Genomic DNA, 288,358 nt, shown 5'->3' on the forward strand with positions numbered 1-288,358 from the left:
GTCAGTACAAATATAACAAAGTTCATCAAGAGGACTATTGGTCAGAGATAAGAGAGTGGCCTTGAATTCTGCCCAGAATGTAGTGACCATGTCCACTTTTGGTCCTACATGTTAATACCCAAGTTGAACAGCCACAGCAGATCCGAGGCCTCCTAATAGGTTTCAGTGTAGCTAAACCATCAGTGAATCAGGCCCAAGCATTTAGGGGAAATCCTGAATTGAGAGCCCCATTGAGTCAGCAGCTTTGCTTCATACAGAAAAGTCAGAGGGAGGAGAAGGCAAATGATAAGGTTTCTCCCAGGGAGATAGCTTCCGCTTTTCATATAAAGCCAGGATGCCACTGGGCCAGAACATCATTTTTGAATATATCATTTCCATTTGATGACCAAGGCTTATTTAGCCCTTCCACCGTGGTAGTCATTCAGTCCAAATTGACCCACCCCCCCAAATGGCAGTATTAGGCTGAGTCACGAGGCCCTTATCAGTCAGGCATTCAGTTTCAACTAAGAGCTCAATAGCAAGCTAATAAATAGCTTTTTTGTGTGTTTTTTTAAATGGAGTACTTGGGAAATAGGTTTTCTTTTTTTTTCATTTCTTTTTTATTGATGAAAGGGAGAGAGAGAGACATCCATTTGTTGCTCCACTAATTTATGCATTCATTGGTTGATTCTTGTATGTGCTGACCAGAGATCGAATCCTCAATCTTAGTGTATGCAGATGATGTTCTAACCAACTGAGCTACCCAGCCAGGACAACTAATAGCTGCTTTTCAAATGGGGTGTATGTGGTAGCTGTGTTAGGGAGGCTATGAGTTCAAAACCCCAAGGGGCACCTCGGGATGGAGGCTGCCTCCTCTCATCAAAGACTCCAGTTGGCAAAATTATCAGTTCTACAGACTTGTAGCTCAAACTATAGAGCCTCAGAATCACTAGCACTTCTCTGCTTGCAACTCTTTTCAATCAAGAGAACCTCCTCTGGCACTTAGGGAATGAGGAAACACAGGTACACATCAATTTCTACTACACATTCAGACATAAAAGTAATGAAGATGGAATTGGCCTGGAGGACCGCACCCAGAAGGTCACTTTAGCATTCCTTTTCCAGGTGAATCCTTCCTGAGCCCCATTTGCTGCATTCCCGGTGCCAGTTCCCCCATGAGGCTGGGAGAATGGTGATGGGCTCCTGTATCCAGCAGAGCCATACAAGTTTGAGTTCCTCTCCACCCCAAAGTTCCCCCGAATACTTGCCAGACGGACCTTTGGTTCCCCTTGGTGACAGGGAAAGCTTGACCTCTCTCCTAATCATCTTTCCCTTAAAGCAGCTGAAGCTGGGGTAGAGGAGAAGAGAGGGATCAAGAGGCAGGAAGGAGTGTATGTGCCAGAAGCAAGGTGCAATGACTTTGTTTTAAGCAGTGCAGTGGCTGCCCACAGCTTCGTCAAACTTCCAATGTTTCCAGTCTACCCAAAGCTCTATATTAGGCAGAAAAGACATCATCCGCTCACACTATTTCTGCCTTTGTAACTGTGGCAGCCACAGCCACATTTTCCAGTTGTGGCTGGAGTCTGTCCTTTGGCTGATGACCTTTGAGGAGTCCACCATAATCTGGGTTTTACTGCCCCCTTATCAAAATAATCGCTCTTAAATTCAACATAAGTGCTAGGGGGAGTTTTCCATGATGGCAGGGCTGATTTCCAGAAGTTATCTAGATTCCTTTGGGTCTGTTTTTCATTCTTCAGTGGGTTACCTCATTAGCACTGTAAACCCAACCTGGGGCAATAAGAGTCTTAATACTAATCTAAATACCTCATTTATGGTTTCTGCAGAAATTAGTCTGTCTAAGGAAAATCTATAAAGGGCCAAAGTTCCTTGTAGCAGTTTTCACTGTAAAAAGCAAAAAAACTCTTGAGACCTTTTACTGTCATCTCTGGATGAATGTAAGATTAGCATGACAGACTGAGGGAAGAGCTGAGCTGAAGGACAGCCTAGCTGTTGCCATTCTTAATGCTTATATGCTCACTCCTTCATATCCCAAGCCAACCAGCAACAGTCTACAAATCTGCCTGGTTTCTGCCCATAGCAGTTGGGAATTTCCCTTTCATGTTTAATGTAATGCCTGTTTCTGTCACTGTTGTTACACTGGCATGAACCTGAGGCTGATCTAAATATCAGCCTCTACTTGCCCTACTTGCAAGCTAAGTTGCCACAATTTTGTGGATGTGGATAGAGAAGACACAAGTCTCCTAGTCAAGGACAAAGGACTCTGTTACTTACATCAATAAAAGATTATCAGCATTGTCATGCACCATTTCCCCAAGGTCCAGTTCCCAAAGAGCAATGCAAAGAGGAAAAGTGTCATCTGTACATGTAGTAGATTCTAAGAGAGGAGTTCTGAGCTTAGAGAGCCTCAATCTTTTATAATAGGCACTACACCTATTATATCAACCATCTTGTATGTCCCATAGGTTTAGCATGCAGAAAGTGCTAAGTAAATATTCACTGAACATAAATAATCCAATTAATTGGTTATGCTATAGGCAAAAATAAAATGTTCACATTGTTTCTGAAACTTAAAACATCAAACGTATTAATGGAAGAGTAAATTAATTTTATTGACTGATGAAAAACTAAAGTGATAAGAAGTACGGATAGTAAACAATAATCATTGTGTTCTGCTGGAATTCTGTTTTTCTTCTTTTCACTTTAAGCCAAAAGGACAAAAAAGTATAGACTGTAGTAAGCTAATTGTTTTAAGTATTTCTTCAACAAAAACTGCATAGCTTAGCAGTTGTACAGCATTAAATATATACATTTTTGCAAAACCCTGAAAGTTTTAATTTTTGTGTTGACCTCAAAGGCTAATGGAATCACCTACACTGGTCGAATTCAGAGTTTCTTTTCCCTTTTCTGCCACCCTGTAAAGAAAAATAGGGCAAATTATTTAGGAAACACCATTTTGGGGACACTGTCATTTTAAGAATATATGAAACCAAAGGCATTTTTGTGTATGAGAAGGAAGCAATTTCTTTTTTGAGTTTGTTGCATATTTGAATATGCATATACTAAATTATTTTTACAGGGTTATTTTTACAAATCGTTAAAGTAGTTGTAGAAAACAGTTACATCTATTTGAACTAGTCTAGACTTAGTAAGATCACCAATATGTTATCTTTTTAGAGCTCTTTTAGACTGTCCCAGATTGTTTTTAAAATAAAAACTTTGATCAATACTAACACAATTTATCCCATATAATCCCTTTTGGGTAATTCAATTTCTAATGCAAGTTCTGTCTAGTCTTCCTCTTATCAGACAGCATTAGAAGTCTGATTTTGTTCATCACTGGTTTGAAAAGTAGATTATACTTTTCTTATTGCTCAATGACATATATACATCTGTATTTAATCTGTCCAACTGAAACTCCATCTATGGTACTTGACTTGGGCCAAGAAAAGAGAGAAGCAACTTGACAAGTATTTTGCATTAATTTAAACATAACATTTTCTGCATTATAATTTTAAAAGTAAATATTAATTGTAGAAATATGGAAAGTACAAGGTACAAAGAAGAAAATTAAAATCATCCATAACTACCTCCATTTTAATCATAAATAATGATTTGATGTGTTTGTCTTACAACAATAGTATAGTTTTTCTCTCTGTTTTTATAAACTAAGGCAATGGTACTCAAATTCAGTTGATCATTACAACCACCTGAGTAATATTTTTCAAATTTGGATGTCTAGACTTTGTCCTAGACCTATTTATTCACAATTACCAGGAGTGGGACAAACTATAATTCAAAAAGCTCTAAAGTGATTCTGATGATCAGCCAAGTCTGGGAACTACCTGTCTGTGAAAAGCGCATTTCTAAAAATGGTGGTTATATCAGGGGCACGTGAAACCCAGGCCCACTTAATAATAGTGGCTAGCTTCTCTTTGTTTTGTTTTTTTTTCCCATCTTTTTTCTGCCTATAACTTTCCTCTTGGTAATCAAAAACATTTCTATGTCAACCTTCATTTTTAAAAAGTCAAGTATAAGAACCCTGTTATTCATTCCTGACCAAATAAAAGTTCTGCAAGGATTCATTCAGAGAAAATAAGTATAAAGAGATTATGTGGGACCTGAGATGTATAATGAAATGCATTAAAAAATAATTTCCTGATAGAAATATAAAAATAAATTTATCAAAAATTTTTCTATAAGGTAGATCCCAACTACACATAAGTATCAATCTTATATAGCTTAAAATTCTTACCTTGCTTCTCAACAAGATTTTTTTTAAAACACAAAAAATTCAAGAATCATTTTCAAAGCCTCCCAGACAAATTCTCATTCCCGGATTGATGAGATGTCAAAGCTGGGGCTAAACAACTTTTACGTTCTCTAGGCCACCAGTGGCTTTCAAACTATTTTGACAGTGACCCCACATTAATATGTTTTTATATCATGACTTAGACACACATACATACATACATACAAATACATGTGTGTATTTATATATACTTATAGATACACATATACTGAAACAGCACTGATATTTTTAACTGCTTCGTCCAGAATAAAATGCTGAATGTCAATTTGTGAGTGCGGAAGAAATGACACAATTAGAAAAATCACTATTTTGCAACCACCAAAAGTAACTGCTACAAATATCAATGGATGCTAAAACACTGGGTAAATAGAAAAGGATAGTCACACAATCTCAAAGTATCACTCAACATATCATTTATTAATTTCCAAACTGGAAAATATACCTTTACAATGAAGACATCCAAAAGATATTGCTGTACCCAAGTGATTAAACGTATTATATAATGGGACAAATGTCATTATGTACCTTCCCTTGATATGAGTCAATGGCATGTATGCGACATCATATGTAGTACCAAGAATTTTTCTGAAATACTTTAGAGATATCCAATATCTAGATGCATATACCAATATCTAGAATAACCTTAACATTTTCTAAAATGTAAATTATATAACAAAATCATTAATATTTCTGGTGAATAAATTTTGGCCTAAGAACAAAATAATGTAGTTATTCTCACATAATATCTATTTCAAATGTATTATTTGTGATGAAAACATTTCCAAAATTATAAAAGCATACCTGATATTTGGCTAATTCTGCTTGTAATACTTTCACTTTAGATCTTTCTTGTTCTAACGCAGCATGAAGTGAAGACACCTATAACCAAATATTCAATTTTTAAAGACTTTTTTTGAAATACTCTTTTTTTTTAGTTCTGTGTAAACATATATATATTTTTTTACATTCAATATTATTTTGTATTAATTTCAGGTGTGTACAACATAGTGGTTAGACAACCATATACTTTACAAAGTGTTCCCCTCAATATTTCCAGTACCTGCTACCTGGCACCATACATACAATAACCTTAATTCTTAACACTTATTCATAATGATGATTTTTGACTACTGGATAAATGAGCATCAGAGGAGAACCCCTCCTCACCACCCCAATTTCAATTAGGCACTTTACTTAGCTATATATTAGAGTAGACAGGACAAGCTCACTGATCTAAGACCACAGAATAATGATGGGAAGTGCAGAAAATCAAGTCCAAGAGTAGGGTAAGTTCTAGCTGCCCTTTCTATTTCTATCTCTATAGTCATAGTCCACATCAACTAAAATACAACCTTATCTTCCCCTATTCTTCAGAACATACCTATCTCCCTTACACAGTAAATAGTATCTTCATTTGTTTGCTATTACATATAGTAATAATTAAATATAATTTATATCACTTTCTTTTTTATTGAATTTATTGGGGTAACATTGGTTAATAAAATTATATGTTTCAGGTGTACAGTTCTATAATACATCATCTGTATATTTGTATTGTGTGTTCATCAATTCATATCATTTTCTTGCAGTGTTGATGGACTATATTTTTGTTTAGTCAAGTTTCATAATTCAAGACTAAAGAATGGCCTAAGCATACCAGTCTTATACAGTTTTTCTTACCTGTATAGTCAGTTCATTCTTGATACTTTGTGATTCATCAACTTGCAGAAGTATTTCTGCTTTATCTTTCACTGACAAAAAAGGAGAAAGAATAGGATAATATTTTCAATCACTCAAATACTTTAACAGTACTTTAGTGAACCAAGATAGCAATGCAGTCAGGCAACAATTAATTGTCCTCCTACTTAATGAATATATTTCTTGACCCTATATAGCTCTTATTTTTCATTAGGAAATTCTAATCATTTATTATCATATTAATGGAAATTTTACATTTTCTGTAGCATTAAAATATTAATTGTACAGCTATGATGAAAGAGTAAGTTTTTCCATCTACAGTAAAAAGGACAAGGACACAAGAAAATACATTTCACACAGGGAGAAAACTTTAAATACTTGACTAATTTTTAAGATTAAAAGATGTAGAGGGCTTCTGTTTGTTTTGTTTTAAAAACTGACAGGGTGACCATATAGACCTAGAGAAATTATTTATATCTATATGTTTCATACCAATAAAGCACTATCAAATAAACCTAGCTCGTAACTGGTCATATAACCTCTGTGATCTCTCAGAGCTATTTGTCTAGAGGTTTTTTCTCTCTTTGGGGAAGAAAGAGATCTGTATTTTGGCCCCCTAAGTTTCCTAAGCATTAAAAATCTCCATATGGCTGACAAATTCCATGGTAATGGCTACTGAATGAAAAACTAACTCCTGAACTTTAAAAACAAGCTAAGAAGAAAAAGAAAACTAAGATTGAAGAAGTAAAACTATAATAAAATTAGTAAAGGGAGAAATGTTTTAAGTATTTTTGAGTACTGGTGTCACCATAGCTCTACCAATATGACACTGTAAATCAAATTTAGTTTTCACAGTTTAATATAATATGCAATAAGGTATAACAACGTATCTAGAAACAAATAAGTCTCTCAAGAATCAACCTGGGAACTTTTATGAATTATACTTTCTATTCCTCCATCTCCAGAACTAAACACACATACTAAGAACTAGTGATTTTTAATAATTATATAGTATTTTAATTAGTCACTTCTCCTATGTTTGTTTCAATGACACTGATATATTAGGAACAATTTAAACACAATAGGAATTTTGCATTTGCTTAAGCTCAATTTTATGAACACAGCAATCTGCACCCAGACACGCTATTCAAATATCTACCACCTATCTCAGTTCACTGTGTTAAGAACCAGACCAATTGTCAAGTTTTCCATATCTAACCAGTAACGCACAAGTTATAACCCTCTGAAGCCTACTTCTACAAGCAAACTAGGTTGTGTTTAACCATTTTAAACATGTATAAAACTGTTATACTGTTTTTATTAGATTCCCATATTTTTTTAATGTGTCACTGATGAAGTTTTTTGAGTGTTGTATGCTTCAAACCCCATTTCCCCCATAGACGTTATGGTTTTAACTGTGATTCTGCAAAGATTGGTGATTTTTAGGAGCACATGTTGCATTATAACAGAACTGACTGTATTTACATTTATTATATTATAAATGCCAGAGTATATATACTCTAATATACTGTATTTTTCATGTAATGGTCCTATATCAAATTCTTCTAGTTGGATTATTTATAGTATGGACACTGATTTTTATTTACTAGTAGCCAATTTTAATCCATTATTGAGAGTAAGCTTTTATCAGTTAATTTTCTCACTTTTTACAATGTTTCCTTAACTAAGGTATATTTCGTTTACATATTTAAAAATCATACATCCAATTATACCCTTAATTTATTCTATGAGAAACATACCTTGTAAACAATTATTTTCATAATTTTATTCATTAAATGATCCACATGAGCTCAGTAACGTGAACAGATCTAAATGAATCTCAGGATGTTGGTTTCTAATTGTCCAAATAATGCCTTTCCCCATTATACTTTAACTTCTATTTCATCATAGTTAAGCTGTATAATAAATTATAGTTATATCATAAAAAATAGAAAAGTTAAAAAATAAGCCTGAATCTACTTCAAGACTATATATTCTGTTCAACTGGACAAGATTTCTGGTTTTTACTCATATTGTTTTGATAACTGTTATTTAATAATATAGTTTAAATTTTGGTTGGACAATTCTCCCAGTATCTTCATATTTGAAACAAATTTTTTGGTCTTATTTATTCTTCAAGGTGAGTTTCACAGTTTCTTAAGTGCTATACAGTACTCACAGGAGCTTTATTTGGTATTTCATTAATATTAGCAGGGAAAATTGTTTATTAGACTTAATTTTGTCCAGAAGATTCTCATTTATTCATGTCTTTCTCTATGTCTCTTTTATGGTTAATAATTTTCTTGGCATAGACTTTATATTAAAAATTAATATACATTTTCTTTTCTGTCATGAATGGAAAATTTTCATAGAATTTTCAAGGGAAATGTCATCAGGTAAACAATCAAGAAAGCAACTAATTTGTGAGGATTTTCATAAAACACCAACTTTCCTAGTCTTATTTTAATCTCTAATCAGTTTTTTGTTTTTAATATATCTTTGTTGATTTCAGAGAGAGGGAGGAAGAAGGAGAGAGAGAAACATCAATGATGCGAGAGTCACTGATCGGCTTCCTCCTGCATGCCCCCTACTGGGGATCAAGCCCGAAACCCAGCATGTGTCCTGACCAGGAATCGAACCTCGATCTCCTGGATCCTAGGTGGATGCTCAACCGCTGAGTCATACCCAGCCAGGCTCTCTAATCAGTTGTGTGTGTTTTTGTTTGTTGTTTTGGTGAATAAACAATGTCTTTTTTTTTTTTTTTAAATATTACAAATGTCCCTTTTTCTCCCCAATGACCCATTCCACCCCGTCGCATCCCCCTCCCCGGTCCCTCTCCCCACCATTTTCCGTGTCCTTGGGTTGTGTATATATGCATATAAATTCTTTGGTTACTCTCTCTAATCAGTTTTGATTGATTTCCTTGGCTTCCTGCTTCTGACCTATTGCTGAGAGTTTAGAGTGGCAGCAAGAATATGAAGAGTGGGGGGTTATGGAGAAGGAAAATCTAAAATGATGATAGGTCTTCTCATCTAATAACTAAAAAGCAGACTCTTAAACAAATGTTATTCTTGTTTTCCTGATAAATGTAGTCTAACAATTTATAAAAATTGAAATTTCAAGATTTCTCTTACATGAATAATTTTAATACCTAAGGTACTGTAAGAGTGACTTGTAGTAACAAAATTATCAGCAACAATCCAGTTTGTATCACTTTGGGAAACCTTTTTATTTTGTTGAGTTAATAAATCACGTATCTTGAAAAATTATCTTCAAATATTTTTAAGATGTTTAATTCTAAAACCACAAAAATCACTTACTTTCACCTTCCTGAAGCATTTTCAATAACTGTGCATTTCTTGCCTTTACTTCTTTATACTTTGCCTAATAGTCAAAGAAAAAAAGATTTCATTTTTTAAAGTAAATGATAAAATTAATGATTTACTATTGATTTATAGAGCTGTGAGTTCTCAACTTGCTCAAAGACATAGTTACTTTTGAAAGAAACAGGATGAAGGAAAATGTATTTAGAACTGTCTACTACTTATATTAAATCCCTGGTGATTGAAAAATAAAAGAGAGGGATAAAAGTGGAGAAAACTCAGGATAACATTAAAAGACCCTGAAGTCTTTCTCTTTTCTTCCTCAAATGAAACCCTTAACATTTCAAAATAATTAGAAAAAAAATTATTCATAGCTCTGTACCAGGAGTATCCGGTACTATACTACAACTTTCTGTATCTGTTCTTTATCTGCCACTGTCCAATACGTGACTATTAACTACTGGAAATGCACCTAGTGTGACTGAGAAAATACATTTTTAACTTTATTTAACTTAAACTTAGGTTATACTCATGTAATGGTTACTGAACTCTACAGCACAGTTGTGTCTTCTCAGTTAAGACTAAATTTACTAATCTCTTGTTATTTTACTAACTAAATGTTAAAGTAATTTTTGTCTGATACAAATTAGTAATTTACTGAAATATCTTTTGATTCTTTTTCAATTTTTTTTCTCAAATGGCTTAGCTGCTTTTCATACTACATAAATGATACGATTATACATTTATGAAAAGAGGAACTGTGTTTCCATGTTAACCTCCATATTCTGGAGAATTTTCTCCCTACACCACCTTTACTCAACATATAACACACTCGGAATTACTTATAAATACTCAATACATTAGAAAAAACAATACATTTAATACATTATAAAAAAACAAGAAATCAGAAACAGATCAGTATAAGAAACTTGTCATTTCTTCTCTCATCATGTACACAGATAGGTACAGAAGTTACCAGATTCAAAAGTCTTTCTCATAAAACAAATTTAATATATTTTAAATCAAGTCCAATAAATACAGATTTACTAAATTTTCTGCCCAGTAAATTGCTGATGATAAATCTGAGTAATACTGCAGGTAATACAATGAACAGAAGTAAGCAACACAGTAAATATAAAGGGAGTAGGAATTCTGAGCAGCTTAGAAATGAACAAGGGAGATAGGTCAGATGGAAAAATAAAAATATGAAGGAAAAAAACTTATTCAGTCAACTACAGCTCTATTCACTATGAAATTCTGACACATGCTAAAACTTGGATGAACCTTGAAACATGCTAAGTGAAATAAGCCAGACACAATAGAACAAATATTGTATGATTCCACTTATATGAAGTACTCAGGAGAAGCAAAATCATAAAGACTAGAGATTACCACAGGTTGCAAGGGAAGAGGAAATAGGGAACTGTTTAATGGGTGCAGAGTTTGTTTGGAATAATGAAAAAGTTTTGGAAACAGTGGTGATGACTATACAACATTACGAAGGTACTTAATGCTACTGAATTGTACGCTTAAAAATAGTTAAAATGGCTAATTGTTATATATATCTTACAATAAAAAGAAACTATATTATCATTTCACTTTTATAACATTAATGAGTTTAAAAACCAAAACAGCAGAAACATTATTTCAATCAAACAATAAACATACTTATATATAATAAAAACAGAAAATGTGCAGATTACTAGTTTTACAACAGTAAATAAACACAAACCTCCCACTGAGTGATCACATTTTTTAGCTTCTGGATTTCAGCATCTTTCCTTTCAAGTTCCAATTTGAGTCTTTCAATTCTTCCATCTTTCAGAACTACTTCCTGAAAAGAGAAAAACAGTTTTAGAACTAAGACAGCCTGCTAATTCTGGTTTACAGTATTTCATTGTGAAAAATTTAAGAGAAAAAAAATCCTAATTTTCTCTATTTTTTTGTTTTCTTCAATGACCTTCAACTGTTGACTGTATTTCCACTGCTACTCAATGATATAATTCTAATTATGTAAAATGCAAGCAAATAAGATATTTATGATTAATCTCAAACTACAAACATACCCTAGAATATCAAGACTTTGAAATGATGTCTATGAATAAACATATTAAACGTGCTCTGTGACAAGTTATTAGTCTATCTTTAGCACCCAAAAGAATTGAAAGCTTATGAGAAAAAATAAGTAAATAATAAAAACAAAAATAAATAGCTTTTCTCTGTATCAGCAATTAACAGTAAAAGATATAAGTAGAAAAACCAGTTTCTCCCAAAAGCAATAAAAATATCTCCCAGAATAAAATTCAGAAATGTTCAGGATCCATAAAGAAAATTACAAAATACTGAAAAGGACATAGAACAAAGTATGTCTGTAGATAGGAAGACTAAATATTACTAAATATACTACTTTGTAAATTCAATACAATTTCTATTAAAATTCCAGTAGCATTTTGTACTTTGGAACTTTAGCAAGACAGTCAAAACCACTTCATCTGGGAGAATACAGATTGGAATCAAATATAGTTAATGCAACGAATGGAATTTTGTCTAACAAATAAGTGTATACAGTACAGCAAAAATAAAATTACATGGTCATGGCACCTAGGTTAACAGAGCAATGTAACAGAAAATAAAGTCCATAAAGAGACTTACAACATAAGAATTTATTGTAATATAAATATAGTTAGTATTTTAAAGTGAGAAAAGGCTGAATTACAGAAGAATAGTAGGTTATGGGACAAATGGCTAACTGGGAAAATAAATCCCTTCATCTTGCACCATATAACAAAAGAAACTCAAATGCAAAAAATATCAACCCAAAGTCGTACTTTTGATAACAGTATAAATTGATTCTACTTATCTAATGAATATGTGGAAATATTAACTTATTCTAAAAATACTCACTGATTACCTAACTGCTGCTGGGTGCTGGGTATACAATAGTGAACAAAACTGAAAAGATTGCCCTGGTGGGACTTGTCTGGTGGAGGCGGCAGACATAACATAAAGAAATGCTACAAGCCCTGGCAGGGTGGCTTGGTTGGCTGTAGCATCATCCCATACACCAAAAGGTTGCAGGTTTGATTCCCCCTCAGGGCACTTTCCTAGGCTGCAGGTGATGCCCAGTAGGGGCAAGTATAGAAGCCAACCGACTGATGTTTCTCTTTCACGTCAATGTTTCTTTCTCTCTCCCCACCCCCGCCCCCACCTCTAAAATCAATAAACATATCCTCAGGTGGGAATGGATGGAAAAATAAAATAAAATGAAGTGAAGTGAAATAATAAAATAAAATAATAAGTGAAAATATGAAATGAAATGAAATGAAATGAAATGAAATGAAATGAAATGAAATGAAATGAAATGAAATGAAATGAAATGAAATGAAATGAAATGAAATGAAATGAAATGAAATGAAATGGAGGAGGTAAGAGATTTCCAGGTAGAACAATATGTTTTAAAGCCCTGAGGTAGAAAAGAGCCTACAGAATTTGAAGGAAAAAGAGGCCAGTGTGGTTAGAGCTTAGTGAGAGAAGATAGTACAGGATGATTTTGGAAAAGCAGGTAGAGGCCTGATCTTGGAGGGCCTTGTAGGCAATAAGGATGGTCTGCACATTATTCTGAGTAAAAGAGAAAGCAGTGAAGGGTTTTAAGCAGCACTATAAGATTTATGCTAGATTTATGGTTTTAAAGGATGACTGCAGAAAATGGATTAGAGTGGGATAAGACAGGTGGAAAGACCCTTTAACTGCTACTGCAAGTCCAGGTCAGAGAAGATTATGACTTTGATTAGGGTGGAAGCAGTTTAAATGGAAAGAAGTGTACCATGTAAGAAATTATTTAAAAGTGTAATCAAGAGCATTTAACGAGAGGTTGAATATGGCAGGTGAAAAAGATGTACACTTCAAGTTTCCAGTTTAAGGGATAAGGTGGGTGGACCAAAATTAACAATATACATACTATTAGCCCCAGGAATCTCACTTCTAGGAATTTATCTTAAAGGTGAGGGGAAAAGTGTCTATCAGTGTTCACTATGATTATTACAAGAAATTGGACATCAATTTAAATGCCCAACTATAGGATATAAGCTAAATATATGGTAACTTTATAAAACTATAAACTCTTCAAATCACTAAAAATTATAATATAAACTATAAAATACATTAACATGATCCCAAAATTGTAAAGCTACATGCCAAGGAAAAATGCAGGGAGGACATAAAACAAAATTTTAATAATTCTCTTAGGACATGATGTTATGAAAGATTTTCACTTCATTTAAAAACTCTTTTATCGCCCAGCCGGGCATGGCTCAGTGGTTGAGCAGTGACCTAGGATCCAGAAGACTGAGGTTCGATTCCTGGTCAGGGTACATGCCCAGGTTGCAGGCTCGATCCCCAGCAGGGGTTGTGCAGGAGGCAGACCAGCAATGACTCTCATCATTGATGTTTCTCTCTCTCTCCCTTTCCCTTCCTCTCTCTGAAATCAATAAAGATATACTTAAAAAAACTCTTTTATCAAAATTGCTTTATGCTGAGTATATAATCATTTAATAATATAAAATACTATTTTTATTTTGAAAAATGAGACCACGTAAGTATTAAAATAGTATTTAGATGAATATGAATACCTATTGTTTTTAAGTAGGAAAGCCCTTCTGAACATGATACAAAGGGAGAAAACTAAAAGGGAAAGATTGATAGATTTAACTTGATGAAAAATCTCTAAAAATACTATAACAAAATTAAAAGATAAATGAATATCTGGAAATAATAAGTCACAATCCATGACAGGCATATGAGCAAAAATCATGAAAAATTGTACAATCTCAATAGTGAGCAAAAATTATTATATCAAACTGGTATATATTAAAATTTTTTCTCAGTGTAGGTAAGTGAAAACAATTTAGTTATCAAAATTGAATTATTTAATGTTCAATTGAATTATTTAATGTTCACTATTACTTAGTGACCTGAAATGCTCACCATCTGCATTTAACTAGAAACTGGTCCATATTAGTTTCTACATTACTGGGGGGCAAAAGAACATATCCATAGAAAATTAGGACCACAACAAAATATACACAGAAACAAATTTCATGAAATATGAATAAATACTCTTGACATTTTTTGTTTTGCAAATGCTGGTAGCAATCTACTAAACTGATTTCGAAACCTGTTAAATGAATTGAGACTCTCAGCTTGAAAAGCACAGCATGAGGACCTTAAACGGCAGGTCAAGGACGCTGTAAGTCCTCACTTAAGGTAACGAACAGGTTCTGGAACTTTGAGTGAAATGATGTATAACAAAACCAATTAAGTTCCTATAGCATCATGTCAATGTTAAAATGAAATAACACTGAATTAAACCACGTTATTGAAAGACTTGCTGCTGTACTTGATTCAACAGATTTTGAAGTTTAAGGACATGGAAAAGAAGGTAGATTTGAAAAATATTTCAAAGATTAAAAATTCCCAAACCTTGAAAAACAAGAAAGTGAAAAAGGAGGCTTAGAGTCTGGATAGCTAGATAAAATGATAAAATCAAAACCAGAAATGACGGAAGTCAAGCCAAACACTTGGTTTGGAGAGTAGATGATAAGACAAGTTTGCACGCAGTGAGTATAAGGTATCCACAGAATAAAAGGGTGAAATATGCCATAAGGGCAATTACTAAAACAGAGACCTGAAGGCCATAAAGTGAATGGGATCAGGAGTGGATGATCTACTCAGTACCAGTGAAGCTGTGGAGAAAACATCCTGCCGATAGAAGACAATGTTGATACACATCAAGAGCAACACAGATGTTTATATCTTTTGACTCATTTACTATTTTTAAGAATATATTCCTGCCCGGCCGGGCGTGGCTCAGCGGTTGAGTGTCGACCTAGGATCCAGGCGATTGGGGTTCGATTCCCAGTCAGAGCACATGCCCAGGTTGCAGGCCCGATCCCCAGTCAGGGGTGTGCAGGAGGCAGCCTATCATTGACTCTCTCATCATTGATGTTTCTATCTCTCTATCCCTCTCCTTTCCTCTCTCTGAAATCAATAAGGATATATTTAAAATAAATTTAAAAAAGAATTTATTCCAAGGAAATAACTCATCAAAGAATTAAATACATAAAGATATTCAATGAATATCAGGTAACCAACTCTAAACAACCTTAGTGTTCAGTAAGAGGATATTGACCAAGCAAATTACAGCATGTTGATTTGACAGAATATAATGCATGCTTTACAAAAGGGCTATGAAACTATAGTACTTACTGTTACAATTATTTTTAAATACCTATATATGTGGCATTGTTCTAGAAAAGGAGTATTCAAAAGTGAAACCAAATGTTAAGAATGGCCAAATTAGGATTGAATTATTTTTTTCACCTTTAAAAATTCCTGGCATGTTAATTACTGTATAGTAAAAAAGGATTTTAACCTTGGCAAAAAGAGCTTTCTTTCACTGAGAAAGGAGTACAATGGGGAGAGGAAGGAGATGAGATTAAAAAAAAAAAAAAAGAGTATTTTTTTAAATGGCCTCAATCATTTTTCCCATTACACTCAATGATATAATATGAGAAAATCAATTTTTTAAATTATGAAATATTTCATATATGCAAAAGAAATATATATGAATGATACAAGTAAGGTAAAAAAAATATATAATACAATATACAGATCAGGAATCTGAACACTGAAAACAGTATGGACGGTCCTCAAAAAATTAAGAATAGAGTTACCATATGACCCAGGAACCTCTCTTCAAGGTAACTACCCAAAAAATATGAAAATATTTATTTGCAAAGATATATGCACCCCTATGTTCACTGCAGCATTATTCCCAGTGGCCAAGACATGGAAACAACTAAAGTGTCCTTCGACAGATGATTGGATAAAGAAGATGTGGTACCTACATACAATGGAACACCTCAGCCATAAGAAATAAAATACTGCCATTTACAGCAACGTGGATGGGTCTTGAGAATATCATGCTAAGTGAAATAAGTCAGACAGAAAAAGCCAAGAACCATATAATTTCACTGTATGTGGGATGTAAAACTGAAAGCAACAAATGAACATACAAGAAAAACAAAATCTCATAGGCGCAGACAACAGTATAGTGGTTACCAGAGGTAGGGGAGGTAGTAAAGGGTAAAAGGGGTCAAATATATGGTAACAGAAGATTTGACTTTGTGTGATGGGCACAGATAATGCAATATACAGATCATGTATCACAGAAATGTGCACTTAAAACCTATATAATTTTATTAACAAATTATCACAACAAATTTAATGATATTATTCTCCTGTATGATCCTTCTATTTTAATTAAACTGGTTTATACTTCACTGTCTCAATACTATTACTCACGGCATCCCAGTTTCTTCTCCCTCCCCCTCTGCATGTTCAAATTCTACTGCCTAATTCAAAAGCTATTTTCTTCTAAGAAAGCCATCTCCAATCTCCATTCATGTGAATTACTATCATATTTTATCAGTATATCCTTTCTTTGGACTTACCACTTTCTACCTTGTACAAAAATAATTATCTATTGAATGTGTACTGTGTACAACATACTCTGCTAAACCTTTAAAATCATAATTGCTAATTTTCCTAACAGTACATGAAAGACAGATAATTTCATCCAATGTAGCAGCTGCAGAAGCTATATCCTGTTATTAGATTTAATTTCAAAGACTTCCCTTTCTACCATCCTGCACTGTCCTATGGTTTTATTAGACCATTAATATTATTTAATCATTTAACTAAGCATATATACCCAGGTTTGTTCTACAAAGAGTTTAAGATGCCTATTTGTTTAAATATATTAATGTCATTCTTTCTATCCAAAAATTATCTGAAATGGCTTAAAAAATAAAAAGATATGGACCAAAAAGGGGAAAACCATAGTCAATAAAAAAGAAGAAAGCAAATGTGCTAACCATAAATGTTAGCATGGTTGCTTGGACTGTACATAAACTTTGACAGCCAAGGCAAGACAGGAAAACATTAAATCAGTGCCAGGAAAGAAGAAACTCACAAATACCTCAGGGCAGGCAAGGATTACCCACTAATGAGTTGAAAATAGATTTTTAGCCTGGCCGAGCATGGCTCAGCAGTTGAGCACTGACCTAGGATCCAGGAGATCAAGGTTCGATTCCCAGTCAGGGCACATGCCCGGGTTGCGGGCTCGATCCCCAATCAGGGGTATGCAGGAGGCAGCCGGTCAATGACTCTCTCATCATTGATGTTTCTCTCTCTCTCTCTCCCTTCCTCTCTCTCAAATCAATAAAGATTTTTTTTTTTAAATAGATTTTCATGTGGAATTATGTTAGTGTTATTTATTAATTAATCTTATTGCTGCATTGGAGTAAACAGTTCTTAAGGGTCTGACTTCTTGGGTCCTATAAAACAATATAATAGGTGTTTAATTTGTTGAACAATTCAATTTATCAGTCTTAGGAAACAAAGAGATAACATCCATTGAAGAGAATGACAAGGTGGGAAGCAGGCTTTTGGAATTTGGAATAGTCACTGTAGGAATTCGTGAATGACAAGCAAAACAGAGACTCATAGAGAGAGAGCAGGCTGACAGCTGTGGGGGATGGTTAGGGGACTGGGTGGGGGGTGGAAGGATTGAGCAGAAAAGAAAAAATTCATAGACACAACAGTGTAGTGACTGCCAGGAGAGGAGGGTTGAGGGGAGGTGGAGGAGGGTATGGGGGGATAAATGGTGATGGACAGAGACTTCATTTGGGGTGGTGAATGCACAATACAATGTAGATGTTTTGTGAAATTGTGCACCTGAAACTTGTATAATTTTGTTAAAAAGTGTAACCCCAATAAATTCAATAAAAAGGAAAAAAATTAAAATGTGAATACCATTCTTAGCTTGTGGGCCTTATAAAAACAGACTGCTAACCAGACTTGACTTGTGGGCCATAGTCTGCAATCCCTGGTCTACAGGATAAAATTCTAACTTATTTTCACATAAAAATACCTTTATAATCTAAATGCAATCTCTTTCTCTAGCCTTACTGTCCCACACTCACTTAATTCTACTTCTTAGATGCAGAATTTTTCAGTTTCCTGAATATTCAGTCTATGGCCTTTCGTAATTCTGGGATTTTGTTCTTACAATTCCCTTAGGCTTTCTCCAGTTCTCAGCTTATACAGTTACTTATTCATCATTCAAAGTCCATCCCAAATGTCACTTCTTTATGTACCTTTCACAATTTACCTGAGTGATGTTATCTTTTCTATTCAAAACCTCTTTATTGTTCATCTCTCTCTTAAAGCCTTCACCGTGCTGAATATTCTTTTTACAGGTCTACCTCCTCCAATCCCCACTACCCTGAGTGTCTAAGGAAAGGACAGTCTTACCCATCTTGGTATTCTTACTCCCCTCCACTGGAGCCTAATAATACCTAGCATCTAGCACATGCTCAAAAAATATTCATCAATGAAGTATTTCACACTTTTTAATATAAACATCTGCAACTAAAGACAAATCCTAAAGCTATGCCTTAATAGAATCATAATCGATTCCACTGCTTATGTTTTTTTAAAAGGAAAAATTATATTTTAGTTTTACTGTGATTTTAAGAGAATTTTCTATTTTACATGCCTGGTTGTGTTCATGAGCTGCGCAATTATCTGTTCCATTATATTCTGTAAGCTGTTCTCTTCTTTTTTCTCTAATAAGAATTTTATGAACATCATCTTCCAGTCTATTGAAGAATCCTCCATCATGTGATAAAGTTTGAGAAGAACTCAATTCCTGTTAAAAATGAATTGTGATTTACTATCATTCAACACAAAAGTGTATGCATTTAATAAGCCTAGTCAGCCACTAGAAGGAGAATGAAAGAAAAAGGTTAACTAAGAGACAATCAACCATCTAATTCTCCTCCCTCTCCAGAAGATAAACAGTAGAGACACATTTTGAAATGTTTTCTTCTTCATATTGAGTTGGGATTGCTTGACTAAAAAAAAAATTTTTTAGCCATATACCATACAATTCACCCATTTAATATGCACAATTCAATGGTTTTAAATATGCTCACAGAGTTGTGCAGCCATACCCACAATTAATTTTATAAGTTTCATCACCACAAAAAGAAACCCTGAATCTCTTAGCAGTCGTTCCCCATTTTCTCCTAATACCTCCCCCTCAGTATACTACTTTCTGTCTGTATAGATTTGTCTATTCTAGACATCTGATATAAGTAAAATCATATAATATGTGGTCTTTTGTGATTGGCTTCTTTCACTTAGCAAAATGTTTTCAAGGTTCATCTATTATTATAGCATGTATCACTATTTCATTCCTATTGCCAAACAATATTCCATTGATGGATACACCACATTTTATTTCTCCATTCACTGGCTGATGAAAATTTGGGTTGTTTTCGTTTTTTGCTATTATGAATAATGCTGTTAATATTCAAGCACAAGTTTTTGTACGGACATGTTTTCAATTCTCTTAGGTATATGCCTTAAAGTAGAATTGCTGAGACATATGGTAACTCTATGTTTAATCTTTTTAGGATTTGCCACATAGTTTTTCAAAGCAGCCAGACTATTTTACAATCCCACACACAGTGTATGAGAATTCTAATTTCTACATAGTCTCACCAACACTTGTTATCTGTCTTTTTTTCAATCCTCACCTGAGGATATGGATTTTTATTAATTTTTAGAGAGAAAGGGAGGGGGAGAGAGAGAAACATGGATGTGAGAGAGAAGCATCAATTAGTTGCCTCCTGTACATGGTCTGACCAGGGATCAAACCGTCAACCTAGGAATGTGCCCTGACAGGGGAATTGAGCCCGTAACCTTTGGTATACAGGACAATACTCCAACCAAATGAACCACCCGGTTTGGGCTAATTTTTCTTTTTCTTGATTTTAGAGAGGAAGGGAGAGAAACATCAATTTGTTGTTCCACTTATTTATGCATTCATTGGTTGATTCTTGTATGTGCTCTGACCAGGGATCACATCTGCAACCTTGGCATATTAGGATGATGCTCTAATCAACTGAATTACTTGGCCACTAGAGTAGGTGTGGAGAGGTATTTCATTGTGATTTTGAGTTGCATTTCTCTGATGTATCATTTCATGTGCTTATTGGATATTTGCATATCTTTTTGGAAATATGTCTACTCAGATCCTTTGCCCACTTTTTAATTGGGTTACTTTTATTTTTGCGTTATAAGAGTTCTTTATATATTCTAGATACAAGTCTGTTATCAAATATATGGTTACCAAATATTTTCTCCCATTCTGTGGGTTCTCTTTTCACATTCTTGAAGGTGTCCTTTGTATCACAAAGTTTTAAATTTTGACAAAGTCCGATTTATACAAGAAACCACTGTACAACTGAAGGTCACAAAGATTTACTCTTATATTTTCTTCTAGAGTTTTAGTTTTAGCTTTTACATTTAGATCTGTAATCCGTTTTCAGTTCTTTTTTGTGCATGGTGTGAAGAAGGTGTCCAAATTCATTCTTTTTTTTTTCTCTTTTATCAAATTTACTGGGTAACAGTGATTAATAAAATTATACAGCTTTCAGGTGCACAATTCTACAGCACTGTATTGTGTGTTCACTACCCCAACAAATTCATTCTTTTTCATGTGGATATCTAGCATCACTGGTTCAGAAGATTATTTTTTCTCCACTGAATTCTTTTGGCACCCTTATTCAAAATCAACTGAACATAAATGTTAGGGTTTCTCTTCTGGGGTCTTAATTCTGTCAACTTTTATGGCTACCATTACTCCATTCAACACTGGCTTGATTACTTTAGCTTCGTAATGTTCAATCTTTTACAATACATTTAAAAATAATGTTACATAAATTATATACATCAGTGATAAAGAGATAAAATTTTATCACAATCTACTCAATTACTTAAAATTACAAAATTTACATATTCTCCAAGAAAAGTATCATTGCCTCTCCACCTTCCTGTTTTAGAGTCAAGAGACTAAAGAAAATGTTCCTCTCACTCTCAATGGTTCCACCTATGTCCTAGATTCTTGACCTTTAATACTCCTAATTTTATCCATCTTAATTGAATTTGTGAGCAGATAACCCAACAGTTCAATGACTGTTCATCCTTTTCCCTTCACATTATATTAGAAAGTGTTTCAGAGGGAAAAAAATTATGTATCAGTGCTTAATATACAAATAACATTAAAAATTTTGTACAGCACTTTATATTTTGCAAAGAACTTACACAAACATCACTTTATTTGAATCTCATCAACATTATAAGAGGTTGAAAGAACAAGAATTATTTTCCCACAGTAATCATGGCTCAGGAAAGTTAAATAAATGAATCATTTATTTAATGATTCCCCATGAATCATTCTATTGCTAAGTGGTATAGATATAACTGTAGGTCTACTGTTTCAAAAAATAATTCCGGTACACTCCAACAAGATTTCATTTTAAGGCAGCATGCTTAGGAGATTCCAAGATGGTAGTGGATTGAGTGGAAGCTACACTGACACTCTCCCAGGACGAAGCTGGAATTACAACTAAAATATAGAAAAACCATCCTGAATAATCAACCGCAACTGAAGACTAGCTGGAGAGCACCCTTATAAGCCAGGAGGAAAAGTGGAGACTGCACAGAGACTAGTAGGAAGTACGGAGGTATGAGAGGGCTGGTTGGGCTCCCACAGGCAGCAGCTAAAGGTCTGGAGGGATATCTCAGCTGTGGAGGTTCCCACTGAGAACTCTGGGGCCTAAACCCCAAGTTGGGCTTCCCCACCTAGAGCACCAGACTTGAGAAAGGTGCCCACGTAACATATGGCTGTGAAAAGCAGCAGAATTTCTGTCTGCCAGGGAGAGATGGCTGGAAATGCAGGCACCCTTTCCTCTTAAAGAGTCAACTCACAAAGTTTCGTGTGCAGCCACCTACCTTGGGCTCCAGTAGAGAGAGGGCAGAGTAGACTAAAGCTGTGTGAAGAGAATCCAGGGTGCTGGCAGGGGTAATAGAGCTCAGAGGGGAGCCATCTGGATCCCTGTGCTGAGTCATTCCCCCAAACTGCAGAGGACATCTTTCTCAGGCAGACATTTACCTTCCAAGCAGCTTTTGCCTGCGGGGAAGCAAGTGCCTCACCCTTTGGAGTTTCTGCAGCCTTGAGGCTCCTTAAGAGACTGTTAACAATCAGCAGCCCCTCCCTGTGGAGTTTCCACAGTCTGAGGCTCATTAAGAGACTGAATAACAGCCTTTGGGTGCTTTGAGTCTTTGCCTGATTTGCTTCTGGACGCAGGGCTTGGAAAAGCAGACCTTGGTAAGCATCTTGTCCTGTCTAAACACACCCAGACCCAGCAGAGGGGAACACATGCTGTGGGGTACACAAAACTTCAAACAGGGTAATCAAGGCCATCACAAACAGCATCTGACGTTGGCCTGCACCAGAGACCATCCAAAAGACTGGTGGGAGTCCTAGCAGATCTACCTAATACATACAAACAAATCCAAACAGGCAGACAAAATGGGGAGACAAAAAAACAAACCCCAAATAAAAGAACAAAAGAATTCTCCAGAAGAAGAGATAAATGGAATGAAGATAAGCAACCTATCAGATACAGAGTTCAGAATGCTGATCATAAGGGATGCTCAACAGCATGAGAAAAGAAATTAAGAATGACATAGAAATAAAAAAAAATTGGAAGGAATAAACAGCAAATTAGAGGAAGCTGAGGATCAGATCAGTGAATGAGAAGACAGGGTAGGAAAAAATCACTCAATCAGAGAACCAAAAAGAAAAAACAACTGAAAAACAAGAAGACAGTTTAAGGGAGCTGTGGGACAACATGAAATGTAACAATATTCGCATCATAGGAGTAGCCAGAAGAGGTCGAAAGTAAGCAAGGGTTAGAGAACCTGTTAAAGAAATAATGGCAGAAAACTTCCCTAATCTGGTGAAGGAAAAAGTCAAACAAGTTCAGGAGGCACAGAGAGTCCCAAGCAAGAAGAACCCAAAGAGGCCCACACCCGGATATATCATAATTAAAATGCCAGAAATTCAAGACAAAGAAAGAGTCTTACAGACACCTAGAGAAAAGCAATCCGTTACCTACAAAGGAGCTCCCATAAGGCTGTCAGATGATTTCTCAGCAGAAACTCTACAGGCCAGAAGGGAATGGCGTTAAGTATTCAAAGTAATGCCAAATAAGGATCTGAAACCAAGAATACTCTATCCAGCAAGGCTATCATTCAAAACAGATGGTGAAATAAAGAGCTACCCAGACAAAAAAAAGGCTAAGGGAATTTATCACCACCAAACCAGCATTGCAAGAAATATTAAAGGGACTGCTGCAATAAGAGGTTGAAACAGAACGAGAAACAAAGGCATAAATAAAAAAATACCATACGATCTCACTTATATTTGGAATCTAATGAACAAAATAAACTGATGAACAAAATAGGTCCAGAGATATGGATGCGTGGAACAGACTGACAGATCTCAGAGGTAAGGGGCGTGGGGGTGGGAGGTGTCGGGAAGAGATTAATCAGAGAAATTATATGCATATATACATAACCCATGGACACAGACAATAGTGCCGGTGAAGGCCTGGGGTTGAATGGGGGCTGGGTGGAGGGAGGCAAAGGCAGGGGAAATGGGGGACATCTGTAATATTGTCAACAAAATAATTTTTTTTAAATGGGCAGAGGACCTGAACAGACACCTCTCCCAACAAGACATACAATCAACAGATATATGAAAAGATGTTCAACTTCAATAGCTATTAGGAAAATGCAAATCAAAACTACAATGAGATACCACCTCACACCTGTTAGAATGAGTATTATCAACAAGACAAGTAATAGCGAGTGTTTGGGAGGCTGTGGAGAAAAGAGAACCCTTATTCACTTCTGGTAGGAATGTAGACTGACTGGTACAGCCACTATAGAAAACAGTCTGGTGGTTCCTCAAAAAATTAAGAATAGAGTTACCATATGACCCAGCAATCCCTCTTCTGGGTATCTACCTGAAAAACTTGAAAAAAAATTTTCATAAAGATATATACACTCCTATGTTCATTGTAGCATTATTCATGGTGGCCAAGACATGGAGAGAACCAAAATATCCTTCAACAGAGGATTGGATAAAGAAGATGTGGTACATACATATAATAAAACACTACTCAGCCATAAGAAAAGATGAAATATTGCCATTTGCGACAACATGGATGGACCTTGAGAATTTTATGGTAAGTGAAATAAGTCAGTTAGAAAAAGCTAAAGACCATATGATTTCACTCATATGTGAGATAGAAAACTGAAACTCATGAACAGTATGGTGGTTACCAGAGAGAAGGAGATGGCGGTAGGGGGATTAAGGGGGACCAATATATGGTGACAGAAGGTGGTTTGAATTTGGGTGGTGGGTACACAATGAAATATACAGATCACATATCATAGAAATGTACACTTGAAACCTATATGAAACTATTAACCAATGTCACCTCAATAAATTTAATTTTTAAAAAAGAGGAGAAAAGCAAAAGGAAGAACTGCTCAACGTGAAGGTGCTAGGACTTGCTGAGTTTAAAATAAAACTTTTTGCCTGGCCAGGGATGGCTCAGCGGTTGAGAGTCAACCTAGGATCCAGGCGATCGTGGTTCAATTCCTGGTCAGGGTACATGCCCGGGGTTGTGGGCTCGATCCCCAGTCAGGGGTATGCAGGAGGCAGCCAATCAATGACTCTCTCATCATTAATGTTTCTATCTCTCTCTCTCCCTCTCCTTTCCTCTCTCTGAAACCAATAAAGACATACTTTTTAAAAAAATAAAAGTTTTTCTCATTCTCAAAAATATAAGAAAATAAAATTATAATTAAAGACAAAATATATGCTATGTCACAAACCTGTGCTTATAAATACAACTCAGATTAAGTACATATATTAAACAGATGAGATCCTGGTCAATCTGCCTTTTTTTTTTTTCTTTCAAATCAGGAAAGAAGAAAAAGCAAGCATGGAACAGTTTATAAATAAATTATTTTTCCCTCCACTAACAGTTGGGGGCAGTTTCTTAAGAATAAGGTGTACCATTTGTATCTGATTGCTCATTCACATAAAGCTAACAATCATTTAAATCAATGGATTAAAAACTGGAATCAATCCAAAAGTATATGTTTTCACTTTCAAACATAAAATTAAAGTCTATATTTGTGGTCATTTAATTTTATTTAAGAAATGGTGACAGTGGTTTGTAAATAACTTCAAAAGAATTTCCAGAATCTGTCTTACCAATAAATCAATTCTGTGTTTGTTGTGAATTAAGACTGTATTATTAATATAGTCACAGAATTATTTAGATGTTATTTTCATATACATGAATTTAATTTCCCTGACTTGTCAAGCAAATGCATGAAACCACAAAAAAATATCAAAAACCATATAAATATTCTGAAGTGAAACTAAGGGATATGTATCTGGCCATTTGAAAAAAATCAATTAATGTAATTATTGACAAGATACATACATAATATACGAAAAAAACTTTCAAATTATTACCTAAAGAAGTCAAAAGAACTCAACAATTTTAGTACCACCCTCAATATTAAAACATACTTTATAGTAGTCTTATTTCCCAATTCTAAAGGGTTTGTAGAGGCTTTATGGAGTCTTAAAAAAAAAAAAAGTATAGCTACACTACCCTCTAATGGTGAATGGTAAGAAAAGTATATGATCAGGTTAAGCTTATTTATGGATATAAACTATATAATTACAGTTTACACCTCACAATTTCTTTAATTCCAAAATATCTAGAGACATGGTGTTTCAGGATGTTTTTAATAAAGATTAAAATACAGACTGTTTCTCTAAAATTTTAACTTACATGTAATCTTTTGGCTCACAGGCACACACAAATTAGGATGCTAAAGCCAAATGATATATTTCATACAAATAATCACATATTTACTCTACCACAATAATTTTATATCCTTATAATTGCCAGAAACATAATTAAGTTTACATCATGAAAAACCTATGGGTTGTTTCTTAAATGGCTACGACTCAAAAAAGACTTACTGCTAAACACTGAAGTATTATTCTTAAAATCATCAAGCATTTTCTAAAATAAAGATGGTTAAAACACTTACCTCTGTCTTTTTACTAATGTGATCTGTAAAAAAAAAAAAAGTGACATTTCATTGAAGGAAATTAACATATAAAAATATTTTAATATGTAAGAAAATATTTAAACAAAGTAACTGAAAAGAATTTCAAAACGATGAGTTTCGGAAGTCGTTTGGGAGTTGCCTACGATTCATCAGATTTACTTTTCTAAGGATAAGATGTTAAAATTCAGTATATAACTATTAATTTGTTCAGCTTAGGGACTAGGTCTTATATCTCAGTAAATGCTACCCATAACAAGGATATTATTAAACTTTAAACATTTGAATTCCACATCATTTAAGTTTTTCATTTCACATAGTACTTTTGAAAGGAGAGAACTTGAAGGGGTACAAATATGTCTAAAATCAAATCACAGGATACTGTGACTGCAAAAACTATACAGATTACTGCCTTTGTGGAATAAGATAAAAAGTTGAATAGTAATTTGTGTCCTTTAAAACTATTAGCTATTTTTTTTATTTTAAGAAACACATCAGAGTGATATACTGTAAAAATTCTAAAAATTAATGTATATGTATAGAATGAATACAAAAAAGGCAAAACAAATATATCTATATTAAACAAATGGACTTAATAACAACATAGCATTTGTGAAAAAGGATTACAGAATGAGGAAAAGGCAGACATAAGGGAATCCACACAGACAGAAGGCTGAAACTAAAGTACAAATAGGGAAAAAGTGTTCTTATTTACATTGAAAATAATCAGAATATCTAACTTAATAAGGTTTCTTGTGGACAGCAGAAATTCTCCATTCTCAAGGACTAATATAACTGAATAGAATAGCTTTCCTATAACTGAGAATGTAAAAGCTGAACCAGTTCTCTAAAGCATTAGTTAATCAAATAGAGCCCATAAAAATAGTAAATGTCAAAATCACAAGTTTCAGATCTAACTACCAAATTCTGGTAGGTTACACATTCTACTAGCATGTTCTACTTAGCACACAATGTGATGCCAGAACCTGAGGAAGAGTGTGTTAATTGTGTCTTATAATAGTTGTAAAGTTTCCCCTTTAACAGTATCATACTGATGTCTTTCTCAATCCATCTAATAAAATTATATAACACTTAATAAATCAAACATATGGAAAATAAATTAAGGAGTTTTAAAAAACATTCTTTCCATGTTTCTGCTTAGTTTTTAAGGAACTATTTTTTATACAAAATCTTTCTTACTAAAACTGGAAATTTTATTTTAACATACAGGTTCTTTTAACCCCAAAACAAAGGAACTTTCCTGTTCCTTAAAGGAAAGCAATATAATCCTCTAAATTTATTTCTACTTTCACAGATAGGCTTATTTCTGAAAATAGCACAGTAGCGTGGTATATTTTGGTTTGGGTTTTTTATTACTGCTATGGTATTGCTAATCCTCACGGAACAAATAACCAATGTATTAAAGCTAAATTCTAATGAATCAAATATGCTGCTCAATGAACAAACAGCTGTCCACTTGGTTAGCAACTATTCTGTTTGGTATAAGCACAGTGCTGTTCAAAAAACTTTCTGACTGCTGTCTGATATGGAAGCTACTAGTCACATGGGCTACTGAGAATTTGAAATGTGGCTAATGCAACTAAGGAATTTTTTATTTTAGTTCATTTTAACTAATTTATATTTAAGTTGCCACACATGAATAGTGGCTACTATGTAATACAGTACAGATCGAAGATTCACCATTTCCAACATCAAAATAAAGTGCTTTGTGGTCTGTCTTCAAAAATTTAGTGGAAAGCCCAGCCGGCATAGCTCAGCAGTTGAGCATCGACCTATGATCCAGAAGATCAAGGTTCAACTCCCAGTCAGAGCACATGCCCGGGTTGTGGGCTCAGTCCCCAGTAGGGGATGTGCAGGAGGAGGCAGCTGATCAACTACTCTCTCATCATTGATATTTCTCTCTCTCTCTCTCCCCCCCGCTTCCTCTCTCTGAAATCAATAAAGACTTTTTTTTTTTAAATTTAGTGGATGGTATAATTTTCTTCTGTTTTCACTTTTTGATAAAAAAAATTACAAAATGATATTATAAAGAGTTTTCCGGTAATAAGTCTCATTCTAAAACTTTGTATTTTAATTTTATAAGATGTAGTTCCAGATAATTTGAGGAGGTTGACCAATAATGTATGAAACTTGAAGATACTATTCCTGATCTAGTTTAAGCCAAATCACTTTATATATAAGGACAATAATATGTTTCATGATGATTTAAAAACTACGAATGTCAATTTTTATTTTCAGTAAGTTTTAGAAAAGGGACAAGTTCAGAAATACAAAATAATAAATTCTAGTTTTATGGCATTTTAGTGATTGATTTTAAATTATTTTAACCCCTAAATGGTTTATTTCCAAAGAGGTTTACATTCTACATTCTAAGTAACAGATTAACAAAACAACTTTTACTTATTTTAAAAATTAGAAAGGTACTTACAACTCAAGGATACAAAGATTTAGAACAGTTACTCTACATATAGATTTTATATATATATTACCTTCAGAATGAAAATCTTTTAGTGATACTGTGAGAGGTTTGTCTTTTCCCTGATGATTCTTTCTTTTATCTTTTTTATTCATAACCTTTGACTGAGTTGAAGCATTTTCGTTATTTTCAAACTCCTGAAAAGAATTATTGGCAACCATTAAGCTTAGTTTACACTAGTAAAATTAACTCATCAACAGGTAATATGTTTATTAAAGTTTTCTTTTTAAAGATAAAAGACAAATAAAACATAAAAACTTAGGCTAGCCAACTTGTATAAAAAGATACCTGTTGATTTATATACTCAATCTTTTGCATCTTAAGCATTGAAATAAAAACAAAAAGCTACACCTTGGTCTATTAACCCCTCCTACTTGCCACCCTCTTCTTCACTTCTGGACCAAACTTAAAACAATAATCCACCGTCAGTTTGCTTTCTCACTTCTCCCACCACCCAACCCTTGAAATTTCGCTTTTGCTGTTCTTTGACACTAAAATTAAGGTCAACTTCCTTTTAAATACCAAACCCAAAGGACATTATTTTTCAAGCATTTCTTGGTTTTCTCAGTACATTTCTGACTACTCTTGAGTCTCCTTTCACTGGCTTCTCTTTTCCAAACTCTGCTCTTAAAAATGTAGCTGCTATTCACTATTATTCCATTCTAACCCATTCTTATGCTTTATACGCACTGTTCTTCAAACTCAAAGTTATGATAATTTCTGTATGTATAGACAACTCAACTGGGATGTTCATTAAGCATCTCCAATTCTCTAGTAAGGACTGATCCTCTAAGTACTCTGTTTAATGACACCATCATCTACACAACTGTCTAGGCAAGAAACCTCAGAGTCATCCTTGCCTACTCTTTCTACACACTTTATATCCAAATTAGTAAGTACATCTTGTTGAGTTTATCTCCTAAACCTCTCTTAAATCTCTTTTCTTCATACCCTGTAATATTTCCCCATCTTCTTCTGCTTGACACTGTAACACCCTCTAATTTTATCCCTTCAATCCATCTTCTACACTGCTACAGTATGATTTTCTAAAATAAAAACCCCAGAATCAATCTAAAAGTTTAAAATATTCAATAGCTCTCTGCACATGCATAAAACCTAATCTCCTTAGTCTGGTACCAAGGTTCTTTATACCTTATTCTTCTGACAGTATCTCTAGCAACTCCAGGTCCCAAAATTAGTTTTTCAAATATTCTACACTCTTTCATACGTACATATCTTATATGCTTGCCACTCCTCCCCTGAGAATGCTGACCTTCCTCTTAACCTACCTGTGAATTTCTAATACATATAGTAAGACCCTCTTTTAAGAATCCTTTCCTAAAGTCCATCCCCATCAAAGGCACAGAAAATTCTTGTAGCTTTCTGAATTCCCACTGTACTGAGAACATACATTTCCCAATACTATACACCATAAATATATGTATGTCTTCCTCCACTAAACCCAAAGGATAAGACTATGTCTTCATCTTTGTATTATGTGCCTAGCACATTTTGGCTATTCAAAAAAATGTTTGGTAAGTGATAGAACAGAATAAAAAATGCCACCCCAAACCTTAGTTATTATAAAAATCCTTAAGCTATCGTTTTTAAATTGAAATAACCTGACTTAAAACTCAACAGCTGCCCAGCCGGGTGTGGCTCAGTGGTTGAGCATCAACCTAGGATCCTGGAGATCGAGGTTCAATTCCCGGTCAGGGCACATGCCTGGGTTGCAGGCTCGATCCTCAGTTGGGGGTGTGCAGTAGGCAGCCGATCAATGATGACTCTCTCATCATTGATGTTTCTATCTCTCTCTCTCCCCGCCCTCCTCTCTCTGAAATCAATATATATTTAAAAAACAACAACAAACAAACCTCAATGACTACATCAATGTAATCACATCAAATTAGCCATCATGCACAAAAGGAATTCCTCCATTCTCTGAGAGTCATTATTGTCTGATAAAACCAAAGCTCTCGGGTACTAGCCTATGTGCCAAGAAAACTGACTGGAAACAAGATATTTTATCAATATCATCTACTCTACTCCTCTAAAGATACAGCTAATCATTTTAGCTTTAGAATCTGGACATATATCTAACACATTACTTTATAATAATTTCAATTTGATAAATTTTCTCTTCAAATTGAACAAGTCAGGAGGACTTTTCCAGTGTAACCTGAAAGTCCATTAAATGACTTAAGTCATAGTGAAGCTATCTCTATCCATTTTTGTAATTGCCAGGTTTATGTCTAAATGGACAAGTAACAACAGGATTACAGTTACTCTTGATTTTTCAGGATAACAATAGAGAGATATGGAAAAAGAAACTAACACATATAGGGTCCCAAAGTCCACTTCATTGGCTTTCTTCCTCTTCCCTTTAGCTATGAATACACTGCAAAATCATCTACTGTGAATTTTAATTATTCTCATCCCTTCATCTTGAATGAAGAAGCTAGCATACAATGACATAGTCTAAAGGCCCTTAAGCATGACCAAAGGTCATTGATGATCAACTACTGAGTAATCACAAGTTGAATAAATGTTATAGATCAAAAAAATCCCAATACATGTGAAGAACTAAAGTTAAATAACATGAAGATAATAAAAATGCTCAATTTAAATAGAAACCAGAAACCATCACTACTTTTTTACTTAAATGTTCCTACAGTTGTAAGCTGTAGAACGCATTTCAGTACTCGACCCAACATCACAGCTTAGTGACAAATGCTGAGTTCACAAGGCCAAATTAACAGAAATGGCCTCCTATTTACTTTAGTTAATTGCAGTGTATCTTCAGCAGAGGGTCTCTTAATGGATGCCCCTGTACTCATACTTACCTTACATTTTTTAATCTAATTTTCTATGTTCATTTAAATAAGTTAAAATAAATCATTTGCTGTTCATTTAATTTCCTCTCTTCCCTTCATGTTGGAACTTTTTAAAATGAACATTCCAAATCATCAAAGTTTAGTCCACATGTTTCTGTGGTCTCTCAAAACCTGAGAAAGAATCTCATTATAAAAACTGCGTGTAACCCGGCCAGTGTGGCTCAGTTGGTTGGAGCGTAGTCCTGTCCATCAAAAGGTGGTGGTTTTGATTCCCAGTCAGGGCACATACCCAGGATGGGGATTCGATCCCCGGCTGGGTGTGTAAGAGAGGCAACCGATCAATGTTTCTTCCATCGATGCCTCTCTCTCTCTCCCTTCCCCTTTCTAAAATCAATTTTTTTTAAAAAAGGTTTTATGTCATTTATTTTTTAAAAATTAAAAAATTAAAACTGAATGATAATATTTTGTTACAACAAACTTTAAAGAGAACTTTAATACAAAATTCAGGAAGATTGGTCCTAACTTTGAACCACTTAAACCTAATATAGCTAAATGAATAAATGTGTAAATACCTTTTTGTGTTCTTCATATTCTAATTTACTTAGCAACAATGCCTTCTCAAGATCTGCTTCAAACATTTCAGATGTCAGCTAAAAAAAAATGTTTCACAAGAAATAAATGATAGCATTATACCACACTAGCAAAATAATCATAACAATATATACAGGAAAAGAAAAATATACATTAAAAAACAATCTGGGTTCTCCAAAGTTATCTATCCATGCCAAAGTAAGGCATTTTATAGAAGATACCAAAGCAAAAACTTCCAATTTTGAGATTTCCATTTCCCCTTTCATTGTCAACAATTCATTGTATATCACATAATTCTTTCACTTTAATAAAAACAAAAATCTTACACTGTGGCTGAGTGGCTCAGTTGGTTAAAGCCTTGTCCCATACACCAACAAAAAAGTTGCAGGTTCGATTCCCAGTCAGGGCACGTACCTAGGTTGTAGGTTGTGGGTTCGATCCCTGGCCAACGCAAATACAAGAGGCAACCAATCGATGTTCTTCTCTCATATCGATGATCTTTCTCTCTCTCTCTTCCTCTCTCTCTAAAATCAATTAACATATCCTCAGGATAAAAAAACACACAATCTTATGAAGAATTTGACACTGTCATGGATGTCAAAGGCAATATTCAGTTTAGGACACCAAAAATATAATAGTGATTATTATTCAAAATTATAAGAATACTAAAAAATAATGAGCATTATAAAACATACCATTTCCTTAACACAAACTAATCCCTCAGGTACAGAACCTTTAAACAAGGTGACCAAATGCCCTGTCACATGCCTGAGGTTATGGAGTGATTATAGTGCATCCTTTTACTGCTACCTTTTATTCCTTTTATATGATTGCCCTACCTTTAAAGTCACCTAATGCTGTAACTAAAATAATTTTCTGTAATCTATATCTTTTGGTTCCACTTTCCCACCACAAAATCTCACCTTAACATCTTACAATCTAGCTTCCACCACCCTCTAACCAAATAACTCTCCAAGAATTAACTTTCCGAATTGCCAAACAGAATTGCTACAGTAGCTGGATGGGACTTTGGGTAGTCTAGCACTGAGGATAAGGTATATCTGCAGCTGAATATAGTATAGTTGCAATATGATAAAAGTAAACATCCTGAATTTGTGTGCATGTAATTATCAACCTATGCATCCTGGATAATAAAAGCATAAATATAATGAACCTCTTGTTTTTTTCTATCCAGAATCCCTTCCTTTATTCCTCTGAGTAACTATACTTCATTTCAATGTCATGATTTTAGCAGAACAGCCAATCTCATAAATCTGTATACCACCCACCACCATATCCACACAGACATCCAAACTACCATTATCAACAACAGGGTGGGAGCAAGGGATCCAACTCTTTTTTGGTCTCCTAGGAATTAAATTTTGAGAACACAAAGCAAGTAGGATTCATTCATTTGATAACAGCCCTCTAAAAGTGAGTGTACTAGTTCTATTAGTTCATGTGCCTATGCACCCCAGAATTGCTTAGTTTCCATCTTTCTTAACGCCTAGTTGTTTAGTTCTTAATTCAAATCTGTGAGTCACTCAGAATCCATTTGACAAATTATTTTTGCCAAAGTTAACCAGAATTGTTTCTGTTGCTAAATAATAATAAAAAACTAAGCTAAAATAGAAACCAACTCCTAAAAAGAGTATGATCTGTTTCACACTGATACCTTGATAACTGGAAAAATGTTAACCAATATTTCCTTTGAAAGCATCTCATCTAATTCTATACTAAGACAACAAAAAGAGGAAAAATGATTAGGTTTATCACAAAAAAATTAACTCACAGAAAATACAATTAGAATTAAGGGTAAATAGCACAAGAAAATCCGGCTAAGCCCAGAGTAAATTTCATATACTTTTTTCTACGGAGTAACTGAAAAGAATCAAGTAATTCATCAATCCAAATTAGTAATAATCAGGAAAAAGTAATATATTCACCTTTTAGATAATTATATAAATAGATATTCAAAAACAATATAGTTATACGCAAAAAACTGGATTCATGTGTTACACACAAAAAAGTTGGTATTTCTCTACCTAAACTGAAAGCAAACTTAATAAAAATATTTCACTATAATTAAAGCACAGTTATCATCCCAATGTAGGAAAAGTAGCAAAACTACTTAAATTTATTCTGAACAAAACTAGTTTAATTTACCACTAAGCTTTTAATCCATATTAAAGACATTTTACACTTATGGAAAGGGCATTTAAGATTATTTCCAATATGTCACATATTACGACTGATAATCCAAAAATAAGTTAGTGAACAGGGGAATAGCTTAGAAAGCAGGGAGACTTGCAAGATGTCATTATTCTTTTTCGTATTAACTCACAGAACTTAGCTGTTGTGAGAGCTAATTCAAATAGCATGACAAAAAGTGAATGGAATTTTTATATTATTATTATTATTATTATTATTATTATTATTATCCTCGCCTGAGGATATTTTTTCTACTGATTTTTAGAGAGTGCAAGGGAGGGGGAGAGAGGGAGAGAGAAAGAGAAACGTAGATATGAGTGAGACACATCGATTGGTTGCACATACCCCAGATTCAGGAATCAAACCTGCAACCCTTTGGTGCACAAGTGACGCTCTAACCACGGAGCCACACCAGCCAGGGCTAAATGGAACTATTAAAGTGAAAAAATATGGCTCTTTCTAGTATCTGATTCCAAATGTAGCAGGTAGAAAAGGAATAAAGGAATTTTTGGAGGAAATAGCCATGTGAACAAAGGTATAATACTAAAGACAGAGATACAGGGTGGGGCAAAAGAAGGTTTATAGCAGTTTGTATGGAAAATAATATAATAATTAATAAATAATAAAACGGGAATAAACTCTTCTGCGTACTCACAACTGTAAACCTACTTTTGCCACACCCTTTACTATGGGATACCAAGGAAAAAGATACCTGACAAAAGGTGAATTCTATACAAGAAAGGTGGAAAAAACACAGACTTTGGGAGATCACACAGGTGGATAATTTGTTCTATAAATTGTGAATCTCAGTTCCATCATACATATATATAGTATCAACCTTGCAAGGTAGTTTTAAAGGTTTACAGCTATAATATATGTACAGTACCTAGGACAGTACCTGCATGGCACTAGTTACACATATTAGATTAAAATTCCCCTCCTCTATGTTGGAGAACAGTAGAAAATAGCTTAGATAGGGTTGAATTAGGTTCCAGGATCTCCCTAAAAATTAGGGATTTGAGGCAGATGAAAGAGAAATGCTAATAGAAGTAATTTTAAAGAAATAAACTGAATATTAGAAGAATGAGAATTTTGAATCAATGCGCCTGGCCAAACCACTGTAATCTCAGCATATAGGAAACTGGACCAGAACACAGCGGTGCAGAAAATAAAAATGGCTGTATCTTAGAAAAAAATAACCAAGTTTTGGAACTGATTAATATTAAGTATGAAAAAAGAATGAATCAAACATAATCTTTCTGATCCTAGTTAACAGGCAGAATGGTAACACAAGATTAAATCATTAGGAAAGAAAAAAAAAAACATGATTCCAAATTCCCTAAACATATCTTAATTAAATAATTACCGTAAGACTGTTGTAAATATAGGTGTTAATCTAATTAACCAGTACATGTCTAGGTAGAACTGGAGGGGGGGAGGGGGAAAGGGCTGGGAGGCACCAGGCAAGAAAATGCAAATAAAACCAAGAGTTTTAAAAAGTGTCTTATATTTAAGTTTGCAAATTGAGAATTCCTACTCATTATGTTTAAACTTAAGGGAGGAGCAGGAAAAGAAGAAAAAGGGAATAGTAGGTACTAAAATGCCCACAGGATTGAAAAGAATGCATGTGCCCAAGATGCCCCTTCCTCTTGGCTTCCTTCATTGCCTCCTACTCCCCATCTAGTAGTAAAACATTTTTTCTTTCTATTGAAAGAAATCTATAGTTCAAGGGTTTATGATCAGTTAAAAAGTATGAAGGACCAATGAAAAATAGGAAGGACAATAAACATTTTGGAACTAGATTTTAAAAAATTAATTTGTAAGCCTAAGTAACATAACAATCTCACCCATTTTAAATCCAAGCAAAACAATTTCCAAATGAAGAGTTACTCTTCATTTCTCATAGACATCATGGGACAGGGTTATTGTAAACCAACACAAAACATCATTCTGAAGACATCTAACACCTGCAGCCAACTGTTTAACCACAATAGCTATATTGCCTTGTGGTACTCTAACTCAATGATTTTCAAAGTGTGGACCATATATCTTTCACTAATTTGGAAAACAGAAGTATTTCCCCCGAAATCTCATAGTCTTATTGAACATTATGATTTTAAAGGTTGTCAATGTTCTACAAAAACTGTTATCTGTGTGTTCGCACTAGTTATAAGGTTCAGTTCATCTCAGCTAATGAATCTTCACGTCTTTGAGTGCTGTTTGCATTTATTAAGTCTGCATTATTGTTGTATGCTTGATTATATCTCCAAGTAATAAACACTTCAATGATTCACTGAAGGACTAAACATAGTAATGAAAAGATGCAACTTATAAAAACAACATAAATAAGGACTAATACAGTGAATACTGAATGTAAACCTGTATGTGTCATAACAGCGATATCTTATAAGCAGCTGAAAAGAAAATTATAAATAAAAAATTAAGATAGAGGATATCTGGAATTTTGATTTACTGAATTATCAATCCATTTTTTCCTAGCTATGAAACATGGGCAAGACTGTGGCCTGAAGACATAGTTTTTGTTTCACTTTCAAAGCACAATGACCTGCAGGAGTCTCTCCAGAACAAGCTTCAAATAGTTGCTTTCCAGAACAAAAGTAATGAATATTGTTGCTAAAGAAAGAGCCAAAAATCACAGATTTATTTGAATTTGCACTTCCTATAGGGAAACCAAGGGCAGGTCAAACTATTGCCAAGAGATTCATTATACCAAAAGACTTAATATTAATGAAAAATATCACACTCACAAACATAAAACAGAACAAGCTATTGGCAAAACACTAGTATCAGATGGATTGGAAAACAATGTGAAAGAACAATTAGTATTGTGCACAAGCTAGCAGATGCTTCACTTTAGAGCTAGACAAAACCAGTGATGTGTGGAGTTTGAATCAATACAATAAGAGGAGGAAATATAAAATAAAATTTGATCTAAACTATTTATCACTGAAAACCCATGAGAAGAGATTTTTCTATTAAGTTAATTATTTGTGAGCTATGATGGAGACTTAAAAAAAGAACACTGGACTCAGTAATATCAATGTATTATGAATAAAAGAGGTTATGCCTGAGCAACATCTATACAGAGACTTATTCCTAGGGAATAGGTGTTAGTGAACAATATGTTATCTTGACCTTGATTCAATATTAAAAGAAACAGTAAAAATTATGAATGCCATCAAATCAAAGCCATGGCCTATTCATCTTTTTTTAAACACTAAGCTTTACTGAGATATAATTCACATATTTTATATATTTCTTATCACATAAAATTCACCCATTTCAAGTGTGAAATATATACCTACTTTTGATGTATACATCTCGGCAAAGAGGGAATATAAAACTATCTTTCAAAAAACAACAACTATCTTTCCACACTGAAGTATGCTGGATAGATACAAGTTTATGAAATGGAAAATGAGATTAAAAAAAATATATTTCTTTAAGGGACAAATAATGCAGTAAAGATCATCTTTATAATTTCTAGCAGCTTTGGTAGCATACCTCAACAAAATATACGGTATCCTGAATAGCCTGAACAAATACTTTTAGGGGCAATATATCACAATTTTTAATGTTATGGAAAATATTAGAATTAAGATCAAACTGTGGTTCAGACAGTTTGTCCCAATTGGTTTTTGTCTTTTCATGAGAAATTCCAATTATTTATATTTATTTATAAAACACAGTGTTTGCCTATTACCCTTTTATATATCCTTTTTTAGCCTTATTTCGAAGGCTTCCTTGCAATTTCCTTTGCTTTATAAGTTTTGCTATGTGGGCCATGTATTTTTTTTCTTCAAATGATTTAAAACTCAGAATGGGCCCTAGCCTGTTTGGCTAAGTGGTTAGAGCGTCAGCCTGCCTACTGAAGGGTCTAGGGATTCTTACTGAAAGCAGCAAACATGTGAATTAATCCAATACAAAAAGCTCCTCAGAACAGTGGTGTCACAGACTCAGATGAACTGCCATCTTTAAAATGAATACATTCATTGAAAGTCAAAGCAATATCATTTCATTTACTTATCTGTACCTGCTCATCTCTTTGTCTCCACTCTTGCCAATTTTCTTCTCGTGAATCCTTCTGTACTGGGTTTGGTAAAGAAAGCTCATGTTGAGTGTTACAAGTGGCATGGGAGGATTTCTGGGGAATTTTCTTAAAAGCAAGATTCCTGAGCTATGAAACAAACAAAGAATATATTAAATTCAGTTTACCAATCCTGAGATACTAATGATTTTTTGGAAGTTAAGAAATCAACAGTAATTTTACACTTCTAAACACCATTCCAAACGCTATTTCCATTTTTTATAATCTTCGTAGAATACTAATTTTGCAAGCATTTGAGAGAATGCTTGGTGGATTTCTAGATAAAATGATTAATAGGTAAAAATGGATTGTATTCTATTATACCATCATTTTAAAAATTCTGCTTTACTAAGGGAAGAAGTTTATAGGAGTAGAACATTAGATTACGTGTGCTTTTAAAATACAAAACAATAAGATTCAAAAAAGATTAAAGTTTAATAGCTTACAAATTTAAAAGTTTAAATAGTGAGAAAAGATAGCTTATGCAATTCAAGCAACTACTTTGCTAGTCCTAAAAAATACAAGGGCTAGTCCTCAAAGTAACATAATGAATTAAAACTCTACTGGCCAAGCCACTTCCCAGCAACAAGAATAATCAGAGACACAGAAAATGAAACAAGAGAGAAAAATATTGAGAGGGTGTTATGGATTGAATTATATATCTCCCCAAAAAATATGGTGTAGCCCTAACCCTCGGTGTCTATGAAAGTGACTTTATTTGTAAATAGGTCTTTGCAGCTGTAATCAAGTTAAGATGAGTCATACTGAATTAGGGTAGACCCAGATCCAATATGACTGGTATCCTTATAAGAAGAGGTGAAGACAAACATACACAAAGAGAATGCCAAGCAAGTAACAAGAGGCAAAAATTGGGAGTGATGCAGCTGGAAGCCAAGGATTGATGGCCACCACAAGATTGGAAGAGGAAAGACAGGATTCTACTTTGAGTCTGAGAGAGAACACAGCCCTTGTTGACACCTTGGTTTGGACTTCCAACCTGTAGAACCATTGGAGAATAAATTTCTGTTGTTTTAAGCCACCTAGTTTGTAGTACTTTGTTATGACAGCCTTAGGGAAACTAATAAAAAGGCTTTAAATTGAGAATCAACAATTTTAACTAATACTCAATATATGGTTCTGCAAAAGGCAGTGATGAGATACAAACATCTCTTTCGCCGTTTTTTCCTGTGGAAAAGACATAGAGGAGGAGATGCTACTGGAGATGAAGCACTAGCGAGTAGACTGTTGCTTTACTTTACAGAAAGTAAAGACTGATAGAACCACAGCCAAGGAATTGGAAAGAAAGGATCCTCAGGCTCATTCTCAGTTACACGTTTTCTTATTCTCTAATGTAAACTACATTATTACCCTATTTTCTGTTCCCCCACATCATCAATTCCAAAATGAAAGTGGTAGGCAATCAAAAGTTCTGAAAGACTGGACTTCTGAAAGGATATATGGTAGGGAAAATATATTTTCTTTTGAAGTTATTCTCTGTGTGGCAGCATTTTAAAGAGATACATAGAAAGCAATAGTGATAAAAATGTAATAGAAACAAACTGAAAAGACTTGTTTCCTAAGTCTTGGGACATTATAAAATAAATATTGGGGAGGACACTTTTACTACTTCTCTCATTAAATGATATTGAAAAAGGTCCTTATATAACTGACTGCTCCTTCTATTAAAAGATAAACACACAATAAACTGATGAATAAATTAGAACCACGGGCATGGAAAAATGGAAGAGACTGACAAAGCTCAGAGGGAAGAGGGGAGGGGTTGTACGGAAGAGATTAACCAAAGAACTTATATGCATATATGCACTGCCCATGAACACAGACAATAGGATGATGAAGGCCTGAGGCTGGACGGAAACCAGGTGGTGGCGGACAAGAGGGAGAAAAAAGGGGGGGCCATCTATAATACTCTCAACAATAAAAATATTTTTTTGTAAAGACCAACATGGAGTTGTTTTTCAGCATTTCTTTTAAAAACAAATGGGCACATTAAATGTTGGTCATGTAACTCAGGATGGAAATGTCTAGGGGAGAGGGGCCTGCCTTGTAAAAGAAAGATGATCATCAAATGCATAAAAATGTATGTTCAGGCTAGTCTTAGGATTACTGCTATAATAGTAAGAAAAAAAATGGGAAACAACCTAAATGTCTATCACAAGGGTTCAATTAAATAAAGTATGATATAGCCATATAATTAAATAATGTGGAGTCATTTAAAATAATATAGAACTTTATTTATTCATATGGAAAACTGCTCATGGCTAATTAGAATAAATAGCCAGGATAAAAGTCTTATATAACCCCATTTTTGTTTAAGTAAAATATGAATATAGATATATGTGTATTTACGTATCTGTTGGTTATAGCTCTAGTTATATTTACAAATGGCCTTTGTTTCCTCTTAAGACTTCCTTACCTTTTGGAAAGAGCACGTAAGCTTCCATAAAGGCATTTAAAATTTTTTCATTACATTAAACTGAACAAACAAGCAAAGTAGAGACAGACTTATACAGAGCAGGCTGACAACTCTGGGGGATGAGGAAAGGCAGGGGAGGTGAAGGGATTGAGCAAAAAAGAAAAAAAAAGAAAGAACTCAAACTCATGGACATGGATAATAGTGTGGTGATTGCATGGCAGGGGTGGAGGTGGAAGAGGGTATGGGGGGATAAATGGTGATGGGAAAAATTAAATTAAAAAACAAAAAATGTTCATTATACTGACTTTAAATACATACAAATTTATATACATTCATTCAAGTCATATTTACCAAGTACCTATGAACCAAGTACTATGGATACATGGGTCAGTAAGATAGTACCTGTCCTCATAATGCTTACTTACAGTCTACTGGGAAAGCAAACACAGATAATTGTAACTGTTACCTCATTTGCTTCACTCTGTTGCTGTTCCTTCTTTTTTCTTCTTTTCTCTCTCTTTTTCTCATTTGTAGTTGATTTGCTTGTTTGAGACTTTCCAGTATTCCGACCTTTGCCTTTTCCAGGTTCAGAATCAGAGCCACTGCCGCTATCCACTTGCAAAAGGGCAAAACGAGACGCAGTAGTGGGAACAGAACTAAGAACTGCTGAGGCCATTGTAAATATTTTTCTTTAAAAATACTTCTGTCAAGAATAATTCCTGTGGAGGGAGAAAAGGAGGCAGGTGAGTAAAGATACGCTGTAAAATTTGTTCAAGGTTCCAGAGTAATAATAATAAATTATTATATATACATACACTTCTCCGGACAGACAGTATATTTGGATTCATATCCACAATCCTATGGGCAATAACATACTTTTTAACTTAAAAACAACATAAAATTGTATAATAGAAAATAGAATAATGATATATTGAGATTTCACAGACTACTGCAAGACTATCACCAATACAATGGATTCATTTTTCCATATACAGTTTTCAAAAATTCATGGTTTTCCTTTCTTTTAAATATACTGCTAAAATATATACATATTTATGGAGAACATCCTAAATCAATATGGTTTACATCAGAAAAGTATGTTTATCCCCAACTTCCAAAACAGGAAAAATAAGGAGTAGGAAAGGAAGAACAGTGTTATATACAAAATGCTGCCTTAAGTTTGAACCTAGAGACTGTTACACTAAGTCACAGAATTGAGAACAAAATAGAGAACTTAAATTCCCTCAAATGTTTCAAAATCTCCCTCCACATTATCTTTTAGTTCACTAGCCTCAGTGCATCCTACCATTCCAGCGTGGGCAGGAGTGGTTTCGTTTAGTGTATTTTCAGTTTTTTAAGAACATAGACAGGATATTGAAAGTCCTCTAGTAATTTCTAACCCAAACATTTTAGCTTTACAGATGAGGCAACTGGTGCTTAGACTGGTTAAGTGACTTGCCTAAGGCCATTACACAAGTTAATGGGAAAGTCAGGACCTGAACCTAGAAATGCTGAACCCTACTCTGCAAATTCAAAGAAAGAAGCTTTGTAACTACTTAGAAGTCTAAATACTCTTTCAATTTAAAAGGAAAACAGATTTTCTTAAGAAATTATAAGATGTAGAAATTTGTTTGTTTTTATTCTGAAGTATCAGGTACACAACTGAATAAAATATTAAGTTTTAAAAAAATAACTGCACTCCAAGTACCCAGCACTTTTAAGATTAACAGAACATTAACCCACCCTGTGCCTCTCCCCAGCAGCATGTCACCACTCCCCGTCCAGAGATAATTATTAACCTGATTTTTTAATTATTCTTTTGTTTTTCTTTAGTTTTATCATGTATGTCTCAAGTTACAGTGCTGATATCTGAAAAAGCTACTGTCATTTCTACAATATTCCACTGTTTACACGGGTCCACCCTCTTCAGTGTGGGAGGGAACTATGCAAAAGTGTGAATACTAAGAGGAGGGAATAATTAAGGTCCATTTTGAAAGTTAAAAGCACACTACAGTTTGTATGTTTTCAGGAGGGAACAAAAATGAGAAGCATGTGTTCAATCTTCCATCTTAACCAAAGAATCCAGAATATTATTTGAAATCTTTCAATTTTTTTGTTGAACAATGAAAGTCAAACAAGAGCTGAAACTTGAAGATGCCGCCTAGCAGTTATTAAATCAAAGTATTTTTATTTTAATACCATCTTAAGACCTATTGCTCCTATGCTCAGAAATATGCAAATCAAGATAAAATACCACAACATACAGAGATGGTGTCACACTGATAAATTATGACATATTTTTAGGCTTAAATCTTTCCTGCAAGCATGGGAAATGAGGTGTAAGCTATTAAAGGGGAAAATATTACAAAATGAAACAAGTTCCAGACTCAAAAATATTATAAAAAACATTAATTCTGCTTCAACTTCAACATGCCATGCTAAAATCCTACAAGTTTTAGTTGCTTTGAACACTTTAGATACAATAATCCAACAAAGTTGTTCAACTATTATTATATTTAATTTTAACTGTGGGGACTATAAATTGCATGTGGCAGCAGTTCACAAATATTCACTGTCCCTCCCTAAAGGAGAATTATTTATCATTCTCCTACTGAATGCAGGCATGACCATGTGAATGACTTTGGCTAGTGAAATATAAGCTTTAAAAAGCTTTAAAAGCCAGAACATGGTCCACCACGTTCTCTTTTCCCTGCTTCTGTGACTGTGGAAACATATGCTGAGACAGTGTCTCCATCAATCAGCCAGGTCTGATGGAGCATGAAACCACAATGAACAAAGTCTCCTTACTAACCTGTGATGGATACAGGGTGGGGTAAAAGTAGGTTTACAACTGTGTGTGAACAGAGTTTACTCTATTATTATTTATTAATTATTGTATTATTTTCCATACGAACTGTAAACCTACTTTTGCCTCACCTTGTATGTAGCTTGAGCAAGAAAGCAACTTTATTTCTTTAAACATCTGAGATCTTCAGGTTGCTCTTGCAATATACCTAGCCTTATCATGACTGGTATCTTGCACAAATAAATATCTTTTCCATTCTAAGACTTATATAAAAAAACTGTGATTTCATATTTGGATTGCTCTGAATTAGTTAAATGTTCACAGATGTCTGTTCTAAAACATCTCTCCAAAGCTCATAGGCATTTTCTTTCTGTGGCATAGAGCAGAGCTTCCTTACCAGTGTACCCTCAGATAGTTACCCTTTGTCCTTGGGGCCACCAAAAAAACCCTGGAGAATGCAGACACTCTAGGCCAGTGACCACCAGATGCAAGCAGCCCTATTTGATTCTCCCCAGAGGACAACTGGTGCACGTGCTGCTCTGTACTTATTTCTCAACTGTGTCAAGGGAAGTGCTCAAGCCCCTGGAAATTACATCAGACAGCTGCCGAATGCACTGCTGCCCATTACGGTAGACAGGTTAATGGAACTATTGTAAGACTTTGTATTCTAGATGCCCAAAACACAAGGCATACAGTATAGGGAGCAGCAACTGACATCAGGAGTACGGAAGCACAAAGTCTCTTAATGAGCAAGGTTCCAAGCAATAGCCTGAAATCTCTACATTCACAAATAGCAGACATTTCCCTCCACTTGCCAGTAACATGCCTTTTTAATGAAACAAACGTGCAACTGAACTTAAACTTTCACTGTATCACAAGAAATTTTATATTATTAAATTTTGATAAGAAAAGATCTTAGATTCTTTAAAAATAATTTCAATTGTTATAAACTACTGAATGATCATACTACAAAAATGATTTGTTTTTGTTACCTACTCATTCAAACAAAATTTCAATGGAAACTCAATTTGAAGAAAACATCACTTAAAAGTCTGGACCAGGGCTCCAGCCAGGTGGCTCAGTTGGTTGGAGCATTGTTCCGTACACCAAGAAGGTTGTAGGTTAGATTTCCAGTCAGGGCACATACCTAGGTTGTGGGTTTGATTCTCAGTCAGGGCCCATACGGGAGGCAACTGATTGATGTTTCTCTCTCTCACATTGGTGTTTCTCTCTCTTTCTTTCTCTCTCTCTCTCCCCCCCTCCCTACCTCCTTTTAAAATCAAGGAACATATCCTAACTAAGTATAATTTCCTCATTGAAAACTCCGATATGATCCTGAAGTTTTTAATAAATTCAACATTTACTTTCCTAATATATTTTGTTTTTACCTATCCTAATCATATACTATAAAAAAAGGTAACACATTTTCCCTCGCCCTGTTCTATATAGACACTGTAGATCTCCTCTCAGTCTGGGGACAATGGGACACCTGCGCTGAAGTCAAACAGCAGAAACCTAGGCAAACCCAACTTGCTGCTTACTGTAAGCCCCTAAACCACCTACTTGATCTGTGTGTCCTCATCTGTGAAAGTAGGACAAAAGTGCCCAGTTCATGGAGTTTTTAAGATTAAATAAGTTAATGTACTTTATGTACATTAATAGAACAGAAGCCAGTACAGCAGAAGCACTCAAATATAAACATCTACTGGTATTCTTACTATAATTATTAACTGAAATATGTCTTGAGGTGCTATGAGGTACAGGAGAATTGGCACAACCTATTTAAAAATTTGGCTAACCATGTCTGACTCCATTGCAAAAATGTTTTGAAACTTAAATCAACATCTGGCCATTCTAAAAGCTAAGGCTTTAATCTTTGAAATAAGAAAAAAGTTGTTAGGCATTAAGAAGTGAGTGTTGAGCAATGAGCCACTGAAAAGAGTCAAAGACCTAAAGATTATACCTAATATACTGCAGAAGGAAAACATCAATCTACCTGAAACCCAAGAATCACAGAAAGGACTAAGTCTTAAATAGTGGGCATACAGTAGACAGACAATAAATGTTTCCTGAATGAATGAAAATAATAAAAGACAGAAAGACAAAGTGAAAAGAAAACATTAGAATACTGTTAAACTGAGAAAAGAATAATAAACATTCCAAAGACAAGACAAAATAATTATTTTTCTGAGGAGGCAGCTCCCTAAGCTATACTACCTCAGCAACCCATATGTTATAATAAAAGATCAACCAAAAAACGTATATGCATATGTGCACAGCCCAGGGACACAGACAAGTGTGGTGAAGGCCTGGGGTGGGGAGCGGAAACGGAGTGGAGGGTGTCAATGGGGGGAAAAGGGAGACATCTGTCATACTTTCAACAATAAAGATAAATTAAACAAATAAAATACTTTTAACTTACGAAAGAATAGAATGAAAGGAAAATACTCACCTATAATGATCCCTTGTTTGGTCAGCAGGAGTGCAAAAAAGGAGAACAGGGTAGTGGCAGCCACTTGCACTATACTTTACATAATGGTAAATATTAAAGAATAGCTCTAGTAGCAGCTGAGGGAATAGGAGATAGGACAACTGGAAGGCTCAATCATCTGTGCTCCATGCTGCACATCATAAATAGCCAACACATTATCTACCTCAATAGCCATTAGAGAAATCTACGTACCAGGTCAAAAGGTACACTAACCAGTCTTCAGAAGTGGGAGAGGGGGAAATGAAAATTTTAAATAAAAAAGGGAATAAAAATATAAAAATAATCTCTAATCTGTAAATGCGTCTTATATACATACCAAAAAGAAGGAAATACATGGTACTACTCATTATGCTTGTTTTCCTTTTGTATAGTTTTCACTATTTCCCCAAATATTCTATAATGACAATATTTCTTCTATAAGAAAAATATCTCATCTTGAAAAGGAAAAATGGTCATCTATACCCAAATTTAAAAAGCTAAACATGATGTAATCAATGCAATATTGATTTTTCTGCCATGGCAAACTTAGAAAGGGCAACTGCAGGTCAGAACTGACAAGGAGATGCCTTTAGTCCTTTACGTTAGTAATGCAGAAGACAACTGTCAAATGTCAATGACAGACAGCAACTGTCAAAAACTAATTATGTTGCATGTTTTTACGAGAACATTACCTTCATTAACAAATATTTCAGAATTTGCAAAAAATACTCATGTTGTACAATCCAGGAATTCATTTTTTTTTTAAAACCCTGAAGAGAAAAAGGAATAAAGAGGCAGACTATGACAACATCAGGATTTTTTTTAAAGATACTTTATGGCATGGCTAGCGTTAATAATCCTTCAATCCTGTGTGCTAAAACTACTGCACTTCCATCTACAGTCATATTTAAGAGACATTAGGATAAATAGATTTAAACAGAGCTCTTCTCTCTCTCCCTACTATTTTCCCTTTCTCTCTCACACAGTCTTTAATACCTCTGATGTTTATATACATTTAAATGATGTGAACTTAAGGTATACTATGAAAAAATTAAGTAGCCCAGCTGGGCTCAGCGGTTGAGCATCGACCTAGGGTCCAGGCAATCCGGGTTCGATTCCCAGTCAGGGCACATGCCTGGGTTGCGGGCTGCAGCCGATCAATGACTCTCATCATTGATGTTTCTGTCTCTCTCTCTCCCTCTCCTTTCCTCTCTCTCTGAAATCAATAAAGATATATTAAAAAAAAAAGAAAAAAGAAAAAATTAAGTATAGTGGACATCCCCTAAGCTACCTACATTGGTTATGTCTCTGAATGTGGCGGCTAGTGCTATATATTAAACATACACTTACACAATACTAAAATACTATACAAATTAGGTTTTAGTCCAGAAATCTAATGATTATTTCTTGTGTTTCCCCTATTTCCCTTTGAGTCTCCTTTTAAAAATAATTTAAAGGCTAACTTAATTAAGTAGTTGAAGGAAGACAAAATTCACAAAATAATTTAAAAATAAATGGTTCAGGTCCAAATGCACAAGAAACAAGTAAGTTCACAAATATAAATATGCAGGTAGCTCATCACATATAAGTGTAATATTTAATAATTTCTTAATTACTATTATTAGTAAAAACTATTAATTACTCTATACTTGACATCGCAGCAATGTCAAATTATAGGGAAGTCTCCATTTTATAGATACTCAATACACCAATTACTTGACTTAGTAATTATAGCATATGTTAGAGCATTTTATAACAACTATCCTTCCTCAGATTTTGCTCCAGCAAAACTACCTAAAATTTCCTAAACACACATTTAGTTTTACTTGTTCATATTTTTATGCTATTTCCTTTGCCTAAAATGCTCTCCATTCTCTTCCACTTAAAACTTGTATTCATTCTTCAAAATCTGCTCAGGTGCTAGCATTCCTATGAAGCTTTCTTTAACCTGCCCCTCAAATTAATCATCCCATTCTCTCTAATATTTCTCTACTTTATGTTTACTTTTATTATTGAATTAATTCATTTAAAATTATGTTTACTGTTGTGCCTAACCCCCTACAACTCTGACTTCAACATCCTAACAAATACCACAGCACCTGGCATACAATAGATCAATTTATTAAATTTGGATTTTTTTTAAATACTTAAATTCCCCGAGTACCAAGCTATATGTGCACTGAAAGCTGTGTTCTAAAGTAGGATGGAGAGCAAAAGAAAATGCAAAGTGCTCTACAGATAATCCCCAATTCCCATAATGCAAATATGAATTAAAGATTATTAGTTCAAAGTTGTTTCAATTTAGTGCCATTCCACCAACTATCACAACTAATTTTGTTTAGGAAATGTATTTGTTTAGGAAAACATGATTGGTTTTAAAGTGTTGATTAAGAAGAATTAGACTATATCAGGTGCTTAAAATAAATTATTTCTAAAAATGAACAGTCTAAACTGTAAGCAGCAGGATTTCAAAATGGTTGGTGCTCTTGGTTCCTGCCGAAGTTCTGAGGACCACTGCCACTGTGACTTCATCCCTCTAGACTATGACCTCTCTAGGGACAAGACAGATAACAGCTGTGGTCATACCTCAGTCCTGGGAACCACAATTAGGGCACTTAAAAACTGATGTATGTATAAAACCCTCAATAAAGGAAATCATGTTTATTCCTTTTTATAAAATAAATGGCAATCGTCTTCCACTAACACTATCAACCAGTTAGTCCGACTGGTGTGGCCTCACTGAATTATAACTTAAATTTTTATAAAACAGCATAAAGTGAAATGGCATTGAGCATCAGTAATTTAATGCCCAGTGAAATTAAAAATGTGTATTATTTTATGTTCTGTTCCTCAAATAACATAACTAAACACTATCTTTCACTTTAGCTTCTTATAAATTAAGGTTCACAACCAAGTGCCAAATGTATACCAAAACTTTGCTCCCAACACAATTACTGCAAACCAACCATGTAAATTTAATGGGTATGCCTTAAATTCTGTATTTTCTTCATAAATATTGCCTCCCCTTTCCAATCTGCAGCACCTAATTTCCCTGGGCTGAAAAAATCTAAGCAAAAATTACAAACAGGAACTGAGTGAGGACCTAAGGGATTCTCCCACCAATAAAACACATGTATTTTCATTTGCCCCCATGTTCTTTTGGTCAACTTGTAGGTTCTTGCTTTTAGTCCACAGAGTGAAGCCACTAACTGGTATCTTATAGATAAGTCTGTTGCAGCCATTTATGACAATTAAGAGTATCTTCCATTGATTAGGATTTGACTAATACCAACCACAGTGTTATACACATATTAAGGAAAAAACCCTGTATTTCCAAAGATTAAAGATTTTTAATACCTTAATTTGCCATAAAGTTTCTATAATATTCTCACAGCTTCAAGTCAAATTTACTAAACTGACGATTCAGGTTACAATCACAAGTATAGTTCCCACATAGACAATAGTGAATGGTGGGGAAAAAATTTTCACTGGCTTTTCAGTAAAAGAAAGATGGTCTTTCATTAGTGCTTCTAATGGGAGCCACAGCACCCACCTAATTGTAAAATCTGGCTAGGAATAAAAAATCTAAAAGAAGTTGGAAAGAAAAGACAATTTAGTAGGCCTATTTTGTCACTACTGTGCAGTATCTACTAAAGCACCCCAAATTACAGAGATGTCACAAAACTCTGACAGACGGCTTGTTCCAGACTGTAACAGCAAAAAAATAAATAAATTCTAAAAAATGAAACAGCCTCCTCCTTTACTTTCCAAGAGCTAGCGGCGAGGAGGAGGAGCACTTTCCTCAAGAAGTAATTCACTATATACCTCGTTCATGAATGAAAGCCAAATTTCACCCACAGGCTGTTAACCGATGCTCCAAAACTTATTCGCACAAAGTACGTAGGAAAGAAACAGGGCTGGGCGAGACCTAAAGTCGAGCAAAGAAGCGGCTTCAAAACCTGAAAGGGAGAAAAGAGAGAGTTAGGTCGTCGCTCCAGAAATTTCCGAGCGCCAGGCGCCCCGGGAGGGAGCGCGAAGCCCGCGGCGGGCAGGGGGCGGCGGCACCTGTCACTCGGCGGCTCGCCGGCCGCGGGAGCCCCCGGCCTCGGCGGGACCTCGGCAGGCGTGGCCCCGGCCCCGGTCCCGGCTCTCTCCGCCGCCCCCGAACCTGTGCGGAGCGTCGCGGCCGCGGCCCTTCCAGAGGAGCGGCCCTCCCGCGCCCTCTGCCCTGCGGGTGGCTCCGGCCAGCGGGGCCCGTTACCTCAGGCCGAGTCCGGCGCGCACCGAGTAGCGGCCGAGCCGCCACTACCACCTCAGGGGCGCCGGAGGGGACCCCCCAAGAGACGGGCCCGCCCTCGGCGTACTCACCGGGCCTCCCTGGCCGCGGGCTCGGCCCTCCTCTCCCTCCTCCCTCGCCGCCGCGACTCCCGCGGCTCTCTGGGCGGCCGCCCGGGGCGTTGGGACTGGGCTGGGTCACGGGGCCGGCGGCGGCTCGCGTCGGGCCGGGGTCGCGCGGCCGCCCCGCGAGCGGCCGCCTGGCACTAACGGGCCCTGGGGCGCCGGGCGGGCGGGCGGCGGGCTGGGCGGACCGCGGCGGGGAGCGCGGCTGCAGGCTGCGGGGAGGGGCGGGCAGAGCGCGGCTGCGAGCCGAGAGCGGGAGGGAAGTCCCGACGGCGGGGCGGCGTGAGAGCCGCGGGGCGGGGCGGGGGCGGGGCCTGGCGCCGCCGCCGCGCGCGGGGGTTTGTTTATTTTCTCGGTTGGCTGCGGCGCTGGCGCGTGGGTAGAGGTTCGCTGGTGACGCGAGCACCCCGAATCGGGGGAGAGGACCAGAACCACCTGCTGGAGAAGGGGAGCTACGGGGGCCGGGCAGGGTCCAAACGTCTCTGGGCCGCGGCGCCGCGGTCTCGGGGGTGACCGGGGGGAGAAGGGCTTTCCCGGGCCGGGGGCAGGGAGGGAGGCCTCCCGAGGGACTGGGACTTGAGGCCGGCCCCCCGCGCCCGGCCGCCTCCCCTGCGTCGCCGGGAGCCCTCGGAGGGCCTCGGAGCGGACCGGGCTGCGGGACCTGGGCGCGCGGGTTCCCCGCCGCTCGGGTCTTGGTCTCCGGTTAGTGGTGGGAATGTCCTGCAGATCACGCTGTGAATAGCGAGGCTGCCTCGGGTCTCTGCGAGGGGAATAGCGGACCTTGCTCGTTTCTCTGCGGAGTTCACAAAGCGCTTTCACGTTATCCCCCTTGGTGCTCTGTCAGACCGTAATATTCTCATTTTACGAGCCAAATTAAGTGACTTACCCAAAGCCTCACACTAATGCACGGCAGAGCAGGAATCCAACCGTGCTTGCTTCACATTCTGTGCTGCTCAACGCTGCACCACATTATCTCCCTGAATCACTCTGATTCAGCCTACAGGAGACACACACCCTTCTAGGTAAGGTGCTGCAGGGGGACGGCGGGAAGTTGAAGATGTCATCCTTTCTTTCAGAGAGTAAGGCATAAAACAAAGATAAAGCACATAATAAAAGACAAACCGTGTTAGGTGCCATGTGAAAAAAAATGCAAAGAGCACTGCAGAAGATCAAAGAACTGCTCCTATCTGTCTACAGGGGATTAGGAAAGAAAGGCCTTTGGGGCCGACGAGGAGGAGAGGAGGAAAGCTTTACAGCGAGAAGGGACAGCTTGAGAACATGCGAAGGTGACAGAATGAACGTGTTCAGAAAAAAGCAAATGGTGAGACTCCGGGGCATGTTGAGAAGTGGCAGAGACGAAGGAGAATGGGGCCTGGGATGACAAGTAGAAGAATTTGTATTTAATTCAGTATTTTTAGTTTTTGTGGTTTAAAAGTTTTGGGGAAGAAAGGTTCAGCTTTTCTTTGATCTGTGAAATGAGAGGTGGGAAAACTGCCAGCTAGACCTGCGGTAGGCCGGGGGAAAGTAATGATGAGTCTAAACTAAAGGCAGGGCAGGAGGAATTTAAAAGGGCATGATTTAAAGATGATGTGGAAGCAGAAGCTACAGGATTTGGCAATTGGATTAAGTGGATTTACACCAAGAGGGGGTGGCATGAGACCATATATGAAGGAGGGAGAGAAAAATCAAAGAGAGTAAAGAGGTTTTGACTTTGTAGATAATTATAGAAAAGACAAAGATAGGAGAAGCTGCTTTATAAGAGATCTCTTTAGATTTGGCCATTTTAAAGATCTGAAAGGTTGTCAAGCCAGCCAGATAGAGGTGGAACACTAAGAAGTTAGATATAAAGGTTTTGAAATATGAGAAAGAGGATTGAACTAAAAAATAAATTGGGAAGTTATCAGCCTAGCAGTGATATTGCTGTGAAAGAAAGAAAAAACAAGAAAAAAACAAAGGGCAGAATCTTGGAGAACATCCTCTTTAGAACCTTGCTACTCAAAAGCGTAGTCAATAGCCCAGAGGCATCGCCCGGGAGTTTGTTAGAAAGGTGGAACCTCAGCCTTCCCCGCCCCTGCTGAATCAGCATCTTCAGTTTAACAAGAACCCCAAGTGATCTGTATCACATTAAAGCTTGAGCTCTGACCTAGATGAGAGGAGTCAGTGTCAACAATAATTAAAATTTTTTATTTATTTATTTATTTATTTATTTATTTATTTATTTATTTATTTATTTATTTTTAAACATATCTTTATTGATTTCAGAGAGAGGAAAGGAGGGGGAGAGAGAGAGATAGAAACATCAATGATGAGAGTCATTGATCGGCTGCCTTGCCCGCAACCCGGGCATGTGCCCTGACCTGGGAATTAAACCCCGATCGCCTGGATCCTAGGTCAATGCTCAACCGCTGAGCCATGCCCAGCCAGGCTAAGTAAAATTTTTAAAAAAGAAGTAGGGGGAACCTAATCTAGATGAGAGAAGCCAGCAAAGAAAGCAGGAGGGGGAAGTGGAAGGAGAACCATGATGCAAAATCTCCAAGTCAAGGTAAATTGGCGATTCACAAAAGCAGGGGCAGGAAGGAGTGTTGATCAACAATATTCCAAACCACAGAGGTTGAAAAGCGCAAGGAAGACAGGTATGTTTGAATTTAGTGATTCGGTGTGTGGTCATTAGGACCGTGTTCTAATTGAAAGCTTGGAAACTGCCTCTTTGTGACCAGGAACAGCCTCCCCACCCACCCCCAGGACATATTGAAGTAGGCTTGTAGACTTGATAGAAGGGAAAGTAGAAGTTCTTTTCTAATTCTATTTTCTCTGTGAAATAGGAAGCAAGATCATTTTGGTAGGTTGCTAATTGTCCATCACAATTTATTCTCCTCTTCTTCCTAGGCACACAGACAGTTCTTTTGTTGTTGTTGTTTTTTTTTAGCCTGTCTTTCAGTTAGGCATAGTCAAGCATTAAGTTGTTGCTAGTGGAATATGGACAGAAATGATGTCCTGCCATTGCCAGGCCAGTGTGCCTCCTTCATGCATTTTTCCTTTCTGCCAGCTGGATTATGCAGGTGACTACAAACCTCCAAGATTGACAAAGCCACAAGAAAGAAGGTGCCTGGATGAAGGAGAGCTGCCCTCTGACCTGGAACACCCACTCTGGATTATTATGTGAGCAAAACATAAATTTCTATTGAGCTGGAGCCATAACATTTGGAGGTCTATTTGTTATAGCAGTATAGCCTGCTCTAGCTAAAGTAGTCATTAAAATAAGGAGGGAGAAATTTGAGAGGAGGGAGGAGAAAAGAAGAGAGTTGAAATAGTAGTCTATGAGTGTGGGAAAGGAAACTGAGTAGGGAAACATAGTAAGGTTTCCAGGCACTACTAAGTGCCCACCTGAGTGAGAGGTCATGAATTTATAGTTAGACTGGTCAATATAATTGTACATTTTTCTCCAGCCATCTTCAGTTGCTAAAGTAGTTGGGGGCAGAAGCAAAGGAGTTATTATCTATTTCAGATGCAGTAAGAAGTAAGGGTCTGTGAAAAGATAGTAGGGTGAATAGATTGGTGATTCTGATCAGGTTGAAGAATTGTTGGAGTTTAGCTACTATAGAGAATGACCTGAAAACTTAAGAAATGGGTTGGAGAGCAGGAGGCTTGAAATTAAAATTAGAAGAAGGGCTGCAGTTATCAGTAATGTCCAGGTGTAAGGAATGATGAAAGTGGGGAGCTGTAATAGCAGAGGGAACACATCATCTGAAGAGCGGTAGTGATAGTAGCATTGGAATGGTGAATAGCCTTGGAGAGACTGACAATGAGTCTGGGAGAAAAATCTTCAAAGAATGAGGGGTTGAATGATCTGAATTAGGGCATTCAAAGCCACCAGTGCTTTAATATGTTGTGCTCTTGCAGATAAGAGTTTTCACTTAAGCAGGCACTTTAAAGTTTTATTGTACTAGTGTGGGGTTTCTAATTCCTTCTTTTTGACCTCTCAGGTTATAGATGGTAGCTGCTTTCTTTAAGAGGAAATACCCATATGTCTGTATTATAAAATAAGCACATGCCAGGCTTCCCAGTTTAAATGACTGTGCTTTAAAATGTGTCATAGACTACTCTGTTCTACCTCCAACAACTACCTTTAAATCAATGTGTCAAAAGTGATGCTAGCCCAGCTGGCTTGGCTCAGTGGTTGAGTGTTGACCCATGAATCAGGAGATCACAGTTCGATTTGCAGCCAGAGCACATTCCTGACTTTCGGGCTTGATCCTCAGTAGGAGGTGTGCAGGAGGCAGCCGATCAATGATTCTCTCTCATCATTGATGTTTCTCTCTCTCTCCCTCTCCCTTTCTCTCTCTGAAATCAATGAAAACATATATACTTTTTAAATGATGCTCTCTTTGCCACATCAGATAATGTGTGGTAAATGTTCAAAATCTACATGAAAAACTTCAGGTATAACTTAATAAACAGGGATTGCCTAGACACCTGACATTAAAAATAACAAGATTACCTGTAGTTTAGAAAATGATGTACCATGTTTTATAGTATAGGGGCTCTAGTGTCAGACTGCTAGGAGTTGAATCAAAGCACCTATCTCATGGGGTTATGGTGAAGATAAAATATATAATATATATATATATAATACATATAAGTATTTAAGACTGCTTAGCACACATAAGCATTCAATAGAGTTAGCTATAGTTATTCTACTATTGTAATTATATCTAATTCTTATGGAATTACCTATAAGTATACAGTACTTGGACTTTTCCTACTTAGAAAATATGTCCATTACATCTATACATGTTAAGACCCAATAAGAAGGAGACTTCTGGTTAATCATGGTGTATTGAACACACGTTCTTCCCTCACTGAAGTGACAGTGAAGTTATCTCATTCTTAAATGTGGGTGTCTAGTCAAAGATCTCCAGATATTTGAAGAAACCCTCTTTCATGAAAGAGCCTCAAATGAACAAACAGGAGAGGGGGGGCAGAGACAAAACTGAAAGAAAGAAAGAAAGGAAACCAAGGAAATAGAGTCAATTCAGAGAGCAGAAAAAGATGTCAAAATGAAAGAAATTCTCAAAAGTTTTAACTCACATATGCTAATGAAGCTACTGGAGGGAGGTATTCCACCAAAATAAGTGTAAACCAAGAAACAGAAACACACGGGCCTGGTAAACAGCAGCTCTGACAAAGGAGAAAACAGAAAGAACTGGGATGAAGGTAAAGGGAAGTTCCAGGATGACAGCTGTGAAGCAGGTCTGCAGAGCAACCAGTCGTTCTGATAGAGGATTGGAGGGCTCCAGAGAGGATGTCTCCAAAGGAAAAAAATCAGAACTGGTAAGTGACTAATGTGTTTGAACCTTAGAACATATAAAGGTGAAATGATGGTAGGTATAGAGGAAACTAAGCAACCCAAGAAAGAGGGGATTATAAACTCCAGGGGAACAAAGTATTTGTGGTGGACTGTATGATTGTTTTAAGGATTTTGATGTTACCTCTCTGGAGGAGACTTATACTTCCCTGCCCTATTGATGTTAGACCTGGCAGTGTGAATTACGGTGGCCAATGAAATAGGGGAACAAGTGAATGTCACTTCCAGGCAGAAGCTTTTAGGAGCCATGTCTCTGCCCCTCCACAAGATGAGCACTGTTCAGATAGAGGCTGCCTCTGGTGATCTGAGTCCTGAGTGAAGACTCCATAGAGCAGAACTACAAGCTGACCTGCCACTGGACATGCAGCGTGAATGAGAAGTTAATCTTTATTGTTGTAGGCTGCTGAGGGTTTTGTGGTCATTTGTTAATGTGGCATAATTAACCTTTCCTGACTGATACAATAACATGGGATGCTGTGGACAATACATAATAGACATTAAAATATACACAATAAATTCTGAATAACGCCATATAAACATGTTGAGAAATTAATAAATGGCATAAAATAACTGAAACACTGAGACATGGCAGTAGAAATGTGCGCTTTAGAAATGTGGAATTAAGTAGCGGAACATCAATTTTCCTTTGGGAAGCAGACATCAGTGATTACAGATGGAGCAGGGCCTTCTGTTTATCATGAGTCTTATAATTATTTGACTCGGAAACCATATACATTGTCACCTTGAAAAAAATTAAAATTTCAAGTCTTTTAAAAAAAGTAATGGTGAGAGGAGGGAAAGTTGTAGTATTGTTTTTAATTCAGCCAATTTAATAGACTGACCATCAATCATTCCACAGTAATACTAAGAAGTAGAACTAATTTTTTTTTTTTTTAATGTATCTTTATTGATTTCAGAGAGAGGAAGGGAGAGGGAGAGAGAAACATAGAAACATCAATGATGAGAGAGTCATTGCTGCCTCCTGCACGCCCCCCACTGGGGATCAAGCCAGCAACCTGGGCATGTGCCCTGACCGGGAATCGAACCACAATCTCCTGGATCCTAGGTCAATGCTCAACTGCTGAGCCATGCCATCCAGGCTAATTCTTTATTAGTACTTTTAAAATACCTTTTTTAAGAAAATCAAATAAATCAAAACTAAACTTTTTTCCCCAAAAATATGTTTTTATTGATTTTAGAGATAGGAAGGAAGAGGGAGAGAAACATCGATAGAGGCAAACATTGATCTGCTGCCTCCTGCATGCCCCCAAACCGGCAGCCTCTCAGTGTATGGGACAGCGCTCAGCCAACTGAGCCACATTGGACAGGGCAAAGGTAAACTTTTCATTCTACTTTCACACTGTCCGCTGTAAAATAGGAATGTTAATGTTGCTTTTATAGTATTTTGACTCAGCTACCTCCTTCCCTTGCCCTTACTGTGATGTTATTTATAGTATACTATTTATACGAAGTCAAGTGTCACTAACTTGAATTTGAAAATGACCTACATGAATATGGAATTGTTATGAAAGGCTATTTTATACTTTCCAAAATAATTAGACCAAAAAAAAAATCCCCAGCCGTATTTTCCTCAGGAGCCTTCAAAATTAATGTTATAGATAAATAGATGTGTATATAGATATAGATAACACCTATAAATTATTTGCAAATAGTTCTACTTAATGGGTTTTTCACTCTCTTGTGGTATCTTATACATCATTTGTACTATTGTGTTTAAAGAAAAAGTAAAAGTAAACCAGTCCAATTGCTATATAAATTGTATAGAGTAAATGCAGCAGACTCTCTGTAGCCTTTCAGTTCTTTAGCATGTCCCCTCTGCGATCTGAGCTGCCTTCCTATCCTCACCTCCAGCCACCCAGCACTAATTCATTCATTCAGCAGATACTTACTTGGAGTCTACAATGTACTAAGCCTATTACTAAATTGCTCGCAGTTCCCTGAGTATATGACATTGTCTGCCATTTCTTAGCCTTGGCAATGAGGTTTCTTGATCTACAATGCTATTCCTCTTATTTCTATGCCTTCTGAAAGCCAACTTGTCCATTAAGATACAAGGGGCACCATCTTGGGGAAGCAAGCCTTCCTTTACCCCTAAAAGTCAAAAGTCCCTCCATATTCCTATAGTACCTTCTATATTTTTTACCAGAGTAATTTTATTCTCCTTTATACATTGAGCCCCAGAAACCTGGCCTGTTTTACTCACTGGTATGTCACTTCAGTGCTAAGCTCACTGTATACATTCAAATGGTCAAAATGTTATTATTTATCTTTCCTCAACATACTGTATGTTCCTTGGTGAATGGGTAATTTATTAAACTCTTTCCTTTAGCATTTAGCACTTAGCATAAGTTTAGCACACAGAAATTTGTTGAATAAATTAGTTTTCTCTTCATTACCATTAATCTTTAAAATATATAGCTTTGAGAAATATAGAGAAAGTATCCTCATATTACAGAGAGATGGGGTGCTCAGGATTGTTCCTTTTGTATTTCACAAATAGGAAAAAATTCATGTGAAAGACTCAAGAATATAGACTACAAATGCCAAATTATATAGCTGTGCTCTCTGCCCTTACCACCCTTAATCTAGAAATAAGCAGAAATAATTCTTATGTGAACAATCTTAAAATAACCAGCTAAAAATTTATCAACAACAACAAAAAATTGGAATTTCTGCTTATTAGGTAAGTTTTTATGGGTAAACATTATCTAAGTTCCTTGATTCACAGTGTGGTATGTTTCTAACCCAAATCTATTATCCACTAAAACCAAACTATGGTCAATACACAAAAATTAGTTGTATTTCTATAAACTAGCAATGAAGAATCTGAAACTAAAAGTACAAAAACAAGTCCACTTACAATAGCATCAAAAGAAATAAAATATTTAGGAATAAATTTGATCAAAGAAGCATTAAGACTTGTACACCAGAAACTAAAAATCATGGTTTAAAGAAATTAAAGATGTTCTAAATAAATGGAAAGATAGGCCATGTTCCTGGATTGAAAGACTTATTATTGTTTAGATGGCAGTAGACTCCAAGTAAGAGTTACAGATTCAATGCAATTCCTATCAAAATTCCAACAGGCTTGAGATAGCATCTCCTGCCAGGCTAAGGTTCACCAGCCCCTCCCCCAGGAGACTGTTGCAATCGGCCAGCCCCTGCTCCACTGTTACCATGCGCAGCTAAAAGGCAGTGATCAAAAATACCGATGATATGTCAGAGGTGATGCAACAGGACTTGGTGGAGTGTGCTACTCAGGCGTTGGAGAAATATAATATAAAGAAGAACATTGTGGCCCATATGAAGGAATCTGACAAGAAGTACAACCCCACCTGGCACTGCATCGTGCGGAGGAACTCTGGTAGTTAGGTGACACATGAAACCAAATACTTCACCTACTACTACCTAGGCCAAGTGGCCATTCTTCTGTTCAAATCTGGTTAAAGCATGAACTGTGCCACACACGCAGTGATCCATCCAAAAACAAGGACTGCAGCCTAGATTCCAAATACCAAAGACTGCACTCTTCAGCCTTGCCTAAAGGAACACCTTGATCTTGAACCTTTGTTGTGTTGTTTTGTAAATGGCATTTTCTGCGCTCGTTATGATTACAAAACATTTAGCAAAACAGCTTACATTTGTATTTATTTTCTATTCCATACCTCTCTGCTCTATGTTTTTCCTCCTCAAAATCCATTCCTTTACAAAATAAATAAACTTGTTGGAGGGAAAAAATTCCAACCTGCTCTTTTCCAGAAATGGATAAGCTATTCCTAAAATTCATATGAAAACTCAAGGGAGAACAAAGCTGGTAGTCTAACACTTCTCAACTTCAAAATTTACTACAAAGCTACAGTAATCAAGTGTGGTACTGGCATAAGACAGATGTGAGGCAATGGAATAGAAGCAAGAGTCCAGAAACAAACCCAAACATCTGTGGTCAACTAGTTTTCAACGATGGTGCCAAAACAATAAGGAAAAGGTATTCCCCCCCCCATACAAATAGTGCCATAACAACTGGATGTGCACATGCAAAAAAATGAAGTTAGACCCCCTACCTCACTCCATATATAAAAATTAATTCCAAATGTACCCAAGACATAAAGATGAGCTAAAATTATAAAACTCTTAGAAGAAAACATAGATATAAGTCTGCATGATCTTGAATTAAGTAAAGGTTTCTTAGATATGACAACTAAAGCACAAACAATCAAAAGAAAAAATAAATTAGATTTCATCAAGTATAAAAATTTTTGCAATGCAAAGGACACCATCAAAAAAGTGAAAAGACAACCTATAGAATGGGAGAACAGATTTGCAAATCATATATCTGATAAGGAACTTGTATTAGAAGAGACAACTTTGACCTGGCCAATTAAACTGGCATAATCAGGTCTTTACACATAATCTCCCTTGTTATGAGAGATAGTGAACTTTGTTATAAACCTTACTAAGAGGACCTCAGTACAACTGAAGGTAACTTCCTCCAGGAAAACTGTTGTTAGTATTCTTATTTATTTGTTCACAATCCAGTAGAATACTTATGACTGTAGGTTCCATTATTCTTAAAGTCTTGGTCTTCTCTCTGATTACTTGGCTGTACAGGTCGTGGGTGCTTTGATCTATAGAGAGACAAATTATTCCTTAACATTGGCAGATACTTGCAAACTAAGGGGAATGAACTTGTCTGAGGATGCTTGTAAGAAAGAGACCACCAAGGTAATGTCAGATTTAATTCTAATATACTTCTTGTATATAGTACATAAGAGAACCAAATGCCAAAGACTGACTTTGCTGTTAATTTGATGCATAACTATACATATACCAAAAAATAAAAATCAACTTACTGTTTTACAGTTTTCTTGAGGGGAAAAATAGAGTTTTCAATATCTTTGTGATCACCTCATAGAAACCATTCTTCTTGGTTCACAAATGTAGTAATTACTAAGGAAATAAGTAACAAATAGCCAAAAACTGGTGGTTAAAAACCCACTAAAACCATATTCTTTTATTCATATATCGAAGACATAGTCAGGAAGCACTTCTTATGGCTGTGAAAATACTCAGCCAAGTCTTTGAAATATTTTCTTGTGAGAATAGAATTCACATAAAACTTCCCAGAGAATACTTATTTCTACTGTTGCTGACATATAGAACTAAAATACTGAGAATTTGTTTAAAAGTTTTGTGATATATATAAAATAAGCAATCACATATGTGCTGAAAAGTGATTTCATTTTGACATCCAACTCTATAGAAAACCTACTTATAATTCCATTATAAATATATGTGATACTTCTTTTCAAAGTGCTTTCATGTATTTATTTGACAAAGCAAAAGGCTATTTACTAGTAAAAATAGCAGTTTCCTTTCCAATTAATTAATTAAATACTTGGAGTTGCATTTTAAAAATAAGATTTTGATTTTAAATGCAAGAAAGTTATTCATAACTTTTTTTTTTAAAAAAAGGTCTGGTATTTTAGAAAATGTCGTTAATGTATTCCATTAGTAAAATTATAACCTGGGTCATTCTGGTCATGTTCTAGTTACCTGGTGACACGTGGTGCTAGCTGGGAAATGGTCCCATGCAACAGAATAGGCTTAGTTCCAGGCTTCAAATGGAACAATTCAGATGCTGCCCAACCCCCAGGTAAGGGGAATTTCAAAAGGCAATTGGCACCTCAGTATAAAAATACCTTGCCTTGTTCCCACTCTTCCCGTCTAGAAAAAAGAAATCATGCTAGAAAGAAACAGCAAAACTTTGGTAGTTTTTACACTTATAAATTATCAGAATTATGAATCAGTTGAATTCAGATTAACTCCTCACTCTTTTTCAGGGTGGATAGTGAAATACCACTGCCGACCACAAACAAAAATGAATAACATCGATTCAGCCTCTCGAGGCAGGCCAGTAGCTGCTGGTTTGTGACTTCATGAATGGAAGTCTTAGAAAAAAATCAGGGATACTCTAGCAGAGAGCATAATTAAGCAAAATGGTTAAGTATTGTTTTATAAAGATAAATCCTGACAATTAATGCCTACAATGTTTGTTTTGGCACGCTACTTGTGGTTCTTCAATGGTAAAATCACAAGTCCTATTTTCTTTGGTCTATGTTATGGCTGTTGGAATTTATCCAAAACTGTTTCTTATAATACTCTATTGAATGGCTCCACAATTTACCTTCAGATTATGCCTAAAGCAGCTTCTTTCCATGTAATCCTGAATTAATAGTAATCACAGGAAGAGGAACCAGTATAAAAACCAGGATGTATATTTCAAATGGCAAAATCAATACTACTACCTAGGAGCATTATTTAGGGTTTAAGAGATAGTCAAAGATTGAAGTTGTTTTAGGCTGTTGCCAGAAAAATAAAATATATTTGCTCAAAGTATTTTTAAAAATTCTTTGCTGGGATCTTTGAAATGCTTTAAAATAACTCTGTCTCCTGTTCTTATCATAGCTATTTGAATCCTGGAATAGTGTGGGGAGTGAGAGGTAAGTAAAGCTATAATTTGCCTATAATTTGTTGTTGGTAATTGGAGAATAAAAGAAGTGGATCTTTTAAAAGACCCTTCAGATTAACTACTATTTACCACTTTGGACTTGAAAAAGTATACTTTGTGTATACTGTAATAAGCTTAAAGACACAATACAGTATATGAATACGATTTCAAAATATTTCTTTTGTTTACTTTAATTACACAAGTATTTACTAACAAATAGCTTTAAATTTCCAACAGTCATAAATATAATTGATTTAATGTTTAGTTTTCTACTCTTTTGTTGTGAATGGTTTTGTTTCTTGGGAATATAAAGATCTTGCTCATTATAATAATGTGAAATTGCTGTATTTTTCTTTTAAAATATTATAGAGGTAACTAAGTCAAGCTGTGTGTAATAATTTACCAGAAACACCTAGTACCTAAGTCTAGGTCAATATATTTGAGTTTAAATAAATTACACTGCTAGCATTTCAAATAGTGGCAATTCTCTTAATTCACTGTGGAAATTCTAGAAAAAATATAAAAAGAAACAAGTAAGAACTATGCAGAATATCAAGAGCCAGTATTATAACATCAAGTTTTTCTGAGCTTTCTATAATTTATCTTGTTCTAATTATTTCCATGTTGGGGTATTCTTGGGGTCAACAGAAAGGTCATTATAAAAATCAAACACCATTCCAGTATGTGGTGTCATATATGCACTGCATTCCAAAAGCAAGGAATGGAAGCAGTCACCGTTCGTACATGCAATAAGGGGTACATTGTTTGTAGAGAATTTAAAACAATAAAACTTATGAAAAGTCATCTGCTTTTTATTTTCAGGATCAAGGTAAACAATGACAGTGATAAAATATTCCTCCCCGTTGGGCAGTCTCCCACTACCCCACCCTTTGAGCACTACTGCCCATATGAAGTCAAATAAACATAACCAATGCATTTGTGATATTTATCGTAGGATCTCATTCCCACCTTTATTTTCAATTTTTGAAAATATAAATGTAGAAGAATGTGCAATAACTTTATAAAAAGTTTTTTTGTTGATTTGAGGGAGAGAGAGATCGACTTGTTGTTTCACTTATTTATGCATTCATTTGTTGCTTCTTGTATGTGCCTTTACCAGGGCTCAAACCTCTAACCTTGGCGTATCGGGACAACACTCTAACCAACTGAACTACTCGGCCAGGCCTATAATAACTTGATCATCTGGTGATTTAAAAGTCACAGGTATGTGCCTAAGAAAATAACTGAAAGAGCAAAATATGTTACACTTGCATTTAATGCATGAGAATTTGTGTTAACTATAGAACCACTAAAGATTTGATTGCTTAGCAATTCATTCTAAGACTTAGTATAAGACCTGTATTTTTTTTTTTTTTTAAATAAAAAGACACCCATTCTTAAATAAGGATTTATCACTTTATTGACCTGGACTGATACAAACAAGCCAATTGCCAGTGGCAATCAGGTCCACATTATTGAAGACTGTATTTTGCTGACTCCTTGGACCCTGAGTTCACGAAGATACCAATTATGGAACCAAAAAAAAGAGAACAAAAAATATAAACAAAAGAAAATAAACATTAAAACACAAAAAGCACCTTCACTGATGTTCTTACTGCCCACAGTTATCCACATTTACAGAATTCTCAATACTGTTACCTATAACACTCTGGAGTTAGGGAAAGAACTTGTACTTTTTGGATGCAAACATGTTTTCTTTCAAAGGCTCTGGTGGTACAGGTGGGGGGAAAAACCCATAATGAACAAAAATAAGAAAACCATAAACATTTTACATATATATGTATGTCTGTGTGTATATATATATATATATATGCAAAAAGGCAAACCACGACAAAATGTCTAGACTAAAGAAAGCATGTGAAATAAAAAGTAAAATTTAGTTAGTAGTATATGTAAAAAAATAATTTTACTTGCCTTGGGCAGATGCTTTAATTATTCTTTCCTTTGTGAGGGCACTGACTAAACTAGAACAACACGAGGTTCACTTCCAGAATATATTACTCAGGATATTATTTATGTGTGTGTGTTTGTATGTTTATATGAACTCTATCATACTATATAAAGGATATATGTTTAAATGGAAGAAAGGAAAAAACTATACCTCTGCTATTTAGAAGTCAGTTCACATTTGCATTATCAAATCTAATCATTGTTGGTTGGATGTAAATTTTCTTGTTTTGTGAGTTGGCTTTCAGAAAAAAAATGTTTATATTCCCACAGGTGAAACAAATATGTGTCAACTTCTTGGGCAAGCAGGATTCCAGTGTCAGAATACATTCTTATATGAATTATGTCTAAATTATTTACAATTGGGACCTTCATTAATAAATATGTATTTATTAATATATAATTGTTGTGCTTTGTTAAGGCACTGGCCTTTTGCCATTATATATTTATATACACATTATGTATGATATACATAAAATATATATTATACAAACCCAAAGCAAAAAGGGAAGACTCACTTAAAACCAGAATGTGACTTCAAATAGTCCATTAAAAATAAAATTTCCACGGCAGTTTGTAAACTCACTGTTTGAAGCAGTTTCTCATTGGCCTGATGTTATAAATTAGTTCAGTTCCCAGGTAAGTCCACAGAAGTCTATTTAACCCATAATTTAAATGAATTTTACTACCATGCTTAAGAGATATAGAAACTATGCACCAATTTAGAAGTTTGTATTGGTTTGGTTTTCTTTTCCTATAGGAACTGGTTTTTAGCTATGGGACCAAGGAAGCCTACTCCCTAGGGGCTAGGAACTAGAAAAGGATCCATTAGGTCGGAGCACAGGATGACAGTCTGGGTCCTAGGAAAGATGCCAGGAGCAAAGCAACAGAGAAAAGGGCAAAATAAAAAATTAGCAGCAGCATCAGACAGAAAAAATGGAGTCAGCAAGGAAGTGGGTGACTAATTAAGCAGGCATCTGTACTATAAGTAAGGGTGTTTTTGCTCCTGTCCCACCCAAACATTAATTAATTTAACAAACAACTTTATTTACAAGTGAAAGTTTAGAAAAGTATTAAAAATACATAAATTTAAAAATTAACAAAATTCCTCTCTGGTCATTATAACGGGATGTTTTCTGTGATTGAAAAATATGGTGCAAAAGTACAAACTGTATTATGTTGAGCAAATCAATGTTTGGTTCTTAATTCTAAATGAAGTTTCTATTATATAATAAGGTTTAGACCAAAAAATTTTTGAAGAAAATATTTCATTTACATATTTACAGCCCTAGTGTAGTCTGGCCTCTCTATGTGCAAAGCCTGACTGAGCAAGTTGTAAAGAAAAATCTCAGACTAAGCCCTTCATATTATTAGCTAAAGATCCTCTGGCTAGACTTCAAGCTTTAGAGGTGACCAGATAGCTTTTCCTTAAAATGCTAGAATGTGTTAGTGTTATTCCATTATTGTTTCCCTCTTCCATAGAACTGCACCTATTTCTCCCATTTTTAGTAGCATAAGGAGAAATATGTTGGATAGGGCAGGAGAGAAATGAAAGCTTATATTCCATAATATTAGCAAACCAATAATGTATCATTCTAAAATCAACTGCAGAAAAAGAAGAGAGATCATGTTTAAAAATCAAGACTGATCACTCAACTTCTGTGAGTTCTAAGGCCCATAAATTAAGCTTAATCCACAAACCCAGCCAGTTGCCTTAGCCCACAGACTACACTTTGACACAGATTTTTCTGCTGTGCCCATACATATGCAGCAGGTGACTCTCCCTCTGACATCAGCAATATTTAACTGGATCTTTTTAAATAACAAAAAACATATTTGTATTTGAAAATAACAGTAACATAAACATATAATCATTGCATTATAACATACTTACATAATAATATACTTTTCTATTATATAATAATATACATTTGATGGATAGTATAGTTTATTATTCTCTTAGTCTTGTTCTTCAATATGCCTGGAAAAGAATTTTAGACAAATTTACAGGTGGAAATATTTAAATATTCCATTACTTGATAATATTGGAAAATGTGTGTTTGGTTATTATGGAAAAGCAAATTAAAAGTTCTATTAGTAACTACCTAAGTTTTTAAGCCACTTGGTTTCCTAGCTGCTTCAATGGAATCAGCCGTCATAGATGCAGCCCCAACTCCAAGACTGGACCGTCGTAATGACAGCTCCAAGGCCGAAATCTGACGTAACTCTTTGCGACACAACTTCACAGGCACGACACCATGAAGCTGTCCCCCATTTCCCACTGGCTGAACTTGGGGTGCTGGTTGACTGTAAGGTTGTGTAAATTGATTTTCATCTATTTCTGTTTTATCCTCATTGCTTAACAAACGCCCACTGGTGGGTGCTAAAGAGCTAGAAACTGGAGGTGATTCTGGGCCGTCTTCCCAGGGCCTCAGAGGGTTTGGTTGTGTTCTTGAGCTGCTTGCTGAACTGTCTAATTCTTTTTCCCTTCCACTTAATTTCAGACTTTCAGTTCTAGATGCCCACTTTAATTCTTCTGAAACCATGCCTGCTTCTTCTGGGTTTAGGACTCCATCTCCAGCATCATGATCTAAAAATAATCCAAAAAGCAAAGAAAATTAGAGATTTCCTCAAAAGCAGGTATTTTAGTCAGGCTATCCTAACATAATTACATTAGTGTTTTTCTTTTTTATTGAGTTTATTGGCCTGACATTGGTTAATAAAATTACATAGGTTTCAGGCATCCTAATTACATTATCACTAAATATGAACTGTCTTTCAGCTTTTTTTGTTAAATGATTTCTTAGACAAATAGAAGTGTGAATATGAACTATTCTTATTTTACTTCAAGGCATCATGCATGTGAATAACTGAGAACTTTTCATTCCTGGAACACAGTTGAGAAGCAGTCTGCTACTGATTTTGGTACTCCCTGGAACACAGGAGTTCACTGGGCCTCTCTGGTGCCCTTCCACCCTACCCTCCACTGGGATCACCGCTGGGGATCACATTCCAAATCCTGGCTAAGTGAAGCCAGCACTGGAGAATATTGTCTTTGCCCCATATCTCCAGTGACTCTTCTGGGACTTGACATTATATGTGTGAAAATGTAGTCTTGGTTAGCACTCCTAGCATATAGGTGGGTTCTGCTCTCTGAATATATTGGGAGTTCTATCAAAACAGAGATGGGAGCATAGCACCTCAGTGGGGGACACCCTGCTGGAACAAAGCTTGAGGTCCTCAAATCACAGAACCATCAAATAGCAAAGACAAAAACTTGCTTAAGGGAAGTCCACATAGGTACTGGACCTCATATAATGAAAAATGCCAACTTTAACATATGTTGACACAATTACCCATGAACACCAAGTTTAAAAACGTAAGTTGCACAATGGCAGCTCCCAAGCCAAATCTGCCCGACATGCAGGTTTTACATAGCCTATAAAACAATATATGACCCAAAATTTAAAAATTGGAAAGTTTCATATAAAAATATGAATTTCCAACATTTCTAGAAGAAAAAAAAAGAACTGACAATTTCTGAGCAGCAACTGGAGCAGAGTGGCCCCTGCCCACTTACACAATGGCTGCAGCCCCCTCTGCTCACTTTGGCTTCCCTGGCTCCTGCAGGCATGTGACTTCTGATTTAAAATGTAAATCAGAAGTTTTAAAAAGTCTCTCAAAAAAACACATGAACAAGCAAATGACATAGATCCTCACACAGAACTAGCAGATCCTCACAAAGCTGATCACAGATAGTGCTCCCAAGGTTTGCTTCACATTAGAGTCAATAGGAAACTTTTTAAAATCCTGATGCCCAGGTCACAGTGGCACATGTGGAAGGGCACAAATGGGCTCACTGCCGAAGCCCACTCCCAAGCCCACTTTGATTCTTCACAATAGAACGTTTCCCTCTTCCAGAATTTTACCACTGGGAACAAATCAGAGAAATTCACCCAAGGTCACACAGCTAGTGAAATAAGAAGTTAGGATTCCAACCCAGATCTTCTGACTCTAGTATCCTCACACAGAGCTTTACAATGATATAAATTGATACAAGGGTAGAGATTTAAATACTTAAACAAGTGCATAGACTGTGTGTCCATATAAACTGACTTTATCCTCACAAAATATGTTAGAAAACATATGCACTGCACAGAGGCATGACCAAGAAGTGACCACAATATTTGGGTCAAAAGATTAAATTTATGTATTTGAAAATGCTAAAAATACTGTAAGACGATAAATACAAGCCTGGTAGGCAGACAATGAAAAGACAACTATCAAAAACCAATGAACTGAATACTGAGACAGTTATGTATTAATTAGGATACTGACAATTAAGCATATAGTACTTTTTAGGTAACTCAGAATTTAATATATTTAAATTGCTAATATTTTATAATTCAAACAAATCTTATTTAATATCATTATATTAGAGTAACATTTTGAGATAGGACATATTACAAGCTATATCCCCAATATAATTCCAACTGTAATTTTTTTAAAGCATGAAGAAAATACTGACAAGAATTATACTAAATGTTAATAGTTCTGGAAAGAATTATAGATGATTTTTTCCCTATATTTTCAAATTTTTCTATAATGACTATATATCACTTTAAGCCAAAAATAAAAGTATTTAAGATGTTTCAAGGTAGAACAGTAAGTTAACTGAAATAATATCTTCAACATTATTAGCAAGACTAGCCCTCCCAAGAAAGTTGATCAGACGGGTATAATTATCACTTTACATGCCTCCAAGATTATTTAACATTCTTAGAGCCTTTTGTGTTTGTTTCCTTAAAGAGCAGGATGAGGATTCAGGTTTCTTAAACCTACCTACCACCTCACCACACGGTTATTTTAAGAGATGTTTAGTGGACACAGAGTATAAGCATGGGGCATTTAAACACTAGATATCTAATGTCAGATATCTCAAATTTGAAAGTGGGTTTAAGCTAAAATGACCTTATGCTGATTATTCTGTTTCCTACTTAACTGTTTATATGTTTTAATTTCTTACAAGTAGTGTTTCAAATAAAAGGTTCAGCTATATATTGCAGGCAGTATTTCAAGTAAATGTTTTCATTACATTACCTCTGCATTACTATATTGAAAATCAGAAAGTTTAGTCTCCTTGGCTGGATTTGTGTGTTTGTGTGCCACTTCTCTATCCTAAGACAACTTCTTCCTAGAATATTGGACCAGGAGTCAGAAGATGAAGAACCTAAAGGCCATATTCTTATTACTGTTCTGTTCACAGGTCACTTGACCTCTGTAAGTTTCAACTCCTTCATCTAAAAATGGGGTTAGCCCTGGCTGGTGTGGCTCAGTTGGTTGCAGCATCACCCCATGCACCAAAGAGTCATGGGTTTGATTTCTGGTCAGGGCACATAACCAGGTTATGGGTTTAATTCCCGGTTGGGGCACGTGAGGGAGGCAACTGACTGATGTTTCTCTCTCACATCGATGTTTCTTTCTCTCTCCCCTTCTCACTTCCCCTCTTTCTAAAATCAATCAAAATAAATAAATAAATAAATAAATAAATAAATAAATAAATAAATATAGGGTTAGGAGACACTGGCCTACCTTGAGTTTGAGGAGTAAATGGAACTACTTGTGAAAATATGTGTAAATTATAAAATATAAATATAAGGCAGCATTAGAACTACTTTTTCTAAAATATTACTGTTTTAAATTTTAAAACTATGTTAATCCTGCTTACATTACATATTCAACATACAACTTTTCTTTTTCTTATTTTTTATTGATTTTTCTTTTTTAGAGAGAGAAAGGGAGAAGGGGAGAGAGAGAGAAAGAGAGAGAGAGAGAGGGAGGGAGGGAGGGAGGGAGGGAGGGGAGGGGAGGGGGGGGAGGGAGGGAGGGAGGGAGGGGGGGGAGGGAGGGAGGGAGGGAGGGAGGGAGGAAGGAAGGAAGGAAGGAAGGAAGGAAGGAAGGAAGGAAGGAAGGAAGGAAGGAAGGAAGGAAGGAGAAAGATCAATGAGAGAAACATCAATCAGCTTGCCTTCTGCATGCCACCTACTGGAGATAAAGCCCACAATCCAGGCATGTGCCCTGATGGGGAATCAAACCAGCCACCTTTCCATGCATGGGATGACACCCAACCAACTGAGCCACTGGCCAGGGCTCAACATGTAACTTCTCACTATGCATACATGTAACCTTTCACTGGTCTTTTGTTGTACCCATCTTTAAGCAGGCTTCTCTCTAGATACAAAATAGGTATGTTCTAAAGATTGTGAAGTCAAATTTCATAAGCCATACTTAAAGTATTAGAAGAATATTTTCTCTAAAGGAAGGCTAATTTGTTTATAAAATGTAGAATATATTCTTTTAGAAATATTAATTCCTCTGTAATTGGCAGGCTCAAAGAGGGTACACATGGCACATTTTACTTTTAAGTATTTTGTCATGTTTTAGCATTTCATATAGGAAGGTGCTACTTCTATATCTCTATGTATAATTAGGCAAGAAAATATCTTTTGTCTCAACAATGAAAAAGACTTGATTGATCTTAGAAATGCATATTATTTTACCTTTACTTTTATTATTCTCTATTTCACATTTTTGAGTGATAATCAGGAGGCTTAATTTACTATAAAATAGGAAAATAGCTCTTAGATTATAGGGCTATTTTAAGTTTGGGAATATAGAAGCTCATGGCCCATGGCAGGCAAATATTTTCAATATATTTAATTTCCTTCACACATACACATTTATTCATTCATTCACTTTTCCTATGGTTGTCTTATACATAGACTAGAGAACTATTTTAGTTTACAGAATCAAACAGAAGTTAAATATCTAATCCTAAATAACCAAATCAACTGGGAAAAGCTAAACTACAAAGCAGACCACTTTCACCAAATGCTAGAGAAACAGTGTTAGCATGACAAGCAGCACTAAATGTCTTACGTTCAGATGGTACCAGTGGCCTCCGAACTGCTTCTCCTAACAGTTCCTTAAGTTTCTTCTTAAGATCTCTGCTGCTTTTCTTATAGAAATAAAGATCTTTTTCCAGCTGTTGGATTTTATCTTCATATGTTTTTAAAGTTTCCATAATGCCTTCCCTATCTTGCTCTAGAAAACAGAAATTTACATTTAAAATCAGCTTAAAATAAATGATCGAAAATTATGTATTTTCATATTTAAAGGGTCAGATGTATGTTACAATGTATCTGTTACCTGAGTGTGTTTGTTTACATCTACAATTTGGATTCTTCTGCCTGTAAAATTTTTTAAAATAGGACTGATGCCTTAGTCACCTTCTCTACCCTCCCCTATCACATTTTTATGATTCATAAACACTTTCTAGCTAGATTTATCCTTAGAACAACATAAAGTTTTTTTCTATAAAAAGTTCACATTTGGAACTCTGTCCATCAGCTGCATCAATATCTTCACGTTTATATCAGGAACAGTGGGTATATGAAGAGTACAAGCCTAAGGTTTATAGGCCCAGAAAGTATACAAGGAAAAAAACTCACAATAAAACAAAAGCCTGTCAAAAGAAGCTAGAAAGATTAACTTACAAAGGAAAACACCTCAAGATAAGGGGAAACAGAATAATATGAGGGTGGGGCAAAAGTAGGTTTACAGTTGTGAGTACTCAAAACATAGGGTTTATTGTATTATTTTCCATACGAACTACTGTAAACCTTTTGTCCCACCCTGTAAATATACAAATATATTTAGATCAAACTCTACAAACAGCCAATTATAACAAAGAAAATTACAAACCAGTAGGACCATTTTATAAATTTACCAAGAGGAAAGAATAGATCTGATAGTCTGTATTTTCTGAAGGTTACTGAGTTTTACTGGTTTTAGAACATAACCCAATGGGGACAGTTTTAGACATTCATAAATATTAATTAGAAGATTTAAGTTATATTGTAGCATAAACTAGAATTTACAGGGTGGGGCAAAAGTATGTTTATAGTTGTGAGTACACAAAACAGTTTATTTATTAATTATTGTATTATTTTCCATATGAACAACTGTAAATCTACTTTTACCCCACCCAGTACATTCAAAGTTCTATTAAGATATCACTTTCAGAGCCTTAAGACAGAACTAAAATAAGGTAAGTAAAGCATGTTTGAATGATATGACCTATGGGATCCTGTCAAGAAAATCCTGTCCTCAGGCTATTGGATGCCAATGAACTGGTTATAGAATTAACTTAGAGGCGAATTGTCTCAGCACTCAAATTCATATATTTTCCAATTTTCTGCTTCCTCAGGTTGCTTCTTCCAGATCCCTGTAAACTCATTTCCAGCTATAGATTCATAAGAATCAAGACTAAGCATCTAAGCAGCCTGGATTGAAGCATTACCAGTATTACGCCCGGGAGTGATTCTGTTGCCATAGCAACTGTTTGTGTACCATTCATATGCCCAGGTAATGTGAGGACTGACTACTACGACAGTTCTTTCCATACCAGAGTTGATGGATAAACTATTGTGCACTGATAACATCATGTGCCCATCAATGGCAGACTAATTTTTATCTAAGATATAATCTTAATGCATGAAAGTTATAATCAGCTGAAAATTACAACAAGAAATATAGGGTGGCCCCTCAAAAATGTATACACACACTGTGAATAATTATAAAGGCGGTGTTTATTAAAATACATTTCATTTTCAAAATTGAGCTATCAGCTGTTACAGTGTTTATACATTTTTGGGGGACCCTTTTTTGGGACACCCTGTATAACTAGAAATCTGACAGAGCCTATCACTTTAATTTTCTGAAAGAAAAGTAACTTAAATATCAATTACTATATCCTTAGGAGATAGAAAGTTTTCAAAACTACACCACAAAGCCAGAAGTCATCCCACATCTCTACGTAAAAACTACACCAACAACAAACTAACGGGATTGCAGCAATTCTTTTGTGAGGTGCTAGGGACAAGCACAAGGGGTAGCATTTCAAGCATTAATAGCCCTGCATCAAAGGCAGCTATCCCAACATGTGCTAGCCAAAACATGGAAAGCAGAAAAACATACATGTTGGACTTTTAAGTGATCAAATGCTGTCCTATCTTCCTTCCCAAATCCCCCTCCTACACATCACCTATAGAGAACTAACAACATGGCAGGTACCTTGGAAATGATGTAACAGCAACTGCATTTTTTGCTCATGTTCCTTTTGCTGGAGGGTCAGTCTCCGGTCACACTGCAATTTCAGATGTTCCAAAGCAGATTCCAACTCACGAACCATATTATCCTGTTCCAGAATCTTCATTTTAATTTCTTTATTCTGTAATTGTAGTCTTCTCTCAGCTTCTCGCAAATTAACCACCTAGCAAATACATTTTTTGACCTTTTAAGTCTGTCTTACATTGCCTGATACAATAGATTAATCTACTTCTGTTAGGCTATGTAAGATGAACTTCCTTAATCACTGTGGTATAATTGGGCAAATGCTTTGTAACATACCCACAAATAACCTAACAGCCTTTTGAATTTGTTGGAATTCTGAATTGGTAGTAATTTTATTTAAGTATAATGTTGCTCTATTAATTACCCCTCCAACATTTCTTAGACATTTATAATCCTATAGTTTACATTTATAATCCTATAATTCTATTTCTCTAGTCTTAGAAGATATTAAGAAGCTAAAGACTCTTATAATAGCCAGATAATCCCGTGTGAAGTCCAAAATAGATGTTATAAATGACAAAATTTTTTTAAACTCTCTCTCTCTGAGAGTTTGGTTTTAGATTGTGCATTTAGTCCATCGGCGTCTTCTCTGTATTTATATAAAGTAAAAATGTCTGTGTCACAGAGCTTGTTAATAACATAATGATCTTTTAAGGAAAATACTCATTTCTACCAGTGGTTCTCAGGATCAGAAAACCCACTGACCTTGGCCTGAATGCTGTGGGTTAAAAACACTTGATCTAAGAGCACCAGAAAAGGGTTACCTGTGTCAAAACCTCGGACAGAACTCCATTTTTTTGCCCTCTGTACACCCGGCAATGGATGCACTCTCATCAATAACAGTAGCTTACTACTGACACTAATTGTCCAAGAAGAGGGCTGTGCACAACATTTTCGCTTGTCTAACAGAATTAGAGCTTTATTTTTAAACTTCAGTGTTTTATTCATTGTCTGATATTCCCTTAAATTGCATATACTTTTCAGAGAAAAAAGTGATCTACTTGTTTAACATCTCATAATACATATCTTTCAAAAGAATACATTAGAGAAAAAAAGATGGATATAGTTCTCCATAGTATGTAACATTTCTGGATCAGTAAATTGTCAAATACATATAAAATATTTTAATTAATATTAAGCATATTCAGGTAAATGCTAAAATCTATTACTGTCTTTGCCAGTGATGCACTTCATCTCCCTATCAATTCACAGGTTATGATGAAAACGTAAATGTATCCGACAGCAATGAAGGAAAGGGAGCCCAAACTTGGAGGCCCTTGATTTTTCCTGAGTGCTGATTAGCAACATCCCAATCTAGGAAACATCGAGAAGCAGTGACTGAGGAATATAGCTTAAATTCTTTTATTTAAAAAATTATTTCAAAAAGCTCCTCTTTCAAAAGGCCCTTCAACTTTAAGAACCACACAGAGTTTGGCCTATATACTTGGAAAATCACAAAGCTTTCAGATGATAACATGCAGTACTATAAAGAGAAATCTGGAGTTACACCATCAAATCTTTAAGACTTTCAATTTCCTTAAAAATTCTAAATAAATGAGCGACGTAAGCATCTTGACCCCTCTTTAGAAGAAAATCCTCTATCCCTCAAAAACTAACCTTATTGAAATATCTGAAGAGGATAGCTCTAATCTCAGTAGGATTCAGGCCAATTAGTTTTTCCAAGACATTTGCTTCACTTTGATAGAGGTTTTGAAATGAAGCTCTGAGTGAGTTCTGGCGACTTTGGATACGTTCATTCTTGTATTCAATTGCAGCTTCCAAAGCTTCAATCCCTTCTTCAAGTTGGAAAAGAACATGTTCTTCCTAGACATAATACAACAGAAATCACTCATTTTAAGTGAAACAGTATAACTTGGACCTTGTTATATACTAAAATCTTACTATGCTACATTAAGTCCTCACTTAATGTTGTCAATAGGTTCTTGGAAACTGTGACTTTAAGCAAAACAACATACATAACAAAACTAATTTTACCATATGCTAACTGATATAAACAAGAGTGAAGTTCCTACGGCATGTATCTGGCCACAAAAACATCACCAAGTCTCTAAATAAAAACCCAAAACACTGCTAATGTTAAACATTGAAATAAATGTGTTATACATAAATTTAAGAAAGATTAATAAAAGCAAATAAGATGATTTTCTAACCCACTGATTCCAGTTCAGTGTTATGTCCTGTCCAGAGCCTGTACCTGCTGCTCAGGGTGCAAGGTCTGAACCCACTCTAGACAGGACATCCTTCCACTGCAGGGCACACTCACGCAGACTGGGACAACTTAGACACATGTATTCACCTGATGTACACAGCTGTGGGACGTGGGAGGGAACCCTCGCAGACGGGGGGACAATGTGCAAATTCCAACAGATAGTGGCCCCAGCCTGCAATCGATTTTTTTCCCTCATCAACGTAATGAAATGACTTCGAACGAAATGACGTTACTCAAGTACCTGCTGTATTTGAGTCTAATGGACATTAGCTTTCTTCTACAACACTTTAAGAAAAAAAAGTTTATTGAGTGCTTGCTATGCTACAGTGCAATTACGTTTGTATACACATATATAACATTATAATCAATGAATTCCTGCAATAAACCTGTGCAGTAAAATGGAAGAGGCAGAAGCTCAGGTGAGTTATGAAACATCCTGAGGTCATACAGCAAATGCTGACCACCAAGGAGTACACTCAAAGCCTCAGCCCACAGGATTAGCAATTTTGTCATATATCTCCCTCCCTAGCTCCTAAAGTGTATATTGTGTCAGTGAGATCTGGAGACCCCTTGATGTTTCTTCCAGGATCTATTAAAACAATATATTGCTGGGAAGGAAAGAAGAAATAGATTCAGAAGAAATTAAGAACCATTCATCAGAGTCTAGTCTCTAGGGGAAAACACAGTATAGCATTAAAAAAGTGAGAATTTAAGGACATGAAACATTTCATCAGATTTTTATGAGACATTAGTGGAGGAAAAATATAGGCATTAAAAACGGTGGCAGCATAACATTTTTTTCATATGCCAGAGGAAATTTCCTTTGTAGGAAAAAAATATGATGAATACCTGTCAGAAAATCTAGTGGTTCTCTGAACAATCCAAGTAACATGTTATTTGGGGAGAGGGATCCAATCTCTGGTAAGAAATTATTCCAGACCGGCTGAGACCTGGATATATATATCTGTATACCTGCGTATGTGGTGGGGGTCACCTCCATCCACTCTAAGTTCCTTGAGGGCAGAGCGTCTTGTCTGCCCTCATGTCCTGATTGCCTAGCACAGTACCTAGCACACAGTTTAAACTCGGTGTCTACGGAATGAGTTGATGAAGGAGGAAGAGAAAAAAATATTTTCATTACGTCTTGGTTATATGACCCAAGCATTTCCTTCCACTCCTCTCCCCTGCATTTCAAGGAAAATGATGTCTGTATTTCTAATCTACCAAAAGAACAGAGTGACTTCCAGAACTCCTTTTCTGAAATTCAGGGAAATGGTAAGTAATAACCCATCCAGTGGAAGTTCAAATAATACTTATTTTTAAAAGCTATTTTATAAAATATCCTGAAAGATATGTCCCACAGCCATTTTGTTTCTCTGTGCAATCACTAACCATCAAGAGTCATGATCTGAAAATCACTCTATAAGAAAGAAAATAGTATTTACCTTTTAAAGAAAAATAAATTCTGAAAGGTACTCAGGTGAATGAATGAGGAAGCAGAAAATAAAAGTAAATTATCCAAAGAACATATTTGACTTATGAATGCATAGCGTGATTATATTTTTACCAAAAACAAATGTGGAAAGAGTTTGCTTTATATATGGCTGGGAACAATTTGGTACAAATTTAGTTCCTACAGTTTTGGATCTAAGTTAAGGAAGCACCAAGAGAGTAAAATGTAGAACCCTGAGACTAGCCTGCTCCAGTGAGGCGTCAGCATGTAAATATTTGTGGTTCCCCCTAACCCAGCAATAGGTATAGGTTGGCAAGATGAGTGGCAATGGGAAACTGTCCTAGGATGAAAATTTGCCACAACTCAAACCATAGATTACCAAGAATTGACTATCTATCATAGAGCACTTTGAAAAACTTGATTGCGTACCAAAGAGCTTGTTAAAATGCAGTCTTCTAATTCAGCAGGTCTGGGTGGGGCCTGAGGCTCTGCATTTCTAACAGGCTCCCTGGTGACCCTGATGCTGCTGGTCCAGAGATCAGCAATCTGAGAGTAACAAGGATCTAAAGCAGTGGTCTCCAAACCTTTTAGATCACACATCCCAGGCAGTAAAAAAAGAAAAAAAAACTAACAAAAACTTTTGAGTAAGCACTCAAAAGTGAATTATTTTTCAACAAGTTATATGTATCTTCCAATCCTAAAACATGAAATTGGAAGTTTAAAATATGAAATAAAGGGATTATGAAAATAAAATAAAACAAAATATGAAATAAACATAGATATATTTTCTTCTATACCTCAATTACTAGGCAACTGCTCTGCGTTATTAGAAAAACAGTTTATTTTTTTAAAATCTAGTTTCTGGATTTTACCAAAGGAGGTGATTTGTTTATTTAAATTGTATAGTGATCTAAAACCTATCACTTTTCCATAAGTAATACAATTAGAAAACTTTTGATTTAATGTGGAAAGAAAAAATAATTCCAAGCAAATTTAAAGACATCAGAAGAGCAAACCATTCCACCTAGATTTATTGTCTTGTGTCACATCGGCATCTCATGTTCTCCACCATCTGCTACTGGCAGATTTGGTAATATTAATCTCAGATTGAAAACAGTGAGAGAGCAGAGCCCACTCCAGAGCCACACTAAGAAGAACTAACCATGTGCAAGAAGAGTGCAGAGAAGCTCTAACAACTAAATGGAACCCCACCAACTGCAGGAGGCTCATCACTCCCTTACACCAACCTGGAGTGGCTGCTAAATAGGTAGCATGCACACTCCTCTATTTTCATCACAAAACCCTACATCTTTACTTACAGAATTCCACATGAAAAAGAAACTAAATGTTTCTTGATGACAATAATGGACCCTTTTAACCTACTACAAACATAATTTGCTCATTCCCATGTCCATGCCATATTTAACAGTGTTCTATTTACAATGGCCTTTTCTGTATTGGCCCATATAGTGTATTATGTTTTTCATAATCCAGCTCAAGATTCCAATCCACCAAGGCTGCCTTAAAATCTTCCTCCAAATGGTCTCTGCATTGTTTTGTATAAATAATGTAATAAGTATGGCTTTGTTATATTGTCTGTAACTTGCTTTTTTATGTTCTTCAGGGTTTAGAGTTTTCTTACCCTTCTCTTTTCTCCAGACAGAGTATGAATTTCTCAAGAGAAGTATAATGCTTTTTGCTTTTTTTTGTTTCTTCCACCAGGCCCAATAACAGTCTTGGGCAGGCAAGAAGTCACTAAATACGTATTTTGCTGTATCTTAGGCTTTCATACCTTCACATTTACAAGCTTGGGCTCCAATTTAAACAGTCTTGAGAAGACAGCCTGAATCTCTGATCCTCTGCATGGCTACCTAAGTTGAGTTATAAAATGGCAGTAGAGGCTTATAATGCCACACAGCTCCCAATTGACTTAGTCTTCAAAACCTTTCGTCAACGCAATGAGCAATAACCTAGTATCATGAAATCCTTTCTCCTGTTCCTTCTTAACCACCCCCTTAACTTCCTCTCATACTTGCTCCAATCTGAAACACTACAAGATTCAGCAAGGTGCATGTTTCCCAGCTACTCACTTTCTCTTAGCAATTTTCTCTTGCTTTGGTAATGACAGGACATCAACAATAAATATTCTCAGAGAAAATTCTGGCTCAAAAATTCATCTCTGTCTGATCAAGTAAGGTACAGGTACCATTGCCAACTGAGGTAAAATTCTGAAAAAAGACAAAGTCTGGGGCAATTTGATAGCCAATAAATAAAATATCTTTTACATAGTTAAAAAAATAAAGGTGAGAGGAGCTATATGATCCCTTAAACGAAAACTCTAAACAGTATTTTTATTGGGATTTAAATTTTATGAATCTACCTGGAAGGGACATGCTCCTGAACACTGGGCCTTTCTCAACCAAGGTAGCAAAAAGAATTAACCCTTAATGTCCTAGGCATCCATTGTATGTAATGTATTACCTACTATCATTCAAGAAAGATGCAGAGAAGAGGAAGGTGTGCCTTTTAGAAGAAATGAGAGAAAGAGGCCCTTCAAATCATTGTCTGTTTTGTGAGTTCACATGAGAAACCCCGCAGAGAAAGGCCAGACTCAAAGGAAAGTGTTAGTTTCCCAAACCCCCGGCAATCCAGGAAGGGGCCACGTTCATGGACCTAAGGGCATGGCAGTCGTTAGTCAAGCATGGTTTGTGGTGCTAGGTAAACTCATTACATCTGACAAAGTCTCAAGGAAACAAAGTTCACCAGATGTGTCATTTTTATGTTTAAGTGACAGAGGGAGGAAATCATCCAAGTGGTCCATCATACAGCACTTCCAGTTTCAAAGAATACTGACTTACTTCAGGTGATAACACGCTACCATTTTTAAGTTTCTCGTCCACACTGTTTCTTCGTCTCTGTAGCTGGTCTTTTTCTTTCTGGAGGGCTTGAACTTGCTCTGAAATCTTAATTTTCTCCTCAGCTGTGCTGTTCTGAAGCTGCACATTCTTTTCGGACAACTCTTGGTCCAACAAGTTCAGGCGAGTTGATATTTTCAAACTATCTGTGCTTAAGGCCTAGAAAGATACAATCAACAAGACACCCAAAAAAGTTACTAGAAATCCAGAGTGCGTATAATTAGGAAAAACATAGAGAAAATGACTAAAGGAATATTTTTTTAGCTTCTACATTATTGCTTTCTCCGATGGATTTTTTTTTTGGGGGGGGGGAGCAGTAGGGGAACTTCATTTTCTAAAATCTTAAGTTGAATGCCTTTTTTAAGAAAATGAAAATTCAAACAATGAATTTACTACCAAGTATTGCTTGGGCACACCAGACCACATAGCATAGGTTTTAAGAGGCAGTATTTTTCTTTTTTATTATTTTCTAAATTGAACTTTTCTTCTTTGGCCTAGTTACACAGAGGAATTAATTACATTAAAATTTCCAAGAGTTTGAGATTTGGTTTGTTGTTGTTTAAACACATAATTGTTTCTATTCATTTCATTCTGATCAGAATAATTTTTGAGGGGAGAGGAAAGAGGGAGAGAGAGGGGGAAGAGAGAGAGAGAAACAGAAACATTTGTTCCACTTATTTATGCATTCATTGTTTGGTTCTTGTATGTGCCCTGACCAGAGATCAAACCTGCAATCATGGCATTATTGGGATGATGCTCTAACCAACTGAGCTACCCAGCCAGGGCTCTTATAAGTATTTCTTAAACAATGAAAAAAGATATAATCTTTTTATGCTTTTTTTTCAGAAAAGCACCCAGTAGTATAAGTGTCTCAAGTTTTCCTTCTGTTTCATTAACACAGCCTTCAAATAATCAATTTTGCTTTGATCTACTATGGGTTTCATTTATTTGTACTCTCTACTTATCTCGGTATGTTCTTGCTCCTAAATATTATATCTTGTTAAAACTATCTGCGGGTTTTTTTTTCTGTATCATGGAGTTAACTTATTTCCAGAAAAAGATTTTTCTTATTCCTTCTTTTCCCCTTCTTCCTTTGTGACACAGAGCATATCATAAAGGTCCCAGTTTATTTTCTTCTATTTACTCTTGATATTTTAATTTGGTAATCCCCTTAGCTCTTGTTTAATGTTTTGAGGGGCAGGTTTTAAAACTTCACACTGACAGCCAGTGTGACATGCCATCTGGATATAGCTCTGCAACCAGAGTGGTTGGAGGGGGCGCCCCTACCCCTATGTCCAGCAGCCTATAGCTAATAGCTATTGCAACATATTTGGGGAACAGAGGACAGAGCAGAGTAAGTACAGGTCCCCATCCCTGTCTACCTGCTATATTGAGGTGGAGAGATTAAGAGCACACCACTGTCAACTCAGATCTTACTGATCTAGGTTTACTGAACGGCAGACCTAATAAAGAGGCAGGTTACTGATCCTCTCTGTTCCTTGATTCAATAAATAGATTGACCTTGGACTCAAGGCCTGCTGGAGGCAAAGGTTTGGGTAGAAAGTTCTTTTCAAGTCTGGGGCAAGCCAGCTTCATTTTTAGATTTTGTTGTTGCTGTTGCTAATGTTGATCAAAGATACATCAAAAAAATGTATCTCATGGTCCTTCTACTCCCTTCACAATCATTCTTTTTTCAAAACTTGAAATTGAGCCAAACTTCTTCATAAAACTACTTCTCTGATTGGTTCATAAAATCCAAGTCCTCCAGCAAAAATTTTTGTAAAGGTTTCCAAGTCTAAAATTTGAAAAATAAATCTTCATTACATAAAATCTTCTTTTATAGAAACCCTGCAAACCTCTAATTTTGGATAGTAGTGATAGCTAGATCATTTTCAAGTCTATTTCAGATTACCAATGTTCAGTATACAGCATCAAATAACACAATTTATTTTGAAAATATCCACTAAAGTTAATAATAGTGGTTTCCAGGGGAAATAGAGAGTTATTGCTTAATGGTTACAGAGTTTCTGTTTGGGGTAATAAAAAGTTTTAGAAACAGATAGTAATGATGGTTGTACAACATGGTAAATGTAATTAATGCCACTGAGTTATACATTTAAAAATGGTCAAAATGGTAAATTGTATGTTATGTATATTTTACCACAATTTTTAAAATACCAGAAAAGTTAGTAGTAAATAAACCATACTGCAGAACATTGAACATTTTACTTCAAAATTGCAATAGATTTTAGTGATGGTCATTAAATAAGCAGTAATAAGCAAAATATGCTGAAAACCAGAGTTTTTTTTCTGATTTCTGACTTCACAATGATTTACTTCTTAGAGAAAAACTCCTACTTTATATGACTAACAACCAGAATGAAACAGCATATTAAACAGAATACCTGACTAGATCTCAACTTCTTATGTTCCAGGTGGCTCTTCTCCTGTAACAGGGCTTCCTTCTTAGAAACTATGGCCTCCCGCTTCTTTAGGTCTTCTTCCAGCTCCTCTAATTCTTGGCGTTGGTTTAGAACTTTCTCTACTTCTTCATCTAACCATTTCTTTTGCTCATCCAATTTCTACATTAAAATTCCAAAGAAATGTTATTTGTTTTCCTTCTGCCACGAAATTTATATGATAATATAATTTCAGATTGGCTGAAACAACTTAAATGAACATTTGAAAATTACTAGTGAAAATAACAAAATAGTGTTCCTATCTAAAACTGTCTAGAAGCACGTCGTTCCAGTTAGCATCTTGCTGTGTTGTTTAGTAAGGAATTAAAATTTACTCCCCAAATATGTTTGAGTCCGGGATTTTTTAGGCTGACCAAGAAAGGCATCAGCCTATGATCTAGGAGATCATGGTTCGATTCCTGGTTGGAGCACATGCCTGGGTTGTGGGCTCGATCCCCAGTGGGGGGCGTGCAGGAGGCAGCCGATCAATGACCCTCTCATCATTGATGTTTCTATCTCTCTCTCCCTCTCCCTTCCTCTCTTTGAAATCAAAAAAGATATATTTAATTTAAAAAAAAAAAAGAGTTAGTTGTGAGAACAGGCTGGTAATCTCTTTCTCTGTCGTAGAGGTACATACCTCCATCACAGCACTTCCACTGCTGGTTGCTCTAGAGTCTCTCTCGCCAACTTGAGATCCTTGATTGATTGTGGGGCTGTATGTTTCACCTTTATCTCCCCAAAACCTGGCCCATGATTGGCCTTGAATAAAATGTTGAATGAATGAATGAATGCCTAGTTCAATCAATTAAGTGAATAAATGAATGCACACAGTGGAAAACATTGATGATAGAATATGGAAATCCACTCTGCACTGTATCCTGTCAACATGAAATAATTATACAATAAAATACAGTCAGAAAGATTTCCAAACAAGTATCTTAATACTCTCTTGAATTAAGGATACCCAGAAGCAAGAAGAAACAAAAATATGAAGGGAATATGACTGTTCAAGATGAACTCTACTAAGCACGCATTTGCACTGTGTGTTCACTGTAATGAAGCAATGCCAACTAAAATAATAGATAACAAATCAGTATAGTACTATTTGGCAATTCTTCTCAAACCTGATTTATAAAATGGTTCCTAGAAATCTACATTAAGAAAATGAGACAAAATATTCATGAGAAAACAAACTAAAGTAGCCATAGCAAAGTTGGTTCAGAGCTGGCAGTCAGTCAGTCTTCCGTCCACACCTGGGGAGTACAGTCCTATAGCACTATCACATCCAAAACACACTGAAGCCTAAAATAGCTCCACAACTTTCAGAAACAGAAAGGATACCCCAGAGCAACTACAGAAATACTTTATCTTTGTTATATCTAGCTATACCTTAGAAAGTCCATATATGAGACTCTGAAGTCTAGCAATTAAACATATTCTACAAACATTTCTTTACTATGAATGGGGTTTGAAAGATGAACAATAGAGCTTTTGTAAGCTCCATTCCAACAGGAGAGAAACCAAAGTATTATTGTTGATAATAAATGCTAACTTGCCCAGCCGGGCGTGGCTCAGCGGTTGAACATTGACCTATGATCCAGGAGATCGAGGTTCTTGATTCCTGGTCAGGGCACATGCCTGGGTTGCGGGCTCAATCCCTAGTCCAGGGCGTGCAGGAGGCAGCCGATCAATGACGGCTCTCTCATCATTGATGTTTCTATCTCCCTCTCCCTCTTTTCCTCTCTCGGAAATCAATAAAGATATATTTTTTAAATGAAATAAAATAAAACAAATGCTAACTCCTAGGTATCATGTAAGCAGAAATGAAGAGAGGAACTGGTTTTGTCTGGAAATGGAAGAAATGCCAATGCCAGCCCTACAGAGTGGGTAATGTTTTAGCTGTGCTTTGAAGAATGGGTAGGAGTCTAACATAATACAGGTTTATTTAGAGAAACAATAAATGGATTTTTTTTGCATTTGATATAATAAAGGTTATGGTTTGTGTAATTCATGTATCTTAGTTTTCTGAAAATTTCTTGATTTGCCTTTTCTCTCTTTATAGCAAAAGTTCCTACCATACAGTTCCAATTTTAAATACTTCTTATAAAGGCATTTCATATCAAATCACTGTCCTATTATAAGCTCTCTGGATACTCATATTAACTTATAATTTTGTCCTTGTTTAGAGTCAAATTCTGGAAAATGGGTTTTTGTTTTACAACATTAAAAAACATAAAGTTTTATTTTTTTTTAACCCAACACAGTCAGTGCAAGGGACAGGAATCTTTTTATTACTGTATTTGTTTAAAATTTAGATCCTTCACATTTTGAAAAACTGGTCTCACTAAAGAGGTGCATTCCTGCCTCTCTTACTCCCCCCAATACCCTTTCCACCCAGAAATGCTCTTTAACCAATTTCTAAAATACACTAGTAAAATTGGTAGGTTCTGCCCGGCCGGGCGTGGCTCAGCAGTTGATTGTCGACCTAGGATCCAGGCGATCGGGGTTCGATTCCCGGTGAGGGCACATGCCCCGGTTGTGGGCTTGATCAATGACTCTCTCATCATTGATGTTTCTGTCTCTCTCCCTCCCTCTCCTTTCCTCTCTCTGAAATCAATAAAGATACATTTAAAAAAAAAAAAAAAATTGGTAGGTTCTGCAATTTTAAGCAAAACTACATATATAATGAAACAAATTTTACCATAAGCTAATTGATATAAACAAAAGTTAAGTTCCTAAGGTATCTCATCAACATTATAATGAAACAATGTTGAATGAAATGGCATTATTCAAGGACCTGCTGTATATTCATGAACTAAATTTTACTATTAAAGTATAAATTTTAGGAAGAGAGAATAAATTTTTCATAATCAAGGTGATGTATATACATTTGAGTGTAATTACAATTTTAAATGCAGTATTTTTCTGTAAGAGTTCTAGAACTGCCATTTTGAATTTACATAAAATTGTTTTTTTGAACTTTAATATTAGTTTATGAATTTCATTTTTTAAATACGGCACTAAAATAGCTTTTTAAGATATTATATATGGTGCATATAAAATGAATGGAGCACTCTGATTTTTAGAAATCTATCTTTCCATGGGAATGAACTAGTTTGGACATGGGAATAAATACAATCAGGTGAACATGGATTTCATGTTTACATTCTACAGCATTCAAACAAACCCATTTCTACTGAAATAAGAATACAGCACATTTCTGGATGAGAAAATAATTTTTTTAATAACAGAAAAGTTTCAGAAGAAATATTAGAAATTTTACTCTCAAGTGGCAAAATCTAGTGTTTGAAAATTTTATTCAGAGTTCACCACTTTTTACCTCTATTTAGACAATCATCAAATAGAAGAAAAACCAAAAACCACTAAATAGAATTGACAAACCTGGAGTTGGTCTATATTTCCAAATGAACCTTTCCTCCTTTCCATCTGAAACGCATCAAGGTCTTCAGCTTTCAGTTTCCGACTTTCTTCCATTTCTGTTTTTACCTTTAGTTCCTGCAGAAAACAGAAATCAAAAACACCTTATGGCTTTTACTGTGGCCATCATTAAATATTTATGAAATAATCATTTTCTTAACTTTTGCTTTCTTAGTTGCAAAAAGAAAGAAAATGAGTAGATGAGGTTGGGGTTATTTGAGAAGAATATAACATCAGCCCCCTCACGGGAGCAAGAAAATCTCACAGCAAAAATCGGGTTTTACTAACAAAACTAAGGGTTTTCTTTTGTTTTTCATTCTTTCCCAGTGTTACAAATTAGGGTAACATGGATGAGTATGAAAATTATAAACGTGCTTTTTTCTTGTGCCTTTCTGAACTCATTACCCTGTTAGTCCACCCAAGGCACCCATCTGCCATAGGGATATCAGGATTTATGACAATAGAAATGTAAGAAGAAAAGTATTAGTCCTTTTCTGGCATTCAAAAATCAGTTTTTGTAGCATGAGAATAGCTTTGCAGGACAGATCATGGTCCTGTAAAGAGTATTTTCCAAATTCCTTTAGTTTCCATCCACATCTTAAGATGTCACTTCAAGAGAGGCCCATTGCTCATAATGCTCTCCCCAGGTTTAAAGATGACACTGTCACTACAGCTTAGCAGGAATCAAGAAGGAGGCCATGAATTAAAGTGGGCCAGTCTGCATACTCTCTCTTACTGGTCCATGATAAGTACAGAAATTGAGTGTGTTTAGAAATTTTTATAGCAACTTGACAGAATAATTTTATGTCTGTTGAATCTAATAATTAAAAGATGGACTTATATATTTTAATTTTTTATTTCATTTTTCTACTAGTTCATGTTTTTAAAAAGTATTGGGCTGTGATAAATTAGTAAAAAAATTAAAATTGTACCTTTTCCACAGGTAATTTCAGAAGTACTGATATAAAGGAAGTAAAAAGGAATTCTACCATGTTCCAGCCCTGGGGACAGCGGAAAGGGAAAAAGAGACAGTAAGAAAGTTGTGTGTCCCAATTTTCCTCTCAATTTTTGGCTCAGAAAGGGGGTGATAAGTAAAGGTATCCCTAAGGGCAGAGGGAGAGAATGCAGACTGCAGTGCAGAGGCCCCACACCCATGTGGAATTGCCCAGTCTTACTGAAAGAGCAAAGTGCAGTCAGGAAAGAGACTAATTGGACCTCTTGACCTCAGGTGGCGTGGACTCTGAGTTGAAAGCCAATGAGCGTCAGTTATCATGGAGAATTGACCCCCAAAATGAAGGTGAGGATGGACCACAAGGTTAGCAAGCTAGGTGGAAGACCTAGTAGGCTCAACAGGGATTTATAATGCCATTAGGAAAGGAGATGAAGTCAAAGCACCTCCATGCTCTAAGCTGAAAGCAAAAGCAGACTATGAGTCATACCAGCCTCAGGTTTCGTCATCAGGGGCCAGCAAGGAAAGGTGGACAAGGGAGAGCAAATTCCAGCCAGTCACATCCAAGGACCAACTGAAACTCAGGGAGCCACTTCCCCCTCAACTCCATAGGATGCAATAAAAAGCTACACACCCAACTACCACATACACCGGATTCCATCTTAGGGAGAGAAGCACAGGGTGGAAGAAGCTAAGAGACTGAATATTCTTATTCAAGAGAGCTGAGAATTATTTAAAGGAAATATTTAAATTATCAGAAAATGTTTAAACAGACTGGACATTTGGTTAGTTTCCAGCAATTATCATGACATGAATTAGGTTGGGGGGGGGGGAGGCAGGTGTCATAAAGAATACTGGTCTGCTACAGACTAAATAAATGTTCTCTGCATTATGAGTGAATTTGGACCCTGTTATATTTTTATATTTACTGCCCATCAATTTTTCGTGCTTCCATAGATCTAGTTCATAGTTATAGTTTGGCCCCTGTCACAGTTATAGTAACTTCAGGATGCTTAAATAAAGGCACCTTATACTTGAAGCTAACTCAACTATGCCTGTTCTTCCACATATGCTTTAAAAGAATACTGCAGTGGGTCTAATTCACTCTTCTACCAGATGCAGTAGACATTATTGCCTTTATTTTATATTGTAATCCCTGTTACAATATTAAAATAACTGTCTGCCAGGCACTGTGCCTTTTTACATCTATTAATTACCCCACTTACTCCTCACAGTAATCCTATTGCCAGGGACTGCTATTAACTACATTTTATAGATGAGGAAATTGGTGCTTAAAGAAGTAAAAAGCCCAAGATCACACTATGGCCCACAATTCCAGGGGTTGCCATGCCTTTTCTTTATAGCTCATCCATGGACTTCAATTAGAAACTGCTGCTCGAAGGAGAACCTATGCAGAAGTCAGAGTATTCTCTGGAAGTGGCTTAGCTAAGTGGAAAATGAACAAAAAGGAGTGTCAGTTAGCTCCAGAGGGCAAGATGACCTTTAGGACTGTGAGCAGGTTTTCTGTTTGTGCATGAAGTAGTAAAACTTCAATATTTCTTTGGGGCAGCCTGTTCCTTTTTCTAGGATACTCATTCTCCCCCTTAAATGGGTTATTTCCCTAAAATGTGAAATACGGCTAAAGAACAAAACTGTCCTACATAACAACATAAAAAAGTGTAAGTTACAGGCAGAATTGCATTTCAGCATTCTGTGCATTCTGACCAAAAGAGTTTTTTCTTTTCCCTAAGCATAGATTTAGAGAGTTCTATGTCTTGGTCGTTTAAGCCATGGCCATGAGGGATGAGAAGCTGAGACCTGAGGCCATCCGACTGACAGGCAGGCCTGGCCCTCACACTGGAGGAAGGACTGTAACAGAGAGGCAAGGTTGCTGGAGTGAGAATGGCACAGATTCAAGATATTTAGAAGATATAATCTATGGGACTCAGTGGTTCACCGGATACAGGTGATGAGGAAGAGGACAAGGTCCAGGATGACTGCCAAATTTCTAGCTTATCCAACTAACAGACTGAAATATCATGTGAAGCACATTGGGAAACTGTATTTTCTCCCCCGTGAAGGAAGCAGGGAGTGGGGACAGTAGGGAGATTTTAAGGAAGATCATAAATTCATTTATAGGATAACCAAATGAAGCTACCAATAGTTAGATATGAATCAAGGGCTCAAAGAGCAAATCTGGGATTAAGGATTAAATTTGGGAGTTGTTAGAGTTTAACTGCAGCCATAGAAAAAATGAGGCCACCCAGCACAAAGAATAGAAGTGAAGAAGGCACAGGCTCGGGCCTTGAGGAATTCCCGTATGTAAAGGAATGAGAGTGTAGAATGAGACACTAAAGACACAGAACAAGCAATCAATCAGAAAGAGAAAGCTAGGAGAGAAGAATTTCACAAAGGCAAAGGGGGAAATATTTCAAGATGGAGGGAGTAGTGAACTGTGCTAGATACAAATGAGGTGTTAAGACAAGGACTGTAGTGACGGAGAGAGCACTAGTGAACTTCTCAGAGCTCTGAAATGGGTGGTAGAGCTGGGAGCCAGAAGCCAGACTGGAGAATATAAGAGAATGAATGGAAGCAGAGAAAACAGAAACAAATGCAGTGCACTTGTCCAAAAAGTTTGATTATGAAGGGAAGACAGAGAGAGTAGTACAAGACTGAAGGAGTATAATTTTAGGATAAGAAAAAAAATCTAAGATGTTTAAAGAAGGATTCTAGAAGAAAAGTTGAAAATACAGAAGTGCTTAGCATAGTATTAACTGAGGGTACACAATAAATGTAACTACCGTCATAGAATGAGTAACAAGGCAATTAAGAAAGAAATTCCACTAACAGTAACATCTAAAAGAACAAAATATCTGGGAATAAATTTAACCAAGGAAGTAAAAGACTACTACATTAGAAATTATAAAACATTGCTGAAAGAAATTAGACCTAAATAAATGCTCATGGGTAGGAAGACGTTATATTGTCATGATGTCAATACTACACTAAGAGATCTACAGATTCAATCCATATCTAAATTCCAATGGCTTTTTTGCAGAAATGGAGAAGTTGATCCTTAAATTCATACAGAATTGCAAGGGGCCTTAAATAGCCAAAACCATCTTGAAAAGAAAGAACAAAGAAAATAACTTACTACCCAATTCCAAAACTTACTACAAAGCCACAGTAATCAAAACAGTGTAGCACTGGCATAAGGACAGACATATATACAAATGAAATAGAATTAAGAATTTAGAAATAAATCCATAAATCTATAGCCAATTGATTTTTATCAGGGTATCAAGTCCATTCAATGGGAAAGAATAGTCTCTTCAACAGATGGTGCTAGGACAACTGGATTTCCACATGCAAAAGAATGAAGTTAGACGTCTATTTCACACCATATACAAAAATTAACTAAATATAGATCAACAATCTATTAAATATAAGAGCTAAAGCCATCAAATTCCTTAAAAATCCCACAGGGGTCTCTATGATCTTAGGTTTAGCAATGGGTTCTTAGACATGACACCAAAAGCACAAGTTACAAAAGAAAAAATTGGACTTCATAAAAATTAAAAACTTTGATGCATTGAAGAATATTATCAAGAAAGTTTAAAGACAACTTACAGAATGGGATAAATATTGGAAGTCATGTATCTGATAGAGTTTAATGTCTAGAATATATAAAGAATTCCTATAACTCAACAACAAAAGACAAACAATCCAATTAAAAAGTAGACACAGTCTCCTTCCATCACCATTTATCCCCCCTTTACCCTGTTCTATCTCCTCTCTGGTCCCTCTTCCCTTCTTGCAATCGCCATGCTGTTGTCTGTGTCTATGAGGGGTTTTTTGCTTAATCCCTTCACCTTTCACCCTAATTTTATTAACCAATGTCACCCCAATAAATTCAATTTAAAAATTAAAATTAAAAAATAAATAAAAACAGGTTGGAATAGGAACCAAAAAAAGTAGACAAAAACCAGAAAACAACAAGTGTTGGTGAACGTGTGGAGAAATTGGAACCCTCATACATTTCTGGTGAGAATGTAAAATGATGCTGCTTCTATTGAAAACAGTGCTTCCTCAAAAAATCTAAATATGAAATTACCATATGACTCAGCAATTCTACTCCTAGGTATTTCCAAGGAATTGAAAGCAGGAACTTAAACAATTACTTTTATGCCAATGTTTATAGCAGCACTGTTCACAATAGCCAAAGGTGAACACAACCCAATGTCTATCAACAAATGAATGAATGAACAAAATGCAGTATATGCATACAATGGAATATTACTCAGCCATAAAAAGGAATGAGGTTCTGCTATATGCTACCATGTGGATGAACCTTGAAAATATTATGCTAAGTGAAATAAGCCAGACACAGGACAAATATATTGTATGATTCCACTTTTATGAAATATCTAGAATAGGCAAATTCAGAGATATAAGTAGATTAGAGGATACCAGGGGCTGGGGAAAGGAGGGGATATGGAGTTATTAATGGTTCCAGAGTGTCTGTTTAGGGTGATGAAAAAGTTTTGGAAATAGATGGTGATGGTTGCACAACATTGTGAATGTAATCAACGCCATTGAACTGTACAATTGAACAAGGTTTAAATTATATATTTCATGTTATATTTTACCACAGCTTATAAAAATTAATTGTAATATACCAAAACCCATTGAGCTGTATACTTTACATGGGTGAATTGTATGGTATGTGAAGTATATCTCAATAAAGCTGTTCAAAAAAGAATCAGTAACTTGGCTTAAATGCTTTTTAAGTTCACTTCTATCACTACATTCTGTGATTTTTTTTTTTTTAAAGTCTGAGAATAGATTATATTCCAAAATTAAATATCTAGGAAATCTGCCATTATGTTGCAAGCTTTGGGTTTGGCTTACATTTCGACAAAAGAGACTGGTATGTGGTGCTAGATGAGTGTTTGTTCCTGTTGTTAGTGTGATCATGATCCCCCTCCTCTTTCTTCAAGAGTCCTGTGAGGCAAGTGCGCTTAAGGCCATTATAGATATGAATAAACAGACTCAGGAAGGGTCAGTGATTTCCTCAGTAAATGATCCAGCGAGGAACTGAGAGCTGGGATATTTTTTCTTTTGTTAATCCTCACCCAAGGATATTTTTTCCACTGATTTTTAGACAGTGGAAGGGAGGGAAGGAGGGGAAAAACAGAAAGAGAAACATCGATGTGAGAGACACATCAACTGGTTGCCTCCCACACTTGTCCCGACTGCGGGCAGGGAGTGAACCTGAAACCAAGGTATGTGCTCTTGACCGGAAATCGAACCCGCGACCGTCCAGTGCATGGGCTGATGCTCTAACCACTGAGAAACACTAGCCAGGGCAAGAGAACTGGGATGTGAATCCATACTAGATTGGCTCCAGATCCCAGGCTGACACCACTAGTTCCTCCCCATCCCAATCCATTCTATAGAACTGCTGGACATACAGGTCTAATCGCTCTTCTGCAGATTATGAATGACATGGTACCATTTTATCTTGCACTTCTTTCCATGCCGCCACATACACAATGTATTTCAAAGTACTTTGAAAATGGCAAATCCTATTCAAATGTCAGATGTTATTTAGAAAGTTGGCTTTATATGTTTTTGACAGCCGCAACTAAAGTTAAGGCCCTTTAACTTTGAGAAAATTAAATAAAGTTTGAGAAATTGTATCACTGAACTTTCTTTTGTGAAGTCAAAGCCTTTGAGACAGTACTCAGAATTCAATAAATAGGTTTTACTATGTAGATGAACAAAGCTTTAAAGAGAATGAGGACAGGAGCCAAGGAGAGGCCAAGGTTAGATGATACCTCACAAGTCAAATCAAGACCTTGGCTTCCTCAGCTCTGAGCCATTTAACATTTCATATTTAGCAGGAAAGTATGACAATATTACTTTGATTTTTTGTTGATCCCGCTTAATGTCTGTATCCAGTTGCTTCCTTTTTTCATTTTCTTCTCGAAGTCTCTTTTGCAGCTGTACCTTTTGATATTTCATGTGATCTACACTCTGCTCTAATTCATTAGCACGTTTCTCGTTTTGGATGGAAAGTGATGCCAACTTCTTACTATTTTGTTGCTTCTTCTGTAAGACCTGGGATCATATGGGATATTTCAAAATGAAAAACTGCATCGCTAATAAACTTCAAGTGAACTTAAACTTTTCAATCAATGGCAAGGAGAGGCATTTTGCCTAGGTTTTAATTTACTTTTTTAATTTTTGATAGGTTCACATTGTTTTCTACATTTCTACTTTTACAATTGGGAAACCACCATAATTTTCAATAGATATAACGAATGATGAGATTTCCTGATGCTGACAGCCAAAGAGAACAAAATTAATCTCTCTGCTTTTTATTAATGAGTATTGTAACTAAAAAATACTATATGTATAAGGTAAAAATTAAAATAAAACAAAAACTGAACTTATATTTAATTTTCACAGTAATTGCAATACTAGAGCAAAATGATGATACTAGCACTTTAGTGTCCTTTCCACACCACTGGAAGTGCTGAAATCTTATTTAAAAGTGAGATAGGTTGTCACTATCTTTTGCACTTATTACACAGGTGCTCAAGTGTACTAGTTAGCATTAAAATATTAATACAGCATATAACCACATATAAGGTATACAGATTTCAGATTTAATTTACAAATGTTTTATAAACTGAAATAGCTTCATTATACCAAAAACAAAAAACCCTAGAATTTCAATATTTAAAACGGTATATGTTAAAATACTGAAAGCTGGTATTGTCATTACAATTATATGACCGTGAAATAGTTATTTTACCTTTCTAAATCTTAGCTTGCTCACTTATAAAATAGGGTAAAAATACCCACTTCAATGCATTAAATAATGATTAAGTAATGCACACAAAACTTTACCTGGCATGTATATGGCATTTTGTAGACACTTAGCAACTGATAACTATCATCCACCTCCTCACCCCCACCACCATCCTCATCATCTTCATCATCTCCTCCCCCAACAGCTCTGCATGGGTATGTCAAAGGCACTGAAATTACTAAAACTGCATGGGAATCTTGTTTCATTGCTTTGCTATATGAGATGTTTCTTTTGAACTTAAGTTCTGTGTCTTCTTTTCTTTCCTTATCAGTACCCTTAGCAGAAAAAGATATGCAACAAGAAACTTGGAAAACAAAAGGAACATGGTAATTCACAAACCCTATTAATAATTCATTTATTTTTATTTTTTTATTGATTGATTTTGAGAGAGAGAAACATCAATTTGTTATTCCACTTATTTATGCTTCTTGTATGTGCCCTGACCAGAGACTGAACCCACAACCTTGGTGTATTGATACAATGCTCTAACCAACTGAGCTACCCAGCCAGGGCTAACAATCTTTCATTTAATCTTTTAATCTCAACCATTTTAGTTGTGTGAGATTTAAAACATATAAAAATAACCTTTACTAAGTCCATAAACAAGGCTTAAACAGATGTATAGGATAAATACAATAACCTTCTCGGAAAAAAACTGGTAATTCTGGTTATTACTTATTGAGTATAAAATTATAATCAGAATTGAAGCTATGATATAAAACTGAAATTATAAATAAAAATTTGTAATAAACACAAAGGAAAAAAATCTTAATTGTTTTGTCCTACCAGTTTTGTTAAAATGAGTACTGTGTTAGACATCACAGCCTTAATTTAAAGAATCAAGCAATAAAGAAGAATTGATCCCGAGACTGCGGTGAGCTGCTGTGAAAATAAGTATTCTGAAGGAAAGTGGAAGGTGTGACATATACAATTACCACATCTTCTTTGACTCAGTTCAAACTGGGTGTTGAATTGAGGCTACTTAGGTAAAAAATTTTAGTGGTGATGTCTAGACATTTGAGGTGTCATTACAAAACCCTAGGCAGGAGAAGGGATTTGAGGGGGCTGCTCACCTCTGCATTCCCGCCTAGAATAGGACCTGACACACATGAGGTGTGCAGTGAACACTTACCTAGTTGAAAGAAAGAACTGTGGAACAGTTTCAAAAAGAAATAAACAACACTCCGAATAGGTTACCTACAACTCCATTCTACCTACAGTGGAAATGATATGAAAGCAATAAATTATGAAGGAAAAATGGAAAAGACATTGCAGCAAATTCATTATAATCAGACTAACAAAGTGCTCTGACCATACCAAAAGCATCTGAAAATGGTTGCATTACACAGATCTCCCTGTAATGAAATATTTCTCATAGAAGAGAATTTTTAACTGTAGTTATTTCTGAGGTTATATCTAAATCCAACACTAGCATATTAAGAATAAGATACACTACTCAAAGTTATTAACCTTTCTTCAACCAATCAGTTATGATTTGAGAAAACTGAAATAGCTATTGTCTGTTGAGTGTCTACAAAGTGCCATATACATGTACCAGATATTTTATATGTATTATTTAATCATTAATCTTTTGTCCTTCAGAAAGGGACATTATTTCTGTGTATCTTTATTTCCTACCTTATGGTATTTATAAAAAGATTAAAATAATGTACTTATTGAATGCAGAAATATATTACCCAGATCAAAATTATGTAAACCTACCAGCACTCTGAAAAAGAAAAGCTGCATTCCAATTTGTCTTACTGGTAAAAACTGAATCCTACTTCTTTCCTAACTAGGTACAAGAATCCTCAAAAGCAGAAAGCTTTAAACAGGTTTTCTCAATTACATTTAAAAATTACCTGGACTTTCAGCTTTGCAGCGTCCATCTTTTTACGGAACTCCCTCTGTAATTTTACTTTCAAAGCAACATCAGAAAGATCTTTGTTTTCCAGTTCCCGTAGCTGCTTTTCTGTCTCAATTAATTCCACTTTCGCCTGTTCTGCTTCGTGCGCAAGTTTTGTTACTTTCAGAGAATACTGTTTGCTTACAGACTTGGCATCATTACCTTCATCAAAATAATAGTAGTAATAATAATTATAGATTATATTTTTTAAAACTAAGTAAAATATAAAAATGCTCTACTCTTAAAAATCTAGCTGGGCAGTGTAACTATTTAAGGCAGGGGTGGGGAACATAACGGCCCTCGGGCCATACACGGCCCGTAAAATCATTTGGTGTCGCCCTGCCAAGGCAACCACCGGTGTGACTCTAAATTCAATAAATCTAGGAGCTTTTTTCATAGCTAATTTTTAAGTTGATATTTTGTATGGCCCACAAATGATGCTATAAATATCCAAGTGACTCTTGGCAGAAAAAAGGTTCCCCACCTGATTTAAGGCATCACATTAAAAACCCAGCTGACCCACACATCCCCATCAAACACAACTTGCAACCTGGCCTCTTAATAACTAGTTCCTTAATGACTATTTCCATCTGGTACCATTTAATCTTCACACTGGTTCTTTTTTGTGTTTTAGCGTGACATTACTGGCATCAAACTCTAGTTAAAACAGATATTTGGGGTGACTCTTTGGCCTCTTACTACACTTCAGCTTCCTGCCACCCATAATCTGTCTCTCTGAATTTTTTTTACTATTATAAAAAATTTTCAACATATCAAAAGTAGGGAAATAATAAAACAAATCTCCATCACTCAGATTCAAGAGTTACCAAGATTTTGCCACAGTTGTTTTTATGTTTTTCTTTTGTCTAAATTTGCTTAAAAATTGTAAAGCAATCCCACGTCATATCTAACCTATACATACTTCAATGAGCATCTATACAAAATATAGATATAGCCTAAAAGTCATTATCACACTAACATTAATAGCCACCAGTTCCTATTCAGACTTCCCCAAGTGTTTCAAAATGTCTTTTATAATTGGTTTATTTTAATCATGACCCAAACAAGGTCCATGATACATCTGACTGTTTTGTCTCTTAAGAATCTTTTAAGCTAGAGCTGGCCCCCTCTTTTTTCATTCCACTGAACTTGTTAAAGATGAATTGTTTTTCAATGCTTTTCTTATGAATATTTAGAACACAGAGAAAAACAGAATAAGATATTTCTATATCTCTTTTCATTCTAACCCTAGCTACTGAACCTCAAAACTTGGTTTTGATTGGTTTTGAATAGTCAACTGTCCCTGAACTAGACTAGCAAACTCACAGCAGTGGGAAATGAGTCAAGAGGTCATGGGATGAATTATCACCTGGGACAGTTTCTCACACTGTTATACTGTAAATCTTTTTAACTTTTTTTAATAAGGAGTTACTGAACTAAACGCACCGGCTCTCTATGATAATTTGAAAAACTTTAAAATACATACAACTACTATATTTTAATGAATCTAAGACCCCACACAGTGCTCCACATACCAATATTTTATGAACAACTAAGAAAAAAGATATAGTGCCAATTAACCACTGACATGACAAAATGCTAAGATGCCACTGATTGGAAGATACATCCTGATTTTAGAGATACTAATATGTAACAAATGTGTATTAGAATTGATGAAATACAGTATAGTCACTGTTATTGTTGGCTGAAGTAGTTGCTATTTGGGAGAAATCTTCATTGAGCCACCTTTGAAAAGTAAGCACACATTGACCCTTTTGCTAGTCACCATCTCCTAGGGTCCTTAGGAAAGCTCCAGACTGTCCTTGGTTCTAACGGATAAGAAGAGGACTTTCTCTGTATAAGTTCAGGTATCCTCTATATTAAGGCAACCAAGATGAGATACCCCATGGTGGGATAACCAGGAGGGTAAACATCCTCAATTTCCCCAGGTAGTACCCTGAAATCTTGGGGACGGAGAAGCTATTTAAACTCCTAAATCAGTTCCTGGCTATTTCTAAAAGAGTTTTACAGGCACTGATCCTGCCTGTGAGGAAGGAGCATAGTCAAACTCAGACATCGGGGTTACTGGAGCTGGGATGATGCACAGAACATATGTCACTGGGAATGAGGAAGGAAAAGGCTCTGAGACAGCAACCAGGGAGAGGCGGTTAAGGAAGGGAGAGCATCAAGGAGAAAGCAAGTTTGCAGGAAAGAGCCGGGAATTAGGCAGACAGATTTACCCTTGCTGGCAGAAGACTGGGACCCACCATAATTCATGTAGTTTGAGTGTGATCATAGCCTTGGGCTTGAAGAAAAGGAATATTTTCTTCCATTCCCCTAAATGTGACCAGAGTTGTTTTTTTAATTTATCTTTATTGTTGAAAGTTTTACAGATGTCCCCCTCTCCCCACCTCACTGCCCCCCCTCCCCTCCCCATGCTTTTACCACACTATTGTCTGTGTCCATAGGTTATGCATATATGCATATAAGTTCTTTGGTTAATCTCTTCCCGCCACCCCACCTTCCCTCTGCTATACATCAGTCTGTTGCATGCTCCAATGCCACTGGGTCCGTTTTGTTCAACAGTTTATTTTGTTCATTAGATTCCACATGAAAGTGAGATCATGTGATATCTGTCTTTCTCTCCCTGGCTTATTTCACTTAGCATAATACTCTCCAGGTCCCTCCATGCTGTCCCAAAGTATAAGATTTCCTTCTTTGTGACAGCTGCATAGTATTCCATGGTGTAAATATACCACTGTTCTTTTATCCACTCATCTACTGATGGGCACCTGGGCTGTTTCCAGATCTTAGCGATTGTAAATAACGCTGCCATGAACACAGAGGTGCACATATTCTTTCTGATTGGTGTTTCAGGCTTCTTAGGATATATTCCTAGAATTGGGATCACTGGGTCAAATGGCAGAGCTGTTTTTTATTGGAATTGGGGAAAAGAAATTCTAGTGTATTTATTCCTTCAATTCTTTTTTTTAATCCTCATCAGAGGATATTTTTTCCATTGCTTTTCAGAGAGGGTGGAGAGGGAGAGAGAGAGAGAGAGAAACATCAATGTGACAGACACACATTGATTGGTTGCCTCCTGCATGCACCCTGACTGGGGCCAGGGATCAAGCCTGCAACCAAGGTACATGCCCTTGGCTAGAATCGAACCAAACTGGCTAGGACTATTGCTTCAATTCTTAACTGAATTTCAAAGTAGTCAAGGCTCATACTTTGAGTATATTTGGGGGACAAAAATATATTTGGGGCAAAAACCTTGAGACGTGCTTTTTAGGGCAAGCTTAATGTAGCAGAGGGTGAAGAGAAAGTTTGGTACATACACCCAACCTGGTTGAAATTTGAGACTAAGGGGAAGAGCTAAAAGCTTGGCTCACTCAAGAGAACAGCTCTCAAGAATAAATCCTTACATCTTTAGAGAAATAAAAATTAACTACATTTAAAATATAAAGTTTATGATTACTGTTAAAAATGAACTATCCAAAAAGAGATTAATAATTTAAAATAAATAATTCAAGTGAGTTAGAGAAACATCTCAGATATATTCTCAAATGCCTAGTATAACGTTTCTTTAAAAGTGGCAAAAATAGTAAGTGCAACAGTTTCAACACAGCACAGAATGCACACTGGTTAGAACAATTCATAGATGAATCCCAAAATAACGAAGTTCTTTTAACAACTAACCTCCACATACTGGCTCTAGAACACACTCTGTTATACCAAATGCCAAGCGATAGTGGATAGTCCTGAGCATCAAAAACTAAAGAGAATATTACACATCAGAAACAATTTTAGAAGCTTTTCTTTCTTATATAAGCTGGTTCATAGGGTACCATTACCTGTCTTCATTAATTCTTTAATCAGATCCTCCTTCATATTGATGTTAATTGTAAGCTCTCTTATTTTTTGTTTAGCTTCAGTAAGTATGAGTTCTGAATGCCTTAATTTTTGCAAATTCAACTCTTGACTCTCCTGGAGACATTCAATCTTTAAATCTTGAAAAGAAACAAAGTTGAGAAATAAAACTATCTGCTTATAAAATATTCAACAGAAGTAGAGCTAAAAAAGAAAAGTGAACACAGAAGTAGTCTAGAGGTAGCAGAGGAAGGGACAAACAGAGATGGGAAAGGAAAGAAAGGAAAAAATACCCTTAGATATTTTGTGATCTGAGTTTTTAACTTGAGTTATTTAAATAAGGTGTAAAATCTCCAGGTAGGTAGAGGGCTGGATTTTTTTCCTATTAACTTCTAGTCTTACTGTAATTAAAGAATGTAGTTTACACCAGACTAAGTGTGGGCCATCACTGTTTCTTATTATCTTACACTAGAACATAAATCAACTACGTCACTGTTTAGTTCGGCTGATCTTTTTTTTCATAGGGACACTTCCTCAGTGAATGGGCTAGTGCCACAGGTGTGCATTCTGGCATGTTTCTTACCTGGTTGCAGACCAGTAACAAACAGTTCAAGAATGGCATTTGACCAGCCATATCTATATTACTTATACATTTTTAAATTTATTTCAGTTTTATTTGTGGCATATAGGTTTTTGTTAAATATTACATGCATAGGCTCTTTAAAAAGGCTATTTTCATGATATAGGACTTGTTTATAATGTTATTTATATTCTCTATACTCTTACTTTTTGTGCTTTTACCACTCATGGGCCAAGATAAATGAATTAAATTTCCTACTATAGTTTTTAGAACATAAATATTTTATGTTGTTATGCATCAAAAAATGTGTACTTGAATATTATGAGCACCTGTAAACTAATTTGGCTCCAATGCCAAGGGTACATCACTGATAGGAGGCATGTGTGCTGTGAAGCAGGAAAGCAGATACCTAGTAAATTACATAAGATGTACTTTAAAGTAGTCAGGAGTACAAAGCATACCAACTAAGGTTTGAATGTAAAACCCCCATTTTGAGAGATTTAGCCTATAACTCCAGCCAGAATTGATTAGTGGAAAAAGTTTTTATTAAGGAGGAAAAATGAATGAAAAATTAGAAGTAGAGCAGAGAACATAAGGGAAGTTCTACCAACCAGGAAAACACTCCTACCAATTTCCCATCATTGAGAACTCCTATGTGTTTCTTAAATTACTGACTGAAGAAAAAGAGAAGTGATTTATAAACATTAGATGTAAATTACGCAAGAAAGTCTGTGTACCTTCATTCCCCAAACCTGACTTTTGTGCTTGATCATGACTACCATTCAGTTCAACAAGAGAACAAACAGAGCCTGGCTTTTGAATCCATGAGTGACTTCTATGTCTAAAAAAAAAAAAAAAAAAAAAATCAAGACCAAAGGTAACTTGTCTTTTAGTGTTTGCTAATCTTCCCTCAAATTAGTTTCCCCCCAAAGCGACAGTAATGTTAAAAGAAATATTAATTATGAAAATAAACAGAATTTTACTAATATTCCTACCCATGTTGGGCCCAGTGGGAAATTCATTGTTTGTTGCCACTGTGGCAGCAGAATCAAAAAACCCAAAAACATTGTCTTTGAAAATTAAATCCAACAAGTATAAATCCAATAAGCTCTAAAAGCAAAATTATTTTTTAATTGTATGACTGATGACTATGAACACTGGTTTAACAATACATTAGTTGACAGCATATTTGCCAAAAACTACCTACTGTTATTTAAATGGAAAAGATAATCTTTAATGGGAAAAAAACTCTACCAGTATATATTTATTGCATCATAAAATTATGTTTATTAAATCAGTCTATATTTAACATACCTAATTTCAGATTTCTCTTGTACTTCTGATTCTTCATCATCACTGTTATCAGAAAATTGGCAGTGGAGGACTTCGTCTTGTTCTTCTATGTGACCCAGCAGCATCTGACTTCGTGTTCGAAATCCAGCAACTACTCGATCCAGAGAGTATACAGAAGGACTTGTGTAGACCTTACAAGTAATTCCCCCACCCAACAACAACAAAAAGTGATTTTTAAAATGTCTACTTTATCTTATTACTCAAAAATTTTTAAGAGGTTATTAAATCAGTACTCTTAAAATATCCAATCACTGAAAATATGCATTGCCCCCCTCAATATGTCAAAATTCATTTCACAATACTATTGTGCCTCATGGAAACATACTTCTTTCAGAATCTACACAGCTCTTCCTCTTCTAAAAAGCTCTTCTATTTTCAACTACAGCTTCATGAAAAATAGTATTCTCTTGAATACTATTTGGATTCATTTTTATGAAACCAAAGAGAGAGACAAGTGAAAACAGCACAGCTCTTAAACAGCACAGGCACTCCCCAGTGAATACAAAGCCCATACATGGTGCAACAGGAGGCAACTGTTTTGCACCCCAACAATCATCCCAGTTCTGAACACTTGGAAAGTTATGGTGTTGCTGCTCTGCAACCCCCTCCAATCCAAATCTACCAAATGAAGAAATTCAGAGCCATTGCCACTCCCTCTGCTAAGGCAAAATGTTCTCAATTTGGAAATCCAAATGTATTTACCCACAATTTACATATGGTAGTTAGGCATAGCTGAATTAATACTCTAAGTGACATACTTAACATGTATCATAGGATAATTGTATGTTCATGAGCCAGCCTGAGAACTTTCTATATTATAACGTGCTTCTATTGGCAATGTACCTTAAGTAATCAAAAAATGAACTTGGAAAACAACAATAATGAATTAGAAATTGCCTTTATACTTTTATTCTAGTTTCTATTACCAAATATTTCTTTTCACCACCTCTCTGAACCAAATCTCAGGATAATTTCTCAAAAAAAGTAAATAATAAAATCTTAGAGGAGACATTCAATTTATTAATATAAGTTATTATAAGCTAATATTATGAGAGTTACAGTCAAGATGGCAGTGTATGGAAACACGGTACTCACCTCCTCCCACAACCACATCAAAATTACAACTAAACTACAGAACAACCATCATTCAGAACCACCTGAAATCTGACTGAATGGAAGTCCTACACCTAGAAAATTAAACAAGAAGTCACATCAAGACTGGTAGGAGAAGCAGAGATACAGAAGGGCTAGTCCCAACCCATTTATGGTGGATAAAAACTGGGAGGGATGTCTCGGGCTGCAGAGGTCTCCCCTGAGAAGCAAGGGGTCCCAGTCCCTCCACCCCAGGGTTCCATGCCAGGAAGAGAAGTCCCCATAACTTCTAGCTGTAAAAGCAGCAGGGATTGAGGCTAAGCGAGACAGAGGACTGCTGGAGTCCCAGGAAGTTCCTCTCAGCAGTTGAGCATCGACCTAGGATCCAGGAGATCATGGTTAGATTCCCAGTCAGGGCACATGTCTGGGTTGCGGGCTCAATCCCCGGTTGGGGGCGTGCAGGAAACATCTCATCATTGATGTTTCTCTCTCTCTCCCTCTCCCTTTCTCTCTCTGAAATCAATAAAGAAATATTAAAAAAAAAAAAAAAAAGGGCCTGCATACAAACTCACTCATACTCATTCCCTCTGAGCTCCAGCACTGGGGCAGCAGCTTGAAAGGCACCAGAGACACACAGGGAGGAATTTAATTGTCCAGCATCAGAGTGAGAGCTGCGGGGCGGCTTTCTCCCAGACAGAGGTGCTGGCAGAGGTCATTCTTCTTCTGATGAGCCCTCCCCCTACAAAGCCCATAGTTGGGTAACATATTTGAGACTCTATCAACCTGGCTCACACTGTTTGCCCTGCCCTGATCATCTCTGAGGCCAGGACCACCCAACTTTTAGACGCACCCAAGCTGTTTACAGTGGCTTTTCCATATAAATGGCCTGTTTTGGCTTATGCTTCAGACTTTCCTAAAATCTCTCAAACAAGCAGCATCTGGCCTCAGCAAGCCCCATACCTCTTGCTTAGTGACTCCAGGCGCAGCACTAGCAGCAGCCAGCCTTGGTTCACAGCATGGCCTTGCCTGGGCCCCTCCAAGTCCAACAAGCAGCCATCTGCAGATCACTTTGTAGCCAATGCCAAGTGGCCCCTGGCAGAACACAGGTGGCAGCTGACCTTGATCTGCACCTCCCAGGAGGCCCCAGAGCCAGCACACCCAGCTGACAGCTTTAGACCACATCAAAGCACAACCACCCAACTACCTCTACAAGTAACACATTCAAGGGGCAGACTCAGCAGGCAACAGAGTCCCGCTAAAGTAAGTTTTGCTCTGTGGGGTGAGCCCCTGCACAGCTGATCCTCCATGGTGATCAGAAGTCAGTGGTCACAACCAGTCCTTGTAGCTCTTTGGCCTGGCAGTAAATCCCTCCCATTGACCTGCCAACAGCAATCAAGGCTCAATTACAAGAGGATATGCACAACCCACAAGGTGGGGCACACCTCAAGTGCCCAGCTTGAGTAACTGGGGAGGCTGTGCCACTGACCCTACAGAACACCTAGTACATTAGGCCATTCTATGAAGCCAGGGAGACGTAGCAGCTGTACCTTATAGAAACAAACATAGGGAGGCTGCAAAAATGAGGGGACAAAGAAATATGTACCAAATTAAAGAACAGAACAAAACTCCAGAAAAAGAACTAAACAAAATGGAGACAAGCAATCTATCAGATGAAGAGTTCAAAACACTGATTATAAGGAAGCTCAATTAACTTAGGGGAGGAGTAGATGAACTTAGTGAAAACTTCAAAAAAGAAGTAAAAAACATAAAAGTAGAACAAGAAACCATAAAAAAAGAACCAGTCAGAAATGAAGAATACATTACAGGGAATCAACAGTGAAGTAGATGAAACAGAGGATCAAATCAGATATTTGGAGGATAAGGAAACAAAAACATGCAAGCAGAACAGCAAAAAGAAAAAAGAACCAAAAAAATGAGTATAGTGTAATTACGGAGCCTCTGGGACAACTTCAAACGTACCAACATTCGCATCATGGGAATGCCAGAAAGAGAAGATAGTGTGCAAGGAATTGAAAGCCTATATAAAAAAATAATGAAGGAAAAATTCCCTAACCTGGTGAAGGAAAGAGACATATAAGTCCAGAAAGTGCAGAAAGTGCCAAACAGAGAGTCCAAAACAAGACTAAAGCACAGAGAGTCCCAAAGAGGCCCACACCAAGACACGTCATAATTAAAATGCAAAAGGTTAAAGACAGATAAAATATTAAAAGCAGCAAGAGAAAAGCAGTTAGTTATCTACAATGGAGTTCCCATAAGACTGTCAGCTGATTTTTCAACAGTAACTTTGCAGGCCAAAAGGGATTGGCAAGAAATATTCAAAGTGATGAAAAGCAAGGACCTACCCAGCAAAGTTATCACTTAGAATCGAAGGACAGATAAAGAGCTTCCCAGACAAGAAAAAGCTAAAGGATTCATCACCACCAAACAGTATCATATGAAATGTTAAAGGGTCTTCTTTACAAAAAAAGAGGAAAACAATCTCGAAGTGTCAGCTTGGCAAGACTGACTAATACATAAATCTCATTTTGAAAATAATAGGACAAACCAAATAAGTCAAAATAAATACCCTCCAATCTCATCTCAACTTGGTGCAGTTAAAGAAAGAAAAACAAATCATGAAAATATCAGACTTATTAGTCATGTCTGAAAATATAGTTTTTCCTCCTTGATGAATGTAGACACTATCTTCAACTATTCCTTCCAAATATAACTATACATTCTCCTACTGATCTTTTATTAAAATGCATGATATGATTAAAAGAAAGAGAACACACAAAAGTCCATAAAACTAAACAGTATATGCTGAGACTATACAAATATACTGTGATATTTTATTACATATATTTTTAAGATCTCAAAATAAGAGATTAATGTTTAGACTTTACCTTCCTGGCATCTGATCTTGCTGGGATATAAATATAATGCCCCAAACGAGTATCAAACGGTACAGTATATGGTCTCTTTTGAGGTATCCTGGCATCTGGCCCATCTCCACAAATTTCCTTAGTTGAAGAAGTCAGTTCTTCACTCAGTTGATCCAGAAGAAGTTGTTGTTCTATTATTTTTTCATTCTTTGTAGAAGAGAGATGAGAATTTTAAAAATCGAGATCCTCAATACATGTGTAGATAATGATAAAAAATGAATTATACAATAACCAAAATCACAACTACAAAACACAACTACCTTAACAGTACAGTAAAACCTCATTTATCCAAAGACTAGCCTTCTGGTGTTCACAAGCATCAAGGACTATTTTTAGTAAACACATCTGAATAGTAAGCAGTGACAAATACAGCATATAGTTAAATACTCAAAAAAAAAAAAAAAAAGGCTCCATACACTGCAATTGGTTGGTTTGCCAACCTGAAGCATTCTGATTAGCTGATCTTTATAAAAGTTTGGACTTTATGAGTGAAATCCAAGAAGTAACAAGAGACAGGAAAGTTGAAAAGTGGAGAAAGCTGCAAATAGCAGAGGTGGCAGCAAAGAAGACGGAGAATGGAAACAGGTGCAGTGAAATTAAAGCCTTTACTCAGTGAAAAAGAAAGCCCAAAGAACAAAGAGACAAAAGACAGGCAATTAATAGTCCTAGGAGAAAGGAGAACTTGGAAATCAGATTGTATACGGGGGTGAGGGAAAGAGGGGAGTCTGTGGGGAGTCGTTAGTTTTTTATGTAGCCTCTTTTAAATTTAAAGTACATCCAATCCAGAAGCTCTAACATCAATCTTTGTTTTAGAAGCACAAAATTATGTAAAACAATAAATTGTCATTCCTCTTAACATTTCACTATACAGAATGTTTAAAAAGAAAAAAAAAACCCTGAGGTTTCATCGTATTAATGCTGAGCTATAAAAATGCAACCTTATTAAAAGTCATGCATACAGATAATTAAAATATACAACAAAATGGAACATAAGCTGAGGGTGGGTGTTAAATGGAGTCCTTACATTGTCTGAGAAAAGGGTAAAAATACCAATTAATATTAGACTTTATTAAGGCAAGGCATGGTATTCTCTCTAGGATAACCAATAAAAAACAGTAAAAGTACAACTTCTAAGCTAATGAAGAAAAAATTAAAAATACACAATCCAAAAGAAGGTAAGAAAGGAGAGAAAAGGAAACACAGAGCAGATAAGATAACTAAAAAGTACAACAGTGGGATTATGACCAAATATAATAGTAACTGTTAAATTCATTAATGAACTAAGTAATCCAATTATAAGGTAAAGACTGTCAGAAAGAAATGTAAAATGATCTAAGCTGCTTCTTACAAGAAACAGAACTAAAATAGACACAGAAAGATTAAAAGTAAGATGAAAATAGAGATACCATGTAAATATTAACCAAAAGAAAGCTGGAATAGCTATATTCATATCAAAGTGGACTGTAAGGCAAAAACCACGACAAGAGATAAAAAGGGGTGAAAATGGTTTTTTTAAAAAGGTCAACTCTTCTATAGGATGTTGTAACAATTCTACATTCCTATGTGCTTAATAACACAGCTTCAATATATAATGCAGTACTTCATGGAGAAGACAAATCCAAAATCAGTGGGAGATTTTAACATCATTCTAAATTACTAACATAACAAAAAGATACCCCAACAAATGAGTAAAAATATAGATTTGAATAACAGGATTAACAGAATTAACAGCACCAAATGACTACAGAACACACATTCTTTTCAAGCACATCTGTAATATCTACAAAAATTGGTCTCAAACTGAGTCATAAAGCAAGTTTCAACCCATTCAAAGGACTGAAATAATAGGGACCACAATGCAATTAAGCTAAAAATTAATTTTTAAAAATCCTCCATGTGTTGGAATAAAATAACTAGATAACCCATAGGTCAAAGAAAATTGTCACAATAAAAATCAGGAAGTATTTTGAGCTGAATGTGGAATGCAGGTAGAGACAAGCTTAGATAAGACTGGCTCAGTGTGCTCATACAGTTTGTGCAGACAATGTGGTCTACGTTGAACACCTGCCTTCCTTCTGGTAGTCTGGAATTTTGGTACATGCTGGGTGGAGAATGCCTTCATGACTAGCCTTCAATAAAAAATGCAGGCACCGAGTGTCTTCTGACTTGTCCTGGTAAACAACATTTCACATGTGTTGTCACAGTCATTGCTAGGGAATTGAGCATATCCGTGTGATTCCATTGGGAGATGACTCTTGGGAGTCTGTGCCTGGTTTCCTCCAGACTCTGCTCTATACACCTTTTCTTTCCTTTGCTGATCATTGTCCTACTTTCACTTTAATAAACTTTAACCAAGAGCATGACTATATGCTGAATCCCCTTAGTGCATCATCCAACATGAGGGTGGTCTTGGGGACCCTGGACGTAATAATACATCATGACCAAAAAAAAAGTTTATTCCAGGAATGCAAGACTGGTTTAAAATTAGAATAATCAATTTATTCTAATAATTCACCACATTAACACAATAAAAGAAAAAGTCCATGATAAAGAAAAATCATTTGATAAAATTCAATATCCAGTCATAATAAAAGTTCTCAGCAAAGAAATTTCCTTTGGTTTGATAAAAGGTAACTAAAAAATACCCACAGCTAACATGGTCCTTAATAGTGAAAACTTGTCCTCTATGAATGGAAATAATACAAGGATGCTTGCTATCACTACTTGTGTTCAACAGTGAATTGAAGATCCCAGCCAATGAAGAAAGGTAAGAAAAAGAAATAAAAGGTATAAGGATTATAAAGGAAGAAATAAAACTGTCATTTGCAGATGACACAATTGTAAATAAAAATCCAAAATAATCTGCATAGATATTAGAAATAAATAATGAATTTAGGTTGCTGGGTATATCAATGTACAGAAATCAATACATATACACATACCAACAAACAATTAAGAAAATGAAATTTTAAGAAGATTCCATTTAGTCACATAAAAAATTAAGAGCCTAGGAATAAGTCTAACAAAAGTGTGCAATATTTGTACACACACACACACAACCATTACTGAGAAAAACCAAAGGAAACCTAAGTAAATGAAGGAAACTACCATGTTCATGGATTAAAAGACTCACAATCAAAAGATGTCAATTTTTTCCAAATGGATCTACAGATTTAACACAATCCCAACCAAAATCACAAAATGTGTTTTGTTTTTGTTTTTCTGTGGCCCTTGTCAGCTGATTCTAAAATTTATATGGAAAAACCAAGACATTCTTAGAGGTTAGGGAAACAAAGCAGAAGGACTTGTTCTACTGAATATTTAGACTTATGAATCCACAATAAATAGGAAATGTGATACTGCCTCAAGGATAAACAAACCGAGGATACAACAGAAGTTCTAGAAATTTACAATAAATTCAGACATGAATTAACCTTGATTTATGACAAAGATAACACTCAGAACAGTGGTGAAAGGATGGTTTTTTTGTTTTTTAAATATATCTTTATTGATTTCAGAGAGAGGAAAGGAGAGGGAGAGACAGAGACAGAAACATCAATGATGAGAGAGTCATTGATGGGCTGTGAGCCCGCAACCCGGGCATGTGCCCTGACCAGGAATCGAACCCCGATCGCCTGGATCCTAGGTTGACGCTCAACCGCTAAGCCACACCCGGCCGGGCAGGATGGTCTTTTTAATAAATGGTGATAGGCCCAGGCCGGGTGTGGCTCAACAGTTGAGCATCGATCTAGGATCCAGGAGATCACTGTGGGTTCGATCCCCAGTGGGGCGTGCAGGAGGCAGCCGAACAATGATTCTCTCATCATTGATGTTTCTATCTCTCTCTCTCCCTTTCCCTTCCTCTCTCTGAAATCAATAAAGATATATTTTTTAAAAATAAAAATAAAAAAATAAACAGTGATAGGACAAATGGATATCTATATGAGGGAAAAAATTGATGTTCACCCCAAGCACAAAAATCAATTACAGAAGTATTGTAGAGCGAAATGTTAAAGGCAAAATAGTAAAGCTCCTATAAGGTAATATAGAAAATATCCTCCAAGGAAAGGCTTGTTAGAGCACAAATATCATTAACCATAAAGAAAAAGACTGCTGAATTTGACTACAATGTCTTAAAGAGTAATAAATCACAGAAAGAGAAAAATATTTGGAACCATGTAACTGACAAAGAACTCATACCCAGAATATACTATAACAAATTTCTGCAAATTAAATTAAAAGACGGAGTCCAACAGAAACACAAGCAAGAGGCTTTAATGAGTATTTCACACAAAAAGAATGAGTATTTCACCAAATAGCCAGAAAACACAAAAAAGTGCTCACCTTCAACAGTCATCTGGCAAATGCAAATTAAAGCCACAAGAAAATAATACTACACACCTAACCAGATTATCTAAGGTTTAAAAATCAACAATAATAAATGTTGGGTGATCACTTCATAAATTATATAATGTCTAGTCACTATGTTGTACACCTGAAACTAATGTAATATTGTATGTCAACTGTAATTGAAAATTTTTTTAAAAAATAATTTAAAAAAACAGTAACAAAACATTGGTAAGCATGTGGAGCAGCAGGAATACTTATAAAGGGCTGGTGCCAGTGTAAATTAGAAAACAGTTTGATATTATTTACTTAAATTGGAGATTCACCTAGCCTATAACCTAGGCACAAACTCAAAAGAAATATGTGTGTGTGAGCATGTGTGCACCAAGAGATATGTATAATAATATTCAAGGAAAAAAATGTCCACCGACAGAAAAAATAACTGTGGTATATTCATACACTGAATTCTATAGAGCTATAAAACTAAAGCTACAGTTACACACAACATGGATAACTCAAAACAAACAAAATGTTCAATAAAAGCAACCAGATATTAAAGTATACAAAATGATTACATTTATGAAAATTCCAAAAACCAAACTGTATTGTTCAGGGATTCATAGTAAGACCACCAAGCAAAGCAAGGAGATGACTACTATGAAAGTTACGAAGAGTGGCTCCCTCTAAGAAGGAGGGATGAAGGACTTCTGAGGGCTGACAGTTTGCTATTTCTTGACTGGTCACCCAGCTGTTCTCTTTGTGATAAATCACTGAACAACATAGTTCATTTTGTATATGCCTTATGTTTTTAAAATTATTACAGAATTAGAAGGGTTAAAGAAGAAAAAAGACAATGTCAAAATCAAAATCTAATTTTTGCTGGGTCAGATTACTTCTAGGGGCATCACAGCCAGAAAGTATATTTAGGGACATACCACTGCAGACATATCCATGTTAATAATAGGAAAGCAAAGACAGAAATTTTGAAAAATTTAACCAGTTAAAGAGTAAATCACTGATGGAATATAAAAGGATAATCTAATAAATTTGAAAGCTTAAATTATGTGTTTACTGTCCAACTTTTTTTTTTAGTAAAAATGACTTTTATTTTAAATGTCAGCATTACATATGAAGACAACAGAAGTCCATCAGAGCAGAGGGACTGTTGGAATTATAAATTGGCCCAGTTGATACTTCCCAATAGTTACTGTGATTCTGTAGATGACAAACATGGCATTTCCAACGAGTGTAGAAATAACGCTGCACCAAAGACCACATATTCTGTTCCCCCAAATTTAAGATTCACTTCCTGCCAGCAAATGACATAGAACTGGAATTTCTGCAGCTGTTGGCAACCAGACTTGCTATCTGGTCCTTAAGGGACTTAAAAGTGGGTTCATTCCAATGACAGGGCCACAAAAGTTCTGTATTATTTTCATCACTACCTACCTACCATCCAACTCTTAACAATATCACATTGCCTATTACCTTGGCAAGTAATAGAAAGGAAAAGTATGAAGATAACAATATAAGTTAAGCTATCAATAAAAATGTTTTCCCTTTATACCGATTTAGGGGGAAAACTGTAATAACTCTTTCAGGTGCCTGTGTTCAGAACTCTTCAACTGAAACCGATTTTTGTAAACATTTCCACTTATCATTTAAATGCTTCTCTATTTAGTTAGGCACTAGTCAAACTAAATCTACAGAGCTAGATGCATTAAGAAATTCTACCTGCAATCTATTCACTTTTTGTGCTTCTTTCAAAGATAAAACATGTCCTTTGTTTTCCTGCACCATCATTTGCACTTGAGTCTTTAGTTCCTTCACCTCCAGTTCCTTCTGATTAAATGCTACTTCATCAGCAGCCAGAGCACACTGAGAGGAGGGAAAGAAAGCAAGAGAGATTCACCATGGAAAATGCTCAAGAGAGCCCACATAATACCACAAAAGCAGTGAGTTCATGACAGTTTGACAATGTCTTCAAATTTTTCATACCCTATTCATTTTCAACTTATTTTCTGGTTTCTTTCTAAGAAAGGCAGAAACTGGTGAGAGGACCTATCATTGCTATCACATAAGAATTATCATAAAGATTAGAAAATTCTCCTGATTTTTATTTCCTGCCTTTTAAAATGAAAACAAGTTATTCAGGTTCTACAGAACATTCAATAAGATTTTTACAAGTTTGCTGGAATTTGCATGAGACTTTAATGTGGGTTTTTAAAAATCAAAGGTCACATTTTCCAAACTGACTTATAGAGTATAGAATGCATTTGGATATTTAAATAAATAACAATTGCTAATTTTGTAAACTTTCACTATGAAGAGATTTTGAAGATGTCTGAAAATATGGTTAAACAGTTTTCTTAGTTTCTAGTGAATTATGCCTATTTTCAAATAAATTGGGATATGCAAGTAATACTTTTAAAACAAGTTTTAAATAAACAAAATTAATACTTGTCTCAAGGGTCTACTTTATGCTAGATAGTGACTTGGCATTTTAAAAATATCTCAGTGAGAGACCTGTTTCCTTTTTCATGAAGAAACTAAAGCTCGGTGAGATTAAAACCTCTGCCCAAATGACTCAGTGGATAAACCAAACTCCTGACATTCAACCCTAGAGCCTATCTGGATCCAAAGCCTAAGCTACAGGAAAAGATGGAACAAGCAGTTGGTTTACAAAAACAGTGTTCACTTTACAAATAAGATTTAACTCACAAAAAAACCCAGAATACAGTGGTACCTCGGTTTTCGAATGTCTCCATTGGCGAACATTTTGGTTTATGAACGCCGTAAACCCGGAAGGAAATGCTTCGGTTTTCAAACACGCTTCGGAAGTGGAACACACCCCAGGGCTTCCACTGAAGGCAAGACCCCGAGGCCCAGCTGTCGGCTGTGGAGTCCTCGGTTTTCGAACGTTTCAGAGCTGGAACGGTCTCCCGGAATGGAGCATGTTCGAAAACCGAGGTACTGCTGTATGTATGTGACTCCTCAAGCAGTGGCATGGAGGTGGGTGGGCCTCTGCCCTAAGAACCCACGGACTGAGGCCAGTCTTGATCTTGCCATGGGCTCACCATACGGTTTTAGGCAAGTCCCTTCTTTTCCCTGCTTGGGATCCTCAAATAACCAAATGAGGAGGGAACTCATGACCCTGATGATCCTTATAACCCTCTCTCTATGTTTATATAACCTCTGTGACTTCTCTCTTGTGTAAAATGACATATAACTGTAATTCTCATTAGTTAATATCATCTCCTTGGGCAATTAACTGTCTATTTGAGAAGCTTATAATTGCTCTCCAAGTGCTGCAAATGCTTTTACATATGCTTTAAAACTACAATTTTATTATTTATTATATGTTTATTATAGATTATATTATATTTTAATAAATTTAAAATTTTACAATTCTAGTGTTTAACTGTTGATGGAGGACATTCATATTCAGTAGTTCTTGTATTCAACATTTGGAATAAAAAAGAAACAAAGTCCCTTAAGAAGTACTTACGCGGGGATGCAGTATTCTAGGTAAATAAAGGCAAAAATCAAGGTTACATTAGCTGACAGCTTCTAACAAGGAGACAGTAACTTAAAAATGCCACTTCCCTAGCAAATCCGGCTATTATTCCATCTGTGAGAAGGCCCACAATCTCATCTTGGCTAGGAATTTTTTTAAAAGTACTTATCTGCTTGCCTAACAGGCTCAAGGAAGCAGGCTGAGCAAAGAGAGTATCTGTGCCTCTTTCCCCATTGACCTACTATCTCCCTAAGGAGATAAGTTCATCAAGATGCCTTCGTAGTAACCCCTAGCATGTGGTACTACATGACTGCTGAGTCCAAATCCCTTAGCTGCCACTGATGTATATAACCTAGGCACAGGCAGGTGAAAGAGATTTAAATGAGAGGAGATAAACTTCATGAAGCCTTATTACAGGCCAGTCATCCTTCTCATCACTTTATGGGAATGTAATGCTTTAAAAATCTTCACAACCACCTTATTATTGTTGTTTCCATTTTACAGATGGAGAAGCTGAAGCACAGAGATGTCAATATTTACCCAAGGTCACAGAGCTAGTAAGCAGAGAAGCCAGGAGTCCACCATTTTCTTAACTATGTTATTCTGCCTCTCACAGAAAACAAAAACAGAAATGGAACTGTAAAAACAATTTTTAAGAAGATATCACAGGGTGAGGAATGACACCTATCATTTCCCTAGTACTGTTTAGTGGTCTCCAATGATTACTAGTCTTGCAAGACTACAGACCCAAAAAAGGAATCCGTTTTTTAAAAGTGGGAAACACTGAATGCTATGTCTTTCACTTTGAGATCCATAGTATATATTAGCACTCTCAAAGTTCTGAGAAGTCCTAGGATTAAGAAACTTGTTTGCTTTTGCAATCTAGCAGTCCCCAAAACAATGTGATTGTGGTACCCTTTTCCATTAAGATTGTTAATGTATCTAGGAAACCATAATCTAGAGTACATAATCTAGAGCAAATTTAAATTTAGTTTCCAACAGATGAAGAGCATAAGTACTACCCACCCCACTCCCAAACATGGGTTTTATGGACTTCCAATTTCAGTCACCACTGAAACAGGAAGGAAAAACACTTCCTATCACCAACTCTTATGTGTCCCAAAATTTGAGCTTCTAATTACCTGTATACCAGTTTCTCATACCAATGAGAGTCAGGCTGCTTTATCTAGGAAAAAGGGCAGAATACTGTCTTTAAAAAAAAATCCACCCGGCTGGGTATGGCTCAACGGTTAAGCATCGACCTAGTATCCAGGAGATCAAGGTTTGATTCCTGGTCAGGGCGCATGTCCGGGTTGCGGGCTCAGTCCCCAGTTGGGGGCCTGCAGGAGGCAGCCAATCAATGACTCTCTCATCATTGATGTTTCTATCTCTCTCTCCCCCTCTCCTTCCTCTCTGAAATCAATAAAGATATATTTTTAAATAAATTAATTAAATAAAAAATCCATGGTTTTAAAAGTATCGCTTTAAATGTATATAATTAAATATCAAAATTTTGTAATAGAGTAGTTCTCATAGTATATGGAGTAGAGTCCCTTTCAGCATGTCCCTTAGATCCTTTCAGGGTGTCCATGAAGTCAAAACTATTTTCCTAATAATACTAAGATGATATTTGCCTTTTCACCATGTTGACATTTGCTCTGATGGTACAAAAGCAATGGTGGATGCCCTGGCCAGGGTAGCTCAGCGGTTAGAGCATCAGCCCGTGCATAAAACGCTGGTGGGTTTGATTCCTGATCAAGGGCATGTACCTGGGTTGCAGGTTCAATCCCTGGCCCCGGTCAGAGCACATACAGGAGGAAATCAATCAATGTGTCTCCTTCCCATCATTGTTTCTCTTTATCTCTCTCTCTCTCTCTCTCTCTCTCTCTCTCTCTCTCTCTCTCTCTCCCCCCTCCTTCCCTTTCGTTCTCTCTAAGAATCAATGGAAAAATATCCTCAGTGAAGATTAACAAAACAAAACCAAAAAAAGCAACAGTGGTTAAAACTGTTGGCTCCTAGCACAAATAAAGGAAGTGTCACCAAAATATACTAGTAGTAACTGCATCCTTCACTGCCATGTGCTCACAATACAAACATATAACAGTTTTCCTTAAGAATATCTTGATGAAGCAATAAAATTATTTTACGAAATCTCAACCCTTGTGTATTTTTTTTGTGTATTTTTAGTATTCTACATGACAAAATGGGAAGTATGCATAAAGCAGTGCTGCTGCGTACCAAAGGGCAGTAGTTGTGGAAGACAATCTTGTGCAATTGTTTGAGTTGCAAGCTAAACTTGCCACTTTTTTCATAGGGTACTGTTTTTACTCTAAAAATGACAAACAAGCTGTCATTATTCACACTTGGGTATATGACAGATATTTTCTCAAAAATGAGAACCATCATTTTCAAGGAAAACAACTATCAGTATTTGTTGCAAATGATAAAACTTGAGTTTCACGCAAAAATTAGAATTTTGGAAAACATTTCTGTTACTGTGAACATGAGGACAGCTTCTAATGCTTAAAGGCTGCTGGTGAGATCAGTGGTAATAGTAATGAGTGTGATTTTTTGATACTGTATAATGAAATATGTCAACACCTAGAAGGTCTGCATAACTTAGTACACAAATATTTTCCAAATGACTAATGCATGATGAGTCAAAATCAGGTGTGGATAAAAGACCCATTTAAAGTACAAGATAGGGAACAATGAATTTTAATGTTATAGATCTTAATGTAACAAAATAGTTTCAAATCCAACATTGCAAGTAACCTTTAGGAAATTTCTACTTGTTGAGTTTTGGTGTAATTTCAAAGAAGAATATCCACAATTATCTAAAAAAGGCATTAAAAGGCATTAAATATTCTCCCCTTACAACTACAAATATATAGGATGTCCCCAAAAATGTATACACACATTTTTGAATAATTATAAAGGCAGTGTTTATTAAAATACATTTCACTTCAAAACTGAGCTTTCAGCTGTTAGTGTGTATATATTCTTTTGGGACATCCTGTATATGAGGCTGGATTTTCTCATATATTTCAACTGAAACAACATACTGCAACAAATTGAATGCTGAAGCAGATATGAAAATCTAATCTACCTTCTGTTAAGCCAGATATTAAAGAGATGTGCAAAAATGTAAAATAATTTCACTCATTAATTTTTTTGTTTCTGAAAATATTGTTCATGAAAAAATTGTTCTGAATATTAGCATATAGTTGGATTATTGTTAGTTTTGAATAAATTAATAGTTTAAATTTTAAATTTTTATTTTATGTCTAATATGGTAAATATCAATATATACAATGGGGGAATTTGATTTTAAGAAACCTGTGACCAAAAATTTCAATAACTGCCATAAAAAAGAATAATACAACTGGATTTTTTCTAATACATATAAAAAGGTATTGAAGAAAGATTTCTAACTGAACAGCTATGTTTTTAACTATTTTTCTATTTTTAATTATGTTTTCCTATTTTAAAAAACTGGCAGAACAGCTATTTGCGCACCAAATTGCAAACTCCACATAAACAGAACTAGGTATGTCTTGCTCTCTATGACTTCTCTCATGACACATAATCTTCACTCAATAAGTGTTTTTTTTAATGAAAAGTGGGGGAATGTATAACATACACATGTACAAACCTACATTTCTTAAATATCATCAATATGATGATTTTGTTTTTTTAAAAAAAATCAGTATTCCAAACTCAAGGGATGAAGTATTTTTTTTCTTTCAAGAACCACTGACCCACAGAGGGATAAAACTCCATCAAGTATAGCTTAAATCTGTTTCTAAAACTGTGTTTCTTTTCATCCTCTAAGTTTAATGACCAGGTCTACAAGACTGTACTTAATAAGTATAACAAATTACAATACATTTTACAGGATAAAAAAGGAGGAGCCAAGAAAGGTATGAATTATGAGGAGAAAGAACAGGAAAAGGGAGAAACAGAGCAAAGGCAAATGATTTTACATATAATTCTTTTAAAATTTTTCTGAAGTTCTATAATGACTCTTACTTGCCTCAAATAAATTTAGCCCTTAAATAAGTTACTTATAAAAGCAATGTCTAAGTACCTGGTATTTCTTCAGCTCCTGCTTCAGTTGGATAACTGTAACATGCTGTGGTCCTTCCAGGTTTCCAATGCCTAGGCTTCCTCTGAATGAGGTGAGAATCGCCTTCCTGACCTCCTGGATCATGTTAAACCACTCCTGCAGCTTCTGTTGCTGCTTTGGGTTTAGACTGACAGCATCTTTTAACTCCACCAGGAGGGTGAAGGCTTCCTCTATACAATGTTGGTAACTCAGACATTCTCCTTGGAGCTGAGCTACTTGCTCCTCAAGAGAAATGATCCTGTTATCGGGAGTCTCCTCTCGATGGATCTGGCTGGTTTGGCTGATACTACTGGCCTGCTGGCTTTGCAAAGCTTCTCGAAGCAACTTAATCTCAAATTCCATTTCATCCATCCGGTCTGACTCAGGGCTGAAGTTTAAGGTGGGTTTGTTTCTGATGTTGCGTGCTCTGTTGGCGTATTTGAGAGAATTTAAGGATTCGTCAAAATTCAAGGAAGATGGGCTAACACAAGTGATCATGACCGTCTTGGCACTGCCTCCCAGTGAGTCTTTCAGAAGCCGGGTAATCTTAGCATCCCTATATGGAATATGTGAACTCTTCCTGCGTGGGTCCCCAAGAGCACTTATTACATTTCCTAACGCCAGCAGCCCACTGTTGATCTGAATGGATTCCTTGAATCGTTCGCCAGTATTCCCTGTTTTCGTTACTCTTTCTGATCCAGCCAAATCCACAAAGTGGAACTTTGAGACAATATGCCGACGGGAAGACCACAATCCACCTGCAGTTGCCTCTGTATTTTTTTCAACTTGACAAATGCTGATTGTAAAAATTGCATGTGATCTGCTGGAGTGCTCGTTCATTTGGGTGGTACCGGTGTGCCTGGCTGCATTCCCCATCTCCAGGAGGCTCATCACTTCATCTGCACTCTCCACCTGGCACTCCTTGGCCCCAACAATCACTTAAAACAGCAAGTTTTTAAATCAAGTTTTAATCAAAATCCGGTATAGTTCAATTAATCACACAACAGTTATCATTTGCTAGACTGCCCAGTTAAGACAGTCCCTTTAAAAAATCAATAGTATTTCAAACAATAGTAATAAGCAGAAACATTAAATAATTTTAGATAATCTCCCAAAGGAACATTTTACAGAGAACACTTTGATGTTTAAGTTCTAAAAGAACTGTATATATTTTTTAACAATCTAGTTTCTCTGTAGTTACACATCATGCTCAATTCTTTAAAATAGCTGACAAAATAAAAACTCTTTAGTCTCGTATTTGATTTGTGGAGTCTAATGGGTTAATTAAAATATAATAGATTAATTAAAGACATAACTCAAAAGAATTAATCAGTAATACATTCATTTTTTAAAACTAGTTTCTCTTGAGTTTTGTTACTATTCAAGCTCTCCTTAGGTTTAAGGATTTTTGATATTGTGGAGTCATGACCAATGATAGATGAAATTTTCAGTATAAATAAAGTTATTCATTTTAAAAGCAGGTATGCCCTACATAATATCAGAGTACAAGGTAAACAAATGAGATGGCAATTCAAAACAAGCAGAAAATTTACATTTCAACAGCAGAATAAGAACCAAAATATAACCTAAGCTTACTATTACCCACATTATTTGTTTATATGCAAAAATATTTCAAAAAGGAGTAGACAGACTTCAGATTTGAATCAAAGCAGTAAAGGTCCTAATTCTGAGTTCAAAGTAGAGTGTTGTACTTCCTTTTTAATCAGATCCTGTTATGTCACTGTTTCTTTGAAAAATAATCAATTTGCTTACATTATTTCCATCATGACACCTTTTTGAACAAACTGGTCCATTTAAAGTTCTAGTGTACCTGTACTATGGGCAGTACTAAAATATCAGCAATTATAAAATATGACAATGTAAGTATAAATCATAGCATAAAGTTTAGAAAATATTTCTAATGTTAGGGTATAGCTTAGTACTATCTATGGTTCTCAAGTCCAGCTACAAATCACCTGGGAGGGAGCTTTGTAAAAAAAGAAAGTACCAATGCCCAGACCCCATCTCAGACATTCACCAGAATCTCTGAAAAGTGAGGCTGAGAAACCAGTATTTTTTTAAAAGCTTCAGAGGTGATACTAACTGTGCAATATCCAGGTTGGACACTAACCACTGCTTCACACAAAGGAACTAAATAAAAATGTCAAATAAATGTATTTGGTTGTGAGTAGGGGATTATATGACATATAGCAATTTGTCTTAAGACAATTTATTACATCCTTCCAAAATTTTTGCAGGATATCACTCATGGAATATTTAGATCATTAAGTTTATCAGGAGTGATAGTGTATACCTCTGTATTTTGAGAATATTTTAAAATAAATTATTTTTTAAATTTTTAATAAAAGATAAAAACATTCAATAATCATATTTTATAAGACACAGAAGCTCAAAACACCAGTCTAAATTCTACCCAGAAAAAACAAACTATATTGACTTATTTAATAACTTCATAAACTACTATGTATACTTACTAAAAAACAAAACAAAAATCAATTTCTTCAAACATCCAGGAATGCCAGGGCTGTCAGGGCAGGGTCTCTAAGGAGGCAAGCTTTACTGCCCCCTGCAGGCTCCAGTTTGAATGACAATAGCCATCTTACTTTCCTAGCTGCAAAGAAATCCGAGCTGCACCCCGCACCCCCCCACTAGCAGGAGCCACTCCTCAGACAGGACCCTTTACCCTTTATCTCCTGGAAGCTTCTACTAAATGTGTTTTCTAGGAAAGGAAGACATTCAAGAACAGACGTTTGTTATTAACAATAGTGAAAATTTTGAAACAACCTAAATGTCCAACAATGGAACAGTAAAGAAATTATTATAATACGTTCAGAAGACAAATTACCAAATGACCACAAAGAGTCACAAGGTTGAAAGTGAAAAAATAAGATGCAATACTATATGTGGGGGTCACAAGTACATTAAAAAAAATTATAATTTTTTTAGAAATTATAGAAAAAGAAATCTGGAAGGAAACACACCAAAAAGAGAAGATGCTATTTCTGGGTTCTAGGATAAAAAATGATCTTTTATTTTCTTCCTTATACTTTTTTATGTTTTCAAAATGTTCTATGCTGAACATGTTACCTTTCAAATCAGGAAAGCAGAAAGTATTATTCTTTAAAATACTTGCATTTTAACCCTCTCCTTCTAACCTTCTCCCACTTCCAAAACAAATGGATATTTAATGAAATTAAATGAGTGCTAAGCAAAGAAAGTCAGACCTTGAGAAGCTCAACAAAAAACAGGTATATGTCCATATGGAGAAGCAAACACATAAACTCTCCACCCTAAAAACAAATTAGGAAGCAATAGGTGTGCTGGGACAAAAATCAAAGAAGAAAGAAGAGTTCTGGGTCAACTTGGCCGAACACCAAAGGGAGAAGCCATCCTCAATCTTGGGGAAACTGAGAGAAAAAAAGTACAAAAATTAATTTAGACTATTTCTCAGTCTCACTTAAAGTCAGGGAGGAGGGGACAATTATAGGAAATAAGTACTATCTTGAATTACAACTTAATAACTTCATCTTGCCCAACTGAACTTCTACATTTCACCTGGGTGATTTAACTGATATTGTTAATGAATAAGCTACTCAGTTTTAAAGTAGAAACAAATTCATTTTGCTTCTATGTGTTTTTAAAGCTTCTTTGGAATGTATCCAGGAACTGAATTAAATCATATCTGTTTGCTAAAGAAGGCTATCAAGTAAGTAGGCTACTTTACCTGTGTTTCCTTTTTCATCTTCTCGGATATGAAGATCCTTCATAGATGTCTCCAATTCTAGAAGATCTCTTAGGTCTTCCTTATATACTTCTATATAAGACACTTTCAATTTAAAGTCAGTGCTAGGATTTTCAGAGATGTTTTGAAATATTTCTTGGATAGCTCGAGGAATGATACCCTTTTGACCCTCCACAACTGAAGCTGAAAATTTAGAATAAGAAAGCACATCTGAAACTTAAAATAAGAAAAACTACAACATAAAATTGACAATATTTTCTTACAATTCTCTGTATTATTAATCTTTTAAACCAAAACTACAAAATTCATAGTTAAAAGTTTTCGCATGCATGCCCCCTATTCAAAATTCACTCATGCATTCATTCAACAAATACTGATTTAGTACCTTCTACGTGCCAGGAATTAGTCTAGGACCCTGAGAACCATTAGTGAACAAAACAGAAGAAAAAAAATCCCTGCCTTTGTGGGACTGTACTGAGGAAAGACAGACAACAGCAAAAAGGAGTAACTGATAAGTGAATTAAATGGTATATTAAAACTGATAGGTATGTCCAGATTTTAAAAAAACAAACAGGGTAGGGTAAGGGGGAATAGAAGTGTGAGTGCATTTAGGTGGGAGGTGTTTGCAACTTTAAGTAGGAAAGTCATGATGGGCATCATTGAGAAGGTGACATTTGAGCAAAGACTTGAAAGAGGTGGCGGAGGAACCATGTGGGTATTTGAAGAAAGAGTGACCCAGGCAGCGAGAACAGCCAATACAAAGACGCTAAACTGGTATGTGATCCATAAACAAGGCGGCCGGTGTGGTTGAAGCACAGAGAGCAAGGGGAGAGTGACAGGGGATGAGGTGAGAGAGGGAACAGAAGCCAGAACATACAAGTCCGTGTAGACCACAGTAGACTCTGGGTTTTATTTTGTGTGAGAAGAGAGCATTGGATGGTGATGGTCACAAAACACTGTGAATTTACGGTCAGAGAACTATATTCTCAAAATGGTTAAAATAGTAAATTTTAACATGGCAGGTGTGGCTCAATGGATTGTCATCCCATGCACCAAGAGGTCACTGGTTCAATTCCTGGTCAGGGCACATGCCCAGGTTTCAGGCTCGATCCCCAGTAGGGGGCATGCAGGAGGCAGCCGATCAATGTTTCTCTCATCGATATGTCTCTCTCCCTCTCCCTTCCTTTCTCTCTAAAATCAATAAAAACATATTTTTTTTAAATAGTAAATTTTATGTTATATATATTTACCACAATTTTTTAAATAGTAACAAAAAAAAGTACAAGATAAAATTTAAAGTAAATGAAAGAATAAATTGGGACTTAAGGTTAAATAAGTTTCTATAAGCCAATTTAGAAACAAACCTGCCTACCATTTTCAGCACTGTTTCATGGAAAACATATTACAAGCTACAAAATACTGACTTACAAATGAACCTTAAAACCAATTTGTTTCCAAGTTGAAGTTTACCAATGTTTAGATTTTTGGCAACAGTCATCCTGAAAATCTGAACCTCTATTAAGTTGAACTGCCATTCACCTAATTTAAGATGCAATACTGCCATCGTGTGGCAAGTAGAGGGAGCTGTAGGTTTTCCAATACAAGGGGGAAAGTGAACATTCCTTTTTGACAGCTTCCAGGAACAAGCCAATAGCAATATCTATAAACTACAGTATATATAAGCATTCCGGATTAGCCAGTAGATACAGCTGATCATTCTCCACTTCAACAGGTAACAAAAAAGCACAAAAATTCAAAAGACTTATCAAAAAGCTCAATTTCAGGTAATATTTATAATAAACCTTCAATAAGTATTTTGGTAACCTACAAACCATATTTCAATGTCAGGCTAATATTCCTGAAATAAACTATTTCAGAGAGATAATTTATAAAGTTTTATACCTCAATAGTCATCATTAGCCATTTATTATATGCTATTTAAAGAGTACAAAAATAAAAGTTTTTAGAGATTAGACCTGGTAAAAGTCAGTACATCCAAGGTTCTGAAAAGTTGGAAAATGAGTATTAGTTTAAATAAGTATCATATTCAAAACTAAGAAATTTTCATTCTGCCATAGTGCCTAGCACAGTACCATAGACACTGCAAATGCTCAACAAATTATTTATTGGGGGGGAAAAAAACAATATTATTTTCATGGCCAATAAACAAACAGGAAACAATTGAAAATGCTCACTGTTTCACTAATACACCAAGAAGTGTAACTTTGAACATCATAGTACAATTTTTCACTTACCAGATGGTAAAAAAAAAAAATGCTTTGGATTTATAATACCCAGTAAGTGAGAAGGCCATGAACAAACGGCTTTCATATATTGGTGGTGGGAATATGTAAAACTGGTGCAGGCCTTTTTGGAGGGTGATCTGTCAGTATCTATCGACATTTACATACCCTTTGATTCACCAAATCCACTTCTAGGAATCTATTCTATAGAAATACGAATACATGGATGCAAAGTGATATGTACAAAGGTATGTACTGCAACTTCTTTCATAAGTAAAAATCAGAAACCTAAATGTCCATTAATGCTGGAATGGATGAACCATGACCCATTCAAACTATAAAATATTTAAATTATACAACCGAAAAAACAAGGTGAAATTCTATGCCCCAAATGGGAAGAAATAAAATGATATTTATATTGTTAAATGCAAAAGGAAAGTTACAGAAGTACAGGTATGCTTTTTCTTTAAACAAACAAAACAAAAAAGGAACAAAAGCAACATGTATTTGTAATGTGCCTAGAAAAATGTCTACAGGGCTCTAGGATGGTATACACCAAGCTGTTATTTCCTGGAAATGAAATGAGCTTTCATTTGGTTAATTTTTTAAGCATCACTTGTCAATTGTTTTTACAATGAACATTAATGTATTTGAAACAAGAAAAACAAACACCATCTAAAATTTCTAACGGTGGTCTATTTCTTCTGGTAAAGAGTACCTTAGAGCAGTTAAAAGTATTTTAGGACAATAGATAACTTCTTTCCTTAAAGAATTAAAATTACACTCGTGGTGTTTTAATAAAAAACAGTATAGCTATAACTGTCACCAAAATCTGAACATTTTATACTACTATTAATATAAAGCACATACTAAGTCTTTAGGGTCATAAAACATTGGCCAATCAAAAAAGCAAAAAACAAAAATAAAAAACCTACAATCTTCAAGAAAAGCTACAATAGTAGAAAACCTAAAATTTATTTCATTGTGAGACCCTAAAATAATCTAGTTTTTCAAATCTCCTAATCCTGTATAACAGTGATTCTAAAAAATTAGGGAGGGTAGTGGCATTTGACACTTAAGGCTCCTCCATTTGATCTTTGAAATGAGAGCTTCCTCAAATCACACAACCACCCTCCAACCCCCACCACATCCCTGCACTTAATAAGATGTTTCTGAAAGCCACATAGTCTATATTTGAGAGGTATGAAAGTAGAAAAAATATTGAAAGCCATTACACATATAGCGAAAACTAATAACTTTAAACAATGATGTATATGCACAACATTCAAAAGATGGCTTTTAGTATAAAAATGCCAATACAATAAACAATCTCAATTGAGGACTTGGCTTTCAATTCCAGCTCTATCACTAACTCAGTAAGCCCTTCAGAGTTCTATGGCTGGAGCTCCTCACTTATAAATGAAGAAAAATGATTTTCAAGGTTCCTTCCAGCTCTAAAGGAAATCTTATGATACTACATTTTCCCAACTATTACAAGCAGGAGAAATTATATCCTAAAGTATTCAGTATTTAAAATAGAAATCTGTGTGTGTGTGTGTGTGTGTGTGTATGAACTGATGAATGTGTTAACTAGAAGGGAAGAATCCCTTCACAATGTACACATATATCAAATCATCACAATGTACACTTAAAATATCTTACAATGCTGTCAACTATACCTCCAAAAAACTGTAAAAATTGAAATCTGACTAGAAAATGGAAAAGAAAAAAAAAAGGACACTTTAAACTCCAAAGCAAATTTATCTTATTTTCCTCCAAGTCCTGGTTACATGTCTCTAATATTTACAAGCAGACTATTAAAAGATGCAAAAAAAAGAGAAAGGGATGCAAATTAAGGGGTGAGGGGGGGAAATGGGTGAAGGTGGTCAAAACCCACAACTTCCCAATATAAGATAAATAAGTCCTGGCATATAACGTACAGCATGGTGGCTGTAATTAACAATACTGTATTGTATATTTAAAAGTTGCTAAGAGTTCTCATCACAAGAAAAAAATCTGGAACTGTGAGCAGTGACATGTTAACTGAACTGTGGTAATCATTTTGCAATATAAACATATAGCACATCGTTATTTATATTGTATACCTTGGACTAATATGATGTCAATTTATCTCAATAAAACTGGAAAAATGTCAAAGGGCTGAACACTGAACATTGTCTTAAACTTCTTTCCTCAAACAAACATAATTGTAAATTAAACTGTTTAATGAAACTTCAATATGTAAAAACAAATGAATCAAAGACGACGCATAAGCACATCTGATTATCCTATCCATTATTTCATTCAGTCAATATGCTCAGCACCTAACATGCATCAGGTACTGTCATGTTTTAGCTTCTTTCAAGTGTTTCAAAAGTCAGAGTAGGAGAATCTTACCAACATGGCCTCCTCCAATGGTATATGTCTTCCCAGATCCAGTTTGTCCATAGGCAAAAACAGTTACATTATAGCCTTCAATGAGTGACGACACTAGTGGCTTTATGCACGTATTATAAATTTCATCTTGAGTGGAATTTTTGCCAAAAACAAAATCAAAAGTAAAGACTCTATCTCTCCCAATGATAATTTGCTGGGTGTTTGGAATAACTCTCACACAAACTTGATGATTATGAAGAACTTCTTTGTACAGCAGAGGTCTAATTCTTACAGCAACTTTTACTGGTATTTCTTCCATGGCAGCTTAGATTTTGCTAAATAGATTTTCTACTTAATATTCAGTGTCTAGTGTGAGAACCATCCATTTTACATAGATCTGGACTCCTGTGTATCAAGATAAAAACAAAATTTAATTATTGATGACTCTATCCTAATAAACAAATCATTGTCTAAAGCAAAGTCAATCAGAGCAGGTTTTGTTCCAACACAAGATAGTTACAAAGAGCAGACCTGTCTTATAAAAGTACATCTATAATTTATAACTGAAATAATATGATGTCTGGATTTACTGTAAAATAATCTAGGGGGTGGAGGCCATGAGATGGTAAATGATAAAACTAAATGATAAGCACATGGGATTCTACTGTGCCCTTCTTTCTATAATGATAATGTTTCCCTGCTCATTAATCTAAGTATTGAGTAATTGGGGAGTTAGAAAATTAAGACAAGGAAATAACTGGGTAATTGTACACACGTGTTAAAAGCAAATCCTTGTACTAGATTTTATAGCTAAATATTGAAAAATAAAATCTCTTCTTTGCCACATTATAGATAAATCCAGAAAATAATTTTAAGGATTTCCATAAGTCAATATAAATTTAAGTCATTTTTATTTAAAAATAAACAAAACTAACAGAAAAGCTTTTTCTACTGCTAAATTATGTTATACTTATTTCTGAAAATCTCTAGTAGAATTAATACATTAAAAATTAAATTGGTAGTTACACTTACAATGAACCACCTGAAAAACAAATTAAGAAAATTCCATTTACATTAGCGTCAAAAGAATAAAATACTTAGGAATAAATTTTTTAAAAGATGTGTAAAACTGATACTTTGAAAACTACAAAATATTGTTGAAAGAAAAGAAAGATCTAACTAAATGGAAAAACACCTCATGTCCATGGACTGGAAGATGACATTGTTAAGACGGCAATACTTTCCAAACTGATCTAAAGATTCAACACAAATCCTATCAGAATCCCAGCTGACTTCTTTGTAGAAAGTGACAAGCTGATCCTAAATTTCATATGGAAATTCAAGGGACACAGAATAGCAAAAACAATAGTGAAAAAGAACAAAATTAGAGGACACACTTTCCCAGTTTTAAAACCAAGCAACAGTGTGGTACGGGCATAAGCCAGAACTAAATATGACTGGAAAAGAATTGAGAATCCAGATATAAACCATCACATTTATAGGCAATTAATTTTCAACAAGCATGCCAAGACAGTTCAATGGGGAAAAATAGTCTTTTCAACAAATGCTCATGGGACAACTGGATATCTACCCTCATAAGGATGAAATTGGACTCCTACCTCAAATATACAAAAGTTAATTCAAAATGGTTCATAGACTTAAATGTAAGGGTTGAAACTATAAAATTCTTTTTTTTTTTTTAATATATTTTATTGATTTCAGAGAGAGAGAGGAAGAGGGAGAGAGAGAGAGAAACATCAATGATGAAAGAGAGTCACTGATCAGCTGCCTCCTGCACGCCCCCTACTGGGGACAGAGCCAGAAACCCGGGCATGTGCCCTGACTGGGAATCGAACCTCGATCGCCTGGATCCTAGGTTGACGCTCAACCACTGAACCACGCCAGGCCGGGCAAGAAGGCAAATCTTGAACAATATCAAGTAACCTAGTAGACTAATGAATTAAAACAACATTTTCAGCACTACTTGCTATGGAAATGTTAATTAAGACATACTTAATATTCACTAGGCTTTAAAAATCTCTGCAGCAGTACTATGCATTTATAATTCTGTGAGTGGTAGTCTGAAAAGGATCACAATAACAAAACACATTTACATCACTCTACTAAGAGTCCACTGAGAGTACAAACATATCAGCTCCCTTGGGCTGTAAAATCCCAAAACAGTGTCAGCAATCTATTTTTAATGGCCAAAGAGATGCATCTAACCTTGTCAGTTTTATTCATTCTACTAAAATCCAGCACTGAAAAAATAAATACTCATATGTATGGTAAATCTTTTCTTGGATCCTAAAGGACTCTACAATCATCTGGTACTGGAAACTTTATCAAAGAAATTGCAGAGATGCTGTGCTAAATTGGTTCTTCCAAATGTCTTTAATCACCTACGTTAGAAGTTTCATCATACAGATTAGGGGGATTTTATACCATCACATTAAAACAAGTCATGGTCTGTGTTAAGCCAAGTCTAACTACTTCCAACAAAATTGCTATTAAAAAGTGCTAAGTATAAGTGGGATATTTTTATTTTCTTTGTTTTTTTCCCCCCATCAACATATATTTCTAATGGATACATTTCTTTCATAAGACAGCCATTAAAGCAAACTAAGTGGTGGCATATTTTAAAGTGATGCAAGCCAAACACATATACATACAAAGAAAATCTGATTTTAGACATGGACAACCACAGGCTGATGCAAGAAAGTACTTGTTTCTTAGTCTGTTAAAGGGAGTAGGTTTAGACAAAGTGAAAATCAAGTATTTCTTTCTCAAAACAAATGTGTACAAAGACTCAGGGGGAGGTCAACAGAGAAAAGCAGCCTTGAGTCACTGCAGAATCAGCAGGAACATGGCTGAACGCGGTCACCAGCTCTAATCAGTGTGCCCAAATGTCAGCCTCTTGGCTGGCTGGTATAGTCTTACTGTTTTATTTCTTGTAATAGCATACTTGTGTTTCACACAGGATATTGATTTAAATCAATGATGAGGAAGTTCTAACTTGTTACAAAGTTCTCTCTTCAAACAGTTTTTGTTTTGTTACTTTTGTCATTAGTTCTTTCCTTTTCTGCATTTCCCCCTTTAAGAAACATGATCCATAGGAGAAACCAATGAGATTTTCAAGCTTTCTACTGCCTTCCAAAACCTGTATAATACTTAAACTTTGCACTGTTTCCAAAATTTCTTCTGACTTCTCAACTCTAGATAGCAACACTTTAATATTTTTCAAAGTGGTTAGAGATGTAAATGCTCCTCCTCCATTTTTTCATTCCTTTACAAAGACAATACATATTATTAAACCATCCTGTCTTTTGGAGTTTCACTTCTCATTCCCACTGAGCAGTAGGAGAGAGGACTGTAGACCTAAGAAATGTGCAAACCTGTAGAGAATTTTTATGAGTGTCTTTGAACCAAACGTGCCACACGTCGGGAATCAAGATCTCAAAGCTCCATTTTCTTGGTTTTTATAGGAATTTGGCTACAAAGTCAAGGACCCATAAACACAAGGCTTGCAAAAAGTTAATATATAAGAACTTGTTTAAAAACCCACAGCACTTACACTTCTTCAGATTCTGATTACAGTCATCAGAAGTGTATGCATTATGGCATCATTAAATGTTAAGAAAGGTGAAATCTGGCTGGTAATATTTAGGCATACTCAATACCAGTTTGAAATCTGGGCAAAGGCCAGAGAAATATTTGATCACTGGTGCCATGTCATTCATCAGAAGTGTTTTTAAATACTGTTGCCATCCTGTGCCCTTGGTTTTTCAGAAGTAGTGGTTGTCTAAAAACTGTGGTTTGTTAGTATGTTCTTAAGAAACTTTCCAGCAAATGGATAATGAATTGCATACAGGCTCCCAAATACAGAAAGAACTAGATGGAGAAGAAGAGGGGAAATCATCAAAGATTTAAAAAACTTGAAGAGGGCGGTGTTACTTGAAAGGCGTTTTAAAGAAAGAATTCGGGCACCCTTTCTTTATCAGTTATCAACTACCTCGGAGGGAGGGGGCTATCGGATTCCACAGCACTTAGAATACACCAAGTTTCAACATCGGCGACGGTGAAAAGGCGGCCGGCGACAAACCACACCCCCAAGGCCGGGGGCCTCCACTCCTCCCAGATCCCGCGGCTGGAAGGACGAGCGCGAGGAACACACTAGGCTCCGACTCGGCGCAGCTGGGTCCCGCGCTCCCACAGACCCCTCTGCCCCTCTTCAGGGGGATCCAACTTCCTCCGGCCGCCCGGCGGGGGGCCCAGCACCCCTCGGGCCCCGTCACCAGCCTCAGCAGTGCCACAAACGCCCCCCCCGCGAGTCCACCAGCGGCGGCCCCGAGCGCGACCCCCCGCCGGCGCCACCTCCTCCCAACGGCGGGCCTGGGCCGTGGCAGGCGAGCAGACCCCAGGGCGCCGCACCGCACCCGCCCGCCTCGCACCGACCGGCGAGAGAAAGCCCGGGTCTCCGACGGCGAGCGCAGCGCACAACTCCCCGGTTTCCTTCCACCGCGCCGCAGCCGCCGCCGTCCGCGCCTTTTGTTGTCACGGCTTCTCCCGGCAACCGGCGGAGCCCGACGCCGACGCGCCCCCTCCCGGCCGGGCGTCACGCCGCGCGCCGGACCCCGCCCCCGCCCGCCCGCCCGCCCCGCCAAGCCCCGCCCGCCCCGTCAAGCCCCGCCCGCCCCGCCAAGCCCCGCCCACCCCGCCAAGCCCCGCCCCCAGTCAAGCCCCGCCCCCCACCCCTCCCTGCCTTACTGTTTGGGGCACTGGAGGCCTACCGCCCCCTCTCAGGCTGCTGAGCCAAATGAACTCTCCACGGATTTGTAAAATGAAAGTGAGAAAGATTCACATTGCGTTTCAATATTTTTAGCGACCAAGTCAGTTAATTTTTATTGAAGTAAACATAAAATGAACCTTTTTAAAGTGTGCTATTTGGTGGCATTTTAGACATTCACAACGTTTTGGAACTATCACCTGTCTGATTACAACACATGTTCACCACCCCAAAAGAAAATTCCCCGCGCCAGTTAGCAGCCGATCCCATTCCCCTCGCTCTTAATTCACAAATAGGGCTGTGTACTTTCTATTGCAGCACAGCAGCAGGCACATAATGTCTGCATATCCTACTTTTAGTGATGTTAAGATTAGTAGTGAGTTTGGGTGCTTTCAGCCTAATTCGTCCATTAAAAAAGTTCCCCATCAACATTTTACCTAATGGTTTTAACAGCCGTTGGTGGTGATGTTCCAGATCTATCATTTCATTAGGGATACCAAAATGGTAATTTTATTTTATTTCCTTATTTTATTGTTGAAAGAATTAAAGATGTCTCTTTTTTTTCCCCATTGATCCCCTCCACCCTGGACCGATTCCCCTCCCCACCCCCAGGCCTTCACCACACTATTGTCTGTGTCCATGAGTTATGCATTTATGCATATAAATTCTTTGGTTAATCTCTCCCCACCCACTCCCCCACGCCGGCCTTCCCTCTGAGATTCATCAACCTGTTCCATGGTTTTATGTCACTGGATCTATTTTGTTCATCAGTTTATTTTGTTCTTTAGATTCCACATATAAATGAGATCATGTGATATTTGTCTTTCTCTGCCTGGCTTATTTCACTAAGCATAATATTCCCCAGGTCCATCCATGCTGTCCCAAAGGGTAAGAGATCCTTCTTCTTTATAGCTGCATAGTATTCCATGGTAAATGTCCCACAGCTTTTTTATCCACTCATCTACTGATGGGCACTTGGGCTGTTTCCGTATCTTAGCTATTGTAAGTTGCTCTGCTATGAACATAGGGGTGCATAAGTTCTTTCTTATAAGTGTTTCAGGTTTCTTAGGATATATTCCTAGAAGTGGGATCACTGGCTCAAAAGGCAGTTCCAAAATGGTAATTTTCTAGTTTTAATATTCCGTTTTGCATTTACTAGCTGAAGTTATTCTATAGAGAAGAGTTTTCCCTCCATCAGATTATCCAGAACCAATGCAGTGAGCATATAGTAATTCCCTCAGGGAAGCCCAGACCCTTGGTTCTTGACTCTGGATATTTTACACTGTGGAGAACTCACAATTACAATTCTGGACTTCCTTACTTTGAAAATCATTACCTCCCATGGTTTGGGAGCAAATAAAATAAATGAGCAAATAAAAATGTTGCTTAGGCCATGGCAGCCTACTTTGTCTCCAACCAAAGAACGAGCACCAGAAAGGGTTGATGGTGACAATGAACTTCATCTGAGCTCTATACTTTCAGAAAACAGTGACATTGCCCAGCGGTGTTGCTTAGTGGTTGGTCAATGATTCATGAACCAAGAGGTCACCAGTTTGATTCCAGTTAGGGCACATGTCTGTGTTGCAGGCTCAATCCCCAGTAGGGGTTGTGCAGGAAGCAGGGGATGGATGTTTCTATCTCTCTGTCCCTCCCCCTTCCTCTCTCTCTAAAATCAATAAAAACATATTTTTAAAAAAGACAACAGTGCCCAGGTGGTGTGGTTTAGGGATTGGGCATCGACCTAGACCTATGAACCAGTAGGTCACTGTTTGATTTCGGATCAGGGCACATGCCCAAGGTTGCGGGCTCCATCCCCAGTAGGGGGCGTGCAAGAGACAGACGATCCCTGGCTCTCTCTCATTGTTGGTGTTTCTTTTTCTTTTTTTCTTTTTTTAATATATCTTTATTGATTTCAGAGAGAGGAAAGGAGAGGGAGAGAAAGAGATAGAAACATCAATGATGATAGAGTCATTGATCAAGCCCACAAACCTGGGCATGTGCCCTGACCGGGAATCGAACCCCGATCACCTGGACCCTAGGTCGATGCTCAACCGCTGAGCCACGCCCGGCAGGGCATCATTGTTGGTATTTCTATCTCTCTCTCCTTCTCCCTTCCTCTCTCTGAAATCAATAAAAAAATATTTTTTTAAAAAGAAAAAAAACAGTGACATTAAGAAATCCCCTCAACCTTTTATGTTCTGGGAATAGATTTACCTTAAAAGACCACCTTTCTCTATGTGACTTAGGTAAGACTAACTATTGAGTCCTCATGTCTCCCTTGTTTACCTTTGATAAGGCCAAACACACACCTTTCTCCTTTTGCCTCACCTTGCTGACAAGGCCAGACACAGACTCTCCAATTATTCATTCTTTGTCTCATGAATGATTAGCTGAAAGTATAACTGTTGGCCTGAAACTAGCTAGACACAGAGATAAACATTTCCTGTGCAGTGAACTGACTGAGACTTCTCCCGATTAAAAACAACCTCACCTGTAAATCCCCCAACCTGTCATTTGTCTACTCCTTCCTATAAAGGACCTGGGCGACACCACCCTGACCACAGATTTTAACTTTGGATTTGGGGTGCTCTTCATATTACAATAGACTGAACAAGATCACTTTCCTTACTTGTTCAGGTTTTGCTTTTGACAATAGCATCCACCAAAAGGCCGAGAATCAAAAACCGAAGATAAAAAAGAAAGAAAGGAAAAAGTGATTAAAGCCCACTAAGAGAGAGACGATTCACAGCGCCTTCACAAGGAAAAGGAAGACGTAGTTGCCTCAAAGTTGACTCCTAGGCCTTATACTGCGGCTCATTTAACTTATCCCTCCACACCCGATTATTAAACCAGTACCCATTCAGCTTCATGGGAGGGGACACAGTGAAGGAGCTCCAAATAAGATTTCTGAATTGAATTAAATGAAATGTATTAATTTCTTTAGTGCTAATCAGGGGGGAAGTTAAAGGTTGAGAAAAAAACAGAAGCAGCCCCTTGACAAAAGCTGGCCTGGCACTCACAACTATCCCATGTTAGAATCCTGTTGAACATAATTTCACAGAATACCAACATCAGACGAGGTCACCATGCTAAAGTGAGACAAAACAAGGCCACTCGATAATTTTATCTAAGCACAACCAAAACAAAGCCACTGTGCCACACACGCAGTACCAAACATCCTTCTATCTTGGCTAAAATGCATGACTGCTGCTTCTTACCACTTTCAGCTTTTTCCTTGTGCTAGCCTGTCCTCTTTATAGATAAGATTTATTGAGCTAGCCAATGGTAGAATTGCCGTTTTCTGACAGCATCTAATCTAGAGTGAACCCTGCTTCCTTAGGCCCTCCTCCAAATCATGCTCTTACTGAGAGGCCCCATGCTGCAACAAGTGTACCTTGGTTGGAGGGCATTGACATGGTACTGTGGCTAAATTACTTGAGTTTGTAGAGGGAGGCAAATGATCGGATAAACAAAAGCAAAAGCTATTGAAATTGAGTCACCAAGAAATTAGAACTGATGTTTAATCTCTGCTAGAACTGGTTTATCGATAGTAATCAAAAGACTTCTCTGAATGGAGGGCTGTGAGCAGGGGGCCCCAGGAGATGAGCACATTTTCATTAATTGCTTTTAGGAGGGTGTGCGGAATGAATCCACAACTGAAACAACTCTGCAGATCCTATTTCTCCATTCTCACCTTCCAGAACTTCAGGAGCTGGCTCCGTGTTCATTAGTTCCCAGACTACCCTGAAATCCATCAAGGAGAAGTTATCCATGCACACGGCCCCTAAAACCAAGACTATTAGAATTAGAACATTACCATTTTGTGATCACTAATGAAATAACAGATCTGGAAAATGATCATCAATGGCTATTAGAACCATTAGGGTGAAATGTTATTTAATTTAAATTCTTAGTCCATATCAGGTACGAAAATTTCAAAATCATTGCTTGGTGATGAAAACGTACTGTTTCCCAATATCCATTCATATTCCTTACATAGTTTAGCTGGAACCCAACACCCAAAATTGAGACTACTTTCCTGGCCTCCCTGGCAGTTAGCTGTGGTCATAAGACTAAGTTGTGGTCAATGAGATGAAAGCAAAAATGCATGTGGTAGCTGCTAGAGCCTTCCTGTCAACCCTTGCACTCTTCAAGTTCATCGCTTCTTCAATCTGCTGCCTAGATTAGAATGCAAACATCTTGGATCATGAGTCCAAGCTGTGCTTAGTGGCACAAGAGAAAAGATAGCTGGGTCTTGGACACCAAAGAGCACCAGACAGCCTTGCACTGCCTTGCCTGTCTTTTTTACACAGTGAAGAAGTGAAATGTGGGAAAGCAGGAAGCCCAAAGCTGGCTGAGCCTGGAGGAGGAAGGAGAGAGAGAAGAAAGAGAGGTGGGAGGAGGACAAGGGGAGGGGGGAAGAGGGAAAGGAGAGGAAGGGGGAGAAGAGGTACAGGGGTAGGCAGGAGAGTGTGAGGCGCAGGAAGAGCAACAGGAAGGGGAGGCTCCTGGGCCAAACCTTCTTGCTTCTGCTGGCCGGGACCTCCATGAAAGGCTGCAGTTGGTGGTGCACGGGCAAGCTAATTAGCTCTCTCAGACGGTGAATAAAGAAAAATTAAAGTCATTAAAGGAAAAGGTGATAGGGGTGGGGATATCCAAAGGGAAGGGCTACACAGCACTGAGCCAAAGGGTACTGAGTCCATGATGGCAGCAAATATATGCTTGGGACAGTGAAACAAGGAAGGGCATAGAAGCAGCAACGGGAGAACCTAGGCTGGGCTGCTTTGGCTCACTGAGAATTCAGAGAGAGAAGGGGGCCTTGGAGACAGGTTCAGGAGGTAAGCCCGGACGAGCTGCTGCTGCCCATTGCTCCCCTGGTTGAAGTCTCGTGGGGTTCCCTCGGAGGAGAGAAGGGGGAAGGAGATGCTGCTGGCATGCTCCCCTGGTGGGGATCATGAGCTTTGTCCTAAGAGTATTTATCTCTTTCTTGCAGGTGGAAATCTTAGAGGTCTAAGGGGAGGGTCTCAATAGAATATTCATCAGCTTTCCAGGTGTACACTTTCAGGGTCATGGTCTCCACTGATTGGTCAGTGCCAGGGCAGGGGGTCATTAGTCAATGTAACTGGTCCTGAGGCAGCCACTGAGCCACTTGTCTGGTTCTGCTGCTTTTCTGAGCCTAGAGCTGAAATACAACTGAGGCCTAGATGTTATCTTTAGGGAAGAAACCCTCAAGGGGTCTAAACTGCATAACCAGCATATGCTGGGGGAGGATAGGTTATCCTGGGGACAAGGTTCTTGTTTTCCCAGTTTTGCCCCTTGCTAGGCATCCGGGGCTTTCTGCCCTGGTGTCTCTGTACCCAGCCCATCGTCCTTGCTCTGCTTATGTCTGCCTAACACTCGAGAGCAGGTTAATTTGGAAACTATTAGTTACGATACTTTCTACTGCAAATTACAGAAAAATAATTCAAAATGATGGCAATTGTAAGATAGTGTGTTTACTACCTCAGGCATGAAGTCCATAACTAGGATGGGCTCTGGATCCATACAATGGCTACTGCAGCTTTAGGTATCATAGTTATACAAAATATTGAACAGAGGAAGAAGGACCTTGTCATATGTCTCTTTCTTGAAAGTCGGGAAACCTTTTCCCAGAAGCCTCCCTGCAGACTTCCCCTCCAGTGTCACTGGCCAGAACTAGATTTTACATCATTACTAAAGCAGTCACAGGCAGAGAATAGAATTATCATGATCATAAACCATTCATATTAACTTGGGACTACCTGTGGAACTATGACAGGATGACCTTACCCTGAGTCACATAGGGGAGGGCTAGATACAGGAACTACTACTTATGATGGTGCAAGTTGTTCAGTATACAACTCTGGGGGGGCCATTCATATTCAGTCATTGTCCTTTGTAAAGTTATTATAACAAGTTTCCAGCAGATGACAGTGAAGTGCTTGGGGAAAGGATACTTTTTTAAATCGCACAGTCACAGGGACCTGACAAGGTAGATAGCAAAAATCAAGATTATGTTAGAAGGAAGGTGTGGGTGAAAGTGATAAATGAGTGAGTGGTAGATAATGAGAATTCTGAAACATAAACTAAATAATCAAATTCATTATAAACCATTTAAATTTATATCTGGTAAATTCTATTTTAATGAAATAATCCATTCCTGGTTTAAGAAAAGTTTTTAAAATGTTTATTCAATTTCAATGTAGTTACATACCCTAAAGAAAAACAAAAAACTAGACAGACTGATATTGTAATTTGAAATCATTATGTATAAAACCCACTGTCATTACCAATAAAAAGTTGAAAAATCAAGATTGATTTTCTTATAAGAGCAGCAGCATTTATAGAGCAAAGACCCTACCCAACCCCCTCTCATATCCTATGACTAAAGGATACAGAAAATTACACCTTGAGAAAAGATACCAATTGCATAGATGAAATAGTCACTGAAGATTAATTATAAGACATGATTAATTTTGAGAAATATGAGATTTAAAGCATTAAAGTTTCTTCACTATTTCTGTCATGTGTCCATAAAAAGGGAAAATAGAGTCAAAACTAAACAAGCAGATAAAGAATAAATTTGGGAATACAGAGTGATACGTCAGGAGAAATTTTTTAAGTGAGACTGGGTAATCAGTGTTCTTGTTGCTGTAACCCCACCACCTTCTCTTTATATCAAGGTGAAATTGTATATATGATTATGTGATATAAAAATGCAAGCAGTTTTCTTTGGATCAGTTTACACTTTGGGTCAGTAATATATGCAACGTGTTCGATGAAATGGAATTCCTTTCATATCTTCCCTGTGATCACGGGCATAGTCCCATAAGTAATAATCCAGAAGAATGGAATTGATCTCTCCACTAGTTTTTTCACCCTTTTTTTCAATAAGCTCCAGAAGACAATCCCGGATCAGCTCAACACACCAAAGTGAGCATCCTCTGATTTCCACCTCTTGCCTACTCCCATATGAGAGCATTTCTCCTGCAAGGGGAAAAAAACAGAGCAAGAAGCACTAATAGTTAATGATATGAAATCTACTCAGATAAGTACTGTAGAACAAAACACAGTTTAAAACTGTAAATCTCAGACTTTATTTTTGGTAATTTAAATCATTTCTAAACTCAGGCATTAATTCATAATTGCTAGTTAAGTTCCATAAGGACAGGGACGATGTCTGGCTTGTTTGTCTCAATATTCCTAGAATCTAGGATGGCACCTTGCACATCCTAGCTCCCCAATAAATACTTACTAAAAGAATATAAGGTAATCATAAATTTAAAAACATGATATCAAGATTATAAATTATTGAACAGAAAGGATTTAAAATTAGGTTTAATGCCAGTGGAAAAAATACTGCAAAATTTTAAGGACTCCTAGGGGAACAAATAAACAGCAACCCCATCCCCACTTGAGAACTGAATATTGTTTTGGAGACACCCTAGATGCATCAAGGACAACCTAGGAAATCAAAGTGGTTAACCTGAGCAAAGAAAACCATGATCATTCTTTGGATTCAGGATCCTTTAGTCAGCTCTGCCTGAATACAGAGCTGAGGCTCTCACAGGATCCACAGCCTCCAGGGTATATCTGATTCTACAGGGTGGGCACTGGCTGTGCTTTGCCACTACCACTAGAGCTGGGCTCATCAACTCAACTGCCTATAAGAGTCAGGCAGACAGAGTAAGTGAATGCAGCAGCCAGGTGTACACTGTGGTGAGCGAGAGAGGGTGTGCCGTTCTGTCTAAAGGTAGACCCAATGCTCCCATATTTCTCTACTTTTACAAGAGTCAGAAAATTTGATTTTCATATGAAATCTCCTGTCAGGTGTTGATAACTAATTAAAAATTGCTTAAAACACTGTTCAGGCCAAACAAAACACATATCCAGGCTATATTTGGCTTCTAGTCACCAATCTGTACTCTTGCACAGAGTTTCACAGTACCCAACAGGCCCTGTGATCCAGTGAAAAATGCCCTAGCCCAACTGGGTTCTACTCTGTAACCTGAGGTCTTAATTAATGTTACTGATGTCCCCTCTACCCATCTCTCCCAAGGGTTAGGCCCTGGTCACTGGGGCAGGTGGAAGAACAGATATTATCTGTGCCCTTCCATTTCCTTACTTTGCTCCAGGTGTCAGCAGACAGATCCATCCTTCCACTTCAGTTCTCCTGTTAATCAATTCCTCCAAACTTAATTATCAATGTGCCAGAATTCTCAATTCAACCACAACAGTGATCCTGGAGGATACCACCACCCAAGTAGAGCCATTAGATGAGATCACTATGAGATAATAAATGTCTTGTTTTAAGTCACTAAATTTTGGCATAACTTGTTACCCAGCAATAAATAACTGTAGGTTGTACTATGTCCTCCAAAAAGAGACATTCAAGTCCTAACTCCTGGTATCTGTGAATGTGATCTTATCTGTAAAGAGGGTCTTTGCAGATGTAATCATATTAAGATGAGTTCATACAGGATTAGGGCGGGGCTTAAATGCCATGACTGGTGCCCTCTAAGAAAAGGAGAGACTACAAAGAGAGAGGAGACACAAGAGTGATACAGCTACAAGGCAAGGAATGCAACGGATTGCTGGAAACCACCAAAAGCCAGATGGAGGTAAGGAAGGATTCTTCCCAAGAGCCTTCAGGGGGAGTGTGGCCCTGCCAACATACTGAATCAGACTTTAGCCTCCACAGCTATGAGAGAATACATTTCTGCTGTTTTAAACCAGGGTGGGGAGCGTCCGGCCTGCAGGCTGTATACGGCTGATGAAATCACTGGGCCTGGCCCTGCCAAGGCACTCACAGGTGGGACTCAAAATTCAATAAATCTAGGAGCTTTTTTCATAGCGAATTTTTAAGTTGATAATTTTGTATAGCCCATGAATGATGTTATAAATATCCAAATGGTCCTTGGCAGAACAAAGGTTCCCAACCCCTGTTTTAAGCCATCCAGTTTGTGGTAATTTGTTACGTCAGCCTCATGAAACTAATATAGTTAACAGGTACAGCAACTTATAGTATGGAATGGGACATGGACTTTGAGAGAGAAGAAGTATGAAACCATTTGAGAGGACTGACAAACATCAAGTCAGGGAAGGTAACATGGCCAACATATTAGGTCTAAAGTAAGGATAGCAGAGTCTGCTTGTAGAAGCTGGACAAAAGGGAGGCAGTAACAGCTGCAGATGGAGCTTCTGGAGACGAAACAGATGGCAGGAGAAAATTCAGACAAGTGTTCAACTATGCTGGGTGAAACCCTTCTCACCAGTTTTTCTCACAGTAGCAGAGACAACTGGGTGCTATAAAAATTCAAGAGAAGGCCTGGCCAGTGTGGCTCAGTTGGTTGGGCGTCGCCCCATGGACCAGGAGGTCACTGGTACGATTCCTGGTCAGGGCACATGCCGGGGTTGCAGGCTCAACCCCCATTAAGGGGTGTGTAGGAGGCTGGTCAATGTTTCTCTCTCAATGTTTCTCTCTCTCTCCCTCTCCCTCTCTTTCTATAAATCAGTAAAAACATATTTAAAAAAAATTAAGAGAAGTAGATGGACAAATCATGAAGAGTAAGGAAAACCTATGTGGAAGAGGTAGCACTGGAGCTAGGCCTTTGTTGATGTGCAGGGTTTAAACTGAAAAAAGGAAAATCTGGGTGAGGAAAACCGGGCAAGAAAGTGTTTAGACATAGGAATGAGCAGCATATACATTGTCTAAAAAAAAAAGATCAGCTGAATATGTCTGTATGCAAAAGAAGCCCTGACCACTAACAGTTGTTTCCTTTTAAAGGTATCCAACAATTAATGACCTGGGACATGAGCATTGCGACATAAAACAGCTTGTTATTTTTCAAATAAGGAAACAGAAGGACAAAATGGATCGCCTAAGGCAGTATAAAAGCCTGGTAGAAGCAACCAAAGGAATAATGATACCTTTGTATTCTGTATTATTCTTATTTTGGGTCATTGAAATCTATTTCACAAGAGAAAATTAGGCAATCATAACTACTTTCTTTTAAAAATAAAGAAAAAAGTAGCTGAAAATACTGCATGCAAAAGAGAAATTAACATTAAAACTATACAATTATTTTTCTGATACAAAGAAATGTTTAAAAAAAACCTAGTTTTCTCACAAACACAATTTATACTCATAAAATAAGACGTCCACTCCTGAGAATCAATAATTGAATCCAATGGTAAATAAATAAACCTGGAAAAGTGAGTGACTGGAGCATTTGAGATCCTGCTTCCCGGCATGCCATCAGTTTGCCTCAAATAAACAAATAAAGTCATAAAAATTCAAAAGAAAAAAAAGAAAAGGAAAGCTGAGTGACTTGTGAAGACAACACAGTGGCAGACCCAGGAGCCTCCAGACTCGAAATCCAGTACATATCACCTCTCAGGCGACCTTTTATTTCATGTCGTAGTGTGCTCTTCGGCTTAATTAACACCCTTCAAAAACTACACCTGATGAACTGTCTTAGTATTGAACACCTTCATGTAACATAAATTTAGATTTTATTTTATTTGATGTTCTGAAATTATGATGTCTAAATAGCACAATTTCCCACAATATCCATATTCCACAGTGTAAACAACAAAAAGCAATTTTCTCCATATTTTAATTGTCCCTGCATTTTTTTCCTTTACTTATGTTTTTAGCAACAAATAGTGCTTTTTTTCTAAGGAAAGGAGAACTTTCGTGAAAGAAACTAGATAAAGGTTCAACAATAATTCACAATATAACAAAGAATGCCGTAATTAAGCTGACAAACCTTTGAGGAGCTTCTCCAGTAGTTCTTTAGAGTATTTCAGGGCTCCCAGGTGAGCAAGAACCTGAGGTAATCTGTAGTCAGCAAACATGGTAATACTGGAGATGTCCTTAAAGCAGCCATCTCCCTTTCCCTCTAACACACTCCACGTATCTGCCACGAGGATTTGGGCCCGTTTGTAAAAAGAAATTCTTTTCCCCTGATGAATGAAGAAAATATAAATGTTACTTGGGTATCTCAAAGCTTTATGAAATGCTATTAAAAAAGAAAGACACGTTGAAAATATTTTTCAAGGGAAGAATAATCTTATTCTGTTGGTAAGAATTTAGAGACCTTTTACAGAAAAAAAAGGGGGAGTGGTGTAATAAATATTAAATTATCTCTATCACTCCAAATTTACTTCCTACATTTTTGAAGGCACATAAAATGCAATTTATATAATCACGGTACTATTTAGTGTTCCTTGTCAATGGTATTACTTCATGTACATATTTCTGTGTCATAATCCTCCTAATTATTATTTCTAATAGCCAGATATTTCTTTAGAGAGTTTTTTAAATTTAAATATGTTTTTCTAATTGCAACATAATTCACATAAACTGTATAAAATACAGAATCTTAAGTATAAAGAAGAAAATAATCATCACTAAACTCACCTCTGAAGAAAATCACAACATTCATTTTTACCTGTTTCCTTTCAGATAATATAATTAACTTATTCATGGGTAAAGACATAATTGATCAACAGCCAGAATTTGTCTACCACTTTTGGAAATGGTCGAAGTCAATATTTAACAAAAATAAACTACCAATTATATTTATACATGAAAGAAAAACATTTAACCCAGCATTGTAAGATAGTGGGTTATAATTTAACTCAAAAATTCTCTACAAAACTACAAGTGTACATCAGCATAGACTACAGAAAAACATGGACAGATAATTAAAATCTACTTCTAGTCCTAATACCAATGGTAATAACCCCAAATCATCTTTTGTAACTGTTTGTCCGACAGGTAGAAATAATCAGTATTACTGGCTCCCAAAATATATCCTGACCACCTTTAAGAATGTTTTAATAAATAAATGATGTAAATAATAAAAAATAAGATGAAATTCTTCAAGGAAAAGCACTATACAAAAATTCCTTTAGATGACAATATAGTTCCTTTATTTATTAAAAAAAACAACTCCAGTGATACTGTGTCCTAACGAGATAACCTAATATTGCTTAAGCATAAGGTATACCTATTACAATCAATCCACACCCACTTTTACCAAGTAAATTAAATTTTCTAAGGCCAACATTAAGAAATTCAGTATCTTTTCCAGGGCAAACACATTTGTTCATTTTTTGATAATGAGTAAATTCTGCAAATTAAATTGAATGCTGGTGGAAGAAATCACCATTAAGAAGTATCCCTGCATCATTTGGGAATAAGCTATATTCCCAAAGCTATCAAAATATGACAACCTGGCAATATATAACTTATATATGTTAACTAGGTTTCTTTTTTTTTAATCCTCACTTGAGGATATGCTTATTGATTTTTTTTCTTTTTGAGAGAAAGAAAGGGAGATGAAGGAAGACAGAGAAACATCAATTGGTTGCCTGTTGTACCAGGGATCAAACCTGCAACCTAGATATGTGCCCTGACTGGGAATTGAGCCCCAAACCTTTTTTGGTGTACAAGACCACACTCCAACTGACTGAGCCACCTGGCCAGGGCAGTAACTAGGTTTCTAATTCAAATCTAGGTTACTAAACAGCAAGACATAAAACTTGATTTATGAAATAAAACTGTGTACTTGTATCAAATACAATTATTGTATCATAATGTTTACTAGGATAGATAGAAAATATTACTCTTTAACAAGATTCATAGAGCAAACTGGAAAAATTAATCTATAGCCTAATGTAGTTTTTAAATATTTTCAGCAAAGCAAATCAAAAGCACTGTGCTGTAAATAAAATAGAAACTCAGCAAATGCTCACTAAATCAGTACTATAATCTACAAAAAAAAAATTCACTCCTTTCTTCCACAAAAACTCAGGACAATTTTAAAGTAAACAAACAATATGGTTTCCTGAATTCATGTTAAATTTAATTTTAGCCTGTCTTCTACAACCATGTGGATTCTGGAATACATGGATTTAGCCGCATGAACTTTTGCCCCACAGGATGGGGCAAAAGCAGGTTTACAGTTGTTTGTATGGAAAATAATACAACAAGGATAAACTCTGTGTTTTGTATATCTACAACTATAAACCTACTTTTGCCCACACTGTAGATTCAGACGGCTTGAAAGATGGGCCCAGGAACTGAATCCATAATTTCTTGAAAAACAAGGCTGAAATGATGTGCTTTGAACACAAAGATAAATCTCAAAGTAACCTGTGCATTAGCAAAATGGTTAGTCAAAACAGAATGAAGTTTAACAGAAAGCTGACCTATGAATTCTTTTCCAGGAACTGCCTCTGCCCAATCTACACACCCCTGAAAGCCACACCTAAATGGTCACAATCCATGCCAGTTCAATCAGTCTTTGCCCAGTCCAGCTTTGGAACTGAGAAAGTCTCTCTCTTTCTCTCTCTGGTGCTGAAGCAGTAAGATGCAAAGTTCATGGACCTTATCTACTTCATGAAGAGAGATGGTTAATAGTAAGAGAAAAATGTAGTCAACAGAAGCTAATAGAAGAGACTGAATCCTGATGACATTGATCCCTTGATCCTGGATGTGCCTATTCTCAATACCATCCAAAAATTCTTTTTGATTAAGTTTTTTCTAGTTTTCTGTCACTTGCAATTAAAAGAATCTTTACATACATAATCAGGCCATCTCTCACTTTACAGCTAGCTATTGACTAAATGACCTAAGATAAACTAGTTAAACTTTCTTTTTTGACTGGTTCCTGCTGCAAAGGAGGCAATATGTCCCTTGTCCATAGGCCCCACAGAGCCATTCTGTGGATCAAGTGAGAGTATATGCGCAAACACCCTATAAATCATAAAGAGTGATTTAAGCAATATTACTGGTAATTTTAGTTGTTGAAATGTGACTACAAAAGGGTAGGTTTAACATTTAAATTTGATGTAAGTATTCATTAACTTAGGCAATAATTCAACAGATTCATATTATGTGATTCCGCTGAAGTTGCTTTCAATTCTTGTCAGTTAAAATACACAGTGAAAACAGATTCTAAAAATTTTACAAAAACAAAATCCAGGTGTACACTGGGAGGGTATACAAAATGCTTACCATTTTAAAAGTAAATCTCTTTAAAACATTTTGTACCATAAAGCAAATAATACTGTTATAGTACCCTGTGCAGGACAAGGAAAACATCCAGTATATATACATTAGTACTCTACAAAAAATACTTTTTATTAGAGAGAATTTAGTATACATCCTGATTTTCATCAAATGAAGTAAATTTTTTGAAGTATTAAAGGACCTCCTTATCCCTAAGTGACAACATCGTGTTCAGGGCCCAGTGTCTTATTTAGGTTTGAAACATTTTAAAAGGACAAAAGAATTAAAGGGAATATACTACTGGTTAGAAATCATTAGAGAAGTAATGTCTTTCAAACACTACTTAATTTTGTTACTGTTTTTTGTCCACAGGAACAAACTTCAAAACTTAAGTTTTTATTCTCAAAAGGAGTTCTGGAAATAAAAGTGTGAACAATTAAAAGAGCTGGCAATGAAAAGACAATCAAGAATCCTAAAATGCTCAACAGAAGCAACTCACCTCAAACTCAGTCACATCTCTGTAAGAGGGAAAGTTTTCAACTACCAGATGCATTAACTTCTGTGCACTTTTTTCACTTTTTTTGACACAATTAAGGAAAGAGCCTTCAAACTTCTCAAGCAAAATTTTCCCAGTTTCATTGAGAATCCGATGCCTCTCCTCTATCAAAGGCATGGGAACGTCTGTGTCAGAACGGAGTATATGCCGAACCTGATCCAGGGTCACTGTGGCATAGTAGGAAGCACTAGTTATTGGTATCCCTTGGGAAAATGAGAAAGCAAAGAGGAGCAATGTCATACTTCTATATTCACCAGACCTTTTCTTTTACAACACAGTTAATATAAAACTAAATGAGTGTTACAGGAATGAACTAAAAGTGGGTGAATAATAAAAAACCACAGCAAGCCCCTCATTTTCTATTTGTTCATCTGTACTTATGCATACATTTCTAACTGTAATATTACATCGGGTGTATTTTGACTGTGTAAAATGTGTTATACATCTGTCCCCTTTGTTCTTAAGATTTTATCAGGCTGGATTTTATACTTAGCTGTGATTATGATATTAGGATCAGTTCCCACTGACTAAGGATTTAATACAAGCCTCTCATACTTCTATTTTCAGCTGAGGAGCTGGCAATGGAGAACTTCAAGTTCGCCTTATTTTTTAAATACATCTTTGATTTCAGAGAGAGGAAGGGAGAGGGAGAGAGAGAGGTAGAGACATCAGTGATGAGAGAGTCATCACTGATCCGCTTAGCAGCCGGGGACCGGGCATGTGCTCCTTGGGACCGGGCCAATCCGCTCCTTGGGACACTCTAGTAAACTGAAACCTCGAAGGGGCACCAACCTTCATCCAGGGCTCTGTTGATGGCGGCGCACAGGGACCAGTACCCACTGTACGGTCTCCCTCTGTACCCCACCAGACATTTGCGCTCATCATGCTCCGACCAGAAGGAGAAGTTGAGTGTGTCTGCAACGAATACCCAGTTGACCGCCGCCTCGTCGGCCGCCTTGGGGTTCAGGTCGTGAAGGGCCTTCCAGCCTCCCAGGCTCAGCTCGGGTCCCGAGGCCTTGGCGAGCAGCAGCTCCGCAACCCTCCGCACGCCCCCGCCTTCAATGAACACATCTCGACTGTGCTCCGCAATGAACTTTGCGGACTCCCTGGGAGTCAGGAGCCCGTCCATCTCGCCCCTCTCTTTTGGGACTGGGGAAAGACAATTCTGCGGATGGACCGGCCAAACTCCGCTGTGCGACTCTCCGTCCCGACGCACCTTGGGGTCACTGCCCTAACTGGGTCCCGCCCCCTGCACACGCACGCACGCGCGCACGCACAGCGCGGCAGGGAGACCTCAGCGGGATCCCGCTCCCCTCCCTACGCGCCCACCCCGCTGAGCAACTACCGAGACTGCGGCCTCGAGCGCCCCGCCGCAGCCGCAGGCACTTCCGGGAAAATGGCCCCGCCCACTCTCTCCCGGGCGCGCGCCCCCGGCCCATTTCCGACTCCGCAGGTGGGGACACCGCCTGGATAGGCCTGGCGCGCGCCGGCCGGGAGTTGCCCACCCAAAGCTGTGCGGCTGCGCCATTTTGTCCGTGCTCCCGCCCTCCGGGCCGGGGGTGGAGGGGGGACTGCGGTGCGCTTCCGTGGCCGCAGTCGCGACGACTCCAGCCTGTGTACTGCGTTTCCTTCGCTTGGCTTCCGCTTCTCTCCCGGAGGGCGAAGTCTGGGCTGGACGCCCGGCATCCGGATCCTGGGGCCCTGACAAGCATTATGGCCTCCGGTCGAGGTGCGGAGGGCCGAGCCACCCCAAGACTGCGACACGGGTCGACGGCCTCCCTATCCCCGTCCCCGGGCAGGCCTCTTCATTCGTTTACTAAATTCCTGGCTCTTTTGGAGGCCGAGTAATCAATCAGTTGGAACTTTTGGAGAAATGGTTGAGGAAGCAAGTGTATTAAATTGTTAAGTTACCTGGAATTGTGCTTAAGTACTGAATCTTACTTAGTGTTGGCCGGGACAAAATGACCGTAATCCCGTTTTGCAAGAAGCTGAGTGGCTCCGTGGTTAGCCCCAATTCACGGCAAGGGCCTGATCTCCAAGCCAAGGGCACTTTCTGCATGCCAAGCTTATCAATTTGAACTGGTACTGCCAAGTAGTGACGTTATCAATGCTCCTGCTGAGGAGACAGCGGAAATAAGTATTACTGTACAGCCCCAAACTTTTTAAACAATTTTAATAGGATGAGGAGAGAGGTATAGGAGTCAATTTAGTGATGATCCAAATTTGCCTAGTGATGAAAATTTAGTATAGAGGCATATTCTTTTTTCTCCTTCGGAGACAAATCTCCATGGATAACATAAAATGTTTACACCTTTGAAAATCAACTATTTTAAAAAAATCCGTAGTCATCTCTAGTTATTGACAGTTAAGAATCTTGGAAATTTTAGATGATTTGGAACTTTTGACAACTGCCTCTAGAGAAGCAGAACATCCTCCATATGGTTTCTTCATTTTGGTAAGAGAAAGGAACTTAAAGGACTTCACTATGATTTACTTTGCCAGAAAAAGTCACTAGTACATCAGTACAGTTGTTGAATAAGTGTAAATCTGTGGACTTGGAATTTTTTCTGTGTACCCCAGCAGCTGTAAGTCTTGGGAGTCAAAGAAGTTGATTAGCAAGAAAATCTAGCAATCTACAAAAGGATCTAGGAAGCTAAATAATTCATTTTCTCTCACTAAGGCTTATTGACAAAAAACCCACACAATTTGAATTCCTACTATGTTCAGGATTGAGTTAAACACTAGTAGTAGTATAAAAAAGGGTAAAACATACTTCACTCAAGGAACTTAACTGTTGAGATAAAGCATAAACTGTGTGTGGGGGTGTTTTGTTTTGGCTTTTTGTTAAATACGTCTACAAGATGCTGGGAATACAAAAAGCGAGCTGTTTACCTACTCAACGTCCTTTCCCTCCTTCCTTTCCAACAGAACCCTAAGGTTGTTCAGGAATTCCTCCATCTTACCTACAGTTGGTGTAGCTCAGCCTCCTCAGCTCCAGGGGTGATCGGGACTGGTCTAAGGATAATAGCACCCTCTTGCCAGGGACTGGTTTAGGATCATGCATGTACCCCACTTCACCTCAGTGAGTTGCAAGGATAGGTTTTCATGCTTGCAGAAAAGCTTTTCCAGGGGAATGTCCAGAAGTGATTCACATTCCCACTGGACATGTTGAGCTTGAAACTGCTACAGTGCTTTTGATGGCAACCCAAATATATGAAGTCAACACAGGGGAGGTCAAAAGAATAGCAGAGAAATGGAACTGGGGTAATGGGATCACATGAACTTACATCTGTCCTACTTCTGGCTCTCCAGTTATGTGGGTTAATAAACTTCCTTATAGTTTAAAGCAGTTTTGAGCTGGGTTTTCTCTTTTACACACGTAGTAAATATAAGCATGGTATCTGACATGATCTAGTGGGGAAGGCAGACGATCAAATGTCTGGATAGGATTGTACTTCACACATCAGAAAACGAGACTATAGTGACTAAACAAAAGGGGATTGTTTTTCTCATTTAATAAGTCTAGAAATAGGCACTCCAGGGCTGGTAAAGCTATTAAAAACTAGGCTCCTTGCTTTATGTCTCACTATACTTAACATGTCACGTCTGTCTTTATGGTTGTAAGATGACTTTACCTTTATAAGCATTGTGTCCTCAGGATTATTTTTTTAGAAATAGGGAGAGAGAGAGAGAAACATCAGTGTGAGAAACATCGATTGGTTGCCGCCGGCACGTCTCGACCAGGGATGGAACATGCCACCTTTTGGTGTATGGGATAACGCTCCAACCAACTGAGCCACACTGGCCAAGGCAAGTTGTTTCTTTTGAAAACCTTTGCTAGAGCTCTACCCCATAGGTATAGGCTGTTTCATGTATTCATAACTGTAAACCTACTTTTGCCAAACCCTGTCTTTTTCTTTGCTATCTAAAAAAAAATGAAAACAGCCCTGGCTGGTGTGGCTTAGTGGTTAGAGCATGCACTGGAGGGTCTCAGGTTTAATTCTCTGTCAAGGGCACGTACCTGGGTTGCAGGAGGCAACCAGTCAATGTTTCTCACATCTCTCTCGCTCTCTTCCCCCATCCCTCTCTGCCTTCCACTCTCTCTAAAATCAGTGGAAAAAATATCCTTGGGTGAAGATAAGCAAACAAAAAACAAAAGAGCAACACAACAAAGTTCTGGAATAACTTGAGAGGTTTGCTGAGTTCTAATAATGTTCCTTTACCAGGTTATGCACAAGACTTAAGTGTCATTGAAGAAGTGATTTGAATGTTATCACTAGTCCCTGACAGATTATCTTCACCACAATACAAATTTGGTTTACACCACTGCTTTACAAATGAGATCTCTTTGAACAATTCTGAACTCACTCTTCATTTCGGGATATACAGCAAAATACTGATTTGGCAATCACCTTTTTTAGCTCAAGGTGCTACAAGCTGGAGCTGAGCTGTCAGTGGAATGGGTCCTGGAATTCAAACAAGGGGTAGTTGCACTGCCCAAAGACAGGCTGATGAAATTTCTAGAACTGAAATTCAAATTCAGGGAAGAGCAGCAGCAGCCCTTCTAGTTATTTCTGGGGGACAGTAGTAGATAGATTGCCTGGTGTATCTATGTGCAGATTCTTGATACCTCTCCATAGTGATTGATTCATTAGAACTGAGATATGGGCCAGAAATTTTCATGTTTAAACAGCAGTTAGCCATTTTGAAGATGGTCCCAGGAAGTTTGAGAAACATGGATATTGCTTTGTAAAAGTTCAGTGTCACCATTAAGAAATTGGGTCAGTTTCACTTCAAACTTGCCAGCAAGGGGCAAATGTTGACAACAAACAGATGTAAACATAGTATTTAAGGTTAATTTAACCATCAAGATTAAATCCCTTTCTAAAAACCTGATGGCACTGAACATTTAAAAAACCAAACTAACCTTATGGACAGTTTTTAATTGATCTGGAAATAAAATTTAGGCCTTGCCTGGCTGGAGTGGCTGAGTTAGTTGAGTGTCGTCCCATGCACCAAAAGGTTCAATACCTGGGTTACAGGTTTGATCCTGTCAGGGACTGTATGGACAGCAGCAGATCGATGTTTCTCACATTGATGTTTCTCTCCCTTTTCCTCAAAGCATGTCCTTGGGTAAGGATTAAAAAAATAAAAAAGCATAGGCCTCTTCAGCAGCAATCTTAAGCAAATCACAACCTGTCATGTTTGTAGAACAGAAATTCCATTTTGAGTACTAACAAGACATTGGAAGACAAACCACTGATTTTTGAGAAAAATTGCTTTAGATGATAGTTCACTTTCCTAAAAGATTCAGTCTCTATACCAGTGGTATGATCAAAGATTTAGGAATTACTGGATCACTCAATACAATGAAAATATTTTCCATTATAGTCTCATAAAGGCAAACTACTAAAATTTGAATAGTAGGAAAAAGTTTCAAGTTCATTCTTTTAAAACCTTGATGCACCCTGATTTCCAACGTGTTGGCATTTTGGTAATAACCTGTCAAAAACTTAAGCTAAAAACATTTTTAAAATCTATACATTATTTATTGGTTGATTCTTATATGTGCCCTGACATGGGATCAAATCCACAACCTTGGCCAATCAGTACACTATGATTGAGCTACCTGGACAGAGCTGCATAAAATTTTAAAGCTTCAATAAAAACCAAAATATGTACCACTTCCTACAAAATTGATTCAATGTTGCATCTAGTGAACTGTAAACTTCAAAATTTTCTCAGCCTAATTCAATTCCCAGCCCATGTTCAAACACCATTTACCAATAATAGTGGCAATGCAGCAAAAGGCATCTCCCTCGTAGTTGTATACCCAAATTATTAATGCCAGGTATTCTCCAATTCTTTAGTAGGTTCATGTATTCAGTGTGACTTGTTCGTAGAAGACACACACCAACACTTTCAGCTAAGTCCATCTATTTACATAATTTTTCAATGACTAATTAAAGACTCCAAAACTAGTTTCTCTCCAGGAATGCTTTCCTCATAGGAATAACTTGGCTGTCTCATCACTGGTGATTTTTCTCTGGAGAGGGCTCATTTCAACACTAGCAGGTTGTACAATACCCTAAGCAACCCCAACTCACCCTTTCTTAAAATACTGAAGGGAGAAGGCTAAGTAACACCAATGTGGCAACTCAGCTTGATTTCACCTTTGGAGAAACCTTACCACCACAGGTAGTGTTCACTAGTTTGAAGTGGTATGACACCATGTATTTTACTATCAAGAGAACACTCAATTCCTCTCCCCTAAAAGGGGAGTGTTACTGAAATAATGCCTTAAATAGAATACTTGCATGTGTCTCTATGTATTCAAGAAAAACTGCCCATTTCACATTTTTCTGTCTCTTTCCTAAACTTAAGCAGAACCACACCCATGAATCCCTTTCCATGTAACTGAGTTCTCGTGCCTTCTGGACAGTTGGGAGGTCAACAGGCAGTACTTTAGGAAATTTACAAACCAGAAACCATATACTAGTTACTTTAATATTCTCAAACATCAAACTAGAGCTAGAAGCCAAATAACTAAAAAACTCTCATAATGGGAGAACAGGAGTTGTAAAATTGTACGACTCGGCTCCCATTATGCTACACTCCCTTTAACATAGAGCCCAACTACCGATACCGTCTTTACCACCCCTACCCAATTGCACTTCTAGAAAAACACTTCACACAAAAAATATGTAATTTAAGATTACTGTATTTCCTTACAAGAGGAACGTTTTAACAAATTTAACAGATGTCAATCAACCCTTGTTCAAATTGGGCACACATCAAATCTAGCATTACGGAGTTTTATTTGGAAGTGAACTTAACTATTAATACAAACGTCAAGATACTACACAAAACACCCACAGGAACTTTTTTCATCTTTTTTTTTTTTTTTTTTGAATTGTTCACAAACATTTCCTACATAATCCAACATACAACAAAGAAATGGTACATCTTTTAATTTGCATACAATGGAAAAACAAGAATATATATATTTTACAAAGTTTAACTAATAGACACTAGGCAGGCTGACAGTTTAAGTTTATAGGTGAGAAATTACCTAATAAAAATAATCAGGATTTATTTAGCATCAGTCACTTCCATAACCAAGTATTACTCCGATTAATAAAACTTGCTATTAGGCTTCTGGTATACACTTATACCATCACTTAATTTTTAGTACTGCTTCCCCACCTTGGTTCTTTCACAATTACTAACATAGAAAACTGTTGCAAAGTAGGGGCAAGCATTTGCAAAAACAAACAAATAAAACCCCCAGCTTATTATAAGCATGAATGTGTATGATGGAATTTCTTCCCAAGCAATGGACATTCAAACCATCCAGAAATCACCAGAACTGAATTTGCCAAGGTATTTTTTTGCCTAAGTCCAAGTCCAACAAAGGAGCTGAAAATCAAACTTAGTGTTTAGTTTGGGGGTGGGATGGGGGAATTCAGCCATTTGAAAAATGACCATCTTAAAAAAAAAAAAAAAAGACCACCAAAAATAGGTTCACTAAATTTATTTTAAAAATCATAAAACGTTTCTTACAAAAGAGCATTACATTCTGCACACTGCTCTGAATAGATGCCAGGGACATATGGACTATTGTTACTCTTCCTCCCTGTCCCACCCACCCCCAAATGTTACAGTGACCACAAAGCAAAGTGTTCACAATAATTACATAGGGGGAATTTCCTTTTCTAACCAACAACAATGAACAAAAATTAAAATTCACTCACTCTGCTGCTGTTTCAAAATTTCAATGTTAGTTTTTGCACACCCTCCCCCCCAACCCTGTTTGTAAGGAACTAAAACATTACATCTGGTGAACAGCAAAGATTTCACTACACCTCAAATGCAGAACACCTATGAAGCAGAGGAATGTTGGCTTTTTAAACAGAAGCAGATAAAAAAAAAAAGATGCAGGACTCCTTCAGTTCTTCACTAGTCTTAGAAAAACTTTCCAGAATACTGCTTCACACTATAAAAAAGAAAAAATATCTTGCATTAGAATCCTTCAACATCTGCATACTGCTTCACACTATAAAAGAAAAGAAAAAAAAGTACGAATTAGAATTTTTGTTCGTAACATCTTAACCAACATTAAGACAATTTCAATGCTAAATTAAAACGATAAGCATGTCCATTATAATTAGAAATAAGAATTAAAACATTAGCAATTACAAATTAGAGCAATGTAAAATTCAAGAAAAAATGATTAATAGTGAACCAGACATTAGTAGAGCAGAATTAAGAAAATGAAATAAAAAGTTGTTAATATTTGGTAGAAAAGACAAGAAATGCCAGTAAAGGTGTGAAATGCTGCATTTTACAGCACCAATCATTTGTCCTGTAGAGGCATGGCCTGTGCCATATGGCAGACTGTGATTTGTTGTCGATTTAGTTATCTAAAAACAACAAAATCACTAGTCTTCCACACAGAACTAGACCAACATCCACTGAATCTTCTACATTTTTCTACAGGCTCTGTATAATTTATAACAAGTGGTTTTGGCAGCAGTTTTCACCAGAGAAATGAGAAGTTTGCTTGGTTAAGGCTTCTTCCAGCAAGATTAGTACTGAATGTCTTCGTTTTTAGTAAGAAAGCAGAAGAAAATCAAAGCAAAACTATTAGATTGTTTAGAAGTTAGGTCCCCAAAAGGTTGAGACACCATGGCTTCTAAAAGAAAAATCAATTGAGAAGAAAAGCTTTTTAAAGTTTTAGTATGTATAGGTTTAACATAAAGCTACACTTAAACTGACCTGTTCTGCAGCAAATACTGTGCATTCTGTATCTGGTCCTGTGTTCCTGTAATGGTAATGATTCGATCTTCGGACCCTTCTAAAGGCTCATCAATTTTGATCGAAGCTCCTGACTCATGACGAATTTGTTTAATCCTCTGACCACCTTTGCCAATAATAGATCCAGCCAACTGAAAAGATTTGCAAAAACAAGTGTTTATGATATACTTTGAAGGAAACCGTGTTACCTGTATTTTAAATGACCTTTAAGAGTATTAAATTTGTAGTTAATTATTCCAATTTTTAATGCCCCTAAAACTAGTCAAGATTTGGATTTACACATCAACATTTCCTTAATGAATGAATCAAGGGCTCAAACATCAACAGCTTTTGATAGTACTGGACATCACTTGACAAATCCCAAACTGGAGGACACCCCACAAAGGCCTTAAAAACACATTTTTAATCCTAAAATGGAGTATTTTTGTCAAAGTCTTTTATTATAAGTTACGGGACTTAAAATAATACATTAAATGTTCCTTGTAATACAATAAAGATACTTACATCTTTGGGAATAGTTACTTGTGTAGTAATAATAGGTCCACCAAGATCACCATATGAGCCACGACCCCCTGCATAGGAATAATCTGATTTAAATTATGAGCATTAAGTTCATTTAGAAAGCATAAAAAAATGTTTGATTTCACAAAGGAGAAAACTTACCATATCCAGAGCCACCCTAAAAATGGGAAGAAAAAAACAGAGAATTATTTTGCCTTCAAGCCTGTTCTTCAGATATTTTAATATTCCTAAAACCCCTCAGTTTAGGAAACCAAAGTCCTCCCATATCCTCCCTAGTAAGTGTATTTCAGAAAACAATCCTCAGGGCAAGAAACCATTCAAGCACACAGCATTTAAGTAAATAAAATATTAAGGGGCAGGAAGACACTTATTGGTGAGGAGGCAAACATCTTATTAAAGATATGAGTTCAAACACCGAGGATACTCAACCTGTGGTTCATAAGCCATCTGCCATTCTGAAGGGCTCCATGTATCTATTGCAGAGTCCCAAGTTTCATCAGCACTGAAACCAACCTGTGTTGAGACACAAAACTATGAACATAAACCTGGCAATTTATATTCTACATCACATATTTTGGGGATAAAGGATGGCTCAATAAAGTCTTAATAGGCCAGCAAACAACCAAAATGATGTAAATGGCTTTCTAAGACGTCCATTTGTAAAACAAGTTTCTCAATTAACAGTATTTGGAAACAAAAATGTTAACTACACCTGACTTTAAGATCTCTTACATACTGAAGTATACATTGGTGATAAATGAAAATTCTTACCATGCCATCATAACGGTCTCCAGGTCTTCCTCTTCTGTCATAGGCCATTAGATCTCTGCAAGAATAGTACTGGTTGTAATCTCAGCTTATTGACATACCACACACATCAAATAAAAACCCTACCCTAACTATTCCTCTACAGTGAAGCCTCTTTTATGTTACTATGTAATTGAAAGAAACTTACCCTCCTCTAGGTGGTGGTGGTGGAGGAAGAGGAAGATTCCGTGCTCTGCTACCACCCCGGCCACCTCGTCCAGGAGGAGGAGGAGGAGGTCCTCGCCTAGGGCTCATATCATCATAATCTCTTCTAGATGGAGGCATTGGACGCCCACCCCGACCAGGAGGCATTCTGTCAAAACCACCTCTTCCCCGCATTGGAAATCCCACGGGCCTGCCTCGGCGGTCGTCAAACATCATTGTAAAGCCACCATAATCATAAGTTTCATCGTAAAAATTGGGATCATAAGGCTGTGCACGTCCTTTGATGGGAGACTAAAACAAAAACACAGTAATATTATAGACCAAAGAGAAACAGCCTTGGCTCATAACCAACTGTTCTTTTTACAAACAAAATATCTAAAGTCCTTTTTCCTGGGAGATACTTTAGACAGGGTAGGGATACAGGCAAAAATACAGTAGGAAGGAAAGGTTTGGATAAAATGTGGTTATTTTTGGTGAGTCCTAACAAAAAGTAAGCTTTACTGCTTGTGGGGGGAAGAATTAGCAGCTGGCTATTTTTACCCTAAGATCTTGAGACCATTCAGAGGGATGAAGGGATCAGTATCTTGGGTAAGCCATTAATTCAGAAGCTGTGCAATGTAGTACTGTAGAATCTTCCTTTGAAGGACTAAAGGCTATAAAAAAAATCTCACTAGCAATCAAATGACCATTCTCCAGTCTCCCAAATTATTTCTAAATTAAAGTGACGGCTCAAGATAGAGAATAAAAAATTGCTAGGAAAGGACAAGTAAAAGACATTTGCCTAAACATTCTGAAACTACTTTTGACATCTGTGTTTCAGGAAGTTAGATGTAAAGATAAGTATTCTGAAGGTACCTCTGATATAAGATCAAGGATGATCTTTATGCACTCTACAACCCTATCAGGTTTTCCTCCAATAAGAACGACTCTGTCAGTGGAATGAGGACAGCATTCCTGGAAAAGCTTGATTGTTGTCTGAGTGTTCTGTAACAAGTTAAAAAAAGAAAAAAGAAAAAAGAAAAAAAGGCATTAATAAAAGAAAAGTGAACTAAAGAGGAAGCTAGGCATCCTAGGAAGGTTCAGATAAACTTACATTTGCTCTAAGTAAATCCACCCCCCTCCCCCGCCCTAAATCTTATTAGTAACCATAGGACTTTTTTTAAATTTTAAGCAAAACAATGTCGCCAGGCCTTATTGTGGTACTTTAATACTAAACTAAATATAAAAGTGGAGAGGAATCTCAGGGAAGAAACTCAGAAGGGTGAGAGAAAGCTCACTGAACCTTAAAGTCTATGTGAAAAACTATTTTCCAGTAATAGAAAATAAAAACAGTGCCTTTACCTCTCGAAGTTCTTTGATTTTAGCACCTTTGACCCCAATAATTCCTCCTGCCAGACTCTGATGAATCAACAGTCTCAATTCGCAGTCAAAGTCACTTCCTTTATAGTGTTGGTACTGCAGAGGGAGAGTTACAGAATTTTAGTTCCAGGTTAAAGATTCCCCAATCATACACACTTATTTGCTATAAGCGTAACAACATACTGTTGCAGTGAGCAACCTGAATTTATATTTCAATAACTTTACCAGTTATGTGCTTATTATCCTCAATAGCCAGGCCCAAAAAGGACATTCTGCACCACCTTAAAAAACTATTTTATTTTCAGGTCCTGCAACACCATACCCACACTGCAGCCATTTAGCATGTCGCTGTTACTACAGTATTATTATTAACATTCAAATAACACCATAATATAAATGACTGCAAAGCACTTTGCAAATGTAGTTAATTCCCACTGCAGCATGGAGCAGGGTCAACAGTGAGTTGTTAAGACCATTCACTTATCATGTTTTTAAGCCTTTTTCTATAGAGACGGGAAAAGCACACTATGTTAAAAATAAAATTAATCCCATGGGCCAGGCTCCATACTTCAGTGGGGTTCAGTGGCACTATGACATACATTTAAGCATTCCACAGCATCAGATTCGAGCGGGAGCTGGCTGGTTGCAGTGGGTGATGGCAACTGCAGGCCCTGAAAGTAGAAAAATAAGAGTAATAGGTTAAATGTCTAGTGTGATCAGGCTATTGTCGCATATATTGGTAAAGCTACTACAACCACATCTATATCATTATATAATGAGAAACTGCTAATCTACACTAATATACAATGTTCTTCCTCTGTACAGTTAATTACAGAATTTAAAAATCCTCAAACTTTTCAAACATAGTCCTTTCTAACACAGTCCTACAATATTTCAACTTAACACCCCCCCCAACCGCCTCTAAAACTAAAGCCCATAAAATATATGCTAAACCCATGAAATTGCACGGCCAGATAGTTCATATTTACTCTGCAGTGGCCAGACATTCAAAAACAAATAATGGGAGTACAGTAACACTGTATACTATGTAGCAGGTTGTAAGATGCAGCTGCTACAAACTGTTATATCCACTGTCTCTCTACCTCCCCTACTGCCCCAATAAAACACACTTTAACTGCTCCGCCCCCCCAATTGACAAATACATAAAAAAATGAGCCTACCTCTTCCAAGGTAGGGATGATTTTCTTCAGAATTTCTCCAATTGTTTCAATATCAGCACTGATACTCAATATGCTGTCAAACATCACAAATACCAGATAGTACAAAAAAGGTGGAAAAGAAAAATGAGTTTTGTGTTTATCACCAGTAGTCGTACAAACTTTTACAGAGAAGTAACAATTATTTAATACTCCCCATTTAAAGTAGCCTATTTATAGGTTTACACATGCATTTTTGTTTTATGCCCAATACAGACATGATAACAATATTAGGAGACTTGGAGAGAGACAGAGAGAATGGGCTCTTGGAAGGGCTCAGATTAAGTGGGCAATAAACTGACCAGAACTGAAGCAGAGTTGAATATTTATGTTCCCCGCCACCACTAAGTTAATTAAGGATACCCTCGCTGTTACATTGGTAAAACTGGCACACCTTCTCTTAGGCAAAGTGGGGGAATATGCAAGTGGTGAACATTGTATTTGGAGTAAGGTTATGGATACCAGTTAGAAATTAGATCACTAATGGGCTCTGCAAGAAAACAAATACAAATGCGAGACAAAACAAAGACAATACAAATGAGAAGTGAAGGAAAGTGAACCAGAGTTAGCATTTCATCAGAAAAAATTATGAACAGGCAATGTTGGGAAGCAAGGTGGGCCACAAAGACAGAGCGAGAGACTATTTTGGTAACAATTTGATTTACAATGCAGCAAATATGCAACACTTGAAGCTGTGCTCCTTCCATTGAAATAAAATTAGTGGATCGTTTGGGTGGGCAACTCACGGTCAAAGTTCAGTGACAAAAAGACTTAATGGGGAAAATAAGACAGAAACTTGAAAAACAATACACCGTCTAAAGGGGATACTATTTAATTATATAAAAGGCAGGTAATAAAATACATTTCTCTCTTTCTAATCAGGCAGTGAGGCATAAACTGTTGGGACATACCGCTCGGGGCCACTGCTGTCTGGGACTGAAACACTGGCATTGTACTGCATTGGTCATTGGCGTTCGTGGATGTTGGCATTGGGCATGGGCATTCAATCAGAAGTTGTCAAGTATGGTACCCGTTTGGCAACGAGCACATTTTTGGGCATAGCCAACCAGGGTTTTCACATGGGCGTTCAGGGGCGGATGGGCCAACGTCATGGTGGGCAACGCAGGGGTAAGTCGATCCAGTACATGGGCAACGGAGATATATGGCCAAAAAAACAAGGAGAGGGAAAAGGGGGAAAAGCAATAAATTTTAATTTAATACAAACTATACTCATACTCTCAATTAATGAAACAAGTTTAAGTTGTTCTGAAGACTAACACAATAATGGCCTTCTCTATATCTGACTGTGGCTTAACATTTAAGGACCTTAAATGAAGGTACTAGCCTTTTTTTAAAAAAAAAAAAAAAAACAACAAACGATGTTTCAGTAGCAGGCTGGCTCATGAGGGTAGACACAAAACCTGTCATGACTCAGTTTACTGAAGTTCTTGAGGAAACGGGGAAATTAATAACCCAGATAATTATACAGAATATCTGGATTAAGAGGAGAGAGGTTTATAAAAGACAAAACAAAAATTCCCACACCACCAAAAACCCTAAACTCTTAAAAGACTAGTTGGTTTCCTGGAGGTTTAAAATGCATTCCTAGATCCTAATAGGCAAGTTGGTAAAATTTTAAAACAAATTTTCAAGTTCAGTTTACAGTAATCAAGAGGAACATACAAAGATCTGCGATCAAGAGAGAAATGAAATTCTATCAAATAAGTATTCAACACAAAGTTATTTGCCTCAATTTTAGCAAGAAAACATTAAAGAGCGTGTTCACTATGAGAAATTTTAAAGGAATTTAGGTGTAGCCAAGTCCTATAAATACACTTCTGGTGATACCAACATTTAATGTGTCTAATCACAAGAGTCAACCCACTATAAAATATGAAGACTCAAATCACTGGTATTGACGTAAGGTTTCCCAATCTTAAGATTAAATGCCTACTCTTCTTCACCCATTTTTAAGACATGCAAGCTAAACATTAATTTGTTTGTGCTCCATGTGCAAGCTGTTAAAGAACAGATGGACGATTAAAAAAAAGGGAATAAAATTTCTGAGTTTAATCAGCCACCTGCAATGGTTTTCAGTAACACTAATTGATTCACACACGGGAAATGGTGCAATTAAGGGTTTTTACACTGTCGTTATTTCTAATTAAGATGTTATCTTGCCCGAAGTGAATAATTTGGTGGAAAGTTATTAGAAAGTGAAGAGGTTTAATATAGACCTCCTCACCGAATCCAAGTTAAATTCAGGAATGGTAAACCTTGAAATTATCTATGCAATCGATAATTACAAATGGCTTGTATCTAAACTATTAAAAGTGATTTCTATGATGTAACTCTTTAAATTTCTACAAATATAAACCAAAGCTGGAGTAGTAGTTTAAACTCTTTAATACTTACGTCTGTACGCAGTGCCTTAATATTCTTGCCTCCTTTTCCAATCACTGCCCCAGCATTCTGGAGGAAAAAAGACAAATTAACATTGCCCTTTCCTTCCTGTGCTCTCAAGCTTTAACCAAGGGAAAACAACACACACACACACCACCAAGTGTCTATGTGACTTTGGGGGGTCTAAACACTGACAGAGATTTGGAATATTCAGAATGTCACAATATACTGAACATAAAACTTAAGCACTGATTAATTTTATAGTACCCATCCCTAGTAGACACCTTCACACTGTGACCTGATAATATCAAGTAAACTGTTTCTAATAATTTCACAATGTAATCACGATCCATTAATGCTTTTAGGATCACCCACACCCTTTTCCTGGTTTGATCTTTAAGTGGCTCAATATATTAAAGGATTTAATTTTGTTAGGCAAAAAAAAGCCACCACGGGCCTACAAGTCCCTGTATAGCATCACAGATCTTTCATATTCTTCAAGCTTTAAGGCTTTGAAGGTTTCTCATAGGGCCAAACCAGAACTTAACCTAATTTCTACTTGAGTAAAAACTATTTTCAAATTTTCAAGAGTAAAATTAATACCTTGCTCTGAAGCAGAATGCGAAGTTCAACCATCTCATCGGTGTTCCTAGATCTTTTAAAAGCTTGTTCCTCTTCCATATCTTCTGCAGGGCGTTTACCTAGAAATTAACAGTTCAAATTTCAAAGAAAGCACAGCGTCTTCAAGAAAGAAGGCATCTTTAATTATATATGTTTTAATTTATTTAACTCAGGTTAAGTTAGAGAAAGCAACTACATTCTGCCGTAAGAGAGTTGTTGCTAATTCCAAGCTTGTTTTAAAAAAGCCAAAGGCATTTATATTCTTTGACTTTTAAATATGAATCAAAGCATTCTCCCTTTCAGTAACCTTTTCCAAACATAAGATACTGTGACAAAATATTTCAAAGGATCAGGAATTTAAGAATACAATTAAAAAACATTTTTGTATTTATTGGCTTTCTTTGTGTCTTTGTTTAGTTACCTATACGATAAGGATTAACTCAGACTAAACAATCAAAGAAATAACAAAATTAAAGGAAGAAAAATTATAAAATTGTTACAATTAAAATGTACTCTCACCAAATTCTCCATTGGTTTCGGTATTGGGGAAGGTTTCCTCTGGCTGTTCAGTTTCCATTTTCTTGGATTATATAGACACACCAATCTGTTAAGAAAATAAAGAGATTAGTATATTTGGCTTATTGAAAAGTAAGCTGTGCATATTGCTAAATATTTTTAAAAAGCAAAGAGATGACTCTGCTTCTAGAACGTACCAGTTATTATATATCCTTGCAGAGCAGAACTGAAGTGTTCTGGGCGGGACCAACTGACACCCTAGTGCTTCAGTAGCCTACAAAAACCAACACAAATCAGTTTTGCCTTTTGGTTGCTGATTACTAGATACGAACACACACTGATCTCAACAAACTAAAGAGCTATTTCTAAAGCTAGTTTCTTCATTTTAGGGTCTTAAACCCGCAAATAATTGCCTTAAAAATCTAAAACAATGATATCGGATCCCCTCCCCCCCAAAGGAAATACTAAAGCCACCGGATCTAGTCCCATCACAGAAATTAGTTTCCAAATATAAATGCAAATTCAACCCATTTCCAGGTCCTTCTACTGGAGGAATAAATCTCAAAACTTGAGAGCAGCTCCAAACTGCCAGTACTACTCGATTATTCAACAGAGTTAACGGAGCCCTTGAACACTATCAAGGTATTTTACACTATGTTAGAAAGGGTACAACCTAACAATTACACCTCTACAACCAGACTGGTGAGAAGACTGCAAAAAGCCTTTTATCTCCCCTCGGAACTGGAAGCAGACGGCAACGTGGTCCTTCTTTAAAAATAAAAAAAAAGGCAGCCTAGTGCTTACAAAAAAAAAAAAAAGTCAGTATTTATGCCTTCCACAACATTTGTCGATCACTCTGGTAACGAATAACTGAAACTCTCCTTCGGGCCCATCAGTTAAATACTGAGAGGTAACGGAAGACTTGGATGAAGGCGTTTAAAGACAACCAGCAGGGTCTTTCTATAAGAATAAGACGTTGACGCGGTCCTTCAATCACCATTCCTCGTGCGGCAAAAATCGCAAAGTATGCGCGTGACCAGACGAGGCAAACATGCACTCCCCTCCCAGCTCCCGATACCGGGATCGGCAAGAGCCGAGTAACAGGAGTTGAGAAAGCCAGAGGCGAGAGCAGAAGCGCCGCACGTCTCTCCCCGATCCGACAGGAAATGGCCGCCCTTGTAATGGCGACTACGTGCTACTAGGAGGAGTCGAGCGCCGACCCCCCTCCCCCACCCACCACGCGGCCCCGAGATCTCAGCCCCCGTACCCTCCCCCCACCGCGGGAGAGACAAAGCAACCGAGGCAACCCTGACCATTCGACCTCCCGGCTCCAGCCCCAAGCCCAGGCCGGGAGAGCCTAAGTGCGGTGGGACCCACACAAAAGAGAGCGGCGATCTCTATCGCCCTGGGGTCCCGCCCGCCGGCCCCTTCTTGCCAAACAAGAAGCGTACTAGTCCCCAAGACTACGAAACTGCAGCTCATCCTGTTGGTACAGGCCTCGTAATGCCCCGAAGCCTCTAGTACCACAACGCGGACTGCGGATAGACGCTCAGGGAAATGGCGGAGGGGGGGAGGGGAATCGGGCAACGTTCCCTTGCTGAGAATCCGCCAACCACCAAGTGGTACCCAAACGCCTCCCTCAAGCGGCAAAATGTGTCTCCGACTTTCGCCCTCACGCGCCGTTTGCCCAGCCCCGCTCCTCACCGCGCGAGGCCGTCGTCCCTATGCCGCCGCGCCGCCTCAACCGGTCACAGCTAGACAGAAAACGAACGCAGGGCCCGGCCGCTCTCTCCGCCTCCCGCGCTCTCCTACCCCGCCGCCGTGTCTGATTGGCTGCCGGGGCTTCGGCGGTGGCGCCAGGGCGAAGCGATTGGTCTAAGGTCGCGTCAATTAAGGCGCGACACCCCCGCCTCCCGCCGGCGCCTCCCTTCAGGCTGTGAGGCCGCTAAGGGCCGGAGAAAAACCGGACTTGGAAAAACTCAACACAGCCTTTAGGGAGGCCAATACCCTGCTGAGTCCTTAATACCGAAGCCCCAATAACCCCAATTACCTATAGGCCGTAAACAAGAGGGACGTAAGCAAGACGTAGAGGTTGGTGCAGCAGAGAAACAGGATAATGGCGTCTGCAGCTTTCGCCTGGAGCACCCTCCTCCTTTCTCGTTCGCGCACTCACTAGCTGGGGGAGGGGAAGAACTTCTCGCGAGAACTAAAGGCTGCCTCGTCCACGAGTATAGGGAGGGGGCGTTTTCGGGCTGAAGAAATCTTTTGGGTTTGGAGGAGGGGCGTGAGCGTGCTGCAAATCGGGCGGGAAGAGGCAAAATAGGGCTTAGGGCGCGCGCCGTTTCGGCTCGTGTTGTCTGGGTCGCGCGGCCCGGGAACTGCTGTTGCGCGAGGGGAAGGCGGGACTCCCAGGTCGGTGGTAGGCCCAGACGAATGCCACTTTCCACAGCCCACACTCACGTCGCCCTCTCTCCGCACTTTCCCTCCCGCCCGGGCTGCCCGGCTGCGGGGCGAGCTGCGGGTCGGTAAGTGCAGTCTGCCTGACCGCCGGCCGGCCCTCGCCACGGAAACCCGCTGTTTGTACCTGGCCGCAGTTCCCCGTCAGGCGAAGCCCGGGTGGGGGTGCAGCTGGCTGTTCGCCCCGGGCGGCCAGCTCGGGCGGGATCCCGGCCACGCGGGCGGTTCGCGGGGTTGTGGCGGCGAGCCTCGGGATCTTGGAAAACTTGTCCCCTCGTTTCCGACCTTAATCCAGCACGCCCGGGGACGTCCCGGCATCTCTACAGGGCTCTCCTTCATGAAGCGACCTTTCATTCTTTCCATCTCTTTTATCTCTTTTTTTCTTTTTGTCAATGGGGTCTGTGATGCGAGTCTTTTGTAACGTCGTCGCTGCATTTTATGTGTGAAAAGTTTCTGGAAGTAGTATTGCATTCCTCCGAAATGAATGCAAGCATCAAATACGTTTAGACATCCGCGTTCAGTTCGCAGGAGCCTACCGCGTGTCGGGGTATTCGGCGGCGATCAAAACAAAAACTCGCCCTTCCCTCCATCGTTACCAGTTGAGCGTATCCAGTTTGCACTAGTGCGTTCTTGCTTTGTGTCCGGTTACTTTATCTAAGGCCCAGCGCAAAGCTTTGAATGATCTCTCTTAAGGTCGCTTCTTATCCGGACAAACCCGAGAGGTCCCGGGAAGTCGCCAGGCGTGGTAGTACCCAGTTTTAGCATCACGACTCCTTAACCCTCCAGCCTTCCTCCATAACCCCGAACTCACAGTTTAAAAGTGTAATTTACACATAGAAGCTAAATCCACTATTAGTGGAGTCTGTTTATATATGTATATGCTTGTAATGATAAATTTCTGCTGACTCATTACATAGTAACTTGAATTCCCTCTTGAATAATTTGCAAAGCAGATGTAACCAGCATCTATTTTAAAATGGCTCTAATTTCGTCTGTCCTTTCTCTTTTACTTGCCTAATTAGGAAGAAAACTCAGAGGGAACTGAGGACTTCATGATGCACCATTTATTGGCTCGGAAAATAGTTAACAAATACCGTTAGAGCATAGTTTCTGGGGTCGTGGAGTTTATAAAAGGTCTCGTAAAGTGGTAATATAGTTTTTCTAATGGTCCCCATCATGAAGAGTGTATTATAAGTTGTTGACAGGTAAAACTTAACTCACATTTTGGTTCTATGGTACATAGTTCAGATTTTTATTAAGTGTTCAAGAATTGATGAGTGTATGTGGGGGCTGGGAATTGCAGACATTTAATCAGCCAGTTAGGATTTGCAACATTTAATTGAATCTGTCATTTAAAATCTGGGACATTTCACTAACACTAATAGGTACATATAGGGACACTGTACTAATGATGTTTTCTTTCAAACTATTATTTTTGTTGTAGCCATCATTTTCTGCCTTGATAAGTACTGATGAGTAATGAACAGGAATGCAAAATAAAGCAGCCCTATCCAGGAACTTCTTCCTCCCAATTTCACTGTCTTCTGACTAGATCCTAATTGGTGAAAGCTGTTAACTTTTCTAGATGCCATTATCAGATGGCATTTTTTTCTTTTCCTTTTTACACTTGTTTTCTTTCTTACCTCTTACAATTTACTTTTTAGATTTACCTTTTAAATTACAGGTATTTCTCTGCCGTTTCACTATCCTTGCATCCTCTTGTTTTTTTCAGCCAAACTATATTATGCTTATTCAAGGACTTGCCAAATCAAATGATACGTTCAGTGGCTCCTGTTTTGTATAATTAATTGTATGATCATTTTGGACTCCCAGTTGAAATCAGAACTAGTATTACTTAGGTGTAGGATTTACTTTATTCTTTTTTAAAAATATGTTTTTATTGATTTTAGAGAGAGAAAAAGAGACAGAAACATTTTGGTTGCCTCCTGCTAATAATGCCCAACTAAGGATTGCACCCACACAACCTGGGTTTGTGCTCGGACCAGGAATCCCACCAGCAACCTTTTGGTGCACCGTTTGACGCTCGACCAATTGAGCCACACCAGATTTACTTTAGATAAGCTAATTTAATTGAAATTGTACAGTCTGAATGATTATTTAAAATATTATAGCTAACATTTCCTGAATTCCCCACTGTGTGCCAGACCTTGTGCTGGCAGTTTAATGATTATTACAGTTCTGTGGATAAGTTGTGGTTATCTTTGTTTTATGGATGAGGAAATTAAGAGAAGTTAAAGAACATGTCTGAGGTCACATAGCACAGTTGGGATTCAAACCGCTAAACCTATTGGCTTTCTGTTTTTTCCTTACATTAGGTTATGGAAGATCCACAAGTAGCCCCACTGATTCTTTCTGATTTCAGTCATTACATAATTTTTCCCCCTAATTTTTAGAAAGTACCTTCTCAAAATTCTGGGATTACTTTGATGTCATCCCAAATGAGTTAAAACACAGATTACCTTTATTTTTTTAGATGAAGATAGTGGAAACATTGAATGATTATAATTTAAATATTTGTTATTGCTTTTAAGTCTTTCTGCTATTGGTTGAATGTCATATATAGTGCTCAAGGTACTATACAGAGGAGGAAGGTACTTCCTTCTCTTTTTCTATCTTTTAAAAAATTGAAATATGTGAAGCTAACTGAAAATTAATTTATAAATCAAATATGCTTAGGTATTAGTGGTGAATGATAGCATTTTCCTATGCTATTCTCTTTCTGCTCAGTTCCTGCAGTCAATATCTAGAATGTAGATTATTGGGGTCAGCCAAGTTTAGCATGCATAAAACATCAATCCATTTGTTAAACAATTTTTCATGATCATGAAATTAGTGGGGATTAAGGTAGATGTAGTTTTATATCTGGCCTTTTCCCTAACAAAATAAAATATGAGCGTGTCATTAAATAGTCCTTAAAAATGTTTTTTAAAGATGGTATTACCTTCCATTTCATAGATTGTTTCTGGGGTTTTTCCCCTCACACTACAAAAATACAAGGATACACACTCTGGCACATAAATCTTTGTCTTCATTCCTGATTGTTTTCTTAAGATGAATTTTGGAAAGTAAAAGAAGTGGATTATATGGTATGAACATTTCTTAATGTACAATTTAAAAAACATATACCTTTGAAGATTAAGGGCAGTTTTTTGTATATGAGCAGATGGGAAGCTGTACTGCTCTAGCTAACATCTTTCCTCTGAGCTGCTTCTACCTGTAGTAACTATGGTTACTCAATTTCTTGAAAAAGGGAGAAATGAAAACCTTAGGAATTCTCTGGAGAAGATGCAAGTAATAGGATTTACTAAATTAAGGGGCTTGGTTATTGAAATTCAGTCTAAACATTATAATACCGATCCCACATGATAATACTTTTTTCATTTGATTAAAAATTTTAATAAACTTTTCTTTGTAACCTGTAGGAAAAACAATCCTATTATACGTAGAATTATTTTTTTCATTACATTTATTATAACACGCAGTTGTGGGGACTATGTCAATGTTCAGATCGATATACCTTCCACTTTCTTTGCTGTTAAATGAAGAATTCTGTGTAACAAATGGGCATTTAGCAGTTTTTCCCTCACAGTTCATGACCTTTTGGTGAAATATTTGATATTAGCTGTATTTGGTTGAACAATGCTAAATATCTCTTAACACATTTGTTTTAAAAGGTCTTGGTTATCTTTTGGGATTTTAGTCACTGGAATTTTTTCTTTGATAGTAGTATAAAATTATAGGATGTCAGTTCCAGAAGTAGAGATTCAAATCCTAGAGGCTAGTACTTGGAGAGAATTATTAATTAGTACTGCCCCATATTAGAACAATTTAGTTTTGGTTTAGTTGAGCAGTGTTTCTCAGAATTTGCCCTAGCTGTCTTTTGAAAGTTTTGTTACTTGTCACGTTCAACAACACAAACAAGTGCATGTTTGAAATAAAAAAAATTTAAAAAATAAATGCATACATAAGCCTTAAAATATCAGTGTGTTATATTTTTGAAAATTTAAAATTATGTGGTGTTTTTGTAGAGTTATATAACAAAGGAAAATTACTGAACCATAATGTTATTTTGAAGCTGTCATAAAGATAGATGCAATAGATGATGTTGAGTTCTTCTTTAACTTGATTTTGTAAATGAAATAATTTAGAATGCACTAGGTGAGCTTGTTATTTAAATGAGATCTGAGAAGTCTGTTCCTTTTAATAGTGCAGTGCTCTCATAGAATAGCCATTTATGAGTAAGTTTTATATGTAAGTGGGTTTTATACGTAGAAAGGGACTGGCTAAACTACTATATTTTCTATGTACTTAAGTTAATAGGGTCTAGCAAAAAGCATAAGAATGGAGATGAGCAGAATTTATGTTCCATTTATAGATTTGCTACTAGGATGATCTTTATATCTTAATCTTCATGCCTCAATTTCATTCTCTCAAACAGATGACAATACCTACCCTTATCTTCATGCCTCAAGTTTCATTCTCTCTCAAGTAGATGACAATACCTACCCTTATCTTCATGCCTCAGTTTCATGCTCTCTCAAATAGATGACAATACCTACTTACCATAAGTTATTTTGAAATTTAGGTAATACTGCAGATGTAAAAGTATTTTGCAAAAAGTTTAATATCTTAAGAATAAGAGGTTTTAGTTTTTATTTTCAGCAAATTCATGTGTTTAATTCTGTGTTTATAGAGCTGTACCTGCTGGGATTATAGGATTAATATTTGAAATTCATCCTTGTTCATTTCATTTCCTGTCTAGCCTTGACCTTTTCAGTTCACAACCAGTCAGTCTTTTTTCCTTTCTTACTGTTTCTTCCCTCCTAGAAGTATCATTATTATCTCCTAGTATTTAACAGATTCAGGTAGAAAATAGCATTGGTGTTATCTGGCTACATGTAATAATTTAGGGGCATATACTATAAATACCCAAGTTATAGCACAAAACATTTTGCAAACAACTGAATTGTTATTGTGGCATTTATACTTGGTCATTCACTTAAACAACATATAACCACTAAAGTACACTTTGTCTTCATTTCAGGTTACTTATTGACTGTCATTACATTACTACACCTTTGGAAATTATATTAGAGGAAATAGGTAACTTACTGAATGAGCTCACCTAAGAGCCATGGATCTGGTATAATTTTTGAGGTTAAAAAGAAAAAGTAGCACTTTGGAATCTAAGACTGTGGCTTCATAGAATTGTTCTTGGAGGTTTTAACATGCCTTTATTTTAATTAATTTCATATTTTGATCTTACTTTGTTTTAGGGCTGCCTTTTAAAGATACAACTGGATTTGGTTTATTCAATTTGAGAATATCTTTTAACAGGTAAGTCTATGTTCATTATGATTGCTAACATATTTAGACTTATTCCTACCATCTTATTTATAGTTTCTCTATATCATGCTTGCCTGCTCTCATTGTGCCTCTCTTAGATTGTTTTCTTTATTCTCTCTTTTCCTTAGCAAGTTTGAAAGGTAGTTACTATATTTCTATTTTTTGGTGTTTATGTTTAGTTTTTACTGGGCGTAATTTATATTCATTAAAATTCATGGTCTTTTTCTATGAGTTTGTGGGTTTTTTTAAATTGATTTTGGAGAGAGGAAGGGAGAGAGAGACAGACAAAGAGAGAAAGAAAAGAACATTGATGTGAGAGAGAAACATTGATTGGTTGCCTCCCTCATGTGCATGAACTGGGGATCAAATCTGAAACCTGGCTATCTGCCCTGACTGGGAATCGATGGTGTATGGGACAACGCTCCAACCAATTGAGCCACACCAGCGAGGGCTGTTTTATGAGGTTTGTCACATCACCGTCACGGCCACCGCCACATCATCTTATAGAATATGTGGTTTCATCACCCCCATAATTTCCTTGTGCTCCTTGTAATCAACTCCTTCACATCCCAAGCCTTTGGCAATCACCAAATTGTTTTCTGTTTCTATAGTGTTGCTTTTTTCAGAATGTCATATAAATGGAATTATATAGTCTTTGTCTGGCTGCTTTCACTTAGCATACCACATTTGACATTTGTCTTAGTCTGTTTGGGCTGTTATAACAAAATACCATAAACTGGGTGGCTTATAAACAACGGAAGTTTCTCTGGAGGTTGGGAAGTCCAGGACTGAGGCAGTGGCAGATTTGGTAGGTGTCTGGTGAGGACACATTTTCTGGTTCATGGATTTTTACTGTAACCTCCCATGGTGGAAAGGACAAGGTAGTTCTGTTAGGGGTTGATGGTGGTTCTCTCTTTTTATGAGAGTTTATATTTCTTTCATGAGGGCTGCATCCTCGTGACCTAATTATGCCCCAAAAGCCCTACCTCTTAATACCATCACATTGGGCATTAGGATTTCAACCTGAATTTTGGAGGGGAACACAGTCTATAGCAACATTCATCCATGCTATTGTGTCTATTCATAGTTCATTTCAATTATGAATAGTATTCCATTGTAATTCTGTACCATAATTTGTTTATCCATTCACCAGTTGAAAGACATATAGGTTGTTTCCTCGTTTGGTGATTATGAATAAAGCTGCTATAAACATTCAAATACAGGTGTTTAATATAGAGTGTAAGTTTTTATTTCTCTTGAGTAAATACCTAGTAATATAATTATTGGGTTGTATGGTATAGGTGTATATTTAACTTTCTAAGAAAATGCTATCTGTTTTTCTAAGAAACTGCTAAATTGTTTTCCAAAGTGGCTGTGCCATTTTGTATTCCCACCAGTAAATATGAGAATTCCAGTACTTGGTATTTTCAGTTATTTTTTATTTTAACTATGCTAATAGATGTGTAGTTTGCATTATGATTTGGATTTTTCATTTCTCTAATATCTAATCATATTGAGCATCTTTTAATGTGTTTACTTGCCATCTGCATACCTTTGGTGAAATGTCTATTCAAATATTTCACTCATTTTAAAATTTGTGTATATGTGTGGTGTTTTTTTTTTATTGAATTTTAGAATTCTGTATGTATTCTGGATACAAGTCTTCTTTTTCAATTATGTGTTTATCCCAGTCTGGCTTGTTTTTATACTTTTAACAATGTCTTTTCACACAGCAGAATTTAAAAATTTTGAAGTCCAATTTATTAGTTTTTTTCTTTTATGTATTATGCTTTTGGTGTTGTATCTAAGAAAACTTTTAAGAAACACAAAGACTTTTCTCCTAATTTTTAAAAAATGAGTTATAATTAACATAACATTACATTTGTTTCAGATATAGAACAAAATGATTTGCTATTTGTATACATTGGGAAGTGATCATCACAATAAATCTAGTTAACATCCATCATCACTCGTGGTTACAAAAATTTTTTTTCTTATGATGAGAACTTTTAAGATCTACTCTCTAAGCAACTTCAAATATGCAGTGTAGTATTACTAACTGTAGCCTTCATGCTGTATATTACATCCCCATGTCTTTCTATAACTGGAAATTTGTACCTTTTTGACCCTTTTTACTCATTTTGACCAGCCCCAACTCCCACCTCTGCCAGCTATCAACCTATTCTCTGTATGTATGAGCTTGGTTTTTCTCCTAACTTTTCCTATAGATGTTTCTATAGTTTGAGTTTTCATATTTAGGTCTATGATCCCTAAGAGTTAATTTTTATATATGGTGTGAGTTATTGATTGAGGCTCCTATTTTTGCATATAAATGTCCAATTGTTTCAGCACCATTTGTTTAAGACTCTCCTGTTTTTATTGAATTGCCTTTGCAACTTTGTAGAAAATCAATTGACCATATATGCGGGTCTCTTTCTAGACTGTCTTCTCTTCCCCTTGACTTATATGTTAATCTTTTTGCTAATACCTCACTGTCTTGATTACTGTAGTTTTATAATAAATCTTGACTTCAGATAGAATGAGTCCTCTGATTTTGTTTTTTCTTTTTCAAAATTACCTTGGCTATTCCAGGTTCTTTGCCTTTCCATATAAATTTTAGAATCAGCTTGTTATTTTTTATTAAAAAAACCTGCTGGGATTTTGAGTGGAATTGCATTGAATCTATAGATCACTTTGGGGAGACCTGATATCTCTTGCCCTGCCAGGCGTGGCTCAGTGGTTGAGCGTCAACCTGGGATCCAGACGATCGGGTTTTGATTCCTGGTCAGGGCACATGCCCAGGTTGTGGGCTTGATCAATGACTCTCTCATCATTGATGTTTCTATCTCTCTCTCTCCCTCTCCTTTCCTCTCTCTGAAATCAATAAAGATATTAAAAAAAAATTATAAAAAAAAAAAGACATACCTCTTCACTTGCTTAGTTTAGGTTGTTTTTTGATTTCTTTCATCAGTAATTTGTGGTTTTCATTATATACATTCCTCCACGTATTTTGTTAGATTTAAATTTTTGGTACTACTGTAAAATGCACTGTTTTATTGATTGCTAGTACAGTTGAGCCTTGTTTTTTGTGATAGTTATATTCTATAAAGTTGCTGTGAACAATAAATTAGGAAATACTGAACCATTGATCCTAGGGGAAATATAGGGTTAGGTTACATGAGCCTCTGGTCATGACATTTATATCAGCCGATGAGTACATAATCTTGTTTTATGTGTATTTCTGTTTAAAGATACTTTATTCAATATATGTTGATTAACATTGAATTTATGATCAATAGCACAGCACTATAACTCATGCCTAAATGAAGCTTAATCTAACACAGTTGTTTTTCCATATGATACATCACATCTCTCTTGTACTTAGGAACACTAAATAGCACTATTTAATTTGTTTAATTTATTGATTTTTAGAGAGAGAGAGGAGCATCAGTTTGTTGTTCTACTTATCTATGCATCTATGCATGCATCAGTTGCTTCCTGTGTGTGCCCTGACTGGGGATGGAACCTGCAATCTTGGTGCATTGGGACGACGCTCTTACCAACTGAGCCACCTGATCAGGGCCCTAAACAGCACTTTAGTACTATGCTAAGGGGCCATTTGAAACAGTGAAATCATAAAAAACAAACAATAACAAAGCAAAACACAAAAGTGTGAACTATGTGATACTAAATAGAGCACGACGTAAACACTTGGATCTGGCTAACTCGTTTATTAGGTGATGGAGCTTTTTTGTAGATTTATTGGCATTTTCTTCATAAACATTCCTGTCATCTGCAAATAGGGCTGATTTATTTTTTCCTTTTTATTCCCCTCTTCCCTTTTGATTTCCCTTCTTTTATTGTAGTAAAAACAACCAAATAACATAAATTTACCTTCTTAGCAGTTTTTAAGTGTACATTACGGTATTGTACAACAGATCTCTAGAACTTACTCATCTTGCATGAATAAAATTCTATATCCATTGAACAATAACTCCTCGTTTCTTCCTCCTCTCAGCCTCTGGCAACCACAATTCTGCTTTATATTTTATGAGTTTGAGTACCTTAGATACCTCATGTAAGTGGAATCATGCAGTGTCTTTTTGTAATTAGCGTATTTCACTTAGCATAATGTCCTTAAGATTCATCCTTGTTGTAGCATATGACAGGATTTCCTTTTTTATTTTTAAGGCTGAATTAATATTCATATATATATATATATATATATGTATGTATGTATGTATGTATGTATATAAATATATAGAGAGCACATTTTCTTTATACATTCATCTGTTGCTCCCAAATGTTGTGTATTGTGAATAATGCAATGAACATGGATGTGCAGAATCTCTTGGTGATTCTGTTCTCAATTCTATTGGATATATACCCAGAAGTGGGATTGCTGGGTTATATGGTAGTTCCATTTTTCATTTTTGGGGGGAATCTGTGCCTAGGCTGGTTAGTACTCTGCCCTCTGCCTGCTCCGATCTCCTTTAATTTTCATAGTAGCCCATGAAGTAAGTACTATATAGACAAGGAAGCAAGCTTGGAGTGAGTTTCTCATGGTACTTGCTTTTGTGCATCTCACTCCAAACTTCATTTTAAAAATTCTTTATTGCCTCTACCCTGATTGATAACAGGAACCTGAAAAACCATACCATCAAACTCTTGTACTCACGAAAACAGGCTAGTGATTCTTTTTGCAGTTTCCTCTTATAACCCTTATTGCTTCTTGTCTTAGCTCCCAGGGGGTATTTCTGAGTGGTAGAGGTTACAAGTACTCCACTGAACAACCAGTTCTAAGTCCTGTCATCAAATGCTATGCTCCTGTTCCAAATGGTAAGTTTTCTTATGGATGTATTAAAACTTTTATAAATTCTAACTCTTGGATATCTTTATCTGTAGAAGGGGAAAAAATGTACTTTTTTGAACACAGGGTTCATTAGTCTTTACTGTTTTGCTAATACTGTTTTATCATACTGAGAAAAATTAGAAGAAGTATATTTACCTAATAGGACTATTGAAATTATTTAGCTAAACAAATAAGATGCTTTATATCAGCTCAGAATTTATTGTTATTTGTTATAACTTTATTCTTAGACCACATATTTAAGTGCTATATGGTCAAACACAGCGGTATGCTTTAATAGAGCATAAATTAAAGCTATGAAAATAACCTTAGTGAATATTGGTGTTTTTTTTCTATTGCCTCAGTAGTTAGGAGGCTGCTTTTATTAGAGTTTAGAATATTCTGAGACCCAAACTCAGACATTGTTTCTTAACTAAAATTCAAATTATTAAAATATTATTATATTAATATAATTATTACTATTTACTGTGTCTTTCATAGTTCTGACATTATGCTTTATAAACGTTAAACCTGTAATCTTCACAACAACCCTGTAAGATAGATGGTTGATATTTTACAGATGAAAAAACTGGGTTAGAAAAGTTAAAAAATTTATATTAGGTCAGAGAACTAATTTGGCTGAGCTAGCTTTCGAACCTTTTGCTTTTCTCATTATACCATCTGATTACTTGTGGTATTTGAATTTTGGATATGTAGAAAGTAAAAGAATTTTAAGATGCTGAAAGTGAGAAAAAGCAAAAGGGTGTGGTTATGCCTGTTTGTGCATTGTACAGAATTAGACAACATTTAAGAGTACTGAATTATAATTCTTTTGTTTTTTTGTTTTTAGGTAACAGATGTGTAATATTTGTTTTATTTAAAAGAAATGAGTGTAACTAGTATTGCATTAAGAGTTGAAACCTGGCTTTTAGCTACATGGCATGTTAAAGTACCTCTAGTGTGGCTGGAAGCTTGTATTAACTGGATCCAAGAAGAAAATGATAATGTTCATTTGAGTCAGGCACAAATGAATAAACAAGTTTTTGAGCAATGGCTCCTTACTGATCTGAAAGATTTGGAGCATCCTCTCCTACCTGATGACATTTTAGAAGTTCCAAAAGGAGAACTGAATGGGTTTTTTGCTCTGCAGATTAATTCATTGGTTGATGTAAGTCAGCCTGCATATTCCCAGATGCAAAAGTTAAGAGGAAAAAATACTATGAATGAGCTAATTACAGCTGAAACACAAGTAACCCAAAAGCCTTGGGAAGCCAAGCCTTCACGAATGTTGATGCTACAGCTAACTGACGGAATTGTACAAGTGCAGGGAATGGAATATCAGCCTATTCCAGCTCTTCATAGTCACCTTCCTCCAGGTACAAAAATTTTAATTTATGGAATAATTTCTTTCCGTCTTGGTGTTCTCTTATTGAAACCAGAAAATGTGAAGGTGTTGGGAGGAGAAGTAGATGCTCTTTTAGAGGAATATGCCCAAGAAAAAGTACTTGGAAGATTAATTGGGGAACTTGATCCCATAGTTTCAGTCATACCAAGTAATTCTAACCAAAACATCCCCAGAAATACAGATGATCTAGAGCTTGTGTTAGGACCTTCTGATGAAGAACTCTTGGCAAGTCTTGATGAAAATGATGAGCTTGCAGCAAATAATGACACCTCATTGGAAAGAAGATGTTTCAGCACGGGTAGTTCCTTAAATAATATTCCCACAAGAGAGTCAAGCTTTGAAACAGGGCTTGTTATTTCTCCAAGACCAAAGGAGAAACCACCAAATCAATCTGTGCATTTCACTGATGGGGAACTAGATGACTTTTCATTGGAGGAGGCCTTGCTTTTAGAAGAAGCTGTCCAGAAAGAACAAATGGAGACTAAAGAATGGGAGCCATTGACTTTGAACAGAATCACAGATGAAAATATAGCGAGATCTTCACAGAAGCCTAATACTCTAAATAATTTTTCTTTGATTCACAAAAATGGAAATAATTATAATGAAAAAAAATTATGTGAACAAATGACTAATGAAGACAAATCCTTTAGTTGTCTATCTGCTAGAGACCACAACAGTAGTGTTTTTTCAGTTCATCATAATGTACCCTTACCCCACGGTTTTTCAAATAAAGGTAAGAACTTAGAGGCAGATAATAAAGTGAAACAAACCATCAGTTCAGATGTACATTCCTTAAATAATAAAGTACTAAATGGAGAACCGGTCAGTTATTTACCCAAAAGGACTTCACAAATTTCTAATGAAAATGATCACCATTTGCAGGATTGTTCTTTAAGATCATCAGAGAATAGCACTAATCTTTCTGTCATCATGGATTTGTATTCTCCACCCTTTATCTATTTGTCTGTTCTAATGGCCACCAAACCAAAGGAAGTTTTAACAGTGAAAGTCAAAGCCTTTATTGTAACCTTGACTGGAAATCTCTCAAGTTCTGGTGGCATTTGGAGTATAACAGCAAAGATTTCTGATGGAACTACATATCTAGATGTAGACTTTGTAGATGAAATACTTACTAGTCTGATAGGGTTTTCAGTACCAGAAATGAAAAAGTTAAAAAAGGATCCTCTTCAATACCAGAAGTTCCTGGAAGGTTTGCAGAAATGTCAGCGAGATCTAATAGATTTGTGCTGTCTAATGACCATTTCATTTAATCCCTCCTTGTCTAAAGCAGTGGTGCTGGCATTAGAAGATGTTAATGTGGAACACCTTGAGAGCCTAAAGAAGCGATTGAATAAATAATTTACTAAAATGATATTGGAAAACAATGAAATATTTAGAATTATATTTGTCCTTTTATTTTTGAAACTCTTTGTAAAAGGGAAAAAGGGAGTTGTATAGCCTATTCCAATTTAAAAGTGTTTAATCATGTTTGCGTGTTTGTTTTTTAAATAATTTTTTTTATTAGATGAAGGAACTTGATGACTCATTGTTACTGAGAAATTTGTTTTCCACTTACTCCATATAAGATGATTACTAAGGTATTGTATTGTTTACTGATGTGTCATATTGAAAGATGACTATTTTAAATAGGTAGTTGTAGTTCTAATATGTTGACTACTCAAAAGATTTGTTTATTATTATACTTAGGAAAACATAAACTAGTAAATCAGTATGTCAGGCTTTCGGATGTAAATTGTTTTGCTGGTTTTTATTTGCTGATTTTAAAGGTTTGATATATTTAAATCAAATATGATAACAAGATACCATTTCAGAGAATATATTTCAAGGTTAAAAAACCTTATTTTCAAGAATTACTTTAACTGACATTGAAAATTTCATTATTAACGTCTAGTATTTCATTTTTTTTGGATTAAAATAAGGTATTATCCCCTTTCTCAATTAGCTCTATATGTAAGCCTCTCTCATTTTGTTTTGTTTTGTTTTGTTTTTGGAAGTGCTGACTTTTTTTTAAGGGAGATTGTTTACCACTTTTCCATTTTACTGTTAAAAAGTCACATTTGAAATGGTAAGGTTATTTTATTAATCTTTGCCTTTAAAATTTTTTAAGTGTCTTGAATTTTAAAACATTAAACAAATACTTAAATAATAAAATTAAGATGTGTTTTTCTTTAATTAAAACAGAAAAGTATCTAGAAGTATGATAAATACATATATAAAAATATGATATAGACATATTAGAAAGATACTTTAAAAATCTTTTGTTGTTGTTTGAAAGGTGATAATCAGAGTTCAAGTAACAACATGGATTTCATTGATGTATGCCCTAATGGTAATATCTTTTGTAGACTTCCATTCTTGTACTACAAGAGATTTTAATGAGATGGCATTATCTTCTTTAAGTTCTTCTATCGTACTCTATCTCTGTGAGTAGTGCTTGAAAGTTGGGATTAGACCTTATTTTCTCTTCATAGTCACTAAAGACTGGGTATAATACTTTACCATATTAATTTATCCTTTATTGGTGCTTTGATTCTGGCTCTGGTCTTTTCTGGCCTGGATTATTCCAGTAGGTTTACTAATTGGTTGTTGCCTTATTTTGCCCTCAAGCCTTTCCCCATAATTCTGTCTGAATGATCTTAGGGTTACATTTTTTTTCTATTTTTCTCTTTGTTGACCTTTAACATCAACCTTCTCCTGTCCCCTTATTTACAAGGGTGAAGTCCAAACTCTTCATAGTATGTAAGGTCTTTTGTGATCCCGTCTTTGCTGTTCCTTTCAGCCTCATATTCCCCCATTATTCTCCTCTTACCTAATCTGCCTCTAAACTTTAGTCAGACCTGCCGAGCTGGAGTGGCTCAGTGGTTGAGCTTCTTCCCGTGCTTCAGGAGGTCGCTGGTTTGATTCCTGGTTGGAGCACATGTCTGGGTTTCGGGCTCGATCCCCAGTAGGGGGCGTGCAGGAGGCAGCTGATCAATGATTCTATCTCTCTATCCCCTCTCTCTAAAATCAATAAAAACATATTTAAAATAAATACATAAGTAAATTTTAGCCAGACCAAATTATTTGTAGTTCCCTAAACACTTAGGGAAATATACATACTGAAGCTCAAAGTGACCATGTTCGCTCATCCCCTTAACTCCCAAATTCATTCATATTTCCAACTCAGCTTAAGATATAGGTGCTTATTGAAGTGTTTCATGAATTTCTCTGCTAACTTGCACGCCCACTGGTATTATCAATTTTAGCTGCAGTTGTTCTTAATAAATTATTAAGTTTAAAACCAATTTGGTGACCTAGATTTCCTTTATATAGAAATTAGGGAAGAAATTACTGTAATAGACATGTATATTTTTTAAGACATAAGCTCCTATAAGCTTTAAAAAAAATTGTTGAAGCATAATGTATGTAAAACAAGATGCATTCATTTAAATGGTACAGTTTGATGAGATCTTTGGTAGTTATCTTGTTTATTTTCTGGTGTATAGGTGGGCTGATAGTTATTTTGTTTGTTTTCTGGTATACAAGTGGTCTGGAAACCTTGGTGTAATGTGCAGAAGCACTTCTGTTTGGTTATGGATGTTTAATTAGTTAGAAAAAGGGGAGAGAAGAGGAATGACTTATGCTGCCAAGATGCTGACATCACCTTTGATAGTTATATACAGGGTGGGCAAAAGTAGATTTACTCTTGTTTGTATGGAAAATAAGACAATAATTAAATAATAACAAGAATAAACTCTGTTTCACCTACTTTTGTCCCACTGTATACCTGTGAAACCACCACCATAATCATGATACCGAACATTTCTATTATTACCTCCCTCCCCTCCCCTCCCCCCAATTTCCTTGTGCCATGCTGTAGCCTATCCTTCCTGCTCCTGGCCTTAGGCAATCATTAATCTTTTTTTGGTCACTATAAATTAGATTGCATTCTCTTCCATTTTATATAAATGGCATGATATAATGTATACTCTTTGTATAATGTGTAATGTGTACTTCTTTTACTCAGCATAATGATTTTGAGGTTTATCCATGCTGTGTATCCATTCATATATCAATATTCCAATCTTTTTGTTGCTGAGTAGTAGTGCATTATGTGGGTGTGCACAATTTTTTTATTCACTCGCCTGTTGATGGATATTTGAATTGTTTTCAGTTTTTGGCTATTATTAAAAGCTGCCTTGAACATTTGTCACAAGTTTTTGTGTTAACATACACTTTCATTTCCTTGGTTGTACACTTAACAAGTAGAGTGTCAGGATCATATCATAGGTGTATGCTTAATTTTATAAGGAACTCCTGAACAGTTTCCCAAAGTGATAGTATTGTTTTACATTCCCGTGAGCAATGTGTGAGAGTTTTTTTTTTTTAATTTTATTTTTCAATTACAGTTTACATTCAATATTATTTTTTATTAATTTCAGGTGTGCAGCACAGTGGTTAGACAATTATATACTTTATAAAGTGCTCCCCCTGATATTTCCACTATCCATCTGGCATCATACCTAGATATTACAATATTATTGACTATTATTTATGCTGTACTTTACATCCCTGTGACTATTTTGTAACTACCAATTTATAGTTCTGAAAAGACCGGTTTTTAAACTACCTTTTAAACATAGCCAATGATGCCGTGCTTGCCTTTGATCTGGCAGATATAAAACTACATCCACACCTCAGTGGCCACCAAACCAGCACAGCTTACTTAACTGAGCTGTTTGAAACTACTTGTTTGAGCAAGTACTTACTACAGCTCGAATAGCTTTGGGGACCTCAGCAAAGGTTGGAGAAACTAGCTCAACTCTGACAATAGTGCCAAAATTGGGCCAGTGTGCCTTCAAGTAAGTCACAGCAGCGTTTACCAGGGCTGGAACAGCAGTATCTACTTTGTCAGGTAGTTATGTACATTCAATGATAGGACATGTCAGTTAATTTCAGCTCCAACAAATAATCTGTTGTATGCCAGGTACTCCACTAGGTTTGTATTCTCAAGGAGTTTGAGATCTAGGAGGGAATTCACCTCTTTCATTCTCTTTTGGGACAGAAAATCAACTTTTACAGAATTGTGAGAGGACTCACTAGCTACTTCCTTGTCTCTGTGTTCTTTTAAATATACCAGATCCTGCCTGCAGGTGTTATTCCAGTCAGTTGGGCTTAGCCACTAGTGCTGGGTGAGTCACTTCTCCAAGGCAGCGTGCAGATATTCTGACCCCTGGCCCTCTTGCAGCTGCCAATCATGAAGCATGTGGTCTTGGCCTACCAACCCCTTCAGTGGTGATTCAGCCTGTCTTGTTCTTACATCTGTAATAAGACTGATGTGTGTATGTACTTGTCTTTTTTTGTTGTTGTTAGCAGCTAAATGTAGGGTTGTTTAGCTTTCAAATACCTCCCAGAGGGAGATGGTCCTAGACTGAGGACCAGAGAACAGCTGACCACAATCATGAACAGTAATGAAATCCATCCATTTACAATCCCCATTACTTTTAGGGAGACTAAAGACATGCGTCCTTGATTAGGGAGATTGGAATTAACTGTAATTACTGAACTTGGGAGTGTGAGACTAGAGAAATATTAAACTCAATTCTAAGAGAAGTGCTTTGGCAAAAGGATTATAAATTAAGATGTTAATATGTGTACTCTAGTTGCTTAAGGGATGGTAGACATCATTTGAGCACTAACTGACAGTGAAATTGTTCCAGTGTCATCTGTGAGTTGTGATGGAGAGTAGCATGTCCAGATCAGAACTGGGTTAACTGAAGTTCATAACCAGGGAAAAGACGAAACATTCTGACCAATACCTGGGTTGTATAATAGACATTTTCCAATGCAGCAGAGCATTTATAATCTAATGTTGGATCAGTAAGAATTAGGTTGTCTCCAGTTTTTAGGACCATATAAATACCAACCTTTCAAAGTTGGCGACAGGAAGTTCATAGATGCATCTTTTTCATATATGTGCACTCTCCATTCTCCCAGGCAGGCCAGTCTGCTTTCCACAGCTCTGCTCCATTGTCCTGGTTATCAGCCTTGCATGAGAATTGTTGCAGTGTCATGGATATCAGTAGAATGCTCCAGCTGACCTTTGTTAGGCCTTTGATAAAAGATGGAAAACAAAAACAAAACAAAAATTGGCATGTGCAAAGGTACCTTCAGTGATTAACAATTTTTTTTTTAGACACTTTGAGATTTTGGTCAAATAAAAGCAGACCAGAAACTGACTTCAAGTGAGATAATGTGTGAAAGCATTAAAAGGCACTCAGCACAGGGCCAGTGCTCAATAAATGCATGGTCTTATTACCATTATTGTTATTATTTGGAACGAATGACACCTATCTCACCCTTCTCTCACTTTGGTCCTCATGAGCGTCTTTTACTCTGAACCTCAGTGGTATTAAGGTAAACATTTATTCTCTTTTCTGGGGACGGGCTGCCCTGATGTTGAAGGTTATAGGACACAGCAAGCCCTGGAAGCCTTACGCCAGATTCTGGGTAATTTTGCTGGATCAGCATAGCCTTGCAAACTGGCAGCTGCCTGGAAGATTGAGGTCATGTTCTGCACTGGCCTACACGGGAATTGCTATGCAGAGCCAACAATCTTCCCTGGCAGTAAGGAGTGAAGAGCAGCCCTGCACCCACTTCACAACATTCCTTTAAACGATGCACTCATAGCCAGAACTTAAATGCTGCACTGACAAGGGAGCCAGCTTTGGGATAGTCCAAAGCATTCTGTCAACAAAGTAGTAGTATTCAGGCCAAGCTGGGGTTGCTACATAAATACTTCAGTTCAGCTCACCCTGATAGATGAGAATAATTTGGAACTTTTATAGTTTCTAAGTCAACTCTTCTTTCCCCTCCCTGCCTCCGTCCCTCCCTCCCTCCCTCCGTCCCTCCCTCCCTCCCTCCCTCCGTCCCTCCCTCCCTCCCTCCCCTGAGGACATTTTTCCGTTGCTTTTCAGAGAGAGTGGGAAGGAGGAAGGGAGGGGGAGAGAGAGAGAGAGAAACATCAATGTGAGAGACATAAAAACTAGTTGCCTCCCGCACTCTAACCACTAGGTGCACGGACCAGGGCTTAACTCTTATTTCAATGCGGATGGCTCCTTGTTCTAAATAATATCCTTTATATTCTTGAGCTTCAGACTTGGCATTTCTGCCTGATGGACATTTCCACTTGGATTTCCAGCTATTAATATCTGTTCCAGACCTCCTTGTTTCTGTTTCTGCTATCACCATCACTGTTATTCAGAGACTGAATGTGTAGTGGTTGAGAGTGAGGACTTGGGCCCTCTCCGGTTTGGCTCAGTGGTTAGAGAGCTGGCCCATGGACTGTAAGGGTCCTGGGTTTGACTCTGGCCAAAGGTATATACCTCGGTTGCAGGCTTGATCCCTGCCCTGGTCAGGGTACGTGTGGGAGGCAACCAATAGATGTGTCTCTCTCACGTTGATGTTTCTCTCTTCCCCTTCAACTCTGAATAGCAATAGAAAAAATATCCTTGAGTGAGGTTTAAAAAAAAAAAAAACAGCAAGGGCTTGGGAGGCTGACTGCCTGGTTTCAAATCTCTGCTGTGCTACTTACTATGTATGTGGCCTTGGGGAAGTTATTTGACTGTTTGGTGCCTTAATTACCTCATCTGTATAATGGGGATAATAACACACCCTCATCAAGTTGTTGTAAGCATTGAGGTAAAGTGATTAGACCAGTGCCTGGCATGTAGTCAGTGTTCCTATCAGTTTGGTTGTATTAGTCTGCAAGTAACAGAACACCAGTTAGCAGTAAGGTGGGCTGTAAACACATGTAATTATCTTACATGACTAAAATTCTGGAGTGAGTAGTTCTAGATTTGGTGAAGCAGTGTTCAGTGGTGCCACCAGAGACCCCATTTCTTTCTGTCTTTCCCCTCTGCCATGTTTAGCATGTTTGTTTTTCACCTTCACGGCTATCACATTATGGTCACCAGGCTATTGCAGCCCCAGGGATCACATCCACATTCAAGGCAGGAAAAAGGGAGATGAGCAGGGCCAGCACCAGCTGTCCCTTTCATCCAGAGCCTCTCAAAGGAATTCTCCCTACATCTGATTGCCAAGACTAAGTCACCTGTCCAACCTTGTGTGTGAAAGAGGCTGACAAAGTGTCCAGTTTTCTAACTTCGGTAATGGAAAATGAGCAAAAAGAAGAGGGTTGGGCATGGTTGTTGTAGCCAGGCCAAAGTGATTATACACGTTAGCTCTTAAGATCCAGTTCCTTAAGTTTGAAGTATTGAAGTTATTTTCACTTACCGTCTTCTTCCCTAGCAAACAGTCAACAAGTTTGGTGATTCCTCTTGCTCAGTTTTCCATGCCCACCCCTTCCTTTCCCTTCATGCTATTCTTAATGTTTTATGCATGGAAAAATGCAGCAGGTTTTGTTCTGTATCCCTTGATCTCCGGTTTCTGCATGTTCTGCTCCATCTTGTACTCTACTAGATGAATCTTCATCAAACATCTCTATCATGACATTTTCTGGGCCTCAATCCCTTCCTGTTGTCTCCAGTAGTGATTCTTAAACTTCTTTGTACATCAGGATTGCCTGAGAAACTTGTTAAAAATCAGATGCCTCTTGAAAAGTAGATGCCAAGGTTACAAAATAATATATCCTCAGGGGACTCAGCATAGTGGGAAACACAGGTAAAATAGTAATAATCAAGGGTATTGTCATTTATATTTTATGCCGCTCATTTGGCACATTAAATATATTGCTTTAGATAAGATCCATTATAAGTTATCTTTTCATGTCTTTTCTAATAGAGTAGAAATTCCTTGAAGGTAGAGATTATATAATACCACTCTGCTGCTCTTAATGATTGTAAAATATTCAACAATTTGTTGAATGAACCAGTGGTATTCGTACAAAATATTCAGTGGGTGCTTCCTAAGTGTTGGACAGGTCCTATAAAAACATTGGCTAACCTTAGAGATACAGGACTCTACCTATCAGATTAGATATATAGTTTGAAGCAACAGAACCACTCCTGTCTGATAAATGGCTACAATGTGTAATAACAGTGCAGCTAGATCTGGCATGAGTCAAATGGAAAGGTACAGTGTAGGTTTGCCATTAATACAAAACTTAGACAGTTAACTAGTCCCACTGTACAACACATCTTTCTCTCCTTGTGTTTGCTCATGCTGTTTTCTTAGACCGACATGTCTTTTTGTCTTTTTTTATTCATTGTTCAAGTTTCACTCAAGGGGCAAGGCCTCTGTGAAACTTTCTTATATATCTTATTTTTGTTGTTGTTGAGTCACATATGTATGATACCCTCCTATATGCTCTATCCTGTTTCATTTAACCTGCAGTCTAGTTAACTGTCTAAATGTCTATTTCCCCACCCCACCACCAGATTGTAAGTATTTTGAGTATTTTGAGGTGTTACACATGTTTGTATTTTCCACCATGTCCTGTGCACAGTAGATGATTTAATAAACACTTACTAAGTAAAGGTCCAGGTGAGAGGTAATGAAGGTGTGAACTAGAGGAGTGACAATGGAAATGCAAAGGGGGCATGGATTGATAAGACTTGATCTTCTAGCAAATTTTAATAAAAGTTATTGATTATTTAGAGAAAAAAAAAGACTGCCCAGCTGGGTGTGGCTCAGCAGTTGAGCATCAACCTAGGATCTAGTAGATCGTGGTTCGATTCCTGGTCAGGGAACATGCCTGGGTTGCTCGATCCCCAGCCTGGGGCCTACGGGGGTGCAGCCAATCAATGACTCCCATCATTGATGTTTCTATCTCCCTCTCCCTTCCTGTCCCTGAAATCAATAAAGATATATTAAAAAGAAAAAGAAAAGAAAAGACTTGCTCTTCTTTGGGTGCAGGTGGGGACTGAGGGAAGGGTAAGAGGCAAGGATGTCTTGAAAGTTTTTAGGAAGAATGGTGTTAGTACAGAAGCCAGGAGTTGTTGCCACTTGTGGGGAAAGATAGCGCAAATAGGGCAGTAGTAGTAATAATAGCAGCTACCACTAATTAGATACTTGAATCAGTCACCATGCCAAGTGCTTATCATATATTGATCATTTATTTCTTAGAATAATTTTGTGAGGTATTATCAATCCCAATTTATAGATGATGAAATGGAGGCTCAGAGAAATTAAGCAAATTGCTCAAGGTAACACAACCAGCAAGCAGCGGAGCTGAGATGCAAACACAAGTCTGTCTGACTCCAAAGCTTGTGCCCTGAAGCACTGTTTTCTTGAAAACTGCCTAGCGAAGTTATTTCCTGTTCTTCAAGGGACAGCAGGAGGAAGAGTCTCACCACTTCTCAACCACCGTTTGTGGTGTCTGGTGACTGAGCAGAGGTCAGTGCTACATTGGTTCTGCATGACATAGACCATTCCTGCACACAGGTGGGAAGCCTGTGCGGCACTGCAAAGGCATGGGAATGGAACAGGAGATGTCTAAACAAGGCCCCAGGTGTCTCCTCTCCTCCCTCCCCCTCCCCTCCCCCTCCCTCTCCCTCTCCTCTCCGCCTGTCCAGGCTGTTTAGTCTTGTTCCATACGTAACCTTGGCCAGAGGGAATCCCAGAAAAGCTAAGAGATGTCACCTCTTCTTATTTGGTGTAGAGAGGGAAGAAAAGGTCTCAACATATCTTGTCACAGTCACATGTAAACAAATCTCTTCATCAATAGTAGCATCAACAACTACTATGGAAGTGTGGGGTATAGAATCTGGTGGAGGGAGATATCCGAGACTCAGGGTCAGTGAGGTGGGCACATATTCCTAATAACACTAGAGCTTGGATAATGGAAATAAAAGCTTCAAATTTGTCTATAGTAATATTTATGTTAGCTCTGCATCTTGGAGAAAAAGAGTAAGCTGATAGGAAGTGCAAAACAGGAGCACGTTTTGCAGATTCCATAGGCAATATCCTCACTGGGCTCAACATGATTGTATTTTTAAACTTTATACCCAAAAGGGCATTAATTATGTCTTATGAGTAGAAGTAGCAACATAAATGGTTTGACAGAAGTGTGAGGAGGAGCTACGCAGCTATAGCAGATTTCAGCAAGTAATGGCGCAAGAATTAGGACATAGGTCTCTTCCCCAAATGAAATGGAGTGAACCTGATAATTCTGACAACGTGAAGGGGGAAGAGAGGATTGTGAATATTAATATCATATTCCTGTGTTATGAAGACAGAAATAGGTAACAGATTTTCACCATGTCACCATGTTCACTAGGCGGCATCAAGGGGATTTACATAAATGCTCAGAAGGGAGTAGAACAACAGAATATGGGAGGGATTCCCCTCTTGGAAGATTTTTATAGAATAAAGTAAAAGGAAGGCCTTGGTTTTTAGATCACAAAGTTTTCTTTTAGCTCTGTGACTTTATTCTTAGTTTAACATACATTGGTCCCATGTTCAGAAAAAGACAGCTTTAACTCCTGTATTGGAGGGTAATACATCATTTATCCCCCTTCAAAGTGAAATATGAACCTTCAAAAAAAAATCCTGCCCTGTAGTAGTTACAGCATTTTGATGTGCTTTTATATTTAATAATTTTAATATAGTACATTAATTTAGGTTATAAATGTTCCCACACACATGCCTACTGGTGGTAATATTTTATGTTTACCCTCTCATTTGTACATTTTTGGGGGTAATGCATTCTGATAACTCATTAGGATACATGGCTGGAAAATTCTCATTTTAAAGTAGAATAGTTGTTAAGCAGCATTAAATTTTAATTAGAACTCTTCACTGCATTTCATTATGAGGTTATTCTGTAATTACTCAGCAAGTCCTGGTGTTTACTAATGCAGAAGTGACAGCACATGATGCTGCTAAATTATTGCTGCCTCGCTGGAGAAGACAATTGGGAAACGGAACAGATAAAGGCATTGTTTAAAGAGCCTCAGGGGAAAACACAACCTCAGAACATAATTCTTATCTTTTTTTCTTTTAGCTACTTTTTTTCATGTCCATCTTGGCAACGTATAGCATGTAGACCTCCCCTATCATAAGTTAAGTAGCTTACATACAATGTCTCCAGTTGCAATTTTCACATTTGCATGAAACTCTTTTCTTGGGAGAGCAGGTGTGAAGTGGGGCTTGGTAGATAATAGTTCTAAATTGCTCAGATACATTATTTGTGGTAAGAAAATAAATCTCCAAATAACTACTGTAAACTGAGATTTCTAAGAAGTTTTATGCTTTTTAAATAATCGTATTTTATCCCTCTTTAGCATACAGATATTATACTATGTCCAGAAAACATAATGGTGTTAGGAAGTTCCATCTAATGTATCTTGACCCTCCACAGTATGGCAGGGATGTATGGGTTGCAATTTTCATACATGTATGAGCACACTGAAATTGTTTTTTCCGTTTAAAACGGTCCTTTATGCAGATCTCATAATCTTGCTGTTAATTTGATTCCCTGCACCCTTTCCTCATTATGCCCAAGACTGCTTCTGTACGCTCAAATTAAATTGAGGCAACTATTTTGATAATTTGGATGAAAATGGTTTTAACAAAGACATTTAGATAATAGGTGTAATGTGTGTGGGTGTGTTGATGTTGGAGTTGGTCTGGTGAGGGGTATTGAAGTGAGGGGATGAGATAACATCTATGAAATACATTATCTTGATAAATCACTGAATTCTCTTCATTTGCCTTTTTACACCAGATCGAGAGAGCAGACATTTTTGCCTTGCTCCTGATTTTGGGCTGGGGTTGGGGGAGCACTCAGTCTTTTAACCTTAAATACGATGTTAGTTATAGGTACCTGTATTATCTTGTATCATTCTGTAGATATCTGTATCAGTTTGACCTCTTGAATGGGCTGAGGACTGAGTAATTGAGATCAGTCATGTGAGTGTTTCATGACTATGTGACCAACCCCCAATAAAAATCCTGGACATAAATTCTTGGTTGGGTTTCTCTGGTTGGTAATATTTCATATGTGTTGTTACACATCGCTGCTGGGAGAATTAAGTGCTGTTTGTACAACTCTACTGGGAAAGGATAACCGGAAGCTTGTGCCTGGTCTCTCCTGGACTCTGCCCTATGCACCTTTTACCTTTACTGATTTAAATTTGTAGTCTTTTGTTGTAATAAACTTTAACCAAGACTATAATAACTTTTCTGAATTCTGTGTCTTTTTAGAAAATCGCTGAACCTGAGTGGGGTCTTGGGGAGCTGGACACAAAGTGGAATGTAGAATCTTACCACCATGTGGGTCTCTTTTTACTCTTCTCATTCTGTGTTGTAATTGTTTTGTGTAATACAATCACATACAATGAAAATCCCATCAGACACTTATAATTTTTGCTTTGGGCTATCACACATATTTTAGAGAACTCAAGAGGAGAAGAATTATCTATGTTTATCCAGATATTTAACATTTCTTTTGCTCTTTAGTCATTCTTGATATTTCTAGTTTCCTTCTGGTATCATTTCCCTTTTGTTCAAAAAACTTCTTTTAGCAATTCTTTTGAGTGGGTCTGCTGACAATGAATTATACTTTTTCTTACCTGAGGTGTCTTTTAAAAAAACAACAACAAAACAAACTAAAACAAAACAGAAACAAACTATCATTCCTGAATATTTTCACTGGATATATAATTCTGTGTTGACATTTCTTTTCTTTCAGCACTACCTTGATTAGAAGAGCTGATGTACAGACTCAAAGGGCAGGACAAGCTCAAAGCACAGACTAGCCAAATGATTCCATGCCAACTAGTAGGCAGAATTTCTTAGCAGGGTGGGTGGCTGCTGTTTTCCTTCTTCCAAAAATTACTCCATTAAAAAAGACCCAGGGATTGCAAGTACAGCCTAGGGAGTCTTGGCCTCCATATGGGCAAGGGAAAAGCATCTGCCTGGGAAGAGCTTAACTGACCTGGACTGGGCAGATGCAAGCCAGCGTAGAAGAGTGATTATAACAATGGCCTTTAGAATAACACACACTTAGCTTTGAATCCTGGATTTTCAACTTATTGTGAAACCGAGGGTAGGTAATACTACTCTGAGCCTTGGTTTCCTTATCTGTTAAAAATAGGATAATAATGTTTACCCATTTTTCTCTCGGGTGATTGTGGAAACCAATTTATGTAATCTGAAGAACAAATGTACTTTCCTGGCCGGGCGTGGCTCAGCGGTTGAGCGTCGGCCTAGGATCCAGGCGATCGGGGTTCGATTCCCGGTCAGGGCACATGCCCAGGTTGTGGGCTCCATCAATGACTCTCTCATCATTGGTGTTTCTATCTCTCTCTCCCCCTCTCCTTTCCTCTCTCTGAAATCAATAAAGATATATTTAAAAAAAAAAAAAGAAGAAGAACAAATGTACTCAGTGAATGTTAGCTTTTTATTCTACTTAGATTGTGTTGTGGGCATCAACAGTCACTGTTCACCTTGGTTCTTCTAACAGGGCATAAGCAAGGGCATTATCATGGGCATGACCTTTCTTGCATGGGCAAAGGAGTCATCACGTTTTTCATGCTGAAAATGTATCAGTCCCTTAAGTCAAATGTTACCAGAGCTAAGGATGATTTCCTTTTTCAAAACCTGCCATGAAATGCAGAACAACTTTTCATGGTGAGTCTCTTTCTCTAAAACAAAAAACTCATAGAAGGAAATGCTAATAGTTCAAGAAAATTCTTGGAGGGATCTTAATTGACGTGTGTAAATACTGTAGTTCAATTTGCACTTAAGTGGGCATTCTTTATTTTTATCCTGTATGGAGGATATGTTTATTGATTTTAGAGAGGGAGGAAGGGAGAGAGAGAGAGAGAGAAACATCGATCACTCCCACTCCCCCACCCCTCGACCAGGGATTGCACCTGCCATCTTCTGGTATATGGGTCCATGCTCCAACCAACTGAGCCATCTGGCCAGGGCTAAATAGGCATTCTTAATATTTCCTTTTAATTGGGCTTTATTTCTCTCTTGTAAAACTAAAAATTGATTTCTCCTTTCTAGCAAAATGGGTGCCTACTAGGGTTCATGGTTAAGAGATGTGGTGCAGCTGTTCTTTTATGCCTTCCACTCAGTGTGGAAGTGGCCTTACTAGAGCAAGGCAGAAGTGAACAATAGAAATAATTCCCCCCCCCAAAATGTGCTTCTGCAAAGGATTGATCAGTGGTTTAACAAAGGTTGACATCAGCATGACATTCTCTCCATAAATGCACAAGGCTGCACGGAAAGATCTCCCCTATTTACAAGCATAGTCAATCTTCCATCTCATTTCCCCTTGATACCACAGTGACTCTTAAAATGCACCGCAGGAATTGGCTTTCTTTGCCTGTCCTCCCTCTCTACTGGGATGGGAAAGTTCCCTGAAAAAGCCTCCAGTAATGGAATCTTGGGAGATAGAATTCTCATCTGGAACTTATTACCAAAGTAACTCTTGAACAGGTGTTTGGCACATGTTCCCAATCTTCTGAGAAGGGGACTTTAGTGCGGAGCTTGAAATTTATTTAGGTCTCTTATTCAAGTTTTACTCTAGGTCTGCGGCAGGAAATACTAGGGACTCACCCAAACCCCCCTTCTTCTCTTCATTCTGGGCACACAGCGAGACCACATTTCCCTGCCCCGCCCCCCCCCCCCCCCCCCCGTAGTTGGGTGTGGTCCCAGGCCTGAGTTTTATTTGAAACCGACGTGGCCTCCTTTCATGTTGGGTCCCTATAAACCTCCCATAAGTTCCTTGTTCCTTTCTCCTGCTGGCTGGTTAGAAGGAGGGGACTCCCAGGGCAACCTGGGAACCCACCTGTTGAAGATGGCAGTGCCTCCAACAGCTGGGGCTCCCTGAATGACTGCTCTGCCAGCCTGTTCGCTTGCTCACTCCTATTTTGTGAGCAAGAAATAACCTTGTATTAAGTTTGAGCCATTATATATTTGGGGGTTAATTTGCTGTAGCTATTAACCTGTCCTAACTATAACTTACTGAGTTGTGCTGACGCAGGACCAGTATTCCTTGAAGCTTCTGGTATAACTTTAATCCTCATACATCCCCTTCACTGGGAATCTGTGGCCTAGGCTGTTGTCCAGTGATGCTAAACAGTTCTTTCTCAGAAGGTCTAGCATTTCTACTGAACCAGATCACTCTGAGGACCTCTCTCTTTTTGAAAGCAGTCCCGGTTTTTATTCAACCACTCATTCATTTCACCATCTGGTGAATAAATCATTCATTCATTTGATTATCTGTTCTCAAAAATGTTCCAGACATGGAAGGTAGTTTATAAGATGAATACAATACAACTAAATGGCCTATGACAACCAGGAGTGAGAAAAAGAATGGAAAACCAAGGGTAGAATCAACAATCAACAAACAGAGCCAGGAATACACACTAATACACACAAGAGCTCGGCTCATTAGCCCCTGCCTTCCCCAACATCTTCCCCCTGAAGCTGCTCCTAGTTGCTTCCTCAGACCTCCTTTTTCATAAATCCTAATTTCTTGGGATACCATTTCTTTAAACATTTCTTTAAACATGGCCCCAAGTTTCCATCTCTTCCTATGGGATCCTTGGTGACTGCTCATTCCCTTAAACTTCATTTAGGCAGTTGGACAGTGATGTAGGAAGTCACTTTTCTTATTACTCATGAGACTGAGTATTTTTTTGTATATTGTACTTACTTTCCTTTTCTATTTCTTCTTTTGTGAGTTCTTATTCTGATCCATTACTGATCTTTCTATTGGGTTTCTTTTTTTTATTGACATATAGGTGTTCTTCACATCTGAACAATATTAATCACATTTTAAATACTTATGTTACAAATATTTTCCCTGATTTGCCTTTTGTCTTTTGAAAAAATATATATCTATTTGCAAAAGACCCATCTGATAAAGAACTATTATCCAAAATATACAAGAACACTTAAAATTCAACAATAGGAAAACAAACAACCCCATTTAAAAATGGGCCAAAGACCTTAACAGATGCCTCGCAAAGAAGACATACAGATAAAAAAAATAAGCGTATAAAAAGATGCTCCAAATCATATGTCATTAGGGAAATGCAAATTAAAACAACAGTGAGATACTACTACTACACATCTATTAAAATGGCCAAACTCCAGAATACTGATGACACCAAATATATATATTTTAATTCTCACCCGAGGATATGTTTTCAATGATTTTTAGAGAGAAAGAAAGGAAGGGAGAGAGAGAAAGAAACATCGACGTGAGAAACGTTGGTGGGTTGCCTCCGGCACACCCCCCGATGGGCCGAGCCGCCGGCTAGCTGTGTGTCCTGACCGGAATAGAATCTCGGCCTGTGGGTGTGCGGTGACAGCTCCAGCCAGCGGAGCCACCCAGCCGGGCAAGTCTGCCAATCTTTTACTTGTTCACTCTGGGCTTGGGAAAATCTTCCTTGCCACAAATTTATTCTCCTCGCTTTCTCCTGCACAATGTACAGATGAGGCAGAAACAGGCTGGCTGTTGGGCACACTCTTTCCATTTTTCTCCCGAGCCCATAGCCAGACTTCATTCCCCAGCCTTCCTGGTGGCTGCCTGTGGCCATGCTCTTGAGCTCTGGCTGATGGAATGTGGACAGAGGCGAACTGCCACCCTCTGGGACTTGCAGGCCTGAGCTCCTAGGCTCTTTTGCCTTTCGGTTGGCTGTAATGGATCCAACCTCTAGGGAGAAATGTGTTGAAGATGGTGGAACAACAGTTTGGAAGGCACCTGGATCTGAATCAGCCCTTGGAGAGAAGCTACTTGATCGGAAACAGTTGTTTTGACTTTTACATGAATTTTAAGTGACTGAGACTTGGGACTTATCTGTTCCAGTCATTAATGATCTTAACTAATATATATTTATATACACATAATATTTACATCTTTAAGACAATTGATAAAATAACTTACTTTTATGGTTGGTATGAGATAAAGATCTAACTGAATTTTCTTTCCCTTAAATGGATAGTCAATTTGGGGGGACATTTGTCTTTTCTCTACCTATATAAAATGTTACCCTTATGATATATTTGACTATACTATGTACAGTCGCCAATTTTCAGCCATTTTGATCTCTAAAAATAGCAGTTTCAGTCAATTTAATATTAAATTCCTCTATCTTTGCTCACCAATCTATGCTTCTTTACCAGTAGCTTACTGTTCTAATTACTGTAGCTTTATAGAATATTTCGTATCAGGCAGGGCAAGATGAACTTTAAAATCAGTCAAGTTCTCTAAAAAATCCTGTTGAGATTTTGAGTGGAATTGCATTCTATTTATATAGATTGATTTGCATAGATTGATTTTTTGAGAATCAGCATTTCTATAAAATGAAGTTTTCTCAATTGGGAGTGTGAACATAAACAAGCAATATAAAACTTGTCCACAAATAATTAAAAATGTATAAGTCTCAGCTCTAGGGAAGCCAGGGGTTCAATGGCCACTACTCAGATTGTTCTAAACTATGGGTATGATAGGTAATTTGCCCACTGGGGCACTTTGAACTTTAGACTGTACCTGGTCTCCCCTGGTTTCTGTAAAGGAAAAAGGGATGCTGTTACATATTTATTTATTTTCTGCATCTCTCCACTAGGGTGTAAGTACCATAGAATTAGGACTTTGCCTCCTGTGCTCACCTCAGTTTCTCCAGTGCTTGGAACAGAGCCTGAACCATCACAGACCCTTAATGTTTGTCAAAAGAAAGAAAGAATGAATATGAGAACTCTAGCCCTTAATGAGGATGGTGGTTTGCATCTAGCACATAATACATAAGATGTACATCACAGCATAAGAGTGCCAATTTCTTCTGGCTCTTATGTGTACCCACAGCTGCGTCTGTTGAGCCATGCTGAATTGTTAGAGAGAAATGGTATATAAAGTAGCAGTGGTGAGTAAAACATTCACAAGCATGATCTTAGAATAAAAAATGCAATGAATGAACAAGGTTATTCATCTGAATATTGTTTTCAGGAGTGAAAGACAGGGATATGGTTAAAAAACACTGGCATATTCATACAATGGAATACCATGTAGCTGTTTTAAAAAAAAAAAAAAAGGATTGATATGGTGGAAAGATCTCCAGGATAAACTGCATTGTTAAGTAAAAAAAAAAAAAAAAAAAAAGGTGCAGAATAGACTATATAATATGCAACCTTTTGTGGAAAAAAGGGGAAGTACATATTCATGTTTACTTCTATTCATAAAGAAACTCCGAAAGGGTTAAAAGAAATTAATACAGTGATTACCTGTTGGGGTGGTGATGGGAACTGGGGTGAGTGTGATATTTTCACTGTATACTTTTATATATCGTTTGATTCTTGAACTATGTGAATATATTGCCATTTAAAAATTAAATAAAATATAAAAAATGATGAAGGTAACAATTATATTTAATCTAAGAAACAGTCTGTATCCATTAGTTGGTACAATAAAGAAACGGAAGTTATTTTAGATTTGAACACACTTAGGGGAATTGGTGTCTCTGGTACAGCTGTGAAGTGTCGGTAGCAACAGCATGTAAGCGGCGGCTGCGACAGGAGAGGATCCTTGTTGGTTCCATCCCGGTCAGGGAGCTTTTCTCAGCCACGCAGTTAGGCTTCAAGAGCTTTTGTTCTTCTTTTCAGACTACAAGGCTCAGGGCACATTAAATAGTTTTGGTGAAATTTCTGTTTTGATGCAAAGTATGTCCTGTTAGTTCTAGTTAGATCAATTAAATATTTAAAAAATAATTTCAAGGCAAATTGGTTCCAGAGAACTAAAAAGTGACTTGCCCACAGATCACTTATTCACCAAAATAATTAAATTTGTTAACAAATGTATAGAATTGCAAATATTGAACATTCTAGGCTGCCGTGGCCTGGGCCATTCATCTTCCTCATTAATATTAACCATCCTTTCCCATGTGCTTGTAAGAGTCATTGTCTTTTACATTTATATTGTGAACAGAATTGAGAAGGCTTTACTTATGGTACATTTTAAAAAACAGCTTCATAATTATCTTTTAAAAATGCTCCATTATCAGAAAATATTATTGATTATGAACTGTATCAAGAGAAGTTACATAAATTCAGCCACGATCTTCTAGTGACTTACAATGAAAGATTTATTTTAAACTGGAAGTTACATAATATAGATGCAATAATAACTGTGAAAGTTCTCTGTGAAGTGCAGCATACAGACATATGGTATTGTTATTTTTTTGGCATGCATTGTCATATACAAATAATATGAAGTAAAGGTAAAAATGACATAAAGGATGAATGGGCAATTCAGGTTCAGAAAGATGGATGAAAGTACTTCATAATAAACATAATCAGCTTTCAGCTAGGTAAAAAGGCCCCACAAATGTTCCGGTTATTAACTGATACTCACCAGCCCCTTAATAATCATGCACCTAATGAAAGTGAGTACTAATGGCTCAAGGAACTATGAGTCAAATTATGAAGTTTTATTAAAATGTTTTCTCCACCTGTCTTCAATTATTTAGATCCAATCTAATTTTCCTTCAAAGTGAAAGTCTGGGGCTCGAGCTAATTTATGTGACGGGACATTTAAAAATAGATGTCCTCTCTACCTGTATGTAAATCACTGAGACAGAGTACGGTATGTTTCCACAGCACTGTGGTTGAAACATGTTTTTCTGAACTTATTAAAATAATGTGCACCAGAAAGAGCATAAAGGAAGCTTTGTCCCTGAACACTGAAATTTAGAGGACCTCCAAATTACCATTTCCTCGCTCATATCTCACCTATTACTACCTATTTCTTCAGTAGCTGTGGCAAACTCCCTTTTACTTTTACCTAAACTCCTTGACAGTTGGACACAGACAAAGCCAAGAACCAAGGGCAAAGTCTAAGAGAATGAAGCATTCGGGGTCTGGAGTAACAGTACATATTTAGCTAGTCTCAGGGGCCATTCAAGAAGTAACCCCTTTCTGGGATCTGGGACTTATTTTATTTTGATGTACAGCTCCTGGATATTATTCATCATTGTTCAGGAGTCAGTTACTTGTAAAAAGATGCATGATGAATGGCTGGCTGCCTTTCCTGGTTGGGGTACCTGGGACTTATAGCCACCCTCAGGCCTGACCACTATCTGGCCTTCTTCCCCAGTTCCATCTTCTATTGTTCCTTTTCTCTCAGGCTCTGATCTTCTTTCCCTCTCTGTTTTTATTGTCCTATATAAAATTTACCTCTCCTTTAAGACCCCAGTCATATATCATCTTACTGTGAGAAAAAACCCCACATTTTGATAGAACCAGTACTAATGAATTAGTGGGAATCACCCAGGTTAAAGTAGTTATGAATATTCCAGGTAAAGGGACTTTTTCCTCAAGGGGTAGGTATTGTCCCATTTGAACGGACAATATACACATTTTAATTCCTGAATGTCTACACTGCTACAGCATGCAGTTATTTCTTAATTATCTCATAAGAGGCATCTACCAAATAAGTAATTTGAAAATATTTGGCACTGGAATGCACGATACATTTTTTTCCCTCCCAGAAGCTTATTTGACTAATTACATTTGGTTTGAACTTGTATTAAAATAAAGACTTCTCTAGAGTACACACCAAACTGCTTCTAAGAAGAGGCAATCTAGAAATAGTTGGGATATGGGCAGGAGCCGTAGGAAAATGAAAAATGTTTACAATCAGAAGACTCAACATTTCAGTCAATTATTTATTTATATATTGCTGTATTCCAAAAACGATTCTGAGGTGGAACAATAGCTGTGGCTCACATGGGAGCACTGTGGCTTTCGAGGCCCAAATGTAAGATTCCAGCCCTGTCCAGCATAGCTTTTTGCTGTCTGATTATGACAACAGTAATCATTCCTGAATGGCCCATGGTGTCAAGTACTCCGCTGAATACTTAACATGGCTTATCTCATTTAACCCTCAAATTACTTGTTGTCCTCATTTTACAGATGAGGCTCACAGATTACTCACCTTGGGCAAAGTTGCACAGCTAGTACATGGCAGAAGCGTCATTTGGAACCCAGTTTGTGCGGCTCTGATTTATGCCTGTGCTTTTGCTGAAGATAAACCATGCAGCTCTGGCTTTCTAGAAAAAAAACACATCTGGACATTTGAAAAGTGGATCTCAGAGCCTGATGCACTGTCTACACTGTGAGGAAGCAGGCTTTGTTCATGCCAGATTACACCCTCTGAGAAAGGGGTTGTATTCGTCTATACCAGAACAGTTCTGAGACAAGTGAAACCCCAAACTTTTGATGATTGCCCCAACACACTGGTTCCAGACAACTGGAAAGTCTAGAGATACCTTTATTTAGCTACATGATCCTGGCTTGACCAAAAGAACTGGCTGTAGAACACCTTACCCACAGTTGCACCTTCCTCTTTGCCATTGCATCCCTTGCTTTGCATTATCTCCTGCCAAGTGACCTCCCTGATCCCCCTCAAATGCAAGTCTTCAGTGGGCCAGGTGTTGTGCCGCAGCCCAGGGACAGGAAGAACCCCTCGATGGGCTTTACAGCCCATTGTACTGAGTAGGCTCAGCTGTCCAGGTGTGAGCCACCTTGTCATTGTCCTCCCAGTTCAACACCCTGCACTTAGCTGCTACTCAGCCGCCCCGATTACAGCTACTCAGAACTCAGCGGTGTCTGGTGCGATCTCAGCCTAACTGGACCCTCTCGGAAGAACGTTCCTCAGGCAAGCGCTTTACCCACACCTCCCTCCTGTGTCTTAATAAGTCAGAGTCAAAGGTCAATAAATATTACGTTTTAGCTCTTAGCAACTAACGTCAGTGCTTCCTACAGTGGTGAAGCTTTTGGTAGTTACTCAAAATTGTTAGTCAATTATATGCAGTTTTGTTTTTTAATGGGGGAGAAAAAAAATCAAAGCTACAGTAGCATGAATCTTCCTAAGCACACGCTCTCCCACCTCATGGAAATTACTTTGCAGAAACAGTGCGCAGTATCTAAATCATGTCAGTGCAAATCACTACTTTGTCAAGAAGCAGGGACTTAATGCTTGTGTTATTTTAAAATTGTGTTCAGCTTGAGACGAGCATACCTAATTGCTTTTTAAATATACTTGTTAAAGCATCAAGCATGCTGTTGACGGTATTCAAGCGTCTTTGGGTGGGCTGCTGTCATTAAGAAGCAAGGTTGGCATTTTCCTCTCTAACCTCGAACTTGATGGTTTTAATATTTAGGCTATTAAATTTACAGCAGGAAGAACTCTGGCGGATAAATTTTTTTACCAAAGCAATTTAAGTAAACAACAAAAATAAAGGGTAAAGCGTTTAGCTTTCTGATAACATCCTCTAAGGACTGTCCTCTGTTTTAGTGGCACTGCACATGCTTGTTTAAAGCTGAAGATATGGTATTTGAGGTTGACTTTTTGTGGAATCAGCTTCTGAATTCAACCCTGAAGCAAATGCTTTGGTTTTAAGTGTATTGTTGATGAATTACTGAACAGATTTCAATTGGAAGTAAAAATCCTAAATTTTCTTTTATTATTTCTTTTTTGGGAGTCTAGAGCAACACCCTTGGGGGAAAAACAGAAAAAATAAAACTGACTTAGTTTGTTTCAATTAAAAATATTGCTTTGGTCTCCTGCCCACCCTCAAGTTCAAGGGCCCTGAGAACATTCATCCTTCACTCAGCAAACATTAATGGGCCATCTACTACATTCCAGGTACCGTTCTCTGCTGGGAGAATCTCTGGGCCAGTTTGATGATAACTTACCCGGGAAAACTCTGGCTGAGACTAAAATGTCTTAGGAAAGTTGTGAAAAGTAAAGGCACAGAATTCTTTTCTTCTTCTTTGATATGCATTTCAATCTGGATTCTATTTGAAAATGCTTTCTCATTTCTTTTTGGTGAGATATACAACAAAGGAGCCCAGCTGTTTTTGGAGAACCTGCCTGCTTTTTGTTGTTGAAAGCAAGTCTTATATGAAGTAAAAGCACTATTCAAGGCTGGGACTATTGGTGACAAACACAGTGCTGTTTGTGATAGAGGAAATATGCAATTTTCCCCCTCTGGTACAATGTGCATTTATCAAATAATTTGGTTTTCCAATACATTATCAGGAATTAGCGAGATTGGTTATGGATTTAATTATGCTTTTGTAAAAAATGTTTTTAGTCCGCTCTTAAAAATTTTGAAGTGGACCTTTATTATAGTTACTAAATTGTATGAAAGCGCATTGCCCTCATCACATAAGGGTCTCAGGTGGAACGTAGCAGGGCTGAAATGAAGGGTAATGGAGAAATCCAGTACTTGTGTTCGCTACTTAAATGTCAGGGCTGGGTAAATGGATTTCTCTACTTCCTAGGACTCGGCTCCTACTACATTAGTCTGACAGCAATTAGAGAGAAGAGGTTGCTCTGTAAATTGGCCTGGCGAATCATGCAGTTCATCTTTTTATTGTGCAAAACAGAAAAAATGGCTTCTAATCAACCCACTTCGACTTTTAGTCGAAAAATTGTTTACCATCCCATCCACTGAAAGCACCTACGACATGTCCAATTTGAATTAACTGAAGGGAAGACGTATTTGTATCAATAAACTAATCACGATTATGAGGGCACAATTTTACTATGGAAACAATAAAGAGACTGCATTATTATTGATATGTCCTTGCCAAATTGATTCATGCTTTTAGGAGAATTAATCTACATTTCAAATATAATTGGACTCTTATTAACTAAATCAGAAATGTACCGCTTCATGACTATGACACTCAAAAGACAGAGGTTTTCCTCCCACATAGAACATAACTGATTTTGAACTTTTTGTAATCTTAGCATTTGATTCTCATGATTGATCAATCCCCCTGCTTTGTAACTGCCCTAGGATGTAACATTTGGGGGTATTAGATGAAAGTTAATTATTCTTACTTTTTTGAAAGCATAAATTAAACAGAGAAACGATGTGAGGTACAGGGAAATTTTATTAATTTCCATTTTTCCCATTAGCACGCTCAATGATTTAACAAAGTGAATGAATGAATGACACTTCTAAATGAAGTGAAATAATGAATTTGAGGTAGTGCAAATGATAAGGATAGATACCTTTAAGCTGTGCCTTAACCCAGCTGCCTTCATTGGGGAAACACTGAGATTCAGGCAACCTGTGCTGGGAACTGGGGCGTTTTAGGCTGAAAACCTTGGCCTATTTGAGGAAAAACTTCACTCAGCTCCAAATTAGGTAAATAGTGTTGGTGTCTCAAAAGACAAAGATTTCTTATGCAGTAGGAGTCCAAATTTCTGAATAAAAATATCTTAGCAGAGAAGAACAAAAAATCTGTTGAAATCAACTTTTTTTGATAAGTTCTAATTCTCATTAGCTAAATTAAAATCATAAAATTTTTAAAAAGGGCTGGTTCTTTAAAGAGAAAACTCCCCTCTTTTAGATGAATATTACACAATGGAGGATTAGGGGATATCTGCAGATAATGTCATGTCTTATTTGGGGTAGTGGTTTCAATTCTAGGCTCTCATTTCAAAAGAAGCCCTTTAACCTTTCAAAAAAAAAAAATACAACTCCATTGGAGAGGCGCCCCCTTTTGTGTTTCCCCCCTGACTTCCCCTCCTGCCGCCAAACAGCTGGTTTCTGCCTCCAGGCAGAGAAGAGGGGGCAGCTGGCTTTACTTTGATTTGGGCTGCATTCCCTTTACTCAGTTCGCCTCTCATTACCAGGGCCACATATGTTATTAATAGTCAAATAAAGCCTGCTACTTCTTGCAAGCTAAAAGGGTTTAGCTGAAGTGGACATTGTACGGTTGGTACACATGGGACTGCCTGAGCGCCAGCGTCCTATCGCTGTAGCCTTCCCTTACTACCCAGACAGGCCTCGTTAGAAAGCCGAAGGGCTGGTATTCAGGACAAGGAACGAAGAAAAGAGGAGGGAAGGGCTCCCAAATACAATGCTCTATGGGGACTTAGGGCTCTTGGGTAACCTGGTCCCTGACAGAAGGAGGGCTGTTAGATGATTTTTATACGGTGCGCCTGCTACTTGCTGGTTAGACCCGAATGTTGACTCCTAGGCTTTCCTTTGTCTTCAAGGGTTGTTTATATCTTCTGAATTTAGTTCCAAGTAACAACCTCTCCGAGTCTTTATTCCCTGACTGCAACGATGAGAAGGTTGACTTAATGGATGACCTTCTCGAGTCCCTTTCAGTGCTAACATTTAATGAAATAATCTTGCAAAAGTCCTCACCATCGTATCAAACGTATTCTATAAAACACAAGGTGTGGGCTAATTAGGAATGAACAGAAGGTCCCAAGTCCATGTGGAACAGAATAGTACATTTTTTCTTTAACATTCTCTTTTTAAGCCCGTGTACACAAGAAATTCACATTTTATTTGCATGCAATTTAGGCCTGCCCAAAGACGGGGTTAGCTCTCATTAAACATTTCAGAGGTAAGAATCCCCCAGGGCAAGGCTTTACTGAGCATGTTCATAAACAGAACTGGTTTCCCACATTAAGAAATGAGTGCTCATTCTCATATCCTTGCTGAAATGTTTTCTTTGCTGAGCAGTGGCTGTGGCAGGCTGGGTGGTAGTGGTGGCTTGGGAATGTTCATGGGGAAATGTGCAAAAATATAAAACAAAGATTTCGGTGCCATTCATCTTTTAAGAGAGACTATAGCTACATTCTACTTGTTCTATAGGCTCCTTTCTTCCTTTTTACTAGAAAAAAACCTCTGGCAGCAAATGCTTAGGCACCTGTAAAGGTCAGAACCTCGGTGCAGATCATTGAAAAACGAACGCTATAACGTTTGCCTTGAAAATTAACTCCCCTCCCCCAAAAGGTTTATATTATTTTATTCATTATTTCTACCCTTTTAAATCATTTTTATTTCACATATATATTTTTTCTTCTCTTTTAGTCTTAATTTTCTCTTCTCTCCACCTTCTTTTCCATGGTATTCTCCTTCATTTCTTTCTTTCTGCTCTGATTCTTTGGATCTCTTGTATTGTAGCCTTTCCCTTTTGTCTCCCTTCTTCCTCTTCTCTTGCTTTTTTTTTTTTTTATCGGTGGTGGGGCTGTATTTCTTCTGGGTTAATTTAAAAAAGAAAATGGTTACTAAAGTTATTATCCAGGCCTGGCCTGTGTGGTTCGGTTGGTTGGGGCATGGTCCATTATACCAAAAGGTGGCCGGTGGATTCCTGGTCAGAGCACATACCCAGGTTTCAGGTTCCATCCTGGGTCAGGATGCATATGGGAGGCAACCGATGATGTTTCTCTCTCTCTCTTTCCCCCTTTCTCCCCCCCCCCCTTTTCTCTCTCTCAAACAATAAAAAGCAAATCCTCCAGTGAGGATTAAAAAAACCCTTACAGTTACTGTCCAGCTCCTCCTCCCACACTCCCCCACCAGGAGGGAGCTAGGTGGCGGGGAGGGCCCTTGCCTGGCTATTACAGATGACCACAAAGCACAGAAGCCTCGGGGGCAAACTGCAAAGGCCCCTTGGCTGGCGCGGCCTGTCCACCGTGCCCTGGACGGGAAGCGCGGCCCTGGGAAGCGCGCCCGGCTGGGCGCGGGCTGCTCCCGCAGGCAGGGGCACTGAAAGGTCCGCGAGCTTGGACACCCACGCGCCCCTGGCAGTCGCTGGGACTGTGCCCTGCAGTTTCGGGCTCTCGGGTGCAGAACAACGTCTTAAGATGTCCAGTTAGAGCGCTTCCCTTTTCCTGCCCTTTCCCAGCCTTCGAGGCGTCTGCGCTGCAGGTCACTCTGGGCAGACCCAGGGGGCCCGGCGCTTTCCCCCGCGACATTTACCAACCGCGTCCCAGAGAGAGAAGCGCCCCGGGACCGCAAAGGCGACGGGGACCTTTGTGCCATTGAAAAAAAGAAAACTAGTCTGATGTTACGGACGGGGATGGGGGGGTGGGGGTGGGGGTGGCGGTGGGGAGGATGGAGGGAGAAATGTTTTGAAATGTTTTACCCGCGGGGTGCGCGTCCCGGCCGCGGGCTGCGCGGGGCGCAGGAGGCCCGACCCCTGCCTGCCAGGCGGGGCGCCCTGACATTTAGCGGGTCCCTTTCGCAGCTTAAAAAGGAAAAACGCTTTCATATACCGAACGAAGACGGAGTGTGCGTTACGTTTGCTGACCCAGGAGGAAGGGGAAAGAAGGCTTGTTGAGGAAGCTATGACAACCTGGGATTTATGGATAAACGGTCTTTACGTGCCTTTTTGGAAAGCGGATTCATAGCCCTCTTCCCCTTTTTGTTCCGTTGACACTTTTAATTTTAGATTTTTGCGTGTGATTTTAGAAGAGGGAAATTTCCTTTGTAAAAAAAACAAAACCATAAAATCTACATATAAAATATAAGTGAATAAATCACATGGCATATTACATTTAATTAAAGATCCGATATCATTTTTCAAGTTTCACGGTGTTAGCACTTGCAGAATTTTAACCTAATATTTAAACTAACAAAATGCTGTGATACTTCTTGATAGGATGGTTTAAATTTTGGTAGGTAATTTCTATTTCGTAGGTAATTTCTCAGTGTTTATGAATAAGCTTAATGCTAAAGATGGAAATTCTGGTGAGTTTTAAATAGTATGACATCATTCTATCATATGGTTGGAACCGATTAAAATTTATATTGTAATACATGTTTGTGTATATATGTATGTGTGTGTGCATCCATCTATCTATATGAATAAATAAAATCTTAGAATTCTTGGATATTAGTCTGTCAGTGGCCTTTGCACCAGTGAACAGCCCCCTCGTTTGACAGAGGCTGATCTCACAAAGCAGCTCTTTGTCTTCCTTTGGAGAAGTGGTGCCTTTCTGTTCTCTCTGCAGTGAAGTGTTTTCTAAGAATTATTTCAGGCCAAATCACTTTTCCCCCCCAGATCACTTTGATGACATGCCAGCAGCATAGAGTGTTTAGGCAACTTCAACACATGCTTTTAAAAATATTTAGAACTAATTTTAACTTCCACATTTCTATTTTCCAAAGAAACACACACACACACACACACACACACACAGTCCTGGATTCAGAATTTGCTTATGGGCTGTGTGAACCAAACAGGAGCATTTCTCTTGCTTAAGGGTCCTTTTATTCCTGTTCTTTCCCTGCATCAAACGCAGGAGAACTGGAGCTGGGTGGGCTGCAGGCTCTTTCCAAAGGTCTACAGGGCATTCCACAATGTACAGGTTTGTGATGACGGTCCTGGGAAGAGGCTGGTTAATGGGGACAAATTCACAAAGAGTGGAAAGACTTTCTGAGAAGGTTTCTCATTTCCCCGCAGTTGCTGAGCCAGCACCAGTGTTCATTTCTGCCTCAGGCTCTGGGGACCACGAAGAGCTCTCTGGGAAGGGAATCTTTCGTGCACACACTCATCACATTTTTCTAGGTATTACAAACATATGGCGAGGCTGCGATTTACACACATGTGCTGGGGATAATGGTGAGCACTCAGAATTCCTAAATATGATTAAACTTTAAAAGACCATTCCACTCCTGTTCTTTATGCCAGTGGATAAAGCTGTGGTGTTGTCAGATACCCTGCCCCCTTTCCTGTACAACTTCTGTAACAGACTGTCATTAGTAGGAGTAACAATGCCACCATCTATTGAGTATGTTCTGTTCCAGACACAGTGCTAAGTACTTTACATGCATTATTTCATTTAGTATTTACAACAATCCTATGCGGTAGGTATTTTTTATTTACGAATGAGCAAATCGAGGTTCAGAGAGGCGAATTAAGTTGCTTAAGATGACACTATAATAAGGACCAGACTTGGGAATCAAATGTGTTTTTGACTCCAAAAGTGGAGTTCTTAGTCTTTGTTAAATCCCTTGATTCCAGAGAATTTTTAGCTTTTTTTACCTGGTCAAATTAGAGCAATAGCTTTTAGTTCTCAACTGTTTTCTACCAGTTTCTTCTTATCTTCATATAGCTCTAACACTTGAAGAAAAACAATTTCTTTCTATAAGAACAAAAGACATTTGTTTAGTAGTTTTTAAAGCCCTGTCCTTCATTTATTCTCACTAATTCTAATGTCCATCCTGCAAAGCGATATGTGGAAAAGATGATGCCTACACCACCAGCATCAGATTTAGAATTCCCTGGGGAGCTAGTTTAAAATGCAGATTTCTGGATCCTTCTTGGGCAGTCAAATGGGACTGGGAAAACTGCCTTTTAACAAACTCTCAAGTATATGAATGACTAGAAAGAGAAAGATGAATTTTGCAGTCAAAATTTATTTCTATCCCAGTTTTAGCTCTTTTTAATTATATGGCCTTAGGCAAGCTGTTTATAGAGCTGCAGTGAAGATTAAATTACATAGTGTGTGTGTGTGAAAACAGTAATGTTTAATAAGAGTACTAATAGTGATGAAAGCTAATGCTTTGAGCACTAACTTACCTCGCTAGACACTGTGCTAAACACTTTGCATGTATTAACTCATCAAAGTTTCGTAGAAACCGCGTAAGAGAGGACTATGGTTATTTCTAACTTACTGAAGAGGAAGCTGAAGCATGGAGTTCAATCCGAGCCAGGATTTGGTATCAGGGAGTCTGGCTCCAGGCTTGTGTGCTTCAACTCTGTACCCAGCTGTCCCTCATAGTAGGTATTTACTGACTGCTAGTTCCCTTTGGAACATCTTATAAAAACAACAGCAACAAAAACTGATAAAAATGCTAGGTGCAAAACAATGAAACTTTCTCCTTTTGACCCAGAACAGGTGAGCACTTTATTTTACATCTCTCTTTAAGATTATTCATTCAGTCCAGGATCAGGTTGTGGGTTCGATAAGATCTGTTTGGGTTCCCTAATGGCTTGCTTTGTACAAGGCTCCTCAAAATCTGGCTCGTGGACTTGCAGCATTAGCGTCACGCGGATCCTTGTTAGGCAAATTCTTGGGTCCCACCCCGGACCAGTATGCCAGAATCTCCGGGCATGGGCCCAGTGATCTGTTTTGACAAGCTCTGCAGGTGACACGGATGCATCCTAAGGTTGAGAACCAAGGGTTTAGAACAGAAACGGAGAGAGAAAAATTTTTTTGTATGGTTTATAAAAGCAGTAAAGAAAGTGACATGTCCTTACTCCCTGGTGATTTAGCTGGAATTATGGTTGTTCTTCTTGGGAAACAGCGTATTCACTCAGGGAACAGAGGGTGCCTGCTAGTGTTGGACATAGAAGTAGAAATCAGACACAGTTCTGGTGCCAGTGAGGCTGCAGCCTCGTGGTAAGTCTGGGTGCATGGGCCCAGGACACGGCGCAGGCAGGGCTGTGATGCAGCATGTCCAAAGCACTCTCACCGGAGCTGAGGTCGGTCAGGGCGCTGCCATCAAGGTGACATCTGAGCAGTGGCTTGAAGGATAAAGAGACTAGCTCTAGACAGAGGTGGTTATCTGAAGCTCACTGAAAAATTGAGACTAACGTCCTTTAAGAATAGAATAGTAACAACAGTTATGAGGACTTTGCCCTCCAAATAAGATCTAGTTGGGGAACCACTTACTAGGTACATATAGCACTAGACAGTACACACACAATCTAGGCACAGAGGTGTTTTCAGAGCTTAGGGAAGTACCTAACCTGTTCCAAATGGTGAGTTAAGTCAGATCAGGGAAGGCTTCCTGGAGGAGGAAGTCATATCTGGGTATAAATTACACATATAGAAGGTTTTCCAGACAGAAAGGGCAGCTGAGTCAGGAACACTGTAAAGGGCAGTGCTTCCCAACTTTTATCAAGAGATACCTTGAGAAAAAGGTAGCATTTGCAAGGCACCCTGGGGTAATGCAATATACTGGTGGCACACAGGTTGGTGCTTTCTGGTTTAGGGAGTGTGAGCCATTCACAATAACCAGGGTGTACCAGAAGAGGCTGAGAGGGAGGTTTGGAGAGCTGAGAGTGGGAGAATTGGCAGATGTCATCTCCTAAGAATTATTGTAATGTATAAAATGAGATCAACCTCCACTTCAAAGACAATTAAATTATTATTACTTTTTTAGCCCATATTTCTTACGAAGTGTTGGGAGACAGCTGGCCTCTCCTCTAGGAGGTAAGGTGCCAGTAGAACTTTACAGTTGCCCCTTTGGGTGTGTCAGGGAATGAGGTTTCCCCCTCTCCTTGGGTCCAGAGGGGAGGCTGTGTGTTGTAATCAGAAGGTCAGAAGCCAATGCGGTGAGAACTGGAAATCATTGTTTCCATGAATGAAGATGGCTCCACTCTTTGTTTTCCTCTGTGTGGGAAGAGAAATGTCAAACCCTGCTCCATTGAAAACAGCTTTGCTTCAACTCATTTGAGCTTTAATTTTAAGAGCCACACTTCCTGGAAAGTAGAATTGGTACAGTTTAAATATAAATCTCATCTAAAAGTTATTTCACAAGACCAATAGATCTTAAGTATTTCTATGCATTCCCCTATATGTGTCTCTTTTGTTAGAATCAGACCTTCCAGCCAGGTTATTCAGGGACGTTCCATCTGCACAAAAAAGAAAACCAGGGCCTTGGCCACTGAACATTCCTTCTGCCTCCTTTCCCCACTGGGCCTTATTTTATAAATCTGAACAGGGAGAGTAGAAGTAGCAGGAAAGACTATAAGATTTATGTTAGAAAAGCTTAAAAGAAAGAAGTTTTTGTTTGGGATTTGAGACTGGCATTTATGGGGAGGGTATGATGGAAATGGGGAGAACAGATTTTAAAGATGTTTTGCTAGGCACGAGAATTGACTGTCCTCTAAGTCCTGGGACCTTCAGTCTTTGAGATAACAACCCATGAAGCTTGTAATTGCTTTACTGTTTCTGGACTGTATTCTTGAGAAGGTGTCTCCATGAAGCACTGAACTACAGGTTGCTGGAGTGTCCTTGAGTTGTACAAGCACAGTTTTACTTGAGCTTCAGAAAAGGCTCCACTTATCAGTCTTTTAGAATTCAGTATGTCCTTTGGCTTTTTACTTGTAAGGTCACTGGTGAGGTTTAAAAGAGGCTCAGTCTATTGGTCTCTGAATGTGTTGTGGCACGAAGGAGTTTATTTCCTCCTTTCCAAGCTTCAGAAAGCCCCCGTCTTTCCTGAGCCTCTTTCAGACTCTGAGCTTCCCTCTTTCAGGGGCCCTCAGGCTGTGTTCTCACATCTGGTGGGTGCTTCCCTCAGGTCACAAAAACACCTTTCTCAAGCCTCTCCTAAATCCCAGAATTAAACGTACATGACTGTTGGAGTCGTACTCCAGTGGATGGACATGTTCATTATGAAAAGCTGAATGCTGCCTGAGTCTCATGGTGGGGAGGGGGTAAGCGAGATGGCTGAGGCTCTTTCTCACTCTACTTGTCTTCCTGGCCCACCTTAGAACTACTGTTATTGATGTGAATATGACATACCTTTTGTTATGTCCAAAAACAAAACAAACAACCAACCAAACAAAACACTGGTTATAGAGGGTTGATTAAAGAGTTATTCTTTTTGTCTGATTACAGCTATATAAATTCATTCTTCTAGAGATAGAGACATCAGGCTTCTATTGTGCCCTTGGTTTGTTCCATTTTTTTCTGCAGATCAATCAAAGTCTTTCACTACTGTTTGACTTGAGGGCCTTCTCTGGAGCCATAAGTTAGTTCAGGCCTGTGCTGTGCATGCCAGACATGAGCCGTGGGGAACGGAGCCAATGGAGCGCTGGCCCCAGAGGCCCCGGAGCTTGTTTTCTTGACCAGTCTCTGATGTCAACTGACCTGGTGGCCATTTGCTGCCTCCTCAGAAAGTAGAGTGGGGCACGCACAGCTGCCTTTCTGAGCTCGAAAATGTGCCTACCCTTCTAGCAAACTAATTAGAAAGACTAAGGCAGAGGCAGTTTCTTCCCCCGAAGTGATTGCTTCTTCCAGAAAGTTATTATCTTGCCGGGCTGCACTCAGTGACTCATCTCATGATTTGTCAGCACCATTCAAAACATTATTATTTCTATCCACACGACACAACGCATGTGCTCCCACATAGGGTTCATATTTTCATATTTCCATCACTACCCCCTACACACATTCTCAGACTAGAGGTGTGCAAGCTGGTAAGGCCCCTCTGGATTTATCTATTTCTATAATAAGCAATACAAGGTTCTTTGGGGTCACAAGAATATATTAAATGAAAGCAAATTATTGCTATGTTCAAAACACAATAGAGATTTGCAAAGCAACTGAAAGAAACCTTTAGAACTCACTGTGGAGATCTCTAGGTAGTTAATTCAAGTATGAACAACAAAGGCAGAGTGCCAATCGTTTTTTGCCACCAAACTGTAAAGGTTTTAAGCCTAGAGAGTTAGGTGTGTTCCAGCCCATTTTTTTCTTATTGTCTGGATTGATTTTCTTCCTAAATATGTCACATTGTCCTCTGTATTCTGCAAGCCTGGCTGTCTATTCTCTCTCTCTCTCTTAATTTGTGCTGTTAAACAATTTGCAAGGACTTTCTTCCCAAGTACCTCAATGTCAAGCTACTTCTATTACTCCTAGGACTTGCTGCCCTTGCTCCTGTATCTTAGGAGCTCACTTTCTTTCTGTTCTGTTTGTTTTTTTCTCAGTTTCCCATGACTTAGGCAACTCGGGCTGGCCAGTACCTTGCGCAGAGGTGCATAACAGGCTGCTAAATTTTTTTGCTGAATAAATGCATTGAACGAATGATCTTATTTAAGGCATCTTTCTGCTTGGTTTACACCAGGTCTTTCTATGGTTTATTTATTCTTTCAATGGGAGTCAGGTTACTAGACTGTTTAAACAAAAATATCAGATCCTCTTGATAAAAATTGCCAAGATATTAGAAGTTTATAGATAACAATTCATACCATGTTTTTATATTACAGCAGGTTATGCAACTTTCTGTTAGTTTTGTTTTTTCAAACATCTGTGCTGTGCTTTCTACAATTGGGAGGCCTGTTGTTTAAAACACACACAGTTCAGTTCTACAGGGTGTGCACACCCACGAGCCTTTGAAGTTTTAGAGTAAATGTCAATCATTCTTGGAGTAAATGGCAATCAGTGAGGGATTAGAGATCTTATTAGAATTGAGGTCATCACCCTGGGTGAGATCAGAGGCAGCTGACCTCGGTATTGCTTCCCTTGGTCTCCAGAATCCCTAATAGGATGGGGCGGTTGAGGGAAGCACCTGGAGGTCGGGCACTGGGCTCCTGTGGGGGGGTCTTACCAACTCTGAAAAACTCAGTTCTTGTTTTTCCACTGCCCTCTTATCCTCACTCCCAATTTTTTATTTGTTTTCTTCCTTTTATCCTGCACTCCCAACCTATGCACTTCTATTTTCATTACATTTACAAACATCAAGTTTTCCAAGCTCTTGACCCAGATGCAGAATCTAGAAGCCCCATCCTAACTTGAGGATGGGAAGCAGAGCCCAGGGGACTCTGTCAAATATTTCAAACACCAGGGTCCAGTGTCCTGAGAAGCCCCTTCCCTGAGACATTTTTACTGACTTGACAATCTCTTGTAATCAAAATCTCAGGTTATCTGTGATAATTACAGACTCTCTCCATACTAGCTCTTGACAAAGGGTTAGTGTATAGTCAGTTTGGCTGCCATCACAAAACACTGGCTTAAACAACAGAAATGTATTTTTTTATATAGTTCTGAAGGCTGGAAGTCCAAGACCCAGTTGGTGGAGTTTTGGTTTTTCATGAGGCCTCTCTCTTTGGCCCACAAATGGCTGTTTTCTTTGCCCTGTTTTCTCACATGGCCTTTCCTCTGTGTACACACATCCCTGGTGTCTCTTCCTCTTCCTGAAAGGACCCCAGTCCTATTGGATTAGGGCCCCATTTGTATGAGCTCATCTAAACATAATTATCTCTTTAAAGGCCCTTTCTTCAAATATAGTAACATTAGGGGTATGATCTTCAACATATGAATTTTGGGGAACAGAATTCAGCCCATAACCATTGTTAGCCAATTCAGAGTATCAGATTCTTTGCTGAAAAAGCATTTCTATCTATTATAAAGTGGCTAAGTGCTTGGGCTTTGTAGCCAAGCCATCTGTCCACCTGTCCATCTGTATTCATATCCTTGCTGTGCCACTCACTAGCTGTGAGGCCTTGGGCAAGTTACTTGCGCTCTCTGCCTCATCTTTGCATTAGCAGAATGGAGATCATAAAAGTATCTAGCTCATGGAATTGTTCTGAAGATGAAATGAGTTAAAATGTAAAATGCTTTTTGTGGTTGATAGCATATGAGTTGCTCAATGAATGTTAGCTCTTTTTCCCACCCCCCAAGAAATGTTGCTTCCTATTATGGGTGACCCACCGAAAGCCTTATGTTGAAGCCCTAACCCCCAGCAATTCAGAAAGTAACAGTACTTGGAGATAGGGCCTTTAAAGAGGTGACTAAGTTAGAACGATGCCCTAAGGGTGTACCCTAATCAAATATGACGGGTGTTCTTACCACAAGAGGAAGACACAGCAGGACCACACATGCACAGGGGGACAATCGAGGGAAGAGGCAGCAAGAAGGCAGCCCTCTGCAAGCTGAGGAGAAGGGCCTCCGAATTACTCAACCCTGCCAGCACCCGAGCTTGGACTTGCAGTCTCCAGAATTGTGAACAAATTAATTTCTGGGTTTTTTTTTTCCTTTCAAGGGTAAAAATTTTATTTTTGAGGAATTTTATGCTGCACATTTTCAAAGAGAGTCACATAAAAAAGCAAAAATGTTGTCTTCTGCTCCTCCTAGAAATAAATAAGAAGGGCATAAACGTTCTTTTTAAATCTCGACACTTGGAAATTTAGCACCAGCATCCAAAATAAGCAGAAAGAGGGGGAAAAAGTATTTACTATATATTTCAGATTTCTTTGCTTGGGGTTCTCCACATGTGGTACTAATATCTCTTCTTTAAATTTGTATTACCAAAACAGTAAAAACTAGGAAAAAATATAAACCTAGTGGTTGCTGAAATTGGGGAGGCTGCTCTCTTGTCTTCTGTGCTGGCAAAATTTCTGTGGATAATGCCACCCAGTCTGGTATTTTGTATGGCAGCCCAAGCAGACTAGCACACTCCCTAAAAGAACAAGTCCAATGATGTCCAAACTATTTGCCCTTAATGTAAGAGGATTAGGGGGGCGCTCTTTTTGCTATGATGAAAGCATCCAGATTAGAGTCACTGCATCAGAAGCAGTGATCTCACGAACACTCCGAGAATCGTCCTGTGTGTTTTTAAAAGGGACTCTTTTTCTCTTATTGAGGGTGCCTTTGTCATACACTGTGCTCTTAGGAGAATTGTGTTCGATTACCTGCCTGGTGATCCTTCTAAGATGCAAATATAACTTGCAATACTTATCACACATTCTCAAGACTTTTCAGAACTAGACTTTTTTTAAAGAGCTGACTTAAAATGTTTCTTTTTTGCTAGATATTCCTTATCTTTAGAAGAGGGCTTTTAGTTTGAGAAGGATTGGGGTCAGTAAGAGACACGTTGCCTCGAATAGCACAGCTCTGCAGTCAGTGCTGCCTGGCTGGTGAGCGGGGACTTTGTAGCAGTGACCAAGTCCGGCTCGTGTCCTTCAGGTGGCCTCCTGACAGTGCTGGAGAGTGGGTGGGGGTATGTGAGCCCACGTCCTGCCATTTTACGCTAATGAATCTTACTTGGGGAGAATTTATGTCTGCTAGTTTTTCTGTTTCTTGCAAGTGTCAAGAACTTCACTTCTAACAGACAACTTCAAGCGCGAGGCATGTTTACTACACAGAAAGCTGCCGGGGTGGGGAGAAGCTGTCGTCCCTGGCAGTGTAACCCGGGAGACAGACTCCTCCACTCAGGGAATAAAATAAGCCTTTCTTTTACGATACTCCCTTGTTTGGTCCCATTGAATTAGGTGTTGCAAACTGGTAGCCAAATTTGGTTAACAGATGGGTTTTGATTGACACGCATGCTCTTTACGCAGGTTTTCCCCCTAAGCGCACACTTTCCAATTTGGCACAATCGCCTCCACTCCCTGTTGTCTTACACACAACACGCTGGCTCCCACTCATTTATGGCACTTGCCTGGCTCCTTGATGCATTTAGCTTGCAGCCCTTGTTCCCTGGCCACAGTTAGAGATTTTGCCTTAACCCAGAAAAAGGATTTAAAAGAAGATTTTGTTGTTTACTACTCATGGGTCGAGAGTGCTTTCATCAGCATTTAACTCATTTTAGATATCTGAGGGGTTTGGAACACCGCTACCAATACAAATTTTTCTATAGTTGGCAAGATGTGGGCTTCCAACTCCTCAATTTCTTCTAAAACCGAGGTGAGTTTTAGTGTTTATACTTCACACATGAGTTATTCTTAATTTTGAGGCTAGACCTGAGCTATGCAGCGTGGTAGGTGCTGGCCACATGTGGATACTGAGCACCTGAAATGCGACTTGTCTGAACTGAGATGCACTATGAATGTAAAACACACACTTAGTACAAAAATAATGTAAGGTAAGTACCTCAATATCCTTTTAAATAAACACCTTTTATGCCATATCTTTTTATATTAATACCTTTTAAATGATAACTTTTTGAGATACTGGGTTAAATAAAATATATTAGTTAATTTCACCTGCTTCTTTTTAGTGTTTTAAAATGTGATTACTAGAGAGTTTAAAATTGCATATGTGGCTTGCATTGTATTTCTCTGGGACAGCACTGGTCTGGAAGTTAACTGAAAGAATTCTTAACTATATCAAGTTGATTAAGTTCTCGACACCATATGGTGAGTTTATTTATAACCCTTCCACAAAATCAATAATGAATGACTATTTTCAGTTTGCAGAAAGAGGCCCCTTTCTGGGATGTGGTGTTAGAGATGAGCGGCTGTGCTGACAGGGAGAGAGTGTGCCAGGACGGCTCCACATTCAGGCAGCAGGTGAACACACAGTCCAGAAGAGTTTGGGTTGGAAATGAGTTGAAGCTTGGAGGTGTGACATGATTTATCACATTTGCCACTCATATTTCTCTATCAGGCAACTGCTGGGATTCTGTAATGTACTTGTACACACATACACATACACACATGCACACACACACAATCGTGGCCAGGAGTCTCTCTTAGGGGTTCTCTTGGCATCCGACGAGAATTCCTTTCCAGTGAGAAGTGACCCTTGATTTCTTTTAATATCCTAGTGGCTCTTAGAAAGCGTTCTTGGAATCTTTCCTTCTTGGTGTAGAAATTAAAGAGACAGGCCATTTCAGCATGCATATCATTAACTAGAGTTCAGTATTTCTCAATAGTTATTCTCTTTTGATATAAAATTTACGTACAATGTTATGTGTACAAATCAGTTGTACATTCACTGAGATTTGACACACGCATACCCCTGTGTAACCTGAATCGCCATCACAATAATTATTGAACATTTCCATCACCCAATCATTTCCTGTTCCCATCTCACCCCTCAGTGGAAGCCGCTGCTCTATTTCTCTTCATATGTTGTTTCCCCTTCATATAAATGGAATCATATAATGTGCTCTCTCTTATATAAAATGTCTTTCATTCAGCATAATGTTTTTGAGATTTATCTGAAAATTTGAATAAACAACTTCTTAGGAAAAATGTTATATAATAAAATCAAAAAACCTTCTCAAATGTTTACCTTAAAAAAGGCATGGGGGTCGAGAGGTTTTGAGGGCAAGTGATTTCAGACTATCAACAGATTATTTCTATACCGTTTAAATTATTCCACAGCAAAGACATAGGTAAAAAACTGTTCAGATTGTTTTACTAAGCTACCAGAATTCCAATACCAGAATCAATCCATAGAACACTCAAAAAATAAAATAAAAATGAATTCCACTTATGAATGCAAAAAACCTGAACATAACATTAAACTGAATCCAAATACCTAATAAAAATAATATATAGCAATCAAATAGAAGTTATCCCAGGATTACAAGATAGCTTAATATTAAGCAAATTATCAATATATTTTATTACCTCAATAGGTAACAAAGCAAACAACCAAACAAACACTTGATTTTCTTGATAGCTGTGACATTTATTTCCATAGATAGGCATTTGAGGATTTCTAGTTAAACAGGAAAATGGAGCATGTGCATTAGCTCAAAGACTCTCAAAAGTCCACTAAAATAAATGCAAAAGGGTAGAGACTTTAAAGGAGAAAGAAAACTGGAGAGAAGACTATTGCTGACTAGAGAAGTCAATACAATTCTAGAAGAAAGAAAAGAGAAGAAAGAGCAGGGGAAATGCTAACCAGAAACAAGTTAGTCTGTATCACCCAAGCTCAGAACAGCTCAGGTGATGGCAGGTACCCCTAAAGGTAAGGATGTGAGTGGACTGGAAACAAGATATTCTACTGGAAGTTTATATCAAAATAGTTAGACCCTCAGATTCCCTCCTCACCTCCCACAGCTGGGCAACTCCCTCTCTGACATGAAAGAAGACCGGAGCGTTATTCTCTGGAGATGTTGAGCCGGAGAGATGTGGACTAGGCCGCCAGTGGTAGCTGGAGGCAGGAATGCCATATTGAAACAGGGTCATTAACTCGAGAATGATGAGGCCCCAGATCCTCCTTCTGGCTCAGAGCCCAGGACACTGGCAACCAGGCTTCCCCTCAGGAGAGTAGAGCATTATTCTCTGGGGGAAATGGCCAGGCCGAGAGAAAAGACCTATAGAAAGAGATATTTGTGTTTCCCAGTGGTGTGGTTGGGTCTGTGTCAGGTACTCTGTGGTAAGGGCCATCATTCTGGAAGCCTTATTCACTGGCACAAACACAAAGCTTTTTTTAGGGTTAAAAAAAAAGGAATAACTAAGAATCATTTTATATTTAAGGAAATATCTTTAAAATATTTTTATTGATTTTTAGAGAGAAAGGAAGAGAGCGAGAGAAAGAGCAACATTGATGTGAGAATGGAACATAGATGGGTTGCCTCCTGCACGCCCCCTACTGGGGATGGAGCCCACAATCTAGGCATGTGCCCTCACTGGGAATGGAACCAGCAACCTTTTGGGGCATGGGCCGAGCCACACTGGCCAGGGCTAATGAAATATCTTAATGTGAAAATATTTAATAGGGAAGACATGTTAAAATGGATAGAAAAAGAAACTCAGAGGAAACAGATAAGGCAGAAAGCCGAATAAAACTTCAAAAGACAGTACTTAGTATTCTCAGATAAGAAAAGTTTGCATTAGTGAAATAAATGCAGGACGTTATAAAAAAGGAAAATTTGGAGGCCAAGAAAAGCCTTTTAGAAGTAAAAAACCACACCCATTAACATATGAATTTAAAAAAATCAATTTAAGGTTTGGAAGAGAAAGCTGATGAGTCTTCTAGGAAGAAGTTTAATGAGAGTGAGAGGCTTCCCTTGAAAACAAGGTCAGAGCAAGGTGGAAATGCTGGTCTTAAACCAGGGAAGCCATAAACCTAGGGAAGTCAGAGTGAGAACAAAAGGAATGTAAAGCAAGGAAAGATGTCAAGAGATGTAAAATGATGCATTGCCAGTCTGGCTACCACTTCATGACACCTGAAGAGAAAAAGTAGGTTGATCAGTAGGTAGGTACACTCAGCACGCAGGATTTTTTCCAGATGGGGTGCAAGGAGCAACCAGATTTTTGTAGCAATCTAAGGGAAGGAGAAAGGAGAGGGTTCTTTTCTGCCCAGGTTGCTCCCTTCTCTAGCTTCCCTTTGGTCGAAGTTTACCCCATGGGAGTTAACCTTTCTGCACATCCAGGTTGTATCTTTTGCCCCTTTGGAAGCCTCCAGAGATGCCAGGTCCCATGCTGTACAGCGCGGTGTTTCATCTAAGTACTGAAGTGGAGGGAGGAGCCAGGAATGCCAGCCTGGCTCTGCAGCCATGGTCACAGGGGAGGGTCCAACATTCTCAGGACAAGTGATCAGTTAGCCTCAACTAAGACTACCACCAGTTGTAGTCCTCCATAATTTAACAACAATATTTTATTACCATAAATATAGCTCTCAGTTATGAATTGTTTATAAGGCCAGGCCTTGGGCTATAGGCTTCATCTGCAGTTTTGATCTCGTAATTCTCACAACAGTCCTCTGAGTAAAGACTATTATTATCACCATTTTATAGACCTACTAAGAATCATTACCCCAGGCACTGCACCCGGGCCTCTGTACTTTTGAAAGCTCCAAGGTGATTCCAATGCATCTGTCCATGGTCATTCGGGAACCATTATGTCTGTTAATACGGGAGAGGTGATGATGGGTGACACAGATATTCTGCCCACTATGGGCTTAGAGCTAGTGAGGCCACTAGACAAATCCATAAATGCCTCATAAAGGTATGCCAAACGACACAACTAAAACATTTTAGTAGTGAGTTTGATGTCCTTTATTCAAGGGAAAACAGTCCAGGGACTGGGGGAGAACTGTGCCTCACAGGCAGTGGAGCACTCCCACTGAGGGATTTGGGTAAGAGAGTTTTATAGAGTGTCAGACTAGGCGACAGGGCATGATGGGCTAGGAGGGTAGGGGTTGCCTTATAAGGCTTGCAGGTCCTATTTTCTAGGGTAAGGTGAGTTAGCTCAAGCTGAGTTGGAGGATTGTGATTGGTGTACGTTAGGTTTCCTTGACAGGTATCTCCTGTAAGTGCCACTGACTTAGGTTTAGATTTGGGACCTGGGCGAGGTCACCGGAATAGCCTCTAGTTTGTGGGCCCTGACATAGGAACTAACTTTATCAAGTATAAAATTGCTATGAAATCAACTGTTAAAATATGGCCGTGGTGCCTAAGAGTTGTGCTTTTTTCATGGAGATGGAAGGCAGGAAATTTCTGCTATTTGGGATGGAGAAGACTTTGGTTATTAACTTCTTGGTTTGGTTTTTAAAACTCCTATTACACCATAGCCCTACAGAAGAATCTTGGAAAAAGAAAAATATTTTAAAATATTCAAACCCAAATCTGCTTTGATTTGGATCTCTTCCTGTGAAACAAGGCTTTTACTCGTCTTTGGGAAGAAAGAATTCAAAGATTGGATCTTAATGGAGCTGGGTGTATGGAGAGAGGAGAGAGTGGGTACAATAAACAAAATGTTTGTGTAGATAGTAATGAAGAATTTACCTATAGGTACATGCTGTTTGTATGCGCTCTTCCACAATTTACATGGTACTAGAACAGTAAAATGTTGCCATGGCAACATTGTCACCAACAAGGTGGAACTGCATACAGATGAATCATGACCTCGCATGCGAGACAAAGAAGCAAATGTTCTCTTATTAGGGCTGGCTTTATAAAGCTTAAAAATTATAGCAAACATTTAATGAGGCTTTCTTATTGTTTCCAGTGAAAAAAAGAGGGAAGTGTATGGGGGTGGGCGGAGGGGGTGTAGAAGCTGTGAATCATATTTATTTCCATAATATTACTGCACTGGGCACAGATCTGTTGCCTCAGTCTAACCTGCTGGCATCCCAGCAGGATGGGGGTTTGACAGGATGGGGGTTTGAGACTGTGTCTCTCAGAACGTGTAGTCCAGGAGTTCACACACGGGAGAGGAACACGACAAGAAGCTGTCTTCTTATCTAGTTGAAAGAGATAAATTAATCAGTCCCTTCAGGATGTGAGGCAGAGTGAAATGATTGTACACCATGGTTCCAAGGGCACTGTAATGATCCTTCCCGAAGATCAGGAAAGCTTGAGGGGTATTCTGCTTGAGGAAGCAAATTTGAGTGTCTTTGTGATTCTTCAGGAATCTTCTCTTTGAGCTCCATAAAGAGATACACCTTGTGCGGGCCCCACGATCATGTACTAATGTACATGATCATTGGTTTAGGTTAGTTCTGTATCATCCCTTGCTTCAAGTGGGGAATGTCCTGGGGCTGGGGAATGACTGTTGTGGCATTTTGTTGATCAGATACCATTCTTTGATACAGTGCTGGGAGTACTGATAGGCTGCTCTGGCTCAGTGATTCCCAAGCTTGAGCTTACATCACAATCACCTGGAGGGCTTGTTAAAGCACACATGGCTGGGCCTGCTCCTAGCATTTTTGAATTTGCATTTCTAACAAGATCCCAAGTGATGCTGATACTGCTGTTGTGGGGACCGCACTTTGTGAACCATCTGTTTACCCAAAATTCGCGTGATAGAGGGTGTGGGGTCATTGGTCTTACAGTTTCCTTCTCAATTCCTACTGAGTGGCTGGGCAGCAATTCAGGCACTTCTCCAGTGGAGAAGACACTGAAGCTGGGACTTCATTGTTTGAGGTAAATTTGATGAAGAGATTAAGGAAAGAAGTCTCTTTACAGTTCCTAGGTAGTGTAGGAGGGCCTATTTTCTGCAACTGAAGAATGTTGACAATAGAGACGATAGAATGTGCTACTCAGAGAATAGTCCCGGCCGAGCAACACTGGCCTCACAGGGAAGCCTATTAGAAAAGCAAAATAATAGATGCTACTCTAGACCTGCTGAGTCAGAACTCGCATTTAACAAGCTCCCCAGGTGATTTTTTTCCTAGGTGATTTGTTTGCACTGTGGAAGAAAAAGGGGTTCTTCCCAAAAGTAACCTCACAGGGTGATCTGATCATAAAATCTTAACTGGGCAGGTCATGATGGGTAGTCCTGCCTCAGGCATATAACTTCTTGAATGACAGGTTTATCTTTGCTTTAAGCAAGCCCTGTCCATCGTTTCTGTTAACACACCTTTGAAATAAGTATAACCACCCTCAAGAGAGCACATAACCTTAACTATTCTGAAATCCAATCCCTGCCTTGCTTTCTTTCGCCTTCATGTAATCTTCCTTGTTTCTTTCTTAATTTCAAACATATAAAAGAAATGTCAAAACTGTGATTCTCTGGAGCATTTGAAATCTTGCTTCCTGGTAATCATCAGTTTTAACCCAAATTCTTATAAAAATTTTATACAGGTTTGGATGGTCTTGTGTCATCAGTGCATTAAAGTCTGAGAATCACCGGTGTAAGAGACAGACAGCCAACTTGGGGGTCGAGATGCCTAAATTTTAGTCCAAGTTCTGCCTCCACCCAGCTTTATGGCCCTTACTGGGCTTCAGAGTGGGTGCTGGGTACGGGTTAGCGACCTACAAGATTCCTGCCACCTCTGGGGTGCTGTAATTGGGAGTCACAGCCCTGTGGGTCCAGACTTGCTCTGCCATCTCAGGAAGATTCCGAGAAGCGTGGGCCTCAGGGCTTCTGAGGTCCTGGTGCTCCCTCCCTCCGCTGCCTCCCCTCCCCTCTCTGTGAGCTGGTGTGAACTCCTGCAGGAGGACAGTGCTGCCGTGAGCTGAGGACATGACCTCATTCCATGTACCTGAACTCCTGGGAGCCCAGTGTATAATCTATTATGAACTGAACTGCAATCTAGGGAAAGTGCGTCCTGCCTGAGGGCAATGTCTAATAAGAAAGTCCTTATGCTGAGTACCTTTAGGATAACAGCTGGGTCAGCCTCTGTGCCTGCACTCTTCGTAAATTACATTACTGAAATACTTTTCACACAGAAAACATCCCCCAAACGACTAATACTCTGTTTTCAGGGAATTTGAAGGTTTCCACCATATCCAAGCATTAAAATAAAACCCCATGCATTTTCAGATTTGAAAGGCGAGTTAATTAAACTAAAATAGGCAGAAAAGATGTCTGGTGGGCCAAATTGATAAACAGGATTTTTATATGGGAATGTTTTATCTGCTTGATAAGATAAACTGTTTTAAAAGACTTCAGGCATACCAGTTTTCATATAAAGCATGTTTTCTTAAGGCTAGCTCCATGATGGTGCACTTACCCTAGTTCAGTGTTCACAAGGATTGCATTTTATATTCCTCAAATAGTCCATCATCCTGACTTTTTACTTTTTATTTTTTAATATATCTTTATTGATTTCAGAGAGAAGAAGGGAGAGGGAGAGAGATAGAAATAATCAATGATGAGAGTTACTGATCAGCTGCCTCCTGCCCACCCCTTACTAGGGACTGAGCTGGAAACCTGGGCATGTGCCCTGACTGGGAATCGAACCTAGATCTCCTGGATCATAAGTTGATTCTCAACCGCTGAGCCATGCCAGCTGGGCCTGACTTTTTATTAATTTAAGTCCACTTTCTCTCAAATCTGCCCCAATGAAGTAAGCATTTTTTTGGCCTTGAGCTGTTCCTATGTGCTATTGAAGGAGTTTGAGTTAGATTAGGTTTCTTTGGCTGTTGTTGACTTTTGGTCCCTTTTTTGGCTTGTATTGGCCAAAGGCTTTTGACCACCACTCACAGCCTAAAGCTTTTACTTCCCCTGGCAGCAGGCTTTTTCCTGTTCTCTTGTGCTCTGCTAGTTTGGTTTCTACAGTCAAAAGATCTTTGCAGTTTCTTGATTTGTGTCTTTGCCAGGCAGGTATGAGGTGTGTGGGAGCAGTCCGCTGCGAGAAATGCTGGCCTGGGATGGAGGCAGGGCCCTGGTGTTTGCCGAGGGAGCAAATGCTGCAAAATCATTGGAGTTGGGTTTTCTATGAGCTGCCTCGGGGTCAGAGGTGAAGGGAAAACATATCCTTGATAGAAATCCTTGTACTGGGGAGCCTCAGTGGTTTGTCTACAAAGCCATCTGCTGGGATGGGGTGGGGATTGTGAAAGGGGAGGCAGCTCTGCGGCCTCCTTACCATATTGTTTTGATTCCGTCAGGGAAGCAGCTACTTCTGTTAAAACATCAGATTCTTAACAGTGATTGTGTGTGTTGCAAGGGAGATTTTGCTGTTGCCTTCTCTTTTTTATGTCAACACTGTGTATATGTCTTTCTTTGAAAGGAAACTAGGATAGTTTTGCATAAAAGCTTGGAGGGTGTTCAAAATTTATTGCAGCTTTGTTTGGAATAGCAGAGCCCTGGAAGCAATCCAAGTACACACCAATATGGAATTGCTTAGATTAATTATGATACATCTGAATTAGGAAACACAGACTTTTAAAATAGTGAACAAACAAAACAAAAGACATCACAAGGCATATCTCTATATTTTGATATGACATAATCTCCAAAAAAAATATTAAGGGTAAAAAAGTAAGAACCATGAGATGGTAAGAATGGAGTGTATAATTATTTGAATTTACGTATATACACAGTTATGTAGGCATACAGTCTCTGGAAGAATGCGAAAGAAATAGCACTAGTTGCCTCTATGGGAAGAGAGACTATTTCCACAGGATACATTTTTGTTCTCTTTGAAATGTATTACTTCATTTATTACTGATTTAAATAAACAAACAACCAAATTTAGAAATATACAAATACTCAACCACACAGGGGAAGAGCAATGTGTAGCATAGCTGCCTGGTGGACCTGGGGGCTTCCAAGAGGAGGTGTGCCCCAGCTGGTCCGGCTGTAGCTCCTGCTGGCTTTACAGCTGCAAACGCACTGCAGGCACCATGCCCACGAACACTGTACGCCTTGCTCCCAGGCCAGGGTGCTGGCCTCACTAGGACCAGAGCTTAAATTTTCTGTGATGGCCTCATCCTGGCAGGTTGCTAATTGACTAAGATTTGGGCGTGGGGGGATGGGAAGACAAGAACCCTCGCAGAGGCCTGCACTGCAAAGGATGGCGGCCCTCAAGGCATTCATTTTTAGTTTATGAAAACACTAGGGTGGATTTAGCTTTTCCTTTGGGAAACAAAAAACAACACAAAGAGCAAGTGTGCGGCTCTTCTTTCAAAATAGTGGGGCATTTGAAGCCGGTGCTGCAGCTGCAGAGATTGTTTCAGTCCCCAGCGTTCCCAGCGCTCCCTGTTCTGAAAGCACTTTAAAAAGATGCTGAAGAGAGAGCCCTGAGCCCTAAGCACTTTTGGAAATGGAGGGCTTTGAAAGCCTGTATTTATCGGCCCTTTGCAGAAAATCAGTTCCTCTGGGGGTAGAGGTTCCCAACCTTTTTACATCATGTCACACAGAAAAGAACGTTATTTGAAGAGCATTTGGGAGGGAAATGGAAGGAATTTGAGAGCATCTCTATGAGACTTAAAATTTTTTTCTAAATTAGTTTTTTAAATGTTATAGAATTATAAGAAAATATGTATAAAGTATTAGAGAAGATATTGTATTTGTTTATAGCTTCCAAATAAAATTTGTTCAAAATTTTAAATGAGAAAGCTGAGCTTGTTTCCATAAATATAACTTTTTCTTTCATTATGGAAAAAATCTCCAACATATACAAGCAAAGAGAATAGTATAGTACTGACCAACTTCCCTCCATCGCATACCCAGGACTACATTAAACAGTTACCAACATTTGCCTTCAGATGTCATCTACCCCATACACTCTTTTTGGCTAGAATCCTGAAAAGTACGTCTCAGGCATCACCTCGTTTCATCTGAAATGCTTCCGTGTGAATTTCCACCAGGTGGGACTTAAAAGAAGAACCCTGATGCCATTATCACCTCCAGTAATGTAAAAATAATTTCCCAGTGTTAGCTAATAGTCAGTTTTCTTCATTTGTCTCAAAAATGTCTTTTTACTGTTGGCCTGTCTGAATCAAGGTCAAAACAAAGTTTGCAATTTATTAATATGCCTTTTAAGCTTCTTTGCATCTATAACATGGATGTAACTATTTTTGTGTATACTAAATTTTATTTATTCATAAATGACACTTATTAATTATTTTTAAAAATTTAAAACATTTTTCATTTACACTTGACATACAATAGTATATTAGTTTTAGATGTACAACAGAGTGATTAGACATTTATATAATTTATGAAGCGATCACCTTGATAAGTCTAGTACCCATGTGACATCATATAGAGTTATTACAATACTAGTGACTATATTCCCTATGCTGTACTTTATATCCATGCCTATTTTTATAACTTCCAATTTGTGCTTCCTAATCTCTTCACCTTTTTCACTGCCTCTCTGTATTTAAAAATAACTTTATTGAGATATACTTTATATCCTATGGTAGGCTGAAAAATGACCCCTCCTACCTCCATGGAGATATCAGGTCCCAGTCCCTGGAATCTACAAACATTACCTTAGATGAAAAGAGAGTTTTTTTGTTTTTTCTTTGTTTGTTTGAATATGTTTTTATTGGTTTTTAGAGAGAGAGGAAGGGAGAGAGATAGAGAGAGAAAAACATTCATCAGTTGGCTGCCTCCTGCATGCCCCCCACTGGGGATCACGGGCATGTGCCCTGACTGGGAATCGAACCAGTGACCTCTTGGTTCCTAGGTCAAAGCTCAACCACTGAGCAACACCGGCTGGGCTTGAAACAGGGTTTTTATAGATGTGACTAAGTTAAGGATTTTGAGATGGGGAGATTATCCTGGATTTATTTAATGCAGTCACATGTAACCTTATAAGAGGGAAGCAGAGGGAGGTTTGACACACCCTGAAGGCCATGTGAAGATGGATCAGAGAGGTTTACCATCGTCAAAGTTACCAGCCATACAGTTCTTCCTTTCCTTGGATAAACATTTGCTAGACACTTCCTGTGTGCCGAGTGCTGGACTGAAGCCTTGCATATCAAGAGAAATACAACTAGATTATTAGTGGCATTGAGAGGTGTTTAGTAGAAGGGACAGGACTGCTGAAGTGGGGCAGGCTCCTTGAATCCTCACACGCTTTGGAACATTGATCTTTAAGTCTATTCTAAAGATGAGAAAAATGAGTTTTTGTTTCAAAAAACAAAAACTATTAAAGCTTTGGAGGAAGAGTGAGGCAATCAAAATTAGGGCCCCAGAACTAGAGACAAGGAGCATAGTTAGGATTTACCTATCATGGGGTGATGGGGCCTGAGCAATGGGAATGATGAAAAGTGATGGATGAAAGAGATTTTTTGCCCAAATAGTAGCTTTATTGTATATTCCCTACAACAGAAGTCAGGCCTTGGCTGTAAAAAAAAATTTTTTTTTTAAGAAAAGTTCTTTTAACAAATTGTTTTTGTAAGATTTGTAGGATTGCCATTCAATTTATGCTTGTGGAAAAATTTAGGGCAAATGTTTTCAAATGTCACTCATTGATTGACTAATTGCTTCTAAAGAGTCTTTTCAATAGAATTTTATCTGAGAAACACCTTTTTCAGCCTTCATAGCCACCCTCTCCCAGAAACCAGAAGTCTTCCCCTTTGTTTAATCTTGATCACCGGCCTGTTCCCCAAGCACTTCCTTGTCAACAACAGTTCACACATGCCCTTGCCTGGAGACCTTCGGGACATATATAGACACTAGCCAGCTTGGGGCGTTATGAGCAACCCTTTAGGAAGTAAGCAAACAGCTGGTATCTAAATCCATTAAGGAAGAGTAAGAGGAAGCAGATTTCAGTTTCAACAAGGTCAACAAAGGCTTGACAGAAATGACAACTGTCTTGTTCTAGAGATTTCCTTAACTGGGTGTAAAAAGAGCAGTAGAGTAGGCAGCTATGTGTGGAATGATTTGGATATATTTCTGCTTAGAAGCAGAGAAGAGATTTATGACTTCTATATTTTTTAAAGTTTATTTTTGGATTGTGAAAGTAATACTTCTTCATTGTTTCAAATTCAGAAAATACATAACAACACATAGATGAACACTTCTCATAATTCTACTACACAGTCATAGCCACTGTTAACAGTTTGGTGTATTTCCTTACATTTATCTTCATATATATGTATATATATGTATCACACAATTTTGATTTCTCTCATTTAGCATCTTCCCACATTATTAAATATCCCCCCAAAGCCCTTTAAAAAAATAATCACTTGTAGGAATATATCATTATTACTGTTATCATTTCCTTATTTATGTCAATTTAAGTTGTTTACAATTCCTCAACATTATAAATAAGAGCTGAGATCAAAAGCTTTACATATAAGTCTTTCTTTACATTTCCGACTGCTTCCTTGGAATTGACCCTCTAAGACAGTTCTTGTGGTGTGACTTCCTAAGCACCTCCATCAGATTCAGATACAAATGCAGATCAGGGGTCCACCCTGGACCTACACAATCTGAATCTTTGAGATCAGGGCTCAGGAATCTGCCTTTTAAAGAAAAATTCCTGAGATTTTTAGGCACACTAAAGGCTGAAATCCATAGCTCTAAGAGGAAGAAGGCTGAGTAGAAGGCTCTGTATACTTAAATTTCAGGTTGACATATGGTATCAAATTGCTTTCCTAAAACCTTATACATTTCACATTTCCATCAGCAGCCTGTGGGTGCTCAACTCACTAAACTCTTGGAAAACAGTTTTGTTAATTTGATGGGTGAAAGATGGTGGCTTTGTGAAATTTTTATGGATGCAATATTTGTTTATTTTTGTTCAGTTATGTTTAGATTTTTCTATAGTTATATATCCTTATAATTTTAGAACTAGTTCTATGAAAATACTTGATGGTGTTTCATTTTTTTAATTCATCGATATATTTGTATTCCTCATATTTTACTTATATCTCTTACACTTCCATACAAATGTGCAAGGACTTTTTGGGGGGCCTGATTTGTTCATGGCTGTATCCCCAGCACCTATAAGAGTGCCAAAGACACAATAGGTTCTCAATAAATACTTTTCAAGTGAATAAATAAGAAAAGCTATGTATGTTTCCCTTTTACCGTGAACACACACACACATACACACACACACACGGCAGCAGGAAGGCCAGGTCTACTCAACAATTTTGCTTCATAATTTCTTAGGGCCCTTTCTGACATGAGGTTCCATGACTTGCTTTTCTCTTATTGGTGACCCTACCCCAAGAGATACCAGCAGCGGTGAAATGGAAGGCAGGAGGCCTTTGGTCACCAGATGTGAGTAAAGTCTGCTAAACAGCATTGCCTTCTCCTCTTTTCCCTTCTGCTAAAGAAGGTCCCTTCCTGAAGGGGCCTGGCCTGAGTCCACCTTGAGAATAAAGACGTGTGAGATTTAATTCTCACTGCTTTGATTTTGGGCAGTCTGATTTCAGTGTCTTTTTTGGCCAAGCATTTCTGTGAGAACTGTGATAGGATCGCAAGCCAAAACCCCAAACAAAACCAACTTCTGTGATGTTGACAAAGTGGTCATTCTGTACAAGTGTATTTGAAGATGGCACGTTATCACTTGTGTGAGCAAAACCTAGCCATTTTCCCTTAGGAAGCTTACATTCTTTCTGACTCATATTTTCATGCTTCTCACCAGCCCCTTTCTGATGGTGGGACAAAAGAACAGTTTTGAGAAAAGCTTGTTTTCACGATGTCAGCATGACTTGACCTTTGGAGGTACACCTGGTACGTTGCCATTATGTGCTTCTCTTACCTTCTAGCACTTCTGAAAAATAATAACAGGATCACAATTTACTCACATTTGTATAAACTTGAGGAAATCCCCAGGTGCCAGCTTGGGCCTTGGTGAAAATTTGCCTTCTTTTATTATAAAATGAAAGTACCTTGACCACTTCTTGGGCAAGAAACTATCTGTTTTAGTTTTGTGGGTTTTTTCATCTTTTTTTCTTTCTTCCAGTGCTGGATTGTTGGGGAGGGAGCTCTATGGCGATGCTGCCATTTTCACACCAGCTACTAGGTCAAGGGCAGCTCACTATTGCCTTGAAGCCTGTAAAAATCTTCTAGATTTTAATCTCACCTTTAAGGTTTGAGGTAATTTGTATTTCTAGTTGAGAACCTATGAACTCAATGTATCATTTTCAGATGTTAGTCTAAATTGCTGTTCCGATTCTGGTTTGTTCTTTGGCGAGTTTGGGTGGGAGAAGCCAGTTTTTCCAGAGACTGCTGAGAACTCAAGTTTAAGCTGGCTTTAGAGGCTTTGATCGGGCAAAACTACATCAAAGCTTAGGCCACATACCCCACCACCCTGTGATCCCTCTCTCATTCTCTCAGCTTCTTCCACAGCCTCTGAAGTTAAGATATAGAAACTGTACCTAGTGCTGTCCAGAAAAGAGAGACTCTGTCTTGTGGACACAAAAGTAACTGTTGCTGAAAAATTTTTTTTACTGGAATGTTTTCATACAACAGAATGATCATAAATTAACTATGATTGTGCAAAGATAAAAGAAATCTGAAATACATTTGCCACCAAAGACAGGTAGCCCTCTTCCTTAACATGAGTCGAATGCTAGATATAAAGATTTGTAAAGTCAGAAGAGAACAAGATTAATTGAAAGTCCCTGAGTAGCCAGGACTAAGCAAAATGCAATAGTTTTCCTTTTCCATAGGTTCAAAGGCGTCAACGATGCATTCCTTTGTTCTGTGAACTTCTCATCTCTTGTTAATCTGGAAGCATACCAGGCTTCAGGGGCTGGTGGGGAGCCCCTTGGTCGGTGAGTCCTTCTTACATAAAAGGACAATATTTAAAAGACCGCCTCTCTGGAAGCCATCTCTGACATTTGCAGGGTTGCGGCCAGTATCCCTTGCAAAGAGCAAGGAGACTTAAAAACAGCAACAGCACCTCTCCGAGCCTCCCGCTCCCCAGCCCTTTCTTTCTAACTCCTTTCCTTTAATGAAGGGAAATTGACATGCTACATTGTGTCAGAGTTTGGGGCCCACACAGATATGAAAAGGACCCAAAGAGAGCGACTGGCCGCCACTGTGCCAGGTGCTGGCTGATGGAAAAACTGAATAATGGATAATAACCATCTTAGTGTGTTTATCAATGCGGTTCACTCTCAGTGATGCAGAAGAGGTCACTGGAGACAATATGCAGGCCTCTCATCGCTCCTGTTCATTAACAAGGCCCTCCTGGCTGGAATTCAGGCTCCATTACCTAGACACAACAGTGGCGGGGACCCTGCGTCTAGTTGTAATTAGGCTTGATCAGGGCTAGGGCACAGGAGCTGTAATCAGAATCACTCAGAATTAATTTTATACTTGTGAAAGGATATGAGGTGAGTTAGATTCAATGGTAACCAAAGCAACCTCGTTTTCTATAGCTCTCTAAGCTTGAGAGAGAAAGAGAGAGATGGGGGGGGGGTGCAGGGAAAGAAGGAGGGAGAAAGGAAAATAAGGAAGACAAAGGAAAACAGAAAGATGACTATTTTCATTCTATTAATTTGATTGCAATTAGCTAGGAGAAAATGTGTTTGAACAAGAGCAAACATATTGTAGCAGATAATCGCTGCCCGGGTCCGAGACACCTTTGTGGGCGTCATTAGCGCCTAAAGCAGACCCTGTCATGCTTCACCGCCTCTTCCTTTCTGTCCGTGTCATATGTGTTTGCAAACAGCCCGGCTGGGGCAAGAATTCCAATTTGCAGGAAAAGGAGGGGGCGATTCAAGCTGGGCAATATTGTTTCTTTTCTCTGGTAAGAATCAGTTCTTCAGCCCCTTACCTTTGGAACTATGCAGGTGGAGCAAAAGTGGGCTCACAGTGGTTCGCATGGAAAATAATACAGTAATTAATAAGTAATCATATAAGACTAAACTCTGTGTTTTGCATACTCACAATTGTAAACTTACTTTTCCCCCCACCCTGTATATCTCTAGACCCAGTGGCCGCTGGCTTCTATGAGAGCAAATAGAAGATTTTGGAGACTTGCTTGTTTTAGAAGTTAAGAGAGTTTAAGAAGTACAGAGACCTGGGAGGTGTGATAAGAGGATCGTATCTGATTCTTCGCTATTGAATGTTCATTAAGGGTTTTTTTTCAGGTTAGCAAGATGCCACTCTGGAGATATAATCTCACCTTTAAGGTCTGAGATAACTGGGGAAACATGTGTGCATGTGCATGCATTTTCATTTCTGCACATACATGCAGATGCTGGTACACATGATTTGCTCCATTCATGTGTGTTTGATCTCTAATTTTTAGATGTTGTAAATGAAATATTTGCTTTTTCTCTTTTATTGCCGTTGGCAGGTTTGAGAATCTCTTCCCATATCACATCAGCTTCGGAGTAAAAATATCACGGTCATTTTGAGAATAAGATACTGTTAAATATGTAGAGAATGGCTTTGAGAGAGAAGCTCTGTTTATTAAATATATCTCCGATTGTTATGTGGATGAGAAAACGGCATGTAAATAGTTTGAGTCATTTAAGTGAGTAGGAAATGTTGAAACAAAGAATATATATTCCAGATTTAAAAAAAAAGAACTCTGTGGCTTTGTTTCCTTTCCCTCTTCAATATAACACCTTAGCTATTCAAAAAACAAAACTATAATAAACTTATTAAGAAATCATTGAGGAGATATAGATGCATATTATTGCATATCTGGTTACGTAGACATTTCATGTGTGAATTTAGTGTTTATGTCACATATTAATTAGGATTTTTGCAATTTGAGTAAAGCATCAAATTTAGCTAAAAATTTTTTCAACTTCTTTGGAGCTGGAGACTTTGTAAAACCTTACAAATATACTTCAAATATATTGCATTTATTATTTCTCTTGTGGTTTTGGTAGTGTACCCACTACCCAGTATAAGGAGGAAAAAAAATATGCATTACAGAGAAAAACCTTTGGAGTTTACCATTTTAGTGTGTGTGTGTCTTTCTGTTTGTTATGGAGCAACTTTTCTTCTGAAATGAGCTGCTTCTCTACTTCTTCACTTTTATAAAAGGGACTTAGAGTAAGATCAACAGAAAGAAGAAATAAGAAAACCTTATTCTCTGCTGGCGCGAGGGTTAGTCTAAAAACGAGAGAACCCCTGTGTTCTGACAGCCCCACAGGAGCACCGTTTGGAATGTGTCTTCTCTGATCTGAGTTCGGACGCCTGCCTCACTGATTGCAATGCTCAGGGCCAGAGCCTCTGGCCGAGTGAAAGGACACAGGACGCGATCGGAAAGCACCGTCTTCATGGCCGACATGGTATTTAATATTGGATCTGCTGAGCCTTCCAAAGTGGAAGATTCATTTATATTCTGTTTGCTTGTTTTCTTGGCCCCCTTCCTCCTGTCGGGCTGCAGGACAAGGTGGAGAGCTGTTTGTCATTCTCCGGCATTTATTGCAAAGGTGACTGTCCCAGGCTCCAGGCTTCTTCTGTGTTCTGGATCCCACAGATCCTGGGCTGGACTTAGAGTTTGTTTGATGCCGAGCTTTTGGTTACCTGTTCAATGGACCTGTTTCATTGTTTCTGTGGGAACCCTCTGGGTAAGGAATCTCATCACCGTGGGTTTTTTTTTTTTTTAGTAAATTGAGAGATGTGGATTCAAATTAATGTATAAATATAGCTCCCCTCTCATAGACTCACCTTGATCACCTGTCCTTTTATTCATTCAATAAACATTTACAGTCCAGAATGAAACGTGAACTAGAAAGAGCATTTTTCCATTAATCAAGATGTGAGAATTGGAATCACATTTTATAACATTCTCACCCCGCAAAAAGTACTGGACTTGTTTGTACATCATTTAAAAAATTCATCCAGCATTTTATCAGTTTTCAGGTATTTGCTGGAGTTGAGCTGCCCTACTGATTGCTATGTCTGGATTTAACCAAAAGTAGAACCCTTGTGTCTGGGCAGCTTTCCTATAAGACCTCAGATCGTGGTTGTGCCCTTGCCTGGTGCCAGTGACAGCCCAAGGGCAGAGCCCTGGGAGCACTCAGACTTGGGTGTAGACAATAGGGACATGTGGTTTGTAAAGAATTTAAAAGCAATAAAAATTTTGACTAGAATTCTGTCTGCTTCTTATTATAAACATATGCTGGCAATTCTAAACAATGTCAAAGATACTACCTCCTGCCCCTACAAAATTTGTTGTACTGAGTTCTAAACAAATGCTGTAGTTAATGCAAAGTGAGGTAGCCATTTGCTTATATGTCTTAGAGCAGACATATTTACAATTTTAACTAGTTTTGAGAAAAAAACATCTGTATAGGAAAAGTCCCATTTTTGGTGGGAAAGCTTACACAGAAAACTGATTTATATGCACTCCTATTAAAATGTAGGCTGAGGCATTCTTTACAGAAATTCATTTCACACATCACAGAGTTTTTATATTTACAATTTAAACAGTGAAGCAGAGTGGTGAACTGTGAGGTATAATGTTTTTGTTAGGAAAATGCAAATTTTATTTTATACATGAACTATTGAATGGAATTTGAATAATATCTTTAAAATTAGAATGTATTTTTAAAATTAAAATTAAACATCCAAATCAAGAAAATAATGATTATTACAGAAAGTAATTTTATATAAAGGAAGGGGCTGTTAAAAAAGGATCCAGCTGGGTGTCAACTTCCCAAGATATGCCTCGAGTTTTATTCAATACATTGGTGGTCAGCCTTCTAACTAATGGAGACCAAGGCTTTTACACAATTGGCTACAGGTTTCTCTCTATTTTCTGCCCTTCCTGCCTGAGATATTTTTGTGTGGTGTCACGAGCTAAGCAGAAATGTATTATATTTTGGAGGCCTTTTATTTAATCCCACTTCTGAGTGATTGAAAATGACTGCAGAACACCCACCATGGCAATTTACATGCTTTCCCCAGTCTATTATTTATTTATTTACGGGCCAGGTAAAAAGAACATCACGGCAGGAAAAGAACCATTTCAAATCTTTCCACGCTTGGCTTAGATGAAGCTAAAACCAGAACTGAGCTTGGAATGCATGCACTGAATGTGTTAAATTCAGTTTATAAACCAAACCAAACAAAGGGTGTCCTTTCCAAATGCAAAGTGATGCTGAAACTCTGGCTGGGGGAGAGATTGGCCTGGGAATAGGGTCACATCTGACACACATACCTCTCTTCCTCTAGCTCACACATCTCAAGAGAAGGTCCAAGAGCTAAAAGAAAACCACCCTGTCCACCGTGAGACAGCCAGCCTTAGGATAAGCAGGCCCCTAGTGACAGAGGGGCACAAAACCGTTGCTAAAGCAAGACCTCTCCTGTGCAAAAGACAGAAGAGCAACCAAAGAACAAATTTTACCGTAAAGACAAAAAAATCCCTCAGTTGGTGGCCAGATGAGTTAAAACTCCATCCCGCACGTGAAAAATGCAGATGTTTACCAGCATTGATGTGCACTTTGAAGATTAAAGATTGGGGTGAGGGGATGGTTTCAAAGTTTTAAAATAAATGTAGTGGAAACTGTCTTCTCTGAGTCATTGGGACCAATAGCTGATAGGATAATTGAAAGAAAATGGGGCAAGCACTGTCATAGAATGGTAACGCCTTAAGCACTTTAACTTAAAACACATACACGGACAGAGATTTTCCAGGCTTTTGATGTAAGACCAAGGCCTTTCCTTTGAATTTAGATCTGTGAATTGGCATTTCCCCTGCATTTTCTTAATTTCCCGTCTTTGTTTCTTTAAAACTGAGAGTTTAAAGACATTTAGAAAACAGAATGCAGAATCTATCTAGATTCTTGAGTTCTTTGTCTTGTATTTAAAATCCAGCCACTTAAAAAAAATGTGCTTAATTTTTCTCAAAGCATTCAATTTAATTTACATGAGAACTCTCTTTTGCACTCATTTGTCATAAGTTTATGTATTTTAAAATTTTAATTTCATAATTATAATAGTACTGGCATAAATAGGTTCAAACAACCGATCCTTGGTAAACATAAAATTCAATTGCTTGGAGGCATATGGATTCAGTGTGCTGTGGGTACCAGTCAGAATATTTTTCTAAGAGAGTAGAGCCTCCTTTCCTCAGAGCCTTGGAGCTACATTAGGATAACTTCTACCATACAAGCTGAATGTCTTTGTTCATATTGTCATAGCAAAATTCCAAAGATTGGGTGGTTTATGAACAACAGAAATTTATTTCTCAGAGTCTGGAGGCTGGGAAGTCCAAGATCAAGGCGAGGGGCAGATTCAGTGCCTGGTGAGAGCTTCCTGGTTTATGCATGGCCATCTTCTTGCTCTGTCCTCACGAGGCAAGAGAGCTCTCTGGGGTCTCTTTTTTAAAGGCACTAATCCGATTCAGGAGGGCTCCACCTTCATGTGCTAATCACCTCCCAAAGGCCCAACCTCCAAATACCATCACATTGGGGATTCGGTTTAAACATCTGAATTTTGGGGGGACACAAAGAGCCTAGAGCAGTGAAATTATAAAACTACTTTAGTTATCAAGAAAGATTGAAGAATAATGGGTCTTGGAAAAGTGAATTTTCTAGATAACCTTACTTAACTTAACGTTATTCCAAACTAACTGTTGAAGGAATACAGTGTATTACATCTTAGAAAAAACAGTAAAATAAACAAAGCCCCCAATAAGCTAATGAGCTGACACCATCGTGAGCAATAATATGAAACGATGATAATTATCAGAGCCACTGGGAAAGCTGAGTGGGCACATGCCCTTTCCCTGGATGTCCCCCAACTGCCTTTCTGGTCTAGTTTGTGTTTCCCTTCTCCCCCATGGGTTTCCCCACCTTTCTGTACACTCTGGCCCTTCCCAAAGAGTCTTCCCTGACTGCCATTCTCTTCAGTTCAAGTTGCCATTTCAGCGCCCTGACTCTTTCATGTGCTTAACTTTCATTGTTTCTTCTTTCACTGTTCCTGCCACTGTGGGAGTTTTCAGCGTTGGGGACAACAGGGCTTGGCTTTTTTGCATATTCTTCTACCAGGTTAGCTAAATTGGATTATGACATCTCATAATCTTTGACTCTCCCCATCTTTTTTCATTCTGCTCCCTTGGGGTCAGGTGGCTGAGGACGGCTAGAGGGCTGGTTACAGAAGAGGCTGGGAGGGTGCTGGAGGGAGTGGGAGCCAAAGGCCCCTAGGCACGAGCAAGGGAAGGCAGCCTCCCGGAGGCCTCGGCTCTTGTTCTCGCAGTCTTTTAATATAATGTTTATTTCTGCAAGCTGCTTTTCCCATTTGGATGAATGATGAACTGTAATGCCCAGAATAAAAGGCTACGAGAAATGAGTTGAGTTCAAAATGACAGAAATTTACATTGGAGTCTCAGTGAGTTTGCTTGAAAGTTCTCAGAATAAGGCTTTAAAAGGGAAAACAGCCCGGCCGGGCATGGCTCAGCGGTTGAGCGTCGACCTAGGATCCAGGCGATCGGGGTTTGATTCCCGGTCAGGGCACATGCCCGGGTTGCTGGCTGCAGCCGATCAATGACTCTCATCATTGATGTTTCTATCTCTCTCTCTCTCCCTCCTTTCTTCTCTCTGAAATCAATAAAGATGTATTTTTTTAAAAAATAAAAGGGATAACAGGAGAGCTTGCAGTGTAGCTGCTACTGTTTTGATGCTGAAATTTGTTTAGATATAACAAAACCGTCCTTCTTAAGGTTAAAAAAATAAGCAACAAAGCAACAGCCCACTCACATATCTCAAATCCCAGTTGAGCTAAAACTACAAATCACATCCATTTGTAAGATATGGTTGAGAGATGAGTCTTGGATAATGAAGGTTCCTAAGCCTGGGCCGTAGTTAGCATAACATGTAAACAGAGCTTCCAGTTTTCACTCTGTTGGAAGCTCTAATTCATTTCTAATTACTGTTTCCTGGAAGAACACTGTGTTGTCTGTCATTGCCTTTTAATTTTTTTCCTCATTTAGAGAAAACACGTATTTTAGGCCATTAAGAAAAACCTTGTCTTGATGTGGATGATGTTTTTGTTCAACAAAGCAGAATTATTGTTTTCTTTCAGGCACAATTTGTGTGGTAAGAAGAAGTGGCTGCATACATTTTAATTTGGCAATGAATTAACAATGATCTAGATAACGTGGCATTTCCACTGTTGTGCAGTTCAGATCTACCTGTTTGTTTAAGCCAGAGAAAGAGTGCCTTTGCTATTTGGATTTTTAAAGTAAATTAGTCAGGAAGGAAAAATATTGGCATGTGAAATATTAAAATCTTACCTTAATTTTTAACTCAGTATTGCGTTTTGCAATTTAAAAAATCCTTTATGAAAAATTTTAAAAAGGCTCTTAAAATTAGCAGATGTAGTAAAGAAAAACCAATATGATTTTGCACAGACAAGGAATTAGAATGTGGCAAAAACCAGCTTTTGTTGTTTTTCATGTTATGACTTATTAGCCAAATACATATGAACATTTAAGTGGACAAAACTCTGATTTTCTCACTCATTAGCTGAAGCTACTTGGTTATTTTTTCAGTGACTTAGTCTGTTCTTACAGTAAATTTGGCAAATGTATGGATTGGTGGGATAAAGTTCTCTTTGAGATTGTGAGTGAAAATCAAGTCAATGGAGGGTCCTGCTCTTCCTTAGTCCAGGAGGAGACTCAGAGGACATTACATACAAGTTGTCGTCCACCAGGCCTAGCTCCAGGAGAAGGTTCGGGAGAAAGGGGTGAGGTTAGTTGGAAGGGAAGTAATCAGCTGCAAAGACCATGGCATGGGCCAGAGAGGGGACCACAGAACTCAGAACTTGCCATTTTACTCCTTCATTTTATGCCAATCTTGAACTGCAATGTGAAGGGTTGGGCTGAAGTAGGTAGATCTTAAATCTTGTTGAAAAATAGATAAGTTCTGAAATGTTTTAGCACATAGAGTTGCAAAAAGAAATTTTGATTACTGCTTAGGCCATTATTAAAATGCCTGGCAAAACCATTTGCTTACTTGATGTTTGCTGGCTGCATTTTTGTATTACAAAAGTCAACTATATTTGCTGTAACAAGTAGAGACCAGAAATACTGATAAGCCACAAGAAAAATAAATTATTTGCAATTTTATCTCTTGGAGATAACTACTGTTGACACTTTTGTGTATATTCTTTTAGCTGGCAAACTAAAAAAAATTCCACACAATTCCTAAGAGGGTCTCTATAAAAGAGCTCTCACATGAAATATAACCAAATGAAAGAGTTATAAAATTCACAGAGGCCTGGGCTCTGCTGTAAAACTGCAGTTCACAAACTATTCTCTCAACAGAGCAAAGAAACAAGCTCTTCTAGGACTGGGTTTTATTGTTCCTAAAAACTTGCATTTCTTTTCTAGTCTTCTGGGGAAAATAAGGAAGCTGAAAAATCAGATGCCCAAACAGTCATCTAGCTGAGAGGTTCTCAAAGTGTGGTTCTGGGACCAGTATTAGCAGAATCACCTGGAGAAATTGTAAGAATGCTGACCTCTTGAACTGGAAACCTGGGGGTGGGTTCCAGCAAGCCGTGTTTTAACGGGTCTTCCAGGTGATTCTGAGGTGCACTAAATCCGCTGCCCCTCGAGAAATTCTCCAGTGGGGTCTGGGAATGGTGACCAGCAGTCTGCTCAGGAGGTCTGGCAGCCTGGGCTTGGCTCAGATGCACATGGGGACTACTCTGTTGGTGTCTGAGTGGAGTTTCCAAGAAGAGTCCAAAGAAAGAAGAGACAGCTGTTTTCTCTGGAGATCAAGTGGCTGACAGAATTAGGAACACGTAACTTAAGACCGGAAAGAGCACTTTGTGTGGAGATATGCCCTAAAGACCAAGTTAGGACTAATGAATATATTGAGGAAGAATAATTGCAATATTCATAATTATTGGCTCACTGCTAACTCCTGTCATTTGTCAGAATGAACTTTTCTGCCTTTATTAAGACAATTAATGCTCACTAGCAAATAATATTGTATTTGTATTTCCTTAAGTGTATTTGAATATGTCATCATCTTACAGCAGGGAGCAAAGCAGAGGAAATGTTTATTTTTTAAATGTGAAAACATTTCAAGCCTCAAAGCATGACTTAAGCTAGCATTTAGCCTTTAGAATTAAAATACAGAGAATTTATGCGTTTGTTAATTGTTTTTGTCTGTCTGTATAAAAATATTTTTATTTCCAAACAGTCTGATTCTAAATAGCTGAGTGACCATGAGAAAAATCTGAAAGCTCTCCGAATCTTAGTTTTTTCACCTGTAAAATGAACTAATAATGCTGAACACAGGTCAAATAAGATAATGTACATTAAGCTGTTTTCAAAGCTGCATAGTGTTATCATGACCATTATTATATTGTATTAAGTTATTATATATGTTTTAACATAAACATTGATTAGTTATTTGCATTTACATTAGTATATTTGTGTTACCCACTTATCGTAGAGAAAAAACACCACAGACCTTAATTTTATAAATAGAGAAACTCTTTTTGTCCAGAAATAAAACATGACATAAGGTAGCATATGTGGTTTAACTTTTGTAAACCAAATAATGTTATTCACCATATTAACAGACTATAAAATAAAAACTGTATATCATAATTATTGCAGGAAAAGAATCTGACAAGATTCAATACCTCTTTGTGAAAAATTTTTTTTCAAGAAATTAGGAGTACAAAAGAATTTCCTCAGTCTGATAAAATGTGTGCACAAAAGTCTACAGCTGACATCACACTTAATAGTGAAAGACTGGGAATAGGGCAAGGATGTCAGCGCTCAGATTCCTGTTCAACACGGTATTGGAGGTTCTAGCCAGTACAACCAGCCAAGAAAACTAAAATAAAAGGCAGATATATTGGAAGGGAAGAAGTAAAACTATCTTTATTCTCAATGAAATAATAATTTATGAAGAAAATCATAAGTAATCTACAAGAAAGTGACTAGACCTAACATGTGAGTCTATCGAGATTGCAGGATACAAGATCAACATATAAAAACCAACTGCATTTCTTTACTAGCAGAGAACAATCAGAAATTAAACGAAAATGACATTTACAATAGCATCAAAAGTACGACATTCATATGGACGAATTTAATAATATATGTGTAAGACCTGTGCCCCAGGAAAACAATTTAGCAAGGGTCTTGTTACATACGGGCGAGATTGTTGTCCTGGCCTGTTGCATCACGGCACCCTCCCAGGAGCAGCCTAGACAAGCGTTACACTTGTAAGCTTCGGATGTTATCAGTCCTTTTTTTTTCCATCCTCACTAGAGGATATTTTTTCGATTGGTTTTTAGACAGAGTGGAAGGGGGAGAGAGAGAGAAACATCGATGTGAGAGAGACACATTGGTTGGTTGCCTCCCCCTCGCGCCCCAACCCCAACAGGGGCCGAGGATGGAGCCTGCAACTGAGGTTCGTGTCCTTGGCCAGAATCGAACCCAGGACCCTTCAGTCAAGGGCCGACACTCTAGCCACTGAGCAAAACCGGCCAGGGCTATCATTCCATTTTTTAATAAAACTTTAAAACCTGGTTATAGTGAATGAACATCAGGTCTTTTCTTTCCAATTTTAAGTTTCACTTTAAAAACCTAAATTGCAAGTAGTCGTAATGATAAGAATAGCTTCCACTTACTGAATGTTTTTTGTGCCAGGCACTTTAAGTGCTTAAGAGCATTCACTAATTTAATTCTCACAACGACTCTATGAGTTGGGTACTGTTTGATTTCCTATTTTTCAATTGAGAAACTGAGGCTTAAAGAGGTTGAGTTATTTGCTCTAAGACACACTGCTGGGAAGTGGCAGAGCTGGATCTTAGACTAGAGATGAGCTTGCTAACTTCACAGTCGCTTCTCTGAGCATTATGAGCTCCAGTGTGGGACTCCCATCAATGGCGGGCCTACATTTAGACTGGGTGTGAATGCTACTGAAATATAACAATCAATACTTATAGGAAGGCAGATCCTAGGCAGTTCCCTCAAATGAGGAGCATAAGGTGACACAGGATCTGCAGGTCTTGAACCTAAGAAGCTTAGTCCTGGGCCCTGCCTCCAGAGATTCTGCTTCAGGAGGGGTGGGGTGGGGTCCAGGAATGAGGGTGAGTAACAAGCATCTTGGCTCGTTTGACTCAGGTGATCTAAGGACCCGCATTGAGATACCCCACCCTGGAGGATGCTGTGCCCGGGAACAACACTTCAGAAGGAAAGAAGGAGCTTACACGGGCTATCTTGACACCAGTGAAGCATGGGTGAAAAGGGCACTTGGCAAATATGAAGGTGTGATGACCCATTGAATTAAAAGTCCAAAGATTCATAAATAACTTTCCCAAGTATTAGAGGGATGAATTTTTATATTAGCCATGAGAAGGAAGGACTACAGTGACTTCTCACCAGCAGGAAGTTGTTAAGAAGATGGTCCTTCCTTCGAGGACTCCTCCGTTTCTCCAGTCGCAGGCTGTTTGCCCTGTCCAGGGGTGATAATTTACCCTGTCCAGGGGTGACAGTAAGCACCTCCAGGGCCATCACTAAGTAGGGCCTTTTAGAAGGTAAGCAAGGCCTGGGCCACTTCTAATTTTGGGGAGACTTTAATATGTTAAAAATGGAGAAAGCCAACAGAGTTACCAAAATACCAGTATTTAGAAAATGTTGGCATTTAACAATGTAATGCTATACAAAAATTCAAGGTAATAGAATTTTGAATTCACCAGGAGATTATAAGATTTCTTTACAATATTAATTCATGATAGGTGATGTAGTCCAGAAATGGAGCACAGCTTTAAAATTGTATGACAAGGCTATTTTTCCAGTCCTGTCAGTGTATCCTTGTGAATGTATGTTAATCTCATTTGGAGATGATGTCACAGGTCTAAATTTGAGGCCCTTCCTGAGAGAGAGGTCTGAGCCAAACAGCTCTCTAGCTCTTTATCTAGGAATTAAACCCTACTGTTAAGTATACTTTCTACTCTTTTAACTCTTTAAACCTGTAAAAAAACTTTGTAGGCAATTTCTTGTTAACCATCCATGTATCTTAAATGCTAAAGATGTAAATTAATGTATGATTCTATTTACATAAATTTCACAAGCAGGCAAAGCTAATAAATTGTGCTAGAAGTTGGCATAGTGGTTACTCTTGGTGGGGGTGGGAACTGGAAAGGGGCATGAGAAGTTGCTTCTGGGTGCTTGTAATGTTCTGTTTCTTGTTCTGGGAGCCAGTTACATGATTCGCTTACAATTTGTGCACATTTTTGAATGTTATGTTTCAATGCAAATTTTACTTTAAGAATTTTGAGGAACCTTTATAATTCACACAAGTTCAGGCACCACAGCAGCAATCCCATAGGAAATGAAAGGCATCACATCCCACATCCGACCAGTGGCTTTTCCATCTCCAGGAGTAGCCCTCATTGGCAGGGACACAGCAGGCTCATTGGTGGACCCCTGCTGGTGTGTCCCGATGGCCTGGCACTGCCAACCGGGTGCCCATTAGGTTCTCCCTGCTGAGTGTGGACGAGCACAGCATGTACAGTCTATCATAGGCCTAACTATGCAAAGCCTGTGACAGAAATTCCCTGGATGTGAGTCCAGCCTGGTCAATGGTGGCTCTCAGTGTCTCTGGATTACTCATTCACTGTGTGTGTGTGTGTGTGTGTGTGTGTGTGTGTGTGTGTGTGTGTGTGTGTGTGTTCTTCTCACCTTCCCCAACATTGTTGTCCAGAGAGATTCCGAGTGACAGAGCAGAGTGAAAAGGGGCCTGCTTAGAGGAGAGGTTGGAAGCCTGCCAGCTGGCTCTGTGGTTTGTTTGGCCCCCGGGAAGTCTTGCCTGACATCTGGCCCCATATAGCAGCGCATTCTCAGCTGACATGAGCCAAGCGATCCCTAGGAGTAACAGAAACACATTCCTAGCTCCATGGCCAGACCAACAGGAGTCAGGGAGGTGGGGTGGAGCGCCTTGGTTTGGGAGTTTAGAGACGTTCATTTTAGCACAAGTCCTCATGGCTATGATCTTATGATAAATAAAATAAATTTCTTGTTGGGTTTTAGACTTTCACCAGATTTCTTCCTCAAGTCCGCTTACCCCTACTCCTGGTCTCCCCATTGCAACTATATTTATCCGTTATGGTCTAGATTAAATGCTCTTCCCACATGCATTCTTCCCGAGAGAATGTCAACAATCTGTCACAACTCTCATCTAACTTATATTCTGTCATTCACATCTATCTCTTACAGTAATTCCACGTGAGACTGCAAACTCCTTGATGAAAATGACAGTATCATCTTTATATCATCAGGAGCAGAGATTCCCAAATGTTGGTTGAGTGACCTACAACAGATTGTCTGTATTCAAATCACGCAGGGAACTTAACAATCCAGATTCCCAGGTCTACCTCCGGGAGTTTCTGATACAGAGGTTGAGGGAGGGACTAAGGAATCTGTATGTATTTTATTATTATTATTTTTTAGTTTTCTAGCCTTTTATTATAAATTTTATTTTTCAACTACAGTTTACATTCAATATTATTTTATATTAGTTTCAGGTGTACAGCATAGTGGTTAGACAATCATATTTTACAAAGTGGTCCCCCCAATATTTCAAGTACCCACCTGGCACCATATATAGTTATTGCAATATTATTGACTATATTCCCTATGCTGTACTTTAAACCCCTGGACTGTTTGGTGACTACCAATTTGTAGTTCTTAATCCTTTCACATTTTTCACCCAGCCTCCCAACTATTCTCCCCTCTGAGTACCATCAGTCTGGTCTCTGTGTCTATGAGTCTGCTTCTGTTTTGTTTGTTCATTTATTTTGCTCTTTAGATTCCACATATAAGTGAAGTCATATGGTATCTGTCTTTCTCTGTCTGGCTTATTTGGGAATCTGTGTTTTAAATAGCATCTCAAGGGTTTCCAGCGCAGAGCCCAATTTGAGAACTCCTCCACTTTGAGATTGGCATTAAGTACGCAATATGCATCGGCTGGATCAGAAGAGGGTATAATTCATCACATTCTTCAGTCATCTAAAATTTTTCCTGAGTTTACAAAGAGGTAGGACATGAACCAAGATTGTGATATCAAAGCTACGACCGCATTTCATTGCAAATAACTTCACTGAGTTGCTCCAACATCACTTTCTGATATTTAGAAATGGTCCATGCCATGAAGATAAACTGAGTGAAGTATGAAACTTTATTCCACAGAGAATTTTTTGACCTGAAACAGGCAAACTTTCACTTAGAGAAATCTGTGGCACCTACTTTTTACCTGCTCTTTGCCACCCTTACCCGGCCCACCTGCCTTTCACCTATAATCCCTCCCAGTTTGGGCTTTTTTCTTCTTCCACCAAAGCCTACTTTCTCTCATTCTCTCTATTTATTTGTCCAACCATCCATTTGCTTGATGTTGACCGAGTGGCGCTCCGTGCCAGGCACTGGGCTAAGGCCTGGGAATGCAGCGATGAACAGAGCAGGCCTGGCTCAGCCCCTGCGGAATTTATACTCCCGGGGGAGGGGAAGGCAGATGTGATATAAATAATTACAACTATTAGCTAGGGCCTAACAGTTCTATCTCATCTGTTAAGCTAATGAAATCTAAACTCCTGGCTGCTAATGACTTAACATTTTATTCTTCCGATATCACATTTGCAGCTAAAAAAGGCTTTAACATGTAACCTCAAGAAGGAAGTAACAAGTAGTAGGGCAGAAATTTCCAAAAGAGATCTCTTTGTGGAGGGGATCTTTCCTGACATTCTTAAAATGATAGCGTGTAGCTAGACGCCTGCCCCACCTGACCCAAGTGTCCTCTTTTGCAAAATAACATTTGTCCTTAAAGTGAGGTTCCTGGGAAGGCTGCCAGGGGGTCTGTGAACCCTTGGAGATTATGGAAAGTGTTATGGGTTTGAATCTTCTGCCCAAAAGTTCATTCTTTCCTCAGTCTCTCAAAGGGGTGTATGGTCTCAAAGTCTTCAGACGAAAGAAAGAAAGAAAGAAAGAAAGAAAGAAAGAAAGAAAGAAAGAAAGAAAGAAAGAGAGAGAGAGAGAGAGAGGGAGAGAGAGAGAGAGAGAGAGAGAGAGAGAGAGAGAGAGAGAGAGAAAGAAAGAAAGAAAGAAAGAAAGAAAGAAAGAAAGAAAGAAAGAAAGAAAGAAAGAAAGAAAGAAAGGGAAGGAATTAAAGCAACCAAGCACGCATTCTTGTTTTTTTTATGCTATTAATGTAACTCAGATCTCTGTTCCTGTTGTAAAAACAAAAACAAAAATAAACCAGAAAAGGAGAGGAATAAAGAGATGGAGTCCTGGTCCAAACGGAGGAAAAAATGTGTTTATAGGATTGGGTTCCTCGGTAACTTCAGAGGTGAAATATCCACCCTCACTCAACCACCCATAAAAAGAACTGGAGATATATTCTGAGGATTTTATTTGTTGGGAAGGATGACTGAAGCCAAGAGCAGCATCTCTGTACAACTCAGGGGGGGAATTCTTCGGTAGTAAATGTCCATTAAATATCCAAGTCTCCCAGGTCTCAAATGGCAGGAGTACATGAGATTTTTGTACATGCAAAGCAAATTTTATTCAAGTGATAACCAAGACAGTTACCTCTTGCTTCTCAAAGTAGGACTCCTGTTAATAGCAAAACCAACAAATACAGGAAACCAACTTAATGCATCTTAATGCCTGATTTTGATGCATATAAAAAAATTCAAGAAATTGAGCATTTCATACTAAATTGTGGATCTGTGCCATCCAGACCGAATAAGTTGAGATTGGAGTCAGCTGTGAGACTGAAAATCCAAAATAACAAGTGTCTGAAAAAAAGGTGGAAATTAATTTTTCTCATGTGAAATTCTGGGTTAAGGCCCAGAGATTGTTCACAGCACCAGGGAATATTGTGTTCCTTGTCCACGTTGCTCTCTAGTCTCAGGTTCACCTGGATGTCCCAGATGGCTGCTCCAGTTCAAGCCATCGAGTCTACCTTCCAGTCAGCAGAAAGGAGCAATAGGAGAAGTTCCCTTTAGGAGACTTCTGAGAAGTTGTATACACCACTCCTTACATTTCTTTGCTCAGAACTTAATAACTTGACCACACCTATATGTAAAGGAAAGTAAGAGATGTAATCTTGGACCTCAGAGGTTAGATACTCAGCGACAGATTCGGTGGCTATGGAAGAAAGGAAGGACAGATGCCAGGAGTCTTTGCTGCTGAAAACTTTTACATATTAGGTAGTTCCAAATGGTTACTTTTGATATAACATTCAACTACAAGTCTTCTTTAATGTGCCAATGAAATTGCTTGATCCTAGCCATCCATTTTTGGAGCTGCCTCTGATTAAATCTTTACTGACATTAAAAAGTAAAGCACATTTTTTTCATTTTGAATGTCTGCCTGCTTGATGCTAAACAAAATTCAGCCCACCTAAAATAGCATGTCTTATTTGTGGATTCTTGAAACCCTTTTTTGCTCCCTCATCCTTTCTGTTCTACATCTTTCGACCATTTCCCCATTAGTCATAGCTTCAAATAGAGAGAGAAAGATGAAAAGGAACTGGAGTCTAGATCAGGTGGCTTTGTTCCTCCTTAGCAATGTTTCTTAGAGGGGCTGAAACAGAAGAGAGAGAAAATAAGTAATACCAGGCTGTGGGATTATCTGTCATAAAAACAGTCCCTAATGCAAGCACTGGGCAAGATCCTTTTCATTGCCATCTGTAATTGTGGCTTCAGCCCTATGAAGGAGGTGATGACACACCTCTGTTGCCCCCCACTGTTGAGAAGAGAGGAAACTTGCCGAAAGAACCTGTTACTAAGGGGCAGAGCTAAGATTTTAGTCAAGGTCTCTCTCACCCCCAAACCATGCTCTTTTGACTTCTCCATCCACAGACTCCATCCCACCATGAGGTTTTAAGCATCATATTGCCACCAGAGAGAAAGTTTTTACATTATCAAAGGCTGAGGCTGAAGTAGGCCTTGAAGGTATAAACAAAGTGAAGGGGTTCGGCGAGAGCTCGGTGGCCAGCTCTCAGGGCTCTCTGCCCGCCCAGGCTTGAGCGTTGTTATGAGCCAGCACTTAGGAGGCACTTGGTATTTACAGAGTGGCATCCAGGACTTGCAGCCCCAAGAAGCATGTAGAAAATGAGACAGGGTGCCCTCCCTCCGGAACACTTGAAAAGAGCAAGGATGAATTCAGGACAGCGTTTCCTTGGCTTCTTGTCCTACAGTGCTTGAAAAGAGAAAGTCACTGAGCTGGGTGGAAGTTTGAGTGGGACACGGCCCGGCCCCCAGCATCCTCCAGCTTGGGATAGAGTGACAGAGCCTTCACTTCTTGCTCTGTGACAGCTGCTGTACCAGTTGCTTCTTCTCGGACAATACCTTTAAATTCTGAGAGGCCATCTCATGGGGGAGGACATGGGATTTGAACCTAGGACTTCAGAGGAGTTTTGGAGTCACAGAGGAGGTTACATTTGGTGTCTGCTAGTATTACCTTTTTATTTGAGAGATGTGGAAGGAACTAAGGCTCAAAGTCAAGTTACTTGGTGGCAGGTCAGGGTTCCTTCCTGGTCCTAGGCTGCCTTTCACAGAGAACCTGGCAATGAGGTCGGCTGGAGAGCTTCCACTGCGTCAAGAGCCAGGGACCAGGCAGAGGTCAGGGCAGGAGGTTACCTGGATCCTGATCCCATTCTCCTGCCTTATTGGGAGACTGTGGACAGCTCTAGGCCCAGCGGGGCCTGTTAGTGGGTTTCTGCCCCTGTAAGACTGAAGGGGAAGCAAATAGATCCTGGCAGGGGTGTCTACTGCTTTGAAGATTTTCCCTGGGTCATTATCTTAATTTGGGTCCCCTGGAAGCAGATCTTGATACAAGTTGCTGAAGGAAATACAAGCAGGGGTGTGGGGAAGTGAGACGGGGAAGGGAAGGCAGCCAGTGAGTGGTGTGCTTCCAAGCAAGTCACTGATGTGGACAACTGGAGCTGAAAGCAAGAAACACCATGTGCCCAGAGCTGGGGTGTTTCCACTTGTTCCCATGGGTGTTGATTCCAGGCACTTCTGCTGTAAGGTGGCAAGGCAGGTTCTAAGTGCCAGGGAAAGCACCGAGGCAAATGAATACAGGTGCAAGTGTTAGAAACTAGGCCTGTGTGCAGGTGTGGCATGGGTGACGGGATCTGGGCGGGCCATCTCTTAGTCATCAGCCGACTGGCTAAGGGATAGGGCCCCATTATGTGCGTGTGTGCCATCTGCTCTATGGCATATCAAGCCTGGTGACTCAGGTCATGAGAGAGCAGTGGAGGTGGGGCCGGGAATCCAAAAGCCCTGGTTCAAGTCACACTCTGGCAGCAAAGGAGAGGTCTGTGGGCTCACGGCTCTGCCAGCCCCCTGAGGCATTCATCCCCCGTCTGTGCTGTCCCGACCCGCTCTGCTTGACCGGCCCCGCCAGCCCTCGTAGGCTCCAACATGCTGCCCCAGTGCTTTCTGACCGGCCTCTGAGTGCTCAGGGCCAAACCACCTAGAAATGGGCTTTGCTCCTTACGACTACTGTCATCAGAAGGCTGGGCAGAAGTCCAGCTTTCAAGAGCTTTGCCACCTCCACTCCCAGTGTCATATTTCAGCCCCAGGGCAGACAGCCTCTGTAGATAATTTAAATGTGTTCCCTTCCCCTGGTAGCTAAACATGTAAAAAGTTCAGTGGAGGTGTCTATGCACTTGCATCAGCGAGGCCGCTGTTGGTCAGAAGGAGACGATTCCTGGCTTCCTGCATTCTTTGGGAGACATATTGTACGACTCTTATTATTTATATGATTATTTGCAGTGCTGTCTTCTAAACACACACAAATGTGCATGTGTAAAAGGCTAGAAGCATTTTCTTCTAAACATGATCTGTCTCCTCGGGTATCCAGGACAAAGGCAGATTCACACTCAAGCTGCGGGGACAAGTTCCCTTCTACCCCCTGAAACTGGGACAGTGCGGTCAAAAGGAATTTTTGAATTTAGGAAAGTATGATATTGAGTAACGTTCTAAATCAGAATTGCTGTGCGGGGGCCCAGGCTGCTGCATGCTTCTGTATAGTTCATACCCTGCATTATTCTAGTTCACTTTGCAGTACGTCAATGTTGCCTCTAGGACTGTTTCATACACAACTCAAACAACCACACGCAGTGACCCGAAGGACCAATGAAAGCCCGTGTATGAGACTGTAAACAGTTTGCAAATAACAAGGTGTTAACCTATAAAAACTGGAGGAAGTCAGTCCTTAGCTATGTGGGTTTTTTTTAATCTCTTAAAAAATTATTTTTATGTTAGCTGCTTTAAAAAGCTATGGTTGCCCATAAATGTAAAACTCATTTCAAAGCTCCTGTGTATCTTAAGGTAAACTTAATCTTTATCACTCATATTTAATTTATTTAATATGGTCTCTAAAATGTCTTTGATGCCTAACAAGCTTTTCTCTGAGCTCTGAATACTAAGTGCTAAATACCTCCTCTTTGATGTAGGATGCTGTCGTTTTGCGTTTACTCCGGGCCAGCGCCGTCTGATAGAACTTTCTGTGGTGCTGGGCTTATTCTCTGTGCTGTTTAATGGGGCAGCCACTAGCAGCCATGACTATGTATTATTATTGGAAATGTGGCTAATGCAATTGAGGAAGTGAGTTTTAAATTTTATTTAATTTAAATTTAAATAGCCACCTGTGGCCCTTGGCTACTATATTGAACATGCAGCCCACCCTTACCCTTGGTACCCTTCACGATTTCTAATCCTGTTGAAGTCATATGGTCACAGCCCAAGGGGACCCTTCTTAAGGGCAGTATGTGACTTGCCTTTGGCAATAAAACTTCATTTTAATGCATAACATGTTCCTAAAAAGTCCTATGGATGGAGAGAATTTTTATATCCAATCATGTTTTTCCATTTAATCCTATTTTAATTTCAAGATGGCATCGTTTCCCCAAAAACCCTTTGATTTCAGCGCGTAATAGATTTGATGGTTGAGAAGACAAACACTTGCTTTAAGAGGATTTTGATTTTTATCAATGTCTTGTCTTTTCATGTCTACTTTTCCTGGTGGGCACCCATCCAAGGAGGTTAATCAAATGGGTTAATCCATTGTGATGAGCACTGTTGGAAGTACTTCTTGTCTTAGCTAGTTTGGCTTAGTGGTTAGAGCATCGGTCCTCGGACTGAAGGGTCCCAGGTTCGATTCTGGTCAAGGGCATGAACCTTGGTTGTGGGCTCAATCCCCGGCCCTGGTCGGGGTGCATGAGGGAGGCAACCAGCTGATATGTCTCTCCTACATTGCTGTTTCTCTCTCTTTCCCCTTCTCTTCCACTCTCTCTCTAAAAAGCAATGGAAAAAAATATCTTCCAATGAGGATTTTAAAAAAAAGTATTTCTCTATCAAAACATGCCAATGCCCTGGGTCTGGGAGTCCACACTGGGCCCCTGCATCCGTTCTGGACTCTTTTGCACTTGCTGCGTCTTTGCAAACAAGGCCAGAGGCGGGGAGCTCAAAATTCTGCACTCAGGGGACACCTGCCCAAGAACAGACAGGTCTTCCCTTCCCCTCTCCTGAGGTCATAGAGGGTAAAACACATTTGAGAATCACTGCTGTGGGGACAAACCAATCCTGAGTGTGGGGATGGGAAGGGTGGATTGAAGTTCATTCACCAACACCGGCCAGGCCCCGGGGCTCCCCTGCTGCAAGTCTGGGATGGGGGACAAGAAAGACACAATTTCTGCTTCTTTCGGGGAGTCTGTAATCAGCCCTCAGAGACGGCTGCACACAGTGCTGCAGAGACCGGGAGGAAGAAGAAAATTAAAAGTAGAAACCACTCACAGGGGCTCCAGTGTTTCCCTCAGGGAATCCCACGGCATGATACCAGCAATCTGAGAAGTGGTGATCACTTCCAAAATAGTGAGTAACAAACCTTCATATCAAGATAGAAGAGTTTGTGGCCTGCTCCCACGCCCGTGTTCCCACCTGGTGACACAGGTCAGCCATGTGGCCAGCAGAACCCATCTGACCTCCCCCAAGTCTTCCAGCTGGTACTCTTTTATATAAAACCTCCAGGCTGCCCTTTTCCCTCCACAAGAAGCTGAATGAGTAATTTTTGTCTAACACTCTATAGTTATTTTAAAAAATACCTTGTTTAAAGTCTCAACTTTATACTCTTAAATAAAATGCTTCTAAGTCACTCATTCATTTTTCCCTTTAATATTTAAGCCATCACTGTAAACGCTTCACCAGGGAGAATGGTTAACGAAGAGGGCTTTGGGGTAGCATAAAGCTCCCCAAATATTTGTTTCTTGCAGCTTCCCAGGTGGTATTAAATAGACCTATTTTACAAAAAGTGCCCCTCATCTTATACTGTAGCACTTATTTACCTAAAATGTTCTCTTGGCGTGCACATTTTTGAACTGCTGCCACCAGAATCTGCCTGCTGCTTGAATATTTTAGGAAGAAAATTTACCGAAGAGTTAAAAACTCATGATTGTAAATATTCAGCAGGTCCCTAATTTATTGTCTCAAAATAGCTTTTGTGATGCAGAGGACATATTTTTCTGTCAGCTGCTCAATATTTATTTTAACATATTAAACAACCTCAGAAATATTCATTGCATGGGAACCTTTCCACGTTTGAGTGGATTAAATTTACAAGCCCAAATTAATGCTATAAATTACATTTACATAATTCATTTCTCACTAAACAGTTACTTATTTAGCCTGCATCTCCGCTAATATATATGTTTAAGAAAAGAAGCAGTACCTGTATTGTTGCTCACGTAGTTAATTTAGTCTTAGTAGAATTTAGAAGGCATCCCAGTGTTCCTTTGTTACAGGCTTCCCTACACCGCCCCCCATATCCAACATCTGAATTTTGCAGTTAAACAGCATACGTGTGTGGTCTGCGGCGAGGAGAGAAACCTGCTAAACAAAACCCAAGCCTCCCTTATTTTTGCTTTTCGGAACACGTTGTGTGATGTCTTCGCAAATTTCCTATTACTCGTGTTTTGATAATTTTGTGCACAACTGAACAGAGGGTGAGAGATGAATAAACTGGGTTGGGGGTCAGACAGGAACTTTGAAACCGGCAGTTCAAACGCAGGTGGACTTGAAGCTGCCACTGCAGGTAAGAAGAAGCAGGAGCTAGCGAGCGGGTGACAATGCCCGTGGGGACACAAAGAGCCTCAGATCTTTCCTTTCGCATTTACATCTATTTTCACAGATGAGGGCGAGGGCCATCAGTGCATTTGCTGCTGTAATTTCAGGTTTTAGAATTTTTTAACAATATGCCTCCAATCACGCCAATCATTGGAGGGCCCTTCGTGATTGAATGTTATGCCTCTAACGATGTTAGTGGCAGACAGGAGCCATCAGCCTCCGGGGCTTGGTTTTGTGTGGCTGGCACCGAAACAGGCATTGTTTGCCTCAACTTCTCTCTTTTTTTCCTAGTAGCCTATTTAAACCTCTTTGTTAAGAGACCCAGCTGCCTGTTTTCTCTCAAGATAATGACTGAAAAATGCGCTTTAAAAAAATCCTGGGGAACATGATTTCTGGAAGGTCTGTTTCCTCTTTCTTTCGCTCTCATCTGGCTGATGATGACTTTCAATAATCCCAGGATAATAACAATTCATTTGAATACATAGGCCAAACATGGAGCTTCAATTACCCCAGAAACCAGAGACCACTGCTCTTCTTTTTACCTTAATGGCTGTTCTTTCTTTTCTTCCTTAATAGCCTCTTTTTAAAAATGGAGGTATAATTTACGTACAGTGGTTATATACAGATTTTAAGCATTTGGTTTGCTGAGTTTTGGCAAATGTATAGTCCTGTGTAAGCACCATCCCAACCAAGATATGAAACATTTCCACTGCCCCAGAAGTTACTTCATTTCCTGCCCCGATCTAGCCCCTCTCCAGAGATTAAGCACTGCTGGATTGTTATCACCATAGATTAGTTTTGCCTGCTTTTGTGCTTTACGTAAATGGAATCGTACAGCATGCATGCTTTTTAGGTCTGGCTTCGTTTCACTCAGGTTTTGAGATTCGGTTGCTACATGAATCAGTAGTTTGTTCCCTTTCCTTGCTGAGATGGACTCCATTGCAAGGATGTACGACAGTGTATCTATCTTTTTGTTCATAAACATGTGGATTGTTTCCAGTTTTTGGCTGTTTTGAATAAAGCTACCAGAACACTTATGCATAAGATTTTATGTGGACACTTGCTTTCCTTTTTCTGGGGTAAATACCTCAGTGGGCAATTGCTGGATTGTGTGGTAGGTGTATGCTTTATTTTATAAACAGCTGTCAAAGAGTTCTCCACAGTGCTCATACCTTTTTCTCTTTTGATGAAACAACAAAACAAAACAAAACAAACCAAAAAACACAGACACATCGAAAACTGAACTTGATGTCTGAATTTGGTGAATTAGACTATAAAATTTATGAGGGGAAGCAACATAAGGTATGCTCTGCCCTGTTCTTTGATTCACTTTTATTTGGGGAAATACCTAGTTTTTTGTCAACAAAGAGATTCAAGGTCTCAGAAATAGTGGAAGTTGCTTGACATTTTTTTATTTTTTGCTTTAAGAAAAAAGACCCAGAGAGGCTTCAGGCAAGTGTCCCAAGGAAACAAGCCTTTGCACTTGGTTCCTTGTAAGTTGTATGTTCTGATACACGCTCGTTTAGGTGGTGGGGGTGTCTCAGAGAAGGCCAGACCTGCAGGCTCCATCCTGAAATGGAGGCATCTTTCTGCAACAGGAACTCAATACATGTCAACCCCTAGGTTGTAACAAAGAGCCTGCATGAAAAATCAGTCAGAGAAAGATTAAAAAATCTCAGCAAAATGTTTCTTGTTTTACAAGACAAAGACCAAGACCTTTTTATAGATTGCTGTTGTACTAGACAACTACTAGGACCTTTTTCACATATATGCTGCTTGCGTGCCTTAAAAATAGCCATGAACCAACACATTGAGACATTTTGCAATGTGTTTTGTCCTGATCAGTTTACTTAGGTATTACTGAATCCAAAGAAAGTGTTTACTACCTTCCTTGTGAATCCTAGCAAGGCAGGCAAGGAACTGAAGTGTGTGCATTACCCATTTTTTCCCCTGGGGGAGGATTTCATAACCAGCAGAGCCCTACTTTAAATTCACAGTCTCTGGTCTCTTAGTTTTGACAACAGATGCCAGACTCTCTCTATGTCTGGCTTTGCAAATAGATGTTCACTTTGTATAAAAACTATTTAAAGAAGGAGCTAGTATAAATAGTTTAAAAAATTAAAATCTCTTTTCTCCATTAATCTTCCATTCTTAGGTGATTCACAATCCCAACTTGTGATTCACGCCGCTATATGTAATATACCAGATTATTCTGGTTAAATGAGCCCATCGACCTCAGAATATTTGAACAGTATTTATTAATTTCATTGTTTAAAAGGCTCCAAGTTAACAGTAAGAAAATGAACAACCCAATTAAAAAAATGTGCAAAAGATCTGAAAAGACACCTCTCCGTATACAGATGGCAAATAATATGAAAAGATGCTCAACATCATATCTCATTAAGGAATTGCAAATTAAAACAACAGTGAGCTACCACTACACACCTATTAGAGTGAAGGCAATGTAAAACACTCACTATACCAAATGTTGGCAGGGATGTAGAGCAGCAGGAGCTCTCTCATTTATTGCTGGTGGCAATTTGGCAGGTTTTTGTTGTTTGTTTTTTCACAAAACTAAACATACTCTTTCTATAGGAACCAGAAACTGTGCTCCTTGGTACTAACCTGCGCACAGATGTTTATAGGGGTTTAAGTCATAACTGTCAAAGCTTAGAAGCAACCAAGACCTTCTTCAGGAGGTCAATGTATGAACAAACAATGGTACATTCAGATGATGGAACATTATTCAATGCTAAAAAGAAATGAACAATCAAGCCATGAATAGACATGGAGGAAGCTTAAACGCATACTACTGAGTGAAAGAAACCAACTGAAAGAGCTACATGTTGTATGATTCCAACTATATGACATTCTGCAAAAGACGAAACTGTGAAGACAGTGAAAAGAACAGTGGTTGCCAGGGGTTGGGGGAAGAAGGAATGAAAAATGGAGCACATTTTAAGATGTAAGGTTTTTGAGGGCAGTGAAACTATTCTGTACGATACTGTAATGGTGGATACATTTGTCCAAACCCATAGCATGTACAACACCAAGAGTGAACCCTAAGGTATACTATAAACACTGGGTAATGATGTGCCCATGTAGGTTCATCAATTGGAACAAGGGTACCACTCCAGTGCAGGAGTATATTAGTTTGCTAAAGCTGCCATAATAAAATGCCATGGACTGGGTGGCTTAAACAACAGAAATTTATTTTCTCACAGTTCTGGAAGCTGAAGTCTAAAATCGTGGTGTCAGCAGGACTGATTTTTCCTAAGGCCTCTCTTCTTGACTAGCAGATGGCTGCCTTCTCCCGGTGTCCTCACAGTCTTTTCCCTGTGGGAGTACATCCCTGTTATCTCCTTGTGTATACAAATTTCCTCTTCTTTTAAGGACATTAGATTTGATTAGGGCCCACCCAGATGACCTCATTTAGCCTTAATTACCTCTTTAAATGTCTTATCTCTAAACGCATTCACATTCTGAGATACTGGGAGTTAGAATTTCAGCATATGAATTTTTTTGGAGGCACAATTCAGTTCATAACAAGAATGTTGATAGTGGAGGAGGCTGAGTGTGTGTGGGGTCAGGAGTGTATGGAAACAATCTGCATTCCACTCAATTTTGCCAAACCAAAAACTACTCTACAATATTAAGTCCATTAAAAAAAAAAAAGCTCCAGAACTCTGAACTCATGGGCATTATTACACACAAAAGCCACAGTCATACCCTTTATTTGTTCAACAAAAGTGCCAGGCATTGTTCTAGGCATTGGGGAATATAGCCGTAAACGCAGACAAAAATGTCTGTCTTGTTGGAACTTAACTTCTAGAGAAGAAGGAGAGACAATAAACAAGACAACTAAGCAAGAATAAAGTTTATTAGATTGTAATAAAGGCTATAGAGACAGGGAAAAAAAGAAAGGAGGTGGTTGGGCTGCAGTTTCAAGCAGGATGGCCATTAGGGCTTCAATAGAAGATGATACTTGAATGACGTGGAGTAAACTTATTATGATTTCCGCACCCACATTCAAGTCAGAGAGAAAAAGCAAGTGCAAAGACCCTGAGGTAGGGGTTTGCCTGGCATGTTCCAGCAAATCAAGCCACCCTGTGTGGCCTAAGGGTACGGTGGCTGGGACTAGAGATCAGAACGGGACAGGGCCCTTCAGGTCACTGCAAGGAATACGGCCCTTGCTGAGTGAGTGCAACGCCCCTGGAGATTTAGAGCAGAGGAATCACGGCGCCCACTGACATTTTAAGTAGGTCAAGCCAACTGCAGCAGGACCTTGTAGATAATCTCTAAACAGGGCTTCCAAATTAGGAGAAGCCAGTAAATATCTCTTATCCACTCATACCTGTGTCTATTTGCTAGAGGTGCAGCACCTCTACAGTGGGTTTATTTTTTATCTGCCTGTCTCTGCTTGGACTTGGAGTTATCTGAGGCAGTGAAGGAACTGCCTGTTCCATCTTTCTATCTCTGGTGGCTAGCACAATGTTCAGTGAACGTCTGAGTGAATAAGTGAAAAATGTCTCCCATTATAAAAACAATTTCACCACCGTCTTCCCTGTTGAGCACTTCTCAGACTGATGCCATCCATGCTTGTGGACTCCTGCCTTGTACAGAGCAGACTCATCAGTATTCATGGGCATTCTCATCAAACAGGGCATAAAACACACACACAGCTTCCTTCCTCTAGACAAACTGGGCTTCGGTGTCTGTCTATTCTGATCAGACTAAGCTGGAGAGAAGTAGAAGAAATCACGGACCATTAGTGGTCATAAGACATAGTGTTTATAGAATCCTCCCAATGAAGTCTCTCCTGTTTTTCATTGTGTGGGAGTCAAACAAGGCTTTTCCCTCATTCCAGTGCATCACAGAGGACCATATTTTACTTTGTGATGGCTGGCAAGTGTGTATGGCCCCTTCGTGGAGGGGCAGGTGGCTGAGAGGAAGCCTCAGTTCCATGGGGACAGGAGACTATGCTAAAGCACTGGACATGTAGGCTGGCATCATCAAGGACTTGCTAAGAAGTGCATTTTTGGGAGAACTGCCATTGCTAAGGTTAACTTTCACTTAAGACTGTGCTGATAGTGAGGTAGAGAGAGCATGAACCCCTCTTTGGGTCCTCCAGAAGCTGTGAACCCCAAGACGTGGTTGGAATTGTGGTGGGAATGCCAGGTTAGGCCTCTAGGGCCGTGGAGCGTGGCACTATGAAGGTGTGCACCTAGCCCAACCCACCCTCCAGAACCTTAGTCCCGCCTTTTTGCAGTAAGGGAGAAGTGGCTGCCTTTCTGCAAAGAGGAAACGTGGGCCATGCGATGTATCTTCTCTCCCTTCACGAGTGATGACAATGGTAGCTACACAATGATCGGTCCTTTACTACATGGCAGCCAGTGACATTCCAGGGAGCAGAGGGTGCTTTTAATCACCACGGAATCACTGATGCCCAGGAAACTATGAGCACCTACAGGCACTCAAAAAATATTTTTCAGTGGATGAGTTATTGGATTAGGTGATATTATTATTTTTTTAATGTTGAGGAAACTAAGGCCTCGAGGGCCTGAGCCTTTTCCCAAGTCACATACCTGGTTTGCGGCAGGGTTGGTACTTGCACTCACATCAGTTTGACTCCAAAGGCAGGCTTTTTAGTTGCTGTGTGGGACCAGCTCCTGCCTTTTTCCTAAAGAGGAGACAATATCTCATGTCAGTTTCGATGGTTTTTCTTTACCATCAGGCAGTCTTCTCCCCAGAGGTTCAGGAGGCAAGTCTTGGGCTGGAGTAAGGTGAAGAGGGAGAGTTCTCCTCTCTGGTGCTCTCGTGGATGTTGGTGGTCTTGACTCTAAAAGAAAAACTATTTGAGGATGCTTCTCACGGGACAAGGTAAGCTAGTACTATCTTCTGGATGTATGTGAAGAGGCTGGCAGACCAGAGACCCCATGGAAGACTGTCAGGGACTATGGAGAGCCAGATCTGCTGTCCAGCTTTGGGTCCTTTTTGGTCATAATCTTTCTCTGTTAACTCCAAACCTCCATAAACCCCTCTTTAAACATTATGGCTTGATTTCCCCATTCACTGAGAGAAATTCAGAATGGGATAGCAGAAGATAGTAGTAGCTGGAAAGAAGCAGAGCCAGGGACCACCAGGGAGCCACCAGCCCCAGCCAGAGGCCAGGCTGCAATCAGCCATGAAAACAGCATCATGGTGTGTGAAGCGGTTCCACGGGACCCCCAGAAATGCTGATGGACAGGAAGCTGGTGGAAGAACCGACCTTCTGAGGGCCAAGTGGATAAGAACCCGAGGCGCCATCATTTTTATGTCATAGATGCGACTTTATTATGTCATTTGAAACTAGTGAAGCCTGAAAATCTGGGCTAGCTAATGTCAGGAACTGAGGCTTGGTTCCTGTGGTTTGTTCCTGCTCATTCCACTGTCCAAGGAATGGGAACAAGGCCACACTCTGCTTGAAAATTGGTAGCAAACCCTGATGGAGAGGAACATTCTGCTTTCACTCTGTAAAATTAGAGACACAATGTAACACTCTCCATCAAATTAGCTACAAAGCACTGACATCAGTGTTCATGCTCTGAATCTCAATACAGGTCGCTCCGTTTGTGCATTCACACCGTCCTCTTGATTACCAAATACCTTTGCAAATAGGACAGCAGATGTTCCCTCTCACAACTTCAACCAGGCATCTGCTCAAATCATTTGTCTCTAACGCATTCAATCCCTAAGCCCCAATATTTGTCCTGACATCTGGGGGCTGGCTCTTTGCCTGTCCAACGAAGTTGAGTAACATTGAACAATTTCCTGGATTACACTGGTGTTCAAAAAGGAGGGAGCTAAAAAATTGTCTGAATTCTTCCTAATGAGATAAATATTAATTTTGCCCATAACCAAAGTAGGAGTGATTTTTTTCTCTGGGTGACATGAGTGATTAATTTATTTTTATTTACCTATTTCTATTTGCTAATTAAAAAACCAAACATGCATTATTTATAGAACAATTAAAAAATTTCCTATTATCCATTTAGCAAACTCTGGCCAGACTTAACTTTTCCAGTCCTCCATTCCATCTTAACATTGTTGAAAGAGATGGATGGACAGGATGGCGGCTTATCTCAAGATGGGACCTTCAGTTTTTTCCCTCCCTTCATATACAAACCATTCTCCACTGAGAGGCAGAACCTATTCCTCCACCTCACTGAATTAAGGCTGGCCTGTGACTGGCTCTTGACAATCAGAATATGGTGGAAGTGATGCTGTTCAACTTCCCAATGATAAGCCTTGCAGCTTCTGCTGGGTCTCCTTGAATTCTCCCTCTTGGGAATCCAGCCACCACATGAGCAGTCTGACTGTCTTGAGACTGCCCTGCTGCAAGGAAGCCCAGTCTAGCCATGTGCAGAGGCTGCTTGAAGGTAGATGCACAAGCAGAGTCCAGCTTTTCCAGCCCAGGCACTAAACACATGAATGAAGAAACTGTCAGATGACACTGGTTCCAACTGCATTCTGACTACAACCAAATGAAGGATTTGAAGCAAGTACCACCCAGCTGAGTTTGTCAACTCTAAGAGGTGATAATACATAGCTGTTTTACTCCTCTAAGTTATGGAGGTGATTTGTTATATAGCAATAGAAAACTGGAACAGTTTCACTAAAAAACCCACTTAATGGGTTGTGGTTTGCATTTTAGTTAAAATTCTCAATGTTATGTTAATTTTTATGCTAGGTGAGGATAGCTTGGAGAAATGCCAACATTTATGTTTTAGAATAGCATTTTACTGGAGAGCATTGAACTCATTGATTTTGTGCTTGGGATAAATTCAGATTTGGGCAAATGTGTGTGTATGTAATAAATTATAGAAAGTGGAGAAGGTCTCATGTTCATAAGGAGCTGTTGACATGATGCTATTTGAATGAATATGAAAAGCTGCCCCCAAATTTCTCCTTCCACAAGCCTGAAATCCCCCCTCTTCTTTTCCACTTTCATCTCCTCTTACTTAGGAAGGATAGTATATAGATTTCCTGGGGACCCCACAACACCTGGGTTAGTCAGTGAGATCAGTGAGGGGAGTCCTGATAAATCAAGGGACAGTTGAGTTTTCAGGGTATTTTAAAGGACTGAACACATATTAGAAGCTAGTGTGAAGGGGTCTGGGTGACCTTCAGGCATTGAGTTGAGACTGGGGGTTGGGACAACTCTGAAATAAACCTCTCTCACTTTCAAATTCCGTGCAGAGCTAGTCTTGCCTAATGCTATTGTCATTTTAGAGGGCTCACTTTCTATATTCTAGGCACTATGGTCAGTATTTTACATGGATCATTATCTCCTTAACCCTACAATAGCCCTATAAGTAGGACAATTTTGATAGAGAAGGGGACACAATGGCTTTACTCACCTGTTGGGTGCCTCAAAAGGGTAGCTACAAAGCCTGGGCACTGGGTGGTTCTCTTTTCCCCTCCCTTCATTGTCTCTCAGCCTTCAGGCCCTCTCTCTTTGTCTGTGACCTTTTTGTCCATCAGGGTAGTCAGACTGTTTTTATTTAATAGCTAGCTTCAAAAAGCATGCTAGCAGAAGCTGCAAGGTCTCTGTATTAGTTTCCTACCGCTGCTGTAACAAATTATCATAAACACAGTGACTTAAAACAACATAGCTTCATTATCTTTCAGTTCTGGAGGTCAGAAGTCTGAAGTGGGTCTTACAGGTCTAAAATCAAGGTGTCGGGCACATATAATCTCAGCACCTGTGTGTGGTAGGTACTATTACCACCCATCCGTTCTCCAGATGAGGAAACTTAGTCTCACAGTTAGGTTGTAGAAATGGAGTTTGCGTTAGACTTTAAAGCCTGTGCTCTTAATCAGTGAGCTCTCCTGGATTAGAATGCAAGGGCCGATGCCTTGGTCAAGAAGAACTGACATTTATTGAGAGCTTATGAAGTACCAGGACTCTCCTAAGCACTTTACTTATATTACTTTATTTAATCCTTATACCAACCCTATGAAATTAGTGCTTTCTTATTCCTAGTTAACAGATGAAGAAGCTGAGGCACAAAGAGGTTAACTAACCCATTCAAGGTCACAGAGCCAGCAAGTGGCAGAACTAGAATGATGACCCCCCCACTTAGAGTCAAGTCTTAGGAGGCCTTATTGGTGAAATGGGGAGAACAATACCTGCTTTCTCTGGTCTCTGCTCCGACTGAGTTACTGTGAGCATCAACTATAACACGTATGAGAACAACAAAGCTACTCTATGGAAGAAGGGCACTGTTGCTCCTTCTCAGAGACTTGAGTCCACATAGGTTAAATTGACACTGTAGCAGCTACCCTCAGGGGAAGATGCAGAATCAAATCCTTCTGATCCCTGGTCAGATACATTGAATGTGAAACCCTAATTCCACTTGTATCTCCGAGACATATTTGTTTCTAATTTTCCTCTCTACTGCCTTTTTCCAGGTTTATCTCAAAGGTGAGGATGAGGCTCAGATATTTCTTAAGTTTAAACCATCTTTTCTCTCTGGAAGTTCTGTGTTTTCTTATAAACATGTAAAGCAGAATCCCATCGGTATGGGAATAGATCCCAAGAGCTTCTGACTGATACCCCTCCATTGTCAGGGTCACCCTGTGGTTACCCGTCAGCCCTCCCACCTCACATCAACACATTACATTGCACAGTCCTTCCCGTGGGTTCTTGGGACAGAAAACCTTTGTCACCCCCTCACCCCAAGAGCTAGCCCCTTTACTATAGTCACAAAGACTGCCCATTGAGTTGTCCTCTGCAAACCACCTCCCATCTGTTCATTTCCCATTTTGAGCTCAGGAAGGCACAGCATGGGTTAGTATGACACCCTTATCATAGATGCCATCAGATATTCAAGTGCATGTGCCCACTGGTATTGTGGTTATGGAGCTTATTAGGAGTTATTAATCTTAAAAAGTCAGTTCTTTTCTTCTAGAAATAAGCCTTCCAAAAGGTCAGCTTGGTTTTTAATTAAGAGTGGATCTTTTTTGCAGGTTAAATTGTGAGCCCAAATGCCTCTGTGGAAGGGGTCCCGCAGCAGTCAGTCCTGCAGTAATTATCACACAGGAAGGCTCCACAGGGTTGCAAGCTCCTTCTGCTTTAACAAGAGGAAAATTCCTGCTAGAGAACGATGCTCACTGCAGCTTCCGAGGGGCAGGGGGCGGTGGTTAGCGCCGTGTGCTTTTCTTTCCACTGTCCTGCCTTGCTCTCTGTCCCTGTCTTTTCTCTCTTTCTCTCCCATTTTGCTTTCCTTTCTTTGGGGGCTCGGTCCTCCGCTCCTCCCTGGAAGAAGGAGATTGGAAACCTTTCTCCCCCGTGTCCTGTGGAGAGTGTCATAGCGCAGGTTCCTGCTGGAGGGTGGGAGGGCTCCACTGCCAGCTGCAGCTCTAGGTGTTAGCCTACTTCTGCTGCGCATTTTCTAGGCATCTGTTTCAGTCCTGATTAATCAAAGATCAAATCCTGCTCCCCCCCCCCTTTTTTTTAAGAGAGAGAGAAAAAGAAAGACAGAGAGAGACACAGAGAGCGAGCAGCCCTCAGGACCACAGCCTACCGTGGTGGTCAAGAAGAAACTTGGGAACATTATTTTGTGTTCATTGTTGACTGTGGTACGGCATTTTCACTTATAGTAATGAGATCAAATTTCCTTCGTTAATAAATGTGTATGTGTAAAAAGAGCAACTCAGTCTTGGGGAAGGTGTTTAACAATCAGCTGTTGAGGTAGCGGTGCTGATAGTAGGGGGTGGTTGGCAGGTAGGACAAGAGCTGGGTGGTGGCCAGCTGGCGAAGGGAGCGGGCAACCCCGAGGGAGGCGACGGCTGCTCCCGGGCCCGCAAAGATAAAGTCTGCGTTTCTGGAAGCCGAGGGCCTTGCATAGGCAGATTATTCCACGGACCCTCCTCTCGCAGACTTGAGTTTTGAGCCCACGGGTGGCTCCATGTTTGTCCTTTGCTCCCTGATAAGCATCTTGGGCATGAGCCTGCTCTATCTGTGGCTGGGAGAAAGTGAGGGGTGCTCCGGGCAGCTTCACTGAAAACATCACGCCAACATAGGCACAAACGCCCCCTGCCTCAGGCGGCCACCTCGGGGTCCCAGGGGCTAGTGGCTGCTCTGACTGAAGGGTAATCAGTGTCTGTGCCCAATTCAGGCACAAGTGAAAGGTGCCAGGGAACTGGCCTGGGCAGAACCTCTCCAGTTCTCTTCTTCCCCCTCCACAGCCGACGTGCTGCTCAAGCAGCTGCTTTGGGGCAGATGCCAGCCAGAGACACCTTTCCTTTGCATTGCTTATGCAGCAAGGATCCTTCCAGAAAACTTTACTTATATATATATAATGTATATATTTTACAGTTTTGAGGCTTGGATTTTTAGCCATTCCATTAGGTGATTTTTTTGTTTTCTTTCCTAGGGAGGGGTGAATCAATGTCCTTTGCTGGCAGCAGAGGCCCTTCAGTCTAAGGTTCCCCACAGGTCTCACCACTGCAGTGGGTTCTGGCTAATGTCCTCCTGCCAGTGTCTGCATCGCTTTTCCTGGGGAGTAGTGGGGCTGGGGAACTGACTGTTCTCTCCTCCTGGGTCTTCCCACCTCACCAACAGCCTTCAACCAAAGACAAACAGGAGCTGGTATACAAGCACTCCAGCTCCTTCACTCCCAAGAGGGAGAGCTCTGAGGTATGGACCCTACATAGACTCCCGGGTTGTTTTCAGCAGGATTAAACTGTTCACATTTGAATCCTTGTCTCAGTCTTTACTTCCGGAGACAACCCAATACCAGACAGTCATATATTGCTAGAGTAAACTAAGCCCCCATTTTAATCTTCAAGATGCTTTTTTATACACTCAGGTTAGGAACAATATCATAAGTGTGGCTATTACCATCAAGAGTCGACATCAGTTAAGCTCCAAGATGTTTTATTACAACAAATGTTTAGAGTAAAGCTCGTAACAGAGGCATAAACCTCAGTCCAATGGCAGGCACACATGCGGTGTGAAGAGAAAGTGTCAGGGCTCCTGAAGATGCAGCCTGTCACTGACCCCTTCAGCTCTTGCTGAACTTGGATGGTTAGCTTCAGAAAGTCCTATTCCCAGAGGCCAAGGCAGTCAGCAATGTTTGAGGCAGAATGAATTTTCATCAGTGTGGTTTGGTTTTCTCAGCTCGTGGGTGGCCAATTTGACAAAATAGAAAAAGAAAATCATGTTGCAGCTTCTAAAGAGCAGCAGAAATATAAAAGAGGACTTATCTAAAAATAAGTTTATTCCCCAGTGGAGAGCTTACTGGAGAGACTGAAACTTGAAGTCACAGGGCCTAGCCACCCCAGGCAGTGTCAGGCATACTCTTATTTCTTGAGTTTACCTGTCATTCTCCTACCGGGAGGCCTTTCATCTCCATCACTTTCTTTAAGACATGGCTCACACATTGCCTCCTCTAGAAAGTCTTCTGGGGAGCAGATCTGTTTTCCCAATGGAGTTATAGGTTGTTGAGAATGTAAAAGGCCTGAGATTTTATACTACCTGCAAGTGAACAGTTAGCTGAGTACAGTTTTATGCATGCAGCAGAAGACAGGAGAAGCCCGGCCAGATGTGGCTCAGTGGTTGACCATCGACCTAGGATCTAGAAGACAGGAGACACACAGGTCAGATAAAGGACATCCTTACTCTTAGCAGTAGCAGCAGCCATAATGCCAGCATTTGTTCCCTGAGCCCTAATTCTACAGAGATTTGAAGAGGGCCAGGTATCACCTGTTGATTCTATTGTAGGAGAGCAAACCTGAGCTCAGGGAGCCTGAATCATTTATAATGAGCAGTAAGTATGTCTGCCTTTTGCTCCAGAGGGAGACAACGGCTCTATCTTTCAAAGGTCGTTTTCTATGTAAACATCCTCGAAACAATCGTTAGGAACAAAGAAAGTTGTGCCTCTGCTCAAAGATGTGTAGAAACATGAGACACCCATGGCAAACTGTCCCCATCAGAGATTACACCTGAGAGGGTAAACAGTGTAGTGGTGAAGATCACAGATCGCATGAGTTTGAATCCTGTTAGCTAGGATTTGAATTGTATTAGTTACATGATCTTGGGTGACTTATATAATCAATCTGTGCTTCATTTTTATCACTTGTAAAATGAGAGGAGTTGTACCTCTTGGGTGGTTGTGAGAATTCAAAGAGTTAATATTTATGAAGTGCTTAGAACAGTACCTGGAACGGAGAAAATATGAGGTGTTTGTACAATAAAATAAGAAATAGAGATGAGTCGGTGCATTCCCTGGTGCCCGTGGCCAGGACCCGTGTTCTCTGTGACATTCTCATCAGACTGACTGAAGTGCCTCCGCTAGGAAATAAAGTGCATGATTTGCATAAACGTGGGAAATCTGAGTGCGTTTCCCAGGATGGCAAGTAGAAGGGGCATAATCAACATAGCAAACTGGGTTTGTAAATTGATTATGTGCCATGAATGTTATTTTCTGTTTATACAGAGTTCACATAGAGATCCGGCCGCCTTACGGATGAGGCCTCATAAATGTGACTTTTTGCCTCTAATCTTCCTGGTACTTTGTACTTATCTTATATCCCTTGGGGCAGTGTGTGTGTGTGTGTGTGTGTGTGTGTGCGCGCACACACGTGTGACCATTCCCAGTAGACCCTAGGAGCTTCTGAAGGGCATGGGCTGTGTCCTGCTCAGATTGGCTTGGTGGAGCTGACATGACAGACGCTTAACCTCATGCCTGGCGCAGAGCTGGGCTCGGCCACCATTGAATCCAATTGCAGGAGAGTCGCTCAGCCTTCATGGGGTCTCCCGCCTGGCTCAGGGGATGCAGAAGCCAAAGCGGTGCCGCTTGGCTGGTGGAAGCCCTCAGTATGGAGTACCCAAGGCAGGGAGGGGACAGAGTGAGGGACTTTTCAAAGACAAATCTGAGCATGCTGAAAGAACCTGGTTAGTTTGTTTGCAGCCCTTCCCCTGTGAATGTGGCGTATGTGGTGAGTTGGGTGACTGTGGGGGACAGGGTCAGTCTGTCTCTGTGGCTTCATTCTTCAACTCAGGAACAGAACAGTGGCTCTCCCAGGGCTCTCTGGTGAGCAGAGAGTTCCGCTCCTGAGAAAGTCGAGTTTATGATCAGCACCGAGTTTGAGTTTCAGGATGCTTGCAGGTGGCAGCCACTGGCTCTGAAGGTAGTTTCCACAGAGGTCTGTTTGTCTCTGTGGCATCATAAAATGGGTCACGGTTGGGACAAAGAATGCGAAGGACATTTCTTCAGCCTGCTGCTGTGTGGCTGTCTACAACTAATGTGTATTTAAGGGAGGACTGAACAAAGATATTTCCTATTAAACAGAGAAGGGCATCTGCCTTGGGCTCCTTGTGCAGTTCCAGGTGCCTGTGCTGGCTGGGGGTTAAGAGGCCCAGGCACGGATGTGCCTGGAATCAGCTGAAGGGTGACGAGTAAAGCAAAGCTCTCTGGGAGCTGCTGCTCTAATCTCGGGCCTCTGATGGCCTGCAAATGAAAAAGCGTTGGTGTGAAACCCAGCTGCCAGATCTCTCCAGCCCTGTTGTTCAGGTCTCCAGTTGGAAGTGGAACAAATGTCACTGGAATGTCATAAACCACGATGGCACTGGCTTTGCTTGAGCTGGAGGAGGCATCCATAGAAATCGAGGCCTGGGGTGAGGGCAGAGGAAGCCCACAGTGTGGAAGGGCTATGGACTTGTAGGGAAAGAAAATAAAAATCTGCTTAACTTACCATAACGGTCAGTATGTGCCCTTTCCTTTCTGTCTTTTTTCTTTGCTCATACTCTATATTCTATTGAAATGTGCTTTCCTCATTTAAGATGTTTTTTTCACATTACTAAACTACATTTACCATGTATTTTTTGATGGTAGATTAATATTCTGTTGTCTGGAAATGACATAATTTATTAAAATAATTACCAATTTTCAGCGCTTAGACTGTTGCCAGTATTTCCTCATTTTTTTTTCCCCTCTATTTTTGCTCATTTTGAAGGACTCAGCACTTTGACTTGTCTCCAGATAGAACCGGCCCCGCTGTGAATGATCAGACATGAACGTTTCATGGGGAAACACAGTGCACACCACACGGTGGAAATGATGACTCATTTGCCCTTTGATATTGGTGTTTTTCTACCCCCATTCTTCCGCCCAGACAGTGGCCTCTTCTCTCTTCTTTCCCGCCTCAGACGGTTTTCAGATGTCCCCTGTGAAACTGGGAGTTCAGAGTCGTTCATCTCTGCAAAGCAAAAAGTTCTGCAGTCAGCAGAACTACCCACCTTGAGACAGCGCTTCCTGGAGCATCTATTTTCACTGAAATAAGTCCCTTGAAAGTTTCAGCAAGTGATTAATCAAAGTATTATACAACCCATAGCCATTTCCTTGAGATAAATTCTTAGGGGCGAAATGGCCGTATCAGAGAGCATAAAAAATGCGAGGAGTCTGACGACTGTGAGGAATGAGGCGCGTTGACTGGCGTGCTGCCTGGGCTCCCGAGTGGGTGCTGCTCTGGCCGCTGTAATGAACAGGCCGAGGTTTGCAGCCCATTTCTCGGGTTCATTTGTCACTCTGCTCCCTGTCAGCTTTCTCAGTAGCACATCAGTCAGAGTTCAGTCAGAAAGAAGCAGTGTGAGTGGTGTGGATAAAGGGGTTCGTTACAGGGATTAGGCTTGACACAACTGTGGGAGAGCTAAGGAAGTAAGTGCTGGAGGGAGGCTGGTTGGAGGATCAGAGGCAAGTTTCCAACCAGGGACCAGGGAGGGGAGCTGTCTGGAGATCGGCCTGAAGTTGTTGTAGGTCCATAAGGCGGGCAGTTGGGGAGAAAAGCTGGTTATGAAGCCGAGGAAAATGGACAAGTAACAAATGGGTATGAGTGCTAATGGCACCTGTCTTTCACTGCGTCCAACTCCAGTGATGCTGGGGACCTGAAGAGGTTGGCGCCTTTCGCTGCGGAGCTGTCCATGTGCGGGGCTGGGACTAGGAGAAGGGGAAGGAGGTGATCTGGCGGGAGCTGAGGGCGTTGCATATCCTGTTGCTACCCCCGGCTAACAAGATGAGCCACAGATCAACCACGTGTGTGACTTGCACCAGCCTCTGCGGCGTGCGCTGAACTTCGAAGCGTAATGCAGCTGTTTACCTCGGGACTTCCAAGTCTCATGCAGGTTTCGCTCGTGTACAGTCCCAGGCCGGAATCCTCTGGGGAAAGACTTCAGGGAAGCAGAGTTCCAGTCAGCTAGATTGCCACAGAGCAAAGCCACCACACGCAGTGCCTGAAGGACTTAGTTGGTGCCAGGATAGAAAAGTGAATTCCAGTGAGCCTGGTAAGCATGTACTATCGCCCAGAGAAGTTTAGAGATGGGCTGGGGGGAGGGTAGCAAAGTCAAATCATTTTGCTGATGGGTTCTTCTGTAGACAAAAAAATTTCCAGAAGTGAAAGGAATATCTGCACTGAAGACAAAATCCTGCAGAGAAATTTTACACTTTGGGTTCATCAAAGGAATTACTGAGCAAAATATTCTCAGGTCTGTTGCCAGAGGTGTTGAAGAGCCAAGCATAGGAAGGCCACGTGTTTGCAGCATTTCCCTGAGCTTATCTATGTATGGAAGGCTGTGTAATGGATATGGAAATATCCCCTATATAATGGATATATTTCCATATCCCCTGTATGATGGATATGAAAATATCAATAACCAAAAGCCATTGATCATGGAGTTGCTGCTAGTCTGTTGTATCATGAAGAATTTATACAGTTCTAGGAGTTGAACTTGTCTGTAATAGTTGTCCACTCCACGACATAGAGAACCTGTTGTATATTATTGCAGTCATAGGATATTTGCCATATGTTCCAAACATAGGCAATGAAAAAAATCTGCCTTATAATGTTAAATAATTCAAAATTGTAGGCGACTACTAAATATTCCTGCTTTGGAAGAAACTTCCAGTGGTAAACACAAAAATTTTAAAGATTATTCTGTTCTATGGCATAATTTTTTTCAGTTTTGTTGACAATGGTGGTAGTGTGAGATGCAGAGTGACAGAGAAAGAAGCCAGAATAATATAGATAGTGGAATTTAAATGACTCATCTTTCTGTTCTTGTTCTTATTACAGAGGTTAATTCCCACTAACTTACTGATCCTTGTACTATCAGTAAAGACAGCTATTCCTGCCTATATCACTGTCTAATTATTTGATGTTTTTCTAAGCATAATTTTGCTCCATAGTGCTGAGTTTTATCATGGGGGAGTCCTTGAGAAAATCCCACAAAAGGGTCAGACATTATTAATACAATTCTGGAAAGATCTTATTTATTCTCACAGCAAGAGATAAGACTGGCAGATTATAGCGACTGCCCTTAAGTGACCTGTACTGGCCAGGTTCTGCAGAAAATGACCCTAGGCTGAGATTCAAGGACACCCTCCAAAACCACACCACCAAACTGAGCCACAAAGGGAGCTGCTGCTTCCACAAAAGGAAATCTCTGATTCTGGAAGCTGCCCTACAGCTGTAGCCTACTTCTTCAGCTTTTCCAATAACTCTATGAGCTCTTTACATCCTTAACAAGCCCTTTGTGTGTAAAAATTAATTATAGTGGATGCTGCTGTCTGCAATAAGGACCATGACTAATATAGAAATTGGCATTACAGTCAGTGCAGAAGAGCAGTTGGCTCATTCATTCATTCATTCATTCATTCATTCATTCATTCATTCATTCAATAAATGGTAACTATTTACCAGTTGGCTTTTTCAACCCTGAGAGTCAACTTGGTCAACTTAGATTAAGGACCACAGCAGAAAGCACCTGCCTTGGCACAGCTCTATTTCCCTCCCTCTCTGCTTTCAGACTGGTTAGTCTTAGTCGGAATTCACTGTTTGTTGTTGAGTCTTTCTGAAAGGTACAAAAAGCAGCCAACACTTGGCAACATACTCTTTTTTGCCAAAGCTACAATCCTGATTGGCACCTTTCACCAAACTCTCAAAAGCAGGGAGAAAGTGAGACTCTGGGGCCATCTGGATCTATGTCTTCTCTAGCCCAGAACCTTTTAAACAATTGAATCTTCTCTCTTTTGGGCAGAGAAGGTAATGTCTGAATATGGTTTGGCATTGATTGGCAGGCAATAAAATTGTATGACCCATTCCCAGAGCCAGATCCATGGTTATTGGGGCTTGAAGCTCATATATTTCAGGGACTCTCTTGAAGAAAGATAGTACATTACAAATACAAAATTAGTTGTCAGAGGGAATGCTTGGAATTAGAAAAGAAATCACAGCAAACTACAAAACTTAAAAAGGAGACATAACAAACTTCACAAAGTTCAGTGAACAACATAATAGACTCTTAACTGTGTACCTGACAAATCTCTAGAATACTTTCCCCCTATGTTTTTGGCTATATAAAAAAAGATACATATAGGACACATAGCAAAGTAAAGGACACAACACATAGCAAAGTTACCAAATTCATTAAAATGAAGCAGCTCTAAGTCTCACGCTTGCTCCTCTATCTGCATAAACTGTTTTCCTTTATAATACTGTCCATCTTCCTGCCGATTGTTTCCTGTGTTAGAGTGTCCTGATTCTCCTAATCATCTTGATCTTTTCTATAATAATTCTCATCTGCATTTTATTGGTTATTTGTGGTTCTTTCCTCCCTTCTCCGTTTTCATGAGTTTGACCATCAAAGGTTTTAGTTTCCATTATCTTCTTACAGCAAGAGAGTTTTGGACACCTTCAAGCTCTGCTAATTTTCATTTCTTGATTTACATTATTGGCTTCACCAGGATATTTCCTTCCTGTCATATTTGTCTTGAATATGATCAGTATATAAACACAATATATAAAACTAAGTTGAATTGTGTTATATAGTCAGGTAATCAAATTACACTTAAACTGCATCCGTTAATCTATTGACTATGTACAGGAGTTTTGTCAATGAAGCACTGTTTTCTTTTTTTTCTTCCAGGTCATTCCTAAACATTGGTGGCAATTTTATGTGCCTTCTCATCAGACGCTGTCAGACTTTGTCAGGATAGGATGCATCTGGTGTACCGATATGTGATCTGACACCTTGGGATGCATAAAATATGGAACCTCACACAACTGTACTACTGTTTGTACCCTATCCACACAGGAATTCTGATAATTCCACTTTGCATAGTTTCCAAAAACATAAAAAAATTTATATGGTAGGTTTATTATTACATCAGTTGCATTGAGTATTTCTAATAAGATAACTTTTGACCAGGGGTCTTTTGTTTACTATTTTACATATCTGATGAGTGGAAGAATTTTCTCAAAGACTGGCTTCTGGCTGCAAGATTTCCATCTTTGTTTTTCCTCCATTGTCCTTGGAGTGGCAACTGCCATGGGGCCTTTTCATTTCCTGATAGAGCTTCTGGCCTGGAGCCTTCATGCTATGATGTTAGGTGTTGGCACAGTGGGCAGCAGGAGTGTTACCAGAAGCCACCCCTGCAGAGGGACGGCTAAACTATACAGAGATGTGACTCTGAAATGTGTAAATGTGTCTCAAGCTAAATCCAAGCTCCATCACTGTTAGTTGGGTGTCCTTGAGAAAGTTGCTTGACCTCTTTGGAACCCACTTTCTCCAATTGTAAAGTGTATACGATTATCATGATATTAGAAAATATGATGTAGCACTTGCTGTGTGCCAGACAAGTAAGTATATTAATCATGGTTGTTGGGTAGATTAGCCCTAAGCTGAGTACCTTATTGCTCCTGGTTTATTGTATGCTAAGAGAAAAATTTCCACCCTAGCAGCTCTTGCACAGGAGATATCAAAATGGAATGTCATGTGTCATCAGAGCTGGTTCTGACAGCTGAAGCTGACAAATGACTGTGAGTCTTTAGGGATCTGGGGGACACCAGACCCTTACTGGACCTAACTGAAGACTTTCCTGACCAGTAAGCAATGGGGCTGTTATAACCAACATCGTACAGACCTATGGACTCATTCAGTCCTTAATGAGACCTATGGACTCATTCAGTCCTTAATGAGACCTATGGACTCATTAAGGATCAAAAACTCCGGCGAGTTTTGATCCTTAATAACCACCACGAAACTGCCTTCATTACACTTAAAAGTCCGGGTGAGTTCCTCAGTTCATTCACTCACTAGTGGGTGTTTCCTCGCCTAGCAACTTTTCACCCTGGCCCTGGTAGCCTTTGTTTCATTCTTTGGCATGTAGGAAAACAATTAGCGGGTGTTTTTATTTACTTTAAGTGCTATTTACATATGGGTTTCCCTCTTGGGTGAGTGAGGTAAGGAATGACATCTGCAGGGGCTGACAGTTGCCTTCTCTATGCCTCAGCGCTCTGTGACCACCCTCCTCTTGCCAAACAAACACAGAGCTGTGGGGCCAACCACCAGATGGGAAACCAGTTTGTTGGGAACTTGTGCAATTTTGGGGTGCTTATTTAAGGAAAAGAATAAAAAATTTTCGGACACTTATTTAAAGTGAGAAAATAGAACCCGAGAAATTATAAATTTAAAACAAGTGAGAACTTAGTTTCCTAATTGGAAGGCATAGGAATGGTTACCTTTTTATACGATGAGCCTCCAAAGGAGCTTGAGCAAGTGCGGAACCCCAAACTTAAGCTTTGTCAGCTTCATGGTAAATCTCATTCTGATGACAACACCCTGACCTTTAAACCCCCTCCCCAGCAGCTCCAGGCTTCCACTTTCCTTCAGCTTCCAGTGAGGAAGATAAAGTTTTGAGTTGCTTATGTATGTAGATGAGTCATTGGTTAGATACCTGGGCCTTTCTCTGGAATTGGCCCCCTTCTGTGGAAACTAATGAACTTCTATGAGCTTTGCTTTCTTTCTTTGTAAGATGTAATCAGAGGACCAACAGGCTTGCCACCTGTAATTCCATAAGAGGGATCATATGATGTGAGCAAAGGAGTTTTATATCCATCTCCTAGCTCCAACTCCGTGAAAACTCCTGCGATTGTTGGTGCTGTGTGGGCTGTATTCTAAGGAAATCTGATCTACAGTCCTCTCTGTAAAAGGTAAAGTAAGTAATAGGTAATTTCAGATATAGAAAGTTAAGCTATGTCCTACAGACAAGTAATAATACGCTGTTTAAAGTGATGATAAGCAGTGTTTCTTCATGGCGGATGAGAGGAGGCTCTTTGATGGCTGTTCTCCAGATGCTACTTGAGGGCTGGTTTTGTGTCTCTCTAGTCTGCATTCTCATTGTCTAATGGGCTCACAGCAGGCTCCATAAATCTTTGATGAATAAACACGTGCATTCCAAAAGAATCCCATTTTATAGAAGTGCTGTCTAAAAATTACACTTACAGTATACATCTCCACTGCCCTTATTCTGTTTTCCTTCCTCCCTTCCTTAAACATAAACAACTCTTACTCGTTCAAGGGCTCTGCCTTGGGACCATCAAATGCCTCCTCATTGGCAATTAAGCCCTTTATTAAAGAAAAGCAAGTGAATAGAGACCTTGTACTTCCAGGATGGGAAAAGCAGGCTGGCACTGGGGTGGTGGTGGGGTTGGATTTCAGGGCTGGAGAGGGAGCTCAGGCAAGGGTTGCAAGGCCTGAGGAGCACTGATCCTGGCTCCTGCACTAGACAATGTGTCTTGCTGTGGGCCACTTTAGGTTCCTCTTGTTTGGGACCCTCTGTGCTTCCCGGACTTGTAAGTCTATTTCTTTCCCCAGGTAGGGGAAGTTTTCTGTAATTGTTTTTTCAAATAGGTTTTTAATTTCTTGCTCTCTTTCTTCCCTTTCTGACACCCTAATGATACAAATGTTGGGCCTCTTGAAACTGTCCCAGAGGCTCCTTATACTATCTTCATATTTCTGGATTCTTTTTTCTTTTTGATCTTCCAGTGGGTGTTTTTTGTTTCCTCATGTTTCAAACTGCTGATTTGATTCTCAGCATCCTCTACTCTACTGTTGATTCCCTGTAAATTATTCATTTCAGTCTGTGTAGCCTTCATTTCAAATTGGAACTTTATTGTTATTGATTTTCTCAGTTATTTCCCTAATAGTATGCTTAAACATCTTTATAAACAAAATTCTGAACTCTGTATCTGTTAGCTTCCTTGGATCTATTTCATTTAGTTCCTCTTCTAGAGATTTCTTCTGTTCTTTCCTTTGTGACATGTTTCTTTGCTTCTGCATTTTAACTGCTTCCAGGTGTTTGTTTCTATGTATTAGGTAGAGCTGCTGTGTCTCCTGGAATTTGTAGAGTGACCTGTAGGGTCTAGTGGCTCAGCCTCCCCAGTCACCTGAGCTGGGCCTTCTAGGTGCTCCCCTGTGTGGGCTGTGTGCACTGTCCTATTGTAGTTGAGCCTTGGTTGCTGTTGGTGTCCCTGGGAGGAATTGATCCCCGGCCAGTCAGCTGTGAGGACCAGCTGCAACTACAGCCAAAGAGCTGCTGTGCTGGAGACACCCCTATGGAACAGCATTTACTTCAGTGGAGCTTTGGGGTTCACCAAGTGCGCCCTTGAGTGTGTCACTCATGGATGTGGTAGGGTTGTAATCCAGCGTGGTCGAGTCTGACCACCAGGTGCACTGTCTCTGGGGCCTCCCGGGAGGTGCAAAGTCAGCCTCTGCCAGCGCCTTGCCCAGGGCCACCCAGCATGAGCTACACAGCAAACCATAGTTGGCTGCTACTTGTGCTGGGCTTGGAGGTGTCCAGGAGAGGCCAAGCTATGAGCCAATGCAGGCTACCGCTAGTGCCAGGCCTGGGGCCACTTATCAAGCTGTATGGGGCCCTCTGCTGCTTGTCTGAGAGATTTTAGGAGAGTCCTAAGCATGAGGCTCGAGAGGCCACTTGCATAGAAAAGCCCCTGGAAATGGCCTGGATGAGCTGCAGGTGGGGAGGGGCGGGGCCTCCAGGAATCACGGGGCGGGGCCAAAGTGTGAGTCAGGTGCTGGCGATTCAAACATGGCGCCTGCCTGCCGGCTGTGTGCTAGGAGGACTCGCCACAGGAGCCATGGCCTCTGCCAGCCCTTCTGCCCGGGAGGAAGCCGCCCCTTCGCCTCTCGCCCGGATCTCAGGCAGGTTAGTTCCCCCCGAGTGTCCCGGGTCCTTTCAGGCTGCTGCCCGGCGCTGGGCTCAGAGGGAGCGTCCGAGTGAGTCCGTGCCGGGCCCTTTAGAGGAGCTGCTGGGGCTCCCGCAGCCTCCGCGACCCTCAGGGACAGTCCCCGCTGGTTTCACAGCCCGAAGTTGTGGGGACGTCTCTTCCTGGCCGTGGAGCCCTGGGCTGGGGGCCTGCTGTGGGGCTGGGACCCCACCCTCCTCCAGGAAACCTCCACCGCCCAGATTCCCTCCCGGGTTTAACCCTTGGCACCAGGTGTGGGCCTGAGGCCACGTCTCCACCCCTCCTGTCCGTCTCGGTGCTTCTTCAGGTCCCTGGTTGTGGCGCTTCTGTTCAGACACATCTCAGGAGGTTCTGAGTGATGGTGGTTCTGTATCTTAGTTGTAATTTTGATGTGGTTGTGGGAGGCGGTGGGTACAGCTGTTACCTACGCTGCCATCTTGTTTCTCCAGCCTGTCCTGACACTCTTTAATCTTTCTTTGGCTAGAGGAAATCCTAGGGGGAGTCTCAAGGGAGGGTCTTAATAGAATATTCATTAGCTTTCCATATGAGTCCTTCAATATGTTGATTCATCAAAATGTACATATACAGGGATCAGGATTATCTTCTGGTTAGTTTTTTTTCTTTTTTTAAATTTTAAAAAATTGATTTCAGAGAGAGGAAGGGAGAGGGGGAGAGAGACATAGAAACATCAGTGATGAGCGTTATTGATCGTCTGCCTCCTACATGCCTCCTGCACACCCCTTATGGGGAATTGAGCCTGCAACTGGGGCATGTGCCCTGACCAGGAATCAAACAGCGACCTCCTGGATCATGGGTCAGGGAGTAAAACTGTGATCTCCTGGTTCATGGGTAGACACCCAACCACTGAGACTTGCCGGCCAGGATGGTTAGTTTTATTTTCAAAGAACATCATCACCCTGACCAGGCGTGGCTCAGCAGTTGAGCATCGACTTAGGATCCAGGAGACCGCAGTTCGATTCCTGGTCAGGGCACATGCCCGGGTTGTGGGCTCGATCCCCAGTCGGGGGCCTGCAGGAGGCGGCCGATCAGTGACTCTCTCATCATTGATGTTTCTATCTCTCTCTCTGCCTCTCCCTCCCTCTCTCTAGAATCGATAAAGATATATTTAAAAACAAAACAAAGAACATCATCAAAGAGGGACTGGGGACTGAGGTCATTCTGTCCCAGGCATCTGGCATATATATACCATTTGCTCCTAAGTGTCCTTGGTTAGGGAAGATAAAACCTTGTGATTCATTAGCTGGCTGTAAATTGCTCAAATTGTTTAGCCTTGTTTAACTATTTTTGTCTCAGTTTCCCTTATTTCACTTGTCAAGGAATTTCCTCAGCTTCTTACTATCCTGCCACCGACCAAGTGGCTGTGTGGTGGTTTTGGGGAACATACCACAATGACCCAGAAATCTGCATTCTATTTTAAACAGGAATTTTTTGTATCCCTTTGAGGCTATTCCCTAATGCTGGGAAGTCTGTAACAGACATGCCTTCCCTTTGTCTTGAAAGCAGGATTCTTGCCTCTGTGTGCGCTGAGGGGTGTCTGCAATCAGGCCGGCTTTGTCACAGCACTTTGCAGCTGTGATTCATGTAACATTTTACTTCAAGAAATGGCATTTCTTTAAGACCCTGCTGTAAATTGAAATGAGATGATAATGTGTTTTTAAAGTACTTAAAGAGAGCTAGAGGCTCAATTGAGGCCACCCGTAGTAAATGTTACTTGGAGCTGTTGACAGGCTGCATTAAGGTTTTTGACATTTAAGTAAATTACAAGTGAGGGAAGAGGGTTCTATCCCATCCCCTCTGCATGAAACTCCCTGCAGCCCCCCATGTAACAGCCATGCCTCGGGGCTAGAGGAGAAAGAGGCTTTTGTGGGGCTCTGGGTTGCTTTTCTTAGATTCGCATGGAGAACGGTGTGAAGGGCAGGGAGTTTGGCCATCCCTTCACTCTATTCTCTTTCCCTTCCTTCTTGGAATTATCCATTGGGCAGGAGGAGCCCAGTGTTTCTTTCCACTGTATGTTACAACATTTACCATCACACTGAGCAGTCTCTCTCTAGGTAATGCAGGATTTTCATCTCTCAGCCTACGGCCTGTCATTTTGAGCAACATCGAGGAGAGTCCCATACAGTGTAACATGTGAAAGAAATTCTACTCTGTTTTTATCAGAGTAGTGTCTGAATCTAGTTTTAAAACTCAAATATATTACTGAAGGTCTCAAAGCATCTCTCCCTCCCTTAAACATTTTTTTCTGGTTAGAAAAGCAATGTGTTTTAATTGAAGCAAATTTAGAAAAGTTCAGAAAAGGTCTAAATGAAAAAATTTAGCCTGACATGCTCTCATAACACCCAAATGATAACTTCACCTCTAATTTTAAACACAAGAAACAAGCTTGTGTATAGGGTTGGACACAAGCTACATGTATAGGGTTGAACAATTGATTTGCATGATATGTTTATAGTAAACAAAATGTTATTAATTACTCTATATGTTTTAAACTTACTAAATATCATCCTATTTAATATTCCACATTGTACCATGTATGCAAAAAAATCATTAACATATCTGAATTGTGGAAATACTGATGAAGTCAGACCCTATATATTTGGGTCAACAGTCTTTTTCCATACTTATTAGTCATCTTTTTCTTTGTATGTATTTGACAACTAGTAAATTTGATTATGGATATATATTTTAAAAGGTTAACATTAATTAATGTAAAAATTTTAAAAATTAGGTGGTAGTAAAATTTTTCACCCCTTTCACTCCTGTATCCCACTTCCCAAATGCAAATACTTAAAACGGTTTTTAATGGTTTATTCTAATGTTTGCTGCCATTTAAAGAACATACATGTACTGCCATTTCTTGATATATTGATTTTAGGCATTTCTCCTCTCTCCCTGTTTGGCTGATGAGGATGTAGATTTCTTACATCGTGCCACTCCCCTGCCCCTTGACAGAGACACTTTATCTCTTCTTCCTATTTTATTTTGTATCAAAACATTTTTTATAAAGTCAATCATCAGTGTTTAACATTATTTCTTAGCTATAGAGCCAAATAGTGTGCTATTATTACATCCCATTGATCAATTTCATTTTCCAGATAGTCAAAAATATCAGATAGTTTATCCACCAGTTCCTCCCACTTGCAGACTTCCTACTAGAGTCCTTCCATCCTTTAGCTCCACGTTGGTCTGCCTGTGTTCAACATCAGCTGATTAGTGGGCATCTTAGGGCATAATCCTGAGTTTTCTGTGCCCTTTTTTTCTGGGTCCCTTGTCTTCTTTCTTAGTTTACTGTTTACTTCCTTCTTTCTCTACTGTTTACTAGCTGTGAGATTTTGAGCAAATAATCTAATTTCTCTGAGCCCAGTTTCCCTCCTTGGTAAAACAGAAATAATAGTACCTGCCTCACAGGAGTGAAAAGTACTTCCAATAGTGCCTGGTGCAGAAAATGCCTTATACATAGCAGCTATTTCTTGTTTGTTTGTTAGGATTCATCTTCCATTAGGTTCCTTAAAAAAGATGCATGGAAAGTTGCTGAGAAGTTATCTAAAAATACCATTTCCTCCATTTTCCTTGATTGATCATTTGACTGGCTAGAGAGTTCTAGGTTGAAGATAATTTTCATTTAGAAATTTGAAGGCACCGTTCCATCTTCCATCGTCAAGCTGATGGTATTCTGATGGCCAATTCCTTGTGCAGGAGTAATTTTTTTCTCTTAAAGTTTGGTTTTCAATTTCATTTTCATGATTCTTTTTCATTCATTTTGTGGAGAATTTTCAGTCTGAAATGTAGTACAGTTATTGTCATTATTATTCATAATTTCATCCCCTCCACTTAAAAAAATTTTTTTTTAATTGATTTCAAAGAGCAGAAGGGAGAGGGAGAGAGAGATAGAAACATCACTGATGAGCGAGTCACTGATCGGCTGCCTCCTGCAGGTCCCCTGCTGGGGATCAAGCTTGAAACTTGGGCATGTGCCCTACTCGACTGCTGAGCAACACGAGCTGGACTCCCCTCCACTTTTCCATGCTCCTTCTAGAATTTCAATTTGTTGGATGTTGGACTTCCTGAGTTGATGATCTGGAATACTTTCCCCTCTATAATTCATCTTTTGGTCTTTCTTTTTGGTTCTCTCTGGGGTATTTTCCTGATTTCATCTTCTAACATTTCTGATGAATTTTATTTTATGTTTTGGTCTTGCCAGCAGCTGAGTGTTGCAAAAGGCAGCCAACCACTGAGTGGTAGAGGGCATCACTCCCCCTTTTAGACTTCTTTGGCTTGCTTGTTTATGATGGAGATAATCTGTGCAAGATTTGCCTAGTTTCATTTCTTCTGTTACAATTATTTTGTTTTGTTTTGTTTTTTGCCTTTAAGTTGCAATTACATAAATATTGAGAATCATATGTGTGTCTTATGTAACAATTACAGTCATTGTGAGGAATTCATTTACATTGCTAAGACCTGGGAGAATTTGTCCCAGGAGGGACTACTGTAGAAGCCGAGGATGTTAGGATAAGCGTAGGAGGCGTGAATTCCTGTGGAGAGACTTTCTTGCTCCTCCCAGTTTTACTGATGACTGAGGAGTGAGCCCAGCTGAGGAGGAGCGTTTGGCACCCAGCACCTACGCAGGCTTTCTGCGGTGGGTTTCAGAACTTACATTACCACCCCTTCCATTTACAAAGAGGGCCAGAGAGGAAGCAAGCAGGGGTAGCAGGATTCCCGGGATAGCATAGTCCTCTTCTAGCCCTCCAGGGGAGGGGAGGCAGCGTTTAACATGTTACCCCTCAGAAGAGGAGGTGCAAAATTGCTCCTGAGGTTTGAGGGTGACCCTGGGATCTGGGCAAAAAGCCCAGGTTGCTCCTGGAGTTGCTGATGGTTTAAGAAGCAAAGCACCTTGAAAAATTGTGGAGTCAGAGGCGTTGGATTATCTGGGCCCGATCTAATTGCATTGATACGTAAAAGTTGAAAGCCTTTCCTGGCTGTGGTCAGAGGAAGACGAGACTAGAGAAGAATGGTCAGACGGATGAAGCATTGCCTGCTTTGATCATGCAGGGAGGGGCCGTGAGTCAAGGAATATGGGCGACCTCTAGAAGCTGGGAAAGACAGGGAAACAGATTCTTCTCTAGAGCCTCCAGGAGGAACACAGCCCTGGCAACATCCTGATTTTAGTTCAGTGAGACCCACTTTGAATTTCTGACCTCCAGGACTGTAATATAAAAAATTGTATTGTTTTAAGCCACTAAATTTAGTAACAATTTGTTACACTAGCAATAAGAAACCAATACAACCCAACATATTCTCATTTCAACATTTGAGCATATAAAAAATAAGAATGAGATATTTTACATTCTTTATTTCATGCTAAGTGTTCAAAATCTCACTTGTATTTTATACTTAAAGTACAGCTCAGATCTTGATTCAGGCGAGTCCCATTTTAAGGGCTCAGTAGCCACACATGACTGGTGGCTACCATACTGAAAAGCATTGTCTAAGATCTTCTGCCCCAGAATTCTGAAATCTGAGATCCCCAGGATTGACTTCTCCCAGCTCGATGCATTTGCAGACTGTCCCTCTAAGGTAGCTGTTTCCAATACTCTTTCCAGCCAGTGGCGGTTTGCATATGTATGAGGATGTTTGTGTATATGGGTGGGTTGCCTCCATGCACATTTATGCTGTGCCTGTGGGCAGTGGGGCAAGGCCAGCAGCCTTGGCAGACATCCCAGATGCCCAGGGAGAAAGAGACAGTTTTTGCAGATCCTAGTGGTCACCCCAGTAGGAACCAGCTTGCAAACTGATCTCCTGCTAAAGATCCCCCATCACTGCCCCCAGTCCTGCCAACCTCGGGAGGTAACTATTTCTGGATCTCCACAGAGGCCAGTGTTGACTTGTAGAGAGTCCACATTTCATTTCATTAATAAAATTTAAAAATTCTAGCTTTATTGACATATAATTGACATATAACATTGAGTCAGTGTAAGGTGTACAGTGATTTGACAGATGTATATATTGTGAAGTGTGTACCTCAATAAGGTTAGTCAACACACCCACCCATCACCTCACATAATTACCATTGTGTTGTTATGGAGAGAACATTAAAGCTCTACTCTCATAGCAGCTTTGGAGTACACAATGCAGTACCGTTAACTGTCATCCCACATTCTGTTCTGATCTGCATTCGCTGGCATCTGCACAGGAGCGACCCAGGCTTGCAGACCACTCTGGTGTTGACAGTTCCTGAGTGTGACAGCGAGAGGAATGACAACATGATTGTTTCACTGGGGCAGGGCAGGAAACATCTTCACAGTATCTTTGTCGGATCCGATTTTCACCGAGAAGTTGCATTTTAGCCAGTTCTTCATTAGGTTGTAGGGAACACCACAGTATAGTTGAAACCCTGGCGGACAGAGGTGGCTGAGGATATATATCATCAGTGCTCATTCATACAGTGGGGGACAGAGCCTTCAGATCGTTCTTTCCGGCCTCTCTCGAAGCCTGATCCACAATTATCAGCTCACACAACGAACGGGCCAGCCTGGCCTCGGGACCAGGCAGCTGATACATTTAATTTGTTGGCAAAATCAGCAGAGAGCAGCGGGCGCTGTATTGTTAACTCTTATTAGAATGGCTCTTCACAATATTCAATGTGCAAAAGAGTCACAAGAGACCTCTTGCACTTGCTAAAGGTTGTGCTGCTGTCACAAAGCAAGTAGAAAAAAAATGATCCCCCCCCAAATGCTCCTTCCCTCCCCCTTCCCTGAAAAAGTATGTTATCCTCACCTCTGATTAGATTTCCTGAAGAAATGACCCATCACCTGGGCAAGTCATACTAACAGCCACCTGATCCTTCTGGGTCCCCGCCTCTGGCTGCGATTCATTTCTCTCCGACACATGTTGTTTTGTATTTCTGATTAGACTAAGGTGAAAAGTAGGGTAGCAGCTAATTTATTGGTACAATTTACTCTTGTAATTTATGCTGTTGCTGATTCTGAAGCGCATTCAGAGGAATTAGCTTTCTAATTATGGATTTTCACAGGATTCTTTGTTACGCAAATGAACTGTCAGCCCCTGAATGGAAAGCCCTCTAGCTGAGGGTGGTGGCACCCTGGAGGGGAACCTGCTACAACTACAGAAAGAAGGATACATTTAATAGTATGGTCCACCTTTTCCCTGGGCGGATATCAGGGAGGCTGCAAAGCCTTGCAAGTCTACAAAGTGCTCTACACATAAGTGAAACCTATTCATTAACCTGGGGAGGAAATTTTGCCAGGGAAAGTCTAGCCTTAATAGCATTGTGTTCTTATTTTTCCGCCTGCCAGCAGAGCCTATCTCAGGCTCCCCTCAATTTTGCCTGTGCGTGCGTGCGCGCGCGTGTGTGTGTGTGTGTGTGTGTTGGAGCATGACTGGAGAGTCAGCAGCATTCTCAAGAAGATAAAAGTGTGAGAGCATGGAGCACTCTCACTTTACATTTTCCCTCACCCTTCCATCTCAAGGAGCATCTACAGGCTCTGAGGTGGTAAAACCCACTGGCAACATCTCTAGCCCTTTTCTAACATTAATGGGTTGCTGAGAGGCAAGGTGTGAGCTTGCACTGGACGTCTTAGTCTGAGGAATAATGTGTGAGGCTCTTGGCTGGACTGCAGGGTTGAGGGATCCTTACGGAGAAGAGCTCAGCAGACTTTCTTCCCACCTCCCAGGCCACCATGTTGCCACATGCTTCTGGCAGCTTGGGGCTACTTGCAGCTCTGCTCACAGTCCATCCCTTTGCCAGGTGCACCCCAAGCTCTTTCTGGGGACTATGGCATTGTGCTTGGCATTCAAAGCCCTCCAGGATAGGCTGCAAATATCTCCTATAAGCTCTTTGCTTTTATGCCCCTTCCTATACCCTGTGCTCCAAGCCAGTTAAATGACTCCCTCTTCTCCACGCAGCCCAGTGCTCCCCTGCTCACATCTGCTGTTTCAGGGTGCCTTCTCTTCTCCACCTCCATGTGCCTGAATACTACGCACTCTTCCCCCTCTGGCTCAATGTTACCTCTTCCTCTTCTGAACTCTGTTCCTCTCTCATGACAAATCTCTTACTCCCTTTGTGTAGCTATTTATGTTCATGTTTCATTTCTCTTGCTAGACTAAGTTTCTTGAGGGTAGGGGTCCATGTGAAATTTATCTGCCCTTTGAGTGACATCCTACACATAGCACATCACCTTTTGTTGAATAAATGAATGAACACAGCCTTGATCAGAAGCCATTGAGATGTATACTCTTGGAGGTCACTGGTTTGTTCAAAGTGAGTTCCAGGGACCCTTTACTTGGTTGGGGTGGATGCAGAAGGTTGTTAAAAATGTAGATTCATGGGTTCCACTAAGACCTACTGTGGGAGGCGAGGTCTGGGAATCTAAATAAGCTCCCTGAGAAGTCTGATCTTTGGAGAGTCTTTAGGGACTTACAAGATGTGTCCACCCAGTTGGGGTTAGGTCCCCTTAGGATAAGGATCTGGAGAGTCATGACTGGGGGCTGGGTAGTTCTAGTCCACTGATGTGTCAGAGAGGGTGTTTGTATCAGCTTTAGAGCTGGGCAAAAGGGCTGTGGTGGATTTTGGCTATGATTTATGGGGAGCTTGTCCTCTAATGCAGAGAATAATCCTGCTAAGTCAGGGAGAAAGATACATTCTAGGCAGAGAGCTTCACTTGTGTGCCCATCACCCAAAGTGCTGCCGAGGACTAGCTCTGGTTTAGGGGGAGAACCATGTCAGAAGAGTCAAAGGTTACTGGCAAAGGTTATTGAACAGAATTGGGTGTTTACTTGTTAGTAAAAGAAAAATAATTTTTTTTTAAATGAGTAAAGCAACAGGAAAATCAGCCAGCTGTTAGGCCTAAGGGTGGGAAAGGGGCTCAGCTGGGATGGGAAAGAAAATACACAGCAGCCAAGTGAATCTCAAATGCTTGTGAAACTTTCATAGGAAATGGGAACCGGATTTCTATGGACTTCAGTCACTATGGCCAGTGGGTAACCAAGGAAACTATCCATTCTTCCTACTGATTTTTCCAGGTGATTTTAACCAGGTATTAAAGCTATTAAGGAAAAAAAAAAGTGGCATCTCTAGCTACATAGGGAGAAAAGCAAATGAAAAGAAAGGCACTTCACACTTAAAAAGCTTTTTTCTATATAAAAGTGGTGTGTGTGGTGGCCGGGGGTGTCAAAAAAGGCAAAGGACGACAAGTACTTTTAAAAGACGATGGTATTAGTGGGCTGCTGCTAATATTTAGAAAGATAGAATTATAAGAGTTGAGCTGCAGAGAAAATGGCTCAAGGTTCTATTTTCAGCTTTTCCCAGGTCAGAGGCAGCTAATGAGGGCTGCTGGGGGGCGGCAGGCACGCTTCCAGCCGAACTGGCTGTACAAGCTTCTGAAAGCAGAGGCTAGAGGAGCCCTCCCAGAGTTGAAGCAGCAGGTAGAACAGCTTCTAGGCCCCATTTTTCTAAATACTGTGCTCTTTTTTCTTTAAATTTTCAACTTGATGTCCATTAGGGGGAAATTTACCTGGTTGGATCATTTAGACAGTTATTGAGTTTCCATTTGGCCAAAGGCTGTGTCTACCAGCTGCGCAAAGAACTCCCCGTTAACTCTGAGTACTCAGAGGGCTCCTGCAGTCCGATGTTCACCAAGTGGACCCAGAAGCCCTTTCAAGTCTTCTTCCTATATGGTAGGGAAGATGGGATGACCTAGGGGAGCTGCCCGAAGAGTTTCACTTGAACCGGACTGTCCAAATCTATATTATGTTTGCTCCAGGCCAAGTTCTGGCTGTGTGTGTGTGTGTGTGTGTAGCCTCTGAGTATGTGGTATTTATTTTCTTTCTCTTTCATGTCCTGGACCAATTTGCTATATGCAGGTTAATTGCACATCTTTGTTAACCTTGGCCACCTTGGCTTTGAGTAATTGCACAAGTGTTTTGCTCAGGGGCACAGAGGCAAATATCTTCAGAGGCATCGTCCTTCTGAGGCTTTCCAGTTGTACTTGCTCATAGGGTTGACCAATTCTGTTTTTTCCTGCTGTCTTAAATATTGTGCCACTGTCATCTTGAACAAGGAAACAGTACAACATGTGCTGGGCATGACTAACCCTGTCCCTCGGTTCCTGATGGTTCCTATACCTGAGAGGGCCCATTCCACATCTCCTATGTAGCAGTGAACTTAGCAAACGTAACTCAACAAACCACCTCACTGCATGGTGCCATCCTCACGGAGTCAGAGTCGCTGCCCCCAGGATGGAGAGTGAGACTAAAGCGGGCAGGTGGGGAGGTGAGATCAGGCCCCTGCTGTTGCCTACGTACTGTGACGGTACCCAGCCTATGGGACTGCAGCTGAAGCAGATACTTAGATCGGGCTCCTCTGGGGAGAATTATATTCCCTTCTTGTTTCTGAAGAACTTGCACTCGTGAGCCTGGCATTGTCACGTTGCCTAATGAATGTTAAAAGAGAAATCAAAATCCTGGATGACCTCCCGTGAACAGCTCTTCAGGGAAAAACATTACACGAGACCCAGTGCTGACTTTACCAATTGTTTAGTCCCACCCAGTCCCCAGGGCTGGTGAGTTTATGCCAGGCTTCATTCATGTCTAGCAGTTTGGAAAGTGGAGGGCACCAGGATTGTCCTAATCCTTTGAATCTAATTTCCAGCTTACAGGGAATGTGGGGATGGGAGAACAAGCTTAATGACAGTTAAGGAAGCCACAAAGCAAATAAATCCAGGGGGTCTAGAGGATAGGACTTCAGCCCAACAATTGGCCTGCTCTCTGCAATAGGAGATGAGTGTTCTAGAGTAAGAGAAATCTGAGGAGCATAACACCCCAATATAATGCATAGCCCTGGATTGGATGCTGATTTAGCTAAACTAACAATAATACACATTTTTGGGACAATGGGGAGATTTGAAAGATATTAAATTAGAAGAAAATTTATTGATATGGAAATATGAATGATTATATGTGTGTATATATATTTACTTATACCAGTATATACTCACATATATATGATACATACATGTGCTCAGAGGGAAAGTGTGGAAAGATAACCTTGTGATAATTGTGGTTACCTTGGGGGATAAGAATATGATGTTTTAATTTTCCTTTTTTTCTGATTGACATTTTCTAATTTCACCTCAGCTTTATTAAGATATAACTGCCATATAACATTGTGTAAGTTTAAGGTGTACCATGTGTTGACTTCACATACATATATTGTGAAATTGTTTAATTTTTTTTTTTTTTTTAAATATATCTTTATTGATTTCAGAGAGAGGAAAGGAGGGGAGAGAGAGAGATAGAAACATCAATGATGAGTCATTGATCAAGCCCGCAACTGGGCATGTGCCCTGACCGGGAATCAAACCCCGATCCCCTGGATCCTAGGTCGACGCTCAACCGCTGAGCCACGACCGGCCGGGCTTAACTTTTTAATATTAAAAAAATATTGCTTTTTATAACCATAAAAGGTTATTTAAAAAACAAGGTATACCTTTCCAGGCAGCAATAATGCAAAGGGACCTGGAAGCCAGGTCAGCCCAGCTGCTCATGGGCCAACCTGAAGAATGTGTGACTACCTCCCCTCAGCCTGGGACTTCTCAGGGAGACCCCAGCAGAGACCGTGACCTCACAACCACAAAACCCCACTTTTATCATTTTGAGCACAGGTGAACAATTTAAAATTTATCACAATATAAGTGGAAGGTGCAGTGACTTCCCACCGACAATGATTTTGGGGGTGTGAAGACTGTGAAGGTGGAGGTGCACGGCACGCTCATGGGAAAAGGTGGGCTGTAGCTGTGGAGCCAGCCTGTTTCTGCTCGGGCTTTGTTCTAGAGGGAAACATTTCTTCAAGCATCTTGATGGCTTTGCCTATCACCCGGTAAATTCCTCAGGGCCAGGTTTGATCAGTGACATTTTTCCTTAGTCAATCAATGCCTTCCTTGAGAAGAGTGTCCTGTAAGAGGCACATAGATGGCACACAGTTTTCCATCCAAACACCGAATGGCATTATACACTGAAATCATAGCCAGAAAGTTCTATGCTCTAACCCACGAGTCTTTTCTCTCAAGCAGGTTAGAGATGCTGGTGACACCTCCTGAATATTCAAATGAATGGATGGTGGAGCAGCTTCTCTGATTGAGATTTGGTGGTAAATTCAGGAAAGGAAATCAAAAGCAAAACTGATGTGAAGGAGAACCAGAGGGAAAAGATGGCTCGAAGCACAGCGACTTCAGCCCTGATTTGCAGGGTCACATCTGCCCTGAGGGAGAGAGGTGGGGAGACCCAGAGTGCACTCTGTTCCTGAGTGAAATCTGTTAAGGGCAAGTCAGATCATCCGGTCTGTCTAGCTGAGTCCCAGGGCCTAGAAGGACCCGGCCAACAAACCTGCTTTCAGATATGTGGATATGGCCATGACCTGATTATTACTCAGAGTGAGGGATGTTTCTTACAGAACAGCCCTGTTTGTGAAAGGCTGCTTGGTGGTGTGCGTGGCAGACTTTTCGCCCTTAAGGTGTATTTGCTGTTTAAATGGGTTAAAAAAAAACCTAAGTGCATACGAAGCAGAACTAGCAAGGGGAAAACCGATGCTTACCTCGGTTGTGGAACATTATCCCTGGTGCACTCCCTGGCAGTTCCGTACTTACGTTCAGGATTGCCAGTCTCAGCGCAGCGATATTAATTAACATTGTTGAACGTTTCGCCATCGTGCTAACATAGTAAGATGCCAAATTAACCATATGATATTTGTAGGTCAAATATGGTGAAATGGCAGCAATTTCATAGAATTCAATCCAGTAAGTGGTCTTTCCCTTAGAGGAGTTTCGATATGAGTTGGGAGACGAAGATTTATCAATACGTGCAAAATGATTAAGACCTGGAATTAAGAAGCTTTTATTTTGAAGTCAGTAATACACATGGTGTTAGTAACACCTTAAGTTTTCTCCTGGCTGTCTCCTTGAAGGAGAATCTATTCCTCGCTAGATGAACCATATGGTCCAATTTATAAGCCACAGGGGAAATCAACTCACTCAATGACTATATGCAATTCAGTTTTATCCGAAAGTGTTATTTGCCTCGACCACCCACACTGTCCCCAAGAGTTTACTGCACATTTTCCAGACATAACTGCACCTTCTCGTGACCAAGCTTTATGATGGGGTAGAGATTTGGCAGAACATGCTGCAGCTCTGAAGGCAAGTGCCAAAGAAGAGTTAATATTTGAGCTGCTGCAGTGCCTCTGGCACAAATATGCAGCTTCCCAAGCCCTGCTTTGGAGGACACAGGGCTCACTTAGAAAGTTCTGGTTGTGTTTCTTTTAACATCAGACCCATTACTTTATCATCACACCTTGTGAGACAGGGCTCAGGGTCTCCAGAGTCCAAGGAAAGTGATTTTGTTCCTTCCGTCTGAATTTTATTCAATTTCACATCCTAGTTGAGTGGCTGTGACCTGGCATGTTCTTTAGCAGGTTCCAGAGAAATTAGCCCTGGGTCATCAGGGTTCTTCTTCTTATTATTTTTAAGGCTTTATTATTGGAGCAATCATGATGCTTTTCTGATAGTTTTTGTCCTAACAGCTACTGAATTTCTGATACAGAGCTGGACTGATATTCTCTCTCCTTGCTAGTGGTTCTCTATGCTATAAGGTAAAGGAAAATCATGACTTTCCTGACGTG

General features: G+C 38.7%; 5 protein-coding genes, 1 long non-coding RNA gene and 1 pseudogene across 22 annotated transcripts; 3 read left to right on the forward strand and 4 right to left on the reverse strand.

Annotated features, from left to right (window-relative positions):
• Positions 1 to 2,584: 2,584 nt before the first annotated feature.
• GKAP1 (G kinase anchoring protein 1) lies at positions 2,585 to 50,820 on the reverse strand. 4 transcript variants are annotated; one of them, XM_087822724.1, is made up of 13 exons: positions 50,792 to 50,820; positions 50,249 to 50,382; positions 41,614 to 41,866; positions 38,660 to 38,803; positions 32,376 to 32,453; positions 28,983 to 29,106; positions 26,455 to 26,477; positions 18,950 to 19,102; positions 11,063 to 11,164; positions 9,328 to 9,391; positions 5,990 to 6,060; positions 5,111 to 5,188; positions 2,585 to 2,912 (listed from the first exon to the last, which is right to left on the reverse strand). In XM_087822724.1, exons 3-13 carry the CDS (start codon positions 41,821 to 41,823, stop codon positions 2,865 to 2,867), a joined length of 1,095 nt encoding a protein of 364 aa, XP_087678850.1. In that variant the 5' UTR covers positions 41,824 to 41,866; positions 50,249 to 50,382; positions 50,792 to 50,820; the 3' UTR covers positions 2,585 to 2,864. The 4 variants fall into 4 exon arrangements, with proteins under 4 accessions (XP_087678850.1, XP_087678849.1, XP_087678852.1 ...); XM_087822723.1 differs by having other exon boundaries at positions 46,406 to 50,382; XM_087822726.1 differs by lacking the exon at positions 18,950 to 19,102 and having other exon boundaries at positions 46,406 to 50,382.
• An 8,567-nt stretch (positions 50,821 to 59,387) lies between these two features.
• Positions 59,388 to 59,787, forward strand: LOC107544957 (dynein light chain 1, cytoplasmic pseudogene; annotated as a pseudogene).
• Positions 59,788 to 60,895: 1,108 nt separating this feature from the next.
• On the forward strand, positions 60,896 to 64,283 carry LOC107544958 (uncharacterized). The gene is made up of 4 exons (XR_001603967.2): positions 60,896 to 60,932; positions 61,760 to 61,863; positions 62,676 to 62,710; positions 63,839 to 64,283. It is a non-coding gene; the product is annotated as an uncharacterized LOC107544958 (long non-coding RNA).
• Positions 64,121 to 130,866, reverse strand: KIF27 (kinesin family member 27). Of its 6 annotated transcripts, none has more exons than XM_087822727.1 (18): positions 130,764 to 130,866; positions 126,330 to 126,713; positions 121,672 to 121,872; positions 117,909 to 118,864; positions 112,036 to 112,179; positions 105,916 to 106,101; positions 101,879 to 102,048; positions 101,302 to 101,405; positions 99,969 to 100,124; positions 96,068 to 96,273; positions 93,251 to 93,448; positions 86,341 to 86,454; positions 82,885 to 83,061; positions 80,423 to 80,638; positions 75,499 to 75,705; positions 73,822 to 74,020; positions 71,626 to 71,790; positions 64,121 to 67,276 (listed from the first exon to the last, which is right to left on the reverse strand). In XM_087822727.1, exons 2-18 carry the CDS (start codon positions 126,625 to 126,627, stop codon positions 66,792 to 66,794), a joined length of 4,182 nt encoding a protein of 1,393 aa, XP_087678853.1. In that variant the 5' UTR covers positions 126,628 to 126,713; positions 130,764 to 130,866; the 3' UTR covers positions 64,121 to 66,791. The 6 variants fall into 6 exon arrangements, 5 of the variants coding, with proteins under 5 accessions (XP_087678853.1, XP_016078402.2, XP_016078403.2 ...); XM_016222916.2 differs by lacking the exon at positions 130,764 to 130,866 and adding an exon at positions 127,504 to 128,051; XR_015715407.1 differs by lacking the exon at positions 130,764 to 130,866 and adding an exon at positions 68,407 to 68,617 and having other exon boundaries at positions 67,197 to 67,276; positions 126,330 to 128,051.
• A 6,410-nt stretch (positions 130,867 to 137,276) lies between these two features.
• QNG1 (Q-nucleotide N-glycosylase 1) lies at positions 137,277 to 147,009 on the reverse strand. Its single transcript, XM_016223047.2, has 4 exons — positions 146,484 to 147,009; positions 145,635 to 145,894; positions 141,885 to 142,080; positions 137,277 to 138,099 (listed from the first exon to the last, which is right to left on the reverse strand). The coding sequence occupies exons 1-4, from the start codon at positions 146,818 to 146,820 to the stop codon at positions 137,867 to 137,869; spliced, it is 1,026 nt and encodes a 341-aa protein (XP_016078533.1). The 5' UTR covers positions 146,821 to 147,009; the 3' UTR covers positions 137,277 to 137,866.
• Positions 147,010 to 152,394: 5,385 nt separating this feature from the next.
• On the reverse strand, positions 152,395 to 164,277 carry HNRNPK (heterogeneous nuclear ribonucleoprotein K). Of its 9 annotated transcripts, none has more exons than XM_087822729.1 (17): positions 164,169 to 164,275; positions 162,316 to 162,392; positions 162,122 to 162,206; positions 161,585 to 161,682; positions 160,994 to 161,050; positions 159,490 to 159,533; positions 158,543 to 158,615; positions 157,961 to 158,032; positions 157,344 to 157,457; positions 156,858 to 156,986; positions 155,986 to 156,293; positions 155,802 to 155,856; positions 155,460 to 155,543; positions 155,172 to 155,187; positions 155,013 to 155,080; positions 154,470 to 154,639; positions 152,395 to 153,747 (listed from the first exon to the last, which is right to left on the reverse strand). In XM_087822729.1, the coding sequence occupies exons 3-17, from the start codon at positions 162,177 to 162,179 to the stop codon at positions 153,714 to 153,716; spliced, it is 1,380 nt and encodes a 459-aa protein (XP_087678855.1). In that variant the 5' UTR covers positions 162,180 to 162,206; positions 162,316 to 162,392; positions 164,169 to 164,275; the 3' UTR covers positions 152,395 to 153,713. The 9 variants fall into 9 exon arrangements, with proteins under 9 accessions (XP_087678855.1, XP_016078459.1, XP_016078454.1 ...); XM_016222973.2 differs by having other exon boundaries at positions 152,395 to 153,687; positions 155,013 to 155,095; XM_016222968.2 differs by having other exon boundaries at positions 155,013 to 155,095.
• A 4,838-nt stretch (positions 164,278 to 169,115) lies between these two features.
• RMI1 (RecQ mediated genome instability 1) lies at positions 169,116 to 178,368 on the forward strand. The gene is made up of 3 exons (XM_016223024.2): positions 169,116 to 169,933; positions 174,684 to 174,781; positions 175,642 to 178,368. The coding sequence occupies exon 3, from the start codon at positions 175,678 to 175,680 to the stop codon at positions 177,553 to 177,555; it is 1,878 nt and encodes a 625-aa protein (XP_016078510.2). The 5' UTR covers positions 169,116 to 169,933; positions 174,684 to 174,781; positions 175,642 to 175,677; the 3' UTR covers positions 177,556 to 178,368.
• Positions 178,369 to 288,358: the final 109,990 nt, after the last annotated feature.

The sequence above is a fragment of the Miniopterus natalensis genome, chromosome 12, assembly GCF_054644295.1.
Source record: "Miniopterus natalensis isolate mMinNat1 chromosome 12, mMinNat1.hap1, whole genome shotgun sequence".
NCBI lineage: Eukaryota > Metazoa > Chordata > Mammalia > Chiroptera > Miniopteridae > Miniopterus > Miniopterus natalensis.

Coding starts and splice junctions, on each gene's coding strand:
- KIF27 (XM_087822727.1), bottom strand. CDS start 126,627: ATGGAAGAAATACCAGTAAAAGTTGCTGTAAGAATTAGACCTCTGCTG. Junction 112,180..117,908: donor AGGAGCTGAAGAAATACCAG/GTACTTAGACAT, acceptor CCCTCCTCTCAG/TGTGCTCTGGCTGCTGATGA. Junction 86,455..93,250: donor GGGATCAACAAAAAATCAAA/GTAATATTGTCA, acceptor TGTTTTCTGCAG/GAACTAAAGGTAAAAACAGA.
- QNG1 (XM_016223047.2), bottom strand. CDS start 146,820: ATGGACGGGCTCCTGACTCCCAGGGAGTCCGCAAAGTTCATTGCGGAG. Junction 142,081..145,634: donor GAGATGTGACTGAGTTTGAG/GTGAGTTGCTTC, acceptor TTCATTCATCAG/GGGAAAAGAATTTCTTTTTA. Junction 138,100..141,884: donor ACTGGAGAAGCTCCTCAAAG/GTTTGTCAGCTT, acceptor TTCCCCTTGCAG/GAGAAATGCTCTCATATGGG.
- HNRNPK (XM_016222971.2), bottom strand. CDS start 162,179: ATGGAAACTGAACAGCCAGAGGAAACCTTCCCCAATACCGAAACCAAT. Junction 161,051..161,584: donor GCATTCTGCTTCAGAGCAAG/GTATTAATTTTA, acceptor TTTTTCCTCCAG/AATGCTGGGGCAGTGATTGG. Junction 157,458..157,960: donor ATGCTGTGGAATGCTTAAAT/GTATGTCATAGT, acceptor CTCCCTCTGCAG/TACCAACACTATAAAGGAAG.
- RMI1 (XM_016223024.2), top strand. CDS start 175,678: ATGAGTGTAACTAGTATTGCATTAAGAGTTGAAACCTGGCTTTTAGCT.
- GKAP1 (XM_087822724.1), bottom strand. CDS start 41,823: ATGGCCTCAGCAGTTCTTAGTTCTGTTCCCACTACTGCGTCTCGTTTT. Junction 29,107..32,375: donor AATATGAAGAACACAAAAAG/GTATTTACACAT, acceptor AATTCTTTTCAG/GAGTTTGAAAATAACGAAAA. Junction 2,913..5,110: donor CAGAATTAGCCAAATATCAG/GTATGCTTTTAT, acceptor TTTTCTTTACAG/GGTGGCAGAAAAGGGAAAAG.